The following is a 288,358-nucleotide window of genomic DNA, read 5'->3' on the forward strand; positions in this document are numbered from 1 at the left end:
AGTACAAATTGCTAGTTATGAAGTTAATCATGATGTTGTAAAGTACAACACAGGCATATAATCAATAATATTGTAATAACTATGTATGATATCAGGTGGGTATTGGACTTATCTTGGCAATCACTTCATGAGGTAAATAAAGGTCTAACCACCATGTTGTACACCTGAAACTCACATAATAATGTATGTCCACTATAATTTAAAATCAAATTTAAAAAATACTGGGTCTTCATCAATCAATGAAATGCATATATATACCAATTATGTAAAAGAACATATTGTTAAACTGATAAAGTATATGCTAGAGACGGCAAATTCTCCAAGAGTTCAAAGAAAATGCAAAAGAAGAGCAATGATAGCTGGAAAAATCAGGGAAACTTCCTGGAGGAAGGGGTGTGTAAGCTAGAACTTGAGAAAAAGGAACAACCTAATTAGAGCCTTAAAGGAAGGAATAAACTTGCTTCAGTTGGCTGGGAGAAATAAATTTCTGACTGAGTTGGGATGAGGAGCAAAATCCTAAAAAATATGGAGAAAGCTTTGGATAATGCAGTGGGGAAATAACTGGCTTTTTAGTTCAGCATCTTTTGGCAGTGGTACTTAGACTAAATACAGAGTGCACACATGCCAGATTGGGAAGCCAATGTTAAGTCCCGGATTGGCAACTCATATCTCTTAAAGAACTAAGGGATCTTAAGAATAAATCAACAGGAAAATAACAAATACCTTAGAAAAATGGGCAAAGGACAATATTAAGCATGTTGCAAAAGAACAACATAGAAAAATGTTCAACTTCACAACAAAAATAGAAAGTTAAAAATGCAATTTGGCAAAATTAAATATTGACCAAGGGCACCATCATACACTGCTGGTAAGAGTACAGACTGGAACAGCCTCTTGTATGTGGTGTGCAGAGCTTCAACTCAGCAAGTAAGTCCAGCTTTTAAAACTTAGCTTAAAGGAAGAATTAAGATTTTGAACAAAGAGTTTATGTGATGATCTTTAAAACATTAAGCTTATGGTAAAAAAAATTAAAATCTTTTAAAATATGAGAGCCAAGAATAATGTAAAAAATATGTTTATTAATATGGAAGGTTGTATGCAAAATGTTTTAAAGGTATAGAGCAGATCACACCATGGTATGTGCATTGCAACCCTATTTGTGTATAAAAGTAAAATGAACAGAAACTATATAAACCTAAATACACAAACATGTAAGTAAATATACATGAGTATACATACACGCATATGCATACATCTCTATTTATTTCTCTATCCACCTGTCTAGACAGATGAATAGACAAACACATATGATGTACACATACACGTATGCATATATAAAAATAATACATAGATGTCTTATACCCTTAGATGTTAATATTCCATTTCTAAGTAGTGGGATTATGAGTAGTGTCTCTTCTGCATACTTTTTATGTTTATAACTCTTTCTACAATAAGTATGTATAATTTTTTCTTTAAAACAAGAAAGCCCAGCTTCTTTTCACAGGAACGCATGTTAGTAGGGTGGACAGATGTGAGGGTAATTTGCTATGATATAAAATGATGCCAAGGGGACAGGGCACTTTGAAAGGAGCATCCCAGTGTTCACACTCTAGAACGCAGCATTGGCGTGGCCTAGCAGAAAGAAATGTTGCTCTGCTTCCTGAGACATGTTGCACTTCCCAGTGTGTATTTCAAAGAGCAATAGGTAGAGGGAAAAAAAGGGGAGAAAACAGGAAAGTGACAAACCAGAGGCCCAAAAAGGGGACAGGAGCAAGAGGTCATAAAATCCAACATCAAAAGCTGCCCTTTTTCACACAACATCCTGGATATCTAAACTATCCACTCATAAGTGGCTTCCTTGTTTCTGAAAAAGTTGAGAAGTGAATCTACATTACTGTTAGAATGTACTGGGGCATGAACCTAAACCACCGCCTGTACTGGAACAAAGAAGGTATATGTCACCAGCTAAATACTTGACCACGAGATTCTCTGTATCAGAAGCAACTAAGGCACAGCCGCTGGCATCCTGCCTCAAACCCATTGAATCCTCACTGCCCCCTCCCCTTTCCCTCCAACTTTCTACAGAATCAGCCCTCCCTGATCAGATACCCAGGACACCTGGAGCAGATAAGCAGGGTGACTCACCCTCTCCCGGGGTCTACTGCACACCTTAAAAGCCCTTCTACCCTTTCCCTGGGGGCTGCAGTCCATTGGGACCCAGTCCACCTGAGCCAGATCCCAGGGTCCCACCTGGAATAAAAGCCCTTAATTGGACTTTTCTGGCTCTGGGTCCTTTCTTAGCCACCTGGGCTACCTAACAATTACAGAATGGCGATGCTTGTTGACTCTCTTTCAATGGAGCAGACATTTCAGTTCAGCTCAAGTCTGTTGAGTGTCCTCTTCCGAGTTCTAAAAAGCAAGACTCCCTCCCTCTTGTAGAAATAACAATCTCAACAATGACAGTATCTTACTCTTATGAAACATTTCTTAAATCCAGTCATGCACTCTTTACAACAGCATTATCATGTAGATACTGTGGGTAGTATTACACCCATTCTACACGCGGGAAACAGGTTTAGAGGGGACCACCAGGACCTGACCTAAATGCACTGACTTTCTCCTCCCTAGGTAACTTATAATATTAGAGCATTTTAAACACAGAACTCATTCAAAGGCGGATTTATTCCAAATATGCATTGCAATGTTTGATATTTAAAGGAAAGGGCACAGTCATGCAAATCTTATTTACCATCTTGCCTCATTACACAGTCAAATTAAAGCTGCTGATACACTGAGGTGTGAACCCAATTTTTTGTTTTGTTTCGTTCATCCCACAATGGAATTTCTGGTCTACTAATCAACCTTAAGCATGGCCTTTCCTCCTTCGCAGCGACCTCTCTGGAAGGAGGAAACGCACTCTGTTGGAGGAGGCTGACCTGGCCGGCTGCAGCTGTCTGGAACCTGAGTGAGCCCTGGGTCGCTGCCCTTTTACTTCTCGCTACCAGAGCCGCGTCGCCCCCTCCTGTCCCTTTCCTGGTGAGAGCCTGTGTGCGCCGTGGGAGGAAGACGGGGCAGGAGTAATTTCCTCCACTTCACATGCCCTGGGAAAGGCTGGCCCGTGCTTCCTCACGGCTCCTGTGCAGCCTCTTCCTCCAGCTTTGAAACACCCTGATGGTTTTAAAGGAGAAGCTACAATCTTCAAAGCTAACTCATGCCCAAAGAGCCCTTATAAGGATCCAAAATATATACTCTCGGTTTCCTTTTGTGTTGAGAAATAAGTCTGAGCGGACAAAAGACTCTTGCCGAGCAGGGGCGCGGCCGCGGCGCTCTGCGCGGCCGGGGGTGGCCGCTGGCCTTGGCCCGCGCCCAGGCTCTGCTGCGGGGAGAGCGGGTGTTCGCAGCGCCGCAGGTGTGGCTTGCTTGCTTGTTTTGTTTCATGGTTCCTTTGATGGCCTTCGTTTGTTGGTTTGACTTCAGAAAAAACATGAATTTCTTTATCTTTTCATTTTTTTGAATAGAAAATACATTTGCATGGTTCAAAACCAAAAACTAATATAAAAGTGAATACGTGGAGAAATCTTGCTCACACCTTTGCCCTCATCTCCCCATTCTCTCCCTTCCTCAAAGGCAACCAGTTATATTAGTTTCTTATATTTCCTTCCAGTTGATTATATACTTATTTTCTCCCTTTCTTATTGAACAGGCATTCTCAACAGGGCGTGTGTGTGTGTGTGTGTGTGTGATATCATCCCCAAGGGGCTGAAAATTGGTTTTTAGAAGTGAAAAATACTTACTCTTTTTATGTATAAATCACATATAGTATGTATATATATATATATATATATATATATATATATATATATATATATATAAAACACGGCATTGAAATTTCATAGGGGTGGCAATTAGGAGAAAATGTCATAATGTCATAAAAAGACTTCTTGGAAGAGTGATAATTTTAAAAGGTTGAGAAACACTGTTAGAGAAAGTCGTATACAATATACACTGTTGGGCACCTTGTTTTTCTCACTTTACAATATATCCTAGAGAACTTTCCATATCAATTCATATAGATTTATTTCATTATTTTTTATAGAGGTATAGTATTCCATTGTCTAGATGTACTGCTATTGCTTTACCTAATTCGCTATTAATGAATACTTACATTGATTCTAATCTTTGGCTATTGTGATATCACAGTGAATAGTTTTCTGCATACACTGAACACCTGAACAGGTACATCTGGATATAGGGGCCTAGAATTGGGGTTGCTAGGTCCAAGGATAAATTTCTTTAAAATGCATATGCCCCTTCATTTTGCATTCCCAACTATGCCTGTTAACCAATAAGAAACAGGTGGACTACTCTTTAAATGACTTAGTCTGATACCTCCTGAGGGTCATGTGACTGGGTGCTAAGCTATGGGCATGGTGGTCACTGGGATGTGGGGTCTTCTCTTGGTTGGCCTGTGACCAGGGTGTCCCTAGCCCTGAAAAGGGCCAGTGTGCCCCTTGTAAGGCAGCAAGATGGCCCTTTGTGACAGTACTTCAGGTAAGGAAGGGGACCCTGCATCTTCGATGAGGAGCTTTCAGACCACTAGAGGGAATACTATTTGGGATGACCTCAACCATGGTGTGGGACTTGGCACCCCGCCCCCACAACCTGGAACCTCCGGTTTGTGAGAAGGCGTTTTCCAGTACAAACTGTCCACAACCCCATCTTGACTTTCTAGCCTGGGAGCGAAGAGCCTAGCCAGGGTGGTTATTTCTGCATAGAGTATTCAGGCTGCTGCAGAGCTCAGCCCCTAACACAACTCCCTTCCCATTGACTTGCACAAGCAGGGAAGTTAAGACGTAGTGGCCTCATCTTCCCCAGAGACCTTGGGGACAGGCCCCTCCACTGTGCACACCAGCAGCACACGACAGGTATGGTGCCTCCCCTGCGGCCCCACTCCCACTTTAATTGGGGTCACAATTAGCTGCCAGTTTGAGAGGCATTTGAGCTTAACACTTCAACCAGCTCTGTGAAATTCTATTTGGTCCTTAAATTATGTAGACCCGTGTAATCATGTTTGCTTTCAACAGGAGTCTCCTGTATTCTCGGGTTTGATAGCAGGCTAAATGAAGCCCCCGGGTGGCTGGCTGCTGCTTTGGGCTCTATTTGGATCCCCTCCTGGAGTCCGCCACCTCGGCAGGCTTCTCTCCATGAAGCTGAGCACAATACAGCTTTGTGTTGGCAAGAAACATGATAGAACTGTCAAACTACATAAATTGTGAATCATAAGTCACAGTTCCATTTGCTCTGCCACAGTGTAACAATTGCAAATTTTTCATCAGGAAAGAGAAGAACTATGAATGCTTCAGTGTAACTCAGCTGCCATGATACTTCCATCACCCAAGAATGAATGAGTTTGGAAAACTGCAACTATTGGAGAAGCTTTCCAGGTAGACGGGATGTGGTCTTAGAAGCGACAGAGAAGCGCATGGCTTGCACAAGAACAGTAAAATGCCCAACTAAGGAATTAAAGGAGAATCATGTGATATAGGGTTGAAACCAGTTTAGAGAGAGGAAGTCATGTATATTATATTGTAAAATAAAACGTCCAAGCATTATAGGGCTCATTTAGGTCTGATTCCCTCATAGGGAAGCATGTAAATGGCAGGATATAGGACCGTCTGCCTGGAAGTGCTGGGAAAAATGAAGGGGGCAGGGGGTACCTGGCAGTGGAGTATTAAAACCAGGTAGTCGCCCTTTTGCTACTGCTGCAAAACTCTCTGAGGGAAACATATATTTTCCTACCATAGTTAGAATAGGCCCAAATGGATGCCCTGAATGGGCTCAATCCCCCTTTTTAAGGTGAAGTGACATCAATTTCAAAGAGAAAGGACTTGACCTCAGCAGATGGCTTCTCAGGCTGCCTGGTGGCCAGTCTGTGACCATGGCCTGTACCCCGGGTCTCCGTCAGTGCAAGCTCTGCTAAAGAGGGCTGGTACCTTATTTCCTTAAGTTTAATGGCCTGTCCCATTGCTGAAAATGCCATTCTCAAAACAATGTGACCCCGGGTGATCTGTCCAGGGCTATCCCAGCCCCAGCGTTATAGGTAGACTGACTTAACCAAGGAGAGCTGGCACCTCACTAGCCCAGGCAACACGGGTCTAGAAGTGACACAACACCAGGACCTGCCTGGGCCCAGCCTGCCGCTCTGGCCTCCCCCAGAGTGGGAAGGTACACACAAGTGACGAAGGTTTCAGCCATCCTGAAATGGCCCGAAGGGGCACTGAGAAAAGGAGTGGGGTATATGGGGGGATCACTAGTCTCCTGGTTTATACAGGCTCTCAATTGTTCATTTGATTGAACATCCAACTTAGGTGAACAGATGGTATTAAGATAACATCAGATGCTTCTATTTCCTCTGGCTTCTCCTTCCTTGTCCTCAAGAGTTCCAAGTGTTTTTTTTTTTTTTTTTCATTTTGTCTTGTTTTGTTTTTCAACAAAGGAAATTAAACAAAGCAGAACATAGAAATCTCTGGCACACTGTGTGAGGGAGAGGGGAAGTATGCTGTCTTTGCAAAAGGGTGCATTCTTTTCTCTTCTGTTTGGATCTGTGGTAAGGCAAGGAATCACAGCAGCGAAGAGCAACAGGGTTTCAGCTCCTGGGCACAAGACCGTATCAGGCAAATTAACTGGGCTTCTGTGCTGAGCCGAAATCTTTTGCAGGACAAAGCATGACGACATGGAGCGGGCAGCACGCTCCGAGATGCGCTTCCCGTAATATATTTTCCATCAGTGCTGGGGAAAATAAAGCATTTGCTTACACATTCATTTGTCAGACATCTTAGCATCTTGGGCATACTGAGGTGAGAGAGGGAAAAAAATAACAGAACTCAAAATAGCACAGCATTCTGTGGGAAGGGTGATAAAATTATGGCACTTTGAATGGTGACAGACATTGAGGTTTCATTTCATCACTCTACAAAAGTGCACCTTGGGAGAGTTGCTGTTTCCATTACTTTTCTTTCTCCTCACCCCCATGTTTTCCTCCCACGAATATGCACATTGTCACATATTCTACTTCAGTTTTGGATGTGTTTTCCTCCTCATGTCCCACCTCAGACCCGCGCCGCCTTGCTGCTCAGCGACGGCTGCGCGCCTGTCCCTGTGAGGGGCAGCAGAGGCTCTCCAGCGCTGTGTCTCCAGGCGCCACTCCCATGGAAACGTTCGCAGCCCCAGCTAGCCCCTGAGGCACATCAGTCAAAGATCAGGTACAGGGGACTGAAAAGTATAGATTGGTAGTTACAAAATAGTCATGGGGATGTAAAGCACAGCACAGAAAATGTGGTCAATTATATTGTAATAACATGTATGGTGCCAGGTGGGTACTGGAAATATCAGGGGGAACATTGTAAAGTATGTGATTGTTTAACCACTATGGTGTTCATCTGAAACCAATACAAAATAATATTGAATGTTATCTGTAATTGAAAAAATTTTAGAACATTTAAAAGCCCCAAAAAACAAAGATCAGGTATGGCTGCTGCCCCTTTCAAGGCAAATGTATCCCCACATCTGGGAAATGGGACTCCCAGGTATCTCTTCCCACTGCCAGTTCCCAGGAGCCAGGCAATAAACACCTGACTGAAAGGACACTGCCACATCGCTCACTCCGGCCATGGCAAGCCGAAGCAGCGTTTATACCTTCACTGCACCAATTTTGCGACGAACAGGCTGTTCAAGTTATGGTCAAATCCACAAATCCCACCTCATCTACAGCAATCCCAACCCCAGCCTGAACAGCCCAGGAGAGAGAGGGAGTGGTGGATGCCTCAGGCCCTCCCCACTGAAATGGGGAGTTCACATCATTTGCATGTGAACTCTTAAAAAATCACTGACTGTATCTGCCCAAAATGAGGCTCCACAAACGTTATCTGCTATACTCACTGGATCAGGCAAGGCTTGATCAGAGAAGCAAAATTACTGTGGAGGATTTAGACAGGATTTCTTACAATTTGTAGGAGTTAGACCTTCTGCAATGGAGGTCGCAAACTATCCAGTGATGCAGCCTATGCAGGCTGCTGCTTCTGCGTCTAGGGCAGACCTGCAGCCACTATAGACCATCAAGATCATCAGTTGAGAAGGAAGTGGGATGTGGGTGAAAAGACGGACAAACTGGAACCTTCAACAATGAACCGAGACTCACATGGGACCTGGGGAGAAAATTGCAACCTGTTTCTCTCTCTCACCACCTCCATGCTATTGCTGACCTGCTGGTATGCCATGCCGCAGAGCTGCATGTGCACCTGGCCCACGACTTGGAAAAGCTGAAGGACATCCGGTAGGAGCTGGAAGATCTGCAGAGCCAGGGGCTTCCCTGACCACCTGGGTGAGCCAGCAGATCCGCACTGATGTGTGCAGGCTGCTACAGTGCATGGCACCCCGCGCCCATATTCAGAGTTTAAGGACTATTGCTCCTGCTTTACTTCCACTTTCCACATTTTATTCAAATTATCATGTACAGCCAATGCTCACCCAGAACCACATGGGAAAGTAATTCAGGGGACCGTAGCTCTAGTTCAGCTAAGTTGCTACTGTACAAACCACCATAACAGTTAAGAGATCTGTGACCTTCCACATCCATGTTCCCCAGCCCCACCTGTGGAAGAAATACTAATCCCAATGCAGTGCATTTATACTCCGCAACCTCATCATGAGACTCTACTGCCCATAACACCAGAGATGTTGTATGTTTTGCTCATTGCCCTATCCCTGTGCCTATAAGGAGGTCAGTCAATTAATTTTGGCTGAATGACTCACTGCCAGAAACAACCATAACAGCCTCTGACCAGCGGTCTGATCTTTGCAGAAGTCTTCTGCGCACTTTGTATTTTTACACCAGTCTATGAATTAACAGGCATTTACTGAGCACCTGTTTTGAACCAGACACTGGGCTGGTACTGAGGAAAATGCAAAGAAATACAAAAAAACACTCATGCCCTCAAAACTGTAGCCATCTGGCGTAAGAGGTGACATGATTCATCTAAAGCTAATTAATTGGTATCAGTATTACATCTGGTAGGAGGCAGGGAGTGCTAATGAATACTTTAGGAATCCTTATGGGTAACAGTCCAGGGAAGGCTTCCCAGAGGAAGAGAGGGAGAAGGAGGAAGACAATAGCAAAGGAGTGGAAGTCAAAGTTCAAAAGGCCCAGTTAGGTCAGCAGGGCAGCATTAGACCCCAACCTGGATGGCTTTAACTTTGTGTGGAGAATGGGTGGACAGAAAGTTGGGACTCACATCAGTGATGATCCCCCGCACTGCCCGAGCTTTCCCAGCACTGAGAATGGAAAATGCGAGCATGTTAATCTTCAATGATGATTAAAAATAGCTGACACTCACTAAGCATTTACAATATGCCAGTGCTGTTATATCCATCACTTAATCTCAAACTAACCATTAGGTAGTTATTATTACCCCCATTGATGGATGAGAAAACTGAGGCTTAGAGGGATAAAGGTCCTCGCCCAAGGCCACCCAGCCAGTAAGTGGCTTAACTAGATCCGAATGGATGACTGAGCCCACAGCTCTGTCCCTAAGCTCTCCAACTGCAAAGACAAGTTGACTCTCAATGACAATTCCTTCCTAACCACATCAGGACTGCCCAGTTAGACCTGCAGTTCAACATCCTACTGATGAAAGTGTTGCTGTAAATGCTAAGTGATCAAGCAAATGTTAAGTTCATGAGGGCCTTCTTCTGTCATTTCATATCAGTTTTGATTTTGGAAGGAAAAACCCAGAATTTAAACCAGCTAAATTATAAGAGAATGCTGCTGCCTAAAAGGTGACTTTCTAGGGTGGACTGGAGAGAAAGCTGACATTGTGGTAAAATACACATTTATCTTAGAGTAAGCACTTGGTACTGCTTTGCTTTTTATTTTACAGGGATTTTCCCCTGTATAGATTACAGGTTCTTTTGTTTAAAAAAAAAAAAGTTTTCAGTTTGTATGTTGAAATGCACTCATTAATGTTAGTAATGAAAATATGTGTGCACAGAGAAATCATCACCTAAGCACCCAGCCCGTGACCACCTCCAGACGGACTGGACCCTGTCCGGCCGGGGCTGGGGGGCGCCCACCCTCCGACCTCCACACCCAGGACTGCTGCAGCAAGGACAGGCCCCGCCGAGGCAATGAAGCAAGAATGGAAAAGGAGCTCGAACTAGTAAATGTGTCAATTTATTTGGACTCCCTGCAATTTAGAGCTGATTTCAAAGAAAAATTGCTTCAGGCTTCAGACTCCTTCTGTTGTTGCCAACTGTGGCCCATTTTTACAGCTGACTGACCACCGGCTAAAAATGCGGGTCTCTGGTACCCTCGGCAGGCCTTGATGGCTCCTTGCTGCCCCCGAGCAGAAGTCATAGCATAATTACTGCTCATGGAGGCAGGTTGGGGCAGGCCGGCCACCACATCACCACCACCTGTTTCCCTAAAGACTGGGCTGAGGCTTGCACTTGCAGCTGCTTGTTGTGAATCCCAAGTCAACAGCTGACATGATTCATTAGAAGTTCACACAGCCCACTGCAATCCCCTCACACCCCTCTCACCTCCTCTGCTATCCCCACCCCACAGGGCAGGCCACTGGCTCCGAGATCCATGCTGTCCTCCCCCCGCCCCCTTACCCCAGGCAACCTCTAAGGTATTATTCTGCCACAAGGCTTCCACCCAGAAGGAAAAGAAACAGTCTGATTTCGCTGGGAGTGAGTGGACAGAGGGCGCACACAAATAAATCACATAGGCCTTTCTTCCGCAGTTTAAAGCTCTTCCACTGCCAGTTTGAGATTGAGGATAAGGGGTTGTCAGACTGCTCTGTGGTAATAGGAACACGTTAATCTCATCCGAATTTCCAAAGGAAAAGAAAAATTTTTTTTTTTTGGTTCAGAAAGGGCAGCTATTTAAATAGTTTTTTGGAGAGTGAACCATTAATATGTTGTCCCCCGAACAAATGCTTTAAGACCCTATTAACAGAGCCTCAGTTGTTCAGAGGGGTGATACCTCTGCTTGGCTTATCTCAGGGCAATTGGAGGATGTATTACATCTGTTCAAAGAGAGCCTGTTCTGAGGAAACAGGTGACGGGGGCGGGAGGTGGGGGGTGGACAGAGGCGGGGTGGGGAAGTGCCTCCGCCAGCAGGGTTATTCTAGGCCAGGGTAAACCGTGGGAGGGCAAATGGACTCAGCCACCTGCAGGCCGGGCTCAGTGAACAGAGGGGTGTAGCCCAAATGACCTTTCTCCTCTGCTGCACCCCAACCCTGGGCTTGTTGCCTGAACTTTCTTCTTTTGTGAAGACAGCAGTCTAGACGAATGGAGATAACCTTTCCAGACCAATCACAACCTTTTGCTGAGACATTTGCATGCAATTCTTACGGAAAGGTCACCCAGAAAACTCCTCAGTCAAAGAGCATCCTTCCAAACAACAAATGTGACAATGAAAACAAAGCGCCTTTCTCATTGGATGGCCCGGGGAAGCAGCTGGGCTCCAGGATGGCTTAGCTGCCCAGGCCGGTGGCATTTGTTACCTGAGGGAAACAATAGCAGCTCTGTAGGCATTTCTGTCGAAAGGGCAGGGGCTGTAGCCAGCTTCTCGGCTCAGGCCAACAAGAGAAGGTATCAAGAGCCTGCCGGTCAAGGCTCCAGGACAGTTGCACATCTTCCCCAACACCGTGAGTCCTCCTGCCCCTGCCTCCCAGTGCACGTCACACGAGCGCGCACACGCATGCGCGAGTGAGGCACACTGTTTTCGATTTCAGAGCCAAGCTTGAAACTCGCGGCGCCGGTCGGGCCCAGAGACCCGATGTGCCTCTTGCATTCCACTCTGAAAGAGCTGGACGGTCCAGGGCTTTGTGAATAAAAAGATGTGTGTTGGATTGTTAGAGCCAAAGACTCATTTCTCACCTTCTCCCAGTTTTTCTTCGGTATCCTATAGAACCAAGTCTTCCATGGAAGTGATAGTTTGTGGATAGTTTATATCTACTTTAAAGAGATTCTCCAGCGCCCATGTATGCTGGCTGTATTGGTAGGTACTTGATGCCTGCTTGGACCACACTAGTCAAAGGGGAACAGACCCCTATAAAGCTCTTGCTGCTTAGGTGGTCTACTTTTGAACCATTCCTCCCCACCCACACCCCTTCGACCCTGTTCACTGAACCAGGGCTTGGAGACCTAAGTCAGAAAGAACCAGCTGTTGGCTTGCCAATGACCCATGACACACATATTAAAAAAAAAAAAAAAAAAGAGGAGAAAGAACTGAACCCACTGATTTCTCTCTCTTACCATGAATCAAAGAAGAATTTCCTATTGACAGAAGAAATTACTTCTGATGAGTTATTAAGTAAACTTAGAACTAAAAACACCAAAATTAAGGATAAGGAGTGGGGGCCATGGGCAAGCACAGGGAGCCCCTGGCAGTTGGGACTGAGAGAGAAAGGCCATCAAGTAGAACTTAGGTATTTGGCCTTAATGGCGGAGCACTTCAGTGAGGACCCTGCCAGATCCCCCTTGAGTCCCTCTGTTTCATCTCCAGATGACCCAGCGACATACCTTGGTTTCTGTCCTTCCTCACTGACCCACATATACCTTCACATTAACTCCCCTTTACTTAGGCTAGCTTCAAGTCTCTAGTCCTTCCTTTAAAACAGCCTGGAAAAAACAACAGTCATCGTGGGGAGACTTGTTTCTCAGGGCCCAACAAGAAAAGAATAATTATATTATGAACACATTTAATTGTTGCTATCCTATTTGATTAAAGGAAAGAGGACAAAAGCCCTGATTTATGAAGCAATCATCAGACCCAGAGAGGATGATGCAGGCAGCCAAAGGCAGTGCCATTTATACAGATTGAGTAATCTGATTGCCTCAGAGGGAGAAAGACGGGCGTCTGATCTCTCCCGCCAGAGCAGCTGTCCGTTTGGAGACGTGAGCATCTGAAGTCGTGGCAGGCGGCTCTCACGGCTCTTTCTGGACGGGGCCAGCAACACCGGCACCACAGCAGATGAGATGTGAGAAGAGGTTAAAACCATCTTCTGCTCTCAGAACCTGACAAAAGATGAGAGCGACAGGAGGGTCAATTAGATTCATATTACAGGCTGCGTGTTAATCACTTAGGTGTTTTATATTTTTTCTGTTTGGCTTACAATATCTATTCTCTAGGCTCAGAAGAATGCACAGTATTTTTATAAATATCATGAAGTTCTATGCCATTAAATATTCTTCAAAATTTGTTTGAGGAGGCTGGGAAGACAAAGGTAGAGCAAGCCATGTAACATAAAAAGACCTCAACTGACCAGAATGTAATTAACCCAAATTTCTTGATTAATTAGGCATTTTACTTTCTACTTTTATAAACATAAAAGGTCAAATGACAAAAATCAATTAAAAATGCCAAACTAGGTACTCATAGAGAGAAGGTACTCACAGAGACCCCTAGCATGATGGCCTTGAGATACTGCAGCATCTAGAATCATGTGAAATGTTTGTTACACTCATTGAACTCTACTGACCAAGGCATGGATGTGGCTGCAAATATTTTGGAAAGACTTGCAACGAGAGAAATTTCTATTTTTTTCACATATAAGCAGGGAATTGGATGCTTGAGATCCTAAATATAATTTTAAAGGCTATTTATAACAGCTTAAACATCACATTCTCTTCTGAGAAGAGGGACCCTAAGGAGAGATTCGTCCAAAAGCCCCTGAGCTAGACCAGGGCCTCATACACTGAAAGGCATGATTGAGCCATTGGACATAAGTCTTTAAATTTGGACAAGGGATCAAGAAATGTGGGTTCAAGTTTCAGCCTTTTCAGTCAAGGAATGACCTTGGGAAAGCCCAGCGTTCATTTTCCTCAGCTGTAACATAGACAGTTTGTATTAATGTATAAAAGTATGAATCTCCAAAGATGATCTCACTTCTGCACCACCATTTTGAGAGAAAACTTAGAGGATGCTTAGCTTCATTTTAGCCCTAAACTCAAGGCAAGTTGTAGAAGGAGATACCTTTGACTGAATCCCAAACTTTGCATCATAAGTTTGCCCTTTGAGGGAAACTCTACCTCCAGTGCTAGTTCTAGTTCACACACGTCTTTTCTGGGTTCAGAAAGGTCCTGAAGGTTCCAGTCTGTCACTCGGATTTGATATTTAAATACACGTTTTTACCATAGTGAGAGCCCCCCAACCAGACCTGAAATTATGCAGCTCTGAAGAATCCTTTCTGTCCCTGAGACCCTAATCCCAGACCAAACTCAGGAGCTCTCCCAAATCCATTTGGAAGTGAGGAAGTGGGAGGCTTCATTTGGGGAAATGATGAGGTGCTTCCTTCCTCCTGGAGCTGAGTGAGCTCCCTCTTCAGGACTCCCACGGCCTGAGAGGACAAGGGTCAGAGGTCTGAGAAATAGGGCAGGATCAGGTTTCCCTTTGGACCACAGACAGCACTTCTGCATCAACACTGAACCCATTGCAACAGATGTGTGTAATCTCATGTAATCAAAGTGCTAGAGCCAATATTACTAATGGTTACTCTCTCAGGCTCTGAGGTCACCTAACATGGACAAGTGACTTCATCTACTTAAGCTGTAGTTTCCTCATCCGTAAAATGGGTTTAGAAATAGTCCCCAGGTGTGGTGTACGTATGGTGCCAGGTGGGAACTAGAATTATCGGGGGGCACTGGGGAGGGAGGATCGCTTCATAAATTATGTAAATGTCTAACCACTATGCTGTATGCCTGAAACTATTATAAAATAATAATGTCAACTGTAATTGAAAAAAAAAAAACTGTCCCTACTTTATAAGGTTGGTATACTAATTCAATGAGAGAATTCATTCCAAGTATCCAGCATATAGAAAATGTTTAGTAATTTGTATCTCTTGTTTTTGCTGTATCTCAAGGATCTAAACACTCTTCATTTGTGCCCCAAAAGTCTTTTCTTAGGACAGGGTATGACAGGAGCTAAATTTGATGTGACTTCCATGCTGCATCTGGAAGAAAGCGTGGGGTTGGGGGTAGGCATGAGGCAGTTCACTGACTGAGTCAACAGCTCTGGTTTTTGCACCTGTGATTTCACTGCATTCAGTCCCAAAGCACCTCTTTGCCATTTGTAGGTGGAGGTGAGAAATGAGTCATTTTTGCCACCCTGCTCAAACCCTGATAATTTCAGTCACACCTATGTTCATTAGTGTTCCATGGGAAACATAAAATAACTTTTAGTTGAGGTCTGGGCATTCAAATGCACCCAAGCTTAATTAGAAAAGAAGAGGTTATATAATTCCCACACAAAGAAGAACAGCCAGGATCTTACTGTGGCACCTGTCGCTGAACCAGTGGAATCGAGGGCACAGCCATGGGTCACTCATCCCGGGTCTGCCACTTGCCAGCCGCATAGCTGTGGGCAAGTTGTTGAAGCTCTGCAAGGCCATGCTTCCTCCTTTACGAGGAGGAGCAGGTAAAAAGCCTAATCATAAGCTCTGTCTAGGGTCATGCCAGAGACAGTGTTGTGTAGTGAAATTTTGTTACTGCTCAGTCCGCTGCGCTTCTCTCAGACACTGTTGGCTGGTAGGCAATTCCGTTAACCATTTCCTATCTCCCCGTCAACAGCAACCACAAACAAACAGCTCATCCTCCCTCGGGGCCCACCTCCAACGTGCACTGAGGACATTATGGCCCTGAGACTCCACATCCAACATCAGAAGGCAGCACGTTTCCCGGTCACCCACATGTGGGAATGTGCTGGAGTCCACAGAGCAGGGACCACTTTCACTTGATTCCTGTTAGAGCTCTCTGACCCCTCCAGAGGGTCCACATCTGGCTGGAATGTGGGGGGCACTTCATGAATCAGGGGGATTGGGGCTTTGACAGGATGCACAGCAAAGCCTCCTCCTTCGCCCCTTCCCTTGACTACACCTCCTGTTCCTCCAGTGGAAATTCCCAGCCCCTCTCTGATGTCCTTCAAATCTTGGTCACAGCATTTCCTACCCTGACTTACTTTTTATTTTTTCTTCCTTTTAAACTCTTAGTAATTAATAGCATGGACTCTGTCTCAGACTACCTGAGTTTAAATGCTTTTTTTTTACCGCTTGCTACTTATGTGACTTGAGCCAAGTGACTTAATCTCTCCGCGTCTCAGTTTCTGCAGCTGTAAAATAAGGATAATAATAGGTCCTTCTTTATAGGGTTGTTGTGAGTTTATGCAGGTAAAGCAGTCAGAACAGCGTCTGGAACATGTTAAACACCACATTGCTGTTGACTGCTTTATTGTTGCCTCCATAATGTGCCTCAGTAATAACTCAGAATTAGCGAGGTTCTTTAGCGGTTTTATCTCTCAGGAAATAGGGAATAGAGGCTGTCCAGTCAGCAACCCACTCAGGACACTGAGTTAATCCATCATGTTGCAACACACAGTTGGACTCTCTCTCTCTCTGGCTGTTTATTGTGATCCCAGGACGACTCAGTCCATCCTGTTCTTGGGACAGTTCCCTTTTTTCCGGAACCAGATATCTGTTTACTCACATTTCTGTATATCCACCCTTCCCCACTTACACAGAGAGAAGTATATATTTTATAAACAGATATATACTTAATTTTTAAAAAGTCAGAATACCCAAATATGTCAACCACACAACCGCCACCATGCTCAGCCCCCACCATGGCCCAAGATGGGTGAAAAAAGGCAGCTGTGCTATTTCACTCTCTCCAGCTGTGGGAGGCTCACCAAAGACTGCTTTGGTATTTCTTCATATTTCCCCTCAAAAGTTCTCTTTTTAAAAGCTACCACAACCGAGGAGTAGAATCAAAAGAGAATTCTTGAAGGTAAACCTCTCTTTTTTGGCCACTTGGATAAAAGTTATGAAAATAATGTTCCCAATCCCTAGACAACTTTCTGTCCCTACCCAGTCCCCCAATCCTCTGAGCTCACAAAGCAGCTTGAGAACAAAGACCATCTTCATGGAAAGCGCCGGTGACAGACTGGTGGAGAAAGCTACCTTCGCTGCGCCCCTGCGTCTGTTTCCCATGGTAACTTTGAACATTCCTCGTGCCTTTTCCCAATCTGTGTGGCACTTCAGACATTCCCAAATAATTGCCCATCAGCTTCTCAGTAAAACAAAAAGGCCAGAGTTGGCACTTTCTTTTCTCTCTCCACCCAAGCTGTTCGTGCAGGGGAAAAAAAAAAAAAAAAAAAAAAATTTAAAGTCTACAAGTTGAAAAGGCTTTTTTTTTTTTTTTTAAAGCAGCTACCCACATTAAAGGAAGACTGTTTAATTCTAGATCTACAGCTAGAAGATCAAAAATAGGAATAATTAAAGCCTGAGATGTAACTGTTAAGAAAGGCGCTTTTATCCTCTTTGCCAAGTCTTTAAACAGGTAAACCACATATTTAAAGAAAGTACTAAGATCTGAAAATCCCAATGGGAATTTTTTTTTCTTGTTTAAGACATAATGAATTCAGTCTTCAGAGACCACAGAGCAGGGTTTGTTAAGCTCTCCGAACTGTCAGCTGAATAATTATCTAGCAGAGCTTGTGTGTAGGTGACTCCCTGTGATTCAGCTTCTTTCCTGTTTTGAAACAGAAGGTTACTAACCCCTGGAACAAAATTTGGCAAAGTTGGGGGACGTCAGTTTTATGCAAACAGTATTTCCTTGTTGTGGACTTCCTTTTCATCCTATGATATTTGATTTTTTAAAAGTCTTATAAATATAGTGAATTCCACTCAAGTACCCTTTCCAAATGCCCCAGAGAGGACATAGAATTAAAAAAAAAAAAAAGAAATAAAAACATTAAACCAACCCAACAAAAATTTTGCTTTTCCAGGGTTGCTGGAGCCAAGTGAACTTTATGTTAAACCCCATGAACAGTCTGACAATTTATATTCCAAGGAGAAGGTGAAGCAGGCATATTAAGGATCATATGCAAAATAAGAATTCTGAAAAAGAAAATCTCATTACTGCCAAACTGTTGTGTTTTTTTTAAATGTGATTATAATTTTAAACTGTAACTTTAAAATGTCTTAGTGCTTAGATGCTATTGCTGTAATGTTTCCACTTCAAGAGGCTGTGGCTGTGTCTTTCCTTTCACCTAAAAGGAATCTGGAGAGCTGGGTAATGGGCTCATCCTTCGGTTGCGTGGACCTGTTCATCACATTCCAAAACTAACTCATTCAGCCTTCTTCCCCATAGAATGCAAGGCACCTTCAAGCAGAGACAATTCATGCCATTATCCTAACTTGACTGAAGGAAGAACCAAGCGATGAACTCAAAATCAGACGCAAAACCTGACGTGGAGTAGAGATCGTACCTGGCTCGCTGAAAGAAATTTACCTGGGTGTCAGACAGGAATGCTGTCTACACCTGACCAGGCAGCAGATGTGGGGTTTGCAGAACGGAACACAAAAACTCAGTTCATTGTTGTAAAGGAGAAAAATTAACAGCCCACCTGTTCCAGAGCTGGCCAGCTTCCTCGAGTTTAGTCAGGATGTTGTGTTCATCTACGCTGTTGCTGCTGCTGCCTCCGCCTTCATCTCCCAGAGGTCAGCATGAGCCAGACAGCAGGAGGCAGGTGATTTCCTGCTCAGCTCTTGGGTAGAAGTGGAGTTGAGAGAAGGGCAAGGGTTAGCAATGCTCTCCTGAACTCCTGTCCCCAGCTGGAAATCACCTTAGTTTGACCTTAGCTCCATTATCCATGTAGAGGAAGTGGTTCAACAGAGAGGAGCAAACCCCCAAAACAGTTGTAACTGTTCCCCTGATGGAACCTTATTTTGAGACTCGTCGGCTTGGACGGTGCTCCCGGGACTGGAACCTGGTAGGCACGCCATCGACATTCACTGGATAAACTCACCAGTGAAGAAGCGAGCAGAAAGGAGCGACCCTGCAACCGCACATCCAGTAGTTTCCTCCTGGAACCAGGAGTGAAGTTGTAAAATGTTTTATTTTACCATTATATTTTCAGGTTGCCCCAGTCCTAGAAAAGCCTGTGTTTATGACTCCTTCGTGCCTCAAGACAAGCTACTAACCTCTTGGAAACTTCTCTATCCTGACGCCAACAGTTCCAAAGTTTGGGGTGGCATTGGCCTCTCTTGACTCAGGCTGCTTGACGCTCAGTGCTCCAAGAACCTTTAACATAACAGCCTCTTTCACTGCTTCTCCTCCCAAACTTCAAAGACCTTGTGGAAACTGACCCCCAAGGGTGTCCTGATGTCTTGGAGTTCCCAGCTTGGACGTGAAGGTTAGACCAGGGTTGGTTTGCAAGGCCAGTTTCAAATGGGTGGCTGACACATAAACCTGTGGGAGCTGGACAGCTGCCACTCTAGATGTCAGCCGGCCTCTGTCAGGAGGAAAATGGCACATCAGCTCAGTCCTCAACAGACATTAGGAAAATAGCTCAGCACAACCAGAAACATAGACATTCCTCTAACGCCCCTGGATTCTTGATAATATAACCCCTGGCTCTGATCACTTTGTTATCGTATCATGCTGCGGCCAGTCCCAGTCTTTCCCGGCTGCCCGAACCTCAGCCAAGAGCTGTCTTCACCCGCTCCAACCCACTTTCTTTCTAGAAACTACAACAGTACGAAACCTTGCACCAACCAATGACTACCAGAGGTCATTCTGAGAATTAGCTTTCGGTTCTGCAAAACCGATAAATCAAATTTTTAAAAAATATAATGTATTGGAGTCATCAGAGTAAGGGGCTAAAATAATGACCAATTTTAACAGGTGGGTGGAATGGTTACTTTAAATTTTGAAAAATCTATATAAGAAAAAGTTAGTTATTGGGAAGTCACATGAGAAGTCATTAATCAGGTATCACCATGTGGGCCCACCTCACCCCATCAAGCCGCATCGTAACTCCCTTCACACTTACAACTAAGCAATTCTTCATGGGGTTTTCTTAAATCTTTGGGAAATGATTTCAGATTTATTTCCCATGTAAGTCTTACACATTCTTTATTCAGGTTATTCCTGGGTAGCTGAGAGCTTTATAAATGTCATCTTCTTTTTCTCATGACATTTTTGGAATTGCTTATTAATGGATATAGTATCTGGCCAAATTGCTGAATTCTCTTATTCACATACTTTTTCGGTTGATATTCATGGATTTTGTAAGTAGACATATTGTCTGCAAGTAAAAACAGTTTATAATAATAGTGCTAGTGTCTTGTCTTTGTGATTTCAGACCAGTGACTCACCATTGATGTGATGTTTCTGTATGGTTTCCTTATTAAAATGAGGCTGTTTTCATCTTAATTTCTCTCTTGTTAAGTGGCTTTTTAAAATGATTAAATGGGTCTTAGTTGAATTCATTAATTTTTTTCTAAATCTATCAAGATGATGTTATGATTTTCCCTCTTTATTCTTGATCAAATGCATTATATTAATAGATTTCCTGATGTTGAAATATCCTGCCATTCCAACGAGAAGTCCTTCTTAGTTAAGCTATATTGTTTCTTTAGTATATAAATGGATTAATTTGCTAATGCTTTACTCAGGGTTTTTGTATCTTTGTTTATAAAGGTGATTGATCTATAGTTTTCTTTTCCCACAGTATCTTTGCTTCGTCTTGGTATATGGTTATGCAAACCTCATAGGTGGGTTGAGAGGCTTCCAAGTTTATTCTTTGTTCAAAGAAGTGATATAACCCCCAAATTATCTGTTTCTTGGTGACCTGAGCTTTATGACTAACTCTAAGTTGTAAATGTTTCTGTAATTATTTATCTCTCTTTAGTCAATTTTAGAAATTATATTTACCAGGATACCACCCATTTTTAAATTGAGATTTTCAAATTTATTAAATAAAACTGAGCATGGTATGCTTTTATGTCTTAAATATTCTAACAGAATATATGTTCTTTCTTATTTCTGACATTTCATTAATTTCATTCTCATTTTTAATTGGAGTTACAAAGCCTTTATATATATATATAACATATTATTATATATTATATATTATCTATATATATATATATTTTGCTTTTATTTCATTAAACCCTGCATTTTTACATGTTTATTAATTCTTTCCTTCTGCATTTTGGGGGGTTTGTCTTATAATTGTTATTTAACTTCTTGATTCATAAGTTCAGTTCATTTTTAAAATATCTTTTTCATTGTCTAATTAGGACATTTAAAGCTACACAATGTCCTCTGAATATCATTTTACATGCAGGCCCCAAGCTTTTTGTTTTAATACTCTGCTTGTGTTTTCATTTATCCCCAAATTGTTTGTAATTTGAGAAAGATTTTCTTTTTAATCCAGGAGTTATTTAAAAATCTGTGTTAAATTTTCTCAGTGGATGTGTCTAGAATATACAAAGTACTCATATAAACCAGTAATGGAAAGATAACCCATTATAAAATGGGCAAAAAACTGAACAGGCAACTCACAAAAGAAAATATTTGAATAGCCAATAAACAGGTAAAAATGTATTCGACATAGTAGTCATTAGGGAAATGCAAATTAAAACTATAATAATATACCACTTGACCTCTGCCAAATGGCTTCCATTAAAAAGATGTAAATTGTCAAATATTGGTTAGGAAATAGAGCAAAAACTCTTGCACATTGCTGATGAAAGTACAAAATGGCATAACCATTTTGGAAAAGATGATGGTTTTGGCAGTTTTTCGTAAAATTAAACATGCCCCTATCTTATAAACCAGAGATTCTATTACTAGGTATATACCCAAAAGAAATGAATGCATGTGTTCAGAAAAATATTTGTACAGAAATGTTTACATTAGCTTTGTTTACAATAACCCAAAAATGAAAACTGGATTACCAGACAGTAATACATCTATACAAAGAGACACCACTAAGGAAATAACATACACACATTCAGAATGAACTGCTGCTACACACAACAAACTACATGCATAAATTTCAAAAAAACATTAGGCTGAGTGAAAAAAGCCAGACACAAGAGAGAATATGATGCTATTTACATGAAGTCCAAACAGGCAGTGATCGTCTCTGAGTTGGGGGAATGATTGGAAAGGGGCATGAGGAGTCTTTCTGAAGTAACGAAAGTGTTCTAGATCTTGATTTGAACAATGGCTACATAGCTGTAGAGGTGAAAATTCTTTGAGCTGAACACTGAATACTTGTGCATTTAACTGTGTAAATTATATTTAAATGAAGAACAACAACAAAATGTGTTTCCCCCATCCTTCTGTTGTTAATTTATACTATTCTTTCATTTGGCCAGTAAATGTATTAAATGCATTCAGCTTCTTAATATTTGTTGAGATTTTCTTTGAATCATGGTAGATTTTTGATACTGCTCCATGTGTATTTGAAAGAATGTATGTTATTCCATTAGTAATAATTTTATTTTATTAGATACAGCTTGTAGTTTGTTATTGAAACATACTGCTTTTCTTTTTTTAAAATGGTATTTCTTTTTCTGCCCTAGCCAGTGTGGCTCAGTTGGTTGGAGCATCATCCTGTAAGCCAAAAGTTCATGGGTTTGATTCCTGGTCAGGGCACATGCTTAGGTTGTGGGCTCAGTCCCCAGTCAGGGTATATGAGAGGCAACCAGTTGATGTTTCTCTCTCACATCAGTCTCTCCATCCCTCTTTCCCTCTCTTCCCCTCTTTCTAAAATCAATAAGCATGCCCTTGGGTGAGGTTAAAAAAAAATAAAATGATATTTCTCTTTCTGAGAGAACCATGCTAAAATTGTAGATTTGTCATTCATTTCAGCCAGAAAACATTTGTTGAGTTTCTACCCACTGAAGACATACACATGAATGGTTGAGAGCAGAGGGAATACAGTCAAACCCCCTGAGTTTGACTCCTGGCTCTGCGTTCTACTAGCTGTGTGACACTGGGTATACTACTTAGCCTCTCTGTGTCCCAGTTTCTATGTCATTAAAATGTGGATAATAAAGTACTTGCTTCACATGTTCGCCATGAGTATTAAATTAGTATATGTGAAGTTCTAGAATAATGCTTGCATATAGTAAGTAAGAACTTAATAACTGTTAGATATTACATGGCAAGGCCTATGTTAAGCCCTGGAGCTATAATAATGAAGGAGCAAATACAAGATATGGTCTGAGACTACATGGAGCTGACATTATAGTGGAAGAGTCAGACATTTTGTCAATAACACAAATAAATGTGTAACTACAGCTGGGATAAGTATAATAAAAGAGAGAAAACAGTGTCATAAGAGCACATGACAAGGGGACATAATCTATTTTGAAAGATTGGAGATCTTCTTAAAGAAACAATATTTGGGCTGAGGAGAATCTAATTATGACTTTAGAGTACAAGATAATTTCTTCAACAAATCACAGTAATCCATGAAATTTTACTGCATTAAAATCTGTAACTTGTATAGTTCAAAAATACCATAAACAAAATGTAAATAGAAATAAAAAAGGAGAAGAATATGTAATACATATGGCTGACAAGAAGTTACTATCCAAATTTATAAAGAAATTGTACAAAACAATGAGAACAAGCCAAAACGTATAGAAGTGTGGACAGATCACAGGAACAAGCAGTTCACATAATAAACTAAAAATACAAAACAAAACCAACCCACACACATAAAGATGTTCCACCTCATTCGTAAGCAAGATGACACAAAATGCAATAACAATGAGATAAAATTTTATACCAGATATACTGGCAAAAGTTCTAAAGTCAAACAATATCTCAACTTGGCAATAATAACTCTAACATTTGTCTAAAGGTAAATCAATACAATTAATTTGGAGAGCAGCGAGGCAATATCTAGTGAAACCAAACAGGCACATACTCCTTGACTCAAAAATTTAACTCTTGGGTTTATACTCGAGAACTAGTGCTTTCCAACCGTTTCACATCTTGGCCCACACTGGATTTTATCCAATATGTGAATCTCTATCTTTCAATAGGGGAAATTTGATGCATTTATAAATATTGTGATTACTACTATGATTGGATGTGTTTTTACAACCTTACTTTATGTTTCCTATCTATCCTACTTTTTAAAAAGTCTTTGTTAGTTTTCTCTTTTTTGCCATCATTAAAAATTGATTTTGAATTCTTTGAATTTTTTCCTCCCATAGTTTGGACATTATGGATACTATTTCTGTTTGGTCTTTTTTTTCTCTGTGATTATCTTTACATTTTAACACACATTTAACCATATATTTTTCTATGCATCTCTGGTATGTGTCAATATATCTATATTTTCCCTGAAAGGTTATCTATTGATTTGATACAATTACAATTATTAGTCCTCTTTCACTTTCTTCTTCACACCAAATCATTTAGAATTTTAGTAATTATTTTATATTGTGCTATCGAAAACTTATATTTATTAATTTTACAGGTTTACTGGTTTACTGCTTTCTTGTTACTTGTTGATCACCTTCTTATGTTCATTTTTCTTCCTGCAAGAAACACTTCAGTATCTGTGCTCAGAGAAGGTCTGCGAGTGGTAATCTTTCAATTCTTTGTGTGTCAGTGATTTTTATTTTGTCCTTCAACTTTAATGCCAGTTTGGCTGAGCATAAAATTGTAGCCCTCTGCAGCCATTCTCTTTCCTGCAATTGAAAACCAATCAATTCCCCTAAGTGGCTCTTGCTTTGGTCTACTGTTATTTTTCCTTAGATTTCAGTTTGACAATTATTTGTTGAGTCCCACCATCGGGCGAGTTCATTTCCAGGTGCGGGGGGTGCAGGGAAGACTAAGACACAGGCCCGTGCCCAGCGTGCAGGGTTCAGGCCTCACCACGGTGCCTGTGCTTCCTGCGCTCCCTGCCATGACTGGCCAGGCAGCTGCCCTCCCCAAGGGCAGCCCGGGCCTAACCTGGTCAGCAGGCTGGTGTGGTCTGATAGTCAACAAAACACGATAAACAGCAACAAAACCGAGCTGTGCTGATTCGGTTCCCATTCTTACACATTTGAATAGGGAAATGCCCAGAGAGTGAAGCTGTAAAAATAAGGCTGCCCACTCTCTGGCCATCTGCCCAGCAGGCGCAGAGCTCAGGGCATCTGGGCCCTCTGATAAACGCTCTGACCCAGCTCTGACTGACAAAGCACATGCTTCTCACTATCACTTTCTGAGCGATGACATTTGAGAGAGGAAAGACTAGCTTCTTGGTAAAGTGATTCCCTGAAGAAAGAAAATAGGGCTGGGGTTTGGGGAACATCGATTCAATCCCCTGGGGGACTTTTTCAAAATGCACACTCTGGGTCCTTACCGCAGAGAATAAGATTTGACTTCTTGGGGACTGGATGTAAAAGAGGGACAGCAAATACACATGTCTTGAAAGTGTTTTAGGAAACTATCATCTATATTTTATGTATGACCATCCTGCCACCTTGTTGTTGACAACCACTGGTGTTATTTAACCCTGTTGTTCTATTGATGGAGAACACAACCCCTGGAGGAAAGGTGACTGATTGTCTAAGGCCACACAGCTGGTTAGTGGTGGAGTCAGAATGAGACTCAAGAACACTTGATTCCTAGACCCGGGCATCTTCTTGACATACCCTATAGTTCACCTTTAATCCTGCTCTTCTGACAATCACCTTCATCACCTTCATCACAATCATCAGGGCCACCAGACACTCTGCTGGGCACTTTACATAAAACGTGTCTCAAATTGGCAAAAATCCTACAAGCCAAGTATTATCTCTATTTCTCACTTCCGGTCCAAGCTCCTAACCTTTGCATACTGCGTACCTTGACATTTGGGAATCTATCATCAGCAAGTGCCTCTCTATCTTTTGTCCTTTTCTTGTTTCTTCACATCTTGCCCTAATGGAAATTGGTTGTTCCCTGCAAACACCACCTCCATTCCCTTACATTAGAGGGCTCAGGGTGGGGTAGGTGTCCCACTGAACTTGCAATTCAATTAAATTCCCTCCTCTTTCAAAACCACCCAGATCCTTTGAAAATCATGCCAGACTTTACCACTTGCCACTTGTATTTGCTACTGATATCTACCAACCTACATTCCTTCATTTATTAATGACTTTAGTACCTGGCTTGCTGCTCCTATTCCATCATCATTCTTGGTGACTTAACCTTGTAGAAGAGTGACCCATTCAATACCTCAGCCTCTGAGCCCGCACCGCTCTCTGATGTCAGTCCATTGACCCTCCCCCCTTCATAACTTTATCCAGATACAAAACAGAGACACAGATTCTGTAGTCTTCCCACTTGCCTTCTTGTTTTACATCATTCCATGGGGTAATATAACAATTACTGTTTTGTGAGTTCTCTTATTTTTCTTGCCTTTCCTCTTCCATCAAACTCATCTGGTGAAAACACATTCAAGATTACATCTGTAGTCACATGTTTTGTGATTATACCTGATGCTCCACGTTGTGGTAGAAAATGCAAAGGTGCTGCGGGTTAACCTTAAACACATTGCTGTACACCCCAAATAGGAACCCAGCACGCTTGGCAATTTAATGGTACTTCTCTAATGTGCCCCCTTTTGTACTCCGTGAAAAGATTGTTTCATACTTTCCCCTTCCTCCTTGTACTTTATACACAGCTGTCTTGGCCTGAGAGCTCTAAAAACTGCCGGAGACACAGGCTCACCCGAAGGCTGTTTATATGGGAAGCGATCCCAGGGATCCAGAGAGGGCGCCTGGGCAGTGAAATGGGAGACGCGGGAAAGGGAAAGATGCAGGACTGAGTTGGCTGCTCCTGGGAGCAGCAGAGGGTCAATCCCAGCGGGCCTTCTGAAGAGCTCAACAGGAGGCACTCCGATGTCTCTGCTCAGGGAATGAACTGGGTGAGCATTTATCCATAGGTTTCTCTCCTCCATCGGTCAAGGGTGGCCCTTGCACTGACTCCCTTACATCTCCAGCCTGTCCCTGGCGGGGGCCCAGTGGATTCTGTGGGCATTTGCACAACAGGTTCAGGAAAGCCCTGGGCAGACCCTGCGGCATTGCTGCTGAGCGGAGCTGCTCTGAAGCCTGTTCGGAGCCAGTCCCTGCAACAGCCATAAAGCGAGGAGCGAGGTTGACAGCGCCCTTGCACCTTCACATCTGTCATGGACCCACTAAGTCCAACCGAGTCTTTACTCCAGGCTTCAACCTCTGCCAGGACTTAACACAAGAGAGTGAATGAAACAAGCTCCGGTTCTCCTGCCCCAGGTGACATCTAGGCCATAATCGATGTCCATCCTCTATTTCTATCACCCTGTCTCTGTCTTCCTCATTCTCAGCCAGCATGTAGCTGGGGAAAGTTGACTGCTCTATGCAGTGACAAAGACGTTTATCCCCCAAGATGTCTGCTCTAATGTCTTGCCTTTATTAGGTCATGCTTTCTGAGTTGCTCTTTTACCATAGTTATTGGAAAAGAAAGCGCTGAAAGTCACTCCTCTGGGCCGCAGGATTCAGACGTGGACCTCGCTGCCCTCACTGGCTGTCCAGCAGCGATGCAGCACTCATGGCAGTGGGCCGAGTGTCACCTGCAGTACGAGGACACTGGCCTGAGTAGAAGGGAAGCGGTAAAAATATAAAAGGTTAGAAGGTGAGGAGTTCCAAAAGTTTTAATAGGAGTGAGAAGGGATGCCAAAGGCCTTCTTTACTAATTTCCTAAGAAGCGCCTGTCTTCTCTCAAGTACCTACTCCATGCAGGTAGTTTAGGTGACTTGTTTTCATGGAAGAGTGGCCTTGTTACAAAAACATCTCCCCTTTCTCCATAAGGAGCAACTGAAGCTCAGTTAGGTCAGGGAACTAGCTTGCTGAGCCAGACAGGCCGCAGGACTGCCTCCGAAGTTCCCCCTCTCCGCCCCCGCCCCGCCCCCCCGCCCCGGCAGCCCTGTGCCTCTGCTCTGGGAAGGTGTGTCTATGGGGTGGCGTGTGAGAACATTCCTTCCAAGGCTGGGAGAGCTCAACCTGATAGGACGTGTGTAATGGCACCGTCCTCGGGCCTCGCTCCCTCAGCCTTTCTCCACGGCAGCTTCTTTTCTGGCTGCCCATTTGAACAGGGTGCCTTGAGCAGACCAGGAAGTGTGATTTCTTCAATATATCTTTCTCCTTCTTCATGTCACTCTCTTCCCACAAGCTCCCGTTTCCAGCAGTCAAGGAGGTCGCCCTTGACAGGGCTAGATAGAGTCCACGGGGTGGCCAGCGAGTGCTGTGGCCTCCACCTTCGGTGAGGAGATGTGGGGTCTGTGCTGGGAACAGCAACACCGCAGTTTTGACAGCTGACAGCATATGGCTGGGAGTGGGGAGGTGCAGGCGGGACCCAAATTAGAGGCTCTCTCTCATCAAGGAGAGGCGGGGACAGCAGCCAAGTCCCAGACCTTGCCAGTTCCACCCGAAAGGGCCCGGTGCCTGCGGGAAGAGCAGTCCGATGGAGGAGCCCTGAACCTGGAGGCGTTTAGAGGAGAGCCGCGCAGCACAGGGCAGGCTGTCAGGCCTGATGCCGCTCCCTGCACAGAGCTGGTCAGAACAGACCGCGTGGGCTTCCAGAGGGCCCGACGGGGGCGGCTGTGACCTGAGCAGAGCATTCCGGCGCAGCAGGCTGACCTCAGCTCCGTTGTCTCTTTCTCTACCCTTCGGGGTCCCCACTGACCTTGCTCATAGAAGACCCTTGAGTGTCCTACCTGGCCCAGCCTCCTCTCCTCACGCTTCACACTTGTACTGTTTGCTGGCCCCCACGTCATTGTTCTTCCAGATGGCAGCCAGCATGCACTCTGAGCAGCTCCGGCCCCTGGGAGAGAGTGGGAATAATGGCTTGTGTTCCGTGCGTGCTTCCTCCCATCCCCCCCCACCCTCCCACTGCCAGGTGGGGCTGAGCTTCCTCACTTCCCAGGGGGCTGGTGAGCACAGCCTAGGTGTGCAGATGCTTAGGAGAGTCCCTGCCCAGAGTCTTGGCTCTACCACTTTAGCCACCTCCTGGCTGTGAGACAAGGCACTTAGGGGCTCTCTGTCCCAGTTTCCTCCTCCATAAAACGGGGACATGATGGTGATGATGATAGGACCTTCCTCCACGGGTTATGTGAATTGAGAGAAATAATCTGTGTGGAGTCCTTAGAGAGGTGCACATGGGGAAACTGAGGCTCCAAAATGAGTTAGCACTTACTGGACGGCATACATTGAGCAGGAGTTGTAGTTTGAAACCCAAACTTTATGACCCTAAGGCCTATGCTCTTTTTTGGTCTCAGTCAGAAGCACAGACAGGCAGGCAGGTAAAAAGGCAAAGAGAACCCCTGCCACGGCTGGGCCAGCCCTGGGTGCCAGCCAGAAATGGGGATTCCAAGCGGTGCTACTTGGTTTTTACTTCTGCTCGGCCTCCTGGAACCAGCCCAGGGTGCAGGGCCAAAATTCCTGCTGCAGAACAACAAGCCTGACTTCAGACTAGGTGGGTGCACGGATAGAGGCACAGGCGACCGTTCCCAGCCTTTCCCTTCTCCCCTCCCTGCAGGCAGCGCCTCTGGCACCCTCTCTGCCGGCTGAGGAGCCCTGGGCTCTGTGAAGTGGGCTGCTGTGGAGCTTACACCGAAGCAGGATACAATCTGGTTTCAGAATCCCTTCAAAGTCCTTCCCTTGGCCTTCTTGAGGCTCTGTTTCTGGCCAGAAATCAAGAGAAAGGCTGGAGGTTGTGGAATCTGTGCGCTGAGCTCCAACCAGCCGCATCTCCAAGTTCCCCCACTCCTTGCCTTCCTCCTCGGTTTACTTCTTGCAGCCCTGTGCCAAGCACTCACTTAGCCTCCCCGCTTCTGCCTCCTTCCAAGCCAAATGGGTACCAGATGAACTGTGTAGACCTTGGACAAAGTGGGGAAGAAAAACTTTACTCAGACAAATCAGCAGAGAAAACACAATTAGGCAAAGCAAACAGTGCTGAAGAGGTGGCAGGCAAGCCAGGCGTCCTGGAGCCCACCTGCAACACATTTGCAGGAGCCCCTCAAAAACCATCCTCTTAATGGGGGCCATATGGAAGCCCCCGCCCCGCAAAGGGAAGCTCTGAGCACAACCAACCAAGGCAGCCACCCTGCCAGGGGCTGGGGAAGTGGGAGGAGGCGAGTTTGCTTGTGTTCCACCCTAGAGTCTCCAGGAAGGATGTAGGGCCTGTGGCTACTGTAAAAACACGAGAGTTTGGTGCCAAGAATTGACCAGAAAATTGGCTCTGCTCCTTCCTTATATTGCGATCTAGACCTTCAGCCGGAGCCAGGAGTTGTAATCACAGGAAGAGGGAGGCGGAAAGGCCCGTTCTTCGGGAGGCCTGCTCAAATCATGGAGGGAGAAATAGCAGCTGCCTCCCAGGGGGAGTGGGGACGGTGGCAGTGGAGGGGGCCCCTGATGTCTTGCCTGGAGCATCAGGCAGGCCTGGAGGGGCTCCTGCCAACAGCAAACACCCAGAGCCCTAGGTGCTGTGGGTATTTGGATGTAGCCGCTGAATGCAGTGCTCCTTCACCCATCACCAACCTCACAGATGCCAAAGTGAGATGTGAGGAGCTGCCTCTTACCTCACGGAGTGTAGCCTTCTGATCAGACAGACGTAACCTCAAATCTCAGTACCACTGCTTACAGGAGACTGTGAGTTCAGCAAGTTACTGAACCTCTCTGGGCTTGTTTTCTCATTTGCAAACTGGAGCTCATGTCTAAAGTCACTAGGAAGATTAAGTGAGGTATGTGTGTACATGGTGCTGAACACAGACCTGGCACACAGTGGCACTCGATAAATGGAAGCAGTTGTGTGCTGAGCTTATTAGAGGGACCTAAACACCTATGGAAATAAGGAGGTGGGAGGGAGAACAGTGAATATGAAGAATAAATCTGTAGCTGAGAGGTGTGAGGAGATGAAAGAGCTACAGTTGAAAAAAAACACAGGAAAGTGTTGATAGAACTACATCATCCACACCCTCTTATAAAAAGAGGAGCAGAGCTCTGCCAGCTTATTAGCAGGGGAAGTGTTCTATTTTAAAAACCAAACCAGCCTGAGCAGACATCAACTGCACTGCATCAGGCATGGTGGAAATTATCTCCCAGCTCTGCCTCTTGTCCATCTCCGAAGCCTTGCGCGATGCCTGACCTGGCTCCCCGCCCCTTTCCCAGGCCTTTCACCGCCGAGGCCTGCCTTTCCTCTTTCCCGGCCACCCTCCCTTTGTTACAGAAATGATACCACATGAAAGTGGTGGATTCCACCTGGAAAGAAAGCTTCCCAGGATCCTGCAGGGGCTCAGTTTCATGGCTCAGTCCCAGGAGCTGGTCTGACTGACCTCCATGGTCACAACCTCTGTCCATGGGTCTGACACCCCCAACACCCCGAGCATGCGGCCAGTGTCCACTGGGAACCCTCCCTGAGAGCCCAGCAGAGCTGGGGACCGCGAGCACTCAGGGAGAGCTGGAGGGGGAGCCGTGTAGCTGAAAGCTGGGCAAGGCAGGCCAAGTGCTGTCACTCCAGAGCTGGTATTTTGTATCACTCACCCTAAGTGACAGCACCGCTGCACTGCCTGCACAAAGCACAGTCACACTGCATTTTGGGCTGGCGCACCCACCTAAGTCCTTAAGTTACTCCAGCGCTCCAGGCAGAATTTTGCCAATCCTCTTGTAAAGCCTGCCACCTGTTTCAGAACAATAGCTGAGGAAGACAAGCTCCCTGGTTTGATTTAACAGTGTAATAATGAACTTCATTCTGGCAAATTTAGCACCAGTCTCCTACGCATTTATCGGGTCTGGGCGTGTTCCCCGGGCAAGGGTTGAACGCCCTGGCTAAGTGAGCTGCCCTACGGAGACCACATGAGTCAATACAAACTGCAGCCAGAGACCAGCCGCAGAATGACGGAAGGGCAGCAAGGAGTCCAGCCTTTGTCCTCTGTGTCCTTGGACAAATTACTGGTTTGTTTTGAATGGCACATGAGCAAGGGCCCTTCTCCACCAAAAAGAGGGCTTGGGGTTGTGGAGAGAGCACAGGATTTAGGATTGCAAGCCCGAGTTCGAATTTGAGGCTAGCATCTTCTTGTGTGGCCTCAGAGAAGGGGTTTAATCTCTTTGGCCTCAGTTCCCCACAGCGCTCAAGTAAGTAGCAGGGTTTCCATGAGGATTACATTCTGTAAAGTATATACAGGGCCTGGCTAACAAATTCCCTTTCCCTTCGGTTTGGGTTCACAGACAAATCTTGAAGGGTCTGGCCAGACTGACGGGGCTGTTCCTTTATCTCCCAAGCCCCCACGCTTCAACACAGTCCCTGACCGCCCCCCAACAACGCAGCCCCGCGCGGCCCACAATCCCGTCTCTGGCCCCTCAGTATCCATCGCCATGGGCTGCCCAAACCGCAGTCCAGTGGACAGCGAGACAGCATTTCTCTTCTTCGTCTCATCCTGAATTGCCCCAAAGCAGCTACTCAGGAATTAGCAACAAAATAGTATATTCTGGGCAGCAGCAAAAAGGTCAGAATGGTAGATAACCTTTGGTGAGAACCTGGAAAGGACAGTGTGGAGGCAGAGCATGTCCATCTTTTCAGGGAGCGTAGAGGATCAAGTTGCTCTGAGACCCCATGTGGACTTCAGCTCTACTAGACAATGGCTTGGGTTCAATGGGAAAGAAAAACTGATTGGATAAATCTCCAAGGAAGTGTAAGTTGGCTTTTCTGATGAACAATAATCCTGAAGCTCTTAGCTGTCTTCTATTTTTGCATGTCCATCCCTGAAGCCACATCGTGCCACGTAGAAGAGTCCTGTGCTGGGCAGACTCTGGGCCAGAACAAGGCTCAGGTCCAAAGGACTTCGGCCTCCGATACCCGTATCGCTCACCCTAATCTGTCTGGATAAAGCACAGTCACATTTGTATTTTGGGCTGGCACAGCCTTCTAAGTCCTTAAGTTACTCCGGGGTTCAGGGAGGAATTTTGCCACACCTCTTGTAAAGCCTGCCACCTGTTTCAGAACAATAGCCGAAGGGACCAAGCACCACAGCGCCAGGGAGCTGTCTCCTGCGGGGTTACGTCTCCATTATCTGCCCCAGTGCCCGGCACCTACGAGGTGCTCAGTGTATGTTTGTGCGATATCTTGTTTGCTGTAGGTCCGATGGTGAGTCAGACAGTTCCAAGGAAAGAGATATCACAAGCTGATATCTTTGACTCTGCTCCATGGGGCTTCAGACTCAAGAGTGGCAGAGCTGTGTACAGGAAGGGAGGTAGAGGGAGGGAATTGATAAAATATAAGGTGCAAGGAGCGGAGAGGAGATCTCAACTATAAGAGTGTTCCCTTCTTCAGGTAAGGAGGAACACTTGAAACCCCTACATGAAGGGAGAACCACCGGGAGCTTTATAAGACAAAAATAGTTGTGCTTCAGACAATGGGTATTAGATTCTTCCCAGGCATATGAGGTGGGGGAAAGGGGGGGCGGGGGGGGAGAGAGAGAGTTCAAATATTGGAATTTTCGGTAGAATTACTTACCAATCTAGCCTTTCCCTGCCCTTCTAATCCAGCGACAAGCAACAAAGAACAGCTGCTTGCCACTTCAGCACTGCCCAAGCTGCAACCACTTGGCACCCAGCTGGTGGGTGGGTGTGCTGGCCCCTCCCACCCCACTGATGTGTGCAGCCTCCCCTGCTCCTGTGTCAGAGGAAAAGCCGGGCTGCGGGGCATGGAGCACAGCCCCCTTTCCCGATGCCAGGCCCACAGCCAGTTTCACAGCTGGCTCTCTGCTTTGGTTTGCGCACTGAAATTCTCGGCTGAATGCAGATTAGCTGGGTTGTCTATCTCTTAGTGAGAATGACCTGCACAAGGGCATGTTTCAGAGACATTGCCCCTGACCAAAACTGATCCGATGGTGAAATTCTTTGTTCTCACAAGCTAGAAAATAATACCACCTCAACTTGGAAGGGGGAGGCAGAGGGCAGGTGATAGGGAAGAAACACTTGAGTTACAAAGCCAAGACATGAATACCATGTTTCTGCAATAAACTTGACAAGAAAAGTCCCTATCAAACCCCCAATATGCCTGCAGGGCAAGTAGCTGCCACCGAGGGAACAGGGCGCTAAAATGAGAGTTACCTCACCCTCACTGCCAACTAGTGCAGCATTTTCTAAACACACCTAACTTTTCCTAACCACTGCAGTGGCATCCCTTTGTGCTCATTTTAATCTCTTAAGAAGATACCTCATGAGATTTTACTGGTAAGAAATTCATTGGTACAAATAAATGCTTTCTAACATAAATTGTTCTTAACTCACATTTTCTCACAGATGATCTCAGAAAATCCTTATATTTTAAAATCTAGGTCTCTTGTTTCTCCATAATTGCCTTGTGGCTTCAGTACTGAGAGTGCTGTGTATTGTTCTTCAGTTGCTCTAGTCGCCTCCAGGTCAGTGAGTGTCACCTGCTTCCATTCCCTGGTTCCTGGTCTGTTTATGCAGCTTAGTTTTAATAACAGCCTAACCACATCCCTTAGACATGGTGCTCTTGCCTGCATTTCAGTTTATGGAAGTATCAATGCATTGGCACACTTTTAAGCACTGACTTTTGTCAATATTTTCCTGCTTTGATGTTCTGAGCATTGAAGAACAGGCATCTCATTTTTTTTTATTATTATTTCTTTTCAAACTGCACTTATGGAACTGTTACTGTCTAATGAGCTATCTGGATTCCTGTTTCCCTCAGTTCCTCTGTTCAGCCTTAGCTTTGATCCTGCTTTATTCCTCTTCATCAGCCCATCCCCTGGCAAGTCCAGCTTTTGGGGCATGTCTTCCTTCCAGCACAGAAAGCATGCAGGTCCTCAGGATGCAGGATCACTCAGAATCTCTCTGAAATCATGTTTTCTGATTAGAATGCAGTTACCTGAGTGACTAAGACACTAATTTCGGAGCTGCTATTCTTTACCCTTTTTATGCTCCAGAATCTGTTCCACTTCCTCTCTTAGAAGCTGAGTGGTTGGCAGTATCACAGAAGTTGTTTTCCAAGCCCGTATAATCTTCTACTTATGGTGTGTGGGCTTTTAAACCTGTTGTATGATTAGAGGTGACTCACATGGTCCGTCTAAGAGCTGTTATGGTCAAAGAACTTCAGTCTAGCAATCAAACCAGAATTTTCAAAATAACTCTCCCCTCCCTCCATTCTTTCTTTCCTTCCTTCCTCATACATTTTTTTCCTTTATCATTTCTTGAGCACCACGAAGACAATACACATTCACAGAAACAATTCTTAAAATCTCACTTTTCTCTTTCTTCTTCTCTCATATATTCCATATACCTTCTCCTTGTATTACTCTTCCAAAATTCCACCCTACAGCGTGCCTGCCACCTCTGAAGCTCAAAGGATACCTCTAAAAATGCCAAAGACTTCCTTGGAGGGTAAGGGAGAAGGAAAAACTGAGCAGAGAAAACTAGAAAACTAGATTCCTCTTCTAAAAGAAACAGAAATGCTGTAAAATAGAAAAATAATATGCAACCATTTTTTGTCCTATCACGAACACAAGTGCGCAGTGTTTTAATATGCATCCAAGTACTTTCTAGCACCTTTCCTTCCCATCTGCTAATGGCAGGAGTGACAACGTGCAGCTGGGGCTGGGGTGGTCAGGTCCACGGAGTGATCGAGTGTGGGGAGCGGCCTGGGGATGGGGGGGAGGGAGGCCCTCACACTGGAAGTCACTGATGTTACAGTGAGCCAGTGTCACAGCACCAGGCAGGTCAGAGATTAGAGAAAGGGCTCTCAAGAGTTCCTGAGCTCCTCATGTTTTAAACTATGTTCTCTTGAACACTAAGCCATAGTTGGATATTTAGAGAGGGGGAGGGAGGAAGAGAAAGAAACTACATGCTAAACAATTGAAACAATTTTCTTTACTGCCGGATCACTCAGGAACTTTCATGTGATAATACCAATTACATATCCCTGAGGATGAAACCATAACATGTGGCTTAATAGTTCTTTAATATATTTGATCACAGAAACTCTTCCATTTCTGGAATCCCTAGTTTTTACAACATAATTTGGTAAGAGTGGATATATTTGTATTTTTTGTCTTTATTTTTTTTAAAGGTTTTGTAGCTCCACATATTTTATTTGGTAAGCATATACACGAGTAGAGTGATTGAGAGGAGACAACATGAGGATGTAAGGTATTTCGTTAGGTTTCAGATAATGTAAACATTAGAGTTCAATTTTTCTAAATACCCTTTAAGCTGACTTAAAACAATATATGCTCATTAAAGAAAAATTGTAAAATACAGGTAATTATTAAAAAAAACACTGAAAGTCATGTTGAGAGTAAAATTCCATCATATTATCATCCAGAGACAATCCTCAACAAGTTGAGTATTTTTCCAGTATTTGTATGTGTGAATAAGCATGTTAAGGTGTACACATAGCTTTTCTGCAAAATTAGGGTCATTCCTTATGTGAAACTTTGCATTTTACTTTTCTATTTATAATATTTTGAGCACGTTATTAAAATGTTTCAAAACTTTGTTTTTAATGACTATTCCTTCAGATGTATGACTGAATCAAATTTATTTCTATTTCACTGAACATCTAGGTTATTTCTAATTTTTCACTGTTATAAATAATACCACGATGAACATCTTATATATCTTTTCATCTCTGCTTATTTTTTCAGGATAACAAAAACTGTAATAGCTATATTAAAGAGTAGAACTACCTACTTAAAGATTCTTGTTACATATTACCAAATTGCTTTCAAGAAAGATTATCCCAGCTGTATCATCAGCACTGTATAAAACAGCCTGTCTCACAACAGACTGGTAAGACTTTTTATGAAACTAAAACTTTACCTTTATTTATTTATTGATACTGTGTATAGTGCAAAATTTAAAAAAAAAAAGTAAATGCAGTGAAATTTTCCTTTCACCCCCATCTACCCTCCAGGGACCCCGCCACCCCAGAGGCAACGGATACTTGTATTTTCAAAGACGTTTTATGCTCACAGTAGCAACTATATGTAACTATATTCTTCAAAATCTTGCCTATTTCAGTAGAAAATATTTCATGGATCTCATTCTATGTTAGGACATAAAGGATGGTCTCATCTATTTTAACAGACATGTGACATTCTATTGTATAAAACGCACAATTTTTTAAACCAACTATTAACAGATATTTGTGTTATTACCATTAAAAAATACTATTTCATATATATATGCAAAAATATCTAGGCCATATTACTAGAAGTAGAATTGTTGCTATACAAAGTGTGTGTGATCAACGATTTTGCGAGGCATTAACAAAATGCCATGCGGAGATTGTGTTATAGCCAAAGCACTAGTATGAGGGTCCTGTTTGCCCACATTCTCACCTGGTGGTGTGTTGGTAAATGAGGTGTAGCTTCTGCCATTTTCATAACATAAACACTCTCAGCGTGGCTGATTTTAAGCTATCTCTGTATGAAGTGTTGGGAAGAGACATTCACAATCGGCTCTCACACTGTCCACACAGTGTATTAGCAGACATTTTAATCATCACCTGACTGAAAAATGAGGTTGTGCATGCGATTGAGTATACTTTCCTATATTTAAGATATTTCTTTTTCTAGGAGCTGTTTATGTCCCTTTTCCATTTTCTATTGCGGTAGGGGTCCTTATTTGTGAAAGCACTTTACATAATGGTCATCAGTTTCTTGTATGATTGGAATAGCAAATATTTTTCCTAGTTTATTTATATTTTGACTTTACTTATGAAGGTCTTGCCATGAGGAATTTTTTTCCTTTTGTATAATTGCATTTATCATTGTTTTAAAAAACTCCTTAGTTGCAACTTTTAGTTAGGTCTTCCCTTTTCTAAGATCAAAACATATGAGGGTAATTCTCATATGATTTACTCTTACATTTTTAAATTTTATTTTTTTATACATAAACTTGTTGAAACATTTTCTTCTCATCTGTGTTTCATTTTTGGGGCACATCCTTTAAGCGTCCATTAGGTTAAGTTTGCTGATAGTACTGCTCAAGTTTCCTACTGGTTCTATTAGTTGAAATCTTCCATGTTTGTGGGTTTGCCTTTTTTCTTTTTTTCAATCAGTTTTTGGTTCATGTATTTTGAAGGTCTGTGATTAAGTGCATACAAATATAACACATATTTCTTGTTGATATTTTGACCACTTTATCATAATGTAGTCGCTTTCTTCATTCCTGGAAATATTACTTGCTCTGAAGACTACATTATCTTATACTAATATAGTCACTCTAGCTTTCTTTTCATTAGTATTTATATGAGACACCTTTTCCTTTTTTATTTTAATCTCTTTATATCGAAAGAGTATTTTTGTAAACTGTTACAAAGTTGGTTCTGATTTTTTATTTTATAATTTTTTTTCCTCTTTGCAGTCCTTAGACCACTTACATTTAATCTAATTGTCAATATAGGTGGGTTTATATTTAACAGGTTCCTGTTTATTTTCTATTTGTCATATTTGTTCTTTCTTTGTCCTCTTTCCCTATCTTTTTTGGGGGGATTAACTGAATAATTTTTAGCACTCCATTTTATCTCTATTAGCTTATTAAATATATCTCTTTTCTTTTAGTAGTTGCTCTAAGGTTTACCATATTTATCAATCTACCTTCACATAATATTGTACAAATTTGCATATAGTTAAAGAATCTTAAAACAGTGTGCTTCCACTTCCCTCTTCCCATCCTTTGTCCCCATGTATTTTACTATTACATAGATCTACATTTATTATAAGCTCCCCAGACCATGTTTACCATTTTTGTTTTAAACAATTATACTTACAAGGCAGTAATAATTGAAAAAAAGTACTTCTTTTCTATTTACCCACATAGTTACATTTCCTGGACCCTTCACTTGTGTGTATGTGTTTTCAAATTTCCATCAAGAAAACCATTTCACTTCAGTCTGAAAAGTTTCCTTCAACAATGCTTTCTAGTGCAGATCCAATAGCAATGAATTTTCTTAGCTTTCATTTGTTTGAAAGTCTTCGTTTGACCTTCATCTTTTAATGGTATTTTCATTAGGTTTGGATTCTAGGTTGACAGATCTCTCCCTCTCCCCTGCACTTTAGAGGTGTTATTTGAAGGTATTCCTGAGGAGAAGGCCATGATATTTCTTTATTTCTCTATATATATAATGTGTATTTTTACTCCAGATGCTCGGTGGTCTTCCTTTTTAATGTTTCTGATCTATGCCATTTTATTCCCTTTGAATCACTTATTTTTAACATTTCTTGTAAGGCAGGGCCACTGACAACAGACTCCATTTTTGTTTCAGGAAAATCTTTATTTATTTTTTCCTCTTGAAGGTATTTTCACAGGACACACAATCATAGGTTGACGTTTCTCTCAATACTTTAAATACTTCACTCGACTCTCTTCTTGCTTGCATCATTTCTAAGGGTAATGTTGGACACAATTCTTCTCTTTGTTCTTCTATAGATAAGGTCATATCCCTTCTCTGCTTTCAGTATTTTTTCTTTATCTTTTAAACTCTGCAGTTTGAATATTATATGCTTAGGTGTAGCGTTTTTTAAAAAATTTATCTTGTTTGGTGTTTTCTAAGCTTTGGATCTGTGGCTTGCTGACATTAATTTGGAGAAATTACTCATTATTGCTTCAACCTCTGCTTTTGCTCCTTTCTCTCTTCTTTTGTAGTTGTCCCACAGTTCTTGGATATTGTTCCATTTTTTTTTGTTTTTTTAAATCTGCTTTCCAGTTTCAAAATTTCTCACATCTTCAAGCTCAGAGATTCCTTCTTCAGCTGTGTCCAGTCTACTAATGAACCCATGAAAGGTATTTTTCATTACCATTTTTGAATTCTAGAATTTCCTTTTAATTCCTTCTTAGAATTCCTCCCTCTCTGCTTATATTACCCATCTGTTCTTGCATGTTGTCTAATTTTTCCATCAGACCCCTTTTTTATTAATCATATTATTTTAAATGTTTAATGTCTGATATTTCCAACTTCCCTGCCATATGTGAGTCTGAGTCTCATGCTTGCTTTTTCTCTTGAAACTGTGCTTTTTGCCTTTTATATGCCTTGTAATTTTTTACTGAAAGCCAGAAAGCTGTACTGGGTAAAAGAAACACTGGTAAATGGGCCGTTAGTAATGTGAGAAGGTAACGTGTGAGCAAAGGGGAAGCATCCAGTAGCTCCATGAGTAGGTCTCAGTCTTTCAGTGACCCTGTGCCTCTGGGTCACTAAACTTCACAAGGGCTTCTCGGTTGTTTCCCCCTGTGAGGGCGGACAGGATGGCTAGAGAGAGCTGGAGTTGGGTATTTCCCTTCCCGAGGCTCTAATAAAACCCCAATAGGTGAGGTTTTGGTAAAATAGCTTGCTTTACAGGCAGGCCTTGTGAAGAAACGAAGTGCTCTGGCACATTTCAAAAACAGTTCTTCCCCCTCCCCCTACTAGAAGCATGAGGGGGTTTTCTCCAATGTTCACCATGAAAACCTGGTGGAGCTCCTAGAGATAAAAACAATAAAAGTATGGAGGCTCCTCTATACTTGTCTCCTCTGGAGGTTTTAGCTCTCAGACTTGTCAACACTGAGCCTCCAGCAGTTTGACAATTACAGTACAGGTCCTCTACCTGGTATTGGTTCTCACAGCAGTTTCTGCTCTACCAAGTTGTGATTCTCTGTACCTACATCTCTCTTCAATTTGGGGAGCCATGGTGCGCCTTCTGACCTCACTTCTCTGACAGATCTAAGAAGAGCTATATTTTCCATTTGTGTAGCTTTTTAATTATTGTCAGGACTGAGTGATGATTTCCAAGTTCCTTACATACCAACCTAGAAGCCTCGATGTTTTCAAGATTTTCTCTTTATCATTGATTTGCAGCAATTTGACTACGATGTGCCTTGGTGTGGTTTTTGTTATGTTTCTTCTGCTTGAGGTTTATGGAGCTTTTTGGAATTGCGGGGCAGTATGTTTTTGTCAAATTTAAAAAAAATTGTCCATTTTTTTACTTTTGTCTGCTTCCCCCATCTCCCTTCCTTCTGGATTCCAACTACACATATGCTTGGCTGTTTAATATTGCCCCACAACTCACAGATGCTCTGTTTGTTATTTTTAAGCCTGTTCTCTGTTTCATTTTGGGTAGATTTTTCCATATTTGGATTTGTATTTCTATAAGTTCTAGTCACTGATTTTTCCTTTTGCAGTGTCTAATCTGCTCTTATGCCTACTGAATATATTTCATTTCAGGTATTGTCTGAATTCAGATATTGTCAGGTATTTTTCATTGTCTGAGACTCTCTTTACCTCTTATTCCTTCCATTTCCCTCTTTATTATATCCATGCTTTGCTTTAATTAGTGGAACAAACAGAACATATTTATAATAGGTATTTTTAAATACTGTTAATTTTATCATCTCTATCATTTCCAGATTTTCATTGATTCTTTTTCTCCCAGTTATGAATTGCTTTTTCTAATTCTTTCCTTGTATATATAGTGATTTTTATCAGTTACCCAGATATTTTAAATTTAACACTGTTGAGTGTTCATTTTGTTGCATTTCTTTAAATTCTGTTAAACATTTTCTGGCAGGTAGTTGCTTTCAACATTAATTTGACCCTTTTAAAATATTTTTACAAAGCTCTTTTTTAGGAGGGCCTCAAGGAGCTCATCTCAGAGCTATTCCGCCCCACTTCTAAGACTTGGCCCCTTTGAGGTACCTGCTGAATGCCCTTCAACTTAACAATGTCTCTTCACCCTGGATGGGCATCAAATATTTCCAGTCCTATGGAGCACTAGTTGTTTCTTTGACAGTTTCTCTGTAATTATTTTGAAAATTGTTTTTGCTTAATTTTGTGGGGTGTTTTCCATTTCTCTCCTTATAATCATGTTTCCCTTTAGTTCTCTGAGCACAAAGAACATGCAGAGAGACTGGTCATCAGTCAGAGATTCAAGGGGCGCCTATGCACACTGCCTCAGCGGCCAATCCCTCATGGACAGAGGCAGAAGGAGCTCTGTGTTTAATGGAGATGGAGGGAGACACAGAAATGCCGTTCCATGTTCTTGCTCTCAACTTCGCATTACCCAAACCCAAAGAATTTGTCTTGAAGGTTTAGACCTTATTCCTAAAAATAAGCCACTTGGGACCAGATCGAAATTGCTTTATATCCAACATCAGTTTCTGGCCTTTGCTTTATACAAAGCAGAGAATACATGGTGAAGGGGGTTCGTACTGCTTGAGCGCAATAAATGACCCAGCTTCTTAAAGTTATGTAAAATCCATCATATCCATGCCTTTGTGAATAGGACTTAAACTTAAACCTCTATAAATGCAGTTGGGTCAGTTCCCACCACCCAATGACACTGAAAAAATTTAGGGATAACAACACAACACTTCCTAACCCCTCCTCTCATCTCCTATCAGTCTGAACAGAAATGCTCACAGGGAATATATTATTACAAAGACCTCTGACCATATCTCCGAATGTCACCTGGGTTACCCGACCCTTCTCACATCAACAACCCAACACTCTGTTGTGACCTGTGAATAGCTCTGGCTGGGGCATGTCATGATTTTGGAAAGAGAATTCACTGCCAAATAGACCTAAACAGCAATTCTTACAGCTTTTTTCTCCAGTAAATGGCAAGGGCTGAATCCTGATAGCATACCTAGTCCCAATTTCCTTTCTGCTAAAGATAGAAAAATTGGGAAAACAGCATTTTCTGAGATGAAATAGTGGAAAGGAAATAGATTACACATAATCACTTTAAATGTTGGTATCGGTAGAGGTAGAAAAATCCTCTGGCTAAATCTTACAGTAAAAATCCGCTAATTTTGAGGGGATTAATTCAACTGAATAATTCTGGATGGGCAGATAATGGAAGTAACTATTCTAACAGTTAAACTACTCCAGGGAAGGAAACTTAATTTTTAAGTCTCTGGCAATAATTGCAAATATAATTTGGTATTTTTAAGCCACACAACTGGAACTGTTTCTTATGATACTATTTACATTTCTATAAACTTTGCATGCCAGTAGTGTTAACATTTTATTCAGATACAAATTCATAATTCAACTATTACTGTCTGAAAGCCATTAGATAGTAATCTCCCTATTTACCTTATCAAAAAAGGACCCAGGCATGATTGGATCTGGTTGGTATAATAATCCCTATAAAAGATTTCCTTTCCCATTTTCAACACAGTGGCAAAGCTCTGAGAATGATATTAAAGTGTTTAGCAGAGGATAGTGGCCTGTGGGGTGAGTTTCAAGCTATGAGAAGCATGAAACTTTCTCATTTCTCTTGCTTACAACTTTCTGCCTGGCTGGCATGAACTGGAGGACACAGAGCTGGCAGAAGATACAGACAGAAAGGAGAAACAAAGCACACCTCTTTGAACACATTACTAAAACTCTTCCCTTAGGAACTGCTAGGTAGGTCCTCAAAAATGTGGAAAAAGCTGTGATGAGCTGTTGGGAGCTCCTTCGGGGCACAGATGTGTATTTCATTTTATTCCTATGTCCTCAGCGTTTAGTGACTTGTTGGATGGAGCAGAAGCTCAACACGTGTGATACCAGAGCGATGGGAACCCCAAGGGAGCCCCCTCTCTCTGAGCAGGAATGTGCCTCCCGCCCTTTGCTGGCTGAAGTTGTGGTGAAGCAAAGGAAGCGGACCCAGGTGGGGCTCTCGCCTCCTCTTTTCAAAGACGTGTGTTCCCTGAAGGACTCATACTTTACATTTATGGCCAAAACGTGGTCTCATTGTTTTTAACTATTCTTGCGTCTTGTTTGAGAATTAGGACACTTCCAGCAAAGGGAAGAGCATGTGACAAAGTAAGGAGGGATAAGATTGTATAGTATGTTTAGAAACCGTTGTGATTTTTTTAATTTCCTGTTTTAGCTGTCCGGAGTGAGTTCGGAGGTTAGAGTGAATCACATTCCTTTGTTCATGGCTATTATAATTGGTCTGTTCAGGTTTCTTTCTTGTTTTATTTATATATCTATTACTTTTCCTATGGTCTTGACAGGCTTTTGGCTTGTAATATACTAAGGCTCCCTTGGATAATAGATAATGTCTGTAATAAAAAGCTACATAATTTTTTTTTTTAAAGAAATCCTTTGTATAAAGACATCTGAGGGGATTACAGGGGTCAAGGTTCTGGAGAGAGTTAAGAGAAGTGAACTGACCCTCTGCAGCTGCATCTTCTCTGGATGCATTTGCTATCTTGGCCAAAGGGCAAACCCCTGAGAATTGGGCTCTATCTGAGCACAGAAGAGAAACCAGAAGTTTCTGGCCATCTCACAGGGCTGGAAACCTGAGTGGCTGCAACACTCCTCATATTCCCCTGAAGACATCTGACAAATTCTTGAGCTACAGTGACTGTGAAAACATAAGCAGAACGCTGTTGAAAAGCAGAAAGGACTATGGGGCAGTCTCACAATAATGATGACACAAAGAATAGAGTTCAGGGCTTACTAAGACAGGGGGCCCAATGAGCGTACCAGAGATTTGGAGGACTACACCCTAGGAGCGGGGGTGAACCAGTTGTAGCCTGGACTTACAACAATGGCATACAAGCATGTTTTTTAGCTCAGGGCCAGTGTAAGCCTCATAGAGGAAAGGGTGAATCAACTTGAGTGAAAGACAATATCATTTGAAATCTCTAAAATTTTCAAATCCACAGAGTTCAGCATATAATAAAACTAGAGTTAAGAAGCAGGAAAGTGACTGATAATCAAGAGATAAACAATTAATAGAAGCAGACTTAGAGACAAACCAGACACCTAAGCTTGTAGAGAAGGATTTCAAAATAATTAAGATGAATATAAAAATAAAATAGAAAAAAATGATGGAACTACTGAATGGAAAAAAAGAGGTATTATAAGAAATAATTTGAATTCATACTTTCAGAGAGTCATATTGACATTCTAGAACTGCAAAATAAGTATCACAGGGTATCTGCTTTTAGTTTAGAAGAAGTGAACTGCTAATGAACCCATCCTCCTTCAAATAGCAGCTCCATACCCTGAAAAAACACAACACAAAAGGAAAAACTATCTGAAGACTCTGGAGATTGAAGAACATGGGTTGATTATAGAAGGGAGTTTAAACTTAGAAAAGTGGTCAGCACAGAATAAATTCCCCGTTTTTATCACTTTACCTTGGGGTAAACAAATGTGTTGGCAACAGTGCCAGGTTCCCAAGACTCCAATAAGAAAACCCATCAGCTTATCACCTAGATTGAGCAGGAAGAGGGGTTTGGAACCACCACAATCACTGAAGAATGAAGACAGAACCTTGGAAAAGTCCATAATTCTGTATGTAAACTTAGCCAAGCCTATGACTGATCAGTGCATCATGCATGCTGGTTAGAATTAGAAGGAACTTGGAGCTAAAACTTCTAAACTGAAAACCAAGCCACCATTCACCACAGGCATGACAATAGGCATTTTGAGTTTAATTATTAATAAATACCATCTTCCATATTCTAGCTTCTGTGGGCAGAATGGGCTCAAAATCATGCCTCAAGTGGGATCATTAATAGGAGTATGTTAGGACTCTCTTACTACTTTAGCTGTTACCAGTTGGGAAAAGAGGGTTCAGGGATATAGTTGTAGTCATTAATTCATCTACAATTTCTCAAACCTCTACTGTTTTACAACAATCTGGCTCTCTGTACTCACCAACGTGCAGTCACTTAACAGTGTACAAATGTGCCATGGAAACCTGGCCTGGGGTCATAGAGAAAACTACTTGCATCCCAGTTCCTGGACTGTGGGAGAACGATGTCTCACGGAATCTTGGGGCAGGCTCCATGCTTCCGGCTGCAATATCCTCGGTGGCTATTACAGAGCCTGGCACAGGGTAAGTGCTTGCTTCATATATATTTGTTGAACTGAATTTATATGGGGCCTTTGGAGAAAAATTCAGAGACTTCACCTTATTTCTCCGAGGACATATTTTTCCTGCTCCGTATCACCTGTCATGGGTAAAACCTGTTAGTTCCTGGCTGGGAGTCCCTCAGGCCTATGCAGATGGACAGTGGCTACGTGGCTAGTGGAGCCTCATACACTTCGCACATATAAAGTTGGAGCTCCCATTGTTTTTACTCCTTGTGCAAGATTCAGATTCCTCCTAGGATCAGCGTAGATTGTATTCCTAGGCTCATCCCATATCCACTGCTAAGAACAAATACTTTCCACACAACTCATTCATTTCTAGGCATTCCCACAGGAGAAATGAAAACATGTGCCCTCCCAAAGAGAAGTACAACTGTTCACAGCAGCTTTACTCATCATAGCCCCAAACTGGATATAAACCAAAGTCACATCGACAGATAAACATTTTGTGGCATAGCCATACAATAGGATACTCTTCAGCATTAAAAAGGAACAAAGTTTGGGTAGATAATAACAAAATGAATAGATCTAAAAAACATGCTGAACAAAGGAAGCCAAACACAAAAGGACACATACTGTAGGCTTTCCATTTACATGAAATTCTAGGATAGGCCAAACTAACCTACAATGGCAGAAAACAAATCAGTGGTTGCCTGGGGCCCGGGGTGGCAGAGGTTGACTGCAAAGGATTACGTGGGAGCTTTTGTGATGGTGGAAATGTTCTGTATCTTGCCTGCAATGGAGATCTCATGGATCTATGTAAACATTTGTGAAAACTCATTGAATTGTACAATTGAATATATTTTATTGTATGCACATTAAATCTCAACAAAACTGACCAAAAATAAACAAAACAAATTCTAGTTTTTGTATTTAGTTTCAGCTGGATCTCTCCATCCAGGATGATGCATTGCAACAGAGCAAGCTATGACACTCCAAGGCTCAGGCTCCAGCCAGCTGCTGGACCAGAGCCCTGGGCCTGACTTCCTCTCAAATTCAATGACATCGCAGGTCTAGAAGTCCACTATTCTGAATGTTTCTGTTCCCAGAATCCTATCCTAGGTGTTAGGAGATGACGATGAGGTCCTGGCTAACAAAGGAGTCCCATGAAGGGCTGTTGAATTACCAGAGCTTGGCGCAGGGCCCTCTGAATAAATGTATGAGGCAAAAGCAAAAGAAGAGCATTCCCAGAGGAAACCTTAGATGTCTAGAACAGTACATATACAAGGACTGAGAGAGTCGGGGTGGAGAGGGAGAAAAACAGCGGCTTTGAAGAAAACCATCAGGCCAGGAAGTGCCTCAGCACTGGCTCTTACAATAAGCCCAAGCTGCGCAATGCACAACGTCAGTATCTGCAAATCCTGGCGGTGTCCTTCCTCACTGATTTCAGTGGGCCAGGTGAATAGAGCAATCCCTGCTGTAGCAGATTTCCTAGTGAGGAAAACTTTATTTCCCGTGCACCTGCAACTCCCAACAAGATACATCCCCAGCCAGGACAAGCTTGCAAAGTACAACTCCTATTTCACTAAAACTCCTTGCGGAGCATCTGGCCTCTCCCAGGAGGCGCACTGGCAGGCCTGTTTTCTCTGGACCCATGCGTCTCTTGCTTACCATCGCAGAGGTGTATACACATCCTGAATGAATTAGTCAGCATGAGTTCCTTCCCAATGACAGCCAACAAAGACACTCTAAACATGGCTTGATGTAGTTCTCACAGCTCTTGCTTCATCCACACTCCTTGGCTCATATGTAACCCATCTGTTGATGAAAAATTAATGACACGCAGTGTGTCACATATACCCATACGTTCGTTGAAGGATTCAAGCTAGAAGTCATGCTTTTGGGGAAGCCTCAGAGGCGTATGCGGAACAGGCTCTGTTGGCTCTCCCCACTTAAAAGATTCCATGCCTTGGCTCCCTGGAAAAACATCTGATCAGAAATAACAAATGTCCTACTAAGCAAACCAACATGAGAAAGGAAAATCATTAACACAGTTCAGTTCCAGATGTTGGAAAGGGTGATGCAAAGTCTTTATGTGGAGGTGTAAGACCACCTCAGATGAAGCAATAATGCTTTGAGGAGGGTAGGACAGGGGATATTTTGCTTTGCCCTGAAATCCTGTGATGCAACCAGAACTATTTTACTTACCTGTTGATAGTCTCATTAACTGAGGAACTGGAGCTGAGGGTAATGCTGTGCCTGACCAGGACCAATGACAGCTCTGTAGAAGTGGCCGAGCAGAGGTTTCCCATCTCTCCTCCCATCACTGAAAGCAGCTGCAGGTGTCAGCAGCGAGAGCTTCACTGCCCCCCACCCCGCCACCATCAGCCTCCTCCTGAGGTCCTGGAGCAATACCTATATTGTAGATCCCGATACTCAAGCAGAACAAGAGAGTTCCAGCAGAACCTCACTTGCTGGCCTATTAAATAACTGATGAACAAAAAACTGTATAAATGAATGAATAAGCAGAGTTATCCAGCTAAGGTCTTGCTCAGTACCTTACTTGAATATGATAATCATAAAAATACTAAAATGCATTTTTTCTAAAATATAACGCCTTAAAAACATACACCAATCTTTTCCTATTTCCTTCTCCATTACTCCTTTCCTTCCTTTTTTCTAAATAAATGAAATCAAGACATACATGCAAAGCAACCACTGATTTATTCCGTTATTTATTGTATTGCTGCAGTAGCAGCCTCGCAGTGGAACATAGCAGGTCTCAGTCTGAGCATCTGGGCACTGCTGTTTAAGGTATGAAGCTGTCATTTCTGAAGTCTGTCTTTGCGTGAAGAGCAAGTTCCTGGTGGTCTGGGCCCCCAGCCTGCTGGTCCTGGGACTGCTGCTGATTGATGCAGGGAGAAAGCTGGGAACAAGCTGTGGCTGGAGGCGGCAAAAACTGAGGACATGCTGATGGGTCTGGGAGAGGACCTCTGCCATCTGGCTCTCATCCCCCACAACGGCAGTGTGGAGGGAGAGGCAGGAAAAGGCCAGCACATTGAATTACTCTGATACATAGCTTGGGACACTTCAAAGCTCCCTGCAGGGGACTGAAATGCTCTTTAAAGCTAAACATCACAAATAATTAAGAGAAAAATTCCTTGTCCTGTCTATAACACATATTGTGAATGAAGTTCAGCCAATAAGCACATAGATGTGGGCATGGTACTGGTTAATTGTTTGAGGCAGAAATGACATGGCATTTCAGAATCAGTTTGCTTTGCTTTTGATACATTGGGATGGGTTAAATATTTCAGGGATGAAGCTACTGTATTTTGCTGTGTTTAGTGTGCACTTTTTTGCCAAAATTTTTGAGGGAAAAAATAAGGATGAGCATTATACATGGATAGTACTAATTCTGTATCTATGTTTTTAATTCTTTTATTTATGCTTATGCATTAAAAGTGTAACTCTAGAAAGCAATAAGGATATCCGTATGCAAAATAATACCCTGGAATATGATAATAGGTTTTGTTTTTAAATGTAAATACAAGATGAATTAAAAATTAAAATAAAAGATTTTTTTCCTGAAAGTCTGGGCCAAAAGCGTGGGTGCGCAGTATACTTTGGAGAGTATTATATGTGGTAAAATATGGCAACATATGGAAGTCTTTCTTTCATTCATGTCTGAAGTTAATCCTATCAGTCCCACTTGCAGATAACTAAAGGCATTCCCAAAAGGAGACACAAAAGTACCCCTGAAGTAGCTTGGGCCTCTCTGCCTGGAACACATGAAGGTAACTTGGTCAGTCAGTGAATCTCAAACCCTTTTTTCTCCATTTCCTCAGTAGCTCTGTTGCACTGTAAACACCTGATCTGGAAAGAGGAGGAGTAGTAGTTTTGATGTTCTTTTCCTTCCACAAATTCAGCAAAGGTCAAAAGACAGAATCATGTCAGGCTATCAAAGGTACATTCATACCTCCTTAGCTTCCAAGGGAGCTGGAGAGAGAAGTTAAAGTTCAAGTTCTCACTCAGAAATGCCCAGGAAGGTGGGTGAGTATAAGGTCAATTTTCATCCTGCCAGGAACTGGTCTCACTGGTCTATTGTAGCAGGTGAGTAGTCAGTAAGCCTTTGAAATTAACTCAGCAATGTCTCTCCTCTGTTTTCAGAAAAGTGGGTATTTTGCTTACTGAGGATGGATGGCTACAAGTGTCAAGCTGATCTTCTTCAGAGAGAGTGGGACTCACTGATCTTAAAGCCTTCTCTTCCTCAATGCCCACTTGAGTTGAAAGTTATGGATGATGCCTTTGGTATTTTTGTCCATAGCTCTCTACACATTTACCACTGTAAGACAAATTTGCTAAGAAGAGCTATAAGGGAAGAGGAGAAATTGTGATTGCATTTAATGGCACTTGACAGAAGAACCTCCAAACGCCCAAATCTTGTCCTGTGAATCGCTCCTTGACCCTTGACATTCCCAAGGGAGCCACATACAGAAAGACTAATAACAACTGAGAAATAAAGTGACAGTTCATGATTACCTTTCAGAGCTTGAAACCTAAGAGCTTGAAACTTTACTTAAGACTAGGTTTGGAGTGCATGGTTTACTTAGGGCCTAAGAAGGACCCTCCTCCCTGCCTCCCCCACACACCCCAGCTTCACCTCAAATTCTGACTATAGCTCTCCCTTCCAGCCACATGTCACAAAACTAAAACAATGATGCCTTGTGGAGGCAGAGAAAGAAGGCTAGGCCCTAAGGGATCCTTGGTTCTACTGGCAATTCCACCCCATGGAGTGTAAGTAGGAAGTGGAACAGAGGATCACCATGAGCAGACATAGTCTTTTTGCAGTATTCTGTCCATCAACAAACATGGCCAATCAATACTTTATAGTTGGTCACACAGAATGCCAAGTCATTCTCCCTTTAAGAGACATGGGGGCGCTAAAGAGAGAAATAGGAAAGTAGGTGAAAAACAAGAAGCGTCCCTTTCCCTATAAAACATTCACGCTCTCCCCACAAAAATGTTGTATTTGAAACCCTATACAGATAAGCTTATAAAATAGAGGAGGCTTTTTCAGTAAAATGTAAAATACATATTTAGTCTTAGAAAGCTGATGAAATAAGGAGTAATTATTTAATTATAGGAGAAATTTTCACCTTTCAAAATATATGATTCTATAGAAGGAAATTCTGACTTTGTGAGGCCCAACTTTTTTGGGCATTTTTGAAATCCTGGAACCCCTAGCTGAGATAAATATAAAAATCAAATGTAAATGTTTTTGAGATTATCCTGGTAACACATTTAACTGAAAGTGTAATCCAAATAAAAAGGGCCCAAAAGTTTAAACGCATTTATGGGGATGGCATTAACCAAGGAGAACGATCCAGGAAAAATCGGAGATGGAGTGGTCCCCAGAAGTCAGTAGAGCAAAACCAAAGCACTATAAGGTGAGCATATTTGGGCAAATTCTCATTTAGTGCCTGAAGGAATAACCCTGCAAATGGTAGTCACACTCTACTGGTCCATCAGTTCAGGGAACCTACCAACACAACGGAGCCTCCCCAGCAGAACTTTTTAAGACATCCCTTTACAAGGGAGGTTAATAGCAAAGACGGCCACTCCCAGAGCCCTCGAAGCCCACTCTGGGTAATTTGCAAGTCCAGAAAGCTGATGTACCTAAACTTGCTGACTTTTTATTATTACTCTAGTCAGTTTAGATGACACAGGTAAAGTACAGAACATAATTGTCAGTATGAAGCACCAACACTCTGACAAAGAGGGCCTTTTCTGCCATGAGGTAGAAAGGTGTTATAAATGTCATTCTATCAAGAAGAAACTGATCCCTCATACTGGACTCTACATTTAAAGGCATGGTCTTGGCCCTGGCTGATGTGGTTCGGTTGAACACTGTCCTGCAGACCAAAAGGTTGCCGGTTTGATTCCTGGTCAGGGCACGTACCTGGGTTGTGGGTTTGGTCCCCTTATTGATGTTTCTCTCTTGCATTGATATTCCTCTCCCTCTCTCTCTCCCTCACTTCCCCTCTCTCTAAAATAAAAAAATAAAATTAATTTTTAGAAGATTTCTTTAAAAACATGGTCTTGATTGCAAAGGGAAAATTTTAAGTGAAAGGACACTGAACAACTTTCTGCCTGGCTGTGTCTCACTTGCATTCTGCACTATCTGTGTGAACTTGTTCAGATTTTTGTCCAGCATGTGTATTTGTGATAACTGGGGACAATCTTGTAAGGGGAGACTTCCTTCTAAAACTTTGTCACTGAAATGACCCACATTAGTGAGGAAAGTCTCTTTGTAGGCAGTGTGTGTGTGTGTGTGTGTGTGTGTGTGTAATTAAGACATACTCTTTTCTATAGGAAATTAAAATCTGGGTAATGAGCTCACAAAATCTCTACATATTTAACCTATATCTCAACATGACAATATATTGAGATGTCTTTTTGGAGCACTGCATTGGATTCTGTCACGTAAATCGCCTCTGAACTTGGTAGGAACACAATTGTTTTTCAGTCTTCGCAGCATTAAGTACCAGAAGCATGTCTAGGTCAACTTCATGACTACCATAAATCTCACAGCAGGAGGGGAACTGGCTGCAGCACTCTGGACAAGTACAGAACACACTCTGAGAAACCTGGGTCTCTAGCAGGTTCTCAGGCTTGTATTCTCCACTTGTGTGTCTCCTGGTTCACGAATGAAAGGATCAGTGACTTCAGGAGATCCTCCCCAGAAGAGATGTGTTTATTCCCTAACGGGATTACCAATGTATTTAGCTAAAGCAGTTTGAAAACTACTCTTGAAAATCTGAGGTTTATGATGGCGTAGTTTTTTAGAATTCAGATGGTACTGTGCACACATGAGAGGCAGAGAGAGAAAAACTACTTACGCACTCCATTAATTCATTCAGCCAATATTTCTTAAGTACCCTGACATTCACAGGACTACTTACATCAGCATGTAATAGAGTAAGAGGCTGGATTACAAAGTTGAGCACATGGTCTGGGATGTATGAGTCATTACTTTCTCCAATCATTTGGAAAATTACTGTGCTCTGCTGCCAAAGCATAACCACATTCCTGGACAGGAAGGGACGTTGAAGCTTCCAATGTTGAAGTGTTGGAGCAGCCTGTTTCTGGGGGCAGCTTTTTGCTTTGCTAATGGGTAGCCTGGTTGAACCTGTATGGAGAATTCTAAATGACTAGAAACAGCACAAAAGAAGTATGGCAATCTACCTCAGAAGCAGGGAGAGATGAGAAAGACCTTGAGAAATCACTGAGCTCCATGCCTCTCAGCAAATCTCCATGTTATAGATGAGAAAACACTTACTATCGGTTTTTCCTTAAACAGTTCCGGTAGGATGTATTTTATTCTTTAAAACTTAGTTTGAGAAGTAAATGCAACTATTAGACTTACTATTAACTGCTCTTCCCTTCTTTACCTTAGATTCCTTTGAAGAAAAAACATTTTTAAAAAACCAAGTTTTTTATAACATGAGATTCTCAAATTCTCATTAAAGGATGCTAAAAGTGACTGAACTCTGGTTTTACTAAGGGAACATTATGATACATTCATTATTTTTCCTGCCATGGAGACTAAGACATTTTCTCTAATCCAGTAGCATCCCTTTCCCTACATATTTATAGACTGGCCCTGCTTCAATTTTCTTGTCTTTGCAGACGATTTCTTTTGAAACAAAAACTAACAACTTTCCACTTCAAATAAAACAAACAAAGTAGGCTATGAAAACTGACATCACTTAAATCTGAGTCACAGGCTTCCAGTCAGCAAGTACAACCTTACAACTCAGAGTAAAGCAAGAGACATTAAAAAAAGATTTGGAGGGTGCAGGGGCGGGGGGAGGGAACAGTGATTAAAATCCTTGCAATTCTCCAAATTTATAAATGCCATTAAACTTTACTATGAAAGCCCTCAAATTAATGTTACTAATTTTAGCACTAAATGAGGCTGGTGTATTGAGTAGAACTATTTGCATAATAATGACAAAAATAAAAGTTTTAGGAATGAGAAATTGACTCATCTGAAACTTAAATTCTAAGTCCTGAGCAGCTTCTGACTAATGAGCCTCAACATTAAGAACTGTCCTGACCCACTTCTTCAGCCGTAGAAAAGGGATTATGTAAAGATTTTGGGGGAAATTTACAATACATATATATATCTAGGTTTCTCAAGCTTTTCCTTCCCTATAGCCACACTGGGGGAGTAGGGTGGATCTATCTTCTTGGTAGATCTGCAAATTTAGCCTGAAGTTGCCCATTTTCTCTTTTAACATTTACATGTATTTGAACTATATGGAATAAAACATTCATCTCTCTGTAAAAATATAAATGCTCTAAATTATTGGCTAATTAAAATCATGCCCCCCCCCCTATTAGTTAAGCTTTGGACTAAGCTGCTGTATTAAGATCTCAAATATAGTTGTTCAAACAAGATGTTTTATTTCTCATGTTAACAGTCTGGAGACAGCAGCTTGTTAAGAGCAGCACTGCTCCATGAGGACATTCAGGGACCCAGCTTCCTTCCATGTCATTGCTGCCTACCTCTCAAGGCACCATCCTTGTCTGCTCAGTCAAAGCTCACTCCGCTTCACATCTGTTTCAGATTTGGAAACATAGAAAAGTAAAGATGAGTATCATTTCCACTTATTGTTCATGGGTGAGACCTAGTTACATGGCTGCAATAGCTGCAGAGGATATAAAACATAATTTCCAATTTTCATGTGACTGGCAAAATTAAAGTGATGCTGCAGAAGTATATACCACATTGATCTTACAGATTTACGTATCCCCTATCAACTGCTATATTCCTTGGGAGATGTCCCATGGAAGTGCACTATAAGGAATGGGTCTGCAAAGTTTTCCTGTAAAGAGCAAGGCAGTAAATATTTTAGGCTTTCTGGATCATACACTCTTGGTTGCAATTACTCAACTCTGCTATTGTAGTACAAAAGCAGCTATGGACTACATCAGTGGTCCTCAACCTTTTTGACATCAGGGACCGGTTTTTTCACCAAGGGGTTGGATGGATGGGGTAGGCAGGGACAGGAGGCTGAGCCCAGATGGAGTTGGGGGATCAGGAGGCGGAGCTTAGGCAAGCTTCCCCTGCTCACTGCTGCTCTCCTCCTGCAGTGGACTGGATTGGGGGTTAGTGTTGGTGTGAAGATACAAGGTGGAGCTCAGGCGAGCTTCCTTCCTGGCCTGGTTCCTGAGAGGCCACAGACCAGTAGAGGCCTGTTCTCAGGGACTGGGAACCCCTGGACTATATGACTATATGAAGTCCAGCGGTGTCCAACCTGTGGCCTGTGTGCCATGTGCAGCCCAAAATAGTTATGAATGCAGCCCAACACTAAACTCCAAATTTACTTAAAACATTTTTCTTTTTGCTCATCACTTTCATTAGTGTTTGTGTATTTAATGTGTGGCTCAAGACAACTCTTCTTCCAGTGTGGGCCAGAGACGCCAAAAGGTTTCGTTTATAATAATTATAAAGAGCTTGACTGTTGTTTTAGTTACCTATTACAACATAACACATTACTATTAATTCAGATGTTTAAATTAACACACATTTAATATTTCACAATTACCATGAACCACGAGTCTCGGTCCTTCATGCAGCAGGATCTCACAAGGCAGTGACCACGACCAGTGGGACTATGTGCGCATCTGGAGGCTTGCCTGGGAAAGAATTCACTCCCAATCTCACTCTAGTTGTTTGCAGATTTATGTCCTTGTGGCTGCCGGGCTGAGAACCTAGGGCCACAGCTTCTTCCTGGCTATTGGTCACCCTCAGCTCCCTGAGGTCACTCAGTTTCTTGCTATGTGATTCTGTCAACAGCTCCTCTCACAACATGACAGCTTGCTTCTTCAAAGCAAGAGGGGATTCTCTACAGTGAGTTTGGTAGCACAAAATAATTTTACATAATATAACAATCATGGGAATGACAATACTTTGCCATATTCAGTTGGTTAGAAGCAAGTAACAGGTGCTTGCTGCCTGCACTAAAGAGGAGAGGTAAATACCTAGCTGCAAATACCAAAAGGCAGGAATGATTAGGAATCTGTCCACCATAGCTGTGTTCCAGTAAAACATAAAAGCGAGTAATGAGTTAAATTAGGACCTGAGGCCATAGTTAGCTTGTCCTTGTTATAATGAATAAGGGAAAGAAGGCTGTGTAAGGTAAGAAGATGCAGAAATTCATTGAATAATGTTAGATTTCTCAGTGCCAGAATAGCTACATAGAAATATAGAAAAAAATATTTCTGATTCTGGCCCCACCCCATAATACACCCACTACCTTATTTTGTTAATAAAAAAATTAAAAGTAGGATAGATTAGCATTATGTTTGAATCCAGTGGTTTATTATTGGAACTCAAAGTCAAGTCAAAGTGAAGGGGCGTCGTAGTAAGCTTTCTGCAATTTTGACTTTAATTCAAACCTGAATTGGAACAATTTCATCAGAAAGCCTGGTGATTTTTTTTTTAGTGATTATGAAAATGAGAGCTAACACTTATTATGTGATTATTGTGTATCAAGAATTATACTAAATGTTTAACATGAATTATCTCATTGCATCTTCATTAACACTCCCATGTTATTTAGATTATTATTTCCATTAGAAAGATGAGGAAACTGAGCTTCAGTAAATTAAATGACACAAAAAGTAGTAGAAATAGGATATGACTCTTTGTCTGTCCTGGGGGTCCAGATACTTAAATTTTATTTGAAGTGTAATGGAAAAGTCTTTGAGGAGTTTTAAACAGCGAGATAGTGTAGTTAGTATGACCAATGTTTTAAAAATATTGGCTTTGTGTGAAGACTGGACTGAAGTAGGGCTTGAGTGGAAGCAGGGTAGTCCATGGCAAAGATGATGGTAACTTGGAAAAGGTAGTGTCCTTGAGACACATTGGCAAGATATTTTGGTGGTAGAAGGACCAGGATTACCTCTTTAACTACATCATACTCAGCTATCCCCTTGTTCACTACATTCTAGTCACGCTGACCTTTGGTTCCGGAAAAGGTGCTAAGGCCCAAGGTGTCTGTCTAACCTGCAGCCTGCGGGCTGCATGCAGCTCAGGATGGCTATGAATGTGGCCCAACACAAACTTGTAAATTTACTTAAAACATCATGAGATTTTTCTGTGAGCACGTGTTGCAACGTACTTCATGTGTGGCCCAAGACAACTCTTCTTCCAGTGTCACCCAGAGACACTAAAAGTTTTCCAAGCTTGGGGACATCGCCTGAGTCATTCTCATCTAGAGTGCCTTTCACTCTGTTCCTCTATTGCTTTATTCTAACTCATGCTAAGAGTTTGGCTCAAATCTCATTTCCTCAGAGAATCTCTGATGCCCCAAGGTCCCATCTTTTATTTTCTTCACAGGATTCAATTATTTTTCATCCCATACTTGTTCACAACTTATTTACATTTTGCTTTAAAAAAAACTGACTAACATATTACGCTTCAGAAGCCAGGAACAATATCTAACTTGCTCATCATTGTTAACATTCTGCCTCAAATACACAGCACTGGTTCCAAAGAAACTCACTGAATATTTGTTGAGGAAACAAATGTCTAACTTCAATGCCCTTATACTTACATACTGTGCTCTTACCTCTCAGATTTGCTGGTTTTAGAAGTGGTTTCCTCTTCAATCCCTCTGGATTTATCAACTTAACATATTCAAAGTAATTAGTGATGTTCCAGTCTTTAACCCACTCTCACCCCCTCCATACTCTTGATCCCAGGTAAACCTGATCCCAGGTAAAAAGAATATTGAGAATGAAACAGTAGGAGGAAGGGGCTACTGAAGTTAGTTTGAGGCATGTGAACACTCACTCACGGTTGGTAAGAGTATGAATCTAGATGAACTTTTGGAGAATCAATTTATCAATATGCAAAAATAGCCTTAAAAATAAATATAAATAAAACATACACAAAGTGGTATGCGTGTGTGTTGGCATTTACTTAAGATGTCTAAAATTATATAAACCAAATATTTCTAAGTAGTTGGTAAGTACCTCTGGGGAGTGAGGTGGTAAAAACAGAGGAGGAACTTTTTCTTTACAATGGGCAATTATTATTTTTATAATAAAATTCCATTAAAGATAAAAACAGAATATAGCCATGGCTAGGTAGCTCGGTTGGAGTATTGTCCAGTACACCAGAAGGCTGTGGGTTCAATCCCCCACTGGGGCACATACAGGAGGCAATGGATGGATGTTTCTCTCTCACACTGATGTTTCTCTTTCTTTCTCCCTCTCTTTCTTCCTCTCTCTAAAATCAATGAACATATTCTCAGGTGGGGATTAAAGAAATAAAATAAATATTCATACTTTTGACACAGTAATCCCACCTCAAGGAATCTATACTAATAAAATAACAAGAGATTTGGTTTAAGGTTTATATATAATGATATTCACCAGTGAGTTCTTTAGTTCTTTCAATTTAAAAAAAATTGAAAATAATGTCCAATAGATTGAACAACTAAATAAGGTGCAGCTAACTCAAATTTAATATACATTAAAATTATGATTTAGATAATATGGACAAAAAAATGCTCATAATGTTATGTTATATAAGCAAAGTATGGAACTGTATTTATAGTATTACTGCAGTTTGTTAGGAAAGGGAGGGAAAAAAAAAGAGAAAAAAGAGAAAGGTATATGGACAGAAAAATAAAACTTCAGTAAAATCTACCAAAATGTCATCAATGGCCACTTCTCGATGATGAGATTCTATAAATTATGGTTACTTATATTTGGTATTTCCTAATTAAAAATAACCATATTTTATAATTGAAGAATAGCAGATATTATTTGTAATAGGTATAAAAATAGTACATTGGTTCTTTTCTAACAAGAAATTCTGTTTTTATTCAATCCTGTCAAACACGCATACATGTTTATTTGCTAAGATAGTATGTTCCAGTCCCCATTTGTCCTTCTACCCATTTTGATTTCTATTAAAAAGTAACATACATGTAATACTTTTTTTTAATGATATTTTCTTTGATTTGTATATCAAAACAACAATGGTGCCTCCAGGAATGAAATGACCTGCAATTAAATATATTTCCAGAAAAATTACATCCTTAGTTGGAATTAGACCTTCTACTTGTCCTTTCTTTAATGCCACTGATCAGACCTTTCTGAACTAGACAAATGGACAGAAAACTATTTCCCACATTTTTGTACAGGTTTAGATATACTCTTAGCGAATATAAAACCAGCTCTTTCAGAGGGCTTAAACTGAGCTGTTATTAGAAATAAGTTCAAAATTCAGTTTGAATCGTCACATTTAATTTAGAAACCTACATTGGGAGTTAAGTTGTCTGTTAAACCAATGACAACTTCTACTTATCTATATGGTCAGGAAGGCTTAACAAATTCAACTTGAGAGGATATATGTTTATTTGTACATAAGAAGTCTGAAAGAATATTTATCAAAATGTTTATAGTAGATAGTTCCCTCTGGAGTCTGGCAGAGCAGAGAATAGAAAATAAGACAGATCCCACAAGACACATATGGAAACAAATCTCATTATATTATAAATATGTCTTCCAAATATCCTGTCAATGGAAGTTTGAGTTTAAAAACTTTTTATATTGATCAACTACAGACAGTAACTATAACATTTACTTTATGAAACAATCCAAACTCCCAATCCTTCTAAGTGACAATATAGAACACACTTATAAATAAGGGGATGGAGTCTATATGTTGACCATTTACTTGGGAGACATTTAACACTGATATCACTTGGATATCTAATATAAAGAATGATATTTAACATCAATGGATCTGTTTGTTTAGGACATTTCTGAAATCAAATTCCTTAATGTGAAGAAAAGTCATGTTGGAATCAATCTCTTTCTCTCTTTCTCTCCTTTCCTCCTTCCCTCCCTGTCCCTCTGAAAACAATATAGAAGAAATATCTGATTTATAAAAATCTAATTGATATTATCTTTACAGGCAAACACATTCATATTTATGTATATTCATAGCATAAAGTATTGTGCTAATTCTAAGACCAAATTTTATTGACTGAAATTAATTGACATATATACAGAAAGAGAATGAAAAAGTTATATTTTGAAATTTTAAGGATACCCATTTAGCATTCATTACAATTCTTTTTATTCATAATCTGAATCCATCTCCCATACTATGAAGTGAATCATTCATCTTCAGTACAAAGAAAAGCATACAAAAACCAGGACTGTTATTAAATCATTAAACTCAGAGAAAAAATAAAAGTGCACAGAGAAGCCCACACTAGAATTATTTGATATACTACTAACTCTATTTTTAATTGCTGTCTTATATTATTTCCAAAGCAAAATATACTCATTATATCCAAGGAAAAATTCTGTATGTGATTGCATGTGGCTGCTTTCTTACTTTTATTATGTAATCATTGAAGTTCTGTATTCTAAGGTACACATTATACCTTGTACTCATGGATTCTATAGGTGTCATCAAATAGGTAAAAAAACAAAACAAAAAAATTTGTTAGGCAATAAAGCAAAAATAGGACAGTAAAAACAATATGGTATTCACTTTTGGTTTTTCTGAAAGCAAAACTGCTCTTAACAATTGCTTGCTGTTGGCTCATGGAACTAGAGAATGTATACTAGAACCTCAGTCCTCAGGAAATCATTTCTATTAGCTATTATTTGTCTAAGAAGTGATAAACCATATAATTTACAAGAAGAAAACTACTGAATCTTTCAGAAAACACAACCTGGCAGTCTATCTTCAAAGTAAAATAAGGAGGTGGTAGGAGTGTGCTGGAGAAAGCAGTCTTCAGGAGCATCACGTAAGGGAATCCAACTGTGCCTGTATGGTCTCTAGCTATTTACAAAGACAAAAAAAGAGAGAAAGTTGGTGAAGAGAGAGAAATTCATATGAAGTGCTATTTAGAAACACACAAATAGAAGGGAAAGAATGGCACTGGCAAGAATGCATATGAAATCCATTCACACAGCAATAAATATATCACTTAATGTTTTTTTCTTTTTATGTGAAAATACTAGAATTCCTGCTTGCTAAGTTTTCAAATTTGTAAAGGATGATTTCTAAATACTACTGTTTTAAATACACACAGCTGTTTGCTTCATTTTAAATGATCACTGTATAAGCTTTTTAAAGGGGGGGGGGTCCTAGATGACAAAAATCAGTATTTGGAAAGAATAATAAAATATGGTCAAAGAAATCTTTAAGGACTGGCGTCTCCCTTTTCTCTTGTATCCAGAAGTCAAAATATTTAACATTGCTTTATATCTAAAGTGCCAGTGTGACTAGGTACCACATAATTCATTACTTATTGCTTTAATTAAAACCATTTCCATTTTCTTCCAGATTTAGTTTGTCAGATTCTATTCATCTCAGCAATGCTTCCTACTGTGAAACATAAGGTGTTTACAAGTGAAATTTAAAGAAATGAGTTCCATAATAGGGTATTTAAAAATAAAAATTCATAAAATGAAGGAAACATTATAAAAAACCTACTTATCAGAAATTATTTTTAAAATATTGACCTTGTTATAGAAATCAAACAGCTCCTTGTGACTGAATTCCACAAGAACTTTTTCCAGACTCTGTAGGAAAGAAGGAGAAAAAAAGAATTTAGTTGTATATAATTTATATCACATTTTTCTCTCCAGCTAGCCCCCTCATATGCCATATTATTCTGAGTGGTTTAAAAAAAGATACCTGCTCTACTTAACACCATTGTTCCTAGAACTCACAAATGCACTTAATAACACTCCATTTTAGCAAAAGGTTTCAACACTATAGGGACATCTGTTCTTTAAGTTGACTCCACAAAAGTTAATAAAATATATGCCAGCAAGAGGAAATTTCATTATCTATTTTTTTCAAGACAGAGATAATACATGAGATTATATTTCATCTTTCTCAGCAGTCCATTTGAAATCTAGAAAATGCCATTACATAAAGACACTGGAGGCAGCATATCTGATTGAATCCATCCAGCCATTAATGTCTCACATCAGCACAGCTGCTGCCTCCAAGCTTCTAACAGTTACGATCTTAACCTGCTGAGACTGCTACCTTTTTAAACATACAGACTCAGCAAAAGTTAACAATTAATACAACAGCTTTAAAGGCAGGACTTAAGCTCCTTCCTTCTACCTCACATGCTATATAGAGAAACCTTTATGGATGCTACACATGCTAAATGATATTGTGCATGTCCACGCGATGGTGTAGTAGAGTGCCATGTCAACCCACCCCACTCCAACTTGCTTTGGGTCGATTTTGTAAACTGACGAAACAAACTAGTTTCTGAGATTGTCCAAACATGTCTATTTTATTCAAAGTGCCTTCGGGAAACAAAAGGTAATGAGAAAATGCCAAGAATGTGCTTACCTGCTCTGAACACACTGTCACGCTCACGTAACATTAAAAAAGCAGCATGACTGCAGAAGTAGAGACCTGCTGCGGACATCGATTCCTGCACTTAATTGGTTGTGGTCATTCCCAACTTTCTAGCAATTCCAGTTTTTGTGTCTGTGTTGACTTCGTTTTATCTTTTTAAAAAATTATTTCCGTTTCTATTTACAAAGCCAACATTTTCCAAACAACTTATCTCCAGTTAACCCAGGAGAGTCAACGGAGCCATGGCACCTCTTTTTCATGAAGCCGAAGCCCACAGGATCAAATTCTACGCTTCCTTTTCTCTTTTACACCCACCTAAGTATTTAAGCTTTAAAACGAATGAAGAAGCATATCCTCTTTAGGGCCTCATCCTTTGAGAATGATTTAAAACTATGAATTTTTCAAACTGCATTAGAACAATCAGTTGGCTAACTGTCATGTATCATAAAACCGCAAAGGCTGAATCAGCATTATCTAGCAGTGCTGTATTTCCTTCCAGCAGTTAAAGGGAGGTGACAGGCCTAGGCTTGACCCCAGGGAAGAAGAAGGCAAGTTCATCACTCCACAAGCGAGAAGTTAGGACGTACTGAAGAGTAAATAAGTATGTCAACACCTGACTTCCTGTGCCCCTGAAGGTGGCAGACAAGTTAGGTTATTTCCTGAATTTTATTTGCTTTGTTTCAAGGTAGCATTTCCTAAAATGTTACATGGCAGAAAAAGAAGGAACAAAAGTAACCTTGAAAATTTCTTCTTAAAATAAAAATAGCAGAAATAATTTGTGTATGTATAAATTTAATGTTTTGCTTTACTGAAATACTTAGCCCTAAGAAGAAAAAATGCTGACACTTGAGACAAAATATGCAAAGAACTGTACCAGCTGAGTTACTGGTAGCTAGTTACTATTATCACTTCCCATTCAACTCACAATGACAGAGAAGACCACGAGAACATGCGGGAACATGGAAGTGGTTTTCAGAGATTATCTTTAGAACTTGAGAATCTAAATTCATCCACAGGGAGGACAAGGGCAGTGTTCTTCAGGAAGCTAACAGTGGAGCTTAGGATAAGGATAAAAAGGGAAGAGGAGCTGGCCAGCTCCCCACATTGTCTTGTTCTGACCTGAAACCCCCCAGAGTCCAAAAGTTTAAATTCAAATCTGATCTTCTAGTACATTATTAAGGTATCTCATCCAGAAAGGAGTACAAGATCAATTTTATTTAACAGGCTGGTAGCTTTATTTATGATTCTAAATGTAGACATATAGCCCAAGTCCTCCATTTTTACTCTTGCTTCAGGCTTGCAAGTACTAGGAATGGGCCTGATCAAAACTTTTCTTGAGACCATGACATTTTAAGGAGAAAACACTCTTAGCTTTCCTTGAGAATATAACTACAAAGTCACACAATTGCTTATTAAACCAGAATCAACTCTCTAACTCTTTTGTTTACTCCTCCAAAAATGTATGGAAGGTTCTGTCTGTTAAGGAAGCATGTTTTCAAACAATTTCTTTGCAGTTTAATGTCAGGACACAAATCAATGGCAGTCAAGACCCAACAAGGATTAAGAAAAGCATTATGCTTAATGAGAATTCGATTATTAGTATTTAAGGGGTGTTTCTCTTTGGAATGTCTAGCTCTCCATATAACTTCCTACACTTTATTTATATACTACTGGGCTTTGACTCAACTCATGGTTTATTAGTGCCTTTAAGAGAAGAGGAGGAGTAAATAAATTGAAATTCTAACTCTTCATATCTCAGCCACCATTAGCAACTCTAACAACAGGCTTTCTGAAGGAAGGTGTAGAAAATCCTGGCAAAAGTCATTTCATAGGCTGAATTTGACACTGGATTTAATTATCTACGTGTCTACTTCCTGTCTCTCACTGTTAATAGATAATGAGACTTGACTAGTTGGTCCTATTCCCACAGAGTCAGAAAGATAGTCTGGATAATAAGATGTAGCCTATTATGCCATACTAAATAAGAGAAATATCTTAGTGGCATAAAACTATAGTTACAAGTTATCAAATGTATTGTCATCTTATCAATCATATACCAAAACTATTTTAAACCTGAACTAAATAACTCTAATCTTACTTGGTGAAACAAATTAGGTACATTTTTTTAATATATATGCATATATCTCATATATATATATGTATATATATATATATATACATAACATTTATATAATATAGTACTTCACTTTTTATACAGTCAAGTGTTTAAGAAAAAAATTTACAAGAATATTACATCCACATTCTTCCAGTAATCAGGTACAAATGATATGTTCATACAAGGAAAACTGTATTTTAAGCTAAAATATGTTAAAGAAGGAGATAATTCTAAGTTTATATTGTCTTCCAAAGGAATATAATCACTAGATAATTAACACAAATTATTTCTTGGAGGACTTTTTTGTTGCTTGTTTGTTTAACAGGAGTATCAGTGCATATTGCCATTATTTAGCAAAAATCATTGGAAACATTTATTATATTTGGTAAACAAAAAAGTAATTTAATAATAGCTAACTAGTCCACGTATAATGTTAAATACACCCTTCCACACATATGAAGAATTTTTTTTAAATAAAAATAAAGTCAGTAGATAAGATAGATTTCTGTTTTATTTTGCTTTGTTGTTATTGTTTTGTTGGGGTAAAGAGGGTGGTTGATTTGAACTGAGTCATCCACACAATTGCATGATCCCTCTTGAGACGAAAGTGCCTTTATATAAGATGTTTTGGAAGCTACTGCTAATGATACCTGTTCATGTGAGAAAAAGCAGGGTAACATTTTTCTTAAGTCTTCTTGGTTCTACACCATCTTCCTTAATCTAACTTTCTACTTTTATTTCCCACAAGACCAGAAAAACCTCTGCTCCAACCAAACTGGTACACTCACTGTCTCCCACAAATCCCACACCTTCCTCCCTGATTTTGCTCCTGTGGTCTCCTACTCTCAGATGAATGTGATTCTAGATAAGTAAGGTAAAACAAAGAGCTAAAAGAAAATATACGTGAGTATCTCCATTAGCTGGGGGTATATAAAGACCTCTTTAAAAAGGCATGAAAATATACTAACTTTGTAATCTTTAGTTAGTATATAAGCTGTTAGTAAATATACTATCTATAAAGAAAATGACTGGTAAATTAAAATACATTTGATTTCAGAACTTGCATTCATCAGAACATATCATCAGAAGAGTAAAATGGTTAGCCACAGAGACTTATATACAGAATACATAAAAAGCCCTACAAATCAATAAAAGAGACAAAACTAATTTTAAAAATGGACCAGAACATATGTCACATCATTATATTGTATACCAAAACTAATACAATGCCATATCAATTATATCTCAAAAAAAAAAAAAAAAGAAAGAAATAAAGAAAAAGAAAAAGAAAAAAAAAAGCCATCTGGGTAGTAGTGTTTGGCTGGGGAGAAGGAAGAAACTCTCAGATTCTTATCATGCCAGATTAGGTTGTTAAAAGGGATTCCAGCTAATGTAAATGATCTGGAGGCCTGGCTGGTAGTAGAATGCAAGAGGGGTAGGAATTAACGATTATGAACACAGCCCTTTTCCTGGCAGTGTCTCCAGCTGAGAGAGGTACCTACAAAGCTGCCCAAGAGTGCCCTTGGATTTGACAGACTTGCTCTGATTGAAGAAAAAAAAAAAAAAAGAGAGAGAGAGAGAGAAGAGATTTGAACAGATACTTCACAGAGGAGCATGTCTAAACAGCCCAAAACTTACAAAAATATATTAAAAGCCCCACTGTTGGAAGGGATGGGAATTTGTACAACCATTCTAGAAACTTGTTGCCAATAAAGCTGAATAGACGCATAGCCTATGACCCAGAAATTCACTCCTAATACTGCACTCAACAGAATCGTACACATTTGGACACCATGAAGATCAGTACAAGAATATTGATAGCACATTATTTAACAGAACAAAAAAAATAGAAGTAACCAACATTCCTTTCAACAGAAGACGATACAAATAAATTGTAGCCCAGTAATACAATGAAATGTTATACATATGTTAAAATAAACTAGTTAAATACAACATCATGCATGACTCTCAGAAATATAACGTTAAATGTCAGAGACGGAAACTGAAGAACAAATACCAGTTGATTTCATTTATGTGAAGTTTAAAAAAACAAAACAAAAAAAGCTTTAGAGAAAAACACTTAGGTGGTAAAACTATAAGTAAAGTAACAAAGATACTACCGGGAGTATCAGAGTAGCGATCACCTCTGTATGACTGGAGAGAAGGAAGTAATTGGGAGGAGACATAAGGACATTAACATAAGTTAATGGCAGCAATTTATTTCTTAATATTGGTGGTGGGTAAAAAGGTCTTCTTTTTACAACAAATCACTGTGTTTCTCTTCTGTACATGTGCTTTATTTCCCCAATGAAAAAGAAAAAAAAGGATAGCATTGTCATGTGCAAAATTCACCCATTCATTTTACTCAGTAATTACTAAATGTTTACAAGGCCTATTATAGGCACTACATTCTAGTTGATAAAGACAGACAACAAACAAGATATGTAATCATCATAATAATAATGAATCACATGCATGTAGAAGTGTTTGTTAGCGGACAGTGCTGGGAGAAAAATAAGGCAGGGATAGGGAATGCATGCTTGGGAGTGGTGGTCCAGACAGGCCTCACTGAGAGGGGGACATTTGAATGGATGTTTAAAAGTGAGGGATTAAAAAGATTACCCACAGAATGGAAGGAAATATTTGTAAATCATTACCTAATAAGAGTGTAATACCCACAATATATAAATAATTTCTATAATTCAACAAAAAGGCAAACCCAATGAAACCAATTAAAAAATAGGGAAAGAACTGGAACAGACATTTCTTCAGAGATGATATACAATACAATACAAATGGCAAGTAAGCACATGAAAAGACATTCAACACCACTTTATACCTAATAGGAAGGGTATAATTTATTTTTAATGGGGGAAAAAACAAATGTTGGTCAAGGTGCAGAGAAACTGAAATCCTCATGCATTACTAGTGGGAATTACAATGGCACAGCAGCTGGGGAAAACACAGCAATTTCTGAAAAAGTTAAAAGAAAATTACCTATGACCCAGCAATTCTGCTCCAGAGTACGAATACCCAAAAGAACTGAAAACATGGACTCAAAAAGATACTTGTACACCAATGTTTATAAGCACCTTTTCAACATCTATCTCACGTAGTATGTTGGCATTTTGATAAAAAGATGGTGGAGGAGACAAGGAATACAGAGATGATATGCAGAGTAGTGCATTTTGTGCATGCTTACTCTTCCATTAACCATCAGTTTAAGCCTGTCATATAATGAACTGTGTCTCCCCAAAATTCCTATGTTGAAATCCTAACCCCTAGTACCTCAGAATGTAACTGTATTTGGAGACAGAGTCTTTTCAGAGGTAATTAAGATAGAAGGAGGTCATGAGGGTGGGCCCTAACAAAGTATGTCTGGTCACTTATAAGAAAAGGAGATTAGGATACGGACACACACAGAAGAAAGACCATATGAAGACACTGAAGGAAGATGGTCAACTGCAAGCCAAGAAAAGAGGCCTTAGAAGAAACCAACCTTGTCAACACCCAGATCTCAAAGAACTTCCTCCAGAACTGTGAGGAAATACATTTCTGTTATTCTGTGGAGCCCTAGCAAACTAATATATACCTCCTCACCTTTTCTGGGATGGACAGAGAGGTCTTTAAGAACAGCCGAAAGTCATTGGAGAGTTTTAAGTATAAGAACAATATATTTACATATTGACAACTCTGGCTTTTATTTGCAAATGAACTGCAGTTGGCCAAACTGGAGATGGATAAACCAGTTAGTAGGCTTTGGCACTAGTCCAGGCAAAAGGTCTAATGCAATGGCACAGTGATAAAGAAAAGTGAAGAACCTGAGATGTGGTTTAGAGGTAGAAAAGGTAGCATCTACTGACAAATTTGAGTTGGGGCAGAGAAGGCTGGTGAAGGAATAGGAGTCAAGAATGACTCTCAGGTTTCTGGCAAGAGAAACCAGATGGATATAACTGAAATAGGAAACTCTTTAGAAGAGAAGATTAGGAGTGAATCAAAAGTACAGTTTCAGACGTAATTAGCTTGATGTCTGGGAGATTTCCCTGAAAATATATGAAATAATTCTGGAAAGCCAGAAAAGAGATTTAGGTAAGAGATATACATTGGGGAATTACTGCTGTACTGACATTTAAAATTGTAAGAGTGGATGAAATTGCCTTGGAAAAGAAGTCAGTATGAGAAGACAGGATAGCCTGGGGCTTAACCCTATGGAATGTCAATATTTAGGGTAGGTAGGTGTTCCAAAAATGATGAACATCACTAGCTTAACACATGTTTTCTGTGTGGTGTATGGTAACATATGGTGAGCATTTATTACATGAATCAAAATAATTTACTAAGTCAGTATACAGGCACTAAAACTGGGTGGTTTATTTTTAAATGGAAGATTAAATATGCCTTCAATCTTCCATTTTCCAGTAAAACCCATTAGTCACTAATATTATTAACTAAACATACACAGATTAGAAAATTTACGCTCTTTCTTCTGCCATATATATGTGTGTGTATATACATATATATGTAATATTACAACTAAGAACCCATTTAGAAAATAAATTGCTTATATTGTGCAAGCTAGTCTCATGCATTATTAATACCAGACTTAAACTTTCTGCATCCTATTGCAAAAAGGATGCAGAAACACCGCAAAATAATAATTAAAATGCAAAGATTGACATCCTGACAATTCCTTAAAAGAGAAGATGTATCTGTTCACCCATTCCTCTTCATTTTTAATTTTTAATCCTGTCTATGAGTACCTGGATAATAGTGCGCATAGCCATTAGAAAAGTTTCCATGAAAACAGAATTTAGAGGTCTTTGGGAGGGTCTAACTTGATGAAAGCTGACAGTAAAAATATCATTTGCTTTTCCAGTAGTTAGGAATTAGGAACATATATACATTTTCCAAGAGCAAAACACATTAGTCTCTTCACAAATTATCTAAGCAGAAATATCCTCTAAATAATACGGATATAAACCAGATAAGAATTAAATCAAATTTACATTACTTAGCTTTTATACTTAAATTGGATATTAGGATTAGAAATGATATAAGTATCTTTTCACCTAGAAAATTATGAGTGGGGGATACTAGAAAAAGAAAAAAACTACTATCTTGCCCTCATTAATCTAAATAAAAATACTTTGCTAGGTACTTAAAGAGGAAGTTTTCTCCTTTTAAGTTATAGAAATAAAAGGCTGAGATAAAAATTAATTACTATAGCAAGTTCTACTGAATGAATTTATAAAACAAAAATCATCAGGCACCATTTATGAAATAAATATACTTATAGATTATATTATCTATATAATAAATATAGTCCGGTATCTTTGTTATTATTTGTTGACTATCTTTACTAATTATTTTTTAAAAGATTTTATTTATTTATTTTTAGAGAAAGGGAGGGAGAAAGAGAGGAAGAGAAATATCAATGTGTGGTTGCCTCTTGCATTCCCCCAACTGGGGACCTGGCCCACAACCCAGGCATGTGCCCTGACTGGGAATCAAACTGGTGACCCTTTGATTCACAGGCTGGTGCTCAATTCACTAAGCCACACCAGCTAGGGCTATCTTTACTAGCTATTATTGTTTAAAAAACTAGGGATGTAATTTAAGGTCCCACCATAGACCGAAAACACTATGAAACTCTACTCACACATACAAGCACTAGTCATTTATGTCAACCATAATACCCAGTCATTCAGTACACATTTAAAGACTACTGATAAAAAGATAAATAAACCCTGGGGAGGAATATATTTTTGACCAAAGAATGGTCTTTCTCTAGGTAGGCAGACTGCTCTTCATAGCTAAGCTCCCGACTATTAGAAGAGTATACGTGAGACAGTAGGAAGGAAGGGATCCTCTGCCCATCTGTCAGGTCAGTCGAATCAATCCTGGCAACGAAGGGGTAACAGATGTTACAACAGCTCTGCCTCAGAAGGTGCCAGCTTAAGAGGTGCAAGCAAAAAGCATTCTGGGTAGAGGGTGAGGGCATATTTCCACTTTTCTGTGAGGCAGCTTGACTACATGATTTCCCAAGGTTCTTTTCAATCCTGTGACTTGAGGATGTTAAAGGGCACACCTACATAAGAAAATACAATAAAACCTGTGGATTGAGGTAGAGAATCACAATATGTCAGTGAGGAAGAGCTTTAGCAATAACCTGGTTCAGCCCTCTTATTTAACAGATGAGGAAACTGGTCTCACAAAGGTGAACTAACTCACATAAAGCATGTATGTGGGACTCTTTATTGTCCTTTCCACTTCATTAGTATAGTAACCAAAGATAAAACAGGATTTTCACCAGCATATCAAGCTAATTTATAGAAAAAATTGCACAGTTCCCTTCTCTAACTCATTCTACACAGAAGTACATAAAAGCTATGCTGAGGGTAAATATTTTGATAAATACGGGTGATGAAGTGCCAAGCTTCTAAAGTAATAGAGGTATAATGTGAGGTTAAAGTCTTCAATTTCTCAAAAAAATTTCAGAAAAATATGTAAGCAAATATTTGTCTTGGTTACATTAGTTTAAAAATAGCCACTGGGTAAATTTCACAGAAGTTGACACAATACCATGGCCATGTTTCAAATTGTAATTACAAACAAACAAAAATATGTTAGCCCAGTGAATGTACTACATACAGAAATAATCCCTTTCACCTGGATATGGAGCAGATCTCTCTCCATCAAGCCCTGTGATTCCAGCAGGCTCCAAAACTTCACAGGTGTGCATGGCCCTGCTGTCTAGCAGGGCAGTGAGCAAACTGAAAACCCTGAGTTTATATGAAGATTTGATAAAAGTTACCAAAGGACAACTGCCACAAATAAATGGAATAAAAGCCAAATAGGACATTTCCAGAGGTTAAATCAACCATATCTTTTTTCAATCTTTGAAAAATACAGTTTGACAAAATGCTTATATATTTAAGAATATAGTCAGTATGTAAAGAACAAAAGCATATTTCAAGCATATTAGCACGGCATTCAAGACTTCCAAAACCTGGCCCATGACCCCTCACCTCCTAGGGTCCTCCTAATGCACTGTATGCACCAGCAGGACCGGATGCTTTGTACACTGCCCTTTGGGGCTTTGTTCATGTTGCTCCTTGTGTCCTCCCAGCTGTCCTCCCAAAATCTCTTATGAGTATATGCATGCATACACATGTACATATACCAGCTATTTCCTTTGGCTCTAATACTCACTTTGGTTAACATGATGCAACCTATACATATCTCTATTATAGACTTTCCCTACTACACTGTACAGAATTACCTACCTTTTTGCACCACAGATGTTAGGTTCTTCACGGGGAAAAGTTAAGCTTTATCTTCATTATTGTAGTCCAGTAGCCTAGTATGGTTCTTAATCTTAGTACTTAATAACATGTTTATTGGGCTTAATTTTAAGAAAAGGAGGTTGCTGAATTTAAACATGCTTTTGCCCTTACAGGGAAAAGAATACAATATATGGTGAGTATTAAAATAGATAGATTTTTGTCTAAATGATGACAATATTTTCCAGTTATACTATAGTATTTGCCCCAATGATGACAGTAGTCCTGTAGGTCTCATAACTCTTGTTTACTCTGTAAATGTGCGGGCTAAATATCACAGTAATTGAACTCTAGGTATTGACTTCCTAGTTAGCTTGAAAAATGGCTTCTTACACTTGAAGGTCCCTGCCTCAAGCTGGTGAAAGCAGATTTGTGGTTTTGAATATTTTTAGCTAAAAGACAATAGTTTTGACTGCTGACATAACAAGAAACTTTTTTACCATAAAAACTTATTAAACATGAAAATTGTATAAAACTGTGCATGAAATATAGTCACTAAGTGTGTAATCAGAAATATCTACTTCAGCTGTTAAAACATTTAACCTGTTATCTGTATATGCCCTTTTCATTGTGGCTGAAGTATTACTTTGTTCTTGTATAGACTGCACAATGTGTTTGGCAGTCATATCATCATCATATTTTCTGTCCTCTTAAAAATTACAATGTTCTATGCATGAGCAGATCACAAACTTGGAGTCAATCAAAATGCATCTCCTATAGTATTCATTAACTGCAATTTATTATAGGGATGCTGCTAAGTCATGATTTTCAGATTTGGTATTGAAATATTTAGCTATGGTTGATGAAAATAATCAACACGAGGTTTTGAATATGACTACATGAAGCTCCTTAAATATAGCGAGAAATTGTTAAGAATAGCAGTAAGAGCTAAAAAATGGAGCTTTTTTCTATAATAAATATTATAGGTGATGCTATCTTTTTCTGGAAATTATACTTTAATTATAAATACTTATCTGATTACTGAAGCATTATCATTACAGATTTAGAATAGCTGTATTACTTAACTTCTCAAAACATGTTAGTATCCTAGCTGAAGAAGCCCAGGTAAAACACAGATATCAAATTGCAATCGTATTATATTTCCAGTGTATACTTTTAAAACCTATGAGCTCAATGTCCTTTGTTCATAAAATCACTTTATTGCATTCATACACAGAAATTTGGATGATGTGTGTGTACCTTCAAGAGCTACTATGTATTTTGCATTCTAAAGTAAATAACCTAATATAATTCGCAGTGCTAAGAAAAAGGTAATAAAAATATGTGTTGGTTTAATTTTTTCTATTTTGTACTCTCATGTGAGTGTTGAAGGAAAAGAGGACCAATAAGCACACCTTAATGAGTATTCATTTCTCAGATTAGTTACAATTTACATTTCTTTCAAGCTAAGTGGAACCTCTGTTTCTGCAAAGTAAAGAAGGTAAGTTCAGCATCTGCTTCATGTTAAGAAGGGTCCTGAGTTTACTATATAAGGGGACACCTGAAAATCCATTGTTAAACTGCAACATAGTAAAGGGACACCCCCCATTTTACCCTCAACACATTGGACTCAAGATCTGAAAGACAGGCAGGTACAATAACTAATTTGATTATGGGGTTAATTTAAGGCAGTAACTGTCTAAAAGAAATTACTAAATTGTAATCATGTTGTTCCACTACAAATTTGAACTTGTAATGGTGACAGACAAAGACTGAGCTCATTTTTCAATCCAAATTAGTTAGTTCCCTGCTAACCAAATTACTGGCTTACAATTTGCAAAATCCTCTTGGAATCATCAAATGACCTAATAATGTATATTCTAAAAACAAATTGCTTCTAATGAGTTGATATCTTTTATAATCCTGAGCATCTCAGGAACTAATAAAGAAGGTTTTTATTTTACATTTGAAATATAGTGTTTGGCATTTCAAAAATTTATATAGAATAAATGACCCCAAACAGCCTCACCAATTTTAAGAAAGAACAAAATAGGAGGGATTACAATACCTGGTATCAAACCATATTACAAGGCTACTGTAATCAAAACAGTGTAGTACTGACAAAAGAACAGGCACATAGATCAATAGAACAGAATAGAAAGCTCAGAAATAAAACCATGTCTCCATGATCAATTAATATTCGACAATGGGGGCAGAAGCATAAAATGGAGTAAAAACAGCATCTTCAATAAATGGTGCTGGGAGATCTGGACAGCTACGTGCAAAAAAAATAAAACTCAACCACCAACTAACACCATACACAAAAATAAATTCAAGATGGATAAAATACTTAAATATGAGTTGTGACACTGTGAAAGACCTAGAGAAAAACATAGGCAGGAAAATTTCAGATATTGCAGTAGCAGCAATATTTTCACCAACATATACCCTAGAGCAAGGGACAAAAAGGAAAGAATAAACAAATGTGCATATATCAAATTAAAAAGCTTCTACACGGCTAAAGAAAACACCAACAAAATGAAAAGGGAGCCTACTGTATGGGAAAATATATTTGCCAACGATACCTTGGACAAGGTTTGATCTCCAAAATACATAAAAAACTCATACAACTCCACACCAGGAAGAGAAATAATCCAATAAAAAAATGGACAAAGAACCTGAATAGACACTTCTCCAACGGGGACGTACAGAGGGCTTTAGAGACAAGTGAAAGGATGCTCGGCATCACTAGCCATCAGAGAGATGCAAATTAAAACCACAATGAGATACCACTTCACACCGGTCAGAATGGCCATCATAAACAAATCAACAAACAACAAGTGCTGGTGAGGGTGTGGAGAAAAGGGAACCCCTAGGGCACCTAGGGGTGAAAATGCAGACTGGTGCAGCCACTGTGGAAAAAAGTACGGAATTTCCTCAAAAAACTAAAAATGGAACCGCCTTCTGACCCAGTGATTCCACTGCTGGCATTATACCCTAAGAATCTTTAAACACCAATTCAAAAGAACCTATGCACCCCAATGTTCATAGTGGCGTTATGTACAATAGCCAAGTGCTGGAAACAACCTAAGTGCCCACTGGTAAGTGAGTGGATCAAAAAACTGTGGTGCATTTATACAATGGAATACTACATAGCAGTAAGAAGGAACTCCAACCCTTCAGGACAGCATGGATGGAGCTGAAGAGTACTATGCTAAGTGAAATAAGCCAGGCAGTTGAAGACAAATACCACATGATCTCACCTATAAGTGAAATCTAACCAACAAAACAAACAAGCGAGCAAAACAGAACCAGAGACATGGAAATAAAGAACAAACTGACAGTGACCAGAGGGGAAAGGAGGGGGACAACATGGGGAAGAAGAAGGTTCAAGTCAAGGAGCGTGTATAAAGGACTCATGAACAAAGACAATAGGGTCAGAAGTGGATTGAATGAGGGAGGTGGGTGTGAGTAGCACAGGGGAGAGTAATGGGGGGAAAAGAGAGACATCTGTAATTGAACAACAATAAAAAATCATAAAAAATGAAATACAGTGTTTGGGGAATATACTATTACTATTACAGATACTATTACTATTACAGATACTATTGGCAGACAGTTCAGTGTGTATTATGGTGCTTGAGTAAATGGTGGGGCATGGGTTTTATTTTCAATTTAAAGAAAATAATAACTGGAGAATTTAACTTATAATTTTTAAACAGATTTATAGAGATACTAATATACCACACAACTCACCCATTTAAAGTGTATAATTCAATGGTTTTAGTATATTCACAGAATTGTGCAACTATCACTACAATTAATTTTAGAGTATTTTATCACCCCCCTCCCCAAAATCCATACTCTTTAGCTATTATCTACCAATCCTCCTAACCTGCTTTTCCCCAGTGCCCTAGGCAACCAGCAATATACATTCTGTGCTTATAAATTTGCCTCTTCTGGAAACAATATAAATTTTAAACAGATCCCTAATGCACACCCTTATTTAGGGAATGAGCTACAAAAAAGGGGAGCTCTGCAAACACAAAGGCTGAGGAATGCCTTGAGAGGTAGGATAAACACTAGAAAAGTGCTATCACGAACCCTAAGGAAAGGTAGACTTTTAATAGAAAAGGGTGATTCAAGTGTCAGAGGCTCCCAAGAATCACCTAAGACAAGGACAAATTCATTTTCATTTTAGATGTAATGACAAGAACATTACTGACATTGGGAAAAGTATTTTTGGTGTATTGGTGGGGAGACGCCAACCCCAACTGATCAGAGAGACGAACATAAAGTGAGGAAGTCAAGTGAATATAGCCCAGGGGTTGGTAAACTACAGTCTACAGGCCAATTCTGGCTTGCTATCAGTTTTTGTAAATAGAGGTTTACTGAAACACAGCCACACTCATTTGTTTTTTGTTTATGTATTGTCTATGGCTGCATGTTATAATAGCAGCACTGTATTGCCTGCAAGCTTAAAATATTTTTCTATTTGGCCCTTCGCAGAAAAAAGTTTGCCAACCCCTACTGTAGACGAATGTCTTAAATCATTAGTTCTATTTACCAAAAGTGACCTAATAAGCATACATATTCCACATTTTATTCACTTCTGCCAGTGAAAAAGGACCTATTGTACACATGTAAGTGGAAGCCAGCAACATCAGCCATGTTGAATACAGCGTAACTACCCATCTCAAGGTTGAAATTTCAGGCCTTCTTCATTACCATCTGATGCGCTCTTATTTTATAGGAAAGGCTGCTGACAGCTACAGAGGCTGTTAGATCACAGCTCTGGAATAAACAGAATACATCATTTAGCAGTTCTTATTTATATAAATTTTCAAACATTAGTAAAGTCTTACATCATGCAAATTTCTTTAAGAGACTACAAATGTGACTTAAAATTGATATTAAAAATAAATTTTGCCTCGTTTTATCTCTTCTCTAAAGTTTATTGAGTGCTTTTTTCAATGATTAGTTGCAAATATTTTATTTTAATGAGTCATATAAAGTCCATAAAAAATTTTTTTGTTAGTTTTAAAACTCCAGCTTACCTCCATTAAAAAAAAAGCCAAACGTTTGAATCAGAAACATTAAAACTAGACCATTCAGCTTTTGCTTGTTATATGTGGTCTGTCCCTGGAATGACTCATAGCATAATAAAGTTACACAATTTGGTTTAATATTTTATATTTGTTGATGATTAGAGGGCCTAAATGCCTCTCTAGTCTAGTCATTAATATAAGTGAGTTTTGTGAACTACACCAACTTAATAAAACAAAACTATAAATTATCCTATTAAGAAGTTCTCAACAATAATTTTGAATTTAACATTACTTTATAAAATTCTTTTGTAGTGCTGAAAAATAAACAAGGGTTTCAAAGGCATTTCCTATCCTGAAACAGTAAAAAAAAATGACAAAATGGTGAGGGCACCTATCAAACATCACTTTTTGATTACCGGTCACAGTGGGCTTTGAAAAAATCATAGATTAGGAAATTAAGACAGAGTATTTCATAGTTGAATGGAATAAAGTATGAAAATAGGTTAAATCTATTTAATTTCAAGGTGATTACAAGTAACTTTTACTTTCAAGTCAGATCAAGTTAACAAATATAAAATTGATAAGGTTAATGAAATTTTCCCAAATAGCTGTGAAAAAATTACTCATTTGTGTCATAAAGCAGGTAAAAGACAATGATAATTTAAAAAACAGAATGTCTGTGTGAAGCAATGTTACAAGGTGGGGTTAAGTAATGGTTTAAGGGTTTCTCTTTTAGACATTACAAAGAGACTGGCTTAAATAAAAGTTTGCAGAAACTTGAAGCGGCCAAGGACTGTGTTGCAAATCTGAATTCTTCCAAATAAACACAGGCTCCTAGTAGGTGGGCCAGACTTACTTGAAACCAGAATTATTGGTAACAGAACTTCTTAGAAGTTATCTTCCAGATAGTGGCTTAGGAGTAATAACCATAATACTGATCATGATCCCAGTTTGATCTTGATTTGGAATGTTAACCCAGTTCATGCACAGGGCCTATGTTTATGTGGTAAGAACTAGATGTGAGATAGTAAAGTATACTGAAAGCTTTGAGCAGGATTAGTAATACATCCCAGCTTTCATTTGAGAATGCTCATCAAAATGATTACCTAAAGTAGCAGTACCCCTTCCCCTTTCCTTTCTATCCCTTATGCCACTGACTCTTCTAAAGATTTATTTCTCAAAAATCGGAATGCTTCATTTACTTAAATTCCTTTTCTTCAGTCTCATCATTAATTTCTAGTTCATTCTAAATACTGATGATCAATTCAATTTTCAAAGTGCTTCTTTCATTAGGATGCTCTTCTACTAAAAATAGTCAATATTTCCCCAATTACCAACAATTAAAGTTCTATCTCTTTTGCCTAGAAGTCAAAGTTTTCTATAAACAGGTCCCAGTCTACCTTTTACTTTTTAATTATAAAATACCTAAAATGTTAAAATTACAGGGACTAATATATCAGATATTTATGTAATGTTACACCTAGGTATAACTCATATTAACATTTTGCCTTTAAAGAATACAGTTAAAATCTGCCATCACTTATCCTATTTCCTTCCCTTTAGTAGAAGGATAAAGACTCACTACAAATAAAAATATAAAGTAGAAAATCAGACACAATGAACAAAAGATTTAAAAATGTAAAAATATTATTAATGACACCAAGATTAGAAGAATAATTTTTAAAATGCTACTCATTTACTAAGACTGGAAAGTTGAAAATAAGAAAATAACAATAAACCAGCAATTAATACCTCTTTCACTTTCATTTCAAATTTGTGATAGAGGTAAAATTAGACCTAGTTTTTGGAGACAGGATTTGAATATTCAGGAATGGGGCAAGGAGTATTTACTAATTTTCCAACCTCCTCCCTTTTTTCTCTACCAAAAGGTAGAGAAGACTGGCAAAGCATAGATTAGAAAAAGGGATGAAAGCCAATTATCTTCTTTAATAACCTATATGTATGCAAATGAGATGTCTTACAACCTAAAGAATCAAAATTATTGACAAAATCATTTCTCAACATATACCTACATTCATGGAAAAGTAGGAAAGAGGTACTTAAGAGGCTAGAGACTTCCAGTCAAGATGGCAGTGTAGGCAGACATGGCTCACCTCTTTGCACAACCACATCAAAATTACAACTAAAATATAGAAGAACCATCACTCAGAACCATCAGAAATTGAGTTGAATGAAAGACTTGACAACTACAGAATTAAAGAAACCACATCCATCCAGACTGGTAGGAGGGGCACAGATGCAAAATAGGCTAGTCCCACACCCAGGTGTCGTGGATAAAAATTTGGGAGGGATATTTTGGGAGCGAGGAGTCCAAGCCCCACACCAGCACCCCCAGCCCAGGGTTCCACTGCCAGGATGGTAATTTCTCACAACTTCTGGCAACAAGTATCAGTGGAGATTGAGTCAGGGGAAGAAACTGCTGGAAGCCACGCAGTTCCTCTTCAAGAACCTACACAGGGACTCACCAACTAAGACTAAGACTCACTCCCTCTGTGCTCCAGCACTCAGGGAGCAGCTTGAAAGGCACCAGTGACATATCGGGGAAAAAGTGAAATGTCTGCTGTCAAGGCAAGCAGAGGCCATTGTCCCTTTTCTAACCCTTCCCCCACAGAGCTGGCAAACTGGTACCATATCTGAGGCTCCATCAACTTGGCTAACACCGTTTGACCTGCCCTGGAGATCCCCAGGTGCTCTGCCCCACCCAACTTATGGACCCACCCAAGCTTCTTTTCCATATGAATGGCTGGTCTTAGCTCCTGCTTCACAACTTCCTAAATCCTCTGAAACAGGCCACAACTGGCCTCAGTGAGCCCCAGGCCCAGCACTAGCAGCAGCCAGCCTAGATTCACAGCTTGGTTTTGCCTGGGAATCTCCAAGCCCAGCACAAGTAGCAGCCATCTCAGATTGCTTTATAGTTCAGGCAGGGTGGTCCTGGACAAAACACAGGTGGGGGTTGACCTTGGCCTCCACCACCCAGGAAACCCCAGGGCCAGTGCACCCAGCAGACAGCTATAGACCACACTGGAGCACCATCACCACCCTAACCCTGCACAAACGATCCTTCATGGAGGGCGGAGGTTGGTGGTATGTGGTCAAACTCAATCCTTGCAGCTGACTGGCCTGGGTAAACCCCTCCCATTGATCTGCTAACAGCAACCAAGGCTCAACTACAAAAGGGCACACCTTGAGTACCCAGGTGGGTGACAGGGAAGCATGTGCCACTGGACCCTACAGGACACCTACTACATTAGGCCATGCTGCTGAGACAGGGAGTTCATAGCAGCTCTACCTGATATAAAAACAAACACAGGGAGGCTGCCAAAATGAGGAGGCAAAGAAACATGGCCCAAATGAAAGAACAGATCAAAATTCCAGGAAAAGAACTTAATGAAATGGAGATAAGCAATCTATCAAATGCACAGTTCAAAAAACTCTGGTTATAAGGAAGCTCAAGGAACTTAGTGAGGGCCTCAACAGCATAAAAAAATCCAGTCAGAAACAAAGGATACACTAATTGAAATAAAGAACAATTTGCAGGGAAACAACAGTAGAATGGATGAAGCTGAGAATCAAATCAATGATTTGGAACATAAAGAAGCAAAAAGCAACCAATCAGAACAATGACAAGAAAAAAGAATTCAAAAAAAAAAAAAAAATAAGGACAGTATCAAAAGCCTCTGGAACAACTTCAAGAAGTTCAACATTAGCATCATATGGGTACCAGAAGGAGAAGAGAAAGAGCAAGAAATTGGAAATCTGTTTGAAAAAATAATGAAAGAAAACTTCCCTAATTTGGTGAAGGAAATAGACATGGAAGTCCAGGAAGCACAGAGAATCCGAAACAAAATGGATGCAAAGAGGCCCACTCCATGACACATCATAATTAAAATGCCAAATGTTAAAGATAAAGAGAGATCTTATAAGCAGCAAGAGAAAAGTAGTTAGTTACTTACAAGAGAATTCCTATAAGACTGTCAGCTGATTTCTCAAAAGAAACTTTGCAGGCTAGAAGGGATTGGCAAGAAATATTCATGAAAAGCAGGGATGTACAGCCAAGATTACTCTGCCCAGCAAAGCTGTCATTTAGAATCAAAGGGCAGATAAAGAGCTTCCCACACAAGGAAGAACTAAAGGAGTTCATCATAACCATACTATTATTGTATGAAATGTTAAAGGGACTTATTTAAGAAACATAAGATCAAGACTATGAACAATAAAATGGCAAAAATACATATCAACAATTGAATCTAAAAAAACAAATTAAGCAAACAAGAAGAACAGAGACAAAATCATGAATTTGGAGAGTTATTTTGATGGTTGCCAGATAGGAGGAGGGTGTGGGGGAATGGGTAAGAGGTGAGGGGATTAAGAAGTAAAAATTGGTAGGTACAGAATAGGCATGGGGATGTAAAGTACAGTATAGGTAATGGAGTAGCCAAAGAACTTACATGCATGACCAATGGACATGAACAATAGCGGGGGGGATTTCCTGAGAGACTGGGGGTGCTGGGTGGAGGAAGACAAAGGTAGTAAGACAACTGTAATAGTATAATCAATAAAATATAATTTGAAAAGAAAAGGAAGAGACTAAAATATCCAAAGAGAATCAGTATGGTAATATAAATAGTGTTTTCAGAAAAAGATAAATAACCCTAAAATTAAAAATATATAATTTATTATAGAAAGCCATAAAAATGAACACAAAAATGATTGAAAAAAGGTATCAGGCAAAAATATGGCTCAGACTAATCCAATTTTTTCTAACTTAAACTAAGTAAGTTTTTATCTTACTTACTGCCTGAAATCTGAAAGTCGCCATCACCTATGAAGTCAAATGTGAAAGTGTGAAGGAGAAATCACAGCCAGTATAATGACTTTGGTAAAACTTGGTTCACTAATTGCAGTAGTGAATCACAGGTTTGGTGGGTGGCCCAAGATTTCTCCAAGTGTATCAGCTTTCCCCTGACAGGCCTGATAGGAAATCTTTCCTCTAGAACTACTATGTTCAGAGAATACTATTTCAGTACCTTAAAAAAAGGTATTCACATGTAACCATTCACACCACAGTAAAAATGAAATTTTGTTGTCAGTGCAACTCTCCTTAATGTTGTACTTTAAATATTGACAGGCTATGGCAAGAGATTTATATTAAAGAATGTAATAGGAGTTCTTTAGAAAGTACGTTTATTTTGTAGAATCAACTCAGACCTATTTAGTTCACCTACAGATAATGTCTTCTAAGATTAGATACAAAACATTAAAATTTGTAAAATATTTTATAACACCTTTATAAGAAACTGATCTTAATTCTTCGGACCTGGACCAGATTCCAGTTTAGATAATTGCTTTCTATTGAAGTTTTCTCCTACAGCTAGAAAAGAAAAATGTAACAACTCAATTTTAAAACAATATACAATTTGGATCTATAATTCACTAATACCACAAAAATGAGGTAAAGTTTCAAATTTTAAATGAAAACATATGTATTATATTGAAAGGTCTGTGTAAGCAGAAAGATTTTTCTTTCTGTGTATTCAAATTAACTGTGGCAACCTCAGTTTCATTTAGTTACAGAGTAAAATATATTTTAAACACTTGATGCAATTCTTAAATATGGTCTCTAAGTTTTACCAAGTATTAGGATGACCCTTTCCATCTTCAATCCATCCAACTCTGTTCATGGACTTCTTTTTCTAGAGTTTAGACCCTGTGAAGAGTCTTCATTTCTGGCAGAAGTTCAAATACCCTAGGTTGCCACTTCAGTCCTTCCACAATTCAAGTTGAATTATCTCTTCCCTACCATCTCTCCAAGGATGCAATACAAATATGCTAATTACTAACTTTGAATACTTCTGTATTTTCTCCAAACAATGCCTTCTTTTTGTTCCCAATGCCCCTTTCAGTGAGAATATATTCCTTGAACTAACTTCCACGTTACCATCCTTCCACATGACCAATTCTGCCATCCTTCAAGGGTCTGCTAAAACACTTCTTCCATGAGGCCTTCTCCCATCTCCCAACAGGAATGCATCGCTCCTTCTGAACCAGAAGTGCAGCACGGAACACATTCTACTTTGCGCTGCATTTTCCCCCTGAATGTATTGTTGCTTTTCTAGTAGAGTGAAATTTTAGCACAATGGTTAAGAGTGTGAACGCTGGTATCCAACTGCTTGTGTTTTAAACTCTTCACATATCACTGTCTTGAGCAAACTGAAATGTGCCATGCCTCAGTTTCCTCATTTGTAACATAGAGATAATAATGGCACCTACTTGACAGGGACATGAAGATGAAATAGCATTATGTGTAGAAGCACTTTAAACACTTAGGCTTAGTGGCCTGGTCTAGTATTCAGGAAGTAATCAATGATTGCAAGTGTTTGCAATCATCATCATCATCATCATCATCATCATCATCATCATCATCGTTTTTATGCTCCAATATATCTAGTCCAGGGACCTAAATTTAATAAATGCTTGTGAAGTGGAATATAATTTTTTTTTGGTTTCTTAAATTGAATGGAAAATAAGCCACATGTAAAATGCCGAGTGGGAAAACAAAAACTCTCTCAAATGTAATGTTTTAAATAAGGAATAAGTAGATAAATAATTACATACATAGAGTCTTGTAAATGTTGTCCAAATAAATTACTTTTGGAAAGTGTGTAACATCACTGTCTGGATATAACCTAAATATGACTACAATTCTAAAAGCTATTTTCACACCAATATTGACTGTCTGAGAGGCCTTTTATATATATATAATGAAGGTCAATGTCAATAGCATAAGAACTGGATGAAAAACCCTAAATTTTAGGGAGAGTGAAAAAAACTCTAGTATGCAGAATATTATGTTCTAGGCAGAGAACATGCAGAGGGTTGGGTTCCTTTCCCACATGACATTACTTCTTATTAAAACAGCAACTTCCAGCTATTTTTAAATGTAATGTCTTTTGAAGACAGACCACCAAATAATACAAAACTGTTATTGTTTTGTGAAGCAGATAAAATGTTTCAATAGAATGAGTCTAAGTTCACTTTCACTGGTGGCTTAATCTATGGGTTAAACCTTAATTTAGAAAAATTTTTATAATTCTTTTGCATGAATATTTGAAAACAAAACAAAATGACAATTACTCTGAATACAGTTGGTATCTGAGATTTCCAGGACATGAAATGTTCATGATAAACATTATACGTCATTTGTATAATGTAGATTTCCTTTAAATAAGTAAATAAGTTAATTATTCTTAATAGCAAGACAAATAAATGACATCTTAGGCTAAAAGAACTGACCAACCAACCTTTGCATTTAGAGGACATCTATGTTCAAAGGGGCTCAAGACATTTTGCAAAACCTGACACAAATGGTATCTTTCTCCATCAAGCTCCTAACTAGGAAAAATCCACGCTAAGAAGGGCAAGTGAGAAATTAGCAATATGATGAAGGATTCATACCCAGGAGTAATAAAGGGGATTGCAATGCTGTGTCTGTTACGTCAACCGGTAGGTCAAAACTGTAGGCTTCTGTTTTCAAATTAAGCCTTGGTTTGTCTTTTATATGACATTGTAGTTAATGCTCCATCTTCTGATAAGAGAGGAGACTGGGAATTGCAGAAAATCAGATCTTTGCATGCTAGGTGCTCTAGTGGACGTAACAGTAATACTAGGTGCTGTGAAATGAATTGTAAAATGACAGAGTTAGATTTTAGTGAAGGGATACCCTGACCAGCCAAACTTTCACGAAGCAGTAAACTTTTAACTACTGAAGGAAATGAACCAGAATATTAAACAGTATTATGGCTTCAAAATTTGATCTGAATTAGTTTAACAAACCTGCAAAATAAAACTTCTTTGTCTCCCAGTACCATGCTCTGCACTTTAACCACTAGGATTCACTGAAGGAAAATGTACACCTTTTTGAGAAAGCAGAGCCAGGTGGATCCTTTATGGCAAGATGTAGTTGGAACCTGGAACAGCTTGACCTGACTTAGGGGGCCACACCATTAGTTAAAGGCTCAGGCATTTTTAAACACCAGGGTACAGGTTCATACGCTGGATAATGTCCAGCTTTCTCTAACTCTTAATCTTTCCAGGAATTATGGTTTGCCCAATTTAAATACATCTTAGTGTTTAACATATATGTGGTTTTTTTAAAAAAGTCTTCTAAGAGCAAAATAAAAACTATTATTTTCTAAAATGTATGTGTGTATATGAATGGACACTTGCATACATATTAGTGAGGAACTTCTCTAAAATGATAGAAATTTTTAATATGAGAACCAAGTATCTGACCTTACTTGAAATTTTTTCTTCACCAGATTAACGGTTCAATTACAAAGACTAAAGTTACCATTTCCAAATCATTCTTTTCAAATTTTATACTTATTTTTAAAAAGGAAACAATGGTGCCTGATAAAACACTGGCTATTTCAGTGCAAGACTTAAAAATATTTTACACAGAAATATTGTCCAATATTGTACACGTGAGCCTAACTTTATCTCAACTTATTTTGGAAATTAGTAACAAAGTTATTAAAAAATTTCATTTTGCTAGTTGAAAATATAAAAAACAAAATACACAGGCATATATTCCTTAGCTTACTTCACAGTAAAAGACTTGAAAATGCAGAAGAACAAAGCTGGAAGAATCATACTACCTGATTATCAAACTATACTACCAGGCCATAGTAATCAAAACAGCATTGTACTGGCATAAAAACAGACACACAGATCAATGGAACAGGATACAGGGCCCAGAAATAAACCTGTATCTTTATGGTCAATTAGTATTTGACAAAGGAGGCAAGAACATTAATGAGGTAAAGACAGTCTATTCGATAAACGGTGTTGGGAAAGTCTGATAGATACATGGAAAAAAAAATGAAACTAGACCACCTTCTTATAATATACACAAGAATAAATTCAAAATGAATTAAGGGCCTAAATGTAACAGCCAAAACCATAAACTCCTAAAAGAAAACACAGGCAGTAATATCTCAGACATTTCTTGTACAATATGTTTTCTGATATATCTCCTCAGGCAAGGAAAACCATTAACAAAATGAAAAGACAATTTGCTGAATGGGAAAACATATTTGCCAACAATACATCTGATAAGGGACTAATATTCAAAATTTATAAAGAGTTTCTAAAACTCAATACCAAAAACACAAACAATCCAATTAAAAAAAATGGGCACTGGGCCTGAATAGACACTTCTCTAAAGAGGACATACAGATGGCCCATAGACATATGAAAGGTGCTCAATGTCACTAATCATCAGAGAAATATATATTAAAAAAACAATGAGATATCACCTCACACCTGTCAGAAGGGCTATCATCAATAACTGAACAAATAATAAGTGTTGGTGAGAATGTGGAGAAAAGTGCACTGTTGGTAGGAGTGCAGATTAGTGCAGCCACTGTTGAAAACAGTAGGGAGGTTCAGCAAAGAATTAAAAATGGAACTGCTTTATGACCCGAAGGTTCCACTTCGGCAATATATCGGAAGAAATCTGAAACACTAATTGGAAAGAATATATATACCTCTATGTTCACTGCAACATTATTTACAATTGCCAAGATTTGTCAACAGCCCAAATGCCCATCAGTAGATGATGGATAAAAAAGCTGTGGACATCTATACAATGGTTACTACTTGGCCATAAAAAAAGGAAATCTTGCCTTTTTCAACAACATGGATGGACCTGGAGAGTATTATGCTAAGTGAAAGAACCCAGCCAGAGAAAGACAAATACCACATGATTTCACTTGTATGTGGAATCTGATGAACAAAATAAACAAACATAATAGAAACAGACTCATAGATACAGAAAACAGACTGACAGCGCTTGGGGGAAGGGGTTTTGGTGTCTGCATGAAAAATGTGAAGGGATTACAAAAACAACCCCAAACAACAACAGAAACAAAAAACCCTTATAGACACAGACAACAGTATAGTGTGGTGGTTACCAGAGGGAAAGGGGGTGGGAGGAGGTAAAAAGAGGGTAAAGGGGGATGAATGGTGACAGGAGAGTTAACTTTGGGTGATGAATACACAATACAACAAACAGATGATGTATTACATACTGTACACTTGAAACCTACATGTTTTTCATTAACCAATGTCATTGCAATAATTATGATAAAAATTAAAAAAAGAAAACGCATTGACTAGGACTTCACAAATAATACTTAGACAATAATCCATTTTATATTAAGTATAGTTACAAATTTTCAAATAATTAATGTTGAAAAAACTGGCCATAAGTTTAGTCTTCAACTCTAACAAAATCGTACCTTAATTGCTAATGATGAAATCTAGGCATTATATCTTGTTACATTATTGACAATTAAGAAACTGAAGAATATTGGATAAAATAAGAACACATATGTATGCCACCACTAAATCCTCTTAGGTTCCCCTTAATTTTAAAGGGCAACAAAAATAAATTTGTCCATAATATGTATTAATCACCACTGTATTGAGAATTACATTAACTGATACTTGGACGGTTTTGAGGGATGTAGAAATTTTAACATAATAGGAAAATGTGGGCCAAATGAAAATATTAAAACCTAGAATCAAAAATCTAGACTCAGAAAAAGACAAGAGGAAACATTGATTTAAAAAGAAGTACAGCATCCAGAGGGTAAAAGCTCTTGAGTCAGACTGCTTGTGTTTGAGGCCTGGTTTCACCAGTTACCGGTTCCTGTGTCTACCCATAAAGTAATTAATCTCTCTGTGCCTCACTTTCCTTATCTGTGAGTGGGAATAATAACAGTGACTTATCTCAGGATTGTAGTGACGATCATATGATATGTAAAGTGCCTGAAATAGTAAATGATACAAAGTAAGTGCTCAATAAATATTAGCTAGTATTATTATAAAACTAAGGAAAAAGTAATAATTCTGAAGCCCAAACACTAAGAATCCCTGGCTAGTAATACCAGAGATTAACAACAGATCCAGAAGACACAGACCTAAAGCAATCAGTCTACAAATCTTAAATAAGAATGATCTAAGTTTATAAATAAGGATAAAAGACACTAAAAATTAGTGTTGGCTAAGAGAAATGAAGAAACCAGAGATCCATACATATGCAAAGGCTGAAAAATAAAAATTTAAAAATCAATTTTAAAAAGGAGGCAGAAGTCAGGTATTTTGGTCAGTAATAACCAGGAAGATGTCAAATAAATGCACTGAAATGAAAACTTCTAAACATGGTAACACATTTTTTGGAAATACCCAGCTACATCTACAGCTCAATTTGACAGAAGAACCTTACTAATATATGAAGAGAATGTACATCAACATCATTCTAACCTTACTAAAAAATAAAAATAACATGAGGAACATCACCATCATGCCACTCTTCCCCCTCCCCAGTAAAAATCAAGAAAATCCTCCAAATATTTGTAGAATAACTACTTAGTGTTACACTGGCAAAATCAGTAAAACCTTAAAAGGAAAAAGCAATTGTCACATAAAGATTTTCAGATTCAGTATCTCCAGGGGTACACATCTGATTTCTGATTGCATTCAACTTTTCTGTTCAATAAACAGATTTGAACATTATAATCAACTTCTTTTTAATCAAAACTAGTCATACTGGCAAATTAGGCAGTACTGAGAAATGTATTTCATTATGGTAGTTTTCTTTTTAAGTATGTTTTTAATCGGTTTTGGATGCAGGTGCAACTTTAAAATAAAATCAACAAATTTCCATGGGATACTGATTTCTCTAAAGTAGGAACAGGTTTTTCTAGAAAAAAGTAAAAGGCAAAAATAAAATCAAATTTTGTAAGTCTCCATGAGGTTCTTCATATACAAAGCAATCTTACTGATTTATTAATAATTTATAACTTTCACAAAGAGACTATGTTGTTTCACATCTTCCTATTTTTGAATAATTTAATGGAAAAAATATTAATACCATAAATAAGCCAGAAGTATGTAAACTAAAATATTTCCTTATTCTCTTCTAAATACCTATCAGCAGGCTTTGTTTCAAAATTCACTGTGAAAAATGTGACAAATTCAAGCCAGAGGTCTAATTTTAAATTAATTCATTTTCCAAAAATGTAATTAAAATGAAATTATAAACAAATCAATCTGTCCACTTTAGCAGATACTAATTAATTTATTTGTACAGATTGGCTATTGCTTTGCATGAATATTAACATGATACCTGATATTCTCTTTTTATTGAATCTTGCCTAGAATAAGGTAGTGAATTCTTTATATTCTCTCTTTACCTTTTTTTAAACATTGGAAAGTAAAATTTAGCAATCAAAATGCAGACATGTCATGCTACTTCTTAAAATAACATGCCAAATTAATAAAATATCTCAATACTGAGTACTAAATAAATCAAAATAACCCATTTGTAACCATAAAATAAAAATACCACTTAAGCAAATTCTTCTTAAATCGGATGACTAACAGTAAACATTGCCCAAGAAATTTCTCCCAAATCAGTAGTTTAAATATGCTTTATTGTGGGGAAAAAAAGAATGCATGAAGAATATTAATGCTAAATAAATGGCTTTTATAAACTCATCAAGCAGTATAAATATTTAGAACATTTTCCTCCCTTCAACATTTTTGATAAGCTTCCATTAAATGGTTTCATAATCTTTTTAGTTTCTCTTAATTTCAAAATCTGTACTTCTACATTTTACTTGAAGAGAAAACAGATGACGCTGGCAAAGCAGGATACATTCACCTTTTCCCTTTCCCCTCAAATGCCACATAAGAGTATATTTTTAAATAGAAGAAACATTAATAGGTCAGGTAAGTAAGAAAAAATACCATTGTGTACCAGAAAATCTGAGCAAGTTCTAGAAACTAAAAATCAGAGGATATCTGATCAAAGAAGAAAAGTCAAATCAGAGAAAATTGTACATAAACCAAGGAAAGGAGAATCTACTGTAGAGGCCCAGAGAAAACAAAGTTCATGGTCAATAAATAACAAAAGCCAGAGTATAGTTTCTCAAATGTGATTTCTGATTGTGGAGAGTCCCGGAGTGGGTAGTGGGACTAGGGAACAAAATGAAGTGGCAGGATAGTTATGAAAAGGGAGTCTCAAACCCAGATGATAAACTTCTGCAACAAGGAACACCTTGCCCAGTCATACCCTCTCCTTTTGCCCTTCGAGTCACTGGATGAAAGCTTCTGTAGTAGAAACTGTAACTCACGGACACAGACAACAGCATGGTGATTACCAGAGGAAAAGGAGGATGGGGATGGGGATGGGCGGGGAACAGTAAGAAGAGGGTAAAGGGGGGATAAAGGGTGATGGAAGGAGACTTGTCTTTGGGTGGTGAACACATAATACAGCATACAAATGATGTATTATAATATTGTACACTTGAAACCTATATAATGCCACACCAATAAATTCAATACAAATTAAAAAAGAATCTTATGACCTCAAGAAATAAACAGGGATGGATTCATTTGGGCTGAGGAGTAAATACTCTACAGCCACCAAAACCACTCAATCTCAGTTTTTAACTATACATACTAACAACCAAGGATCAACAATCATTTGGGAAAAAAATTAGTAAGGCTCAGAATTTATATTGAAGAAATAATATCTAGGCAGAGTAAAAAAACAGAACACCTTAAATATAATTAACATTCTCAGTAAGATGGAAAAAAAACAGCACATAATCAACATCAAAAAGAACAGATTATTTTGGAAAAGAGCTCTACAAAATTAAAAACTTACCTGATAAAATAATGACAAAACAAAGTCTAAAAAAATGAACAGAATATTTAAAGGACCCAACTAAGGATCAAATTATTGAGCTAGACAAGAACAAGAGATTCTCCATAATCCACTGCAAAATAAGAAAAACATAGAAATGGAAGACAGAGTCAGAAGCTCCAGTAGCTACCTAATAGAAGGGTCAGAGAGAACTGAGTGAAAAAGTAATCATAGATATAAAAAAAAAATTTCCCTTAGCTAAAGACAGAATCAGGTAATCAGGTTTTCAGACAAAAGGGGCAGAAGAACCTGAAGAACATGAATAAAAACACACACTTAATCACAACCTAGTGTAATGTCAGAATTCCATGAATACAAATTTCAAAATCTTCTGAGGGGACTGTATGAAGATAGACAGAGGGAGGGAAGGAAACAGGAATCTACAAAGTGATGAAAATCATATTGCTATCGGAATTCTTTTTAGCAAATCCCAATAGAAGCCAATAGAACTGTGCCTTTAAAATTCTAAGGTAAAATTAGTTAAATGTAGACTTCTGTCAAGCCTAAATAATAATCAAGTGAGAGAGTAAATTCATGTTTTTAGTCATGCAAAGACTCAGATTAGCTTAAGACCTTTCAAATACATTATAAAAGAATTACTGAATGATTAATTCTAGTAAAAAACAATCAGTGAGGAAGATGTGAAGTAAATTGTGATGTTCAAAACCAGTAAAGTCAAATTTACTAGATTAAGTTTAGGAAAACTAAATTTAACTATTTATTGATTGATGCATGATGTTTAAAAATAACAATCTAAAATTAAAGTACAAAAGTACTTTTGAATGACTATCAGGGAGGAATAAATGCATATATACTAATAATTCTAGATATTGTTAGAAAAGAATACCAACATTCAGTAAGAGAAAAGTTTTTGATGTCCTCAAAATATTCCTTTTATTCATATACAAAGGGATACCTGACAATGGTTTAAAACAACAAAACAAAATAAAATCCCAAAGACCCAGTTTCTGTGCCTTCAGATTTAATATAAATTTGTTTTTCTCCATACATACCCATATTTGTACATCAATAACTCCTTATTGGTGTGTAAATATCACCATCATACTGTTCCTAGAGCTGCTGAGCCCACTTTAAAATTACACAAAAATGATTATATTGGGTTGGCCAAAAGTCCATATGGTTTTTCCATAAAATAAAAGACACACTTTTCATTTTTATCAATAACTTCATTGAGTTGGATATTCTGAGTATGTCAGCAATCCCCCATGTGGTATAACATTGATTGTGCTCAATGTCTCGATCTGATCACTAGCAACTTCAACTCGTCTACCTGAATGTGGAGCATTGTCCAGTGAGAAATCTCCAGCACAAAACTTTGCAAACCACTTTTGACATGTTCAATCAGTCATAGCATCTTCTCCATACATTGTACAAATCTTTTTTGGCATTGAGTTCTCTTTTACTTTTCCTGAAATAATAAAGTATAATGTGCTGAAAATGTTACGTATTTTCTTCTATCTTCAATAGTAAAATGGCTACACAAAAATTCACAAATTTTGCTACTTTTTTTTAAATGCACGCTGATATGATAGCTGTCACAATACAATCTAACAAAACTGTTCTGAATGAAGTTAAAGGCTACTTAGCACAACTAGAGTATCTTATGGAAAAACCAAATGAACTTTTTGACCAACCCAATATATGGCCTTGAATGTCCTATATGGAACCAAATAATGAAATCAGGTATACAAAATTGTGACTCAGAAAGCTTCAGTATTAATGCTTAGAAAACTTTATCTTGGAGTTTCATTTTATAAAAGTCCACACCTGAAAATCTTCAAATTATCTATTCTTAATGTTCTAATTAAAATTGACTTGAGCCCACCATAAGAGCCTTTGTTTTGTTCAGTAAACAAGTTTGATGTCTTATTTTTCTTTATGGATAATTTACCTTATTTTGAAAAGAACTGGTATTTACAAGAAAGAACCCAAAATTGTAAACTAGTGATATGATTTTAGGTAAAAGGTGCTGCTAATAATAGTCCTAGAAATTAATTTTGAGGGTCTAAATGATCCTTCAATTTACAATGTACTCAGTAAGAGCAAACCAAGGGTCTAAGCTATTTTATCTTGATTATTTTGTCAAAATGCCTTATTGTGGCCCTGGCTGGGTGGCACAGTTGGATGGAGCATCATCCCATACACCAAAAAGGTCGCAGCTGTTTCCCCGGTCAGGGCGTGTAGTATGGGAGGCAACCAGTCAATGTTTCTCACATTGATGTTTCTCTCTCTCCCCCTTTCTCTCTCTCTAAAATCAACAAACATATCCTTGGGTGAGGATTTTAAAAAATGCCTTCCTGTGCATTTTCCTTTTACAAATTTCAGATAAAAATGTTTCTACAGCACAGGGCATCTGGAAATGGGTAACACAGAAATTTAAAATATTAAGTAGACTGAAAACAAAATAAGCCTATCTTTCTACTAAGTTTACAAGAACAGGTTATATATTTAAAATATCTACAAAGGATCTGTGCAAGGTTTAAAAGACTTGTTTACAAGGTGTGTCCAGAAAGTATGGATGCATGTACTATGAAAAACAGAGACATTATATAGAAGATACAAGATATAAGAAACATTGTACATAGGACAATGACACCTCAGTCCCTTTCAAAGTTACGACTTTCTTGAGGAATTCTGGTTCATTGGTATCGGTCTGAATTAAGTCATTAGCAACTGCAGCACGATATTCCTTCTGCTCTGGTAGCAGAAGCTGTGGAATGAATTTTGCCACAACATGTTTCATGCCAACATCCTGCATCAAAATCTCAGACACAAAATTTTTTGGAATCCCCAGGTCAGCTTCTAGTTTTCACACTGTCAGTTGCTGATCTTTGTTGACTGCAGCCTGTACACACTCAACATTGTCAGGTGTTCTGCTTGTTGCAGGGCTTCCAGAACATGGATGACTTTCAACAGATTCTCCACCATCTTTGAAGCATTCACACCACACTTGTATTTGCACTGCATTCGTTGCATCCTCCCTGAAGGTGTTCTGAATCATCTGAATAGTTTCTGTGGAGTAATGTTCAAGCTTAACACAAAAGTTGATGCACATTTGTTGCCCTACTTGCTCAGTCATTTTTGAATGTGACAGCAACACAGTACACATGTTCAACAGCATCAACTACCCCCATTGACTAGTACAGTGAAATTGTCATTGTTCATGCATGCACATTCCAGTCAGTCCACTCTCCTTGGCTGCCAGGTTACATCAATGTCATGCAAACTGTTCTCATGAAATTAACAATAGCTGGACTTTTTTTCTCATATATCTTGTTTGAAATGTCGAATAAGAGGGAAAAATGGCTTCTTGAAACATAAATCCAAGGACCATTAATCAAGCCTTTTTCGAAGTCATACAAATGCATGGGAATGGCAATTTCTATAACATCCAAAGTACAAAACATTGTCTATTACAGATTTAAACCAACAATACCCAAATTTACTTCAGCATAATCATGTCATCCTCACTGCCCTCAGGAACAGGTAGGATAGTATTCTTCAAATACTCAATTACTCCAAAATGAACAGAAGTTAGAAACTTTACTACTTGAAGTTTTCACAAGGTCAGTCTCATTCAGTGATAAAAGATCATTTTGGATTTTACAACAGTATGGTTAACTTTCATTACATTTAGATCCTTTCTTCTGACCATCTATCCATCCGGAAGCCAGGCACAGCATTAGAATAAAGTGAAATATGGACCTGCCACTCTGGGGATATTTTTCAAATGCTTTTGGGAATTGTTATATAAGGTAATTTCAGTCATGAATATTTGAGCTAATTTATTTAGCTGAGAATGAATACAAAAATAGCTCCATATGCATATCCATGATAATTTAAGGAAATGAAAAAAAGTTAAGATTGGGTTCTAATTGCAATTTTTCTGAACACTACAATTCACATTACTAAATGTTTTAAAAACAAGAAATATGTTCTTCTCTTCCACTAAATGAGATCAACCTTTCTCAATGTTTTAATAAAGCATTCTACCTCTTACAGGCAAAAAAGATGCAACCCAAGAGACTAAGTAATTCTGAATTTGCTGTTAGCATGTATGTATTAAATATCAATATTGGCTTATGCCATCACTAAATGCAAACTAAGATTATAAAATGTAAATACTATCTCATTGTTCTTAAGTCATATCCTACCAATATACTAGTAAATGAAGTTGTCTTCAAAGGAAAAAAGTAGTTTCTGGTAGATTGGGTTACCAACAGTGAATTACTCTTGAAAGTAGAGTTGGCTTCAATTTGAAAGTTCTGTGCAAAGAGGGACAATCATTTAATGACCAATAAAGACAAAAATAAGAACATAACGAAAAATTAAGCATTTGTAATAATATATGGGCTTTGGAAATAATGCACAAGCATAATAATGAAAACAAGTTTCATTTGTCTTCTTGTCTACTTGGAAGCATTAACTAGGAGCTGTGTGTACATGGGTAGGCTTACACACAGGCAAACTTCAATTTAGGTAGGAGCTGTAGTGAGCAGGTAGGAAGCCAGTTGTCAGGCTGCAACCCCTCAAAGGCCAGAGCAGTGTAGGCTTATTTGTGGAGTGCTAATATGTACAACAGAAACCTTATCCCTTCCCATATGGTTCATTCCCTTCCTTGTGAGACGAGGCTCTGGTTTTCTAGCCTGGGGACGAAGAAGTGAGATAAGGGAGCCAACTGTCCTAGTTTCATGTATGGTTTAATTAATCCTTCTGGTTTCAGCTCCACATCATTTTCTGGCTCTTCATACTTGCAGATCTCAGCCCAGAGGCTCTCCTTGGTTCAGGCAGGCTGATGAGTTTCCTTTCACCTCTTCTGTAGCCTCTTCACAGCCTGTTTCATCAGTCAACTCACTCCCATCTTCCCTTCTCCCAGTGGTTTTAACGAATCTCTGATTTTCTTTGCTGCATGGATCTTTCTCTTTATGTGCTTCTCTGCTTCTATGTTAGTGAGGTCTCAGGAGGGAAAAGAAGTCAACGTGTATGATCAGGCCTCCATCTTTTACCAAGTACGACTACTTTTTAAAAATTTTAATCAGACTACGCATCTAGTCCTTGTAACTGTGTATAAAAAATCTTATCTGCTAACTTATAGAACAGCTAACTTTTCTAAGATCTAAACAAATTTTCAAAATCCCACAGTGTTTCAATTATTTTCATAGATGAATGATAGCAAATTCTCATTACTGTTTATACCCAATGCTTCATTAAGAAAATCTAATTCAACCAATGAATCTCAGAAAAGTTCAGTTTCTGTTTCAAGTTCAAAGGTTTCCTTACAATAAAATGTATTTTTTCACTTATATCATCAACTGAATTATTATCAATTAGCTGCAATATAATAAAAACTAGATGCTTAAAAGTACAAATTTTGCTCATTTTCCCCAAAGAAGGCAATGAATGAAAAGGATCAACTATAATATATATGGAAGTCTGAGGGAATATATGTTATCATTATCCATAAAATCAAATGTGGATAAACAGAGTATAACCCTTAAAAATTAGGAAATAGATTAACTTTATGACAAACATACTACTGAATAACAAATGTGACTGTTAAGTGATTTCTGTGAATCACAATTAATTGAATTATTATGTCTATTTATTACTTTACTGCCATTGTCTCATTGCTGGATCATAAAATCAGATGTGGAACTGATCTCTAGCCAAGAATTTCCAAAGAAACAAAAATATAACAAGAAGCACAGTTCTATAAAGATAGCTTAAAATACGTGCTGTATTACAGACTCTATTTGTAAGATTTTAATTAGCTACAGAAATAGAAAAGCATTTTTAGAAATTACAAAATAATATTGTTTATTTGATACAAACCCATAGAACATCTCAGCCATATTGGCATCATCTTCTAATTTTGGGAGTTCAAATTTTATGTAGTGGAGGAGGGCCATGTGGGAGTGGAGAGAGGATCTAAACTGACCTCAGCTATCTCTTCTCATTTGTAAATTCTCTAGTCAATTTCACATATTTAATTCTTTATTTTTTATTAATAATTTAATACTTTACTGACATCACAAATGTTACTTTTAATTTAATATCACTGTAACTTCAAAATCAGATATTAGACAAATGTGTTTAGAATTAAAACCCTACATTATTAAGACAAATGAATACTGGAAAATCAGAGTTTGTGGTCTGCCAAGGTCAGGCCATTTGATTTATCCAGATGTTTGACAGATGAAAGATCCAAATGCTAATCCACAATAATCACTGGAATAATGGTGGGAACCTCCCTAATTTCTGTCATAAATAACAAGTAAAGAATTTTTAAAATAAAAAGTAAATATTTACTTGTAATCATTTATATATTTGAAATAGCCTCCACCACAGAAATCCTAACTATATCTAAATAAAAGGTAAAAAGAATACATGGTAAAATTTTCATTTTAAAAGAGTACAGCTGATAACCAAGCTTTGAAGTTAACAAAATAATAAATATTTTTTCTTTCACTAAAAGCAACAGAAATTGTTAAAGACCACATTATTGGCATTAAACACAGCATGAAATTGTAATAGTAGATATTGTACTATTTTTGGTTCTTATTTTAGTGTTGTTTTTAAAGATTGGTGGGAAAGTAAAGAAAAATAAGATTATCTGCACAGCCAGGCCACAGTAGTTCTCAACTTTGGCTCTAACAGAACCAACAGGGACTTCTATTAAAATTTTTCTTTTGTCAGGGTCACTTCCAAAGATTCTGTAAATCTTTATGCCAGGGCTGATGTACTAAAACCAATGTAACAACTTAACACTTAAAAAAAGAAAAAACCACCCAAAACAAACCACTAACTAACAAAGTGCATAGGCTACTATGAGGCCTAACTGCACAGACCAACTGCACTTTCTCATGTCTTCCATTACCTCTCCTAAGTCTTTGCTGCAAAATCTTCATTCTTTCTCCAGTTTATCTTCCTAACTTCCACGTTATACCTTTTCTAATTATTCCCTTCAGGTTGCCTTACAGTTCATCCATATCAGAACTGAAACTTTAAATGTTGCCCAAAGCTACACTGAAGTCAATTTATATACTCTAAAATTTTATTTAAGGGGAATTCAGGTCACAGAGGATGAATGTTTACTGAATATTCTAATGCCAATACATGGTAGTAGAAAGTATAAGAAAAATACTCAGGTTTTGATCCTTTATGCATTTAGGAACAGGAATACATGACAAAGAGCATGAGTTTCTGGTGAAAAGCAGTGCAAGTGAAATCAAAGTCCCATCAGTTTATACCTAGCAGATTTCAATAGCCAAAGATATGTTGATTTGTAATTCAGCAATCTGAGGGATATAAAACTTTGATAATCTACTGATCAAAAGCAATCCCAGTGATAAGGAAGCCTTTATCAGTTATTACATGGATCTACTGGAGTGGCCTTGCAAAGTACCCTCCCTCTTTTGGATTTATTAAATTAGCCTGGAAATGGTTCAAGGCACTGCAATTCAGTTTGAAATTCATGTCTCCAACCTCTTTTACATTTTTGAACATTTTTTTAAAATGCTTATAATGCTTTCCCCACAGACTTTATTTTACTTTAATAATTTCTAACTTCTCATGTATTCTGCATTTAGTAAGCTCATATGAATATCACAATAACTGTTATTATTATATATTATGATGCTAACATATATAATTTACCAATCTTCAGACTATGTATGCATGTTAATGAAATTCATTATACTCCAAAAATTGCACTGAGTACAACAAATTTTAACTACATCAGTCGTTTGCCTCTGTTTGTCATTCTTTATGTACAAATCTAAAACATTTTATTCTAACTCAAAAGCATTAAAATTGCATCTCATCAGAATTCAATTTTTCTGATAACTATGTAATCACCTTTAAAAACTAATAGCTATACAGTGGAGGTTATCAGAAAACCAGATGCTTAAATAATTCCAGGAAGCCTATTTCCTTCTTGATTGTTTTTTAAACCTAATTAATACTAAATATTCTTTAAACTGTTTTCCTTTTAATCTCACTTCACATACAGATTTTTTTAAGTTCATAGGATTTTATTTTTTTATGTAGAAAGAATACTATACTTTAAAATAATAATAAATTAAGAGCCAAAAATACCTTTATTTTTTATTTTTTTGGTAAAGATCCCAAACTAAGTTGTCCAAGATATGAATAGATTAGAAGGTCAAATACAGACAAATCTGAGTTTGTTTTAATCTAAGAGAAGATTTCTTTTAAAATTTGGCAATTCCTGGAGAAAATAGATATTATAAATGTGGCTTTATTCCAAAACATCATATGCAAATGGTCTAATTTGGTGACTACTGATCCCACAAATAGTAAGTTTATGAAAGGGAGAAAAAGAGTTGGAGGATATTTATTGTCTTAGTTACTGAAGTCATAATAAAGCATAAATCTGTGTGTTGCAAAACAGAATCATTCTTTTAAAAAATGTCTTTACTCAGCTATTAAAAAAAAGGAAGAGGGAACCATGAAATTTTGTTTCTTAACTTTTCATGGTTAGTTCAAGCCTTTTGACTAAGTCTTACAAAAAGTAAGAAAACCTTTAGACAAATGCATAATGTAAGGAGTTGTTTGGTAAATCATTTGCAAATTTAAAGAAGGAAACAAAATGGTTAAATCTGCATTTTTTAAAAAAATCAAGTATTTGCCAAGTGTCTGTAATATGCCTAACTTATTTGAGGCTATGGTAGTTCCTAAACTATAATATGTGAAAATTTGGGGAACTTCTGCTTTATAGAGTACTTTTTCAAATTAGTATCAAGTAAAGATTGCTAAATAAAAGCTTTCTGCTTGGACTATCAATGAGTTAAGTTTCTCACTTGACGGTTCAAATAATTTACTTGACAATATTATTTGACTCTGGAAAAGGATGATGTAAAGTGTGGTGTGTAAATCAGGAAATGCATAAATGTAATACAGGGGGTGGAAAAGGACATATATGTCTTTTCTAATTATTTTTTATTTTTTGTTTTCTTATTTTATGTAAAAATGAGTATACTGTACACATGGTACATATAAATTAATTATACCTATATAAAGGATGCACACTCCTAAATTTTCACTGATAGGGTATATAATCAAGGAAGGTTGGAATAAAACAATGAAATTTTCTGACCATAACATTGGAGACTATTCCATGACATTAGAAAAAAAGTATTTCTTAAATATGCATGGGAAGTAGGATCTATGAAGGAAAAGAATGAGAAATTAAGTCAGATAAATTAGATCACATTAAAATTTAAAATTAATTTTTCTCAAAAGATAGCTAAGACAGTAAAAAGGCAAGCCACATAGTGGGAAAAGATAATTTCAACATACACAATCTACAAAGGGCTTGTACTTAGAATATATATAAATTAGTATGAAAAACAGACAACTTAAGCCCTGAGCTGGTTTGACTACATGGATTGAGCACTGGCCTGCAAACAAAAGGGTTGCTTGTTCGATTCCCAGTGTAGAGTACACGCCTGGACTGCAGGCCAGCTCCCCAGCAGTGAGCGCACGAAATGCAACCACACATTGGTGTTTCTCTCCCCTGTTACCCTCTCTAAAAATAAATAAGTAAAATCTTTTAAAAAAAGAAGAAAAACAGATAACTTGATAGATAAGTTGATATAAGACTTCAAAAGGCACTTTGTATCAGTAGTCAATAAATGTATCAAAAAGTGCTTGATTCATTAATAATCATAGAAATGCAAACTGAAAAACTCAGCTTGATACCTCTCTACAAAATCACCAGATAGGCTGAAATTAAAAACACTGACAATACCAAGTTTTGAGGAAGATGTGTAGTAACCACAACTCTATAGCTGACTGAATCAATTTATACAAAGTTTATAAAACAGGCAAAACTATTCCATTTATTAGAATAGCTGGAAGACTGGTTAACTTCAGGGAGTGGAGAAGGGACAGTGGTTAAGAACCAGTAAGAGGGCTTTTGCGGAAGCAGATAATGTTTTCTTTCTTCAGTGGATGGTGGTTACACAGATGTGTTTGTTTTGTGATAATTCACTGAATTGCAGTATGTTATACTTCAGTAAATCATATGGATACCAAAGGCTAACTTGAGCAGTTGTAGTCTGAAGACAAATTTATTGTTTATTATACAATGGGCAAATTTTAAATGATAGCCTTGCTGGGTAAAGTATCCTTGGTTATAGGTCCTTGCTTTTCATCACCTCGAATATTCCACACCACTCCTTTCTTGCCTGAAATGTTTCTGTTGAGTAATCAGATGCCAGTCTAATTGGTGCTCCCTTATAGGTTACTACCTGCTTTTCTCCTGCAGTTATAAGGATTCTCTCCTTGTCTTTAAGCCTTGTCATTTTAATTATGATGTCTCACTGGAGGCGTCTTTGGGTCCAACTCGTTTGGGGATCTCTGAGCTTCCTGGACTTGTGTGTCTTTTTCCTTCACCTGATTAGGGAAGTTTTCAGTCATTATTTATTCAAACAGGTTCTCAACCCCTTGCTCATGCCCTTCTCCTTCTGGCATTTTCATGATGTGAGTATTCTTACACTCCATGTGGTCCAAAATGTTATTTAAGCTCTCCTAATTTTTTAAATTCACTTTTCTTTTTGCTGCTCCACCTGGGTGTTTTGTTTCTACCTTGTCTTCCAAATCACTGATTCGATCCTCTGCTTCATCTAACCTACTGTTTATTCCTTCCGGTGTATTTTTTATTTCAGATATTTCATTCTTCATTACTGACTGGTCCTTTTTATGGTTTCTATGTCTTTTTTTCATGCTGTTGAGTATCCTTATAATTATTACTCTAAAACTTCTATCTGATAAATTGCTTGCCTCCATTTCATCTAGTTCTTCTTGTAAAGAATTCTCTTTTTCTTTCATTTGGGGTCTATGTATTTGTCTATCCATTTTCGCAGCTTCTTTGTATTTTCTGCCTTAGTTATTAAACTAATCAAGAAAAAGAGAGGAAAACAGTCTAATGATAAAATGGCACTACATATGTGTCTATCCATAATCACATTAAATGTAAATGGCTTAAATGTTCTAACCAAAAGACATAGGGTAGCTGAATGGATAAGAAAACAAGACCCATATATATGATGCCTCCAAGAGACACATCTCAGATTGAAAGATACACACAAACTAAAAGGATGAAAAGATACTTCATGCAAATGGAAAGGAAAAAAAGCCGGTGTACTGACAAAATAAACTTTAAAACCAAGGCTAGTCTACAGCCATACCACTCTGATCATGCTCAATCTCATCTAAAACCAAGGCTATAGTAAGAGACAAAGAAGGATACTACATAATGATAAAGGGAATAACCTAACAACAGGGTGTAACGCTAGTAAACATTTACACACCCAACATAGGAGCACCTAAATATGTGAAGCAAATCTTGATGTATATAAATGGAGAGATCAACAGTAATACAGTTATAATTGGGGATTTTAATACCCCATTGACTTCAATGGACATATCTTACAAGCATAAAAATCAACAAGGAAGCAGTGGTTTAAACAACACACTAGATCAAATGGATTTAATTGGTATCTTCAGAGCACTTCACTCCAAAGCAGCACAATATACATACTTTTCAAGTGCATAGGGTACATTTGCTAGGACAGACCATGTGTTAGGACACAAAACAGGTCTCAATAAGTTTAATAAGGTTGAAATTATATCATGCATCTTCTCTGGCCACAATGCTATGAAACTACAAATCAGTCACAAGAACACTGAAAAACAAGCAAAGACAAGGAAGCTAAATAATATGTTCTTAAAGAATGAATGGGTCAATAAGGAGAGCAAGCAAAAAATCAAGATACCTTGAAGCAAATGAAAATGAGGACAAAACAATCCAAGATCTGTGGGACAGTGGGAAAACAATCATAAGAGGGAAATTCATAGCATTACAGGCCTATCTCAAAAAACAAGAAAACGCTCCAGTAAACACCATAACTTTACAATTAAAGGAACTTGAAAAAAAAAAAACAAAGCCCAAAGTGAGCAGAAGGAAGGAAATAATAAAGATCAGAACAGAAATAAATGAAATAGAGTCTAAAAAACAATACAAAAGATCAATGAATCCAAGAGCTTGTTCTTTGAAAAGATAAACGAGATTGACAAACCTTTAACCAGACTCATCAAAAGAAAAAGAGAGAAGACCCAAATAAATAAAACCATAAATGAGAGGAGAAATAACTGACACCAAAGAAGTACAAAAGATTTTAAGAAAATATTATGAACTACTATATGCCAACCAACTGGACAACCTGGATGAAACGAATAAATTCCTAGAAACATACAATCTTCCAAAACTAAATCAAGAAGAATCAGAGAATCTGAATAGACAGATTACACCTAGTGAAACTGAAGCAATAATAATAATAATCATCATCATCATCCCAATACACAAAAGCCCTTGATCAGATAGCTTCACAGGTAAATTTTACCAAACATTCTGGGAAGAACTAACACTTCTCCTTTTCAAACTATTTCATAAAATTCAAGAGAAGGAAGGCTCCCAAACACATTTTATGAAGCCAGCAGTATCCTAATTCCAAAAAAAAAAAGAAAAAAACCTACAAAAAAAAGAAAATTATAGGTCAATACCCCAATGAATACACTGTATTTTGCCATGTATGATGTGCACTTTTTTGCCCAAATTTTTGAGGGAAAAATAAAGATGAACATCATACATGGGCAGTACTAATTCCATATCTTTATAAATGTTTTTAATTCTTTTATTCATGCTTATGCATTAAAATTATAACTGTAGAAAGCAATAAAAATATCCATATGCAAAATAATATCCTGGAATATGATAATCAGTCTTGTTTCTAAATATAAATAAAAATTGAATTAAAAATTAAAGCAAAAGTCTTTTTCCTTAAAATTTGGGCCAAAAATGTGGATGCACATTATGTATGGCAAAATACGATAGATGCTAAAATCCTCAACAAAATTTTAGCAAACTGAATACAGCAATGCATCAAAAAGATCACACACCACGATCAAGTGAGATTTTTTCCGGGAATGCAAGGTTAGTATAATATTTGCAAATCAATAAAAGTGATTCACCACATTAATAAAATGTAGGATAAAAACCACATGGCCATATCAATAGATGGAGAAAAAGTATTTGATAAAATCCAGCACCCATTAGTGATAAAAACTCTCAGCAAAGTGGGAGTAGAGGGAACATACCTAAACATAAAAAAAGCCATCTGTGACAAAAGCACTTCCAGCATCATGCTTAACAAGCAAAAACTACAAGTGTTCCCATTAAGATCAGGAACAAGAGAGGGATGTTCGCTTTTTTCAACACAGTAGTAGAAGTCCTAGCCACAGCAATCAGACAAGAAGAAGAAATAAAAGGCATCCAAACTGGAAAGGAAGAAGTAAAATTGTCATTATTTGTAGAAGATATTATACTGTACAAAGAGAACCCCAAAATTTCCACCGAGAAACTACTAGAATAAATGAATTTAGCAAAGTAGTAGGATACAAAATTAATATTTAGAAATCAGTGGCATTTTTATGTGTCAATAATGAACTAACAGAAAGGGAAATTTAAAAAAAAATTTCATTCACAACTGCTTCAAAAGAATAAAATACCTAGGAATAAATCTAACCAAGGATGTTAAAGACCTGTACATGAAAATTACAAGACACTGAAGAAGACAGAAATAAGTAGAAGCACATATGGTGTTCATGGATAGGAAGAATTAACATTAAAATGCCCATACTATCCAAAGCAATCTATAGATTGAAAGCAATTCCTATCAAGAATCCAATGATGTATTTCACAAAACTAGAACAAATATTTCAAAAATTGATATGGAACTACCAAGAGTCCTGCATAGCAACAGCAATCCTGAGAAAGAACAGAGTTGGAAGTTCCTGCCTAATATCAAATTATAATAAAGTCACAGTAATGAAAACACCATGGTACTGGCATAAAAACAGACACATAGATAAATGGAACAGAACGGAGAGCCCAGAAATAAATCTATACCTTTACAGTCAATTAATATTTGATAGAGGAAGCAAGCACATAAAGTGGGCAAAAGACAGTTTATTAAATAAATGGTGTTGGGAAAATTGGACAGATACATGCAGAAAAATGACACTAGACCACCTTCTTATACCACAAACAAGAATAAATTCAAAATGAATCAAAGACTTAAATATTAGACCAGAAACCACAAAAAATTCCTAGAAGAAAAAACATAAGGCAGCAAAATCTTGGACATTGCTCATAGCAATTTTTTATCAGATATATCTCCCCAGTCAAGGGAAACAAAAGAAAAAATAAACAAATGGGACTACATCAAACTAAAAAGTTTTTGCACAGCAAAGGAAACATTAACATAATAAAAAGACAACACACAGAATGAGAGAACATATTTGCCAATACATCTGGCAAGGGGTTAATATCCAAAATTTATAAAGTACTTACAAAACTCCACCAAAAAATCAAACCATCCGGTTAAAAAATGGCAAAGGACCTGAATAGACGCTTCTCCAAAGAGGACATACAGATGGCCAATATACACATGAAAAGATGCTCAACACCATAATCATCAGAGAAATGCAAATTAAAACCACAATGAGTTATCATCTCACACCTGTCATAACGGCAATCATCAATAAATCAACAAACAATAGGTGCTGGCAAGGATGTGGAGAAAGGGGAACCCTTGTGCACTGTTGGTGGGAATGCAGACTGGTGTGGCCACTGGAGAAAAGTAGTGTGGAGATGTATCAAAATATTAAAAATGGATCTGTGCTTTGACCCAGTGATCCCACTCCTGGGAATATATCCAAAGGAACCCTAAACACTAATTCAAAAGAATGTTAGCACCCCTATGTTCATGGCAGTGTTATTTACAATCACCAAGATACAGAAACAGCCCAAGTGCTCATCAGTAGATGAGTGAATAAAACAACTATGAGATATTTACACAATGGAATACTACTCAGCCATAAAAAAGGGGAAAATTTAACCCTTTGTGATAGAATGGATGGTCTAGTGAACATTATGCTAAATGAAATAAGCTAGTCAGAGAAAGATAAATACTATATGATTTCACTCATATGTAGGATCTAATGAAGAAACTGAACTAGCAAGCAAAACAGAGACAGACTCATAGACGGAGAGCAGATGACAGCTAGTGGCGGGGGGAGTATATTAGGGGGTAAAGGGACTGAGCATAAAGGAAACAGGACTCATGGACAACAGTGTGGTGACTGTTGCGGGGAGGGAGGTAAAAGGGGACTAAATCGTAATGGAAATGAATACAATAAAGATTAAAATTAAAAACTGGGCAAATTTTTCTTCTAAGTTTTCAGAGAATCTACTTACTACAGGGGGAGGTAAAATTATTTTAGTGTAATTACTAACATGTTCTCATTTTTAAAAACCATCATCAAGTATATTATTTATTTTAATTTTTATGTAACTGTCACTGGAAACTTAAAAGTCTTCAAAGAATCAACTGGGAAGTAATAGCTGAACATGAATACTGGAGTAGTTATTTCAACACAATCCAGAAACCTACAGGTAAGCAGAATAAAATGGAATATTTTTAACAAAAAAGAAAAGCTAAGTTGTATTTAAAGAATTGTTTAAGATACATATGAAAGCAACTACTTCTGAATTGAACAATACTACTTCATACTACCTGCAGGGTACAAAGGTTGTCTAAAATCAGTTGTACTAAATTGTATCAAGCTAGTGAACCACTTTATAGTTAACTGAATTTTATATGTGTGCTGGAGAGCCACATATTCACTGTCACATTCTGAAGGGAAAAAGTCTTGCCTCTGACACTAAATAGCAGCATGTCGGGATTGCAAGTATATTTATTTCAGACGTCCAGGTTACATTTGCATATTTGTTTTGTTACCAGCAGCAAGTAACCTGCCTTTTATGATTTATTCATGGGCATACAGGCTTGATCCAAAAATGGGTTGAACCAAAGCAGCTGATTAGAAATGGAGGGCTTTGATATGCTACAAGAGGGGCCCAGAAGTGCGTATGTATATTTGTAGACATACAAGTTAAATATGTCTTTCCTAAAGAAAGCTTTTACATTGTAATATTAAAATAATGATTTTTTAAAAATAAGCAAATTAGTTAAAAAAAATCTTCAATCCATAGGGTTGGGACCAATACTCGATACCTCAAAAGAAGTGGCACAAATACTCAGAAGTAACAATGCTCTGTAACTGAAAAACATGACAATAGCAAACAAGATGTTAAATACTTCCTTGGACATAAAATTATAGACTATTTATGTGTGCCAGATACTGTTAAAATAGCTTTACATACATTAACTCATTAATCCTCAAACAACCTATGAGATGCATGATGACATACAGAGAAGTTTAGACTTATGCAAGGTCACATGAATGACATTTGAACCCAGGCAATCTGATTGTAATTCCATGCTTGTACCAGATAAGTTTGGTCAGGTCTAGCTAAAACGTATACCTGAATAAAACACGGACCATAGTAGCATTTATGCTCATTCAACAAATATTTATTGAATGCTTATGACAAGTCTGGCACTATTCTAGCTGCCCAGAATATCACAGTTTATAAAACTAAAAGCCTCTGCCCTTGTGGAGTTTGCACACCAGTGAAGGCTGACAATTAATAAATAAGTAAAATATATAATTTGTTTAATAAAATATATGGTTTGTCTGAAGTTACGGGGGCAGGCTGGAAATATGGTGAATTGTTATTTCCTAAGCTGGACAAAAAAGTTCTCATTGATAAGGTGATATCTGAGTAAAGACCAAAAGGAAGTGAAGTATGGATAAACACTGAGAATATCTGCGAGTAGAATATTCCAGACAGAGAAAGTGAAAAGCCCCTGAGGAGAAAGTGTACATGGCGTCTTCAAGAAACAACAAAGAGACAGTGTAACTGGAACAGAGTAAGCAAGAAGGAGATGGGTACGTATACATGATTAGGTAAGAAAGGCAGTAGTGAGCATTTTGTTTTTTTTTTTTTTTGGATGGGAAGCCATTTGAGGATTTGCAAAGAAAACCAAAACATCCAAGTATTTTGGGGATTAAGGGATCCAGAAGAATCCTTGGTAACTGGAAAAGTGAAGTTTTGCATAAACAGAAGAGGGGAAGAATAATAAAAATAGGATCACAATCAATAAAGTTAACATATCTGAAAGGTAAGTGTCTCTATTTGGCAGTGTAAAAGAAAGTAAGAAGCAACTAAAATTTTCACTGGTACTGTGGTCAGAAAGACTGGAGTCTGAATCAGCATCTCTTATGGAAACCAGGTGACAGTAACAAAAAAAGGCAGGGCAATTCACAGCAGAATCACAGTAAATAATGAATTTCTCACCCAAATATTCACAAGAAAAGACAGAATGTCATTGAAAAGCTTTGCCAATCAACTTGGGCAGCTTTGCTAATTAATAAACATTTATGTCAGAAATTTGAAACACTATTTTAAAAACAGAAAGTACTGAATATCACTGAAAGGAAACAATTTCAATTTTGTAATAATCATTAAAACAAGGTGACATGAATAGGAAAAATAGCTAAAACTATACACATAAATCCTCATGGTAGTAATAATCTAAAGCATTAGGCTTTGACAATGAGTAAAATTATTACTTTAATGCAGTAAAACGGATGAATAAGGAATGCTATAGACTGGTTATACAAATATATTTGAAATGAAGTAAAATTCAGTGTTCAAATAGAAAAGCTACTGAAGTGTCCAGTAATGATGCATTTAAATAAGGCACTTTGGCTGTAACTGCATTCATCTGTAAATAATTTACACACAGATAGAGTTATAAACTAGCTAAAAAATAGTATGAGTTCTAAAAACACGCCCAATAGAATAATTTTGTCTCTACGTTAAAGAGTGCTGATTTTAAAAGGGTCTCAGAGTCCCTTTTGTGAAGAGAATCCTTAAAGTATAAATGGTTGGCAGAGCACAGGAAACAGCTGAGTTGTAGCCTCAGGAGTCCTGGGGGAAAAGGGCAACAAGCTCTACAACCGGCCACTCAAGAAAGAGTTGGCGTCAGAGCAGTCTCTGCAGGGTTTCATTTTGCTGGAAAACGCTTACCTCGTCTATCCAACTGTCTGTACCCTACCAATGAACTTCAATCATGAGAATGCTATTTGTAAGTGGACATAGAAATCAATCATTTGTATGCTATAATTCCAGATGTGTATCTTTTATTTAATATTTTGTCATTTATTTTTTCCATTTGTGAAATGTGCCAGAATCTATCCACCTACAAAACAACAACAACAACAACAAAATGGTAACAAAAACAAAGAACACTGATACAATTAAGAAAAGAGTGTGGGTTAATAATAGGAAGTGCATCAGTCAAAAACAGATTAAATGGAGAACAGGTTGATAATGAATCCTTGTTAAGTCCCTTGAGGACTCTTCTTGGTCCTTCAGGAATCAGAATTATAAAAGCTGTAATTCCTATTGGCTGCTAATTGTAGACTGCTGCTTGTTTGTTAAATTTGGAGTTCCAATATCAATCAGTTGCATTCTTGTATAGCTGCAAAGCTGCCACCTTTGTATTTCAGGTATTTCACCTTCCTATTACACCCCTGGGTTAGATTCAGTTTCTTGGCTCTCACCTCTTCTTCATCTACTGTGATTTTATTGGAGATGCACCTTCAGAGTTCTTGCATGTCTGAATTACTGTTGTTTGCTCTCTCATTTCATGAAGAGTTTGGCTGGGTATATAAACCTCTAGTTTCAAAATCATTCTCCTACAGAGCCCTAACAACATTTCTCTGTTGTGCCTTAGAATTCAGGATTGCTGATGAGAAGTATACCACCAATTTGATTCATGTTCTTTTGTTTGTAACCATTGTTTTTTTTCCTCTTTGGAATCTCTCAGGATTTTCTTATTTCGGGTGGACTGAAACTCCAGAAGTATGTATTTACATGGAAGTACTTTATTCATTCATTCTGCTTGATGCTTGGAAGAGATGCTCAGCTCTTCCATTTGAAGATGAATAGAATTCTTCAGATCTTGCCATTTTTAAATTATTTTTACTACTCTTATTTCCTTAACTTCCAGTCTGTAGTGTACATACATTATTTGTGCCCATCCATTATCTCTGAATACCCTTCTATGTTTTATTTCACATATTTTGTTCTTAAAACATAAGAACATTGTTTGGTTTCTTAGAAAGTAATAGATGCTATTGAAAGGAAAAAGTAGAGCAGCGTAAGGAAGTTCAGATGCTGGGGTTGCAGTGGGGAGGGAGTACAGGTTGTGATTTTTAAGCAGGATAATCAAGGTAGGTCTCACTGAGAACCCAACATGTGAGCACTGAGAAAAGTCTATGTGGCTATGAGAGAAGAACATTTCAGGTAGAGACAAGTACAAAGACCCTAAAGCAGAAAGCCCCTGGCATGTATGAGGAAGAGTAAGAATGTTAATGTGGCAGCAGTGAATGAATAAGGGAGAGAGATTTAAAATAAGATCAGAGTCCTAGCCAGGTGGCTCAGTCGATTGGAGGATCATCCCATAAACCAAAGGGTCGTAGGTTCAATCCCCATTCAGGGAACGTACCTATGTTGCAGTTTCTCTCTCCTTGTCTCTGTCTCTTTCTCTCTTAAATCAATAAAGACATCTGGGGTAAGTATTTAAAAAATACATTTAAAATAGGATCACAGAGGAAACCTCAAGGGGCCATGTCATTTAAGATATTTCAGGCTAGAGATTTCTCAGTCTGAGTGAAATGCAAAGTCTTTGCAAAGTAGAAGAGTAATGGTTAAATTTGAGCATTTCCTCTTTGATTGGTAGTATTATTAGAATAGAGTTAATGTTCTAGCTATAAAAATTACATTATTTATTTTTCATTATTTCTATTGTAAGCTCAGAAATTTTGAAAAAGAAAAATACTACAACATGCAGATAAAATGTAGGTGTTACAGAAAAAAATTATATGCAAGATTTATAAGTTGAAGTACTCTCAGAAAATATTTTAATCACGTAAGTAATCTCTAACTTGCTTTTTATTATATGGTCGTATTATTACTTAAGCTCATTTGGTAATATTTACTAAAGAAAAAATGCAATGAATGTATTTTACATCTTGCAGGTCAACAGTTGTTAAATCTTACATCTCTTGATTTGTATTGGTAACATCTACTCCTACTGAGCAGGGTTAGCATAACAGCAGAAACCTTGGGAAAGATTAAATGACAGCTAAATTAAGGAGTCAGGATATAATGTCATGGTTGTTTCAAAGTAATTTTCTTAGTTGTAATCAAAGCAAATTTAATAAAACTTGAAAAATCTGATCCTAGAATGTTACAATCTCCTGTTTTGAATACATTCACATTATCTGGAAATCAATATGGCTCATGTTGCATACAAACAAGGTCTGAAAATAGTAGCACCCCAGAGTTCCAACAGGATACCATATCCTTGAACTTTTTAGACCAATATGAAAGGCTATTTCCTGGAAGATACGATGATTCTGAGCAAGACAGTTCTTAAAGTACTATTTCCAGAATTACTTGTAACTACCATAATAAAACATTATCAGGAAATAATCAGCCTGATTGGTCACAGCATTGGTGAGATACAAAAAACTGTTCATATTTACTGGACCATATGACAATTATGAACAGAATATTTTTATAATTAATAGGTTAAAAGGCAGGAGTTTTCAATGAACATAGACTGGGCAACTTTCAAATCTTTGATGATTGTCCTAACCACGTTTAACCGGGTTTAATGTAATTTTCAAATGTTTCCCTGTTACATCTGTTAATACTTAGAAACCAGCTTAAATTCCCATTAAGTTTTATTCAACAAACCTCAAGGTTCTGCTCTGAGAATCTCATAAGTAAGCACCCTCTATGCTGTAACAGGATTAGTAGTATATATCAACATTAATCTAACAGTTCGTTTTGTAAGTTTTTTACATGTGTTGACTTCCCAGGAGTTCATATTCAACTGAACAATATCAATTCTATTTGAGTCATAAAACCCATTTCTACTGGCAAAAATATGAAAACTCAAACTCATATCCCTTATATGGGGCAAACCCCCAGGGAATGAGCTTATTAGCAAAGCACTGGACTGTGAGGGAGACTAAGCTTTGACAAAGTACCCACTGGATAATACTTATACCAGTACTCATTTCGGTCATTTATCAATATGGATCAGTTTAACGTCTTCAGTTGTTTAGACTAACCAGCTGACGATGCTAAGCTGCTTTGAAGCCTTTGCATTTAGCTTTCAAAGTTTTTGTTTTTGCTTCAAGCTTAAAGTAATTCTGGCATCCTATTGCAACATAGTGCATCAACAAGTTAATTATTTAAAAATATCTTCTATTGAAGAGATCCATGTTCTTAACTATTATCTGTTTAATTAAAGAGAAGGGAACAGAAAGCTCAAATGTCAATCACAAATTTATACTCACTTTAAATTATGGATTTTAACAAAGAATGCTATATTAACATAACTTTTTTCACAGAAGGATCTTAGTGGATTTTTATATACTCTCAGTTAACCAACAATCCTAACAAGATTTAAGATCAATTTTTTAATAAGATTTTATTTATTTATTTTTAGAGAGAGGGAAGGAAGGGAGAAAGAGAAGGAGAGAAACATCGATTGGTTGCCTCTCACATGTGCCCCAACTGGGGACAGGGCCTGCAATCCTGGCACGCGCCTTGACCAGGAATCGAACCAGCGACCTTCTGCTTTGTGGGACAACACTCAACCAACTAAGGCACGCTAGTCAGGGCAGAACAACAAAAAAAAACAAAAACAAAAACCCTCCACTTCTCCCATTCAAATTCTTATTTCCCTTCTACTTTGTTTCATAGGAATGAGTACAGGAAGATAACAGGAGATTACCATATGAGGCCAGGGTATGTCTTTTTTTAGATTTAAAAAAAGGAAGACAGAATAGCAAGTGAAAGGGTACATAAATATGAGAAAGGAAGTGATACATGTGAGTACAGAAAATAGGAAAGGAAATGCAAGAGATAACATGGGAAAAGAAGACAGGTAAGTGGAGAAAGAAATAAGAAAAAAAGAAAGGAAAGGTTAGTAGGGCAAAAAGAAAACAGAATGGAGAAGAGAGAAAAAAATACAAAGCCTTCAAAGAAGTACATCTGAGGTAGACCTTGACAAGCAGATATAATAGATGGATCTTGAGAATATCAGGCTAAGCAAAATAAGTCAGACAGAAAAAGTCAGGAACCACATGATTTCATTCATATGTGGGATATGAAATAGAAAGCAAGAAACGAACAAGACAGACAAATAAAAAGTCATAGACAAAGACAATAGTATGGTGGTTACCAGAGGGAAGAGGGGTGGGTGAGTAGAAAAGGGTAAAGGACGTCAAATACATGGTAACAAAAGTTGATCTGACTTTGGGTAGTGAACATACAATGCAATATACAGACAATATATTAGAGAATTGTACACTTGAAACATATATAATTTTATTAACCAATGTAACCCCAATAAATTTAATAAAATTTGTTAAAAACTCTGATTAAATTGAAGGAATTCATCTGGAGTCACAATAGTGAAACAGCTTGAATTTTCAAATGCTAATTAAAATGTTTCCTTTAATCCTTACATTTATGTTGATAAAATAATGTTTTGAATAGGAATTAAGGGGACAATCTGAAGTGATTATATTGTCCAAGAAATACTCCTAATGGAAAATAGAAAATAATTTTACTTTTAAACTATGGTAAATACCGATCACACTGACTATAGAAGAGTACAGTTGTTGGTACTACATTCTGAAACATAAAGCATTCTAGATATGAGTTCAGTGCTTTTAAAACTATCAGACTATAGTTAGAAGGAGCCAAAACCAGACTGTTGTAATTTGCAACTGAAACAGGTATTCAGGGAAAGCCTAATTAACAACAACAAAAAAGACCTTCAAATTTCATTCTTTTGAATTGACCTGGAGAATTTCTTGTATTCATTGCCAGGAAATATCACCTACAGAAGTAAAAACTTTGAAACCTTGATCACTGGAATAATGCCTTTGAAGAAAATAGTTCAAAATAATAAACTATAAATAAGAATTCCTATTTGCAGACAGAGCATGATTCTCCAAATAGCCTCGTGTTTGAACACATTATTAATAAAATAGAGTTTGGCCAAAAATAAAGAAGCTGACATTAAAAAGCTCTACTATGAGAAACCGAAACATTAAAAATTCCAGATGAATAATCAGTAAATCTATTAACTGGATTAATATCAGGGTGGCTATTTTCTTGTCATCCTCTCTCCACAAAAAAACCCAGAAGATAATAAGTGTTGGTGAGGATATAGAAAAACTGGAATTCTTGTACACTGTTGGTGGGGATGTAAAATGGTGTAACTGCTTTGGAAACCAGTATGGAGGCTCCTCAAAATATTAGAAATAGAGATATTATATGATCAAGCAATCACACTTCTGTGTTTTTATCCAAAATAACTGAGATCAGGATCTTGAAGAGGTATTTGCATTAATGTTCACTGCAGCATTATTCACAAGAGCCAAGAGCTTTGAGAAGCAACCTAAAGTGTCTCTCAACAAGAGAATGGATCAAGAAAATGTGGTTTACACATACAATGAAATGTTACTTAGCCTTTTAAAACAGAGAAGGAAATCCTGCCATATACAATAACATGGAAGAACTTTGCATACATTATGTTATGTGACATGAACCAGTCACATAAGGACAGGTACTACATTATTCCACTTATATGACATCTCTAAAATGGTCAAACTCATAATAGAAGAAAAGTAGATTGGTGGTTGCCAGGGCTTAAGAGGAAGGGGAAATGGTGAGTTGCTACATACTAAGTACAAAGTTTTAGTTATGCAAGGTAATTAAGTTCTGAAGATATGCTGTACAACACTGTATCTATAGCTAACAATACTGTATTATAGACCCTTAAATTTTGTTGAGAGTAGAAATCATGTTAATTGTTCTTACCACGATTTAAAAAAAAAAGAAAGAAACCTCTAGACCATGACCACTTAGCAAGCGGCAGAGAAAAAAACAACAAACAAAATGTAATAAGACTGCTTTACCACACGGGCTCTTCTCACAAAGCTAAGCAGGTAACTAAGCTCTTTGAGGCTACTTTCTAATAAACACCATTCAGAATACCTGCGCACGGGAAAAACAAACTGTGTTTAGAATACATAGGAGACTTTCTACAAAACAGAATGAATGAATCTAGGATATTAGAAGCAAAGAAAGAATACTGGATAAAATCTAATAAAATTTATACTCAATGAACTCTGAGCCATCAAAAGAATTCTTGGATTTATTTAGTGCCTCATATATTAATCATGTATTTAATTTATGTTTAGGCTAAAGGATATTTTAATAAACATCTTTTAAGTTACTTTTATTTTCCTTTGAAATAACCAAAATCTCAAATAACCCAGAAAATGTTATTTTATGTCACCACACAGAATTTTAAATCATACAGATAGGTCTTTTCACTTGGCGGACAAATAACTGCTTGTATTTTTGTTGCACAAACAAATCCACACTCGATTATATATTGTCATATTTTGCTCTCCAGCTTTTTCATATATGAATCATTTGTCTCCTAAATTAGATGATAAACTTCTTCAGGGCAAATCATATGGACTTCTCCTTTTCTATCTGTTAGCTGCTAGCACAGTGTTAGACTATAGAACTGCTCAATGAATGCTTATTGAATTGAACAATAGCCTTAATCATTGTCATTTCTTTTCTCTGAAGTACAGTTGAATAGATTTAATGCTGTGGCACTGTCAGCTTTTATATTTCATCCTGCTTCTGTGACCACCTTGCTAGAAGAAAGCAAATGCAGTCTTTACAATAATTCAGTCAAAGCTTCTCCTGCCAGGATTACCAACAATAATGACAATCAATGCTAGTTCAAGTGGTAAGTTTTATTACACATGAATGCCTGTCACCTAGAGATTGAACCCCAAATACCTATATCAGACTTAGTCATTTTTGTCTGCATCTGACTCAAAACAAATGATCAGCCTTAAATATAAGTATCTTTCATTCTATCAGTGAGATTTAAAAAACAATAAAAAGGAAAATAATAAAAATAATTATTTTTAAAGTAGGTAAGTTATAAATGTTCTCTATGTACTGGCATTTCTATACCCAAAAGTGAAGGCAAATTAGTTTCTAAGTGACATTCCTCTACTTTAAATTGTAATGTCTATAGGTGTTTATTTTACACTATTTTATAAGAAGATAAAATAATCTATTTTAATCTTATCACAAGCTAGGGGTCAAAATCAAAAATATGATTCTCGTAGTACGTCAATTTTCCAAATACAAAACTATGTCTCAATACTTATTTAATGAAGAAATTTTTCTTTGCCAATGGAGAAAGATTAAACTCAATTAAGATGTAGTTGAAACTTACTTAATCAGGGCTAAGTTATAACATGAAACTAACAAGTAGAGAGTCACAGTGATCCTAAAAGGTCCTACTTTAATAAGCTTGAGAGGAAAAGTATCAGAATCCAGACTTGTCGTTTACAATCTTACAATTCATGACAAACTACAATTCATGCAAGCATGAAAACATTTATTTAAAATTACAGCAGGACTATATTATCTCTTCAAGTTTAATTGAAACTTTGAAGGAAAAAAACAGTGGCCTATTAAAGGTTCTTTGACAAATTTATTACACCTTTTATACCTTTATTTCTTTTTCTTGATATAAAAATTACCATATATGAACATAATAAATGTGATTTTCCTTTAATTACTTTGCCTCAATGACTTTAAATTAAAATTAACAATTTATTTCTGTTGTGTAAAATCAGTAATAAATAGTTTTTTGAATTTTATAACTGTGGCCTAAAATACAAATGATATTAGTATCAAAATTGTGGTTCTGCGGCTCACACTGCACTGTGTTTCATTTCTCCTCACTTCATTTTTAAAGGTGAATTAGAAGCATATTTTAAAATCAATGGCTGTTATCTATTTGGCTGAAAAACTCTCATCTGTACCAATTTCCAATGGCAAAATTGAGATGTTTTTCTACTTTAAGGAAACCAGGGAAAAGGCCAAAATGAACACCTAAAAAGAGTTATAATGACTGTAACTGTATTCACATTTATCGCTACAATGAAAAAAAAAAAAAAACCCCGCTAATCCTGATTCCTAAAAAAGATTTTAAGCTCCATTGAAAGGTAGGCATATGTGCATTATTCTGATGACATTTTCTTCCCCTCTTGCCTTGTTGACATTTATAACATGACCCTGTTCAGCTAAAATTACCAGAGTGAAAAAGTAACTGCATTGTGATAAGTAATTGCACCTAGACATGCTGTCTGGTTCCCACTGGTATACACATACTGACATCCCTGGGTGAGAGAGACTAATTCCTTCTACTTGATTTTTTTATGATAAAAGATATTGATAGTGACTTTTTAAAATTCCTTGCTGCCAAACTAAGAAACTGAAAAGCTGTGAATGCTAGGCATCACCAATCAAGTAAGAAAACTAAACCCTGTAATAACAAGCAAGAAAGAAAAATAATCCTGAAGCTGATACCTTGAGAAATGAAGATAACAGGAATAAAATCACCTAAACTGGTGGTCTCAGTATTTCTAGCCATGTTCCCTACTTTTCACAAGAAATAGTGGACTGGCAGCTGGGAGGCACATAAAACACAACGTAAAAGTGGAATTTCAAAGGTAGTACTAATCTGTGTTAAATGATCAGGAAGTATGAATTGAATAAAAATTCTTTTTTTAAATTAAATGATGTAAAATAAAGGATCTTTCAAAGATACTATGAAAGACAGAAAAAGGAAAATAGAAGAATACCTAAAAATGAACTGATGGAGAATAAAGAGAATGGGTAATCATAATCAATTTACCAAAAAGTTATTACAATTATTAGTAGAAATAATGTCTGACAAAGGAATCCAAGACATCTTGATTAAAAATATGAAGCTCCATTAAGAAAAATACTAGGTAAGAGGCTCATGACCCTGACATAAAGAGAAGTGAAAGAATTTCTCTCAGCAGGCTGAATTCAGAACTTAGGTAGTGATTTTTTAAGTGATCCTCTCATACTTAAGCCAAGGGTAAGGAGCCTGTAGTACTGAGAGTAACAGATCCTGTTTACAGCCCCTATGAACCAGGAAAGCAAAAGAGAGTGAGACTTAGGTACAGTGTACATGAGAGCAGTAATCTCACCCACCTGGGCCTGGGACACAGGAATGATGTAAATTTGTAAGAAATGAAAATGAAGTTAGAGAAGTCTGAAAAAGAGTGTTTAATGTTTTAAATGGTTAAGATTGGCAATTTGCTTATATGTAAAACTGCCAGTAGCATATTAGGGGTTATAATAAATCGTAACTAGTATTTTTATGAATATATACGGACTTTACGTGCTGCTGAGGTTACCCTGGCATTCAGAGGAACCCGGATGTCTGAGGTAAGACGGATGGTACAGCAGAGCTGGTCACACGCACCAGCTGTGTGTGTGATCTGACCTGCACAAGGAGCGGAAACCTAAGAGCCGTTGGCTTGAGGGTGGGTAGTGGGGAGAATAGAGAAAAGGCTAAAACTGGACCTATGGAAAGGAGCGTCTATAGACAAAAGTTATTTTCAGAAAGGACTTTGTGAGACATGATGTCCAACCACAGCAGTGATGACTGAAGTGAAAGCGATGCCATTCTGAAAGCTCCAAATTTGCATGTGAGGACATGAAGAGATAGCATCTCTAATAAGGAAGGAGCTACACAGCACACACGGTACAGAGGTAACAGTGAGGGTCTGCCCTGGTGCTGATTGCTTGAGAAAAGTCAGGGGATGTGTGGGGCCTGTGTGCACTAGCAAAATAGCACTGAGGACTATCAGAATAAACAGGGGTACACAGCACAGGGATGTGGATGCCTTGCATTATACAGGTAGGACGTGAACAAATATAATTGAGTTATTACTATTCATGTGACTGCATATGAACCCCTAGAATGGTGAGGTATAGAGAAACTCAGGTTAGGCACAATTTGTATCTTGATCATCTGAGAATGTTTATTCTGACAGACATGATGAGGCAAAGAGAATGATTTAGAAAGAGCGGAGGGCAGGAGAATAATACATATCCTAAGTTAGTCTTATTCCTGACTGCTCAGAAAAACAGTCTTCTCCCTTATGACTCTTTTTATAGCATTCTTAACAGTGCTGACTGGGGTCGGGGTGGAGGTTTTCTTAACAATGATGATGACAACGACAACAAATTATATTGCTTACTGCCAGCTACTGCGAAAAACAATTATTCATTAACTCAATGAATTCTCACTATAGTGTTTTGCGGTAGGAGCTGCTATTATTAACCTCACTTGATTAATAGTGGAACTGAGCTTAGAATTTATCCAAGGTTACATGAAAGGTAAGTGGTAGTGGCTGCTTAGCAACATTTTGGCAAGACCTTTGCTCAAGAAGCATTTTGTGTGGCAGCTCCTCTGAGAGCACACCGAGCGGAAACCTGAGGGCCTCGGCAGACACAGCTAGAAGCAGCAATAGGGCCATGGCAATAACCCACTTCCTCAGTCTCCATTTTGAGGCCAACCGGGGGGATAGAATTCAAGTGTTTTGAGTAGGGCTGTGAAATATTTTAAAGTGTGTCTGCAAGATGCTGGAATTCTCCAACTGTTTCCACCAATACCAAGAAAAGTCATTCCTTTTCAGGATAAGATGAGTTTCCTCAAATTCGAGTGGCTTGCAGTGTAGGTAAGAAATGAAAATCATGCCTTATCAGGCTGGTCTCTTGTTTCCCCTCAATCTGTAGGAATCCAGCATTTTACACTTCATGAAGCAGAGCATGGATTCCACAACTTTAAGATCCTCCCCACAATCTAAACACATTAATATGACCAACTGTCCGTAATTCACTTAGACCCAGCCACTTATTCAGCTTCTAAAAAACTTAGGAAAAACACTTTTCCATTGAATTATAAAAACTCTTTCATACATTCCATAGGAAATAGACTACCTGAATTTCCCAAAATAAGTAATAAATAATAAGCATGCATGATAAAAAAAGCCACAAATATAAAGACCAAATACAAAAATGGTCAAGTTAGTTTATGTATAATCATTTAAAAATGATAAATCTCTAACCTTTTAGCAAGAAAACGTTTCAGTTGATAAGCAGTATGGGAAGCTACTGCTTAAATTTTTAAGACCCATTTACTGTCTAATGTTAGACACTAAGTGCCATATTTAAGGGTGGCAAAATAAATTTATGGCCACATTTAAAATGTAACACTAAATAAAATCAAATACACTTTAGTTTTCTTTTCCCCTCCCCAGACTCTCTAGCTTAAGCTGAAGTACTTCTCCAAAAAACTGTAACTTTCATTCAAGCAGCTGGCAAAAACTGAATGCTTATTATGAACCAGACAGTGTGTTTAATATCTTTTACCCTCACAAAATTTAAATTTTAGAAAGACAGACAAAACTACAAGAAAACAGGCGAAATACTGCAAGCTGTAATAAATGGTAAAAAGGAAACCAACAATGGACTGAGATGGATCTTGTGGTTGTGGTATACTCCTCCAAGGATATAGCATTTGATTTGAGAAAGAGATGGAGACAACTATGTGTGAACCTGGAAAAAGAACCCCAGACAGGTGAAAAGAAAAACCAAACCATGAAATAAACAACAGTAGAAAAATACTAGCGTCTGAGGAACTATAAGGGCATCAATGTGATTGTGGTCGAAGAACAAGACCTGGCTCTGGCTGGTGTGGCTCGGTGGACTGAGCGCCAGCCTGCAAACCAGAGGGTCACCAGTTCTATTCCCAGTCTGGGCACATGACTGGGTTGCCGACCAGGTCACAGTGGGAGGCACATGAGAGGCAACTATACACTGATGTTTCTCTCCCTGTTTTTCTCCCTCCTTTCTCCTCTGTCTAAAAATAAATAAATAAAATCTTAAAAAAAAAAAAGAAGACGACCTGGCTAGAGAGCTAGAGTTGGGGCAAATCAGACAAGGTATCATTAATCAGAAAAAGAGTCTGAATATTTTACTAAGTACAATGAAGAGTTATTGAAAAGTGATTTAAGGAGGGAATGATGTGATCCAAATAACATTTTAGTAAGATTAACTTTAAACTGTGTAAAAATAGATTAAAGAGGCTCCAATGGGAGTCAGGAAAGTTAAAAAATGATACTTTGAAATAGGTGGCAGTAGATATAAGAGGTGAGAGTAGATTCAACATAGACTATGAAGAGAGAGGCAATTGGCTAAGAAATAGATGGAGAACACCAAAAAAGAATTAAGGAATGAATCCTAGGTTTCTGCCTTAAGCAACTTTAAGGTAATATTATACCAAAAGTTCTTCAAAAGAAATATCTGAATCTTGGCACACACAATGGACCATTTAGAAAAAGCACTATGATATAGAACAAGTACTTATAATATCCCACTAATTGAAGAAAGAAGGAAGGAAGGAAGGAAGGGAGAGAAGGTGAGAGAGAGGGAGTAAGGTAGAGAGGGAGGGAGTAGTAGGAGAGAAAAAGGGAGGGAGAGGATCCCTGCCATTCTTTGAGGTGCTCCAATACCCCGACCTTATGTTACAATACTGGATAAGGTATTATACAACGAACCCAAGCTGATTCTTGTTATTTATCTGCCCATCTCAGAATTATTTTCCATTTAAGAGATAATTTGCATAAAATAAGCATGTCCTAACATTAAAACTCAGGTAGAAAATAATTCCTTTTATAGTTGTTAGAAAAACCACACCTACATACTTACTGACATTTCCTTCTAAGTAATTTTTTAAATATGTACTTTGCCACTTAAAAATACTTTGAAACCTGAGGAAACAAAATAAGCTGTATGGCTAATCAAATCTAGCTAATCAGATTAAGAAAATCTTATACTATAATTGTTCAGTGGAATGGTTTCTTGAAAGGGACATGAAAGCTCCTTAAAAATGACATCACTATAGTTTTGAGGAGGGAATAGAATTAAATGTAGTAGAATAGGTAATAAAGCAAGGTTTAGGTTGAGTTGAAGAACTAGTTCTGACACTACATATTAATATTTAACTAAGTATAGTATTATTTTACCTGGTTGTACTTTAGTTTTTCACCAATAAAGCAGGTTGTTGTGGTACTAATCATTTGTTTCCTTTCTAGCTCTAAAATTCAGTAATTTTATGAAACTATATTTAGAAGTTAATTATGGAGGTAACATGTTAGAAAAGCTGGAGAAACGAAGTTCCCATCTCATCAGAGAAAACACATTTCCACATGTGAACAGGTGTATTAGTCCACATGAAATACAAAAAAAACAGTAACATATTGTTTCTTTATTTAAACTAGGAACAATTTAATAAATTCTGAGTGCATATTCGGTTCACTGCTAGCTATTACAGAAAACATAAAAACAGGTTAGCTTACAATGGAATAAAGTGTCCAACAGCATAGTGTAAATTACAAGGTTCCTTTGAGAATAAAAATATTTGCACCATTTTAATTCCAGGTTCTCTAATAACATCACAAAGTCCAATGTCCAACTATTCTCCAACCAAATGCCTAGAAATCTTACAGCTGTAAAAAATGAATACTGACTTTAATCACACTATGACACAAACACATAGACACAATTTACAGAAACTAAGGGGAAGCCACCGGCTAACGTACAAATTTGCTCTCCTTAAAAAAAAAAAAAGTATGAACTGTCAACACGAACCTAGAAGCATTCAGGTATAAGTTAATTTCTAAATACTTCACTTAAATTTTTCTGAATGTTTATAGGCTTTTTAAAAAATATACTATGAAAATCAAAAGGAATGAAGAAGTTAACTTCTGGTCATGGTGAGTGACTGGTTACACAAAATGCTGGAAATAACAGGCATAAGATATGAGATTAATAAAAACAAGCAGACTACGTAAAGACAATGCAAAGCATTCAAAAGCAGACATAAAGCCAAAGAGAGTTTAATTTTGAAAAATTATAAGTAAAATGGGTAAGAATTGAGAATTCATGGCTTACTGGTCCCAGGGCATTAACCAAGCCCTGCATCTACAGCTGCGTAAAATGCAGGAAAATAACACATTCACACTGACCAAGGTTCTAAAAATTGGAGTATAGGAATAAAAATTTAAAGGGGAAATGTTGGCAGCAAGACAACCTCAAAAGGCATGAGACTCAAATTCAGAGCATAACTACACAAATTCTGGCTAAAATCACAATTACATATGAGCAAGGGAGAACACAAAACCTGGTGAATAAAGGGAAAAAAAGGATTTTTGAATTTGTGATGCTATTAACTGAGTTAATTCATCAGCCATTTGCATCTTGAATGAGAAGAAAGATGAACCTGAAGAGGCTTGACTGTCAAAGTATAGAGCCCAAAGCTAGCACAGTTACTATTAATTAGGAATTAATCTGCACAGGCAAAGAAACAATAGAAAGAAAGAGCCTAAATCTGTGCGCTGACTGCCAAATTTTGCAGATACAAGGGAAACCTATACGTGTTCAGGCTAAATTAATAAAAAAATACCAGGAATGGGAAGCTACAAGCTGTACACTGCACAGAGACAGCATGTGCAGTTTCAATTCAAGTATGTTAACTGCCTACCAGATCAGAAAAACAAGGCCCTCAAAAGAATATAACAAAACCCAGAGTAACTTCAACATATAATCTATAATGTCCAATTTTTAACCAAAAATTTAGAGACATACAAAAAAATTGGAAAATGTCACTTATACTCATAAAAAATGGCTCTCAGTGGGCTCATATGCTGAATTTAGCTGATAGAATAATTCAAAGAAGCTATTATAAATATACTTTAAAAATTTAAGAAAAATATGTTATCAGTGAGTAAATAGAGAAAATCTCAAGAGGAAAATGGGAACTAAAAAAACAAAGACTCTAGATCTGAAAAATATAATAGCTAAAACAAAACATTCACTAAATGTGCACAACAAATTGGAGACAGCAGAAGAATCAGTAAACTTGAAGCTGGATTAATAGAAATCTCCCTGTCCAAAGGTGAGAGAGAAGAAAGACTGAGGTAAAATGACCATGGCACTGTAAAACAATATGAACTAATCCAGCATAAGTACAATTGGAATCCTGGCAGGATAGGTGAAAAAGGGAAACAAAAAAAAAAATGATAGACATAATGGCTAATGAATTCCCAAATTTAATGGAAAATAGTAGGTTAAGACCTAAGAAATTCAGTAATATGTCAGCAGGATAAGGGCAAGGAAAATTTCTATTAGAAATAACACAGTTCAACTTCTGAAAGCCAAAGACAGAAAACAAATCTTGAAAGAAACTGGTGAAATTCCATAAAGAGGAAAATAACTGACAGCTGAGTTCTCCTCAGAAACTATGGGAGCCAAAAAAATCGAAACACCAGATTGAAAATACAGAAACCAAAAAATCTATTTCCAAAAATTCTCCTCTCAATCATAAAAGTAAAATAAGGACACACTCAAAAAACAAAAACAAGAGAATGTGTTGTCACCTGATCTGAATAATAAGAAATGCTAACAAATTCTTCAGTCTGAATGACACTAGATGGCGACTCAGGTCTATAGAAAAGAAGGGTATGATTAAATATATGCATAATATAAAGAATATATAAAGTGTTCCTGTCTTTTCCTAATTAAAAAGTCCCTATGATTATTTAAAGCAAAAGTTATACAACTGTGTGAACTTTATGTCAATAATAATAATAATAATAATAATAATAATGAATTAACACTGGTTCAATTGTAACACATATACTACATTAAAGTAAGATGTTAACAGTAGGAGAAACTATGCAGGATGAAAAGGAATAGATGGGAAATCTGTACTTTTTTAAAATTTATTTATTTTGTTTTCAAATACATTTGTCTCCGCCTCCCCCCCACCACTTTCCCCTGCCCCCCCCCCCACTTTCCATCCCTCAATCCTTCCCCACTTGGGCTTTGTCCGTGAGTCCTTGCTATATGTTCCTTGACTTGACCCTTCCTTCCTTTTCCTCTCCCACCCCTCCCTCCTTCCCTCTTGTGTCTGTTGGTTTCTTTTTTCTTTCAGTGTTGCTGATCTTATTTTCCTTGCATCTTTGTATTGTTGGTTAGGTTCCGCTTATAGGTGAGATCATATGGTATTTGTCTTTTGGCCCCTGGCTTACTTCGCTTAGCATAATGCTCTCTAGTTCCATTCATGCTGTCATGAAGTGTAGTTCTTTTTTTCTTTCTGCTGCATAGTATTCTATTGTGTAAATAGATGGGAACTCTGTACTTTCTGTTCAATTTTTGTGTAAACCTTAAGTTGCTCTAAAAATAAAGCCTATAAAAACTTTAATTACTAGCATAGGTAATATATTAGTAATTATACCATAACTCTAATTTTTGAATAACTGTTTGGTGTAATAGCAAACCTAGCATTAAACAAAATCATTAAAATAAAACACCAAAGTAATAATAATAAGGGAATTTCCTAAAAGACATACAGCTGTGCTATACACCAACACTTTAGTCAACAGACCACATATACTACGGTGGTCCCATAAGATTATAATAGAGCTGAAAAATTTTTACTGCCTAGTGACATCATAGCACAATGCCTTATCATGTGTTTGTGGTGATGCTGGTGTAAACATACCTACTGAATTGCCAGTCATGTAAAAGTATAGCACATATAATTCAGTAGTTAGCTATACTATCTACGTTTATGTTAGTAAGCTCTACGATGTTTGACAGTTCTACAAACTGTCTAATAATGCAATCTTCAGAACATATTTCCATCATTAAGTGGCATGTGACTATATATAAAAACCTACAGCTAACATCATACTTAATAATACAAGAGTGAATGCTTTCACCCTAAGTGTGAAAACAAGGCAAGAATGTATTCTCCAATCACTTGTACTCAACACCGTATGGACAATTCTGGAATGTGCAATAAGGCAAGAAAAACAATGAAAAGCAAACATACTTGAATAAAAAATAGTAGTCCTGACCCATGTGACTTGGTTGCTCAGAGGCTGTCCCACAAAAGGTCACCAGTTTGATTCCCAGTAAGGGCACAAGTTTAGGTTGTGGGTTTGGTTCCCCCCAAACAGGATGCATATGAGAGGTAGCCAACAGATGTTTCTCTCACATCGATGTTTCTCTCCCTTTCTCCCTCCCTTCCCCTTTCTCTTTAATTAATTGATTAATTAAATGAATAAAAGTAAAATGTTTGTATTCTCAGACACCATGATCCTGTATCTAGAAAATCCTAAGAAATTAAAAGAAAAACTACCTGAATAAATGCATTTAGTAAATTTAGTTACAAGGCCAATATTAAAAGTAAACTATACTTTTATATACTATTAACAATCTAAAAGTGAAATTAAGAAAATAATTTCACTCATAAGAGCTTTAAATATAATGAAAACTTAGCAACAAAAGTATAAGACCTACTCACTGAAAACTACCAAACACCGCTAAGAGAATATAAACGAAATGAAAGCAAATGGGCTACATTCCATGTTTATAAATTGCTAGTCTCAATATTGTTAAGATGGTAATTTTCCCAAATTCATCTACACATCAAATGTAATCTGCATCAAAATCCCAATAAGTATTTTGTAGAAAATGACAAGCTAATCCTACTTCTTACATGGAAATGCTAAGAACATAAAGAGGGTAAAATAATTTTGAAAGAGCAAGGTAGAAGGAATTACAAAATTTAAATTCAAAAACTTGCTATAAAGGTAAAATTATCAAGACAGCCTGATACTGGTCTAAAGACAGACACACACATCAATGCAGCAGAATAGAAAGTCCAGAAATAAACCCTTCCACTTAGGATAAATGGATCTTAGACCCAGGTTGCTTCTATGGCATTTTATGGAGGAAAGAATAGCCCATATGGCTATCCAATTGCCCCAGTTCCCCATGTTGAAAGACTAGCCTTTCCTCTAGAAAACTATAAATGTTCTGGAAGAAAATAAAGGTGAAAACCTTGGGCCAGGCAAAGATTTCCTAGATGACACAAAAAGCATAATCTATAAAAAACAAATTTGATAAACTGGACCATAAAAATAAAAAAACTTCTGCTCTTGAAAAGACATCATAAGAAAATAAAAAGACATGCCACTGACTGGGGGAAAATATTTGCATATCTGATTTAAGATATAAGAGGACGGACCACATAAAAATACACCTATTCTTAGTCTTTACACAGATGCAAATTTAGAACCACAATAAGATACCACAACAAATCTACTAGCATGGCTATAATCATAAAAACTGATGATGTCAAGTGTTATTGAGGAAGAAAAACTATTTCCTCCTTTTCTGGTGGGAAGGTAAAATGTTACAGCCACATTAGAAGAGTTCAACAATTTCTTAAAAAGTTAAAACATAAATTTACCGTACAACTCACCAATTGGTTATCATAACAGAAATGGAAACATGTGTCCATTCAAGGACTTGCATGCAAATGTTACCTAAGTATTATTCATAATAGTCCTAGATTGGAAAAAAATCTAGGGCTGTTAAATGGATAAACAAAATCGGATATACTTATACAATGGAATATTATTAAACAATAAAAAGTAAACAACCATTGATATATTTTACAACACCAAGGAACCGCAAAAATACTAAGTGAAAGAGTTCAAACAGAAAAGACCATATATGATTCAGCATATAACCGTTTTATCTGATTCCCAATATAACTAAAGTATAAAACTTCATGAACAATCCAATTCTTACTCCTTTTTTTTATGATACATGTCTTTTTAAAAAAAATCCTCACCTGAGGATATGTTTACTGATTTTAGAGAGAGAGAGAGAGAGAGGGAGAGGGAGAGAGAGAGAGAGAGAGAGAGCGCGAGCCCTGACTGGGGATCGAACCTGCCAACGTTTTAGTGTACAGAACATGCTCCAACCAACTGGGCCACCCAGCCAGAGCATACAATACATGCCTTGTTAATAACAAACTCTAACTGCTCTAAGGAGTCTCATAAACTAAAGATTCACATACAGATTCTAAAGTAACATATAAAATGTTAAGATTCTCATCGGTTCCATATTTAAATAGACAAAATCTTACTCAAATCATTCTGTAATACTTGATTCATCTTAGCCCTAGATTTTATCACGGAACCATGGAACTATCAAATATGCAGTAAGACTTAAAAATAAAATTTAGTATTAATTCCATCAACACATACTTATAGAACATCAATGATATGCCAGGCAATTGGTTGGGCACTGGAGACACAATGATGAGTGAAAACAGAGATGGCTTGTATCATACATGTAGCTTTTTAATCCTAATGAACAAACATAAAACAATTTCCCTACCAAGTCCTCATATAATGACCTACTTGAGCAGCAAGATTTATGGACTATTTCTCAATGAAAACATATTGGTTCAACTTATAAAAAAGAGTTGAGTTAAACTTCTAACCTAAGTTTCCTTTGAGGACTTGGACTAAAGGACAGAAAATACTGTAATTAAGTGAAAAGACCTGGAGAGGGAAGTTTAAAATGCTTTGTTCTTAAAAATGTACAATGAAAGAAGACGTTGATAATAAAACCATTTCCATGGACTTGTGGACTTGTAATGTTGCTTCAAGCACATTTTCTTTTAAAAATATATAACATGAATTCAGCACTCAGAAACATAAAAATGCTTTTAAGCAATTAGTCAAGGAGCACCACCTAGAATACCTTCATTCTTAAGGTTATGTTGACTACCTTATTTTAATCAGATGATTTCAAGTGCTGCCTTTTAAATCATTGCAGCCTGGCTTCACCTCCTCTCACTGCATTCTGGTGATCATGAATATCTCTCAGAAATCCCTACAATATATTACAGTCTATTCCCACTGCCTATATAACATTCTCTCGAAACCCATTTTCTCCCTCTGGCTCTGACTGAGCCTTAGTTTTTTGCTCATGTCTCATCTTAGACCTTTCCTGAGGTTCCCTGGAATAGGTTAAGGCTCCCTGGACTGTACTCTGAATGCACCACAAGCTTCCTTTTCTTACAACTCCTAAAATTTCTAATTATAAATGTAATGTCTGATTCACCAATATGTTTGCAGATACATATCCAGAGCCTAGGAAACTCTCTGGCACTTGGTTTGGAACTCAGTAAATATTAACTGAATAAATGATGTTTAGATAAAACATGAATAAACATATTCATTATTCCTTGCCTCACATGTTACACTAAGTGAAATCTTTTCTCTAATTAAAGAGCAGGTAATATTCATTTTGTCTGCCCTGATTCCTGTGAAATTTCTGTTGTTTTTGTTTTCCCAAGAACTAAATGAAGACTTAAGTCTGACACTATAGACAAGAATGTGTCTTGAATAGGAGTGATCTGAAATACCCAGCTAACAATTCTCTAGGTGAACTGAGCATTTTAAGTAGATTCTGGCAGTAGTTCACTTATAGCTGTGTCAAAATGTTCATGTTTTGAGGAAAAGTGACTTTTCTTAAATTCTCCTTTTTTGCCTTTGAAAGACTGAATATCTTCACCATTACTGCTAATAAAATTAATTTGTGACATTTAAAAAAAAATCTTTTCTCTAGTGTACATATACATTTATTTTATACTTCTCATCACTGAATAAGTAAAAACCTACTGGTGTTTCTGAAGTAGTTCTGAGATTTAATTCCCTCATATTTTATCCTGTTTTTTAATCTTTTTAAGAAAAATATCACTTGATTTGGAATATATCTGATTCCTGTAAAGACTTGCAATCCCTAATTTATAGATGGACAGCAAAAATACAGTGAAAGATGTTAACCTGAAAGAAATAAAGACAAATAAAACTAAAATTTCCCAAAATACTATCAAATATTTTATAGTCTAATCAAGAGCAATCTTCAGATATAAATTGACTAAAATAACCATAATGTAAAAAAAGTTTAAACATTGTTTTCTTTTGAATTCTAGTTTTGTTTTTGTGAACAAAAGGTCAAAAGTAATAACTGAGGTAAATTCTCATAAGATTATATTTCTGACCAGCCTCATGTTCCTGAATACTGTATTTAATTCACTCATAAAACATTGTATGAACTTGATGACTACAAGTAGACTCTATTCTACTTCTAAAAGCACATTTCCATTCAACTAGATGAGTCAAAAAATCAATTTAATATAATTGGAATGTAAGTGTTTGATAGCCTAATGGGTACAGACACTATAATTGTTAACAAAAATAATTCTAACCCATATTACAGGTTTCCATGTTTTAACCAAAAGAGATTTCAGGTGAGTAGATATCCAAAATAAACCATTAAAATTTAATTCTGAAAGTCAAAACTAACTTTTCTTTAGATTCACATAAACTGTCTTACTATTTCTCCTTTTCAACTTTGGTAATTTTTTTTATGAGAATAGAATAACAGGCTTAAATTGGATTTAACTATACTAGAGGGTAAGACATCACAATTTCTTCTTAATTGTGCTCTGTGCCCTTCCCCTATTCCTTAATTCCTCAGAGAACATTAACATCTTTCTTCCTTTCATCATATCTTTATTTGGAATATAGCACACACTCATCAATGTTGGCTGATGCACCAAAGCTTGCCCACATCCACTTGATCACTAAGAACATGCAGAGACCAATGGACTCAGTCCATCTTTTCACAGCCTGCTCCATAGGTTTTATTTTATTTTTCTGGTTGAATTATCTGTCTTCCCTATCACCTTTATCTATCTATCTATCTATCTATCTATCTATCTATCTATCTATCTATCTATCCATCCATCCATCCATTTTATCCAACTATTCTTCCTCTAGTCAGAAAAAAAATCGGAAAAAACAAAGGAAAAACATCCTTATCTTCTTCTTGACTTATCAACCATTTAAACAAAAATTGGTGACTAGAACTAAAACATAACATCCAAAACAATCAGCAGGGCCACCTCAAAAATAGTTTACTAAGTTGAAAGTAGAAAAAAATTTAAGAACAATTTTATATAGGAGCTATTCTAAAGCTTTCAAAAAACACTGTAACTTTCAAATCTATGTGGGGCCCATTGTCAAGAGATGCAGCTATCCATACTTTGTCAAAGTTAAACACCAGTGATTTAGCACTATAGCCTACTACACTATACACTGAGGCTACATGGGAGAGCTTATTGTTCCTAGGCTACAAGCCTGTACAGTATGTTGCTATACTAAATATTATAGGCAATTGCAACTCACTGAGCTACAATATTATGATGGCTACAATGTCACTAGGCAATAATTTTGCAATACTATTATAATCTTATGTGACCACCATTATACAAGAGGTCCACTGTTGACCAAAATGTTATCCAGTGCACAACTGTATTTTAACCAATCTCTAGCCCAGTAGTTGCTGATTAATAACCCAAAGTGGAGGTATAGGAAATCTACTTCACTTACCTTTTACATAGGATTATAAAATAGAATCATATTTCTCCTAAACATCATGAAAAAAGCTTGCTAACAGGGTGGCACATATTTTACTGGTACATATCCATGTTATGTGTATCAAGGTCTGAGGATCCTAAGGCCATAATTAAATCACAGGTAAACAGGGACATGGAAATATTAAAAAAAGAAAAGGATCAGCGATTAACAGAGCAATTCAACTTAACAAATACTGAACACCTACTACTGACTGCTTTTGAAGGTTCCGAAGAATACCTTGAAATAAGTTACTCTGCATTTTGTTATCCACATCAAAATGGGAGCAGTATTTATCTCATACAGTTGCAAAGATCAAGTAAGGTGATACATAAAAGTGCCTATAACAGGGTAAACATCCAACAAATAGCTGTTTATTCTAATACTCTTATCAGCATAACCAATGTGCTTCCTTTATTTAGTGACCGTATATTTCTTGTTTTGAAAATTTAATTCCTAAACCAGCAAAACACCTCCATATTTGCACATTAATGTTGGTGGTAAATTTCATAACTGAGGGTGCTGGAATTCTGGAATAAACTATTCATTCTCTAGTTCAAAAATATTAATTAATATTAGATTGTAATTACATCTCCGAATTCTTCTCTTGCTCATTTTCAACTCTCTCTCTGGTTCCACTTTATAGGAATTTTATTTTCCTTAGGCAACACAAAAGTCCAGGAAGCAACAGCTAAAACTTTAAAGACCAAGTCTGAATCTGTCAGAGCTGTGGCCAAGATGGAGTCATAGGCAGATACATTTCTCCTCCTTGCACAACCCAAAGAAGGATAACCACCCATTTAAAAACAAAAACCAACCAGAACTGCCAGAAAATTGAATTGCATGGAAGTCCAACCACCGAAGAGTTAAAGAAGAAACATTCATCCAGACTAGCAAAAGGGGAGGACACAGGCAGCTGGGGCAAAGATGACGCTCAGCAAGGCCGCAGCTGGTGGACCGGGTAGTCCCACATTCGCGTGTGGATAAACTGGGAGGAACAACTGGGGAGTGAGCCATCCCAGCCCAGGGCAAGCCGTACAACCCAGGGTTCTAGCACCGGAAAAATAAAGCCTCATAACCTTTAGCTGTAAAATCCAAGATTACTCCATCTAGCAAAGCTATCATTTAGATGGAAGGACAGACAAACTGCTTCCCAAGCAAGGTAAAACTAATGGAGTTCATCATCACCAAACCCTTATTAAATGAAGTGTTAAAGGGACTTAACTAAGGAAAAGATCTAAACTATGAATAGTAAAAGGACAACAAACAACCATTAACAACTGAACCTAAAAAAACAAAAATAAAACTAAATAAACAACTAAAACAGCAAAAGAATCATAGAAACGGAGATCACAGGGAGGGTTATTAGCAGAGAGGGGGAGAATGGGCAAAAAGGCACAGGGATTAAGAAGTATAACTGGTAGGTACGAAATAGACAGGGGGAGGTTAAGAATACCATAGGAAATGGAGAAGCCAAAGAACTTACATGCATGGCCCATGGACATGAACTAATAAAGAGGTGAGATTGCTGGAGGGAATGGAGGTACTGGGCGGAGGGGGACAAAGGGGAGAAAAAAATGGGACAACTGTAATAGCATAAGCAATAAAATATACTAAAAAAAAAAGACAAAGTCTGACTCTATCATAAAATCCAGTTCAAACAGAATATTCACAAACACTCATAATAACCATTGTTTAGTCTACTCTGTATACTCTACTATTATTTTCTGTATGATAAGCTCTTATTTCTATAGAATGAGTTCAGGTTATGTACTTCCATAAAAGCAGATATTTCCTGAAAATGAAAATTTAACTTAATCCAAAATTTGTTTTAAAATACTCTACTTCTTGAAAAGAGATGCATGTAAAATATGAAAAATTCCTTTTTTCCCCTTTAATAATGAATTCAAGTACATAAATAATAAAACCTCGTAAAGCATAATTCATGTTTTATCAATCACATTCATTCAGTGACACTGCATTTGCATTAAAATATTAATTCACATAAAAATACCACTGCATTATGAAAAGGCCACAAATTTTCTAGGCTATAAAATTAAAATAAGAATGAATAAACACACAGTATCTTTATTCCTCCAGAGGTATAGACTGTATATCAAGGAAATGAGAGGACAAATGTTCACTCAATGTATAAAGGCTTCTAAGGAGGTTACAAATATATTGGTCCTTAACCTTTCTTGGGTTACAGACTACATAGTATTCATAAATGCTATAGACACCAGGAAAAAAATGGGTATGCACATACATACAAAATGTAGCAGACAATTTCAGGAGCTTCACAGGCCTTCTGAAGATGTAACCCATAAAGATTAATAATCCTTACGTAGATCCTTAATATTCAGTGGGTATTTTCACTGACAAACAGGTCCAGGGCCTGTGATAATTTGTTCTTTTGCTGAGGCACACATTTGAATCACACTGAAATAAAGCTGAAAGACTGACATGAACTAGCAGGTTACCAGCTAGTGAGGGAGCTTGGCACTCACATCACAGTTTGACTTGGGCACCTTTACAATTCATCATTAGCAGAATAATTATCAAAAAGTGCTTAGCAGTAATCATTATTATATTCAGATCTGTGACCTTCTCATAATAAAAAGGGTACACTGCTTTCATCGACTAAGGCTCCCTGGCAAGTTATCTTATGACTCTAAAAGAAAGGTGGCTTACAAAAGATAACAAATCAATAAAAGAAATAAAGTATATTATCTCCATAAAGCCATTTATTATCATATTTATTAAATCCCTATTTTATAGAAATTACTTTCTAGCTATTGTGTAGTTCACAGAGATAAAAGAGAAAAACACACCTAGTCTTCTAAGAACACCCAATAATATGCACCAAGTTTACTTCTGAAAATATTGACTACAAAGAACCATATGACCAAAGTTTTATTACAGTTACCCTAAATAAAATAGTTATGTGGCAGATATATTTACAATTCTCTTCAAAGACTATAACCTTTAAAGTTTTAACCTGTGTTTGCTGATAGACTTCAATGTCTGTACTAACTTATATACCATTCTCATATTTGAAAAAAACTACTAGAAATTCAGTCAGTTTTCTTAAAAAGAAAGATGATTGGGATCATAAAATGCGATCAATTCATTATCTAATTTCAACAAAATTCCAAGAATAATTTCTTAAAATAGTATACAGGTGGCAATTTTCTTTTTTAAAATCAGAAGTTCCATTAGACCTATAATCCAGGCCCACTATTTTACACTCTCCTTTAACCATCTGCCCCTGCCCCACACCACACTCCTTCCCCTGGCACCTCCTGTCTTCAGAATCTCATTTCTAATCTTCAATCCCTTTGCAAGTCCCACTTTGTAAAAAGCCGCAGCCCAACAATCAGAGCCATCACTACTGGCTTAGATATGTGGGTGCATTTACTCCTATTCCTCAAAAGATAGAATTACATTCTGTTAATTAATAGAATTAATTATTCCATTCTCTGCTCACTCAAAGCACTTATTAATACATCATTTATTTGACTCAGCCTGTTAGTTTGTTGCTCCTTCATTAACTTAAGGTTTTTTTTTAATTGTTTATGCTATTACAGTTGTTTTGGCTTTTTCTCCCTTCTCCCACCCCCACCTAGCCCCACCCTTTGTCCTCCCTCAGTCAACCCCTCTGCTGTGGTCCGTGTCCGTGGATCATGCATAAATATCCTCTGGTTGATCCCTGCCCCATCTTTCATCCAGTCTCCCTGGCCCCTCCCCTCCGGCAGCTGTCAGTCTGTTCCATGTACCCAAGCTCCTGTTACTATTGTGTTCATTAATTTATTGTGTTCATTAGATTCCCCATGTAAGTGAGATCATGTGGGATTTGTCTTTCACTGAGAGACTGTCATGTTGTAATGCCTTTAAGTCAAAAACATATCTTTAAGGTAGAAAACATCACAGCACCCTAAAAATGCTTCCTCATGCCGTCCTCCAGGGCTGTCCCTTCAAGGGTAAACACTATCCTGACATCTAACAACATAGATTTGAACTTTATATAAGTAAGATCATCAAAACGTGTCTTTTGCCTCTAGCTTCTTTCATTCAACATTATACATATGTGATTCATCCATAGTGTTAAATATAGCTGTTGTTCTTATTCTCTTTGTTGTATTTCATTTATGACAATGCTACAATTTATCCATTCTACTAGTAGGTCATGGGCACTTGAATATTTCTATACTGGAACTATCATAAATAGTAATGCTATGAACATTATTGTTCATGTCTTTTGGTGAACAAAATATCTGCATTTCAGTTAGATATATACCTAGAGGTTGAATTTCTGGGTTATATGGTCATGCTCAACTTTAGTAGACATTGACAAACAGTTTCCCAAAGTGAGTTACTAAAGCCTAATTTTTGCATTCATTCATTCATTCCCTAATTTTTTGTTAAATTTTCCAAGATTATTTATTTATTTTTAGAGAGGAGGAAGGGAGGGAGAAAGAGGGGAGAGAAACATCAATGTGTGGTTGCCTCTCATGCGCTCCCTACTGGGGACCTGGCCTACAACCCAGGCATGTGCCCTGAGAATTGAACTGGCAGCCCTTTGATTTGCAGGCCAAGCACTCAGTCCACTAAGCCACACCAGCCAGGGCATCATTCCCTAATTTTTAAAAACATGTTAAGGAACTCTGGTTGACATGGGTGAAAATGACCAGCACAGAGTCCCTTTATTGCCACAGCACTCATGCCTGCCTATTTTCATTTTTCTGACACCTAATGTATACCAGGCATTGTTCTACATCTAGAGACTATCAGATTAATTAAAAAGACAAAATCCTCACCCTCATGGTTTTCACATTTAGTGGAGGTAGAATTCACAGTGTTGTAGAGAAATAAAAAACACTGAGAATAATAGGAAGCAAGCATGTAACTGAGAATACTAAGAAAACACTGAAAATGAAATAAATGCTAAAAAAAGTCTAAACCAAATTAAAAGTCCTCAAAGTTTTTTAATATCAGTAAAGTTGAAAAAAACTGGTTTAACAGCTTAGTTTCTTAAAAGAAGCTTTCTTGACCTTTTTTCATTATTTTATTTTTCCAAGGTATGAAATAGAAAGGACACATAATATATACAAACACATGTGTATATACATATAAGAACACACACATATGCACATGTGTATGTGTGTCTATAATATGTTTTTGTAAAAATAAATCATATAACTGAATATATACACATTTTTTTCAACAAATCATATCTGAAAGAAAGAGCAGAAAAATTACCTATGGAAATAGAATGCTGCAATCTTTCCCCTCAGGTAAGGAATGATTCCTGTACTGCTTTTACATGCCAGCAAAAATTCAGTAACACCAGATGCTACTAAAGGTAGTATGGCTAATTAAGATTTAATGTACTTTTCTGCTTCAACAATTAAATGGGAGGGACTGCAGGGAACTGTTCTATATTGCTAGGAAAATCATATAACAGCAAAGTGAAAAATAAATTTCGATGAAAATTTATGTTTCATTAGTTTGAGGAATGTCTTCACTTTCGTATATGTACAATTACTCTTAATCCTCTCTTTCATTTGGAATTTAAAATTTATGTTGTAGATTTTAGTGCATTCAGAGTTAAGAAGGTTTTGGACACACCAAATGTACATCCATCTAGGAAAACAATGTTTAATTTGGAATGAAAAGCAGAGCTGCTGGCGCTTGGCAACCATTTTATTGCTGCCTGATTTAGCAGCTTCTAACAGAGATGGCAAGTGTTATCATGCACCTTTTACTAAATTCACAGAACAAACAGAAGGCTTACTATGGGAGGTAGAGAATGATCAGTCTATATCCTCTAGTTACTCTTCCAGTAAAACAGCATGTGTTGTCTAAAATTGTTATGGGAACCTGGGAGCTCATAAGAAAAATCGAGTTTTGGTTGAATGTCTTCTTTAATATCCTATACTACAAACTTCAAGTAAATAAAAAGTTTACATGCAGACATCCATTATAAGCAAAATCAAATATTAACATTAAAATGGAGTACAATGATATTAAATTTTACAATTTAATTATGGTGCTGAAATCTTATTAAACATATAAGTAGATTCATTGCATATTTTTGTTTGCATGGTAGAATTGACTTTAACATATTCTCTCAATTCAAATGAATAAAAGAGAAGACAGATTTGTGCTCCAGTTTCCCTTCTGCCTATAGTATAAAGAAAGAAGGTAACATTATTAGATATTTTCTCCTAAAAAATGGCAAGTATTCTAAATATTCAGCACAATCTGGAACCAGATCCAAAAGAGAAATTAATAAAGAAGGTACTGAAAGGGGGGTTGGGCAGGAGAGGGAAATGCCTAAATGAATATGATATCAGAAATAATAACAAGTCTTGTTATAACATTTCCCTATATGAGCCATTTATATTTATTTTCAGAAAAATGGAAAGTAGTGCAGTAGAATGAGAATTTGAGAGTGCAAATATCTATTAGTCCTCTTGCTGGCATTTACAACTGTTAACTTTGGATACATTAAAACAAACAAACAACCTTCTTAGCATTTGCTTTATAGACTTAAAAAAAGCAAAGAGCAATTTCTTCTTTTCTTCATTTAATGCTGCTGTGTAGTCAGGGTGTCAGTTTATGGAATTACAATGGTATCTACAGCAACCAACTGATATCCGTACAGTATTTGGAATTCTTCATAGTATCAGTCAAAGACAAGAGACTAGCTTCTAAAGGTGAATATCTACTAAAAGCCTCTATCTGTATATACTGCAAGAAGAAAACCAAAATGTTTTCCTTAATAATTAAACTGCTCCTTCTAGGTTTCTCTTCTCTCTCCAGCTGTCACTAATATTAAATCTTTCTCTTTAAGGGTAGCGAAGGGCATTCTGAGGATAACTTTTGATTAGTTTAAAAACAAATCAAAACTGTATGTGTGGTGTGTGCATATGTGGTAAAAAATTATCAGAATAACCAATACTATGTTTGTGAGATAAAAAAGAGGAGAGGACAGGAGAGGAGAGGAAAGTTTTTTGTCTGTTTACTATAACCACATTTCTTCATATTGAGTCCATCAGCCCATCAATGTAAAGGGCCACAAGTTGTAACAGGAGTTTTAAAGTGATAGATAGATGGAAGCAGTTAAATTATATCCAGGTCTATATGACTTCCAAAGTTCATGTTATCTACCACTTTACTACCCCTGCCAACCTTCAAAATACCTACTTCCCTTTCCACAGCCCAAATCCCCAATTCATCAAAATAGGTGATGTAAGCTACATGTTAGAAGAAACCATTATGATCTAATACAGAAGTAGTAGGATTACTACTTTTAAATAGAAGGCAACTTAACTGAATTCAAGAATAGTATATTTGGTAGTGAAACAAAAGTAAACAGAACAGCTAAAGCAAAGTAGATCAACCCTACTGAAGGAGACATCTATACTTGTCTGGCATCTTTTCTTTTTTTGGAAATGTCTCGACCCCATTCAGTGTTATTCTGATATAGCTATCAATCATGTGATCTTCCTTCTCCAATCCCTGGTGCCCACGGGAATGAAGCAAGACCAATATTCTCTCCCTGACCACCCTGGCGATTTTGAATTCATCAGGGAAAACAACAATTACACTTATCTGAAAGCTGGTACTATAAAAATGATATACAGCTGGACACATGCAGTCCACAGAGTCCCTGCCAGAGAATAAACCCAAAGCAGAGGAAAGCAAAACCGAAGGATGCAAAGACAATGCTGTGGTGATACTGCTTGAACCCTTGGATCCTGCCATGACTGAAGCCAGGGGTTCACCTCTCGTTTCATAGTAGCTCTTTGACCAGTCAATTGTGACTAAGTTAACTTGTGTTACATCTCTGACACTAGCACCCAAAAGAATTCTGGCTAATAAGGGTTTCAGAGAGTTTGCTCTTGAGGTCATCTTCCCTCAAGAGTGCTTCTATTAGTTCATTTTCCTCCTCTACTTCAATACCCAAGAATATGGTTAAGTAAGAAAGAAAATGAAAATCAATTTTAATTTCAAATAAAGGATGATTAGTACATGGTAAATATAGCAATAAAGAATGAAGTTGGGGCAGTTAAAGGCAGTATTAATAAATATATTTTCCTACTTAAAATATCTTTATACAAAAATCTGGAAATACCATGATTTTCACCTATAAACTCACATTTTAAGTCATGGTATTTGATAAAAAAAAGCACCATGTTACAATGTCAAAACTGAAGGAAATTATATAATAAGGCAATGATAAAGTATAAAATGTAGGAAAGTGCTTATTACAAATCAAATATATATAACAAGTATTTAAATTGTGTTTAATTTGACTTTTTAAACACATTTTATATGACTTAAATATCCTTTTTAAGTTTTTGTTTCCCAAATTGTATTTTATAGATTTAAATCATATAGAAAGTAAAATACACTTATCTGAAAGTTTAATAAATTTTAAATTTGAATTTTCATGTTCTTCTCTTTTTGGATTAGTACTTTGCCTTCAAGTATTAGTTGCTTTTCCTTTTCAGTATCTCAGGTACAAAAGTTATATATAACTTAGATAAAAAAATAAAAAGTTAATGCTAAAAAATGTAGTAGCAATATAGCATGATGCCAATTCAAGATGATTTATCATTTACATTCCAAAGAAACTAGAACTCTCGGTTGCCAATGACAGAAAACCTAACCCAAACTGGCATATGCAAAAAGGTAACGTATTGGCTCACAGGGTTCAAAAGTGTGAGAGTAGGGCTACCTTCTAACATGGCTAGATTTTAGCCTTAAAATATATCATCAGGACTCAGTTTCTCTCTCTCTCTACCCTCCTCTCAGTTCTACTTTCTGATGTGTTGGCCTCCTTCTCAAGCTCCATGTGATGTGAGAGGCTGTGGTACTGGAAGCTGCAGCAGGCATCTTTCAAAGTGTACTAATATATAGTTGCCCAATCTGAACCAATCCATGTGCATAGGAGACAATAAGCAGACTGCCTAGATACAGGTGACATACACCATCTCTGAGCTGCTGGGCATGATGTTACCCTAAGAGCAGGGAAAGGATGGATTCTTCGAAGGAAAATACAGGGATGTTCTTCAGAATATCAGGAATATATGCCCAATACAAATTACATTCTTTCATACTAAAAATCATGTGAACAAACAATAACATCTACAAAAATTTTTTTTTAAATTTACTGAAAATTGCAATGTTTCTTGAAAACAGCATTCTTCATTAGATTTTTATTACAGTTTCTTTCTGATACTGCTATTTAAATAATTAAAACATATTTCCCTCTTATAAATTCTTTTTATAATGTTAACTGAAATTGAGGGTTTTGACAGCTGTAGCTAACAAAAATTAGAATATATTTTCAAATAGCTAGATTAATACGATTTTTTTTTTGGCCAAGAATAATTGTACTAATCAGAGTTCTTGGTTGCAAAGAGCAGAAGCAACTTCTGTTAAGCACAAAAGAACTTGAGTAGCACACAAAAATGATGAAGCTGAAGAAACAGACTTGGGAAACAGGCTGGAAGTAAATACTAGGAAGCCAGAATTGCAACCAAAGCCATGCGGGAGGGAAACTCAGCTCAGCGAGCCTTTGCTGAGAGCGCGGGCCCACACCCCCGCTGCTGGCCCCAGTACCTCCATTGTGTGCTGCTACAGCAGCTCCATGAATGAATTCTTAACTGTCCCCGATGTCTTGACATCAATTTTTTTTTCAGATGTGAAGCTTCAGGCTGAGATTTTTAACTAGTTGAGCATGAGTCATGCGCCCAAAATTCTAGCTATATCTGCCCATTTTGGCTTTCACAGTGAAGGTGCGGCCTTGAGCACTTAGAATAAATCCTAACATATAATGAGCCCTTAATAAATATAATTTATTATTCTCATAAAAGCATGATTTTAAGTAATTATGTGGAAAATGTTTCCACTATGACACTATAATGATGACAGCATCATCTTCATTAAAAAAGAAACACAACTTAGATATTTCCAAAATCACATAATTATTGGTAGAAAACAGGCAAAAACTAATTACTCTGAATCAACTCTGTTAGCTGTAATTTCAACAGACAGAATTCCTTAAAAATAAACTCCATTCCCTCTCCCTTAAATGTATCCTGCCTGTATAACATACTTTAAATCAAGTGGGCTCAATAAAGCAGTAAAAAATCCTGGGAGGCAATCCAAGTTTGACATTACAGGGTAGATTATGGCAGGTCATGAACAAGTTACTTCTTTCACAATGAGTGGTAATTAGCCAAGTAAATTCATTCACTTACTGCAGAGTACGTACCAACATTCATCTAGGTTAGTTTCCATTATAGCTATTGGAAACTAACAGAGTCAATCTTCTATTGTAAACTGACAGAATGATGTTTTAGCTCACTTCTAAAGATTCCTGTCCAAATAATGGATCTACACTTAGAGGGAAAAAGTTGTCATTTGGCTTCTATACTACCAAACTGCTTTTGTGATTCCAAGATAAAGTATTCTCTTAGAATTCTATTGAAGTCACAGAGTTATGGGCTAAAGAAAATAAAGTATAAGAAACACAGAAATTATTTAGAGGAAAATTTGGCTTAAAACATATAGTTATTGTTTTAATTAAAATACAAACACTTGGAAGCCAGCAATTTTATTTATTAAATACAAGACAATTTAATTATTACAATATGTTTCCTCAATACAGTTAAATACAAACTATTCATTCCTACATTTGTTTTATGTTTGAATTAGAACATGCTGGAATGTATTTACATATAAATGTTAATACATGACATAAGAGATTATTTAACCTAATCTACTTTTTAGTACTAGCCCACATTCTGTCACTCTTCATCATATCTGTTAGATAGGTTGATGGTGATTTTTTTACATTAATAAAGTAGCTTTGCATATGTGCAGCATTAGATTTTACTTAAATGCACGTATTATTTTATGTGTAAATGAGAATTCTACAAAATGAATACACTCTCACTGGTATCTGTTCCTTTATATATTTATTAATTTATCTTATTTTTTAGCTGTATTTTTAGTTATCAAATAGTTCTTAACTATAAAGTTTCTGTAATATTTCATTTACTAGAGTATTATGAACTGATATCTAACATATTAGGTAGAAAAAAGAAAAAATAATCTGGGGTCTCCTTTACTTTTTATTTTTTTTAAAGATTTTATTTATTTTTAGAGAGGGGAAGGTAGGGAGAAAGGGAGAGAAACATCAATGTGTGGTTGCCGCTCAAGTGCCCCCTACTGGGGACCTGGCCCACAGCCCAAGCATGTGCCCTGACTGAGAACTAAACCAGCAACTCTTTGCTTTGCAGTCCAGCGCTCAATCCGCTGAGCCACATCAGACAGGGCTGGGGTCTCCCTTAAATGTATGTATTCCTACGCTGTTTATAAAGTATATATTTTAAAAGAAAAGACCCCAAATAGCTTCAGCAATCTTGAAAAAGAACAAAGTAGGAGGAATCAAAAGATCTGATATCAAACTATACGAGAAGGCCACTATAATCAAAACAGTCTGGTACTGGCATAAGAACACACGTAGATCAATGGAACAGAATAGAGGACCCAGAAATAAACCCATGTCTCTACAATCAATTAATATTTGATAAAGGGGGCATGAGTGTACAATGGAGTAAAAAGAGCCTCTTCAATAAATGCTGTTGGGGGAACTGGACTGGTATATATAAAAAAAGAAAAAGAAACTACAACACCAACTTACACCATACATCAGAATAAACTCGAAATAGATAAGACTTAAATGTAAGTCGTGACACCATTAAAGTCCTAGAGGAAAACATGGGCAGGGAAATTTCAGATATCCCACATAGCAGTATTTTTGCCATTATGTGCTCTAGAGCAAAGGAAATAAAGGAAAAAAATAGACAAATGGACTACATCAAATTAAAAAGTTTCTGCCCGGCTAAAGAAATCATCATCAAAATGAAAAGGCAACCAAGTATGGAAGAACATATTTGCCAATGACACACTGGACAAGGGTCTGATCTCCAAAATATATAAAGTGCCCATCAGTAGATGTGTGGATAAAACAACTATGGGATATTTACACAATGGAATACTATTAGGCTGTAAAAAAGAAGAAAAATTTTATGCTTTGCAGCAGCATGGATGGACCTGGAGAACACTATACTAAGTGAAATAAGCCTGTCAGAGAAAGACAAATACCATATGATGTAACTCATATGTGGAATCTAATGAACATGCTGAACTAACATGCAACGTAGAGACAGACTTACAGATAGAGAGAACAGGATGACAGCTATTGGTGGGGGTTAAGTAGAGGGAGTGGAGGGATTGAGCAAAAAGGAAAAAGGACTCATGGACATGGACAACAGTGTGGTGATTGTGTGTGCGGGGGGGCGGGTAGGAAAGTATAAGGGGACTCAAAGGTAAGGGACAAAAAAAATTAAAGTTTTTTTTTTTAAAGATTAAATGGCCATCTAGCACTGAGGAAGGCTTGGGCAAATAGGGAAAAAATAAGTAGCATTTAAGTTTTAAAGATGAGTAGATATTTTCCAGATTGCAAAGTGGGTAAGGGACAGCAGAGGGGATAAAATCTGCAAAGAATAAAATGATGTTTAAAGATCTTTGAGAAATTCAATACAGAAGGTATCTAGAGTGGCTGGCAGAGGCAGAAGCTCGAACAAGGGACCTCATATGCCAGGCTAGGAATTTGGAGGTATTCAGTAGTCAGAGGTCACTAAAGAATTGCAACAGGCAAACATATGTCAGATTTTTATTTTAGAAATATGACACTAAAATGGAAGAGGAAGATTCTGAAGACAGAATGATAAACTGAGAGAATAATGCAGTCCCATGGGATGGAGATGATAAAAGCCTAAGCTAAAGCAATGAAGGTGGGAAGATATTAATGGAAATAGCATTGATAGTACTTGGTATATATTTTATTTTTGTATGTGTTTCTACTATTTATTTATTTATTTATTTATTTATTTATTTATTTTGTTGTTTAAGTACAGTTGACTCCATTTTCTCTCCACCACTCCCCCTGCCCTACCCATCCCAGCCTCCCACCCTCACACCTACCCTCTTTGGCTTTGTCCTTGTGCCCTTTATACATGCTCCCTGATGCTCTTCCCCTTTTCCCCCCATTATCCCTCTCCTCCCTCCCCTCCGATTACTGTCAGTTTGTTCTTTATTTCCCTGTCTCCAGTTGTATTTTGCTTGCTTGTCTGTTTTGTTGATTAGATTCCACTTACAGGTGAGATCATATGGTATTTGTCTTTCATCGCCTGCCTTATTTCACTTAGCATAATGCTTTCCAGTTCCACCCATGCTATCAGGAAGGGTAGGAGTTCCTTCTTTCTTTCTGCTATGTAGTGTTCCATTGTGTAAATGTACCACTGTTTTTTGATCCACTCATTTACTGATGGGCACTTAGGTTGCTTCCAACACTTGGCTATTGTAAATTTTGCTGCCATGAACATTGGGGTTCATGGGTTCTTTTGAAATGGTGTTTCAGGATTCTTAAGGTATAGTCCCAGCAGTGGAACTGCCATGTCAAAAGGCAGTTCCATTTTTAGCTTTTTGAGGAAATTCCATACTGTTTTCCACAGTGGCTGCATGAGTCTGCATTCCCACCAACAGTGTACTAGGGTTCCCTTTTCTCCACAGCCTGTCCAGCACTTGTTGCTTGTTGATTTCCTTATGATGGCCATCCTGACCAGTGTGGAGTGGTATTTCATTGTGGTTTTAATTTGAATCTACTTGACCTAATAAGTGAATTTGGCAAAACAGTGGAATACAAAATCAATATTCAGAAATCAAAGGCATTTTTGTACACCAGCAATATCAGAACCAGAAATCAGGAAAAAAATCCCATTTGCTATAGCAACAAATAAAATAAAGTACTGAGGAATAAACCTTACCAAGGAGGTAAAAGATCTGAACTCAGAAAACTATACAACACTGAAGAAAAAAATTAAGGAAGATACAAATAAATGGAAGTATATACTGTGTTCATGGATTGGAAGAATTAACATCATCAAAATGTCCGTACTACACAAAGTAATTTATAGATTCAACGGAATTCCTATTAAAATACCAATGACATATTTCACAGATATAGAATAAACATTTCAAAAATGTATATGGAAACATAAATGACCTCTGCAGCAACTCTGAGAAAGAAGAACAAAGTAGGAGGGATCACAATACCTAATATCAAACTGTATTACAAGGCCACTGTAATCAAAACAGTCTAGTACTAGCATAGGAACAGAAACATTAACCAATGGGACAGAGCAGAAAGCCCAGAAATAAACCCATGTCTCTATGGTCAATTAATATTCAACAAAAGGGGCAGAAGCATAAAATGGAGTATAGCCTCTTCAACAAATGGTATTGGGAGATCTGGACAGCTACATTAAAAAAAAATGAAACTCGACCACAAACTTACACCATACACAAAAATAAATTCAGGGTGGATAAAAGACTTAAATATAAGTCATGAAACCATAAAAGTCCTAGAGGAGAACATAGGAAGGAAAATCTCAGATATTCCATACAACAATATTTTCACCAACATATCCCCTATAGCAAGGGAAATAAAGGAAAAAATAAACAAATGGGACCTCATCAAAATTTAATAAAGCTTCTGCACAGCTAAAGAAAACATCAGTACTATGTATATATTTTAAAGATATAAGAATTTGAAGAGAGAGAAAAATGAAGCTCTCTTTTAAGTCTGTTTCTTTCCTTTCTCATACCCCATTCCAAATGTCCCAGCTTTTTCCTTTTTTTTTTTTTAATTTTTATTTTGACATTATTGTATATTCACAGAAAATTGCAAAAAGAGTAGAGAGGTCTTGTGTGTCCTTCACCCAGTCTCCCCCAATGATAACATCTTATGTAACAGCAGCCTCCCAACCAGCAATGGACATGGGCGCTGCCCGAGACCTCGCTCAGTCTCACTCAGTCACTAGAGCATGCACAGTAGCAGCTGTGCATGCACACATTTGTATGTATGTTTAACTGTGTAATGCTGTCACATGTGTACACGTGTGTCACCACTGCACAATCAAGATTCAGAATAGGCCCCATACCATAGAGACCCACCCATCCCACCCTAGCCTCTGCCAACCACTGACCTGTTCTCTACTAGAGAGCATTCCTACATGAATGGAAATGCAATGGGACTTTCAGGGCTGGCTTCTCCACTCCCCACAACACCCTTGACAATGCCTTTCAAACCCATCCAAGTTGCAGGTATCAACAATTCATTCATTTGCGTTGCTGAGGAGTATTCTATCCAGCTTCTTTCTGCTTCTTTTCCAATACCATCAACCTCTCCTAGGTTCTCTACCTCTATTAGGATTCTTTACCCACAGGATACCGGATCACCTTGCTGTGGCCCTCTGAACACAGAGGCTGCATGCTCTAGGCCTCATGCTGCAGTCAGTGGCACCCTGACTACTTTTGCACGTACAGCACCAGCCTCAGCTTGACTATGCCCCAGGGAGTGGGTCTCCTGCATGCCTAGTAACTGTGGACCAACTCTGGCCCCAGCAACCAAGGAAACTTCTCCACCATTCGGCAGGCCACAATCACATCTTCTCTCAAAAGGTGTCTAAACTCTAACCTTGGGGAGTGGTCCCTCTTCTGAGTTGTTCCCTCCTTAAATAAGCTCCTCCAGCCAGAGGGTATCTATTATAGTTCTCTTCACATTTTTACAGTTACTCACCTAACATAGCTTAGTAATTCTTTATATTAAACTTCTTCTCTTTCAATTACTTTGTGGTTTCATCTCCTGACTGAATCCAGAGAGATACTGACAACAATAGTCAAAAATAAATAGCTTTTTACTTGAGAATAAATAACATGAGAATAACTAAGAAATTGTTTTACAAATAATAAAATGAGGAAATGAAAGTAATCCACCTATTAAGAATACAACCTTATAGGATCTAAACGTCAGAAAACACAGAATTTAAAGCCAAAATAAGAATTTCAGATACATGATAAAGTAAAAAAATATTGGAAATACCATAAATAAAATTGAGCTTAATAAGAACCTAGAAATGAGGAAATACAAAATTAAAGACCTCAGAATAATATGGTCAAGATCCCAATTCAGTGAATGTTATGTTAAATACTTCATGTTCTATTTCATAGAGCCTAAAGTAGAACCATGAAAAAGCCAAGAAAGTTAACAAGGTCAATGTGAGATTCAAGCTCAGACAGACTTTCAGGCCCATTTCTTTTCTTTTTTTCTTTTTATTAATTAATTTATTTTTCCAAATGCATTTGTCTCTATCTTTAAAAATTATTATGGTAGTAAAATATACATAAGTCACAATTTTAACCATTTTAAGTGTGCAATTCTGTGCCATTAAATACATTCACGTTATTGTACAGAAGTTTTTCCTCTTCCCCAACTGAAATTCTGTACCCATTAAACAATAAATCCTGTCCCGCAGGCCCAGGCAACCACCCTTCTACTTTCTGTCTCTATGAATTTGACTGCTCTAGGCACCTCACATAAGTGGAATCATACAATATTTGTCCTTTCATGACCTGGCATAACGTCTTCAAGGTTCATCTATGTTGTAGAATGTCAGAATTTCATTCCTTTTTAAAGCTGAATAATACTCCATTACGTGTATGTATTATATTTTTATCTATCTGTCAGCCAACACTTGGTTTGAGTCCACCTTTTGGTTATTGTGAATAATGCTGTTATGAACTTTGACGTACAAATAGCTGAGTCCCTGCTTTCAGTTCTCTGGGTATATACACGGAAGTGGAACTGCTGGATCATACAGTAATTCTAGGTTTAATTTTTGAGGAATCATAATACTATTTTCCACAGTGGCTGTATTGGTGGGGCTGTATTTACATTCCCACCAGCAATGCACAAGGATGACCATTTTCTCATGCTGCCATTTAATAAACACCCATTCTAGTCCATGTACTGTGCTGTGTTTTCACATAAAGATATCCACTTAAGAGTATTCATTCATTCACCCTGGCTGATGTGGCTTAGTGGATTGAGTGCTGGCCTGTGAACCAAAGGGTTGCCGATTTGATTCCCAGTCAGGACATGCGCCCGGGTTGTGTACCAGGTTGGGGGTATGCGAGAGGCAACCACACATTGATGTTTTTGTCCTCTTTCTCCCTCCCTTTCCCTCTATCTAAAAATAAGGAAATAAAATAAAATAAAGTATTCATTCATTCAATTCATATATTGTTATTTCTGAGTAACTACTATATGTTAAGTACTATTTCAGCCCCTGGGATTACAGCAGTGAAAAATATGCCATTCTCCTTCAGGGTTTATATTTCATTGTGGTGACACAGACACAAATAAGAAACAAATATATGTCAGATGATGATAAATTCAGTGGAAACAAAACAAGGTAAGGAGACAGAAAGCAATGCAGAAGTGTTTTAATGGGGTAGTGAGAGAAGTGCTCTCTGTCAAGTGACATTTAAGAAGAGGCCTGATGGAAGCGAAAGAAACAGCTCTGAGAGACCAAAATAAGCAAGACAGACTTGCTTTCCAGCATAGTTCTTCGTTTCTTCTAATCAACAGGCTATATTTTATCACATCTGCCATAATGTAAAATTCTTTAAAAGATAACAAGTTAATCTATTTTAAATCATTTAAAAGAATTTCAAACTTTTAGTAAACATTTAGAATTTGACCATTACTTTATAGAGAAGTTAAAACGGGGCATATCAATAGACTTAAGGGAAGATTGCTAGTTTTGATAAACACTGATTCAGAGTAGCTACTATTTTGGTGGTGACCAGAATGGTAGGAAAGGGTTTCTGTAAAAACATAGCAATAGGCAAGTGAGAGCACAGAAGTTATCCAGGTAAACTCTGGAGTCATCCTAAGGATTCACTTTCTCTCACACTTTATATCTAACCAACAAATCCCACCATCTTTACCTTCAGAGTATTCCAGAAGCCTCTTTCACCACCTCTACCACTGCCATTCTGGTCTAAACCACTATCATCTCTTGAATGAATTACTGTACTAATCTACTAATTGGTTATTCTGCTTCTACCATTGCTCCCCTGCAATCTATTTTCTGTACAGTAGCTATAGTAATCCTCGTAGGCTATAATTCAGATCATACATCTCTTCTGCTCAAACTCACCCACCTGAGTTTTGACCAAGGCCTATAAGGCACTGCAGGATTCCATCCCCTCTGACCTTCATTATTAGTACTCTCACCTTACCACCTGGAACTCTCCTCCTCCTCACACACACTTTACTCCTGCCATAGTAAGCAGCCTCCTCACTATTTTGAAAATCCCGCAAGCACCCTTCCATTTCAGAGCCTTTGCACTAGCTGTTTCTTCTTACTGGGTTTTTCTTCCTTAAGACATGCACGCTTCTTTCAGGTCTCCAGTTAGGTGTTACCTTACAGAGAGAAAGGCCTTCTGTGACCACCTTATTAAAACAGGACCTCATGAGCACACCGTCTCGAGACTACACTTAGTTTTTCTTCATAGTATCTATCACTATTTGACAGAGTATATACTTATTCAATATGTTTATCTTCTTTCTCCACCTGTAGAATGAAATATCTAAGAAGACAGGGACTTGCCTTTGAATACCACCATATTCCCAATACCTATAGATACCTGGCACATGGTTTGCTTTCAACAAATGTTTGAATGAAGAAATGAAGGATTCCCTATCACTAATACTCTGACTGTTTCCATTCTGGGAATGGGGGACAGTTCAAAAAGTTTCAGCAAGTATATTAACACCCAATGCTTTGGCAACCCTAGTTAGAACATGCAATTTTATTTGTATTTATACAAATATTTCTATAGAAAGTAGATGATTTATGAAACTACAACTCCTTTACTGAAAACAAAGAACTGACTGTAACTTTTAGAATGATTTCTGATCATAGCTAAGAGAGGTGGAACACTAAAAGTTACCAAAAGTGAAGGGCAAACACCAAGAACCTCATTATCTAGGATGCAAATCAGTCTTTTTTTAAAAAGCTATTCACAGTGTGATGGCTGAAAATAACCACTATTCTTTGAATATAACATACCGATACTAACTATATGAATTAAACTGCATAATCCACTGTGTCAAAGCAAAGTAAAAAGTTAAAATATTAAAAGTCAGGAAATTATGAAGTTTATACTCCTACTCTAATATTAACTTGTTTACCTTGGCTTATATAGCATGTGGAAGGTATACATAAGAAGAAAATTGAAAGTTACTACTCTCGTAGAAATAATGTTGAACTGTGGCTGCTAGAGAAAGTATAACATAGGAATTTCCTGATTTCTAAGAAATAGAGTTTAATGCCAAGGCTTTTTCCATTTTTAAGTTACTTTAAATGTGAAATAAATGGGTAGTGAGAGGCAGCTGTTAGATGAATTAAGATTACATGACATTGTCTTGATCTTAACTCATTTAATACCTAAATATTTTTATTATATATTAAAAGAAAATGTGACTACAAAACAGAGGGTTATATATATTAATTCACATTATCATAAACCTCAGAGAAGGTTCTAATACTGCAATAAATTCACATAGTTTAAATTTTACAAACAAGAGAAAAAACAAAGACTTGATTATATTACATAAAATTATTAAAGATGTCCTTAACTAACATAATCTATGATTATCTATGATAATCTAACTCAAATTATTACATGGACAACATTGAAATATCATTAAACTATTGTTCGAAAAGTTAAAAAGCATGGAGAGTTCAAGACCCAAACCTTCGCTACCTCATATGAGCAAGTTAAATTAGCAATGCTTCAAATCTGAGGGAACTCCTACGGTTTTGTAGAACCAAAAAGCTAACAGTGCTTGATAATTCAGGGTAGCAAATTTAGAAAAGGAAGATGCAATCTCAACATTCCTACAAAACAAAATTAGCACTGGCATAGAATTTTTCTTTATACAAGCTCTCGCCCTCTCCCTCCCCCTCCCTGTTGCCTCTCTGATGGCCCTGAGATAGTGCTAATAATATCCTCCCACTCCCGTGATGATCCAAAGCTTTTCTCTACTCCCCCCTCCCTCCATCCAGCCTAGATATTAGTTGAGATTTTCTCTCTGTAAAGATAACAACTGGTAAGTCTATAAGAGGTGTTTACTTAACATTTTACATACTTCTCAAGATGTGATATATAAAGTGGCTGGGCTAAGAAATGTATTTTTCCAGTCTTGGATTATTCTTCTGTAAACTCCAGACATATCATGAAGCATACTCTTTTATATGGAGCACCAACCAAAACAAACTTTACATATAATTCATAAAACAAAGCACAGCATTTTGATTTATTTGCGTGAGATGGTGCAAAGAAAACTTGCTGGGACTTTCCCTGGACTACTTGCCCATATAGATTTACAATTACTCTGGGAAAATGGGCATGTTTGGCCAGCTATAGAGTCCTAACATTGAAATTTGAATATCTGGGTTCAACTCCTTAAGCTTTCCAAATAATAATAAAACAATACTACATATTTTTTTATAAAAATAACCATTCTTTGCATCTCACTTTATAGTTTTCAACGTATTTTCCCTTAAAGAATTATGACCAATAATAGCTCTGTGGAGCAGTTATTACTGCCATTTTACACAGAAACTGATTCAAATCCACAGAGCTAGATGTGCCAGAGTTAAGAACTAAAACTACAAAATTACAGAGATATTTTAATGTGTTAGCTTCATCGGCCATACAGTCTCCAAGTATGCCACAAGGGATGCAGAATAGCTCCCCAAAAGCAAAGAATAACATGCTTAGTGAGTTTGCCACCATAACACACTCACAGCAATGCAAGTCCCCCAAACCTAATTCAATCAAAAAAGTGTTAAGAGGGGGCTAATCTCTTAGGGGCAGATACACAGTAACCAAGTGTTAACAGACTGAATGCTTGTGCCCCTAAAATTCACATGTTGAGGCCCTAATCCCCAATGTGGCTGTACCTGGATGGGGCCTCCAAGGAAATAACTGAGATGAAATGAGGCCATAAGGATAGAGCCCTCATCTAACAAGATTAGCATCCTTAGAAGAAGAGACACCAGAGGGCTCAATCCCTCCCCTTGAGCGCACACTCTAAGGACACGTGAGAAAGCGCCAGTCTACAAACCAGGAAGACAGCCTTCACCAGAAACTGAGTTTGCTGGCACTGATCAAGCCCCCAGAACTGTGAGACATAAATGTCTGTTGTTTAAGCCATCTGGACTGTGGTATTTTGTTAAGGCAGCCCTAGCATACTAATATACTATGTATATATGACCTGTAAGAGTGGCTAATTATTAATTTACAACAAGAAAGTACAATTACCAAAAATATGATATAGTCAACTGTATTCCTTGGTGCTTGGAGCCAAGAACCAAAACCAGGGTGGCTTGATAAATAGGATTATCTTAATAGTTTGAAATATCCTTCTCACCATAGGTACCCCCTCAACAATAGAACCAGATCATTCACTTTTACAACTTAAATATCCTTTCTCCAGGCACTACCAATTCTGCCGCTTGTCTAAGATTCTCTTTGGGCTTCAGCAGCACAAGACCACTTCAGCAACTCTGGAGGGGCACCACATTCTTAAGATACACTAATAAATGGAAAACCTAAGCTATAGGTTTCCTCGGCGACTTTTCATATCTTGGCCATGATTCATTTTGTGTATAGACAAAATAGCTCTCAGAGGGCAAAGCATTTTCTTCACTTTCAAGTCTTTAAGGGGTATTTTACTCTAGCATCCAAGGACTTTAAACAGATTCCAGGGTTCAGACTGTAACCTCTGTTCATTCTATTTTGCCAAGGGCATATTACAGCTCATTAAGTAGCTGTTTGTAAAACATATCTGTTCTGTACAACACAACCCCTCTGAAAGAAGTTATGCTTTTTCCTCAAAAACTATGAAACTGAGTCTAAGTGGAAAAGCCTTAGAACCATACTTTGTTTTACTACTTCACATATTATAAATAAATAAATGCCATATTCCAAAATTCCTGGAAATAAAATCTATGTGGTTATTTTTAAACCATGATGGTTAGCTTTTATAATTAATGTTTTAAAAGTCATACATGTACTATTTCGGCTTAACATTTTTATTTCATTAGCAGTAATAGTACAAAGATTTGACAACTTAGGCATGCACAGGAGGACTTACTCTATACTGATAAAAATTTCATCACATATGTATTCATAACTTTGTACAGTTGTCAAATACCCACACTTACGTAGAGGAAAAGTTAAGCAGTAATTCAAAATAAAACCAATCCAGAGTTTGTTCCTATTGGCTAGGGAAAACAGTTACACAAAGTTATTCAATCACTCTTGTGTAGCTATAAACCCTTAACTTCAATGAGGGCAGGGAAAAGAACTCTATTTACTCATATATAAAATATAACCAAAAACTTACACATAAATTTCAAAAAATGGAGTGGTTTCTTCTTCGTACATCATTTAGTTTTTAAATTAAAATACATATATCATTTCATCTTTTTTGGAAAACACAGAAAGTGTTCTATACAAAGAATAGTTTTAAAAGTAAAATATCACTATTTACATTACAGTAACAAAAGAATAATCTCTTACTAATTCAAGAATGTAATGCAACAAAATAAATCTAGCCATAAACTACTTACAAAATAGACACTTTCCTTGTGTTGGTTTTTGAGCTTGTCTTTAATTATAAAATCTTTTTAAAAAGAAAAGGCCAGCATTTAAAAAATAAATTTTATAACGTGCTTTAAAAAGATCTAAGCTGCTCTAGATAAGAGGTACTGACAAAGTTTTATCTTTTGATATTGGAAGTATTTGATATTCTCTAGTTAACTGCTGTATTATTTTAAAATTTTCACTAAGGTAAATAATTATCTCCCTTTAGCTTATTCTTTAAGTCAAAGACTCCTCTTCTCTTATTTGAACCTCCGAGGAAGTGGTAAGGAGCAAACGGAAATGGAGAGGTTTCTAGGAACTGAGGAGGGAGTATGAGCAGGTCAAATTACTAATAATGCTTGACTCCCTCACTCCAGTTTATCCAACAATAGTTGCTCCCTTTGTGTATACTCGTATTTTCACAGATAGCAGTGTTCCTTTAGGCTTTTTTCTTCAAATAAAATATTTATATCTGATGCAATCAAAAGAGTGGTTAAAGAGTATAGATCTATTATCTGTTACCTTGTACCTGACAGATTCGTTCATCTTCCATTGTTCACCTGTCTTTCCAGCCTTATCTATTGTGTTTAATTAAAAAGAGCAAGAACCTTCTCTTCCTCATGTTTTGATGCATCTGATATTAGGATGCTGAATTACTATTTGAGGGTCAATATACAATAAATTTATTAGCTCATTGCCAATGCCAGAGAAAGTATAAAATATAAATAAATTTGAGCTAAGTTTTCAGAATAAATTTACAATTTTAAAAATTCAGTTTGTCCCCAAAACAGTGACCAGCAGCAAGTCACAACAATTCTGAGACATACATACCTAAATACTCACTACACTCTCTTCCTATCTGTATTTCTAATTTCATCCACGAGTATTTACTTAGCAGTGAATGGGATCAAAGATCTAGGTAGGGAAGCAAAAAGAAAACAACCTGCTGTTTGCTGTCCATCCGAACTTGAAACTAACCTCTACAATTCATTACTTGGAAATAAAATTCATAGTTGTATGCAATATCTCTTTTAGGTTAAAATACTTGGAAAAGTCTCTCTTTTAAGGATTATGTGGTACAGTTAGGTTATGTATCTCTATTGCTCAAAGATAAATAAAATAAAAATAAATACTCTTGATCTTGTCACTGACTTCCTTTAGATCATAATACAATGTTATTGGAACATTCTACTCTTACTGGAAATGAAATGCTTTTTACCTGTTAAAAAGAAAAAAGAGGGAGAAAAGAAAAGGAAAGAAAGAAAAGCTACCAGGGAGATAAATTAAGCATTTTTTCTTGGCAATCTATTTAGGTTTTAACTTTACTGATTTTAGTCACTGCATAAACCCTCCTTTTATTTAGACCATCCATTCCTTTGTTTCACTTACTTTTTAAGTCCTAATTCAAATATGTACTCCTTTGTGGAGCCTTCCCTATGGACCTAGATAAGATCAATCAAACACATCTGTGTGTTCACACCACACTTTGAATAGCCTCCAAAGTTCAATACCATTTATAAGTACCTAGTATATTGGGTACCAATTATCTGCATTGTTTCCAAACTTTCTTTTCTCACATCACTGTGAGTCTGTCCAGACAACGAACCTTAATACCCATTTTTATCTACTCAGTACCTATCACAGAGATTGGCAGATAACAGGTTTTAAACAAGTATTCATATTTTATTAAAAGTATACATTTTATTAACAGAAATATGCATATAATTGTATTTGCTTAAAATATAACAATTATAATTTGATCAGTATCTTCAAGGTTTACTATTCTAATGCAAAATTTGATTCTTGACCTTCCTGCAGGGTTGAAATTGATATAATTTCTTAGCATCAATGTGTTTTCCACATGTCTCATCCTAATTCCTGACTTTTTAAATTCATTTTACAAAGAAAAATCAATTGCTGAAATAATTTTATTTCTAAATCAGGAGAGTTATTCTTTGAATGTTTTATTACATTGGAGTCAAACAGAACTGTGTCAAATGTCAGCTCAGTTACTTACTAGCCATATGATCTTGTTCAATATCTTCACTTACAGAATGGAAATAATAAATACTATGTTTCCTAGAGTTGTTCTGAAGAATAAATTACATAACATATTTTAAGCACTGGCACATACTAAACATTCAGTAGACAGGCAGCTGTTGTCTTTCTGATACAGATTTAGCCCTAATCCAGCAATGATCATGCTCTTCCTTGAGGCCGCTGGTACTCAAACAGGTAAGTCTAACAAAGAACACAAAAAATACTTGTGTAACTCATAAAAATACAGCTGATATTTAACACCTCATTCTGAGATTATTCCATTGGTGGAAGGATAAGGGAGATACGGTGTAGATACACAGAATTACATAACTATACCTTGATGACTTTGATATCAGTTTTCAATATTTAATTTATTAACCTTGTATTCACTCCCAAACCCAGTTAACCGTAAAAATGTTGCATTTGTTAAAATGCCAAATTTGAATTTTCTATTTTCATTAAAATAGAGATTTTATTTAACAAAATATTTATCTATATAGACAGCTCTCTTATCAATAAATTCTTTTATTTTTTTATTGTTGTTCAATTACAGTTGTCCCCATTTTTCCCCCATTACTCTCCCCTGCCCTACCCACCTTTTCCTCCACATTCAATCCTCCCCTCCATTGTCTTTGTCCATGGGGCCTTTATACACGTTCCTTGACTTGACCCTTTCCTTTCTTTCCCCGTGACCCCCTCCACCCTCCCCTCTGGTCACTGTCAGTTTGTTCTTTATTTCCATGTCTCTGGTTCTATTTTTGCTCGCTTGTTTGTTCTGTCAATTATATTCCACTTATAGGTGAGATCATATGGTATTTGTCTTTCACTGCCTGGCAGATTTCCCTTAGCATTATACTCTCCAACTCCATCCATGCTGTTGCGAAGGGTAGGAGCTCCTTCTTCTGTCTGTTGGATAGTATTCTGTTGTGTAAATGTATCATAGTTTTTTTGATCCACTCATTTACTGATGGACAACTTAGGCTGTTTCCAACACTTGGCTTTTGTAAATAATGCTGCTATGCACATTGGGGTGCATAGGTTCTTCTGAATTTGTGTTTCAGGATTCTTAGAGTATAATCCCAGCAGTAGAACTGCTGGGTCAAAAGGCAGTTCCATTTTAATAGTTTTCTGAGGAAATTCCATACTGTTTTCCACAGTGGCTGACCAGTCTGCATTCCCACCAAGAGTGTACTAGGGTTCCCTTTTCTTTACAACCTCCCTAGCACTTGTTTGTTGATTTGTTTATGAAGGCCATTCTGACCAGTGTGAAGTGATATCTCATTGTGGTTTTAACTTGCATCTCTCTGATGGCTAGTGATGCTGAGCATCCTTTTATACACCTATGGGCCCTCTGTATGTCCTCCTTGGAGAAGTGTCTGTTCAAGTCCTGTGCACATTTTTTAACTGGATTGTTTGTCTTCCTGGTGTGGAGCTGTGTGAGTTCTTTATACATTTTGGAGATTAAACCTTGTCCAAGTTATCATTGGCAAATATATTTTCCCATACAGCTGGTTCCCTTTTCATTTTGCTGCTGTTTTCTTAAGCCATGCAGAAGCTTTTTAGTTTGATACCGTCCCATTTGTTTATTCTTTCCTTTATATTCCTTGTTCTAGGAGACACATCCGTGAAAATATCACTACATAGGATATCTAAAATTTTCCTGCCTATGTTTTCCTCAAGGACTCTTTTGGTGGCCTTTTATCCACCTTGAGTTTATTTTTGTGCATGGTGTAAGTTGCTGGTTGAGCTTCATTTTTTATTTTTTTTTGCATGTAGCTGTCCAGATTTCCCAACACCATTTGTTGAAGATGCTATTTTTACTGTACTTATCAATAAATTCTTAATTAAAATAATGTATTATTTTTAAAACCTTATAAAGATTAAGATCTAGAAATTTTCCCTCTGTAATCTATTCCTAATTTGGAGTTATTAGTTTTTAAAATCAGAAAGACAATCCCCTTGTCATCGCTGTCACTGCATGAGGAGAATTCTTCAACATTATCACCATGGTCAGATGTGCTCAGGGCTCAAAGCTGCTCTTCTACTATGTCAGAAAGGTCTCAGTCCTGTCTGCTGCTAAAAGTTTCTATGTTTTACTGTTGTTCAACTTAGCTATTTAGTTCAGCACTTTATTTAATATTAGTGAAATGAAAATACTGTAGTACCCAGAGATTCATTCATGAAAAATATAATAACAACTGAAGGTCTACTATGTGCCAGGCACTGTTTTAGGCATATTCCTACTCTCATGAAATTTACTTTCCAGCACAGAGGAACAAAAGTTAAACAAATAAACATACTAATAGGTGATGTGTAGGAGGATGATACTTCTATGAAGAAAAATAGAATAAGTTAAGGGGGATAAGGAGTCACAGGAGGGATGCTGCAATAAGATGTAATGTATTCAGGGAAGGCTTCTCTCTGATAAGTTATTTGAACAGAGACCTAACAGAGGGGAAAGTAGCAATCCAAGTGGATATGAAGTGAAGAAGCATTCTAGGAGAGGAAACAGAAAATGCAAAGGCCATGAACAAGGAGCACGTTTGAAGTATTCCAGGAAAAGCAAGGTGACTTCTGTGGTTAGAGAAGAGGGAGCAGGGGGAAGACAGCGGGCTGGAAGGTAACAGATAAAGTTAAATAGGCAGCATGGGGTTCTATTACATATGATCTCATAGGCTAGGTTAGGCCTTTGGGCCTGCCTTTGAGTTATAAGGGAAGCCCTTAGAGTATACTAAGCTAAAGCAGAGAAGTAACATAATCTGAATTATGTTTAAAAATTATGACTATTCTGTAAAAAATAAACTACAGAGAACAAAGGTAGAAGCAGGGATAGTAAGGCACAGATGGCAGATTCATGTCAAATGTAAATGATGAGCCACAGGAGAAATAAAATTTCCTGGACTTAATTAATGAACACGATGACCCTGACCCTCTATTCCCTGTGACAAGATTGCAAAAGATGTTAGCACCTGTTACATGTCAAACACAACAAAATTGTTTGCCAACAAATTAGTCAGACCTCAGGAAAAATATAATTGTTTGCATAATAAATGACACTTCATTTACAAAAGTTTTTCCATAATGTATATTAATCCTTAAAGCTTTGGAAACGCATCCCCAAGTCTGTCAGATTCATGAAAGTCAAAACTACAAAGATATGAATAAATTATTCCACTTCCAGGAATAGCAGACTAGAGACACCTCTCCCAAGGATTAACTAGAAAAAGTAGACAAAATAATTAAAAACAAAAATTAAAAAAATATTTGTTTGAAGGCATAGGAGGAAGATCTTGTAGGATCTCATAGGCTATGTTAGGGCCTAACAGCAAAGTAATGATTTATATACTTCAGGCTCCAGGAGCAACCCTTTGCAGTTAACTCAGCCTTTGGAGGCATTGCTGACTTCTTCCTTAACAAAAGTAAAGATTCAAATGGCCAATTAAAAAAAAAGCAAAGGTAATCTATCGTACTAGAAATTAAGTAAATAAATATTAAAACCACAATAAAATACCACTGGATACTCACAAAAATAGTTAAAACTAAAAAGACATTACTAGGTTCTGGTAATGATGTGAAATAATCACAACTTTTATACACTGTGTGTGAACTGTACAACTACTTTAAAATTCAACATATATTTTCTAACATATATTTTACACACATACAAACACACATACATCAGGTTGGTCAAAAATTTTGTATGGTTTTATCCATAAAATAAAAGACACATTTTTCATTTCACCAATAATTTACTTTATTGATTCAGATATTTTGAATATGTCAGCTTCCATGTGGTATAACACTGATTGTTCTCAATTAATGTCTCAATTTGATCACTATCATTTTCAACTGGTCTACCTGACTAGGAGCACCATCCAGTGAGAAAGCTCCAGCACAAAACTTCACAAACCACTTTTGACACATTCGATCAGTCACAGCACCTTCTCTGTACACGCCACAAATCTTTTTGTGTTTGTTATGTTTTTACTTTTCTTGAAATAACAAAGCATAATGCCAAAAATGTTACATATTTTTGTTACATATCCACCTTCAATATTAAAATGGCTACACAAAAATTCACCAATTTTGATATTTTTTAAAAATGCATGCTGATATGACAGCTGTCACAATACAATCTAACACAATTGTTTCGAATGGAGTTAAAGACAACTAAGTGCTGCTAGAGTCATCTTATGGGGAAAAAAATGGGTGTGTATATATATATATATATATATATAAATAGTGTGTGTGTATATATGAAAAAAACTTTAACAGATTGTAGAAATGACAAGAATTTTTTACCTTTTATCAAAGATATTACCTCTGAAATGATTCAGTAGCATCTTCCATCAGTAATGAATATCTATTTCCCTATTCTTTGAATCTGGCTTGCCCTTTATTTTTTCTAGCACTTTTTTAAACTTTATTTTTATTGTTGACACTATTACAGTTGTCCCCACTTTCCCCGCTTTGCCCACCTCCACCCAGCTCCCACCTCCCCTTCCCTTTGTGCCATCACCTTTTGACTGATTTTGGCCAATAGAATGTGATAAAAACAATAATGTGCCAGTTCTGCACCTAGGCCTCAACAAACCTTGTGTTGTTTCATGCTCCCCCCAAATCAAGTGAATGAGCCTTCATTCCTAACGTGTGAAAATGATAAGAAACATGAAGCCCAGTGACCCCAGTGCCACAGTGAATAAAAGCCATCCTAGGCTAGCCTGCCCCCAGGAAACTGCTAACACAATGTGCAAACTTAGCTGAGATCAGCCAAGCCCAGCCAGTAAACTACCTTGCCCACTCACAGACTCAAGAAGAGTAATAAACGGTTATTGTTTTAAACCACTGAATTTTGGAGTGGTTTGCTACACAGCAACAGCTAACTGATGGCACCAGAAGTAAGGTACTGCTGCCATCATTTAAAAAATAAAATATGTGGTATTGGCTTTGGAACCAAACAGTGGCCTAGGACTTGAAAAATGGTGAGTAAACTGTTAGCAAAAGCTGGAAAAGGGTTAGAAAATTTTCACTTGAGGCTGAAAAAATAAGAACCGTGTTCTGTAGTAATAAAACAAGTGGCAAAATTATGCTAAGACAACTCAGAAGATGAAAAAGTTACTTAATACACTTTTGGATTTGCCTGAGATCTCTAAACAAATATTGAAAGTCAGTCAGTTTTTCCTTCCTGTCTACGGTAAGGTAATATGGTAAAAAAGAGATGAGCTAAAGAAAAAAAAAAAACTGATTATTTTACAAATAGAATTTAGAAGGAATAAAAAGGGCCAGGACTTGTTGTGTTGGAATATACAACTGCTTCTCCTCTCCAGCCTCTCAGCTGGCAAAACAGTCTCCAAATACAATAGTCTGACACTATGGAACAAATCAAGGGAGCAGATGAAAACCCTTTGCTAATGCCTCTAAAAGAATTATGGAGGGGCATGCTAGACCTTCTCAATTAAATAAAAGGCCTTCTACAGTCTTAAAGAAATTGTCTCACAGCAGTATGATACATGCAAAGTAAGTCTGGAGAAAGAGGAACACCTAAAAACAATCTGCATGTGGTTTTTGGCATAATGTAATACCCAGCAATTCCACTCTTAGGCCAATACCCAATAGGAATGGGTGATCAAAGTAACAAGAGGCTGTACAAGAATGTATTTGTATTAGTTAAAAACTGGAAACAATCCCAATGCCTATCAACATTATAATGAATAAATAAAATGTTGTCTATTTATATAATAAAATACTACAGGACAAAAAAATGAACAAACTATAGCTATTCATAACAAGGATGAATATCACAATCATTATTTTGAAGCCAGAAACATAAGAACATAATCAATATTACTTTTTTTAAAATAAGATGAAAAATAAAAGTCAAAACTAAACTATGGTATTTAAAAATTTAACACTCAGTGTAAAAATACTATAAGGAAAACCAATTATCACAGAAAGTAGATTACATGAGAGGGGAGTGAAGGGGGTGTTATTTAAGAAAGGCCAAAGAGACTTCTGGCATTCTGGTAATGTTTTATATCTTTGGCTGGGTGGTAGTTACACAGGTATTAGCTTTGTAATTAACTATGATTATCTGTGTTTTCTGCGCCTTTCTGTATATACATAACTTAGCATGTGAAAGAGATGTGAAAAAGTGAGGCCACCAGTCAGATGTGGTAACCAAAGACCCGAACATGTCCAGGTTCACAAGGAACTTCAAATAGAACAATTTCTTTAAAATGATATGCTCTGCTGAGATTTTATTCAATGCATGTAATCAAATCAACACTGACTTATCTGTCAGCCTGTTTAAAACTAAGAGAAAAAAAGGATTCCTGGTGTTTGCTTAATCATTCAATAAAATTTAGCAAGTTGTGTATTATGAGACAAACTGCCACTGTCTCTCATCAGGAGCACCATTCACTTTCAATAATAATTTATTAAGATGTCTGTTCAATAGCAATTTAAAGAGTCCTGATAAAATATTATTCCTCCATCATTTATCTAGTTGCTCTTCAGAAGTGAAAATTTTACTGCAATGGGAAACATTCGACTAGAACTCCCTCCTGTCCTCACTACAGCTGAAAAGCACAAGACCTACTCCTGAGAAGAAGAAAGGCAAGACCTTTTTGCCTGAGAAAGACCAGAGCTGAGAGCCCACAAGGCAGGACCTCTCTCAAGGGTTCAGTACTGTGCCCCAGCTGACTATCACCTTGATGTATGTGATGAGACATGTCTAGCACGAGATAATAATATGCTATACTACCTAGATTCCATTAGAACTTTCTCTTTTTTAAAAAAGGCACCACTATAATACAAATGCTTTAAAAAATCATGATTCATAACTCATATTTGTCCATTTCATATTCTATTGCTACAGGTCTTGCAGTCTGTAACACAAAGCACAAAAGAGGGTTACCGATTGATTTGGATAAGAGAATATTTTTCTTTAAGACTGTAAACTCATTAAACAAGAAAAAAGAAAAAAATTCAGCTTGAATCAGCACATAACAACTTTAAATTTAGAATGTACCAGTTGGCTAATGTTCGTATTGAATACAGTATAAGACTATTATTATAAATAAAACTTTAAATTTTCTTATGAATCTATAACTGTGAAATGGGCTACAGGGTAGTAGCATCATATTTTGAAAGAGCATTACAAATCAGACAAAAACAAAATTTTAAAATAGAAGCTAAAATGTTGAGATCTGTGGCATACCTAATTCTCCAAATGTAGACACAGTATTTTGTACCCCACACACCCCTCTTGCAATATGAATTTAACACTTCTCCTATAGAAAGGGGGTCAATACTGTTTCCCCTTGAACCTTGCAGACCTTTGTGATTTTTTTCATCCAATAGAGAGCAACAGAATTATGCTGTTTGCCTTTTGAGACTAGGTCATAAAACTGTCATGCACTTCTGTTTTAGGATGCTCACTCTTAGAATTTAGCTTCCAATGGCACTGGAACTAGGTGAAGGCTATTAGTTAATCAGGGGACGTGTCCAACCTTTTGGCATCTCCAGGCCACAATGGAAGAAGAATTGTCTTGGGTCACAATTAAATACACAAACACTCACGAAAACTGCTGAGCCAAAAAAAGGTCTGTGCCTCATTTTCGTGATATCAACCACTACAGATAAGCAAAAAAGTCCTCACATAATAGCCCTAAATATGAAGGGGCCCTTTTGATAATCTTTTAAAATCTTTGAGCGGGTCCCAAGTTTGTTATCACTAATATAGAAAATGTACATATCTAAGTAATAAAACTAAAAGATGTTTTAAGTAAATTTACAATTTTGTGTTGGGCTGCATTCATAGCCATCCTGGGCTACATGAGGCCCATGGGCCGTGCGTTAAAGTCTAAAGGGCACTGAGGTTAGGATTGCTGGTGAAGGTTTAAATGAAAATAAGGAAATGTGATTGGAAGCTGCAAGCAAAGGGGAGCCTTGTTTTATTTTGGAAGAATGTTTGGAAACACTGAGACTAGCAGAAAGATTTTAAATAGAAAATGTTCCTAATAAAATGATTGACTGAGAGTGTCACTGGGCTTCTTCTGGCTGCATAAGATAACCCATGAGAGGAAATTCATGAGCTAAAAAAAATGAACTGTTAAAGCTAAAGCAGCAAGGACTTGCTGGGTTAAGCAATAAAACAATGTGAAGTAACAAGCACCTCCAGAGGACAAAATGATTCTCAAACAATAAAATGGCTTCCAGGTAAAGATCAAATCCAGAGAGGGGCTGAAAGAACGTATGTTAAGACTTCAGAAAGATCTAATACAGAGTTTCACAGAAATGTTCAGACTGACAAAAGGTCTTATAAAACATATTAGTTTTTAATTGTCACATAAGCAATTACCACAAACTTAGTGGGTTAAAACAACAACCGATTATTAGTTCATGGTTCTACAGGTCAGAAGCTGAGACGGGTCTGGCTGGCCTCTCTGCGGTGGGACTCACAGCGGGTGTGATCAGGGGTCAGTCAGGCTGGGCTCTTGCCTGGAGGCTCTGGGGAAGAGCTGCTTCAAAGCAGGTTAGTGACATTCTAATTCTTGCAGCTGACGGTCTGTTTCCTTGCTGTCAATTATGAGTCACTCTCTGTTCCTACGGGTCCGGTCGCCTTCATCCTTCCTCACCAATTCCTCTACTTTCAAATCAGCAGCTTATGGAGTTCTTCGCACACTCTGAATCTTTCTGACTTTTTTTCTGTTACCATCCAGGAAAACATTTTGCCTTTAAAGAGCATACCTGACGGCATCAGGCTCACCCAAATAATCTCTATAGTTTAAACTGACTTGGGATTTTAATTTAATCTCTTCAAAAGATTATCTGCTTAAACAAAATTAATGATATTGTGTGGTGTTTATAAAATGTGTATGAAAACAACAAAAGGCCATGAGAGGAGAAATGGAAGTATATTACTATAAAGTTCTTAGTGTCTGGAACCTGAGGCAAAAGAAAAAAATGGGTGACCCTATTCACAGGTATTATGTATATTTTAATAGCTAATATTTTCTAGAATATACATGAAAAATTTAAAATTCACATTTTAAGTTTAAATATTTACTTATATCAACAAAAGAATTTGTTAAAATTTTACTTTCCTGGTTTTAATGGAAGCAAACTCATCAATAATATTTTAAAAATCGACTTCTTTGCTTATGTTATTTACAACTGAGGGAAATGCCATGTTAAACAATTTTTCTTGACCAAGTGACAACTGTAATTTTAAATTAGTTTGCATTTACTGAAGTTTCTTTCATAGCAAACCACTGTGATGGCTATTATTTTTGTTAAAGCTCTTGTAACTAATGTATTTGAGTAAAATTGCAGTAAGCAAATTTCATGACCTGGATTTAGAAGGTCCAAACATCACGCTGATTTTGTATTACAATTACTGATACTGCATGCTGATAAAACTATTACAGATGAAATAGTCTACAGGACTTAAACAGTCTAAACATTTCAGAATCAAGTCAGTGACTACTTTTGGTAAATAGATGCATTTTTAAAAATAGGTTAAAAATTTTTAATTTGAAGATACTTCATTTAATTTTTCATATCTTCATTACAAAAGTTATATTAGGATGTCTATAAAGTCTCTAAATTCTATTTTCTATACACTTTTCCCATAGTAATTAAAACTCTTATCTGGTGATTCACACATTTCTAATTTTTTAATTTTATCTATTGTTTTTTATTGAATTAACTGGGGTGACACTGGTTAATAAAACCATACAGGTTTCAAGTGACCAGCTCTGTAACACATCCTCTGCATGCTGCATCTTGCTGGCACTCACCACACAATCAAGTCTCTTTCTGCTACCATGTATCTCCTTTTGGCAACTTCTAACCACTTCTCCTTGCGCCCTCCCCCCCCCAACACAATCCCCTTTCTCTCTGACAATCACCATATTGTTGTCTGTGCTTGTGTTTTGTTCTTTTTCTCTTAATTCCCTCATCCTTTTCACAGGGCCCTCCAAATCCCTTCCCCTCTGACAGCTGTTATTCTGTTGTCTGTATCTATGAGTCTGTTTCTATTTTGTTTACTTTGATCACTAGATTCCATAAATAATGGAAATCATATGTTATCTGTCGTTCTCTGACTGGATTATTTTACTTGGCATAATACTCTCCAGGTCTATCCATGTTGTTGCAAAAGGAAAGACTTTTCCTACTTTTTATGGCTGAGTAGTATTCCATTGGGTATATGTACCACAGCTTTCTTATCCACTCATCTACTGATGGGTACCTGGCCTGCTTCCAAATCTTGGTTATTGAAAAATCACTGCAGTGAACATAGGGGTACATATATTCCTTCAAATTAGTGTTTCAGGGTTCTTTGGCTATATATCCAAAAGTAGAATTGCTGGATCATAAGGCAGTTCCACTCTTAATTTTTTACGGAAAAGCCATACTATTGTCCACAGTGACTGCACCAATCTGCATTCCCACCAACAGCGCAAGAGGGGGTCTTTTTTCTCCACAGCCTCGCCAACACTTGTTGTTTGTTAATTTATTGATGACAGCCATTCTGACAGGTGTGAGATGGTATCTCATCGTGGTTTTAATTTGATTTGCATTTCTCTGATGATTAGTGACATTGAGCATCCTTTCATATGTCTATTGGTCATCTGTATGTCCTCATTGTAGAAGTGTCTATTCAGGTCCTTTGGCCATTTTTAAATTGGATGGTTTGTGGTTTTTTGGTGTTGAGTTGTATAAGTATTTTATAAATTTTGGGTATTAACCTCTTATCAGCTCATCACTGGTGAATATGTTCTCCCATTCAATGGGTTATCTTTTCATTTTGTTGCTGGTTTCCTTTGCTGTGCAAAATGTTTAGTTTGATGAAGTCCCATTTGTTTATTTTTCTTTTGTTTCCCTTGCCCAAGGAAACGTATCAGAAAAAAAATACTGCTATGACAAAAGTCCAAGATTTTACTGCCCATGTTTTCTTCTAGGATTTATATGGTTTTGAGTCTACCATTTAAATCTTTAACCCACTTTGAATTTATTTTTGTGTATGGTGTAAGAAGGTAGGACAGCTTCATTTTTTCTTAATCCCACTTCTGGGAATATATTCTTAGAATCCTGCAACACCAATTCAAAAGAATATATGCACCCCTATATTCAAAGCAGTGTTATTTATAATAATCAAGATCTGGAAAGAGCCCAAGCGCCCATCAGTAGATGAGTGGATAAAAAAGCTGCAGTACATTTACACAATGGAATACTATGCAGCAATAAAAAAGAAGGAACTCTCATCCTTTTTGGCAGCATGAATGGACCAAAAGATCATTATGCTAAGTGAAATAAACCAGTCAAAGAAAGACAAATACCATATGATCTCACTTATATGTGGAACCAAATGAACAAAATAAGCTGATGAACAAAATAGAAACAGAGCCATGGACACATGGAGGAGACTGACATTTCTCAGAGTGGAGGGGAGGTAGATAAAAGAAAGTAAAGGGATTATCTAAAGAGTATGTATGTATAACCCATAGACACAGACAACAGTGTGGTGACGGCTTGAGGGAAGGAAGTGTGGGGACTGGATGGAATTGGGGAAAGGGGGAATATGGGGACATCTGTAATAGTGTCAACAATACAAGTAAAATTTAAAAATTTCAAAAAATATTTATCTAACAAATACAGGATGTCAATGAGTTTATATTTAAGAACGATTCCTTTCTCCTAACAAGCTCAAATCCTGAGATTAGAAACTTTCTTAATACATTCTTTAAGTAATAATTTTAAATTCTAAGAACTGAGAATCTGGAAATTCTGAAGACATAAGTAACTAAAACATTGCACAAACAGTACACATCATCAGTTAACACAGGAGTAATTTAACTTACATGAATTTAACTATAATTCACTTACATGAATTCAACTATACACTGAAAACAGAGATAGAATAATTATGTAATATAGGCAATTGTCCACTATTTTCCTGAATAAGTAAGTTCTAGAATGTGTGTGAGACATAGATATGAATCTTCTGTTTCCTCAGTCAATACATGCAGAGCTCTCCTGTGTGGAGGGTGATTCTAGTGTTAAAAGACATACATGTACCCTAAATGTTCTACTAAAGAAAGAGCAAACTGTTCCAACAAACTGATTAGGAAAAATTACATGGCTGAAATGGACTTATTTAGAAACATTATGCTGGGATACAACACAGTACTCTCCAAAGGGATTCCCTCTCCCTTCCAAAAATAGTCTTGTCTCTATTAAATTCCCATTCTCTGCATTGTTAGACCCTAAAACCTATCCCTACATAAGATGAGACTGCACTCTGTATAAATAAATAAATAAATAAATAAATAAATAAATAAATAAATCCGCCACTCTTTTAACATTAATATGCAAGAAGAAAACTAAGTTTTGTGGGAAAGGCTGGCAGAAATGAGGATCTTCTCACATAAGGAAAACTATGTGGGACTAGACTAATAAAGGTAACAGTGAATGCAGATTTGGGCCAAGTCGCTACATGAACTGCTAAGTGTTAATGAATTATAAACTAAATCTTAACTATCTGAAAAAAGTCATATGTAAGAGCTTCAAAATTCACCCGAAACTACTAGTAAATCAAAGTTCCCCCTAAAAGAATACTGGAAGTGAAAGGCGCTCTCTGAAAGCAGGTTGAGTGGGCCCTCTGTCAACCCACATAACTGGTGGACGTTTACTCGTCAAGGAATGTCTATCCTTTATGGATAGACAATTGAATTATTGACAGTCACTACTGTCAATAATATGCTACCAAGTATAAATGTCAAGCACCAAATTCAATATCACACCAGAAATTAAACAATAGGAGAAAGAGTTAGGTTAAAAAATATTTTAAATTTTGGCCTCTCCACTCCTGAGAAAATTATGTTTCCTAAGCCTAACTCACATCCTGGCACTGACAGAAACTGATGACAATTTTACCTTACACTGAGGTCACCCAACAAGGCAGCTTGAGGCTGTGTGACTCACTGTGGACTCCAGTTCTCCCAGATACCGTTAGGCTGACCCAGGGGCTGTAGTGGTCAACCAGTAAGTCAGCTGATCTGTTATCTATTTACACTTCAGTTCATTATTTTCTAGAAAAGTCCAGTATAGATCCTATTCTACTACCAGAAATTCTCTGATTCTTTGGTACTATAAGCACTTGAACACTTAGCCCCACCAGAAAATAATGGGAACAATTTTCAGTCCAATCTTCTACCAAGGTCATTCTCTCATTCCTCACATCTGGGAAACTGAAGTAAATCACTAACCCTCAGGGGAGTTTCAGAGCCATCAAAACAAAATGTTTAAGAGCAAGATAAAATTGCAAAGATGTGAGAATAGGGTTTAGTGGACCAGCCATGAACCCCACTGAAGAGAGATGGCAAAGAACTCACTGTAGAAGCATGGTTGGCTACTTTATTAAATTGTATCCAATTTTCAGCCCTTCTCAGACAATAAAAAAAAAATGACTCATTGCTTATTAATTTCAAGGATCTGACGAGAGAAAGCATAAAAGTACATAAAATAATACCTGGCACATAATAAGTCATCAACAAATGTTATTTGTCATCATTATCTTCTTGATTGTTTGAATATAGTAGTGTCAGGTATAGGGGTTACTTTCTGTGCACTGCAGCTATGGAGTTACTCAGCTCTGATGAGCTCCACACATCCAGCCTGACTACAATTCAGGAAGAGAAGGTGGCAGCACTTACAGAAGAGACAATGAGGTATCTCAGCCCCTAAAATTTTTTATTATATTATGAAGAAATTAGAAGTCCCCTCAGCCTCCAAATAGGTTTTGATCCATATTCACTGACCCAGTGCAACTTATAAGTTACTTCTTAACATGAACAAAATTTTCTTAGAAGTATCAGTCTTTTTTAAGGAATTACTATTAATTCGGCCCCATTTGTAATTGTACTTATAAATTTTTCTGTATCTTAACCGACACAATGTCTCCCCATCTCCAAAGATCACCGCTCTTAAGAAACAGACAGCCAAAATATATAGGATTAGGTAATACTTTATTCATAAAGGAAATGTATATTATCAAAGAGAAGCTTAAAACACACTATTATTTAACAGCAGTCTTATTATTAAATAGTCATTATCATGCCAACCTAAAATATTGGAGGAGGTTGCTATTATGGAACTTTTGCATAAATGAATATTCAATATCACTCTCAAAGCCAAGAAATCTATAAGTTATTCTGCCTACATATATACAGCAAAAAGGCTCTAGGTACATGCTCACAATTTTCATATTTTCTTGTACTTTAGCATCAAAAGAAGTCAATATACATTACAATCAGTTGTAGGAAAAAATAACCAAATTAAAATGGGGATAAAAAAAATTGAGCATTATTTACATGAGACAGAGTAACTTCCAGCTTCTCATTTTAAAATAAGACCCTCTTCTAACTAGCAAAATATTTTTATTAGATTTTCTTCTCTTATTATAGCATTAACAATCAAATTATACTATCTTCCACCTCTCTTAGCAAAAAAAGGATGATTACAGTATGCCTGCCTCAAAGAACTCAGTATTTGTAGAGTGTTAGGTCCTATAGCTGAAAGCTACTATGTACAAACTAAATATTACAATTGAGAATAATGACATAAATGAAAAACGGTTTAATATAATAGAAAATCATATTTATACTTGGCACATGGCCATACTACCCCTGTGGATTTGCTCTTTGAGCACATACTCTATGAAAGTTCACTGTGAGTGAACAACCAATCCCACAGGGAGTTCGAGTAGCCTACAATACAATACTAGCAATTAAGGATGTGGTATTCCTCCTCTGTATTCATTTGGGAATCATTTCTACTAATTAGGAGATAAGGAACAATGATTTGTTAAAAAGTGATGGCTAAGACAATTCAATCTCAATTCTAATAACCTGGCTACAAAGTAGAATATTGTAACACTGAATATTTTTTTTAAGAGCAAACTATTATACAAGCCACCAAGTCAGTACTGAACTATCTTCTAAGAGTGTATAATGTATTATTAAAACTATTTTCCCATGCAAATTATGTTCCTAATGCAATGTTAAATTACAGCATTACAAATTCAAATTCAATTAACATTAAGTGCCTACTATGTGAGAGTCACTAAAGTAAGCATGTTACAGACATTGTATCATTTAATTCTATCAATAATCCTAGGAGTCAGGCGTCATCAGCCATTTTTTTCAAACTGGGAAATTTTCCACGGAAAGATTCAGATTCTTGACCACAGTCTAAGAATTTAAAACCAGTATCCTCATTTTATGTCCAATGTTCCCTCCACTGTGTCAAATAAGGGTCTCTCTGGCTGTGCTAATAATCAACGAACAAATCATTTCACCTCACTGGGCCTGAATATTCTTATCACTAAACACTCAGGGTTGAAGTATTCCTAAGGTCAGTCTTCCCCATTCTCTCTCTCAACCTCCCTCACTTTCTAAAACTTATTATTTTAATCATTTTAAAGTATACAATTCAGTGGCTTTCAATTAATGCAACTATCTCCACTAATTCCAGAACACTTTCATTATCCCCAAAAGAAACTCATAACATTTAAACTGTCAGTCCCCATTCTCCTCCCCCCACCCCGGGGCCCTGGCGACTGCTAACCAGCTTGCTCTTTCTGTAGATTTGCCTGATCTGGTTACATATATAAATGGAATCATATAATATGTGAACTTCTATACCAAGTGCTTTTTATTAAGCAAAATGTTTTTGAGGTTCATCCACATTGGACTATGCATCAGTATGCTACATTCCTTTTCATGATTCAGTAACATCCCGCGGTATGTATTATGCCACAATTTGTTTATCCATTCATCCACTAATGGATATTTGAGTTGTTTCTACCTTTCGGTTATTGTGACTGGTACTGCTATAAGGTACACATACTTGTTTGAGTCCTTATTTTCAATTCTTGTGGGTATATCTAGAAATGAAATTGTTAAATCAGATAATTCTATGTTTGAAAATTCTAAGGAAGTGCCAAACTATTTCCCACAGTGGTGGCAGAACCATTTTACATTCCCACCAGCAATGTATGATGGTTGTAATGTCTCCATATCCTCACCAACACTTATTTTCCTTTCTTTTTAAAAAAAAAAAATTATAGCCATCCTAGTGAATGAGAAGTGATAGTTCATTGTAGTTTTGATTTGCATTTCCCTTATAACTAGTTATGCTGTGTATATATTTATGTGCTTCTTGGCCTTTCGGATATCTTCTTTGAAGAAAGGTCTATCCAGGTTCTTTGCCCAATTTGTTTTGGAGCTTTCTCTTGTTGAGTTGTAGTTCTTTACATATTCCAAATACAAATCCCTTATCAGATATATGATTTAAAAACATGTCCTCCCCTTTGTTAGGTTTTCCTTTCATTTTCTTCATAATGCCCTTTGATGCACAAAATCTTTAAATTTTGATTGTCTAATGTCTTTTCTTTTGTTGTTCGTGCTTTTGGTGTCATTCCTAAGAATTCATTGCCAAATTCATGTAAGATTTCTTTTTGCTGAAAAAATTCTATTAGCCTTTGCTCATTTCATAAATAAAACTGTATCTAGATAATTCTGAGAATTAGAAAAAGGTTATTTTGGAGTATTATGTTGTCTTTGCCAAGGAAATAGCAGCATTTTAAGTTTGAATAAAATTACTTTTAAGACACATGGGTTGTAACTCCTTGAGATAGAATGGGTTATCTCTGAAAGATCTGTCCATTGTAAAGAAAAAAGGAAGAAGGGAAAAGAGAAAGAGAGGGGGAACAAAAGAAAGATATGGAGCAAATTCTCCGTTTGAGAACCTTTAGTTAATAAACATATATAAACAATTTATAAAGATATTCCAAACTATATGCCAAAAACAGTTTAATTACTGGAAAAGACAGTTTACCCTGCAATAAACATTCAGTACTTCCCTGGTACTAGAATCCTAACACACAGCATTTCTAAGATCTATTTCCCTCACTTTAACTAGGAAATATGTTAGTATCTATCAAATGGTTTATGAGGGACTACCCGTCGCCCCCCGAAAAACCCCTGAGTTATGTTCTGGAGGGCGGACCCCTTATAATACAGGCTTCCCCTCCTAGGTGAGTGTTCTAGGAAACCATCTGTATCAGTGTACCATCTGGTGTAGTTGTGAGAGGCTGCATTTGGCTTCAGTGAACTTTTTTTGAAGATTCTTACATGCTTTTGCCCATTTCACGATGGGTGATTTACGAGTGCACTGGCCCACACCATGCTGGGTGTTCAGCAGTTTTTGACCAAAAACAGCATGATCCCCATGTGCCACCCTCCCTATTCACCAGATCTCGCTCTGACTTCTTTGATTTCCCCAGATGAAAAAAAGTCCTCAAAGGGAAATGTTTTGCCAACATAGAAGAGGTGAAAAAGAAAAAAAAAACAACAGCAGAAGCACTAAAAGGCATCAAAATCGACAAGGTCAAAAACTGTTTGGAGCAGTGGAAAAACAGTCTCCGTTGCTGTATTGCATCATATGGAGAGTACTTTGAAGATGACTGAAGTTCAAACATGTAAGAATAAATACACAATTTTTTATAAATAAATTCTGGGGTTTTTTAAAAGCAAAGGTATTGCTGAAGGATTACTAGAAAAATAAACCATTCTTACCAAATAGATGTACCAAAAAGATGGTACATATAAAGAAGAGAATATAGCCATTTGGTATGCTGAATAGAAATTTGTTTATTGATTATAAAAGATGATTTACAATGTTAAGCTCTATGGGAGAAAAAGCTAATTTATAAGGGATAGAGTTGGAAAACTATATACTGGTTAAATATGTTATTCAAAGTTATTATCTTTAGGTAGGATTATAGGTGAATTTTATTTTCTTACATTTTCTGCTTTCTCTACAATGTAAATTACTTGGGTAAATCTAGAAGAGCACAGAGGTTAATTTTCTAAAAGAGATAAAACCAAACCCTAAAAATGAAATTTAGAAACAAGAATTTCTTTCTATATACTCACTTATTATGATGTTTCATCTTCACCCAGTAGATATAATTTGTCACCTATATGTTTTGGTTAAATAACCACAATAAGAACATCAAATATTGGGTTGACTAAAAAGTTCACCTGACTTCTTCCATATGATGGCTCTAGTAGAGCTTAGTTGTCTTTAACTTCATTCTAAACAATTTTGTTACACTGTATTGTGACAGTTGTCATATCAGCGTGCATTTAGAAAAATTTATCAAAATCCATAAATTTTTGTGCAGCCATTTTAATATTGAGGATGGGAGAAAACTGTAACGTTTTCAGTGTATTATGCTTTATTATTTCAAGAAAGGTAAAAACACAATTGAAACGCAAAAATGATTTGTGCAGTGTATGGACAAGGTGCTATGACTGATCAAACGTGTCAAAAGTAGTTTGAGAAGTTTCTTGGTACTACTGACATTTTGACCAAATAATTCTTTGCTCTGGGGTTGTCTTATGCATTGGAAGGCGTTTAGCAGCACCCCTGGCCTCTACCCACTAGCGGCCAATAGTGGGAGATAGACAACATACTCAGAATACCCAAATCAATGAAGTTATTGGTGAAAATGAAAAATGTGTCTTTTTGTTTTACAGAAAAAATGTGTAGGACTTTTGGGCCAACCCAATATATAGAGCATTTCACTGATGTAACAGTGCAGTAACTGAGTATAAGCAAATTTCATATCAATTCTAGATAATGCCATCAAAATTTTTAATTGAACATATTGGGGTGACACTGCTTAATAAAATTACGTAAGTTTCAGATGTACAATTCTATAATACATCATCTATGCATTGTATTGGTTTTACCAACCAAAGTCAAGTCTCCTTCATTCACTATTAATTCCCTCTTTATCTCCTTTTACCTCCTCCAACCCCCTTTCCCTCTGGTGGTAATAACCACACTATTGTCTGTATGCATGAGGGTTTGTGTTTTTTTTGTGCTTAATCCCTTCATCTTTTTCACTGAGCCCTCTAAACCCCTTCCTCTCTGACAGTTGCTGGTCTGTTCTCTCTATCTATGGGTCTGTTTCAGTTTTGTTAGTAGGGCCATTATGATCATTAGATTCCACATATAACTGAAATCATATGGTATTTGTCTCTCTCTGGCTGTATTATTTCACTTAGCATAGTACTGTCCAGGTCCATCCATAGTTGCAAAAAGTAAGATTTTGGCATAGTAGTATTCCATTGGGTAAATGTACCACAGCTTTCTTATACACTCATCTACTGCTGGGCACTTGGGCTGCTTCCAAATCTTTGCTATTATAAATAATGTTGCTATGAACATAGGGGTGCATATATATTTCTCAATTAGTGTTTTGGGGTTCTTTAGATATATACCCAGAAGTGGAATCACTAGGTCATAAGGCAGTTCCATTTTTAATTTCTTGAGGAAACTCCATACTATTTTACACAGTGACTGCACCAATCTGCATTCCCACCAACATTGCACAAGGTTTCCATTTTTACCATATCCTCACCAGTACTTGTTTTTTGTTGATTTATTGATGATGGTCATTCTGTCAGCTATGAGGTGGTGTCTCACTGTGGTTTTAATATACAGTTTCCTGATGATTAGTGACACTGAGCATCTTTTTTTCTAAATTTTCATTTACTTATTTTTAGAGAGAGAGGGGAAAGAGAGTGAGAGAAACATCAATGTAGGAGAGAAACATCAATCAGCTGCCTCCTGCATGCCTCCAACCAGGGAGCTGGCCTGCAACCTAGGCATGTGCCCTGACTGGGAATCAAACCAGTGACCCTTGGATTCACAGGCCGGCACTCAATCCACTGAGCCACACCAACTGTGAACCACAACCAGGGCCAATTCTAGTAATTTTTGGTGGAATCTTTAGAGTTTTCTATATACAGTATTACGTCATATGCAACATAACAATTTTTCAAAAGTTAAAATATGACATTTAAAAAGTTGTCTATAGTTTGTTATTTCATTAATTAGACTTAGGGATCAAAACTTTTTTAAATTAAGAAGTTATCAGGGTTTGTAAAAATTAGGTTATCTTAGATTATAGTTCTGTCTGTTATTTTTGCTAGTAGCAAGTGGTCAAATAAGTGGTAAGATAAGAATAACACTGCTTCACCAACCCTATTTCTACCCTTCTGTTCATGTATGATCCTGGTTATGATATGGTCCCACTGCCTATGGATATCATTCTCCATTATATGATAAGGAGACTGAAACACACTATTCCCTGTGTACTAACTGAACAGCTATATTCAGATCCTGAAATATATATCCAGATACAGACTGAAAGCACAGAACTGATGACACTGAGCTGCTGTTAAATACAAACATGAAAATAGCCAAACCAGACTCTCAATCCTTAGGAGTCTTAGGATGACCACAAGTCCAACGAGGAAGTCAGGCGATACAAGATTTGAAGATCTGATTAAACCCTTAAAATACTTTATATAGAGACATAAAAATTGTTAAAAGATTACACAATTTTGGGTCATTAATATTGAAGACAGTTGAAAAGCTCAAAAAAAAAAAAAAGGAAAGAAAACCAAAACCACACCAATAAAGATAAGATTTTGTGTGTGGACTTCTTAGAAAAATATTCATTTTTCCCAATACCATAAAAAACAGCCAACAGTGGCCAAAAATTTGTTCTAAGAAGGAAGTATATATTATACAATAAAAGCTTAATTACCTGTAAATAATTTTCATATAAAGGAAAGAAAAATGTGAAAGAAACAAAACTTGCAGGATCCATTTTAGATATATTTAAGCATTCCTATGGTACTTAACTCCAAACATACTCAAAATTTCATTTAAAGTAAGCCAGAAAAGTGTTTGTCAACTCACTTTGAACAAATTTTTAGGACTGAATTCAACATCGATCAATGCACTTTATTCATGAACCTAAATTATCCATTTTTACTTTATCTTGAATTTAAATTTATAATACCATGCCCAAATCAGAATACTAGATTCACAAGACCAGTTCAGAAACTCACCAATCATGTTCAAAGTTAATACATTCAAATGAGATATAAAATGTTCACATTTTAATGGATTTCTGGCTATAGCATCATTGGTTTCTTTCTAGCACATGCTGGTGTATTATCAACCAAGGAAAGAAGAGATCAAGGAGTAGCCACTGGTTATACACTGAGAACTCCTAGAAAATGAAACAAATCTTCATTTATCTAGACCACTTAAGTTTCTGATTTGATGTAGGTTCAAAACATACCAGATATTAGGTTTCACTTGCATCCACTTCTCCATCTTAAAAGATATTCTATACACCAGTACACAGATGTCTGAAGACTCAAAACATCCCTGAGTGATCCTGGAACTAATATGTCTATCTGAGGCTACACTGTACCATACAACGCTCAAGGGAGGCTGTGGTTAATCCAGTTCTACCTCCTGTCAATTTCTCACTCTCGATCACACGTCTCCTCATTCCCAACACACACTATATCTTCATTTTCCACATGACCCAATTTAGAATCCATGGTCAATCTCTAAAATCACCCCCTTGTGCTGATAGCCAATCCTTCGTCCTTTTCTCCCTTCATCTGATATACTTGGCAAAGATGAAACCCTGATTAAACCGCATTATCCATCTCCTTCCTTCACGTCTGCATTAGAGCAAATAAAAATAAATGAAGGAAAAGTGTATGTATTTCCAACAACCCTCATTTCACATTGATGGACGCATAATCTGAAATGGGCAATCATCACTGGTCAATAACAGTGAAATATCCTAAAATACATAGTTTGTTCATTTCCCCAATATCCAAAATAACTATTTCATACTTTCTCCTCTGTTCTCAAACCGTCTAGACCTACCCATTCCTCCAACTAATGACTACATTGAGAAAATAAATGCAATCAGACACAAGCATCTCATCCTACTACCAAAACTACCCACCTAATTCATATTCTTCCTTTTTCCTATTACAATAAATGATAAGTTCCTACTCCCCTCAAAATCTAACCCTTCCATTTGTACTTCGGACTGCATTATCCTCCCATTTTCTCAAGAACTTATATCCCTCTCTGTCCTGCATCATCAGTTTCTCCCCCAATGGATCTGCGGTATCAGCACACAAACTTCTAATTTCTCCAGACACTGAGTTCACATTCTGTTACATTGGTTATCCTATCTCTTTTCTTCTTGAAAGAGTTACCTATATTGTTGCTTTTACTTAATCTCCTCAAATTCTTTATTTAGTTTAATCAGTAAGGTTTCTTCTTCCACTCAATTGTAATTGACGTTACTATACGTCAAGGTCATTAGAGAAGTCCATCTACCAAATTCAACAGACACATGTCTGTTCTCTTTCCTGACCCCCTCAATAGCATTCAGTACCGCTTTCAGTATCTTAAAATGTCTCCTCATGCCCCACATAGTGATCAACTTCATGTCACTATATTTATGTATGTATATATGTATTACCTTACAGTGGTTCAGGCTATTAAGTCAGAATGGAGCTGGGTTCAAACCTTGGCTCTATGATTTTCTAGTATGCAATTTACACAAAGATACTTAACCACTGAGCCTCTACATCTTGATCTATAAACCAGGGAAAATACCAGTAACTATTTCATAGTTGTGAGGGTTAAATATCTCCCCCCACCCCTTCTTTTTTACTTAGCAGCATGTGACATATTTTGTTCTCCAAGAAATGCTCTTTTCCTCTGGCTTCTGGTTGCTCTTTCCCATCACTGTCATAAGTTCCTCCAACTCTATTTCCCTTTTTCATTTAGGAGTTCATTTATGTTCTATAGTCTCTCTCTAAGTAACTGAGGTATTCCATTCTCACGACTACCATTTTAATCTAAATTTCAATATTCAAATCTGTTTTTAATCTATAATTTTTTCAAAAGTCCAGACTGCCAACCAAATAATTTTCACCTAGATATCTCAACTACCTCATACTCAGCATATTAAAAAAGTCTCTATCTTTTTTCATGTGCTCTTTCCTCCACCTGAAACTACTCTTCCCCTCCCAGTTTGCTCCCATGCCTTGCTTCCATATATTTCCTCTTTCATAAGTCATTAACCTTCTATTTATTGGCATAACATACAAGGGTAGGCAAAAGTAGATTTACAGCTGTTCATATGGAAAATAATAATTTACTTTTTAAATTATATTTTATTGATTATGCTATCACAGTTGTCCCAATTTTCCCTCCTCTGCTCCCTCCAGCCAGCACCCCCCATTCCCTCAAGCACTCCCCACACCATGGTCTATGCCCATGGTTCATGTATATGTGTTCTTTGGCTACTCCATTTCCTATACTGTACTTTATATCCCCCTGGCTATTCTGTAGCTATCTCCTTGTATTTCTTGATCCCCCCACCTTTACCACCCATCCCCTTGACTTCCATCCCATCTGGCAACCATCAAAATGTTCACTCTTATCTATGACAGTTTCTGTTCTGCTTGTTTACTTTGATTTTTAGATTGAATTGTTGATAGATATGTATTTGTTGCTACTTCATTTTCTATTTTTGATCTGCTTCTTCTTAAAGAGGACCCTTTAACATTTCATAAAATGCTGGTTTAGTGGTGACATACTCCTTTAGCTTTTTCTTGTCTGGGAAGCTCCTTATCTATACTTTGATTCTAAATGATAGCTTTGCTGTGTAGAGTAACATTGGCTGTAGATTCTTGCTTTTCATTACTTTGAATATTTCTTGCCAATCCCTTTTAGCCTGCAAAGTTTCTTTTGAGAAATCAGCTGAGTTTTCTAGGGGCTCCCTTGTAAGTAACTAACTCCTTTTCTAGTGCTGCTCTTAAGATTCTCTTTATCTTTAACCTTTAGCAATTATGATGTGTCTTGGTGTGGGCCTCTTTGGACTCATCTTGTTGGAGATTCTCTGTGCTTCCTGGACTTGTATGTCTATTTCCTTCACCAAGTTAGGGAAGTTTTCTCTTTCTTTTTTTTCAAATAGGTTTCTATTTATCGCTCTCCCTCTTCTGCCGGCAGCCCTGTGAAGTGAATATTGGTACATGTGAAGTTGTCCCAAAGGCTCCTTACACTATCCTCATTTTTTTTTTATTCTTTTTTCTTCTTGCTGTTCTGATGGGGTGTTTTTTGCTTTTGTATATTCTGTATCACTGGTTTGATTCTTGGCTTCATCCACTTTACCGTTGATTCCTAGTAAACTGCTCTTCATTTTAATTAGTGTATTCTTTATTTCTGACTGGTTCTTTTTTATGGTTTCCATGCCCTTTTTTATGCTGTTGAAATTCTCACTAAGTTCACTAAGTAAGCATCCTTACAGTCAATGTTTTGGACTCTGCATCTAGTAGTTTGCTTGTCTCCATTTTGTTTAGTTTTTTCCTGGAGTTTCGTTCTCTTATTTTGACCATGTTTCTTTGTCTTCTTATCTTTGCAGCCCACCTGTGGTTGTTTCTATGTATTGGGTACAGCTGCTAAATCTCCCAGGCTTGGTAGAGGGGTCTAATGTAGTTGGTGTGCTATAGGGTCACCTGGCACAGCTTCCCCTATTACCTAAGCTGGGTACTTGAGGTGCACCCACTGTGTGGGCTGTGTACATGCTCCTGTTGTAGTGGAGCCTTGATTGCTGTTGACCAGTGCAAGGTCAGCTACTACCTGTGTTCTGTCAGGGGTCACACAGCATAAGCTACAAAGCAATCTGCACGTGGCTGCTACTTGTGCTCAGCTGTGAGGTACCCAAGTGAGGCCAACCTGTGAACCAGGCTGGCTGCTGCTAATGCCTGGCCTGGGGCAACTTAGCAAGAGGTATGGGGCTCATTGAAGCCAGATGCTGCTTCTTTGAGGGAATTCAGGAAAATCTGAAGCATGGACAAAGACAATCCATTCATATGGAAAAACCACTGAAATCGCTTAGGTAGGCCCTAAAGTTGGGTGGGACAGGACCTCTGGCAATCACCAGGGTAAGGCAAACAGTGTAAGCCAGGTTGATGGAGTCTTAGATATGACACCCGCCTGCCAGCTCTCTGTGGCTCTGCTGGGGGAGGGCTCAAAAAAGGAACAGTGGCCTCTGCCAGCACTTTTGTCTGGGAGAAAGCTGCCCCCCAGCTTTCTCTGCCCACCCTGGTGCCAGACAATTCAGTTCCTCCCTGTATGTGTCTGATGCCTTTCAATCTGCTGGCCTCCACACTGGAGCTCAGAGGGAGTAAGTCTAAGTAGGTCTATGTGTGGGCCCTTTTAAGAGAAACTGCCAGGGAGTCCAGCCATTCCTGGTTACATGACCTTAATCCCTGCTTGTTTTTACAGTCAGAAGTTACGGTGTCTTCTCATCCTGGCATTGGAACCCTGGGCTAGAGGGCCTGGTGTGGGGCTGGGACCCTTCATCCCTTAGCTATCCGTCCCACATTTTATCCACCACACATGGGTATGGGACCAGCCCATTCCACATTTCCTCCTCTCTTACCAGTCACGATGTAGCTTCTTCTTTAAGTCCGTAGTTGTAGGACTTCCATCCAGCTAGATTTCTTATGGTTCTGATGATGGCTGTTCTACAGTTTAGTTATAATTGTGATGCAGTTGTATAAGGAGGCGAGCCATGTTTACCAACACCACCATCCTGACTGGAAGTCCAAGCAAAAATTATTTTGTGTGCTCACAACAGTAAATCTACTTTTCCCCACCTCTGTATGTATTCCCTGCTAGAACATAAGCTCCATGATGCAAAATAAAACCTGTCTATATCATTAATACCTTGTCATGCATTGTTAATTATTAAGAAATATTTCTTGAATTGAATTCGAGCTATTTGAAAAGTTCCTGCTTACTTACCTTACTGAACTTATTAGCACTTTATTTGTTTAGATGTCCAATTCATTAACACTTTTATTTCAAAATACTAAACCACTCATTAACATTATCATTTCTAATCAACAAAAATACAGCAAACAAAATTTAAAGGTGCTTCTAAACATATTGTATTATATTCCAGGAATTCTATAACTACTAATTTTCTCTAGATTTCAAAAATTAAAAAAGTTCAGAAGCCAGGAAAGACAGGAGAGGATAATATTATTTATTTCCCTACTATGGAGTTCCACAAAAAAAAATTTAGGATAATTTTAGCAAAAAGATTATTTTAAAATTCTGAAATGCATAAACTTTCTTTGAATTTTTCTTAAAAGATTTTCCTCCTTGGAGACTCTTCATTTTCTCCACATAAAAATTAAATTCTATCTCATTCTAATTGTGTCTTAATATTTTGTTTTCACCCATCAAAGTTAAATAGTGTCTAAAGCAGTATTTTTGTTAGCTTATAAAGTCTTATTGTGGATCAATGCAGACTTTCTGTTAGGCAGCCTGAAATATGGATAAAAGCTCACCTGCGCACGCGTGCACACACGAATCCAGTTCACTTTGTGATATTAAGGAGCTATACAATATGATTTCAACACGTCACTAAACTTGATTACATAAAATCTTTTGGAAAGTCATATATATCACAAATCTAAAAAAACATACTACATTGAGAAATCACATTTTTGTACTGCTCTTATTTAGAAACCATTAACACCTTGAAGGACCCTATCACTGAAAAAGAGATCACAATGGAAAAGAAAGAAAACAAAATTAAGAATTGGAAAAATAGAGCCACGAAGTCTTAGGAATATTTAAATGTATCTGATTCCAAAGAATCAGGCTTTGTTTTCAAAGTATCTGGACAATTTCCTAATAAATAAGTTCTGTTTCTATTTTTTTCTAACTGCTAGAATATTTGATCAGATTGCTTCTGCATGTTCTGTAATACAGTGAGCACATTTTACAAAAGCTTATTCAATTTTCACACTAATGGAATAAAATTATAAAAAGGAGGGCTCTATAATATTACAAAAATACCTGGGCTTTTAACTGGTCCCCTAAAATTATCCAAATTAATTAACTAGTTATCAAAGAACCTAATTTTGAGACATTAATGTTACACCTTTCTCCAGAGGCTCTTAAGTCCTTAGAACATAACCTTTGAATTTCTGTATGTGTTCCCAATATGACTATGGAAAGCCATTTATCAAAATGACTATGGAAGCCATTTATCAAACTAAACCCTGACACCCTTTCACCCAATGATTATACTCCTGGAGAATAACCTACACACCAAAGAAGCTTCATTCATTCATTAATTTATTCATCTACCATTCAATAAATATTTATTGAACACTTCTGATTTATACAAAGGTGTTTATCATGAGATAATAAAAATACTGAAAAAAGTTAATAATAGAGGAATTGGTAAAAATTATAGTATGCTACAGGCAAAATATGATGCAGTCATTTAAAATATATTAATGATCAGTTTGAATATGGAAAAGGTTTGTAATAGAGTTATGTGAAAAAAACAGAATATAAAAATCAAAGAACTCACATGATCAGACTCTCAAAAGAAAGTATGCATAGAATACTAAAAAAAGAAATACAATAGATCAGCTGCATCTTGGTCGTAAATATGAGTTTTCTTTCCACATTTATATAATTTCAAGTTTTCTATAATAAACATAAAACTCAAGTAATAAATAAACTAAGTTATAAAAAGTCAATATTCACTAATCATTTCATCTGAGAAGAAAAATCACTAACCTTTCTTAAAATTTTTCTGAACCCTGAAAAACCATCCCAAATGATACAAATGAAAAAGTATCTTGACACAGAAGTGCTAGAGACAAAGCTTCATAAAATTTCTGACCAAAATCAATTGATAAAAAACCCAAGACTTTATAGAACGTCTCTTCAAGTCACAAGACAGCATATTATAAAAAAGGAATAACTGCTGCCTATCAAGAAGAAAAAATTCTGATTGTTGAATGAGCTATCTTTTCATAATCATATCTAGCATTGAACAGTTACAATAAAACCTTCAATTCTATTCCTAAACCAAAAACAAGTATCACTATTTTTTTAAAAAAATCACTTAATAGATTCATAGGAAAAAAACATCTGGAACATCATAAAGCAAAACATAACAGTTTTGTGGGTACTAGAATTATACGGGGTTTTAATTGATTTTTTCTTTATTTTCCAAAATGTCAATTATAAATATGTACAGCTATTATAATACAGTAAAATAACTCAAGTTACTAAGGGAATATGCTAAAATATATTTATGGTCACTAAATGGTTATATTAATAACAACACACTATATGTAAAATGCCCACCTGTTCTTGAGAGTAACTAAGAAAAATTAAAGGTCCTTTCAAATCAGGCAACAGAAACATTACCTTTAAGGCAAACTAAATACTCTAAATTTCTAATACAAGAGTTCATGATCTGAACAGCGTATGTATTTTTTTTTCTCACTGAGAAATCTGTCAGAAGTAGATCTAAGGACATTTTTTCTTTTTAATGATATTGTCTATATCTTTGCTCATAAGACATCAACATCAATAATGTCATACAGCCTTTGCAGTACAGTGTATTAATAAATGCAGCTTCTACTGAACTGAGATAACATCAAAACATATAACTTTACTTATTATATAAAAGTGTATATTAGTATCTCTCATTGACTTAGTGTAAAATTGTTTCAACTTAATCAAATAAAGGAAAATAAAAATAGAATCCATAGAACTATAATTTTATGAAGAACAATAAAACAAGCATTGCATTTTTGAACAATTTTAACGCTCTGAAACATATTACAGGATCAAGTGCTAAATTATTAAATAAGCGTAATAATACAGTACCCTAGCAATAAGTATAGCACCCTGAAATAAAATTGCCTAGTTTCAAATCCTAGTTCTCCTGTTTGTTAGCTATATAACATAAGAAAATAACCTCTGTGTGTTTCCATTTCTCCATCTATCTATAAAGCAAAAATAATAAGTATTTATACATGATAAAGATGTTTTAAATTTTAAAGGCGATAATACCATGACTAGCACAAAGAAAGCACTAAAAAAAGCCTCCCTCCATCCCTTTTTCTCACTGTATATAGAATTTGTCATAAAATTTTAAAAATAAAAATAAAGAATTTATCTCAAAAAATAGTCTTGAAAGTCCTAACTTCTCTTGAAATCATAATTACCCATCCAAAAAGTTCTTTCTGCAACCTGAGCATAATCCAGATTAACACTAATAAAAATGAAAGTTCTCTTGTTAAGGCAATTTCATCCCAGTTCAAGAAAAAAAACAGCAAAACCCAGTACTTTCTTAAATAATGTACAAAAGAATTTAGAATCACTTAACAAAACATAATTTTCCTGAACAGCAAATTTGCTGGGGAAAATGCAATAACACAAGATTAATAACAAAATTTAAGTATTTTAGGGTCTTTACGATATTCAAAATTGAAGTTTTGCTGTCATTCAAAATTACCAACATTTGTTAAATATGAAACTGCTATTATTTTCTATAAGTAAAGAAACTTCAACTGTCTATGATCAGCCGGGAACTACTTACACTATAATCTAATACAGCCAATTCAACTATCTTAGGGATTTTTTGTCTCTTTTGTCATAAAGAAATTAATAAAAGTGACAGAATGTAACAAAGAAGTCAATAGTGTAGAAGGCTCTTAATAAATTTCATCTTGGCAAATGGTCACATACAAATTAAACACTGGAATCATGCTGATTTCATTCTTTTGTTCTGCACATATCTGATTAATAGGCATTAATTTTGTTGATGGAAACAAGCAAATTCTATTGTTATATACAGATTAGAAATGTAAACACTTAGCATTTCCCACAACTACTGACTTCACAGATTATTCTGAATGTTATTTCAAATACTGTGGCTGCCAGAGGTTAGGAAAGCAAAGAGCTCTACTGCCCCCTAATGAAATAAACAAAAACAAAACAAAACAAAACCCCTCAGAAAACTCCTTGTGAGATATCTGTGGAACAGGAAAATAATCTTACTTTGCTAACTGCAATAGATAAATACTAATGCACTTAACTGAAAACAACTAGAATATATATCAAATACTGTAGGAAAAACTACAATCACCCAGTTTCCATGATAAAATTAGTAGCAAAACAGGAAAGCGTTGAGATAGAAATGTGCTAAGAGAAAGAAGACCAGTACAACAATGGTATCAAATGTGATAGCAATTAAAGAGCTTCACTGCAGGCTACACTTTTCATGTGTATGTTGGAAGTATATGAGAAGAAAGAGATTCTTGGAAATCACACTTTTCAGTGAATTACACTAAGTTTTTAGTTCAGCAGCTCAAAAGTAAATGTCATCAAAACACTCTCAAATTTGGACTGACTATAATCCTCTTAGAATTATTTTAAAATATGTGTATTTTCAAGATAACTATCCTGTAAAATATACCTTTAAAATAATTTTACCAAATGTTTCCTATTTTATTTTTTTAAAGATTTTATTTATTTATTTTTAGAGAGGGGGAGGGAGAGAAACATCAACGTGCGGTTGCCTCTCACGCAGCCCCTACCTGGGAAGCTAGCCCGCAACCCAGGCTTGTGCCCTGATTGAGAATCAAACCAGCAACTCTTTGGTTTGCAGGCTGAGGCTCAATCCACTAAGCCACACCAGACAGGGCGTGCTTCCTGTTTTAAACAAGTGCCAATTTTATACATACAACAACTTTGTACTTTATGGTACTTTGCATCATATACTAACCAGTGATTAATTATTAATATTCCTTTTAGTAACAGCTCTCCCTTCTTTTAACAAAGCTGCTTTTTAAAACATCCTCCATACTCATATTCCTTTTACCTAATATTCCAACCTGTCAAGAATTCTCACATTCTCATTTTCAGAAAACAGCAAATATTTAGGGGAAAGTAGAGTGTGGTCCTTAATAACAGCAGTTACATAAGAATTAACATCCAGCAACCAGATATAATAAGAGTACAGAGCATAAACTACTAGATCATAAAAACAGGGAGAATGAAATCAAACAAAAAAGTAAAAATTCCAGGCAGCATTTCACTGAAGGAAACAGAGGTGTAGTAGTTAACTCTTCCTTTACAGCTAGAGCACACCATAGCACTTGGAGGTGGCATGTTTCTGTCCAGGTTGAAAGTGGTTGTTCATTCCATCACATGTATATTGTTTAGGAGATAGAAAGAACAGGGACCAAATCCACATAATGCTATAAGGGAAACAGGCAATACAGAGGAAGTTTACTTAAATCTACTCACAGAATCAAAATATCCTTTATATTTGTATGCTGCTCTTTTTCCTGAGTGTCTATTTACTAATGAAAACTTTATCTTCTGCTTTTTTATCTCTGCAAGTTATAAGTGTGATCAAACGTCCATTCAAAATTTCAGAAGAGCAATACAGAAAAATATAAAACTTTTATGTACTCAAACCTGCATCTCAAATGAGTTGGTTCTCACATCCATATAGATTTCCTGGATAATATGAATTTAGAACATGCCTCTTTTACTAGAATAATTACTCATTTATTCTTACTGTCTAAAAATATAACGGAGACAGAGACATATTTTGAAGAAATTACAAAGTTGCTGTGGGGACTCAAGCATCCCAAAGTCAAGCACTGCCAAAGTCATGATGCTTAAACATATCCAATATATGGTCGAAATAGTATTCTTCCAACCTATAAATTGCGCTTAGCTACTTCACACTTAGCATATGGTAGTCAAGAAAAATACAACAGTGAAGGTATATAGCTACTTGGAGAACAAATGCGCGTGCGTGCGTGCGTGTGTGTTCAATCACTCATGGAATAGTTCCAGTATACACCAGTGAGTTCCAGGTTACTGTCCTAAAGCTGAAGGAATGCCTTCCCTAATTCACAGGAGAAAAGAGAAAAAGGAATTCCAGGCTGTCCTTTGCCTCCCAAACTCCCAGTAAGAAAAAATATTAAAAATATGAAAAAAAAAGGAAGAATGCAAGTAAAGAAAAAAGTAAAGATTAATTTCATCAGAAATGACAGCTTTGGTTTAAAACAAAATGTATTTATTTATTAGCCCAATAAAGTCTTAGTGATGATGATGATGGAGATGGTAGCAGCCCAGCATTTATTGAGCATTTACCATAATTTTAAGCACTGAACTAAGCACTTTACATACCATGAGTATTTAATCTTCATAAAAACATGACTTACTGCCTGTGAAACAGGTAGTATTATGCCCATTTACAGAGGAAAAAACAGACACTCATAAAGATTAAGTAACTCACACAACATTACATAGCTACTAAATTGCAGAGCTTACTTAACATTCCATCGGTTTGACTCTTAACCACTAAGTTCATATTATTTTATGGTGAAAATGTGTGAAATAAAATATTTTTGAAACACTGTAATAAATTAACAAATTATATTTAGTAAGACAACTCAATTTGATATCCAAGATGGTGGAAACTAGGTGAATGTTACACTCACGTTCTCCCAGGACCAAACTGGAATTAAAACTAAAATATAGAACAATCAACCTGACTAACCAACTGAAGAGTAGCTGAATACAAGTCCTATAACCAAGGTTTTTTAAAAGATGCCCCACTGAGACTGGCAGGAAGGTCAGAGACATTAAAAAGGACTGGCCCTGACGCCATGCAGGGCAGCTGACATTCCAGAGGGATATCTCAGCTGCAGAGGGTCCCTCCTGAGGAGTACAGGGGCTACGACCTATGCTGGGCTCCCCTCTCTGGAGTACCAGAGCCAGGAAGTGACACCCACATACCACCCAGCTGTAAAGCTCAGTGGGGATTCAGTCTCTCAGAGAGAGAGGCAAGTCTAATAGAAACACAGGCACCCTCCTAAAGAGCACAAAATCTTGCTCACAACCATTCATTCTATGCTCCAGCAGGGGGAGGGAAAAGTAGAATTGAGTATTCTGAGGACAGGCTGGGGTTTGTGGCTCTGGAGAGAGAGCCAAGGGAACAGCCACTAAGTACCCTAGTGCTGAGTCACTCTCCAATCCTACAGACGCCATCCTTCTTAGGTGGCGTATTTCCTCCTTATGGCATCAGCCTGGGGGAACGCAATAGCTCTACCGTCTGGAATCCCCAGCACCCCGCCCTACAGAATTTTCCGTGTGCTGAGGAGTCAGCTGACTGGGAAGGGGTCTAGAGGTCTGGGCAGACTCGGAAGGTGTCAGTGAGTGACGTGGCTTTGGGCTGGGGGTCATTTCCCCTGCTTTCCCATGAACCTGACATGCACATATTCCTCGAACCCCATCCTCCTGCCACCATGTGGTTCCACCCTCTTGACTCCTGGTGCCCTGACCCCCAAGGTCTGGGCAAAATCTACAACAGACTGAATTGTGTGGCCCTAGGGCAAGGGCCACTCCCCCATCTGTCCCCAAGCCTGACTGGCACTTACTCCTCCACAGGAGATCCACTAGCCATACCTTCCTAACATGTGACAGCCTTGCCCCATTGACCTTGGACTCCTGGCAGAATCTTGGAGAGACTGAGTTATGTGGCTCTAGCACAGGGGCAATTTTTTCCCCTCTCACGCCCAACCATGGCAGTGGCCCCCTTCACACAGCCAAATCTTGGTCTATTTGGGCCTAATGATCACTGCTGGCCTCACCCTGATGACTCCCTGAGAGGCCACTCACCACAAAGATCTGGGGGCACCCAGTGAGTGGCAGCTGGACTTGGTAGACCTTAGGACATCCGCTGAGTGGCCTCAGATCTGGCAATGGCACAGAGTCAAGTATGAACCCGTATCAATCTGGTGAACACCACTTGCCCCTCCCTACCTGGTGACTCACTGAGAACCTACCCCATGCAATTCTAGTACCACTAGAGGCTCTTTCGGTGTCTGACTCTATTAGGCAGCAGGCAGGCTGAGGCAGATGGAGGCAAATCTCAGGATGCCTTGGGACTTTTGCTGACCTGCCTCCAGGCCCGGTGCTAGAAAAAGCCAGCCTGCATGCATAGCTTGGTCCTTATCATGTACACCCAGGCCAAACAGAGGCAGCCACAAACTGTTGTAGCTCCAAACAGATATCACAGGCCCAGTTACAGGCAGCACTGGAAATAAGCCTGCACCAGAGTCCCTCCCAAAAGGCCCTCAAACCAATATACCAACTGGCCATATTCAGACAATATCAGACCAGGATCCAATTACCTTCACAAGCGGCATATCCAAAGAGAGATATAGGCCAGCAGCAGACACTGCTGAGGCAAAATCTGCTTCACGTGATCAACACCTGCACAGCAACTTGAACACTGAAGTTGGGGTGGATCCTCACAGCCAGCAAACCAGAGGGTTGACCTCACACAAGAATGAGCCAATAGCAATCAAGACTCAGTTAAAACAGGAGGACACATATATCTCACACAAAGGATATTCCTGTGGCACCCATATCACATGATCAAGCAGATGGCACCACTGTCCCACACAACACCTACCACATGAGGCCACCCTGCCAAGACTGGAAGTCACGGCACATCATCCTAATACAGAGAAACACTCACAAGAGGCAGCCAAAATGGGGAGGCAAAAAAACATGCCCCAAATGAAAGGACAGGAGGAATTTCCAGAAAAAGTGTTAAATGAAATGGAGGCAAGCAATATAACAGGTACGGAGTTCAAAAAAATTGTTATAAGGAAGCTCAAGCAGCTTACTGAGAACATCAACAAAGAAACAGCAAGCATAAAAACAACAAAGAAACCATAAAAAAAACAACAGAATGAAGAATATACTAGAAGAAATAAAAAGCAGGTTCAATGAAGCAGGGGATCGAATCAACAATTTGGAAGAAAAGGTAGCAGAAAACACCAAATCAAAGCAGCAAAAAGAAAAAAAGAATTTAAAAAATGAGGATAGTTTAAGGAACCTTTGAGACAACACAAAGCATAACAACATCCACATCATAGAATTACCAGAATGAAGAGAAAGAATAAGTGATCAAGAACCTATTTGCAGAAATGATGACCGAAAACTTCCCTACCATGGGAAAAAAAACCACACAGGTCCAGGAAGCACAAGAGTCCCAAACAGCATGAACTCAAAGTTACCACTTAAGACACATTATTTAAAATGGCAAAGATGAAGAACAAAAAGAGAATCTTAAAAGCAGCAAGAGAAAAACAGTGAGTTACCTACAAGGTTAACTCCCATAAGACTGTCAGTTGATTTCTCATCAGAACCATTTTAGGCCAGAAGGGACTGGCATGAAATATTCAAGTAATGAAAAGCAAATAACTACAACCAAGACTACTTTACTAGCAAGGATACTGTTTAAAATTGAAGGAAAACAAGAGCTTTCCACACAAAGAAAAAAGTTACAGGAGTTCATTACCACCAAACCAGTATTGCAAGAAATATTAAAGGATCTTCTTTAAGTAAAAGGAGAAAAAGAACGAACAAAGGTTATAAAGAATAAAATGGCAGTAAATACATATATATCAATAATCACTGTAAATGTAAATGTCTTAAAAGCTCCAGTCAAAAGGCACAGGGAAGCCCTTGCCAGGAGGCTCAGTTGGCTAGAGCATCATCCCATATAGCAAAAGGTTGTGGGTTCAATCCCCAATCAGGGCACAAACCTTGATTGTGGGTTTGATCCTCTGCATGGGCATGTAAAGGAGGCAACTGACTGATGTTTCTCTCTCAGATCAATGTTCCTCTCTCTCTCCCCCTTCCTCTCTCTCTCTCAAATCATTAAACATATTCCCAGGTGAGGATTTAAAAAAAAAAGACGATGACGGCATAGGATAGCTGAATGAATAAGAAAACATGACCCATATATATGATAGTTACAAGAAACGAAGAATACACACAGACTAAAAGTTAAAAAATGGAAAAATATATTTCATGCAAATGGAAAGGAAATAAGGCTGGCATTGCAATACTTAAATCAGACAAATTAGGCTTCAAAAAAATTTAACAAGAGACAAACTGAATCAGGAATAATCAGAAAATGTGAATAGACCAATTACAACTAACAAATTTGAAGCAGTAATCAAAGTACGCCCAACATACCAAAGACAGGTGAATTTTACCAAACACTCAAAGAAAAACTAACACCTCTCCTTCTCAAACAATTCCATAAAGTTAAATAGGAGGGAAGATTCCCAAGCTAATTTTATGAGGCCAACATTATCCTAATTCCAACACCAGATAAAGATACTACAAAGAAAATTATAATCCAATATCCCTGACCAAAATAGATGTCAAAATCCTCAACAAAATATTAACAAATTGGATCCAGCAATACATTAAAAAAATCACACACTATGAACAAGTAGGATTTATTCTGATGATGCAAGGTTGGTAAAATATCTGGAAATCAATAACCATGAAATGCCATATAAACAAAATGAGGAATAAAATTACATGATCCTATCAATAGATTTAGATAAAACATTTGATAAAATCCAGCATCCATTTATGATAAAAACTCTCATCAAAGTGAGAACAGGGGGAACGTACCGCAACATAATAAAGACTATATATGACTAACTCACAGCGAACATCATACTTAATGAGCAAAAACTAAAAGCATTTCCCTTAAGATTGGGAATAAGACAGGGATGTCCCTTTCACCTCTCTTATTCAACATAGTACAGGAAGTCCTAGCCACAGCAATCAGACAAGAACAAATAAAAGGCATCCAAATTAAAAAGGAAGAAGTAAAACTGTCATTATTTGCAGATAACATGACACTGTATATGAAGAAACCTAAAAATTCCACCAAAAAACTACTAGAATTGGTAAATAAATTCAGTAAAGCAGCAGGTTTCAAAATAAATATATAGAAATCAGTTGCATTTATATACACCAATAATATCAGAAAGAACACTAAGAAAACAATCCCATTTCACAAATGCTTCAAAAAGAGTAGTAAAATACCTAGGCATAAATTTAACCAAGGAGATAAAAGACCTGTACTCAGAAAACTTTAAGACAATGAAGAAAGAAACTGAAGATACAAATAAGCGGAAGAATAAGCTGTGTTCATAGACAGGAATAACTAACATTATTAAAACGTCCATACTACCTAAAGCAATCTATAGATTCAACACAATTCCTTTCAAGATACCAATGGTGTATTTCCCAGAATAAAAACAAATATTCCAAAAATTTATATGGAACCACAAAGATCCCAAATAGCAAGAGCGATCATGAGAAAGAAGAACAAAGTTGGAGGAATCATGCCACCTAATATCAAACTATACTACAAAGTCCACAGTAATCAAAACTGGATGGTACTGTCATAACAACAGACACATAGATCAATGGAACAGAACAGAAAACGAAGAAATAAGTCTACACCTTGATAGTCAATTAACAGCTCAACAAAGGATGCAAAAACCTATACTGGAGTAAAGATAGTCTATTCAACAAGTGTTACTGGGAATATTGGACAGATACAAGCAAAAACAATGAAAACTAGACTACCTTCTTACATGCATGAAGATAAACCTCAAAATGCATAAAGAGTTAAATGTTAGACTTGAAACCACAAAAATCTGAGAAGAAAACATAGGGAGTAAAATCTTGGACATTTCTTGCAGCACCTTTTTTTTTTTTTTCGATATATCTCTTCAAGTAAGGGAAACCAGAGATAATTGAAACAAATGGGACTACATCAAACTAAAACATTTTTGCACAGGAAATGAAAAGACAACCCACTGAATGTGAGAGCATAGCTGCCAATGATTCATCTGACAAGAAATTAATATCCAAAATTTACACAGTACTTATACAACTCAACACCAAAAAAATGAGCAATCCAATGAAAATATGGGCATAGGATGTGAACAGACACTTCCGTGAAGAGGACATACAGATGGCCAATAAGCATATGAAAGGTGCTCAATGTCACTAATCATGAAAGAAATGCAAATTAAACCACAATGAGGTATCATTACTTCGTATCTGTCAGAATGGTGATCATCAGTAAATCAACAAACAATGTTGGTGAGGATGTGGACAAAGGGGAACCCTCATGCATTGTTGGTAGAAATGCATATTGGTGCAGAAACAGTGAAAAGCAGTATGGGGCTGCCTCAAAAAATTAAAAATGGAACTGCCTGATGACCCAGCATTTCTAATTTTGGGAATTTATCCAAAGTACCCCAAAACACTAATTCTAAAGAACACAGGCACCCCTATGTTCAGTGAAGCATTATTTACAACAGCCAAGATTTGGAAGCAGCCCAAGTGCCCATCGATAGATGAGTGGATAAAACAGCTGTGGTTCGTTTATACAATGGAATACTACTTAATGGTAAAAACGAAGAAAATCTTCCCTTTGCAACAGCATAAATGGACCTGAAGAATATTATGCTAAGTGAAACAAGACAGTCAGAGAAAGAAAAGTACCATATGATTTCACTCATACGTGGAATCTAATGAAATGAACAAAATAAATACACAAACAAAACAGAAACAGACCCACAGATACAGAAAACAGACTGATAGTTGTAGAGGGGAAGGTTATTCCGTAGGTGGGTGATAAAAGAAGGTGAAGGGATTAAGCAACAACACCAAAAAAAACTCTCATAAAGACATCAGTATGGTGATTACCAGAGAGAAAAGGGGAGAGAGGTAGCGGAGGGTAAGGAGGAAATAAATGTTAAAGGAACAAGACTGACTTTGGGTGGTAAACACAGAATACAATATACAGATGATATATTATGGAATTGTACACCTGAAACCTATATAATTTTATTCATAACGAATGTCACCCCAACAAATTCAATAAATTATTTTATTTTGAAAAAGGACCCAACTTAACTGCCTACAATTTTGTTGACATGTAACCTGGGCCAGGCACTGGACCCAGTTCTTATGGAAGACAGAAATGTGTATTATATAATAAACAGTAAAAGCGCTAACAAAAAAAGTCAGTATTTCTAACCTTCAATATCCTTCAAATGTTACAAGCAATAGCATTTCTTCATTATTCTCCGATTACATCCAGCCATAGTAATCTCTCCTTCCTCATATCTTCCTACCTCATTCTCACCTCTATTTCATGTCTTAAAATGAGAGTGTCTCATTTGTTTAGGGAAAAAAGGTCACTCTCCCTTCTCTATTTTAAAAAACATAACTGCAATTTAAAAATATAAAAATAGCTCTCATTGATATATGAAATATGCATTTCTCTATATGCTACAGTATGAAAAACTATTCCATAAAACCCTTTAACCTTTAATAACACATTCAAGTTTTCTGAAACTAATACTAAAGAAATCACTCTGCAGTACAAAATAGGTCCAAAATTCTATTTTGCAAGAGCTGGAATTTAAACACATGCACACACATACTACAAAAGCACGAATACAACTCATCTTAACATACTAGTATTGGCTGAACATCAATAACATTCCCTCTACCATGTGTATTCAGCCTAAACCACAAAATACCCAAGAATATCCACAAATAGCTAAGACATTAAAATCATAATTTTATATAGCTACTACGATTTTTTTTCCACTGCAGAACTTAAAAGAGGACATTATGAAATACTCTTGCAAGAAAGGCAGCTTAAAAGATAAACTATTTCTTCAAATAAATAACAAAGTGATATGTAAATATGACACCAAATTCTGTCACAAATAAAGATCTGTTAATTTGCTAAGCCTTGTTTAATTTTAATTGAACTGTGTTTAAATTTTCAATACAGAGAACAATGACCTCTAACAATAAAGCACAAGACTTGGTAAAAAAAAAAAAAATCCTTTCAATGGGCTACCATGTCTTACCGTTGAATCTTCATTGCTCACTCCTAGCTGTAACACAGCTTGAGGAGATTTCAGTTTTGCTTGAGCAGAATGAGCCATCTGAAGGTTAAGCTGCCATCCGACTGTCTCCAGCTATAAAAGACAAGTGCAGATTAGAATCAGATGATACAGAAGGAAGAAAACAGACAACTTTAAGCAAATCTCCACTCAGCAGGAATGAACATGGATAGCCTAGAGTTCATAGTGAGTCAGCTCCAGAGCTCCTTTAACCTGGATACTCTGCAAATTCTTCCTTCAGGCTCACTATATTGGCTTCATGCCATGCCTGTCAAATTCAACAGTAAAACTGGTCTTTAAATACTATCTGTTCTAAAAATAAGTTTTAAGATTAAGCAATAAAGTACACTAAGAGAATCACTGGTTTTTAAATAGTACATTACTATTTTAAAATAGTCTATTTTAAAACCAATGATTTTTAAATAGTTATAAATTTTAACTAATAAATATTATATATTGGTCATAATCACTTCAATGACCTTCCATTATCTTTCAAAACTCCTTGCATTAGGTAGAACACAGATAAGAGGGGTTTTTTTTTTCCTTTTCTTAATTTAGAGGGAAACTGAAGTACCCAGATGGTAAGAGGTTCACACATTTAGACACAGTTAGTGAGACTGGAAAAGAGCCAGGCAAAAGAATTGCTATCTTCTAATGAGCAGGTGTTATCCAATAGACCGCCGTGCTTTCTAAAGTACTCTAACTTACTATGGTTCCCAGTTATGACAGAACTAATTAGAACATTTCCTTTGAATTTATTAATTAACAGAACAGCAAATTTTAATCACCTAAGGCAAAAATGGTAAAGACAGATTAAAGCAGCATAGATATGCCTTTATTGGACTTGATAAATTATTGGTTTCACCAAGCTCAGAATTACGAGTATAAAATTTTAGATTTAATTTCTAGCAAACCTCATGTATCAATACTTAGGGAATTATTGTGAAATGCAATTGTCATATGCCTCTGATATGAGCTTAATAACTGATTTAATAAAACTACCTTAGTTGCATTGGTAAGAATAGCAGCCTCACAACAATTTTTACTTAACCAGAATACTAATTGCTAACTTGAAAGCCTTTCAACAGCTAGAATCACAGCAGTGCCTCAGAGCCAAATTGGAAAGAGAGCAATGGAAGTATTATCTATTCGAGAGATGTGATGAGAAAATAAAGATACAGTTCCGTTCTCTCTGGCACCAAACCTTTTAGAAATTACGGGTAAGGTGGGGGAAGGCAGAAACATAACCCATAATACCACAAGTAAAAAATCAATTTAAAAATAGTGCATGGTAAGTAAGGATTTTTAATGTATTGATCTTTAACACTGATTATAATCAACATAGTCTCCAATATCAGCTCACCACTATTTTCAATAGTCACATAAAATAGACCCTCCAATAAAAGAGGAAAAAATATGACATAACCACTCTCATATATACAAGCGTATATATATGCCACCTTCTAGGAATTCATATGAACCTATAAGACACTTTGATCTCATTTAACCGCTTCTATCGCTGTCCTGTAAGCACTTATAATAAGTGATGAAGATAAATACTGCTTTAAGTGAATAAATTAAGCACACCCCCATTGTGGTCAGACCTTTGCATAAATGAATGTACACTTAGTCACTGTATAGAGGTCGTGTGGGAGAATTAAGAACTTAAAGCTTGTGCTTTGGTTCATGCTTAAGCTGCCACTCACTAGCTATGTAACCCTGGTTAAGTCACAAATGTCTAAGCTCTCAATTTCCTCATATGAAATGGAAATAAAACTATCTGAGCTATCTATTTTCTGAGTAATTGGCAATATCAAATACAAAATGCATATTCAAAGTGTTATGTAAACTGCAAAACATTACAAATATAAGGCATTTTGATCACCTAATTTTTTCCTACAGTATCTTTTAAATAGAGTAGGCATTTTATATACAGATTGAATTGAAATAAAATGAATCAAAGAACACTCACAAGGACAGGTAATTTTAAAAAGAGTCATGGCTGAAAAGAGTTTGTGGATTGGCTTTCTTTAATCCCATAGCCTTTACGTTGAATTTTGTGATTTAAAAAATACTTGTTCCAAGACTACATGAAAGAGTAATCTAAAAAGTAAATAACATTGCTAAGCTCATATGTAGGTATATATACAAATGCACACCCACAAAATAACTTACAGAAAATAATCAGTATTCAGAAACCTTAAATGAAGAAAAAATATGGGAAGATTAACTAGTTATAGAAGAATACTTTACGGATACACAGAACAATAAGAAAAACAAATTATTTTCAGTGAAACCAGGAGACATAACCAAAACTACTTGAGCTAGCTATTCTTATTATGCCCACTTTACAGATTAAAAATGTAAAGTGTAAAAAATTATTGAATTAGAGTAAAGAGTATATAGAGGTTCTTTGTGCTACTGTTGCAACTCTTCTCTCAGTTTGAAATATCAAAATCAAAAGTTACAAGAAATTGATTCAAGTAAGAATCAGCAATGGATCCTAAACCTAAGTGGTGAAGTTTGATTTGGAATGCAAAGTCACAAAATATCTATCCACAATTGCTTTTTAGTTACAAAAGAAAAAAAGTAATTATGCAAGGAAGAAAACAAACAGCATCTTTACTAAGAGATCAAAATTAAGATCGCCAAAAAGTGGCAAGTGGTTATCACATGACTCTAGGTGTGATATACTATAAAGATCACAATATTGCTTACATAGCTTTCTACCCAAATGACAGAACCTAAATCGATCATAAAGAAACAACAAAAAAATAAGAATTGAGAAACATCTTATAAAATAAATGGCATGTATACTTCAAAAACATCGATGTACTAAAAGACAAAGAAAAGCTGAGAAAATAAGTACAGCTGACCCTTGAACTATGCAGAGCGGTTAAGGGCACAGACCCCTGCATAGTCAAAAATCTGCATGTAACTTTTGATTCCCCCACAACTTAACCACTAATAGCCTACTATTGACCAGAAGCCTTACTGATAACATAAACAGTTAACACATTTCATATGCTGTATGTATCATATATCATATTCTTACAAAAAGAAATCTAGAGAAAGAAAATGTTACTAAGAATATCATAAAGAAGAAAAAATACATTTATAGGATTTATTGAAAAAAGAACCTATTGACAATGTTAACGGTGGGCTTACTGTACATAGATATCAGACTTAACGCACCAAGCATCCAATTTGAGAGAAAGCCTGGTGTACTTTCAGGATACTAATGATTCCCATCTTTATGCAAATTTCACTAAGTTTATGAAACCTACACTTATCAGTAGAATCAGACTTTCATCCTAGTTTTCTATTCATTTGAAATAACAATGGCAAAATGATATAGACTGGCCTGTGCAAATGGAAAAATAAAAATGAGTTACCATTAATTGATACGGAAAAAATACAAAAACAGTTGTAAAATGAATGATCCAAAGAGCATTTTATTTCTTTAATGTTAAGTTTGCGATGCCTATTAGACAACCAATGAAATTATCAAATAGACATACCCTGGCTAGAGAAAAAATAGTATTGAAATCCTATGCATAGATTTGATTGCCAGGGAAGAAAAAAGAAAGGAAGGAAAGATGGATGGAAGGGAGGGAGAAGGAAAGGAAGGAAGATCATTTTTTCCCCACTGCTCAAAACAGTTTTTGAACTCACTGATTTTTGTGTCCTTCAGTGCTTCTGCTATTTTTTGTTTCACCTCTTCCACATCACCAAAACGTCCCTTTGAGGACGTTTTTCATGAGGAAACAAAAGAAGGCACTCGGGGTGAGATCAGGTGAATAGGGAGGGTGGGGCATGGGGGCCATGCTGTTTTTGGTCAAAAACTGCTAACACTCAGCATGATGTGGGTAGGTGCGCTGGTACATCACCCATCAATGGGCAAAGGCGTTTAAAGGTGATGACTGGCCAGAGAGCTCCTGGCCAGAAGGAATAATGTATTGTTTTGGAAATGGACTGTAATTCCCTTCTTATCTCCTTTTAGGAGCTGCTTCTTGTCCTGTATAACTGCTTCTTGAACTTTTCTTTCTGCTGGTACACACGGAGGTAATGTAGTTTAGAGTCGGACATGTGCCTCCTTTTTCTGGGACCCCTTATAACGAACCTCAGACTAGAAGAGGTGCAGTCTCTCTAGCAACAACCTTCTGCCCTCGGTGCTTTCCCCTGTAATGTGAGTAATAAATGACATGTCCACACCTGCTAGTTCTCTGGGTGACTTTTTCAGAATATCACGAACACTTAAGCAGCTCCCCATTTAGCGGCTCTAGCACTACAAGAAGACGTCACTAAATAGAGAGATATACCATGTTCATGAAACTAAAGTCTCAATACTGTTAAAATGTTAATTCTTCCAAAAGTGATTTACAGATTTAGAACAATCCAATTAAATTCCCAGCAGGCACTATTTATAGGAATGGACAAGCTGATTCTAAAATTTAAATGGAAGTGCAAATGACCTTAAAAAGCCAAAGCAATTTTTTTTAAGTTGGAGAAGCTATACTACCTAACTCTAAAATTTATTATAAAGCTAGAGCAGAGAGCTCGCTGCACTGTTCCCCACTCACAGCCTCCGCGCCTTGCTCTACTCCGACGTGACAAAAATATCCAGCCCTACAGAGACCGAGCGGTGCATCAAGTCTGATTGCTGTTTTCCGGAGGTATGCTGGAAAGGATGCTAACAGCTCTACACTTTCCAAGACTGAGTTCCTAACCTTCATGAATGCAGAACTGGCTGCCTTCACAAAGAGCCAGAAGGATCCCAGTGTCCTTGACCGCACGATGAAGAAATTGGACGTGAACAGTGATGGGCAGCTAGATTTCCAAGAATTTCTTAATCTTATTGGTGGACTGCCAATAGTTTGCCATGAGTCCTTTAGCCGTTCCCAGAAGGGCCCCTGAGGAGCCCTTGGAACTGGCCTCCAGACCTACTCACTTTCCTTCCAGCTTCCCATTCATCATCATCTCCTCACGGACCACATCATCCCAGGCTCAGTGCATCTACCACCCTATGCACGTCCCTCCTGCTGGTAATAATAAAACATTATTTTTTTAAAAAAAAAGTACATTAAAAAGATCATCCACCATGATCAAGTGGGATTCATCCCAGGCATGCAAGGATGGTTCAATATACACAAATCAATAAATGTAATACATCACATAAACAAAAGGAAAGACAAAAACCACATGATCATTTCAATAGATGCAGAAAAAGCATTCAATAAGGTACAGCACCCATTTATGATCAAAACACTCAGCAAAATGGGAATAAAGGGGGTATACCTCAACGTAATAAAGGCCATATATGAAAAACCTACAGCCAACATCATACTCAACAGGCAAAAAATAAAAGCTTTCCCACTAAGATCGAGAACAAGACAAGGATGTCCGCTTTCACCACTTCTATTCAACATAGTACTGGAAGTCCTAGCCACAGAGGTCAGATAAGAAAAAGAAATAAAAGGCATCCAAATTGCAAAGGAGGAAGTAAAACTATCATTGTTTGCAGATGACATGATAGTGTACATAGAAAACCCTGTAGACTCCACCAAAAAACTACTCAACCTAATAAGTGAATTTGGCAAAACAGCAAGATACAAAGTCAATATTCAGAAATCAAAGGTATTTTTGTACACCAGCAATGAAATAGAAGAAGAAGAAGAAATCAGGAAAAAAAATACCATTTGCTATAGCAGCAAGAAAAATAAAATACCTAGGAATAAACCAAGGAGGTAAAAGACCTGTATGCAGAAAACTATACAACATTGAAGAAAGAAAATAAGGAAGACACAAATAAATGGAAGCATATACCGTGCTCATGAACTGAAATAATTAATATCGTCAAAATGTCCATACCACCCAAAGCAATTTACAGACCTATTAAAATACCAGTGATGTATTTCACAGAAAAAGAACAGATATTTCAAAAATTTATATGGAAAATAAATGACCCTGAATAGCCACAGCAATTTTGAGAAAGAAAAACAAATAGGAGGGATCACAATACTGGACATTAAACTATATTACAAGGCCACTATAATCAAAACAATCTGGCACTGGCACAAGAAAAGACCTATAGACCAGCGGAACAGAATAGTAAGCCCAGAAATAAACCCATGTTTATATGGTCAATTAATATTTGACAAAGGGGGCAGAAGCATAAAGTGGAGTAAAAATAGCCTCTTCAACAAATGGTGTTGGGAGAGCCGGATGCTACATGCAAAAAATTGAAATTGGCTCATCAGCTGACACCATACATGAAAACAAACTCAAGATGGATAAAAGACTTAAATATAAGTCGCAACACCATAAAAGTCCTAGAGGAGAACACACGCAGGAAACTCATAGATATCCCACGCAGCAATATTTTCACCGATATGTCTCCTAAAGCAAGGGACATACAGGAAAGAATAAACAAGTGGGAGGTCATAAAAATAAGAAGCTTCTGCACGGCTAAAGAAAGTATCAGCAAAATGAAAACGGAACCAACCCTATGGGAAAATATATTTGCTAATGATACATCAGATAGAGGGTTGATCTCCAAAATATATAAAGAACTTACACAACTCCACTCCAAGAACACAAACGATCCGATTAAAAAATGGGCAAAGGACCTGGGCAGACACTTTTCCAAGGAAGAGATACAGAGGGCCCAGAGACATTTTAAAGCATGCTCAGCATCACTAGCCATCAGAGAAATGCAAATTAAAACAACAATGAGATACCACATCACACCGGTCAGAATGGCCATCATAAATAGACCAACGAACAACAGGTGCTGGTGAGGCTGTAGAGAAAAGGGAACACTAGTACACTGCTGGTGGGAATGCAGACTGGTGCAGTCATTGTGGAAAACTGTGGAATTTCCTCTAAACACTAAAAATGGAACTGCCTTTTGATCCAGTGATTCCCTTGCTGGGACTATACCCTAAGAATCCCAAAACGCCAATTCAAAAGAACCTGTGCACTTCAATGTTCACAGTAGCACAATTTACAATAGGCCAAGTGTTGGAAGCAACCTAAATGCCCATCAGTAGATGACTGGATCAAAAAACTATGGTACATTTACACAATGGAATACTAAGCAGCAGAAAGAAAAAAAGAACTACTACACTTCATGACAGCATGGATGGAACTAGAGAGCATTATGCTAAGCGAAATAAGCCAGGGGGCGAAAGACAAATACCATATGAAATCACCTATAAGTGGAACCTAACCAACAAAGCAAAGAAACAAGGAAAATATGACCAGCAACATTGAAAGAAAAAAAGAAACCAACAGAGTCAAGAGGGAAGGAGGGAGGGATGGGCGGGGCAAGGGAAGGGAAGGGTCAAGTCAAGGAACATATAGCAAGGACTCACTGACAAAGCCAAAGTGGGGAAGGTGGGAGGAAGGTAGGTGAGGGGGGCAGGGGAAAGTGGTGGTGGGAAGGCGGAGACAAATATATTTGAACAAAAAAATAAAAAATAAAAAAGCTAGAGCAATAAAGATAATGTGGCACTGGCAAAAGGATATAAACTCATCAACTGACTCCTGACAAAGATGCCAAGGTAAATGATGCTGGAACTACCAGATACCTATATAAAAACAAAATGAACCCCTACCTAACACCAAACACAGAATTAACTCAAAATGTATCACAGACCTAAATGTGAGTACTAAAACCATCAAACTTCTAGAAGAAAACACGAAAGAAAATCTTTGTGATCTTGGGATAGGTAAAGATTTTAGATAGAACATTAAAATCATGAACCATAAAAAAAATTATAAACAGACTTCATCAAAATAAAAAATTCTGTTCTTCAAAATCACCATTAAAAAAAAGGAAAGGAAATTTCCAGTCGAGTTGGAGGCACAGATAAACACACTTCGCCTTCTCACACACTCTAGACGACAAAACAAGTATCACCCAGAACCATCAGAAAATCAAGCTGTATGGAAGTCCAACCAAGGATTTGAAGAAGCCACATTCAACCAGATGGGTAGAAGGGGCGGAGACACAGACAGTGGCGGAGAGGTGCGGTGCAGAGCTGTGGGAGCGGCACGGAGGCAGTGGAACAGGTGGTCTCACATTCACGTGTGGTGGACAGAAATTGGGAGGGATACCTGGGGAGCAAGAGATCCCAGACCCAAACCAGAGCATCCTGCAGCCCAGGAATCCAGCACCAGGAACATAGATCCCCAAAACTTCTGGCTATAAAAACCAATGGGATTTGGGGTGGTGGAAGAAACTGCCAGATTATCAGGAGACTCATCTTAAAGGGCCTGCACAGACTTAGGACGTACACAGACTCTCTGCCTCTGGGATTCAGCGCCAAGGTAAAGGCTGGGAGGACAAAAGTGGCATATGGGGAAAAAGTGAGGAGACTGGAAACAGGGTGAGCGCTGGGAGACAGCTTCCTCCCAGACAAACTTCCATAAGTCAGGCAGCAACAGTGCCTCCTCCAAGCCCGTCCCCCACACAGAGCCACAAGGCAGTGAAACAGGCTGGCCTGCCCTGTCAATGATCTAAGACTCTGCCCCACACAATTTATAGGTCCACTCTTCTACAATAGGCCATGATACTAAGACAGAAAGTCAAAGCAACTCTACCTAATACACAGAAACAAACACAGGGAGGATGCCAAATTGAGAAAAAGAAATATAACCCAAATAAAAGAACAAAAGTCTAGAAAAAGAATTAAATGAAACAGAGATAACCAACCTATATCAGGATGCTCAAAGAACTCACTGAGTACAGCAACAGCATAAAAAAAGACCCAGGCAGAAATGAAGGTTACATTAAGTGAAATAAAGAGAATCTACAGGGAATCAACAGTAGAGAGGATGAAACTGAGTATCAAATCAATTATTTGGAACAAAAGGAAGAAAAAAGTATTCAGTCAGAACAGCAAGAAGGAAAAAGAATTTTAAAAAATGAGGATAGCATAAGAAGACCCTGGGACATCTCCAAAGGTACCAGCATGTAAGTCACAGGGATGTCAGAAGGAGAAAAAGAAGAGCAAAAAAATGAAAACTTATTTGAAAAAATAATGAAAGACAATTTCCCTAATTTGGTGAAGGAAACAGACATACAAGTCCAAGAAGCTCAGAGAATCCCAAACAAGTTGGACCAAAAGAGGACCACACCAAGACACATCATAATTAAAAAGCCAAAGGTTAAAGATAAAGAGAGAACCTTAAAAGCAGCAAGAAAAAAGCAGAGAGTTACCTATAGGAGAATTCCTATAAGACTGTCAGCTGATTTCTCAGAAACAACTTTGCAGGTTAGAAAGGACTGGCAAGAACTATTCAAAGTGATGAAAAGCAAGGACCTACAACCTAGATTACTCCATCCAGCAAAGCTATCATTTAGAATAGGAGGGCAGATAAAGTGCTTCCCAGACAAGATAAAGCTAAAGGAGTTCATCACTACCAAGCCATTATTATATGAAATGTTACAGGGACTTATTTAAGAAAAAGATCAAAACTATGAATATTAAAATGGCAACAAATTCACAACTATCGACAACTGAATCTCAAAAAAAAAACCAAAAACCAAACCGAGCAAACCACCAGAACAGGAACAGAATCATAGATATGGAGATCATTTGGAGGATTATCAGCTGGGAGGGGGAAGGAGGAGATGGTGGAAAAGGTGCAGGGAATAAGACGCATAAATTGGTAGGTACAAAAAAGACTAGGGGCTGTTTGAATACTATAGCATATGGAGAAGCCAAAGAACTTACATGCATGACCTGCAGCCATGAACTAAGGTGGGTGGGAGTTGCTTGAGGGAAAGGGGGAACCAGCTGGAGGGAAGCAAAGGGGTAAAATTGGGACAATTGTAAAAGCATAATCAATAAAACATATTTTTTAAAAAAGAAAAATGAAAGATAAGCCAGACTGATAAAATATTCACAATACATAAATCTGACAAAGGACTTGCATCCAAACTATATAGAGTTCTTGCTTTGCAATAATAAGATAAAGAAATCTATACAAAAACAGGCAAGGATTTGAACAAACAGCTCACAAAAGAAATACACGAATGGCCAATAAACACATAAAATGATGTTCAACATCCTTGTGTTCAAAAGCCTTACAACCATTAGAATGGCTAAAATTTAAAAGACTAGCAATACTAAGTGCTGGCCAGGATATAAAGAAATTGCTGGTTAGAATGTAAAATAGTACAAACACTTCAAAAAACTGTTTGGCCGCTTCTTATAAATACACCTACCCTACAATCCTGCCTGTCCATCTCTAAATAATACCCAAGAAAAATTAAAACATATGACTATACAAAGTATGTACATGAATGTTAACAGATTTATTCAAAATAGCTGCAAACTGGAAATAGCCCAAATATACATCAAAGTGAATGGATAAACAAGTTGTGGTATATCATCCTTATGATTAAATACTACCCTGCAATAAAAAATAACTATTAATACATGCAACAACAGTATGAACCTCAAAATCATACTCAGTGGAAGAAGCCAGACAGAAAAAAGCACATTTGTATGATTCCATTTTTTATAAAATCCTAGAAAACTCAATCTACATTGATAGAAAGCAGATCCTGTTACCAAGAATAGGTAAAAAAGAGACTGCCAAAGGGCATGAGGAAAACTTTGAGGGTGATAAAAATGCTGTATTTTGATTATGGTAGTGATCTCATGAGTATACAACCATCAAAATTCATGAAAGTGCACAATTTAAAAGGATACTAATTACACTAAGTAAATTATACTAATTTTATATAATTTTTTAAAAGATACAATATACGAAAGGCTGTAACAAAAGAATGTATAGATGTAATAGGAAAACATCTCCAGCTGCCTGCTACTAATCACCTTCTTTGTCATCCTCTAGTCATTGGCAAGAACAGAAGGCCATAAGCCTCCAAAGACCAAGCCAAAATACCTGTGTCCCAGAGAAAGAATCCTCTACTGTGACATCTATAAATACATACAGAGAATGTCAGGATCTGAGATGACCATTATGCAATACAGTACCCATATTATATAGATGTGTATATTACCATATGCTACTTAGCTGTAAATAAATTTCTTTAATCAATATTGGAGCTATCTTGCACCAGGTGACTGCCTACCTCCACAAAGCATACTGTACAAACACAATGCATAGAGCCACCCACTAGGCAGTCTCCAGAAGACATCAAAAATCCAAAAGTGACTGAACCAATGTCCTTCTTTAATGTTGCTGCTACACCAAATCATAAGAGATACAAATGCTTTACTACAACTATCACAACGTAAGGATGCCCCCTAATTATACCCTCAAGTTTAGGTGCCACAAAAGTGAACCTAGTCTTACTGCTAGGGTAGCATGGAATTTAATTATACACCTTGACCCACAAACTTGACCAAAATACCTCGTTATGGTCTTCATATCCAAATTGTAAGGTGTTGAGGGAAAACATCAAGGAATCAACACTCAAACTGTTTGCCACCTCTCTACATATCAAGAATATATGAAAATGATAGTACAAGTTAATATAATTCAACTAATACTCTCACAATTGGCAACACTCTGAAAAGGCACATCAAAATTATTTAGCAAGTACACATCTTTGAACACTATGACATAACAAGAGCAATTTTGCTAACAGCACAATTCTTTGTCATTAATAAAATCTTTAATTTGTTAATGGTACTGGTTTTAAATAATTATTTATAAAGCAGAGAAGCAGAGAATACATTTCTGTTTCAAAAAAAGATTGATCAAGGGTCTCTCAGATCTAAAGCTCTTTAAATTGATTGCTGCATCAACAGATAATGATGTCACTTTTTTTCTGTAGAGAATTTGTTTCAAGCTAAAGCAATTCTCTATACACTCCTACATTTAAAAGACAAAAAACTGTAAATAATTGAATCTAGTATCCCAGCAAAACTCACGAGTCCTGAAATAAATGAACTAACAGAAGGCTTAAAATACAACCTCCCTCCAAAAAACTAACTTGGAAATACAGAAAGAGTTCGTATCTTCCTCTTTTTTTTCCCTCTACTAATAAATACAAATAGGTATACAACCATCTTTTCTTGTAAGAAAAGCTCTGGCAAGATAGTTCAGCTGATTAGAGTGTCAACCCAGGTTGCAGGTTCAATTCTTAGCCAGGGCACATACAAGAATCAACCAATGAAGCACATAAGTAAGTGGAACAACAAACTGATGTCTCTCTGTGTCTTTCTGTTGCTCTCTCTGTCTCTCTCTCTCATCAATAAATAATTTTTTTTAAAACAAGAAAACCTAACAGACTGAACGCCAAAGAGTACAATTTATAAATCACAGACATCATGCATTTATTCATTCAACAACTATTTTTGAGAACCTACTATATCCCAAGGGCCATTTAGAGCAGTGAAAATACAGTAGTGAACAAAACAGACAAAAATTCTTGCCCTTGTGGAGCTTGTAGTTTAGTAGTAGAGACAGACAATAAAAATAAATAAGTAAAATATATTGTGGGCAAAATAATAAATGTTATGAAGAAAAATGAAGTAAGAAAGTACCACAGAGGTGGGGGCACTTTTCATTATGATAATCAGGGCAAGACTCACTGGTCAATGTGACATCTGAACAAAGAGCTAAGAAGATAAAGAAGTTAGCCATATGAAAATCCAGGAAAAGAACTACTGAGGAAAAGAGATTCAGGTATTCAACTGAGCCAGGAGTAGAATATTAAGAGGTGAAGGTCAAGAAGGTACATTAGTGGACCGAGGGGTGTCCAACCCACGGCCCCTAGACCGCATGCAGTCCCAGGTGGCTATGAATGCGGCCCAACACAAAATCGTAAATTTACTTAAAACCTTTTGGTTGCTCATCAGTTTTCATTAGTGTTTGTGTATTTAATTGTGGCCCAAGACAACTCTTCTTCTTCCAGTGTGGCCCAGAGATGCCAAAAGGTTGGACGCCACTGATTACTATAAGGCCCTAAAGGCAACTGTAAAATTCTAAGTGACATGGAAAGCCTTTGGTTGTTCTAGAACAGAGAAAGAAAATAAGACTTAACAATTTAAAAGAATCACTTTTAGAGTTCATAACTGGTAATAGCGGGAAGTAGTTTACATTACATTAACCTCCTTGCAAATAAAAATTATAAATTCTAGATAAATATTTAAAAAACAGTAATTTGAAAGTATTATAAAATGACTAAGTTTTCCAGGCAGGAAATTTGACTCATAAAAGAAGGAAACCCACACCAGGTAAGAGATTCACAGTTATATGATTTTTCCAATCCATGCAGCATGAGGTAGCTAAAACTCAAATAGAAAGCTTCAGATTTGGCTTGAGGTATAAGCAATCCCATTCTTAGATATTTTCCCAAAAGAAATAAAAACATATGTCCACAGAAAAACCTGTACTGAAGTATTCATAGCTGTCTCAATTATAATAGACGGAAACTGGAAACAACCCAAATGTCCATCTATAAAATATGGATAAATAATGGTATTTTCAGATAATGAAATACTACTCAGCAATAAAAGAATTACCAATGAAAGAAGCAACACGAATAAATCCATAAAAAAAAAACTATGGTGATGGAAAATAAGGGTGAAAGTGAAGAAAATTAAAACTAGGCATTGCAGTGACTGGTGTGGCTCAGTTGGGTGGGTGTCATCCCACAACATAAAAGGTCACTGGGGCTGTAGGTTCAGACCCCAGCTGGGGCATGTGCAAGATGGAACCTATTGATGTTTCTCACATATTGATGTTTCTCTCCCTCTTGTTCTCTCTCCCCTCCCCCTCTCTAAAAATTAATACATAGAGGATTTCAAGATGGGTGCAGAGTAGCCGGAAGCTCCATGCACTTGCCCCACACCAGTCTTACAGCTAATCCACAGAGCAATCAGCCTGAAAAGCCAGCTGAGTGAGAGCGAGCCTCTATGAGCATGTATGCAGGCGAGTGTGTGGGCGTGTGTGAAAGTGTGGCCTGGGCTCTCTTGGTGGAGCAGCTGCTGCTGCCACTGCCCAACCTGGCACCTCTCGCAGTGCAGACTGGGGGCAGGAGCCATTTTGAGGAACTGAAAATACCCTCCTTGGGAAGAAGCCTTCAGAAAGCCTGCACCTGGGTATGCAGACTTATCTCTGTGCCCTCTACCCTGGGCAGCATCATGCACATGGCCACCAGGAGCCAGAGTCTGGAGACTGCAGTACTTATTGGGGAGGGAGCTGTCACCTCCCCTACCCAGGGCACCATGGGAACTGCAAATAGGGCAGAGTATGACTAAGGAGGCTGTGGATCAGCCCAGGAGCTGGGAGCACTGGGGCGAAGAGGTGGCCACGGCAGGGCTGGATGCAGAGAGCACCCCAGGAGCTCAGTGGAGCAGCTGCAGCAGCTCAGCGGCAGGAGCCGGAGACTGACTCACTGGAGGAAAAGTGGTGCGAATGCTCCCCACCATAGTCCCGTGTTATAATATAGCTGCTGGACTCTTCCCTTCCTTCCCCAACCCCATCAGGACAACATGAAGGAAGACAAGGCATATAGGATATAAGCTACTGATCTGGAAGAGAAGTAAGGAGGCACAGGTGTGAGAGAGAAGTGTGGATAGGTAGCCTCCTGTACGTGTGCTGACTGGGGATCCAGCCCAAAACTAGAAGCCCTCTCAAGGCAGAGGAGGTCGTGGTAGGGGCTGAGGCCCTCAATCAGCCAGGCCGGGGAAAGCTCCGGGGGCGGGGGACAGGGGGATGAAAACTGTTGGAGACAAACCCACCATCTTTGTTTTCTTTTTTTTCCCTCCCTTAAAGGGTCGAAGCACAGATTTTGCGTTTGCAGCACGCACATTAGGCCCCAGTGAAGGGAGGGTGGTGGTGTCTGGAGTCACACGGTGAGAGTCTGGAGTGGGAGGCACTGGGGAGAGTCTTGGGGAAGTGGCTGTGGGATTTTCAAGGCCTTAGTATAGCTTGGCTCCACAACTGTCTTCCTTGAGAAGAGCTAGCCCCTCCCGGGGTAAAATCAATCACCTTACCCTGTGGGCTACTGCTCCCTTCGTGTCTAGAAATCCCCTTGCCACAACCTCTGTAAAACCATTCCCTCCACTCAGCACATTCTTTTTTCTTTTTTTCTTTTTCTCTTTTGTCAGATTTTCTCTGTCTTGGTGTTCTCTTTTGTTTTTCTTTTTTTCCCTGCCTTCTCTCCCACCCTGCATCTTAACCCTTGCTGAGGAGAGAGCAACATGAACAGGCTCAGGAGCTGTCAGACGCTGGCGGTAGATGCAACCCATCCATACATCACCCTGGGAAACAGACTGGTGCTGCCCTCTCACAGGAGAACCACAAAAACATCATTCTGGCATCCAGCAGACCCAAAATCTTGGCTCAGGAACCCTAATAGGGGCCCCGCCCTGCCGAGTACAGGGGAGACAATCCCAGGCAGACTAGACTAGCGGCTCAGGGAAGGGGGAACACACCCACCATCTTCTCTGAAGTCTGAAAGGCACCTGCCATGGGAGATCCAGGAATCACAGCCCCTTGTTTCTGCCAGAAGCCCTCCCAGAAATAGTCTGGTCTGCACCTAGGCTGACTGTCAGCAGGCCAGCAGGCAGAGACTGGCAGAGGTGGATACTGTGGCAACTTGGGACATTTGCTGAACCCAGCACAGATAAAAGCCAGCTTTACAGAGTAGCTTGGTCCAATCTGGGAGAAGCCAAGCCCAGAGGAAACTGTGAATCAGCCACAAACTGTGGACTGACTGTAGCTTTGAAAAAGCGGCTAAGGGCCATATATGGACAGCATCTGACACTGGCTTATACCTGGCTCATACCTGGCTCAGATATCAGAGTAGGGTCCAAAGGGAGAAACCAGAAGGCAAGATCTAAACTATGCTGAGACAAATCCACTTGGTTCTTTTCTCATTATCTTTTCTTTTTCATAGCCATTTTATTTATACTTTTTATGTATTTTTTCTTTTTCTTTTATTTTTGGTGCTCTAATTTTTCAGATCTTCTACTCTTAAGAGTACTCCACTGTGCCCTTCATCTTTCCATTTATTATTTTTGTTACCTTTACTGTGTTCCTTTTCCCAGTTTTCCTCTTTCAATTCATTACAAGTAGTTGCTCTCTTTCACTTTCTACTCTCATAATCATTCTTCTTTCATTTGGTCTTCTCATATTCTTTTTCCCTTTCCCCTTTCCCCACTATTTCATTTCTCTCTTCACTTCTATTATTCTTTGTTCTCTTGTTGTTGATATTGCTATGGTGTGCAAGGGGGTTTGCTTGTTTTAGTGTTGTTTTGCTTTGTTCTGCCAGCACCTATACAAGAGCATACAACACATGGTGGGTTAAGCCTTAACCAGCCAGACAGAGGGGAGCTCCCACCAATGAACAGAGCAGTAATAATCAGGACCCAAATACAACAGGAGAGCCTATAAACCCATACAGAGCTCATTCCTAGAGCATCTATATCAGGAGATCAAGGAGTCTGCACCACTGGGTCCCACAGGGCTCCGTACACACAAGGCCACTCCACAAGACAGAGTCAAGGCAGATCTATCTAATCCACAAAAACAAATACAAAGAGACAACTAAAATGGGAAGACAAAAAACAACCCCCAAATGAAAGAAAAGGAAGAATCTCCAGAAAAACAGCTAAGTGAAATCAAAGGCAAGCAATTTATCAGACATAAGAGTTCACAGTAATGGTTATAAGGATGCTCAAGGAACTTAGTAAGAACTACAGGGTACTTAAAGGGACCTATATCAGCATGAAAAAGGACCTAGAAACTCTGAAAAAGAACCAGACAGAAATGAAGAGTGCAACACTGGAAATGAAGAACATGTTAGAAGGAATGAAGAGGAGGCTAGACAAAGCAGAGGATCAAATCAGCAAGTTGGAAGACAAAGGTAGAAAAAACACACAGAGCAACAAAATAAAAAAAAAAAACACTAAAAAAGAACAAGAATAATCTAAGGGAGCTTTGGGACAATAAGAAATGTAATAATATTCACATCATAGGGATACGAAAAGGAGACAAAAAGAAGATACCAAAAACTAGTTTGAAAAAATGATGACAGAAAACTTCCCTAAGTTGGTGAGGGAAAATGTCATGGAAGTCTATGAAGCAGAGAGGGTCCCAGTCAAGCTCAACCCAAAGAGACCCACTCCATGGCACATTACAATAAAAATGGCAAAATTAAAAGACAAAGAGAGAATCTTAAAGGCAGCATGGCAGAAACAGCTAGTAACATACAAGGGAGCTCCAATAAGGTTATCAGCTGATTTTTCAATAGAAACATTACAAACCAGAAGGGACTAGCAAGAAATATCCAAAGTAATTAAAAGCAAGGATCTACGACTAAGACTACTCCATCCAGCAAGGCTCTCATTTAAAATGGAAGGCAAAATAAAGAGCTTCCCAGGCAAAAGAAGGCTAAAAGAGTACATCTCCACCAAGTCCACACTGCAAGAGATGCTAAAGGGCCTGCTTTAAGAAGAAGAAGAAATAAAGAGATAGGGGGTGGCGGGGTGGCCAGGTACAAAAGGAAAAAATGGCAATGAATAAGTATCTATCAATAATAACTTTAAATGTAAATGGATTAAATGCTCCTATCAAAAGACATGGGGTAGCTGAATGGACAAGAAAACACCACCCAAATATATGCTGTCTACAAGAGACCCACCTCAAAACAAAAGATATACACAGGATTAAAGTGAAGGGATATAAAAAAATATTCCACATAAATGGACATGAAAAAAAAAGCTGGGGTAGCAAAACTTATATCAGACAAAATAGACTTCAAAACAAAGGCAATAAAAAGAGGCAAAGAAGGTAACTTCATAATACTTGAGGGGGTAGTCCAACAAGAAGATATAACTCTTATAAACATGTATGTATCCAAAAAAGGTGCACCTAATATTGGAGGACTTTAAGAAAGAGAAGGACAACAATAGTCATTGTAGGGGATTTTAACACACCACTGTTGACAATGGATAGATCATCCAAACAAAAAGTCATAAAAAATACTGCAGAATTGAACAACACTCTAGATCAAATAGACTTAATTGATATTTATACAACATTTGGCCCAAAGAAGCAAAATACACATTCTTCTCAAATGCACATGGATCATTCTCAAAAAACAGACCACATGGTAGGACACAAAACAAGCCTTAACGAATTCAAGAAAACTGAAATCATATTAAGCACCTTCTACGATCACAACGGCTTGAAACCAGAAAGTAATGTCAAGGAAAAAACTAAAAAAATTCAAATACATGGAGGCTGAAAAACAGGTTATTAAATAATTATTGGATTAACAATGAGGTCAAGGAAAAAATCAAAGAATATCTGGAAACAAATAAAAATGAACTCACAACAATCTGAAACCTATGGGACATAGCAAAGGCAGTCTTAAGAAGGAAGTTCATAATAATACAGGCCTACCTAAAGAAGATAGAAAAATCTCGAATAAACAACCTAACCCTATATCTACAAAAACTAGAGAAAAAACAACAAACAAAACCCAGAGCAAGAAGAAGAAAGGAATAATCAAGATCAGAGCAGAATTAGCCCTGGCTGGTGTGGCTCAGTAGACTGAGTGATGACCTGCAAACCAAAGGATCACTGGATCAACTCCCAGTTAGGGTACATGCCTGGCTTGCAGACCAGGTCCCCAGTAGGGTATGCTCAAGAGGCAACCACACATTGATGTTTCTCTCCCTGTTTCTCCCTCCCTTCCCTGCTCTATAAAAATAAATAAATAAAATCTTTTTTAAAAAGATCACAACAGAATTAAATGAAATCGAGACTATAAAAACAATTCAAAGGATCAATGAATCCAGAAGCTGGTTCTTTGAAAAGATAAACTAAATTGACAAATCATTAACCAGACTCATCAAGAAAAAAAGAGAGAGGACCCAGATATATAAAATCAGAAATGAAAGAGAAGTTAAAACCGATACGACAGAAACACAAAGGATTTTAATAAATTACCAAGAACAACTATATGCCAAGAAATTGGACAACCTGGCAAAATGGATAAATTGCTAGAAACATACAACCCTCCAAAACTGAATCAGGGAGAAGCAGAAAACCTCAATAGAACGATAACTAGCAAAATTGAAGCAGTAATCAAAAAACTACTGACACACAAAAGCCCTGGACCAGGTGGCCCCAGAAGCGAATAAAAGCTATCCAAGTTGGAAAAGAGGAAGTAAAATTGTCATTATTGGCAGATGACATGATAGCCTACACAGAAAATCTTACAGGCTCCCCCAAAAAAACTACCTGAACTAATACGTGAATTCGCAAAGTAAAGGGGATACAAAGTCAATATTCAGAAATTGATGGCATTTTTGTACACCAACAATGAACTATCAGAAAAAGAAACTAAGAAAAAACATTCCATTTACTATAGCAACAACAACAACAACAAAGTAACTAGGGATAAACTTAACCACGGAGGTAAAAGGCCTGTACTCACAAAACTATAGGACACTGAAGAAAGAAATTGAGAAAGATACAAGTAAGTGAAAGCATATAGCCCCTTCATGCATCAGAAGATTTAACATCGTTAAAATGTCCACACTAACCAAAGCAATCTATAGATTCAATGCAAATCCTATTAAAATACCAATGGCATATCTTACAGATCTAGAACAAATACTTTGAAAATATATATGGAACTAAGAAAGGCCCCAAATAGCCACAACAATCTTGAGAAAGAAGAACAAAGTTGGAGGGATCACAATACCTGTTATAAAACTATATTACAAGGCCAAAACAAAACAGTAATCAAAACAGTCTGGTCCTGGCATAAAAACAGACACATAGATCAATGCAACAGGATAGAGAGCCCAGAAATAAACCCATGTCTCCATGGTCAATTAATATTTGACAAAAGGAGCACGAGCATACAATGGAATAAAAATAGTCTCTTCAACAAATGGTGTTGGGAGAACTGGACTGGTACGTGCAAAAAAAAAGAAGCTCGACCACCAACTTACACCATACACCAGAATAAACTCAAAATGGATAAAAGACTTAAATATAAATGATGATACCGTTAAAGTCCCTGAGGAAAACATAGACGGAAAAATTTCAGATATTCCATGTAGCAATATTTCTGTTGATATATCTCCTAGGACAAGGGAAATAAAGGAAAAAATAAATGGGACTATATCAAATTAAAAAGCTTATGCACGGCTAAGGAAACTATCATCAAAATGAAAAGGGAACAGACTGTATAGGAGAATATATTTGTCAATGATACATCAGACAGGGGTTTAATCTCCAAAACATATAAAGAACTCACAGGACTCAACACTAAGAAGACAAACAATCCAATCAAAAAAGGGGCAGAGGACCTGAACAGACACTTCTCTAAGGAGGACATACAGATGGCCCATAGGCATATTAAAAAAAGTTCAACATCTCTAGCCATCAGAGAGATGAAAATTAAAACCACCATGAGGTACCACATCATACCTGCCAGAATGGCTATCATTAATAATCAACAAACAAGTGCTGGCAAGGATGTGGAGAAAGGGGAACCTTACTGCACTGTTGGTGGGAATGCAGACTGGAGCAGTCACTATGGAAAACAGTATGGAATTTCCTCAAAAAACTAAAAATGGAACTTCCTTCTGACCCAATGTTCTTCTGCTGAGAACACAGCCTAAGAATCCCAAGATACCAATTCAAAAGAGCATATGCACCCCAATGTTTACAGCAGGGCTATTTACAATAGCCAGGTGTTGGAAAAAGCCTAAGTGCCCATCAGTAGATGAGTGGATTAAAAAACTATGGTTTATCCACACAATGGAATACTATGCAGCAGAAAGGAAGACAAAGAAAGTCCTACTCTTTGTGACAGCACGGATGGAACTGAAGACTATTGTGCTAAGTGAAATAATCTAGTGGGTGAAAGAAGAATACCGTAAGATACCACTTTTAACAGGAATCTAATGAACAAAATAAACTAATGAGCAAAACAGAACCAGAGACATGGAAACAGGGAACAGACTGACAGCTGCCAGAGGAAAGGGGGGAGGAAATGGTGGAAAGGGGACAGGAGTAGTCAAGGAACATGTATGGATGACCCATGGACATGGACAATGTGGTGGAGATGGACTGTGGGAGATGGGGATGAGGCAGGATGGAAGAAGGCAAAGGAGGAAAAACTTGGACAACTGTAATAGAAGAAATAAAAATAAATTAAATTAAAAAACTAGGCACTTTCCAGGTCATGAAAATGTTCACTATTTTGTTATGGATAATTAAATGGGTATAAATTCCAAAACTCATCAAATTGAACCCTTAAAAATCTCTGCATTGTACTGCAGGTAAGTTATACTTCAATAAAAAGTAGTAAACAAATATATTATTTAAACCTCACGAACATTTACGGTCAGTTAATTTTAGCACATGGGGAAACTGTCTTTTGTTCAATTTATAACATGCTAATAACTAAAGTAATAAAATAGGCAGAAATTTGAGTTTATGTGGATATAATTACAATAAAATACATTTCCTATAAATGCAGAAGAAGCATTTAAATCCAAATTTCTAATTTCTTATACGCCATATAAAATACAAACATCTAATGTTTTTTTTAAAGATTTTATTTACTTATTTTTAGAGAGAGGGGAAGGGAGGGAGAAAGAAAAGGAGAGAAACATCGATCGGTTGCCTCTCATATGTGCCCTGATCAGGAACTGAACCTGCATCCCAGACATGTGTCCTGAACAGGTATCCAACTGGAGACCTTTCACTTTGCAAAATGATGTCCAATCAACTGAGACACACCAGCTACGGCCAAATTTCTAATTTCTTATACTCCATGTAAGAATACAGGTATAAGAATACCATATAAAAAACAGGTATTAACAAATAATGAGGCAAAAATTAGTTGTTACACTTAAGAATAAAGTTAATCTTATTATAATGGCTTTAATAGGGATATTTCTAAGAATGTTATAGGAACATTATCTTAGGAACACTGGCCATACATTTTTAAATGTAGGTTTCTCAAGAATCTACAAGGAATAAGATGAATTTCATTATATAATAAAATGAGCAGATATGAATAGATTTGCCATGTAATTGGCAAAGTTGAGAATATTCTTACCAGGAGAAAATCAAATTAAACATTCACATGAATGTTCAAAATCACATTAAACATTTTGAACATTCAAAACAGACATAACTGTCATATTTATATTTAAAAACTCCCTAACACACACATAAATACGTTTTAGGAAAGGAAATCAGTGCATACAGTCTTTAAAGAGCATGCTCCTCAGAGTGCTTAACAATGTCTTGCATATAGTTCTCATAACCATATCTGATACTAAGAAATAACATTAGCTTAGAAATGTAAAAATATTTTAGAAAAAATATTATATAAAATGAATACAATTATTTTCCTTAAGGTCTCAGAAAAAAAAAGATATCAATAATATTTGGCATGTAAGTTTGTACATTTAGTTTCGTAGAAATACATGTAAAGAAACTAGAAACAAAATTTCAGGGATAAAATTAAACACAGTGTTAATTAAAGTTCTGTCTGAAGAATTCATAATTTAATAAATGTTATGATCACATAGGCATTATAACAAAAACCAAACAGAAAACCCTTTTACAAGAACACTGCTCCCAGACTTAATACTGATTAGAAAGAGAAAGAGAAGAATACAAATTATAATAAGTGGTAGTGACACTTCAGTCTCAAGTCTCTAAAGAGGTCAAGGTAAAATATATTTTTTTTAAAAAAGAGAGTGAGATGAGATCATATCCTACAAAAAGCTACCATTAATTTCCAAACAATAAGATATAAAAAGGTGTTTTTAAAAACTGAATTAAAAATGGTGTTTTTAAAAATTGAATTAAAAATAAGCACCTGTTGACTTTTCAATTTACTTAATTGAATCTGACTCTTTAAATTTAGAATTATTACCCACAGATGTTCCACTGTAAACAATGCCCAGTTAACATGAGTGAGCCCCTAAATTACCATTAAAACAAGTCATTATAAATATACATTTCATTTATTATGTAATAAATCACTGCCATATATTTTGTTTTAATTTAAATGATATGATCTATTTTCACACACGGCAATTTTAGTTACCATATTCTAAAATGGTTATCAGGGCTAAAAAAGGAGACCACCCGATAGCTGCCAGAGGTAGCATGATACAAAAGGAACAAAGAGAGAGATCTGATTCCTATCTCATCTTCACCATGAACTACTAGGGTTAACATGATAAAGTTACACTTTCTAAAGTTTTATTTCCTTTCTTTTCAAAGACATGAACCACACAGACACAATTATGTAAACCATTCTTCTTAATGCCTGGCATATACAAAAAAATGCAGGTAACATTTAGGTGGTAGTATAATATAATGGTTTAGGAATGTGATTACTTGTGTCAAATCCCAACTCTGCCACCTACTTAGCTGCCTAACAATGGACCAATTATGTAATCTCCCTAAGCTTTAATTTTATTTTAAATAGAAAGTAGAATTATTAATGAGATATAAAGCACTTAGTAGTTGGTCAACAATAAACACAGGAAATGTTTATTATTATATTATCTTAAGTAAGCATTTAAGGTATTAAAATAATGTATTAGGTATCCTCTCATATACTCTTAAGTTGACAAAAAATAATTTCCAGCATTCTCAAGGGGTCAATATGTAATTAACCATGTTCGTCCAACATCTTTTTGAATGTTTTGTATGACAACTGATTAAGCCACTTCTTAAACAGAACTTAATGTAAATACAACTTAATATGAGGAAGAAATATAACTCGAAAAAAGAAAAAGCAATCACCCAGAAGATATGAAAAAATGACTTACTATTAGGAGCAGAAAAATAAATATTTTCAACTGTACTTACTATATAAATGCAAAAAAAATGAACCCTATAAAATAGCAGAAAATTATAAATAGAGAACAGGCAAATATTAAAAGACAAGTGGTGATTTTTTAAATGGAGATGGTTGAAAGAAGAAAGAATTTCAGGGACACAAAATGGAAAAGTTAAAATCTGTACAGGTTATAGCCCTGGCTCAGTGGATTGAGTGCCACCTGTGAACCAAAGGGTCACTGGTTCAATTCCCAGTGCAGGGCACATGCCTGGGTTGCAGGCCTGGTCCCCAGAACGGGACATGCGAGGTGCAACCACACATTGATGTTTCTCTCCCTCTCTTTCTCCCTTCGTTCTCCTAAGAATAAATAAAATCTTTTTTAAAAATCTGTACAGGATATAGAAAAAAAGTAGAAGTTGAAATAAAAAATGAAGCAGCGATGTGGAGAACACCTGAGAGTTCTTAAAATGTAGTTAACAAAAAGAAAAAGAAATGGAAAGTGATGAAAACAAAGGGGCATTTTCTAAAAACCTATAGCTAATATCCTACTTAATGATGAGAGAATGAATGCTCTCTCTCTAAAATTAGGAATAAGGCAGGATGCTTTGAATGTACCACTCCTTAACATCATATGAGAGATCGTAGTCAGTGCAGTAGAGCAAGAAAAACAAATAAAAGCTGAAAAGACTGGAAAGGAAGAAATAAAACTGTCTCTATTCATGAACAATAGAATGTCTACAAAGAAAATCACAAGGAATCCACACACACAAAAAAAGCTATAACTAATTAGTGAGTTTACTAACATCATAGAACACAAAATCAATATACAAAAATCAATTGTTTCTATATACTAGCAATGAACAGTTAGAAACCAAAATTTTAAAAAACTACTATCTACAACTCAAAAAAAAAAATACCCCCACTAAATACTTAGGTACAAATATAACAAAGTATGTGCAGGATCTGTAAGGATCATATGCTTATCCTTAAGTTATAGAGGCATATTTCAAACTGCAAAACACTGACATAAGAAATCAAAAAGGACCTAAATAAATGGAGAGAAATACTCGATACTCTTAAGAAGTCATTTCTCTACAAAGTGATCTATAAATTAAACATAATCTCAATCAAAATCCCAGCAGGCTTTTTTATAGATGCAGAAAAGCTGGTTTTCAAATTATATGAAAATGTAAAGAACCCTGACTGGTGTGGCTCAGTTGGTTAGAGCATTGTCCAGTACACCAAAAGATTTCGGGTTCAATTCCAGGTCAGGGCACATACCTAGGATGCAGATTCAATCCCAGTTGGTCTCGATACATATGGGAGGCAACCAACTGATGTTGCTCTTTCTCATCAATGTTTCTCTCTCTCCCTCCCCCTTCCTCTCTCTCTAAAAGCAATGAAAAAACATCCTCAGGTGAGGATTTAAAAAAAAAAATAGAAAAGAAAATGCAAAGAAACTAGAATAATAAAAAAAATGATGAAAAAAAAAACAAAGTGTACTCACAATTTCTGATCTTAAGGCTTAGTACAAAGTTTAAAAAGCTACAGTAATTAAGGCAGTGTGATACCAGCATAAAGATAGACAAATGGATCAATGGAACTAAATATAGAGTCCAGAAAAAAAAAAACCCACACAAATATGTCAAATGATTTTTGACAAAGGAGCAAAGGCAATTCAGGGACAAAATGATGTTATCAACAAATTATGTGGGAAAAAATGAACATCCCTATGCAGAATAAAAGAGCTTTGACTTGTACCTTATGCCTTATATAAAACTGCCTTAAAATGGATCTTAGACTTAAATGTAAAACATAAATCTATAAAACACTTTAAAAAAGAATCAAAAGCTTTAGCTCTGCAAAAGACACAAGAAAATAAAAAGAAATGCAGTGTACTAGGAAAAAACTTCTGTAAATCATATCTGGCAAAGGACATGCCCAGATTACACAAAGAACTCACAAAACTCAACAGAAAGCAAACACCCTGCACACGTTGTAACAACTGAAAAAAGAAAAAAAAACCCACGTGCATTTCTATATGCTGGGATTTGCACCTGTAATAGTCCTTTATGTTACTACCATGGAACTTCTTTGTGGATATACTTAGACAAACTGTTTGAATAGACACTTGACCCAAAAAATAAATAAATAAATAAACGGCAAATAAGCACATAAAAAGATGATCAACATAATTTGTTATTAGAAAAATGCAAATTAAAAACACAAGATACCGCTACAAACTTAATACAATGGTTTTAATGAAAACAACTGACAATACCAAGTGCTCAAAAGGATATGGATCTACGGGAACTTTCATATAATGCTGCTTAAATGCAAAATAATACCAACCCTTCACAAATTCTTCCAGAAAACAGAAGGGCAGGGACCACTTTCCAACTCATTTTACAAGGCCAGTATCATCCTGATAGAAATAAGACATCACTAAAAAAGTACAGCCTAATATTCCTCATGAATATAGACAGAAAAATATCTAACAAATTATTAGCAAATCAAATACAGCAACACATAAAAAGGATTACACATCATGACCAGGATTTCATCCAGGAATACAAAGTTGGCTGAAAATCTGAAAATCAATTACCAGTATGTTAATTCAAGGGAAAAAACGGCCATTAAGAGTGACTAAAGATAACTAAAGAACTCTGTGAGCATTTTTTGCTTCATATTTTTCCCAAAGTGTTCATTTTGTTCACTGTTTGTTACTCAACAAATATTGACTACGTTGTGCATGTAAGGCATTCTGCTAGGCACTAATACAGAAACACAAAAACAAATAATTATGTAATTTAGTAACATTACAATAAGTCTCATATACAGATACGCAGTTAAAAGACTAACTCCATCCAAGGCCTCAGGGGGAAAAAAGGTTTTCATTCCTATCCTTAAGTTATAGAGGCATATTTCAAAATGCAAATTAAAATTAAATCACATTGTGGTAGCAAACATGTATGAAAATAACTTTATAGGAATGCTGTCTATATACTTTCTTTTGCCTGACTCTACCTCTCTACAAAATATTACTACCCTAAAAACTTTCAGGAATGACAATCTATGCCATATATTACTGAAAAATATCTTTGAGGTAACATAACCTATACCTTTTGGGGAGCAAGAGTCCTCTGTCTGAATTTTTCAACTGTTTCTTGACCCATGGAAGACCAAGCATTGACAAATGCTTCTGCTTTGTCTTGTTTAAGGTGAACATTCTCTAACTGCTGCTGCAAAGCTGCTGGCTTCACGTTGTAATATACTGCCTATTAAAAAGAAAAAAAAATTACATGTATCTCTAATATTCATACAGAGACCTTGATCTGTAATCAAACACAAAATATTAATTTAAATCAAAAGAGTATTTTATATTTCTATTGCATAAAATTTTTATTATTTTACAAATGATACACCATTCCAAGGACCGAAAGATTAAGTGACCTAAATTTTTCCGGCTAAACTTTTTTGGTTTTACCTGAGGTGTAAGCAATCTTAAATCCACCTAACTGAAAAACTTCTTTGCTTTAGCTACGTAAATGTTACCCTCATTGAAGTTTTATTTTCTGGGTTCTCCCACCACCACCGTCTGGGCCCAAGCAGCCTGGGCAGACAGAGAAGCGCAGCAATCAGGCAGCCCAGGTTTAGGAAGGGGGAAGGTCAGCTCCATCAAGGGGGCAGCAAAGGAGGAGCCAAAGAGCAGATCAGCAAAACTGTCAGCTAAACTTGCTCCACCAAAAGTAGAGACAAAGTCAAAAAAGGCAGCAGGGAAGAATAAATATCCAGACAAAAAAGAGGAAAAGAAAGGGAAAAGGGAGCAAAGGGAAAACAGGCCAAGCTGGCTAACTTTGAACCTAAATAAGATCTCCCTGCAGAAAACAGTCTAAAAATGAGAAGAGTCCAGCCTCGGATGCAGCAGAAAAGAAAGATGCCGTCTGATTATTACATATCATGCTTTAACAGTGGTACCTCTCTCCCTTGTTATATTATCCAGAGGAATATTTTTATCAACTCTTGTAAATGCAAGTTTTTTAATAGCTCTAGGAACATTTTTAAGGAGGGAATTCCACCTCATCCCACTTTTTTTTAAGAATAAATTTTTTGTAAGAGGTGAAATCATTTGCTCCTTTTTATTTTTTGGTACAATGAGAAAATAGTGGGATATTAAAATTGAGAATCTTTGATTGTCTTGGGTGTCAGCTTAACATTCCACAGATGGGGTTAGTTTTTATATCCTATAATACAGTACAAAGCATACCAAATGGCAATTTGGAATCAGTCTTGCATTAAATGTCCTGAACAATTTAAATTACTTCTATTCTCATGTTTTTGGTAGAACTGTTTCCTCAAGAAAATCACTCCTTGATCTTGTCTCCCCCTTCAGAATTTTGTGTACTCTGTAACATCTTTGGTGTGGTAGTCCAGTACTCCTAGTAATTTTGTTAATGTGCTGTGAAAGATTGAAAATTCGATTATGTAATATATAAAATAGTAAATGTGAATTAGTGGGATTTTGATATATCAACATTTGAAGATATTAGTACTTGATACTCTATTAAGGAAAATTAGCCCCCAAATTTTAAGCTGGGAAGTTATTGGAATAACTGTTTGAAAAAGAATAACAACTACATGACTTTCGGTTTTTGGTACATATGTTAAGAATTGTGTACAAACTGAAATGTCTCTTTACTTATCCTCAAAACAACCAATAAAATCCCAATTATGAAAGAAAAAAATTTTTCATTTCTTTATTTCACTTAATTATTTCAAAGAAGTATACAATGGTTTTGTCCCCCAACTAACAAAACTTTCCAAGAAGTACTTTCTTGTAAAAACTACCTTCTATCAACTTCCTAAATAATATAAAATATTGTAAAAATTTTAAGAGTAGTATCTGTTCTACTGCTTACATTATTCTGGAACAACTTTCTCATAAACCCCATGCTGCTCTGTCTTATTTGATAACCCTTGTCTTCTCCTGAAAGCCCACCAAGGATAGTCATCTTTATGATCTGTAATCTGCATAAGTTTGTATGTAGTAGATGTCTGGAAGCTTGTCCTTTTAGATTTTATTTATTTATTTCTTTTAGTGAGGGGAAGGAAGGGAGAAAGGAAGAGAAACATCAATGTGTCGTTGCCTCTTGCATGTCTTTTTTTCTGAGATTTTACTTATATCCTTTTAAAAATATCTGATACTAGAATGCTCATGAAGCTACAGTACTATTTAAAATTTAATTTCACAAGTATTCTATTTAATCAATCAACAGGAATTTATTGAGATTCTATTTGAAGCCCAGCAATGTGCTAGATTTATATAAGATGCATGCGTGCACGTGCACACATACAAGATCCTGGCCCCCCGCAAATACAAAACAAAGTGAAGAAGGTATCACGGACATCCATGAAATAATGAAAGACAAACAAAGTGCTCTACTATGATGAGCCACAGATAAAAGGAATCCAAACAAGGGGAAGACTGCAAGTATAAGAGGTCAAGGCTACAAGGGAAGGAGATGTGACTTAAAGGAAACATAAAATAAACGGAATTTAGATAAAAAGAAGAGGTATAGAAGGACAGCTCAGTATGAAGAAATAATACGACAAATTCCTTTGACAGCTACTTCTTTTCTAAATGTTTCATTTATCATCTTAGTCAAATCCCCCCAAATCATTTAGTAATAATTTTAAATAGAGTATTTATTTTTCCAAGTTATTATACCAAGTAACAATGAATTAAATGTCTCAAGTAAATAAAGTCTTGATTCACATTGTCAAAACATTTTACTCACATTATTCAACATTAAGACTTTTTTAGAATGCAATACCGTGGGGTGGAGAATCACACATTCAAGTATTTTTTTTACTACATTGAAATTCTTGCTTAATATATATTCACAAGTTACATCTGCATACTTTTAAAAAAATGTTATACATATCATAGCAATACAAACATGTACTAAAGAACAATGGTTAGAGAGTTTGGGACAATAAAAATACCTGTTCTAAAATGAATGATATTGTTTCAAGAACTAGGTGAAGATCTTGTTTCTCTAGAGAAAATGCAGCTTGAAGTTTTTCTTCCTCTTCTTCACTAAAACTGTTCTCAGCCTACAATACAAAAAGCAATCTATTAGCACACATTCAGGTATTCAAAACTCAGATACTCAAAAGAAGATTCATTTAGTCATACACGGAATGAGAATCTGAAAGAAAATGTAAATCCTAGGTAAAACAAACTCATGTGTTTACAAATTTCAATATTTCAAAATCACTGCACAGTTAAATATCTGGATCTTGCCAGATAAAGTTCATTTTTTAAAAACAGTATTTTAAAATATATAGAGGTGAAAAATAACAGTAAATACCATAACTAATGAACATTTATAAAAAGCTAGAATGTAAAACCTCAAAATGTTAACAATTAATATAATTCAAAAAAAATAATAATAATAATTTCCATCTTTACTCATTCAAAATATTTACTGAGGACCTATTATGTGCTACATAGACAATTCATGTCCTTAGGTATACCAAACTCTAGTTAAAAAGACACATAAAAACACCGATAAGCTACCCCCTTTTATTTTGGTCCATATAGAAGAGACCAATTCTTTTGTGAAGGACTGTCCTGCACATGTGAGACCTTTAAGGTCCCAGAGCACTGATTGCCAGCAGCACCTTCCACACACTGGAACAAGCAAGAAAGGCCTCAGGCATTTCTACATGCTAGGGTTTACACATGTTATTGTCCTTTACGTTAATGAGACTTCTCTACCTATCATAATGGAGAAATACAGTGGTACTCACAAATGAATCTATCAAATAAATGAACTTTATTTTAAAAATTTGGAAGAAATGTTTCTAAAATGTATGGTTTCTATTCTAGAATTTTGTAATCAAAGTATATCGGACTAAACTAATGCTTGTGCTGCCTCAGGTCATAATTACATGGATCAAGGTTCTGTGTTGAAGTATCCTAAAGAACTCCTAAATACGTCCACAATTTTTCGCTTCAGTAAAAACACCCCTCAGATTTCTGTGCTTTTGTATTTCTTCTGTCTGATTTTCCTAATCCTCCCATTTCATTCCATGACCAAAGGTCAATTCTTTAAACCGCCTTACATGCTTCATCACCGCAGCCCCTCCCTCCCCCAGTTCACTGTTTCCGGTCCACCATGCCAGGAACCCAGACACCCGACCTCTCAGAACTAGACATACAGCAGTTTCATTAACAGGCTTTGTGTGAGGACCTAAGTGTCTCTCCTACAGAAAAAAGCACATGAGTTTTTTGGTTTGGTTTTTTTTTAATTGCATGAGTTGTGACAGTACTTTTTGAAACACAGAAGCCATGAATGTTTATTTCTAAGTCCCCAGCTATGGCAGTTGGTCTGACTTCCCTCAGTATTTCCCCCTGCAGATTCTATGAGCGTGATGGATAGGACAATCTTTGTGCTGGACTGTCCTGCACATCTCCCTGGCCAGTTCAAAGAGGACTCCCAGACCCATGCTTAGGGATGCCCATATCCTATACCTAAGCTGTCTTAGTTTCCCCATGTTTATTCCTACTAGGGTTCCAAGGAATCAGTCTAGACAAAAACAATTCTCTCTGCCCATAAACAGATTAAGCCTGGTAAAATCAATGTGCCAAACTGGTATCATTTAGTATAGCAACCAAATCCCTAAACCTCTTCATCGATCTACCTGTATCAGGTTTCACTGCTCTAAGGGCTCTGCTGTTGGAAGGCAAAGGCCAGCCTGACAAGAGTAAACAAAAGCAAGCTGGCAGATCCTAAATGTCCCTACAAACTTTATTCGATAAGAGCTCTTACTACAACAGGAGCCCTTCTGGAAGAACATTCCCTGAAACTGTCCAGGAAAAATGGAAAAAGAAAAAAACAAAAACACTGCACCCTTTCCAGACTCTCTTTCTTACAATGCAAATATTCATATATGCATGTTTCTGTCCTCAGTTGCTCCAGCTCTCACTAACCACACCTCCTCACCTTTACTCCCCTACCTTGAATGGCACAGCATTCAAGCATCTCTGGCATGCTTCAGCCACTCAATTACTCCAAGACAAGTATTAACATATTGTCAGCTGCAGAGGTAACTGACAGGGTCGAAGGCAAACTACACATCACAGTTTTCCCTGCAAATATTCCATCGTCCCTCAGTAAGAAAAATGAATGATGTATACAAGGTTTGACCCACATTGTTTTATATGTATTCTTAAGACGGCAGCCGCCTAACAGTTTAGGGAATCAAAGCAGAACATCTGTATAAAGTGCCTTCATCATTTTCTTTTAGACTGATTTATATACTATTTCATACTCTTTTCTGAGATTTATTGTAATGGATTAAAGAGATAGATTCTGGATAGATTCTAGTTAGCTGTGTGACCTTGGGCAAATTATTTAACTGGTCTCTATCTCAGTTTCTTCACCAATAAAATAAAGATGACAATAGTACCTACTTTCTAAAGTTGCTGTAAGGATTAATTCTACTATGAGTTAATAATACAAAGCCAGTAGAATGGTAGCAATCACAGAGGGAGCAATGTACCTATAAACAGTAAATTCCTTACAGACAGGAATGTAAAAGACTTACACTTATTTTGCGTTTCCTATGGCAAGGAAAAGAATTCGCTCCAAGAATAGTTACTGAATGCTGACTGTATAAGTATCGGTGTATTAGGTAAAGAAAAAGATGAATAAGATATGGTACTCAAGGTCAGAGAAAGACCCTGTAACCATGAAACAAATACTTATAACGCAGTACTAAAGTGAGGTGATAATGAACCAAGTGTTTCAGAAGCAGAGAAGAAAGGATGACTGCAGAGAATAAGACTGTAAAATCCCTGAAAGATGAAAACTAGTTTATTCACTAAAGGGAAGAAGAACATTGCAGGTAAAGGAAAGAGTATGAACATTGTAGGTAAAGGAAAGAACACACACACACAGCTGAAAAAGTCCATGGTACATTCTAGTAAAAGAGCATAGTCCAGTGTGACTAGAGAACTTACAAATGGGGCAGAATATAGTTTGTAGCCATATTATAATGTTACTAAAATATAATTTTAAGGATTTTGAACTTTTTTCCCATGGGGCAATGGAAAACCACTTATGGCTTTGATATGATCAATTCTTTTTTACGAAAATAATTTGGATAAATATTTGTTTCCAAATGAAATTATGAAGAAGCAATAGGAACGGAGAGACTAAAGGCTTCAAGATACCAGTTTGAAGGTAATTATCGTGTCCAAGGAAGATAATGAGAATCTGAAGTAGGACTATAAAGAGAACTTTGATTTGAGAGAGAATTCAGAGGGAGAAAGGGCTTTGGGGCTGACTCCTGGCTAGGAGAAAAAGAGGAAAGAGCCCAAGTGTTTGTTTAATAGTGATGTCTGGCACCAGGCAGAACAGTTAGTGGGTGCTCCTTAAACATGTGATGGATGAAATTAAATTTTTATAACCTGATAAAAAAAGTTAACAGATTGGTGAGCAAGCAATGAGTTCCTAACCCTTGAAATAAAAGTGAAGATTAAACAAAAGATTAAATACTGATGAATTTACCATACCAAAGCATTATTTTTAAGAGGAATAGTCACTAAAATCAAAATTTTCCCAAAGCATGTTCCACAGAACCTTAGACCCAAAATATATACCATGATAAAAGTTCCAAGGTCAAACACATCTGAAAAATTTTGCACATTATATTCACCCTTTAATATTTACCATAAATACTATCATGTAATATACTCTGAAAAGTTCCATAGTAAAATATTAATTTTAATGAAGACAGAGCTTCCCAAACCTTTGACCATGGGACATTATCAAACTTTCTAAGGACCTGGTGCTCTCAAAGACACACTGGGGAACACTATACTTTGCAAAAAGTTCTTTAAGTAGAAACAGATTTTCAGTGGAATTGCAAGAAAGTATTGTAAGTTATAGAAATGCAAAAGTACAAACCTTCAGGTGAAGTTTCTGAAGAATTCGGATGAGCAATCTTGGAAATCTTCCTATATCTATTGCATTTATCAGCGACACTGCTTTTTTCATGCTAAATAAATTAGTAAAACAAAGTTTTTAAGTGAGCTTTCCAAGTGGAACAGCACTTGCCTTAAGTACAGTTGTCTATAACTGCAGTTGTTCGTAAGTTTTCATTTCAACAACTCTGATTACTATGCGGTAAGCCTGAGTGAAATATGGAAAAACAGATAATGGCCAGCAAAGAAGGGAGGCTATTTCCTAAAAGACGCCCCCCAAAAACACTATTGTTGAAAAGATCTATTTGGAGAATTTTGTCTTTCTTTTGGGCAAGGAAAACTACTAGAGGAAGCCTGCACTCTGTGGGGAATGGCATTAATTTAGCAGTATGCGTTTAAGTAACCACTTAACCCAAAATACAGTCCTGAAAACAGTGGGGGGGGGGGGGGCGGGAGTGGCTATTACACCAAAAATATAAAGAATGCTGCCTGGCAGATAATAGAATTAAAAAAAAAAAAAAACAAAACCTACATACCAAAATCATTTGGGATCACTACGTGCCCAGCTGTTTTAAAATCTTCAATGTAATAATTAACTTTAAGGTATGTGATAAGAACAATTCTATTGTACCATGTTATTATGGTTTACTTATGTGGTGTGTTGTTACCCAGGACAGTGGTGTGAAGCAAAGAACTGGCTGCCAGAACTCAAGGAATCCAGGAAGAAGGAAAACTTTAAAATGACAACTCTGTTCTTTAAAATTCCTGCCGAATCCAGGTACAAAGTTTTTGTTCAACCTCAAGTATTTGGTTACATATTGGGTTGGACAAAAAAATTCATTACATTTTCTCCATAAAAGTCACATTTTTCATTTTCACCAATCACTTTACTAATACGGGTATCTCCCACTATTGTCTTCCAGTAGGTAGAGGCCAGGGGTGCTGCTGAACATTTCTAATGCATAAGACAGCCCCACAGCAAAGGATTATTTGGCCAAATGTCAACAGTACCAAGAAACTTTGAAATCCACTTTTGACATGTTCGGTCACAGCACCTTCTCCATACACTGCACAAATCTTTTTTTGTACTTGTTGCATTTTTACTTTTCTTGAAATAATAAAGCATAATATGCCGAAAATATTGTGCAATTTTCTTTCATCTTCAATATTAAAATGGCTGCACAAAAATTCATGAATTTTGATAAGTTTTTTTAAATGCACACTGACATAACAGCTGTTACAATACAACCTAAAAAAATTGTTTCGAATGATGTTAAAGACAACTAAGCTCTAACACTAGGGCCATCCTACTGAAAAAACATAACAGACTTTTTGGCCAACCCAGTACTTCAGTACTTTTTCTGCATCCACACACCACCTCACTATAATTTAATTACTGTCCGTTACATGGAGTCATTTTTACTTAAATGATTTTATTTTAAAAGTGAATGTCGTATCACCACCATGGACAGCCAACCCTAACACAGAGATTAACTAAAAATAAACAAAATGAAAACAAAAGCAATGCTACCAAATTATGACTACATAATGTTACCAGCCCAAAAAACGACTGGCCTGAGGTCTATTCTATCTTGGTGGAAATGGGATACTAACACATGGTAGGTTTAAAGACCGCCCAGCACCAATGGGAGCCTTTCTCATAATCAGAAGGTCTGAAAGAGAATTTAAAACGTAAACGGAATACCCTCCCACGTTATCCAGCATTACTCCAGGGAGGCCTGAGTACTGCTAGACATTACATTCCGCGACCAGTGACAGCTACCACACGAGGCAGTACCGCCCTCAGCTGCCAGACGCACTGTTACCTGCGTAGGGAAACCACCACGAGGTGGAGAGGCAACAGTCCCGCGCACTCTTGCGGGACCCACACTGCAACTTAAACATCCCCCTGTCCACCCCTCCCGACGCGAATCCCGCGTCAGCGCCAAGGTGACAAAGAGCAGGGGCATCATTGCACCGACCCCGGCCCCGCCATCGAGAGGACGGCTACCAAAGTGCCCAGCCAGACGGCTACCTGGGGCTCTCCCGCAGGATCAGTGCCGCCGACGCCGCCATCCTCGAAGCTCCCTCGCCGGGAGACTACCAGTCAGCTGCTCCCAGCCCAACCAATGGCGGCCGCGGCGGACGGATACCCGGAAGGGCCAAGCCGCGCAGCTGCTTCCCGGGACTGCTGGCTACTGTGGACGCTGCTCCGGATCCTGTCCCACGATCCTGTCCCACGATCCTGTCCCACGATCCTGTCCCACGATCCTGTGGGATCGAAAGAGCATCGCCGCCCTCAGCCTTGCCTGTCTAGCCTGTTCAGAGTTCGGGCTGTACGCGTATTAATACATTTATATATGTATATTTAATAATTATATATACCTGGATATGGATGTGTATTTTTTACATATTTTGTATGTAATAGGTGTATAAGCATACGAATATTTAGGCGTGTGTATACGTGCATATCACACACACGGTCTGCAGGGCGCCACGTGGAGCTTGCAGTATGTATCTTCATTTGTTCAACAGTATTCTTTGAGCGCCTACTATGTGCCAGGTGCTGTGCTAGGCTCTTGGGATACAAAAGACCAAAATTTCTGCCGTCTGGGTTTGACCACAGCACGAATGGACAGGATTTGTTGCTCACTTTTCGAGGGCAGGCACTAAGTTAGCTACTGCATAGTGGGAGAGTTAAAACACCACAAAGATTGCCATTAAGGACCTCACAGGAGAATAAGGAGGGAGACAACACGCGTTCACAAATACTTTGGTTTACCTCAGAGAAAAACTTGTAGCACATTTGGGGAATTCAGAGGTGGAAAAAGTGAAAAGGTATCAGAGGTAGGATCAGGGCAGCTGCCATGAAGAAGCCTTGAGTAACATGTTTTGGCATGTGCACTTAATCTGGTGAAAAATTGAGAGCCATTAAATGTTTTCAAGCAAAGAATTCTTTTGTGTGTGTGATGAGAGCTGGGTTCTTTGTTTTTGCTTGTTTGTTTGTTTGTTTTAAGATTACTGTCAGCAGAATAATGATTGGATTGGAAAAATGTAAACAAAAAAACCAGATAGGAAACTTGCAATAATCTATGGAAAGCAATAAAATCCTGTGGTAGTAAAATGACATTAGAGAATAAAAAGATAATGGATGGATTAGAGTCACTTCTCAGCTGTAGAATCTTCAGGAGCTGGCAAAGGATTGAATTTAATTTTCCTACCTAATTATGTTTTACTTAAATTATTATTTAAATTAGTTGGCATTCCTACAGCAGCCCAAAAACATCCTAATGGAAAGAAGCCAGATTGCAAATTAAAAGTCAATAATACCTACATGGATAATTGAGTCAATTATACAAATATATTTAGTTTCACAACACTCCACGTACTCTCCAATTGCTGCAATATGTAAAAAAGATGTATGTGAATCTACATAAATTATAAGTTCTGATACAAACACATTACCCTACCTGCCACGACTTTAAGAGTCCCAATTCAATCACCTTTTGAATCATATCCTACTTGTCTTGATTTCATTGCCTGAAGTAGAGGCACTAGCCAGCAAAAACACTTTTGAATCTCTAGTGAAGTTTCCATCCTCCTTGGTTGCTTTCAAACATAGCTACAATTTTGAGCAAAAGAGCTTCAAGCTAATTTGAATCCTGGATCAATGTAACCTGGAACAAAGCATTTAACCTCACTGTTTCCCATTCCTGACCTGCAAAATGGGGGTGAGAACGATGTCTGCTCTTCTGCACTGTGGTGAGAATTAACAGTAATGTGATGCATGTGTACAAGAAACACACTGCCCTCCCTTATAAAGCAAAGCACAGGCATCTAAGTTTTTAGAAAAAGAGGGTCTCCAGTGGATATAGAGGCCTCTCATTCTAATATTTTCATTTCCACTGCTGGGTGATCATTCCTTACTGCCACTTGCTATAAAGCTTCATGTGGTACATAATTTTACCCCTTAAATGAGAGCCTCACCCAAAATATTTCTGTGGTCTCTGGCATATAGGCATATATATCCATGAAAAACTCCTTATAATTGTCTACCTGTTGTTACCGACTAGAAAACAGGAAATGTACCTCCTGGAGATATAATTCCATAACCATACTTTACCCCTACCCCCCAAACTTGTCATCCCATCTTTATGATGGATCTGGAGTCTAGATCTGCTGCCCCTGATCTATTATGGCTGTTAAACATGCTGAATGTCCCAAAGTTTCTTTCATGCTCTTGCCTTCATTTTAAACTTCCACCAAGTCCACCTTAAAAAAAAAAAAAATTCTGTGTTAGCCTGGATTCGAGAAAACAACCTAATTACATATTAGTGCTTCATGGAGCACTATAACTGCAGGGAAGTATAAGTTAGGGCAAAAGGGAAGGAAAGAAAGGAAGCAAATACAAGGTCATGTGTTATCCAGCTGGTTACAACTTTAAAACTTAGCTCATTTCTCAGTACTGTGGGATGTTTCCAGGGAGACTATGTTGAGTCACTGTGTCTTGGAACAGCCAGGAGGTAGGAGTGAAGGAAGGAAATTTGTCTGCAGACTCTTTCATATCTCCTCTCTCTTCTTGCTCAAAATTTGTCCTATGGCTTGTACCTCCCTGTACTTCTGGGGTATGTCACCTGGTGCCTCTAAACAAGCACTGGGAAATCTAGAGCTCGCATGAGTCAAGCCTGGAAAAGTAGGACCCAAGTCCTGGAACTGTAGAAGAGGAGTCCATGGCCCAATCCCTAACTATGCCCACCTCCAGATGTCGCCTGTCCTACCCTCTAATAAAGGTGACAGCACATGGCAGGGGCTTTCAGACTATGGGAAGTGTTCAGAGTTCTTTCCCAGGGGCCTCTTACTGGGGAAGTGAAGCAACCCACTGAAGCCTGGGATGCACTGAGGCTGAGCATACCTGGGGAGGTATATAACTTGGAGACAGTTTTACTTCTTGAGTGGATTCTCAACACAAGAATTGCTTGGGTCCAGAGTGCTTCACCTCTTCAATGATGTAGTTTTTCAGTTCACATATGCTTAGTTGTTTACCAAATAGTCTGTCACAGCACAGGTTGGAGTGACCGTGGTGATAGCCCTACACTGTGTCGCAAGAGTTAAACTTCCTTCTCGGTGTGACTTTGGCCCTGCTTAGAGCCCCTCCCTTCTGGTGAGCTTCTTAAGGACGCCACACAGTTTCCTGCAGTATAGCCTCTAAGGTCTGAGCTTCCCCCCCAACCCCAGAAATCTCCAACCCTTAAGTAAACCCTGAGTATATCACAAAGTCTTGTCCAAACCCATTCTTCGACATTCCAGCCACAAGTGAAAATGATATCTTTGGAGGAAGGGTAACACCTATTTACCTGCCAGAACATCTAAAACCCCAGAAACTCAGTCCAGCTGAAATGACCTTTTATGTAAGCTCTTGATATATATTGTCAAATTGGGGGTATAACATTCCGTTATGTACCCCAGATATTTCTGACAGTGAGTTAGATAGGTACCTGGCCCAGGTCCTTAATATTGTACAATCCTGTAAACCTACAACTCACCTTGAGTTTCTCGGGCACATTTATCAAAAGTAGCTTAGTGCCACATACTGCAGAGGGCTAGAACTACCAGCTACCTGCATCTTATCTCCAGACGACTGTCAAATACAAAATTAGTATTCAGTTGCTTCATGACATTCACTTACAGAAGCCACTGGCCCAGTTTCCCCCTCACCACCATGCGGGCCCACCCCTCCCGCTCCCCACACCCTCGCTCGGTGAGTGTTTAGCCTGTTTCTAGCTCAGCAGTCAGCACTCGCCTCAGATGTATGACAGCGTCATTTGGGATATAAACAAAGAACACCCTTCTAAATGGTTAGTGTGTAATTGTGTGTTCTACATCTTCTCTCCAGTGTCTCAGGGGAATGAAATTTTTAAATTACATATTTTTATTTACGATTTGGTTATATGAATGTTCCTATTTAATGTAAGATATATCAAAAATAAAGAATGCATGAATATAATCTATCCTTTGAATATTTACATACCAGCCTGTGATGTGGAAAGGAAGCAAGAAGCTTAGGGGGAAAAAATGGGAAAAACAGTATTAAAGTTTCAGACCAATTTTGCCCATAAAAACATTATTTATGTTCACCTACCTCAACCAAATGGAGGAGGAGGAAGTGTATGGGAGGTAAATTTTTATTAAAATGTAGCAAACATATACTTTGTGATATATGAACAGATCCCTTTCTATTCTATTCTCAAACTTAAAGTTGAACACCATCTCAAATTATCACCCCTCCATTTCAATTTACACCTAGTTCCCTCTATTCTACCCCCAAGAGGCCTATGCCATTAACAGGACTGATATTTACATGTATGATGTGAGAGACATTGAATGGCTTCTTTACTAATTTTCACCAGTGAACACAGTTTGAAAAGAATTAGATGTTACTCTCCATAGAGGCATATCAAGTGAGGCATGACTACAAATCCTCTTTTACCTAATGACTTACTTAAGGAAATAAAAATAGTAAACAACAGAAATAGACAATAGAAAAGGAAAAATCCATCCATCGACAAGAGACAAATCAGGAAAGAAGCATAACTTAATAACACACTTGAAAAAAGTGTCTTCCAAGAAAAGAAACTTCATCTACCTGTACTAGCTAAGTGGAGTCGAAGGTGATTCCCAACCTGTTGAAACAGATACCTTGGCAGGATGTCCACAAGGCCATGAGAACTCTCTCTACAGCCCCCAATTTGGAGAGGAGCAGAACGGGAAGTAAACAGGCAGCCTAGGGGAGGTCTTGGGAAATCCCTGGAGAATATGAATCTCTGAGGCACAATGCAGGATGCATTGGAGGCCAGAGGAACCACCAGGAGTCACTCTTTTGGTGCCCCTTCTGGAAAAGCAGAGCAGTAGGAAGAATAAAACAAAACCGCATATAACATCCCACATGATGAATAAGGATCTAGAAATTTGAAAAGAGAGCATAAGAATAAAAGAGACTCTGAAGCAAAAAGCTAGGAGAAAAGGTAATATTGAAGCCCCAGTGAAATAACTCTTCTCTCAACCTGCCCCACGCATGGCTAAATTAAAACTGGCTGAAATCCACAGTCCCTCCAATCCTTCCCCATACTAAGTGGAAATGAAAGAATGAAATAGAGAAGTGAGCAACCAGGGCTGACCCAGGAGGAATCGGAGGCTCTGGGTGCCGCAACTAATGAGGGGATCAGCTGAAGGGCAGAGGACCTGTGGGCCCCCAGGGATTGGACCAGCCCCCGCCCCATGGAGTGAATCCTGATGCAGGTCAGGTAACTAAATCTCAGAGAAAGTGAAAGCTAAATCCACCAGCAAATGCTACCCTCAACCCCAGCTTCCCCTGAAACTTTTGTAGAAAAGTAGATAGAAGGCCATATTGAGCTATCAAGCTGGCATCCTGGATGGAAAAAGAGATCTCATGTTAAAAGGCAGCAGAACTAAGGAGACTCTGGCACTACATCAGAGAAAACAGAGGTCTGGGTAGAGCTGTCCATGCTAAACACAGCAGGATGAGAAGAAAGGGCATGATAACTATGCAATCATCCCACGGAAAAATACAGGGTCAGGCAGAAGTGAGGCTTGCTTGAGTGTGGTCGGTAGGGTAGGTGAATGTCTTGTACGAGATGGACAGCAATTTTAACACTTCACCGAAAATGGCATAGGGTGTGCTTGAGTGTGATGTTGTTATGTTATAGAATTACATGCTTATGATTTTGTAATAAAAGATTTTGTAATAAAAAAGGGACGTTATTTCTGCTGGATACTGCATACGAGAGGTAAACAGCATGCCAAAAATAATAATAATAATAATAAAAGATTAAAAATTCAATCTGGAATAAAATAATAAAATATAACCTAAGAGACAAGAAAAAAAAATCCCATGTGAATGCTCCTTCTGATAGAACTTAGTAAGAAAAAAAATTCAGTGGAACAAAAGCTAAAAGACAATTTGATAAAACAACAAAATTAGATGTAAAAGCCATTGTGAAACCAAGGAAAGAAACTGAGGGCTAAAAGCACACCATTTCCTAACTAATGTATAAATCAGAAACAGATGACGCAATTGCTAACTGAGTTATTGACCGAAAGGAAGGGCTATTCATAGTGAATGCAAAGGAAAGAGACAAACACAAAGTAGATACTGAGAACAAAGAAAAGCCAACCTAAAGATAACTCTGTTCCAAAGGCAAAGAACCCAACAAATAGAAACAAAAATACATTCAAATACTGTAATAAGTAGTCTGACTCTATTTTTTTTTTTCAAATACAAGCAAAAATTTATTTAGAAAATCACAGAGGTAGAAGTGATCCCTGGGAGAAGTGAGCCAGCTGGGCTGCCTGAGCTCAGGAAACAAAACGGCACAAGAAGGGGCCCTTGGAGCTTAGGAAAAAGAAAACCTGACTCCAATTTTGACTGCTGACAGCTTTCAAGTCCCCATCACTCCCTCTCCCCTTCTGCACCACTTGCCATTTGGCCAAACGGATACGGAAGCCCAGGCTCTCCCTCCTTTGGTACTGGCAGGAGTTCAAGCCACACAAGCCCCTGACTGCATGGGAGAATCCTCATCCTGGCCCTACTTGCTAAACCACCATGCAATCCCAAGCCAGTCACCCTTCCCAGCTCTCTCAAGCCATTTTGGAACCTGCTTGGGAGCCTCTCCTGCTTGTCCCAGAAAGCCTCATCCTGTGAGTAATAAATCTTTTCATACCTTCTTCGTATGTTTGCACCATCCTGAGTCTCAACACCATATCAAACTTGGGGAGGGAGGTCATCTCGCCTCTATGGGATGATCACAACAAGTATCTACTAAGAAACAGTTTCCTTATAATGTTGGAACAAATGAAAGAGCATATTGTTTTCTGGAAGACCTAATATAGGATGACAACACTGGGACAAATTCTGGGAAAATTACCCAATTTCAGGATAGAGAAAAAAATTTTCAGACGTGCAGGTGAAAAATATAAGTCACTTACAAGAAGAAAAGAAATCAACAAGTTTCAGACTTCTCCAAAATTTTAAGAAAAATACATTATGTCCAGCCAAGGTATTCTCAAACATGATTACACTCATAATTTTCATAAGTTCTTTTTGGGAAAACTGATAGTTAAAAACAAACCAACTAAGAGATTAATGAAAATAAAAAACTCAGGAATGGAGGTGCTATTGCATGTAGTGAATATCAAATCCATATAGAACGAAGATTTAGTTAAAATAAAAATTATGTTTATGAAATTAAGTATTATTTCAATATTTGATAATGTAAAATTAACATGCTAAGAGAACTATTTTAAAAATGGACAAAATTAAGTGAAATAAAGTTTTGAGTACTAATTTCTTAATCTTTCATGCTACCTTAAAATAAATACATCACTTAAAAAATAAATTGTCTATAACTTCTTAATCCTTTCAAAAATTTTTGCAGGGGTAACAATCTGCAGGACTACAGTCTAAATATGGCTCATGGGCTATGGTAATGTTTTGCCCAATTTATTTGACCTACTCAGTGATGATATAGACAATGTGATCAGATAAATCTTTATTTTGAAACCAATACTAGCAACTTAATAGCCACAGCTTGCTTCATGAATCATATGGTCGCTGCTCCTGAAGTCACTTGAATTTGTAACCCCTGCTTTAGAGGGACATTTTAGGAATGCACATATATTTGTTAAAGAAACAACTGTCTAAAATAAAACAATTTCTTCAGTTTATTTTCCTTCTCTAATCCAGTTTAATAAAATAATTTTGGTGTATATGTATAGATTGTCTATGTCACATATAGACTGAGATCTAGATATACATATCCATACAGAGATGACTGGAATTTGGTTTGGCTGATGTTCACAATATTATTTCTGGTTGATAAGATTTTCTGTATTTTTTACCTTCTTTCTTGTTCTTGTCTGTATTTCCAATAATGAGAATGCATTATTTTTACAAAACAATGAAGTCATCATTCAAAATATAATATAAACAAAGTAAATTAGTTATATGTTCAAGCTTTTTAATATTAGATACTAAAAGAGGCTACATAACAATAAAATACTTCCGGTGATCCAACTATTACCATCATTCTCATGATAATTTTGTAAATAATATTAATTTATTAATCATTGCTAAAATTTAATTTGTGTGTGTGTTACAGGAACGAAAGGTCCAAAAATAAATTATTAATACTATTGCATTTGAAAAGAATGTATTCATGTATCTCTTTGATATAACTATCTTTTATTTAGACAGGGTTTTAAAAAGTTTTCTCATTACTCTGCTTAGATTAGTAAATTGACAAGGTGGGCACAGTTCTTTCTTTCAGCATGAGTCAGCATAGAATTATTAAAGATAAAGTGGCGCTTCTAACAAGTCAAACAGCCACAGAGATCACAATCTGCCTCCTTACAGCCCCGGGTGACCAGGCAGGTTTGTTGACCCTTCACCCTGTTCCCTCATTGCTCCCACAATAGGCCAGCCCACTCCCAGGTCCGAGTCTGGAGCCGAGTAGGTTTCTCCTTTGTGATATACTCTCAGACAGAAAAAAGGACATCAGGGGAAAAAACTAATATAACTGAATAAAGTATTGATTTTAGATAATAATAATGTATCACTATTGGTTTATTAATTGTAACAAATAAGCCCTGTTAACCTAACATGTTAATAATAAGGGAAACTGGGGTTTATGGGAACTCTTTGTACTACTTTGCAATTTTTCTGTTTTCTAAAACTGTTTCGAGAATAAAGTTTATTCGAAAAATTATATGGAGCTTTTTTAATTACAAAGGAAATACTGCTGTCAAAATGAACCATGTAAGACTTAGAAATACCATCATCTCCTTGCTTTCTCGTAGCAGCACAAATAGATCATGGGGACTGTGTAGGTGTAGACGCTGTGCTCTCTCATCCATTTCCCCCCTTCAGGGAGGAGGGAAATATTGCCCCAGCTGCTGAGCAGGTTGTTGGCTCTAAACTGTCCATTTTCTTTAGGAATTGCTTCACCTGGAGAGCACTGCCTTGTCCAAGGTCATATCCACCCCTTAGGGCAGCCTGTCTCCAGTAAGTGGTAATGTTAACTACAGCTCTCTGATGGGGGGCAGGGGGGGAGGGGTGTGGAGCCGGGAAGCCTTAATCTGTAACATTTGCCAAATTTCAGTATAAATGCTCCTCCTTCAGGCCATTTCAAGCTACTAATGTTTAATCAATGAATGCCCATGCGAAAAGAGATGCATACGATTGCTTTTCCCAAGCTGGTAGGAGCCAGTTCCAGCCCACCTCTGGGTCTTACTAAGCCAATCTGGGACAACTTCGAAGAACCATTTCAACTCCAGAGCTTCCTGTGAGGCCCCTGAGAGCATTGTGTGACTGCATTGCAGTGCACCCTCTCTCCCTCTACCTAATGCTGCTTCCTTCCTACCCCTTTCCAGGTGTTGAACTCAAGAGCACCCCTTCACTAACTTCCTGCATGCTAATGTCAGCTCAGATTCTGCTTCCTATGGAACCTAGCTTGCAACAGGGAATTTTTTTTTGGACAAATTGCTAAGGAAGGTTTTTACTAAATGGTTGTATAAGGCACTGGAAGACAAGGATGATGGTGATGATGATGGTAGTGCTGGTAGTGACGGGATAATAAAGGAAAGGGAAAGTTTTTGTCTGATAGTCTCAAATTTTATTTGAACGAGGGTTCAGGAGATTTGTCATTGGGAATGACAAAATAAAGATGATAACTAAATATTTAAATTAAAAAAAGTATGTTCCTACCTAGGAAACCCAGCAGACTTTTCATAACCATGCCTTCTTCACTCATATTCCCCTCAACATGGAATTCACCATGTTTTCACCTTCACTCAGATATGTTTATTGAGTATCTACTCGGTGCCAAGCTCTGTGCTAGGGATCTGGTATTTTAACAACATAGTACTTCCCTACAAAAAACACATAAACCAATGCAAGGCCAAGAAAAAAAAGAAAGAGACAATGCAAAGTTTTTTTAGAAAGTGCTGTGATTGATGTGAGCACAAGACAGGCTCTGAACACACAGTGATAGCCAGCATTTATCAGGCCGGGCTTACTGTGTGCCCAGCATTGTTTTAAATGCCTTACAAGCTTCATTTCATTAAATCTCACAACAATCCTGAGAGCAGTTCCACTTTAACAGATAAGGAAAATCACATGAGAGTGTGAGCCGCTTTCCCACGGTCACTCAGGGAGTGAGTGATGGGTAAAGCCAGGATTTGAATACCATGTGCCAACTCAAGACCCAGCACTCTTAACCAATGTGCTGCTGAGAGACTGGATATAACAAGGAGCGTACAAGTGGGCTGAAGACAGAAACTTCATAACGAAAGGACTGGGAAGGAACAGTCAGAGGGGAAGGGGGGGAATCAAGGGTTGAGACGGTTTTAAAAATCAGAGCGTGGCCTGAAGGATCAAATATGAAGAGAAGGTCAACCAAAATAGAGAGAAAAAGGTCCTTGGGCTTTAACCACAGTGAGGTCCTTGGGGATCTTACTAAAGAAAGCTGGAAAATGAATAAATAAATGACAGAGAAACAAACATAGTGAGTGTGGAGTATTATTTCTGGAAGCCTGGATGTTCAGATAAGGGTGAGCATTAGATATTAGGCCAAGGAGAGACTTTCTACAATTGGTTTTGCTTTGGTTTTTCTAAGAATGGAGAGACTTGAGCATGGATAGTCCATCGGTGTTGAGTTGACCTACCTAGCTTCTCTCCCACCTTTTTTTGCAACTGCCCCTGATTTCTATTTGGGGTGATCTTCTCTCCCTCAATGCTGTTTAGGTGGAACTGCTAACTGGCGGTAGGAGGTCGGGGTGGTTCTCTCTCGTACCCTAGGACCACCTGACACTCTCCCCAGGGATTTCAAACTTGAATGATTGACATCATGCAAAAAAAAAAAAAAAGGTTACAATTGATTTACCCAGCTCGAGTTATAAAACCTACATGTGATTGTTCAGGCCTGACTGTAGGCAGTTACAAAAGCTTTACCTGGAAGGCTAAACACAGGGAAAAGCTGTCCTTTCCACGCCAACGTGGGGCACAGCCAATGCATTGCAGTCTGGGGACAGTATAGTCAAGGACTCAGGCCCCCCGGCCTCCTTTCTCTTAGCGCATTTGCATTCTTAGCCCCAGTGGCTTTATTTCTTGGTTTCTTAACTGAGGCCTTGAGCAGAAGTTTTCTTAGGCATCCCTGCTGAGGCCTCCTTATCAGGAAGAGAAGAAATCTTGAAGACACATTTCTGAACTCAGACTTAATGCCCACTACTTTTCCAATTTTAGCCCTCACCCCTCCTGGCTCCCCCAACCCAGGGTCCATAAAACTGCAGGAGCCTTTAGCTCAGGGCTCCTAGATGGTGAGCTGGCCCCCTTGTCTGTGCTGATCCAGTTACCCTCATCCTGTGCAGGTCCATAGGGGAGTTGGCATTTTGCCTGGTTTTAGCCTCTTACACCATTGCAGTAAGTGATTAAAGACCTCTTTCCTTTTGGTTCTTTGCTTTAATTGGCTACTTTGTCACCTGACCACTCAGCTCTCAATCTCTCCCAGCTCAGCTGGGCTTCTGAGAATTGGACCTGGAAAACCCTGTCCATGATGCACTGCTACCTAGTTCCACAGAGCCACTCGGACACCTGTTCTTCCCAAGGCAGATTCAACATTTTCTTACACATGGTGGGCCTTTTTTTTTTTAATCTTGGCTTAAACTAGCCAGAGCTCTTTGAAGGTAAAAACCCTAAGTGACATAAGCATGTCTATATCCTGATTATGAAGAACCAAAAGAGTGTTAATGCAAATGTATAAAAAAGGAAGAGTAGAAATAACCATGACTTATACAGTGGAGCTCCTGAAGAATCAGAGGAAATGGGACCCAGCGGCCATTCCAATTGACTGGCCTTTGGCAGGAGGGAAATTTGTTTCTATGAACATAGAGGAATAAAGATAAGAAGAGGCATGGATAAAGATTTATATGAGGATCCGCGGAACGGGAGATAATAAGGATGTCAAAAGTACCTGTGTTAGTACCTTCTAACATTTCTAAGAAGGAAGAAACATTGCTGAAGTGATAAAGAAGTTATGAGTTAAAGAGGCTTAGAGGTTTAAGTAGCTGCTGTGGAAGATGGCTGAGGAGCTGACTGAACCCAAGGAGGCATGGCCATGGGAATAGGTAAGAGCATCAGTCTGTATAACGGGGTACTCTCACCACAGACAACTTAAGAAAGAGGCAGTGGGAGTCATGCATTTTACCTCAAGTATTTTCTAAACTGTATTTTTTTGATAAATGTATTTTTTGTTTTTCTTTATAATTTTGGAGCAAAAAAGTTACCAAATCTTTTTCAACAGTAATGTCTTGCTTTTGTTTCCTCTGTGTAAAACTGTGTAAGTACATATGAATGGCCAGCAGAGGGAGCCAAAACCATGCATGGACATTTCTACATAACAGGAAAGTGGATTAAACACTACAAAATGCAAATGAAACTCATCTTCCAAGAACATATGCAAAAAGCATGGAAATCGTAAAATTTAATGCTACTCTGCTGCCAAGTACTGAATAGAAAATTTCAAAGCTAGAATCAGATTCTGAATCTCAAGTAGTTCAAAGAAGCATTCCTCCCTCGCTTCCTTTCTCTCCTTTTCTCTCCGGGACTTGTTTGGAATAACTCCCCCAAAGCTAGGTAATTTGTATTCTATTTCAGTGGAAACATTCTGTGAGTTGTATCAACACTCTTTTTTTTTCATTTCCCATTGCCTGGAGCATATTGGTCCACACTGGTTCCAGCTGTGTTGAAAAGAAGCAGTAGGGCCTGTAGCACAGACCTCTTGAATCAGGTCTTAGGTATGTAACCCTTCAGAAAGGGAAGGAACACATTTCTTATAGAAGTTTGTTGAAAAGGAATTGGCTGCAACTACATGTAAGCATCTCTCTGTTTTCTGCATGATATTTGCTTTAGTTAGGGTGTTCTGTTTCTAAGCAAAAGAATCCAATTTTGACTAACTTAAGGGAGAAAAGGAATTTATTGAAAGGAAACTGGTTTGCCTTATCCTTTCAATAGTTTATAACTGAAATTTGGGGAAAATATTTTATAATGAAAAATGATAAGAGTTTATTTTATATAACTTTATTTCACAAATTTGAAAATTTAGATAAAATGGATAATTCTTGGAAAAATATAACTCTGAAATTAATATGAGAATAGAAGAAAATACACTATAACTTTTTTTACAAATGAATGTATCATTTAAAACCCTCCCTATTAAAACGAACAAACAAAAAAACCCTCCAGGCCCAAATGGCTTCAGTGGCAAGTTCCAACAAATATATATTTTTTAAATATATACTGCCATCTGAAAGGATATCAGAGGAAAAAAGAGACAAATCATTGTGAGGCTCACATAACCTTTATACTCAATCCCAACAAGAGACTTCCACTTCCAGAAAGACATTCTTTTTTATATTCCTCTCATAAGTACAGCTAGAAAGACTTGACACTGTAAATAAAACAAGTAAGACAACTCTAATTTGGAGAGAGGAAGGCAGACTAGCTAGGGGCCTGAGACACAGGAATGATACAGTGGTAGTGGCCTGGATTTCCTTTTTACTTCATGTATCTCAGGTTTGTTTTTTCTCTTACCCATTGTATTCTTAGGGCCTCATAAAGTATCTGGCAAATAGATCGTGCTTGATGAGTGAACGAATGAATGAATGAATGGATGAGTGATCACTAAGTGATGTATCCTCTAAGCATGAAGGGCTATTGAATGTATTATTGAAGAAAAGACAAACCCAATCTCTTTGAATTTGTTATATCTCACCTAAGCATTGGCCAACTTAAAAAGAATAGACAGCTACACAAAAGTAAGCAAAGAGAACCTGCTAAAACTATAAACACATAATAAGCTCCTTGTTAAACAAGGATTGTGAAAATGAGAGTCATTTTCCTTCCAGAGTAAAGAAAAATACCATGGAAAAAAACAGAATTTTAAGAAAACGGTGAATATGAAAAAGAATATTCCAAACCTAGGATTAAAATATAGATTCTGGTCCTGGCTGGTGTGGCTCAGGGACTTGAGAGCCAGACTGCGAAGCAAAGGGTTGCCAGTTCAATTCCCAGTCAGGGCACATGCCTGGGTTGCGGTCCAGGTCCCCAGTAAGGAGGCACGCGAGAGGCAACCGCACATTGATGTTTCCATCTCTTTCGCCTTCCTTTCCCCTCTCTCTAAAAATAAATAAATAAAATATTTATAAAAAATAAAATATAGATTCTAAAAAAGAAAGCAAGCCTGAAATCTGCTTAGGGTGGATCAGATCTATGGACCACTTTCCTAAATAACCCAAAAGCTGTCTTTTGCTATTATAGATACCATGGAGAGTGAAGAAAAAAAGGAAAAAATAGAAAGGAAAGAAACAAGAGTGGAAGATTTTCTTTTCATTATTTTATACAAGAATATAAGCTAATCCAAAGCACTCAATGCCTAGAACATACTAAATGTCAATAAGTACTAGAAATCCACGCATTGAATGGTAGTCCTTGCATGACCACGTGGCTGTACAGCTCTAGGGGGAATTCTTGGCAGTTTTGTCCATGTGAAAGGCACTCCCTCCCCCTGCCCCAGGCGTAATTCACAAATAGCCTTCATGGCCAAACACTGCAGCCCTGCTCACGTAAATGTTTGTTTCCAAAGCATTATTGAACCACAATCTTGATATCCACCAAATATCTAAGTTGGCGTGGTTCATTGTCCAGAAAAACAAATAAAGATATAAAGGAGAGGTTAAGTGATTCTGTGAGTTAGTATCCCAAGCTTTATACCCGAAATGGATCCAGGGTACCGTGGGGGAACGGGGTTAAGTACTAAAGGACTGTCTGGACACTGTAAGGATATTCTTTAGTTCTTACAAATTAGACTCAGATAAAGTTATTCTGCAAACTAATGTGGCATGGCATTCTAATTGTAAATCCTTATGTAAATTGGTAAAGAATAACTTGTCTAAATTCTTCAGTAGATAACAGTTTATATTTAAATGACCTTTGGTGAAATAGCTTTCCTTACAATTTCTACACATATTCATTTAGACACCCTGTCAGCATTAAAAGATAACCAAGCAGAAAGTGAAAAATTCTAATACAATAAGACAATTTCCTTAGTTAATTTAATCAGATAGGGCAGCCACATTCCTTGTTAATCTGAATTCAGTTCAAATAACTAAAGAGCTTTGTTCACTTTGTGATAAAATTAGACACTTGCAAAATAGGTTTCTGACAATTCACATAAATTTATTTTTGCAATAACCATTTAGAACAGGAGGCTTTTAAAAATGCTAGCATTGGCATTAGGTTAGGATGAAATAGCCTGATTTTTAAATAAAGCACTTCATCAAATGCCTTGCTAGGTTTCAATGAAAGCAATATGAGGTGCCTGCTAAGTAATTGTACCATTTTTTTTTTTTGCCTTATTTTATTTATTGCTTTACTCGGAAAACTTACCAACATAATTTGCCAACACATTTCTTAAACCAGATCATTTTACATAAGATTATCTCATCTAATGTTTAAGACAGAATGAGAAGAGGAGACAAAAGGGGAAAGTGCTTTAGTGTTAATTTGCCAAAGATTATTTTTTTAAATATGAAAATTGGACAACTAGTGATAAGGCAGTGTTTCTCAAACTTACCTGCTCCTGAGACTTACCTAGGGTGCTTGTTTATTTTTTGTCTTTATTTTTTTCTTTACCATTTATCCATTACCATTTATAGCTGCTGTACCCTCCCCCATCTCTTCCTGCCCAACCCCTGGCAATCACCACGCTGTTGTCTGTGCTTATGAGTTTTTTCTTTTTTACTCAGTCCTCTCATACCTCCCCAACAGCTGTCATCTGCTTTCTATTTTGCTTGTTAGTTCACAGTGTTCATTCGATTCCACCTATCAGTAAAATCATATGGTATTTGTCTTTCTCTGATTGGCCTATTTCAGTTAGTATAATGTTCTCCAGGTCCATCCATGCTGTCTCAAACGATAGATTTCCTCAGTTTTTACAGCCAAGTAGTATTCCATTGTGTGAACGTACCACAGCTTTTTTGAATCCACTCATCTACTGATAGACACTTGGGCTGCATCCATATCTTGGCTATTGTAAATAACACTGCCATGAACATAGGGGTGCATATGTTCTTTCAAATCAGTGTTTCAGTTTCTTCTAATAAATTCGCAGAAGTGGAATCACTAGACCATAAGGCAGTTCTAGTTTTAGTTTTTGATGTAATTCCACACTGCATTCCACAGTGGCTGCACCAGTCTGCATTCCCACCGACAGTGCACAAGGGTTCCCTTTTTTCCACATCCTCACCAGCACTTGTTGTTTGTTATTTTATTGATGATAGCCATTCTGACAGGTGTGAGGTGATATCTCATTGTGGTTTTAATTTGCATTTCTCTGATAATTAGTGACATTGAGCATCTTTTCATATGTCTATTGGCCATCTTTATGTCCTCTTTGGAGAAGTATCTATTCAGGTCCTTTGCTCATTCTTTAGTTGGATCAACTGTTGTTTTGTTGTTGAATTATATTAAGTTCTTTATAAATTTTGGATATTAATCCCTTATCAGACGTATCATTGGTGAATATGTGTTCCCAATAAGTGGGTTGTCTTTTCATTTTGTTGATGGTTCTCTTTGCTATGCAAAAACTTTTTAAAAATATGGATCTGGATTCCCACGTCTCATCCCTAGAGGTGGTGGTACCTGAGGTTTGGGATGGGACTCAGAAATGTATATCATTAAAAGCACCTGGATATGTTTTACAATCAGGCAAGTTTGGGAAATGCTTGGTGTCATGGAGGGAACAATGACCTAGTCATAGGGTTCAAAACACCAGGGTTGCCGGCTCTTCCTTTTGTCCTTAACAAAGTCATTCCATGTCATTGGATCTAAATTTCCTCAGTTGCAGAAGTGAAACAAAAAGACTGGTTTTAGTCTATAGACCTGTGAAGATAGGAAGCAGCCTGGTTTGGCTCACTGCTTGATCCCCTGTGCCTGGCCTGGTGCTTGGTACAGAGCAGCCTCTTTGTTAGTATTTGTTGACTAATTTGCTATTTAGACAACCTGTAAGATTACTGTCAATTTTAAAAATTAATGATTGTGTATCAAGATGGCAGAGGAGTAAAAGTCACACTGTCCTCCTTCCAGGACCAACCTGGAATTACAACTAATTCTGGAGAAATCACCTGGAACAAATAACTGAACAATAGTGAGAGAGGAGCTTTATAACCCTGGAGACAGAAGAATCGGCTTTAGTGCAATCTAACTGGTAAGGAGTACGGTAGAAACGCAAGAAGGTGGGTGGGGAGCCCATGGGTGGCAGCACCAGATGAATATTGAAACGGCCAGCTGGATCCCTCTGAGAAGAGCAGAGTCTAAACCATAAGCTGGGATCTCCAGCCTACAACACCAGAGCCCAAAAAGTACACAGAAAACAGCCAGCTGCGAAAAGCAGTAGGGTTGCTCTCTGCCAGAGACAGACAGCTGCAGACACAAAGAACCGTTTAAAGGGCCAACGCATAAATTTTTATTTGCAGCCACTTACCCTGGTCTCCGGCAAAAGTGGGGGCAGAGTGGGCTGGAGACACCTGAGGACTGGGGAGGGAGGCTTTGGGAAGAGCACTGACAGAGTAGCCAGCGGGATATCAGTGCTGACTCATCCCGTACGCAGCAGCAGCCATCTTGCTCAGACAGAGACCACTCCCCCGAGCAGCAGCATCAGAGGACCCAAAAGCCCTGCCCCCAGGTGTGATTCCACCCTGCTCTGTGCTGTCTAAGCAGCCTGCTGAGTGCAGCGTGACTAGATTAACAGCTGAAGGAGAGAGCCACAGACAATAGACTCCTAGAAGTCTCGAACAGACTGCCTAACCTCGGGTAGGGACAACAACGGACATTATCAGAGGCAGATCCAGAAAGTAGAAACAGCGGTCTCCCACCAAAGAAGTTCACACCACAAAGCAAGGAAATCAAGACAGATCATTGAAGAAGCAGAAGCAAAAAAGAACACTCTTAAAAATAATGGAAAGACAAAGAAATACCCCCCACTCGAAGGGAAAGGAGGAATCCCCACAAACAGAACTACATGAAATAGAGGAAAGTCAACTATCAGATATTGAGTTCCAAACAATGGTTCTAAGGAAGCTCAATGAGCCCAGTGAGCTCAGAATTACAAAAAACTACGAGGAAACTACGAGGAACTTACTGCAAACTATATCAGCATGAAAAAGGACATAGAAACTATCAATAAGAGACAAGAGGAAATGAAGAATACAATTTCTGAATTGAACACAGTAGAAGGAATCAAAAGCAGGCTAGATGAGGCAGGGGGATGAATCAGTGAGTTGGAGGATAAGGTAGAAAAAAGCTCCCAGAAAGAACAATAAAATGGAAAAAGACTTAAAAAGAATGAAGAGGCACTGAGAGAAATGCAGGATAAGCTGAAATGCAATAAAATTCATATAATAGGGATACCAGAAGGAGAAGAGGATGAGGAAGGGATAGAGAACCTGTTTGAAAAAGTAATGATGGAAAACTTCCTTAATTGGAGGAGAGAAAAAAAAATCACATAAGTCCAGGAAGGGCAGAGGGTCCCACTCAAGAGGAACCCAATGAGGCCCCCTCCAAGACACATCATAATTAAAAGGGCAAATATCAAAGACAGAATCCTAAAGGCAGCAAGGGAGAAAGAGGTAGTAACATATGCCCCAATACGGCTAGAAGCTGAATTCTCAACAGAAATCCTACAAGCCTGAAGGGAATGGCAAGAAATATTCCAAGTTATGAAAAGCAAAGGCCTGCAACCAAGACTGCTCTACCCAGCAAGGCTATTAAAATGGAAGGCGAAATAAGGAATTTCCCAGATTTAAAAACAGCTGAAAGAATACATCTCCACCAAACCAGCACTGGAAAATATGCTAAAGGGACTGCTTTAAGATGAAGAAAGAGAGTCTATGAATACCCAGTTCCTTTCACAGTTGCTAATACTTGATATTACCAATACGTTTCATACTTACTAATCTGATTGTGACAATGATGTGTTCTTTTAATTGTTTTATTATTTGTTGGAACTAAACCTGTTTTTGTATATTTCTTGCCTATTTCTATTATTTTTAAAAAGCTTTAAATGACTGGTATTCTTTATCCATATTTTCATTAAATGTTTGCACAATTTTTTCACTAAATAACAATTTATCCCTTTTAGATGTGTTGCAAATACTTTCCTATTCTATTACTTGTCCTTTAACTTTCTTTATATGTATATTTGTACAGTCTTAAATGTTTATTAGTCATATTGTCAATATTTTACTTTATAGCTTCTGGGCTTGAATATTTTACGTCAGAGTAAAAATATTAGTTTGTATTTTCTCCTATAACTCCTTTGATTCTACGTATTGATTTTTAACTCACCTGAATATTTCTTGTATAATGTGTGAAATAGGGCTCTATATTTGTTTTATTTCAAGTAATAGTGGTCCATGAACCTTATATGTTGAGTAAGCCTTATTCTAACCATTGATTTGAAATATCAACTTAATCATAGATTACATTGTTAGATATATACGTTGGTCTCTAGAATGCTCATTATATTTCATCGATCTACTTAATTATTTCTGTGCTGATGTCATGTTGGTTTAATTGCTGAAACTTTACAATGGTTTTAAATTTTTAAATATTTTATAATTAACTTTGACATTAAAAAAATAAATAAAATCAATCTGCATTGAAGGAAGGAAGGAAGGAAGGAAGGAGGGAAGGAAGTGGGAGAAAGAGATGGAACTCCTGCCTTTTGTGACACCATGGACGGAACTGGAGAATACTAAGCTAAGTAAAATAAGCCAGTTGATGAAAGACAAATACCATGTGATCTCACCTATAAGTGGACTCTATTCAACAAAATAAACTAACGAACAAAATAAACCACAGGCATGGAAATATGGAGCAGAATGAAAGTGACCAGAGGGGATGGGGAAAGAGGACAATGGTGGAAAGAAGGGGAAGGGACTAGACAAAGAACATGTATGAATGATCCATGGACATGGACAACAGAGTGGGAATTGACTGTGGGAGCAGGGGGTGGGGGTGGGATGGGCAGAGGAAGGCAAAGGGGGGAAAAATTGAGACAATTGTAATAAAATAAACATGATTTAAAAATAAAAAAATAAAAACGTTAATGATTGAAAATGAATAATAAAACAATTCATTTGGTCAGCCATTTATAAAATACAATTATTCTCAAAACAAAACATAAACCTAAAGGCCCCCACTGCTTTCACTGGTTTGAGGGCTGCACATTGCTGGTGAGCTTTCGAAGCACCCGACTTGGGTGATTTGATTTTCTGTCTTCCTCACAGTTGCTGTGATGGTTAATGGTAATGAACCAGAAGCACCTAGCACAATGTTTGGCTCTGTGAAAATGACAAAAGTGAGTGGAATCTGGAAAACTCAGTAAATTCTGTGGGAAACAGAATGAGTTCTCCTACTACACATACAGGAGTGCTGTAGCGATAGCATGACTTTTAAGATTCTGTTACTTTAGTCTCAAAACATACTAATAACAAGCCCAGAATTAGCAGGAACCTTCCCTGGCACATGTGGATTATGCAGCAATATGTGCTTTAAAAAATGACTGTGGAGGAGAAACAAGCCCTGAAAATTTTACTTTAAAATTAAATACTGTTTGTAATTTTTAAAAACTTTTATTAAAGTATCTACTTAAACCCTTCCATATATTAAGTATCTAATATAACTTAAAGAAGTGTTCTCAAAGTGTCACCAGCAGCATCAGCATCACCTTGGAAATGTAGATTCATGAGCCCTGCCTCAGACCTAGTGAGACTTGGATGTGGGGTGGTAAAATCCATAATACATGTCTTCTGGGTGATTGTGATGCACACTGAGGCATGAGAACCACCGCCTTAAGGTAAATGGCATTATAGAAACAAATTCCAAGAAGGCCGCAGTTCAACTTTCCTTTGTATAAACCTCCTACAATGTACCAGATTTGAAAAAAAAAAAACCACACAACACATATCATATATCTATTCAACTGCATAGCAATACCTTTAATTAGCAAACATACAGTGAACATATTTTTGTATAATAAGTGTTCTTCTTTTGAAAAAAATTTCTGAAGTTCTGAGCTTGAAATGAAAACAATATAAATCACTGGCTTTTAGGATATGCAAGTCCTAATTTCTTAATTTTATAAGTGAAATATAAATTTTTAATAAAAACATTACAAATTATTACCAAATTTAATTTTAATATTATTAAAATAACCATAAAATGAGACTATGAATATACAATGCAAAGTCACAAGTTTTGTTTTTTTTAAAGTCCAAATAGCAATTCTGATTTAGAACAAGTGATGTGTACGATTCTTAGAGTAACTAGATATCACAATTTATAGTTCTATGTTAAAAAAAAACTCTCAGCTACAGAATTCTGAAAATCTTAAAATTACATTTTTCAGACACCAGTGAAGAAGAAAGAGGTTTTTAATTTGAGGGCAGAGTAGAGATGGGAGAATTGAGAAGAGAAACTGAGATCCACTCACTGTCACACTCTTTAGTTACAAGTGAAGGAATGTAGAGGACACCGTAAGAAGGTTATAGAATGACTGCACATTGTACATTGTTCTACAGCTTTGGAGAACGTGACTCTTAAGTATGTTTTTCAAACATTTCCCCCCAAGCCCTAGAATTCACCAAAAGAAACGGGTTGACTTAAATGCAAAGAAGAAACAAATCAATTCATGTTTAACAGAGCCTAGTCGGGGACATTAAATGGCAGCATGCTGATGACCTCTCCAGATTCGGTGACAATGGCATCATACACCCACTTGCGGCTGCAGCGGCACTCTGGCCCACACTTGTTGGAGTTGCACTTGGGACAGGGGTAGAAGCAGCCCAGGCAGTTCTTCTCCAGGCAGTCGCACAGATCAGCATCGTTACAGATGAGCTTGCCACTTTTGTCATACTTCCTCATAACTCTGCTAAGAAAAAGAATGATGCTAATGTGACAGTGAAATTTTCCTCAATGCTGACGATAAATTATTATGCAGCAAACTTCATCAATACGATACTTTTACTCAGAGGAAATCACACACTAGAGATTACCCAGCACCACTTCAGAACATTAGATGGCAATGATGTCCTGGGAAATTCTGCCAATATGTGACCAATTTCCAATGCAGCTGGTCTTGTCACTGAGAATAATAAATGTTTTACTTATTTCATCCAAGAAAATGATGAGGAATAGCTGATTAAATCTTCCTTCTACAGATGTCCCAATTTTTCCTTTACAATATAACCATTCTTGATGGAATTTTCCCTAGTAAATCACATTCTTTTTTCTTTCTTAAGAAAAATGTCCTATAGTGAATACAATTACATTTTTTTTAAATGTCAGGCATTAAAACTTACTCAGTTACTATACCATCATCATTAAAAAAGTAAATACATAAACAATTCTGTTGCTGTTTTTTACCCAATGTGGAAGAAGAAAACAGGTGACTAGATGGTGGGATCCACTGTAAGCTGATTTAGAGGTAAGAATTCTGTACCAGACAAGAGCACCTGAGTCTACACCTTGCTTCAGGTTCCAACACTTTCTCTGTCAGCCTCTATGACACATCCGGGAAGAAAATGACTTTTACAAAAATTCCAACACCCTCTCAAAATCAAACCATTTTGAAATAAATCCTTCAAAACTGAGCTACTTGAAAGTCTTAGAATACTCAAAGTGCCTCGGTACAGCCTGTATCCAGTATTACCAGATGGAGTAAAAAAAGGCTGTGAAATTATGAACTTCTGCACCCTGTGTTCCCAAGCAGGCATAACACCTCTCTTCCTGTCCAGTAAGTAATGTTGTTCTACCCTCTTCCCTCTCTTAATAAAGTAGGGAAGGTTGAGGATCACCATGCATACTTGCTGCCTGGTTATCACACCTTAGTGGAATGCCTTACAATGAGGATTTACATTTAAAGCATTTCTTCTGTGGAATGGAAGCCCCCCCACCACCTCCCAAGCCCACCAGGAAATTCAGATGTCAGCTGAATTTAAAATCTATTATGGGAATAATGGGAGCAGGGGGCCATAAAGTCAAAAGAGGGATCGGATCCTGTTCCTCTCCCTTGGCCTTAACCCAAACACACTCTCGTCTTAGCTCAGACATCATGATAGATTTTATAGTTTCCTGCCCACTGATGCTATGTTATGTAAAACTCTGAAGTATCATACATACAAAAGTAAACAAAACATACATACACAGATAAAAAAGAAATATAAAACAAACTTATATGTTCACTGCCCAGCTTAATAAAGGGTATTGCACCTTCGAAGTCCTCTTTATGCCCCACGTATTGCATCCTTCTACCCAGCCCTCTGAGAGGAACCACACCTCAGTATTATACAAATCATCTTTTTATTTTTAGTTATGCTACATGTGTATATATGCCCAAGCATATTGCATTTTTCCTTCTGTAATTTTTTTAATCTATTACATGATTTGAGATTAATCTCTGATGGTACATGTAGCTATATTCAAATATTTTTACTTCTAAATGTAATGAATATACAAGTTACTTATCTTTTCCATTATAACTGGGCATTTGGATTATTACTACTTTATTTTCTTTGTTACTGCAGTGATGCTATGAAACTTCTTGAACATGGCTCCTATTATACAATACGTGTGTAATGGTTTTTCCAGGAGTAAAGATGTTAGGTTATAAGCTATATAGGTAATGCCAAACTGTTTTTAAATAGTGGTTGTGCCATGTTACACTCAATTCATGTCCCATAGCTTCATCAACATTGATATCATCAGACTAAACTCTTTGCCTGTCTGGGGAGTGGGGCACTTCTCCATACATTACTGATGGGGTTCAATATCCTGAGTGTTTATTAGCCTTTTCTTCTATGAAATGCCTGTTCATTGTTCAGTTCATTTTTCTCAGAGGAAATTTATTTTTTATATTGACTTGTAGAATTCTCCATATATTTTGGATACTAACCTTTTAAATTATCTATGGCCTCCTCCTACCTTGTGACTTCTGTCTCATTATTTTTAGGGTGTCTTTTAATGTGTATAAAATTCTTAATTTTAATGTAGTAGAGTTTATCAACCTTTCTCTTTATGGTTTACTTAGTTTATACTTGTGACGCACAGCAATCATTGTACTTATTTGACACCTGAATCCACTCCCTTAGTTATATTACTTCTCCTTCAAATGTTATCTCTTTCTTACTTTTATAATCTTTCCTACAAAAGTTGTTACCTAATGCAAGGGCTTCTGCACTGCAGCCCTGTTTTTTTTCTGTAGCCTTTTTAAAAATTGATTTCTAGTTTGGGATTACAGTCTATTTCTTGAAGTTACTAACTTCCAGACCATGAGGTGATACTGTACTTTAGAAAACATTTTTACATTATAAACAAGGGACAACCTTTAATTAGTTTGCTTTGTCAAGAAGAATGCATGCATTTTATTATCTCACAGATCAAATATGATAAATGGGGATCTTACTTGTATTTTACAGAAAAATACTCATTCATCTTTGACATCCGTGCTTTCTTTTTCTGCTGTCGTGTTTCAGGATTAAAGTCCGCTACCAGTGGTCCAGGGTTTTGAAATGCCAAGCATCTTAACTGCCGCTCTATCTGTTGCTGTGAAACAAATAAAAATGTATTCGTTGTAAGAACTGGATGGTTTTATCTGTTTTACATTGTATCAAAACAAATTTTCTGTAACTTATACCATAATGGCAGGAAAGGATAAATACTATTTAACCGGAAGAAAGAACCAGTTTCATCTGTTTAAGTTTCAAAAGATGATGTAAATTTCCTCAGTTTAGGTCAGTCTTTCTGAACAAAAGAAGTCTATAGTGTAAAACTTATGCAATAAAAATGTAAAAAACAACCAAATAAAAATAGGATTCTTTTTATACCTACAAAACACCAGTTAGCTTCTCAAATATCACAGGGATGAAAGTCAGAACGAGCACTTCACAGTGGAGAAGGACAAAGGAGAAAAGGCCCTGCCACAGTTGTTAGCTGAGGACGCCCAGGGAAAGTGTGTCACATCACAGAGAGCCCAGTGCACACAGCCTCCCCTTCAGTGCTGTGGGGCGTTTCAGAGCTGCTTACTACCCTGGCAGTGTGGGCTCCATCCGCGCTCTGCTGCAGAACACTGCCAACTGAAGTTTATACTCTCAGTCAAATCCCCAATTCGAAGAAGAAAATCTTGTTAGAATGGCTTTCTAGAGTGTTAGTGTAAATTTTCAAAAGTCTCTAGGGATATTCTAAATTAAATGGGGCCTAATCGGGAGGACAAGTAATGAAGATGTTTCAACCGACCCTGATAACTTATTTTGAACACATAGCACATGTGTCATGAGGGAAGAAAATGCTCTTTTGAAGGGTTTTAGAAGAATGCAACCTGAGTGGCCCAAAAATATATAGGCTAATAAAGAGGGACTAGAAAAAGTAGGTTTACAGTTGTTAGTATGGACAATGATACAACACATAGTAAATAGGAGAGATTCAAGATGGTGGCAGACTAGGTAGATGTTATAATCACTTCCTTTCAGGACAAAACTGGAATTATAACTAAAATACAAAGCAATGAACCTGATAGCCAACTGAGGACTAGCTGAGAAGTCTTATGACCAAAGGTTTACAGAAGTCACATCAAGACTGGTATAAAGGTCAGAGATGCAAATAGGGCTGACCTCACTCCCATAGGTGGCAGCTGAGATTCCAGAGGGATATCTCAGCTGCAGAGGTTTCCCCTGAGGAGAGTAGGGTTCTCAACCTCAAGCCAGGCTCCCCAGGTCAGAGCACCAGAGCTGGGAAAAGGCCCTTACATAACATTGGGCTGTGAAAATCAGTGGGGATTCACACTACCAGGGAGAGACAGGAGTCCACTAGAGGCTCGGTTGCCTGCTTAACGGGCCAACACACAAATCTCATGCACAGCCACTCACCCCGGGCTCCAGCAAAGGGAGGGCAGAGAGCACTAGAGTCATAGGAGGAAGGACTCGGGTTTGTATCTCCGGGGAGAGAGCTGAAAAGACAGCAGTCAGAATCCCTGACCTAAGTGCCTCTGCCGCACCACAAACACCATCTTTCTTGGGTGGAGCACTCCCCTCCAAGAGGCATCAGCTTGGGGGAAAGAAATAGATCCGCCACCTGGACTCCCTATCACCCCACCCCGCAGAGCGTGTGCCTTGATGAGGAAACAGCTGCCTGGACCACAGCGTAGAGGGCAGACTCAGGAGGTGTCAGTGACTGAGTTCTGTAGCTTTGAGGTGGGGGACATCCCCCCACTTTCCCTTGAACCTGACTGGCACCTCCCCCACACAGGAGATCTGCTACTCCCACTCTCCAGGCTCCTGGCGGCCCAAAATTCCGGAATCTGGTGGCTCCACCTGGCCAAGATCTAGGCAAAATCCAGGACAGATTGAGAGGTGTGGCTCTGGGGCAGGGACCGCTTCTTCCACCTTCTCCCAAGCCTGACCAGCAATTCCTCCTGATCTACTAGTCCCATCCTCCCGACTCCCATTGCTGCCTTGCTGAGATCAGGCTCCAGGAAGAATCTGGAAAAGGCTGAGTAGTATGGCTCCAGGACAGGGGTCATTTCTCCCTTATACACCCAAGCAGTACAGAGCCCTACCTTCACGTGGCTAAATCTTGGTCTGTTTGGGACTGATAAATTCTACTGGCCTTACCCTGACCACTCCCTCAGATTCCAACCTACCACAAAGGTGTGTATGTGGCAACTAGACTTGGTATACCCTGGGCGATTTACTGAGTGGCACTGAGTTTGAAGCTGTGTCAGTCTGGTGAACACCACTCACCCCTACCTGGTGATTCACTGAGAACCTACCTCATATGACTCAAGAATCATCAAAGGTTCCCTCAGTGACTGAGCCTAACAGGCAGCAAACAACTGGGGAGGCAGGCAGAGATCGAGGCAGCCAGAGGCAGATGCAGGGTGACTTGGGACTTTTGCTGACCTGCCCACAGGCCAGGTGCTGGTAAAAACTGTCCTTGGTGCAGAGCTTGGTTCTTCATACACACTCAGGCCAAGCAGAGGCAGCCACAAACTGTGGATCGCTCTGTAGCTTCAAACAGGCTGTCCAATGCCAGCTACATGCAGCATCTGACATTGGTCTGCACCAGAGCCAATCCCGAGAGACCCCAGAATCAACATACCCAGGGACCAGCTTCGAACAAAATCAGGGCAGAATCCAAATAGTTTCAAGTGCAGCATATCCAAAAGAAGATCTTGACAAGTGCTAGACCCTGCTGAAGTGAATTCTGCTTTGTGTGGTCAGCACCTGCACAGCAGCTCGCACACTGAAGTATAAGTCAGTCCTTAGAGTCAGCCAGACTCTATGTCAATCCCACACATGGAAAGGTCAATAGAAATCAAGACTCAAGTACAACAGGAGAGGCCACATAATCCACACAAGAATAATTCCTGGAGCACCCAGCTCTGGTGATCAAGGAAACTGTGCCACTGGGCCTGCCAGGACACCTACAACATAAGGTCACCCTACAAAAACTGGAAGTCACAGCAGATCTACCTAATCTTGTGTATAAACAAACACAAAGAGGTAGTCAAAATGGGGAAACAAAGAAACATGACCCAAGTGGAAGGATGGGAGAAATCACCAGAAAAAAAGCTAAATGAAATGTAGGCAAGCAATTTACCAGATAACACAGTTTGAGAAAATGGTTATAAGGATGCTCAAGGAACTTAGCGACAACTTCAATAAAGAGATAGCAAGCATAATAAGGACAAAGAAACCTTAAAAAATTCACTCAGTAACAAAGACTACAATACCTGAAATGAAGAATACATGAGAAGGAATAAACAATAAGGTGGATGAAGCACAGGATCAAATCACCAATTTGGAAGACAAGGTAGTAGAAAACACCCAATCAGCGGAGCAAAAAGAAAAAAAAAAAAGATTGAAAAAGATGAGGATAGCTTAAGGCAAATTTGGGATAGCATGAGCATAACAAAATCAGCATCATAGGGGTACCAGAAGGAGAAGAGAGAATATAAGGGATTGAGAATTTACTTGAAGAAATAATGACTGAAAGCTTTCCTAACCTGGAGAAGGAAAAAGACATACACGTCAGGAAGTGCAGAGAGTCCCAAAAAAGATGAACACAAAGAGGCCAACACCACGACACATCAAAATTAACATGGCAGAGGTTAAAGACAAAGGGAGAATTTTAAAAGAAGAAAGAAAAATGTACCTACAAGGGTGCTCCTATAAAACTGTCAACTAATTTCTCAACAGAAACATTTCAAGATATAAGTAATTGGCATGCAATACTCAAAGTGATGAAAAGCAAGAGCCTTCAACCATGATTACTTTACTCAGCAAGGTTATCATTTAAAATTAAAGGAGAAATAAAAGAGTTCCCTAGACAAGACAAAGCTAAAGGAGTTTGTTACTTCCAAACCACTGTTACATAAAAAAAATGTTACAGCATCTTCTTTAAAATGAAGGAGAAGAAAAAGAAAATAGAGGACCAGAATTATAAAGAATAAAATACTAATAATAAATACATACCTATCAATAATCACTTTAAATCTAAATGGCGTAAATACTCCAATCAAAAACATAAGTAGCTAAATGGATATGAAAACAACATCTATATATACATGCTGCTACAAGAGACCTATCTCAGAATGAAAGATACACACAGACTAAAAGTAAACGGATGGAAAAAGATATTTCATACAAATGAAAATGAAAAAAAAAATCTGAGGTAGCAATACGTATACCAGACAAAATACAACTTAAAGCAAAGGCTATAGTAAGGGACAAAAAATAACGCTATATAATGATAAAGGGAGAAACCCAACAACGGGATAAAACTCTTGTAAACATTTATGCACCCAACATAGGAGCACCTAAATATGTAAAACAAATCTTGATGGACATCAAGGGAGAGACGGACAGTAATACCTCATTGACATCAATGGATAGATATTTCAGACAGAGAATCAAAAAGAAATAGCAGTATTAAATGACACACTAGATCAGATGTATTTAATTGATATTTTTAGAGGATTTTACCCCAAAGTAACAGACTATACATTCTTTTCAAATGTATGTGAAACATTATCTAGAATAGACCACATTTTAGGTCACAAAAGACGTCTCAATAAGTTTAAGAAGATTAAAATCAAATCAAGCATATTTTCTGACCAAAATGACAAAACTAAAAATCAATCATAAGAAGAGAAATTGTAAAACAAAGACATGGACATTAAATACCATGCTACTAAACAATGAATGGGTTAACAATGAGATAAAAGAAGAAATCAAAAGATACCTTGAAACAAATGAAAATGAGAATCTATAGGACACAGTGAAAGCAGTCCTAAGAGGGAAATTCATAGCATTAGAGGCCTACCTAAAGAAACAATAAAAATCTCAAATAAACAATCTAAACTTACAATGAAAGGAACCAGAAAAAGGACAGCAAAGCCCAAAATGAGTAGGAGAAAAGAAATAGTAAATATCAGAGAAGAAATACCTGAAATAGAGTAAAATAAAAGACAATAAGAAAGCAATGAAACCAAGAGCTCATTCTTTGAAAAGATAAACAAGATCGACAAACTTTAACCAGACTTACCAAGAAAAAGAGATGACCCCAAAAAATAAAATCAGAAATGAAAATGGAGAAGTAACAACTGACATCAAAAAAAATTACACAGGATTGTAAGAAGTACATATTATGGAACAACTATGTACCAAACACAAATTGGCAATCTGGATGAAATGGATAAATTTATAGAAACATACAATCTCCCAAAACTGAATCAAGAAGAATCAGAGAATCTTAATAGATTACACCTAGTGAAACAGAAGCAGTAATTTTTTTAAAAACTTCCACAAACAAAAGTCCTGGACCGGATGGCTTCACAGGTGAATTTTACCAAACATTCAAAGAAGAATGAACAACAATCCTTCTCAAACTATTCCAAAAAATTCAAGAAGGAGGGAAAAAATTCAAGAAGATTCCCAAGCTCATTTAATGAAGCCAGCATTATCCTAACTCAGAAACTAGATAAATATACTACAAAGAATGAAAATCATAGGCCAATATCCCTGATGAACATAGATGCTAAAATCTTCAACAAAATAATAGCAAACCAAATACAGCAATGCATCAAAAAGATCATACACCATGATCAAGTGGGAGTTATTCCAGGGATGCAAATTTAGTACAATTATCTGCAAATCAATAAATGTGATACACCACATAAACTAAATGAAGGATGAAATCACATAATTATATCAATAGAGGCAGGAAAAGCATTTGGTAAAATCCAGCACCCATTTATCATAAAAACTCTCAGCAAAGTGGAAATAGAGGGAACATACCTAAACATAACAAAGGACATTATGACAAAACCCCAGCCAATATCATATTCAATGGGCAAAACTAAAAACATTTACTTTAAGATCAAGAACAAGACAGGGATGACTACCTTCACCACTGTTATTCAACATAGTACTGGAAGTTCTAGCCACAGCAATCAGACAAGAACAAGAAATAAAATGCATACAAATTAAAAAGGAGAAGTAAAACTGTCATTATTTGCAGATGATATGAACTGTATATAGAGAACCCTAAAGATTCCACCAAAAACTACTAGAACTGGTAAATAAATTCTCTATAGTAGCAGGAAGGGGAGAAGTTATGCAGATCTGGGTAGAAAGGATGAAAGGATTAAGCATAAGCAAAAAAAAAAAAAAAAAAAAAAAGAACCCCAAAAACCAACCTCATAGTTTCAGACAAGAGCATGGTGATTACCAGAAGGAAAGAGGGAAGGGGAGGGGTAGGAGGTAGTGTAAGAGAGTAAAGGGTGTATAAATGGTGATGAAAAGAGATTTGACTTGGGGTGGTGAACACACTCCAATATATGAATGTTGTATTATAGAATTGTACACCTGAAACATATATAATTTTTGTGGAATATCACTCCAATAAATTCAGTTTAAAAAGAAATTAAAATTCTGTAACTACGTATGGTAAAAGAAAAAAGAAAATGATACAATAATTAATAAATAATAATACAAGAGTAAACTTTGTTTCACATACTCAGAACTGTAAACCTACTTTTGCCAACCCCTATATACATGAAATACTATACTGGAAACAAAAGGAAATCTTTCAATATATGAACTTTATGTGAAAAATTAGTAACAGAATTTCAGGCTTTTCTATAGTTTATTTAGTTTAATAATAGTCTAATCAGTCCAAAATAGTATAAATATATTAGAAATATAAATAGTATAAAATCTTTAAAATTTCATTTGGGATGTGTGTATGGATTTGTTTTACAAACTTAACCTCATGAAACAATTCTGTATTTAGGTATAGCTGTGAAATGAGTACACTTATTTTCATCTATTACTATTTTCAGTAGCATAGGTAGAGTTTAAGAATATAGATAGCAGGGTAAGCCTATGTATGTTCTAATCTGGCCTCTACCACTTGGTAATGGTGTGCCATGAGCCAGTTCCTGCTTCCCTAGGCCTAGTTTCTCCTTTTGTGAAATGCAGTTACAATAGTATTGTGATAAGGATTAGGTGAATTAATATATACAAAGTTTTAGGACCATGACTAGTACGTAATAGGGGAAAAAAAACCCCAAAGGTTTGTTAAATAAAAACACTTGACCATATTCTGTAAAACACTCTATTCCAAGGGCATAGTAACTGGGCTAAAAATCAGAAGACTGAGAGGCACAGAGGAGCTGGGCGAAGTGAGACAGCTTAGCAGCAAGCAGAGTAGAGAGGAGGGAAAGACGCCCCAGTGTGGGGAGGAGGCAGAAATCCTTCCTGAGGAGTCCTGACTGGGCCCCCCTCCTCTCCCAAATCTGGGACCTCCGAGACCCCCATGCTGGGAACTCCCCAAATACCATGGAATCGTAATATCCATATGCCATACCAGTTGCTTTTGTCCGATTTGACAGTTTTTCTCAGGACCTGTGTGTCCCTCTTCAGTGGAATTGTTTTTTTCCGATTGTTCACTCATTTCTGACCACTAAAAAAAGTAACTAGAAAAAAGCAAAAACACATTAATTTCATACATCTCCAGTAACTTTATCCTGTGACTTTCCTGCTCTCTGTATACATCTTTCTTTCAAAGCCAGACTTCTATCTGCCCTCCTGGTTTCTTTTCTACCACTCACATTTTTGGTTGTTTGTTTCATCTGTTCATTTATTCTGATTTTTAGGTACCACGTCTAAGGAAACCATGTGGTATTTGTCTTTCTCTGTCTTACCGCTCACTCTTAAATCCTGCATGTGATCCCCCAGTCCACTTTACTGACGCCTGTCTTTGCTGGTGCTCCATGAGCACTTCAGCTGGACCTTTCACAGCACCGCGGACCTCGCGGAGCTGGAGCAGGAAACGCTGGGCCCATCCTCCCCTGCTTAAGAGGACTGTGAATTCTTAGCTCTCTATTTTCCCCCTTTATGCTCTCTTAAAAAAGGTAAGACACATCACTGTCCTAAGTTCGAAATAAGTTTGGGGATACCTTATCCACTCCCACGGTTGCAGTTGTCTTCTCTTCAGAGACCACTCCCCAGAGGCTGTCCTCTTCACTCTGGGTTTCCGAAAATTTCCTAATACAGCTTGTGCTAAATGGGAGTCATCAGTTTCCCATGAAACTCAGCTGCTAAAATCCCTGTAATTTACTTTGAAAATACTTCAGTACACATAAGGGTGCCTGTGTGTGTGGTGTGTGTGGGGGAGGTGGTGTGACTTAGGTGAAGCTGACACGGGATGCTAATCACAAATGCACTGCCCAGGCTGCTCTGCAGGCTCTGTCAGAAAGGACTACGCTCCAGAGGAGGCTTCCACAGCCCTGCTGCTTTCTCGCTTTTGCTCTCTCTCTCTCTCTCAACTGCTGGCACTGACTATAAGGTCCTGTTTCTGTCAAAGGAAACTAGGAGTTATGCTTTACCGAGTTGACCTGGGTCATTTGGCACCAGCACTCTGCCTGCCAACTGGAAACTCCCTTTCTATCAATGCACCTTCATTCTCTCTCTGCCTAGTGAGCTAGACATTGGCTGCTCACTTTTCTGTATTCCCCTCTCCAATTAATTCCCAACATTAGGTTAGGAAGTATGTTGATTTTTTTCCCTCCTAGTATTCTTAATATTGATTCTTTCCACTCTCTATCAGGTGTCATCCACCCTGAAGACAGTAGTACAAGTGACAGTACCTTACCCTTGACCAAGACATCCTTAATGTTCCTGTCAGCTTGACTAACCTTTGGACATGTTTCTTTCTAATTGCAGGTCCCCAACTTCCCTCTTCATACGTCACTTAGTTCAGAAAATGTAATTGTAAATTCTTTTTCGTCCCCTTTGAGAGGCAAATCATCTCCCAGACTCTCACACTTTCACAACGCAGCAGTATGTTTTTCAAGGATTGGAAGCCATCTCTTAGAAATGTAATCAGCTGGAAGGATGGCATCTCTATTTGGTGGGCACCAATTAGCCAACACAGGTGGCCAAATCACAGAGGTAAACATTTACAAACTCGGGAACAAGTCAATGTGCTCTGCACCTGCCACTGATCTCTCTCTCCCATAAAGTATTATACTCTAGTATTTTCTTCCTCCCTTTTGTTTAAGCAGAGGTAAGTTCAGACTGAGTTCTCATTTCTCTCCCCTACCACAATAGCTTTGAATAAAGTCTTCACTGCCTGTTTAACTTTGTCCAGTGCAATTTTTTTTTCTTTCATACTGTCACATGTGGTTTTTCATCTGGTCAGTCCAACATTCCCTGAAAGTATTTTCAAGTTGTCTGAAGATATACTCACATAGAGCCATTTTAAAAATGACAAATCCCAGACCTACTGAGGTTATAATTAGCAGAGCAGAATCTTGGTAACCTGTCTAATAAGCTTTCCAGGTGAATCCTTTCCTTAGGTAAAGATGAAAGACATTAGGATAGAGAAAGCAAGTATGATTTTCTCCATCCAGTCTTGCCATCTGATTCTAAAATATGTTGTCCATATTTTCTTCACACACTCAATTCAACTAAAACATGTGGTCATGTTGATATTCCTATATCAGAAATGTCTTTATCTCATTCTTACTAAAAGATTTCACTTACTGCCTCCACCAATAATGTTCTACATCCCTGGCATATCAGTGCAAGTTCATCACTACCACCTCCGATCTACTTGTCCAGGCTCATACCCCCTCATATTTTCACTTGGACGAAAGCTGCCTGACCTCCCCACTCCCATTAATACACCTCCCATCTCTTACCTAACTAAGACTTCCCCTTTGATCTTTCTTTCTGTTCCAAAATGCCTCCCTATCACTCTAGAATTCCAAGGTCCCCTTTTTCTCTTGGTCTCTGTTTATAGAGACCAAAAAAAAATTCCTCAAAAAAATTCCCCAAAAAGGGGCCCTATAGCCCTCTAGCTTCTTCAGGTAATAAATTCTACCCTCCTCTACCCTGAATAGATATTGACCTTATGATCATCTTTGCAAGCAAGAACTTGTCCTAAAAAGACATCCATTTAACTGCACTGGGAAAAACTAAATATTTTATGAATATCTCTCCCTGAGATACCTTTGTTTAATTCCTTTGTAGAATGTAGGTCTCCACAAATAGATTCGAGGATAAACTTGCTCTTTTGTATTCCAAATAAAGCAAAAGAAAATTATAATAGAACTTCACCAGGGACTGAAATTGTAATTGGATTTTATTACAAACCCAAAATATCTGTCCCAGGAAAAGTAATACAAAGGTTCAGAACTCCCCTTTTTCTCAGTTTCATATTCCCAAGGCAGAGGTCCTTAACCAGAGAGTGAATGCAGGGGGGGCTTGAACTTGGATGAGTAAAGAATACATATTTATTTTCACTAACCTCTAACTGAAATTCTGTCATTTCCTACTATTATAATGCAACCAACAAACCACAACATGTGGCTTTTTTACTTATGAAAACACAGATGTTTTCATAACCCATCAGAGTTGTAGATATGTCCAAGTGTTATTTGTGCTAATCACTTCTTCAAAATAATGGTAGTTTTTAGATTCGATGTTAGATTTTGTTATATATATGTTAATAATAAAACACATATTACTATCACAACTTGTTTTTAACACTTTGATAAGTATATTTCAATATAATTGGTTTCCTTTGTAACCTTACAAATTTTACTTTATATGATTAAAAACATCATTCTAAGAAACGGTCCACAGATAAAACAGCTGGCCAAAGGGGTCCATGACACAAAAAATACAATTAAGAACCCCTGCAAAGAGACAGGGAGAACCCCCTGCTACCTCCTCCACTGATCATGGTGATGAAAAACAACAGCTTCTGGCTGCAGAAGATGCTCATCTGCAAGCATGAGGCTGGAAGCAGTGTGGTATATCCTGGGTTATTACTGCATTTAATGGAACAAAAAGTGTACGACATCAATTTAACAAACTCTATTTTGTACTAACATTATACCAGATTGCCGATGAAAGATCTACAATAGTGTCAAACACAAAGAGAAGAGGCTCCCCCAAGTGGTAGATATTATAGATTCCAGGAGCAGGGATCCTCCAAGTGTGGACCAAGGAAGGTGCCAGAATGGAAATCAACTGCTTCACTAAGTAGGTTGGGTAGTTTACCTGACATTTACTTCATAACAAGACTGTCTCCCTGGAGGATGCAGTTCATTGATTCACATTCTGGCACACATTCCTTGATTCACCATGAACAGGGACCTTGAGGAGCTCTGGAGTATATCTTGTCTGTAACATTTTCCTTCTGTAGTTAATTCAACTTCTTCACATGTGAGTTCCTATTTTTACCAGGTCAACAGCTCTGGAATCAGGGGGTTACACCTTTCTTTAACCCCCAGCAAACCTAGGATTATTATATATAGTCAGGGCTTAATAAATAGCTCATGAATATTATGCTAATAGTGTCAATTACTAGGCACCTACAATGTGCCAAGCACTTTGTTAAACATTCTACATATATTACTTTATTTAATTCCATGACAACACCCTGAAATAGATATTATTATCTGTATTTTATGGATGAGGAAACTGAGGCTTAGAAAAATCATTTAGGCCCCATGAGTTTGAAACCCAGATTTGTCCGGCTCCTTTAACTAAGCTCCTTTCAGGATGTTACACTGCTTTGAGGTTTGATTTAATGGTGATCACCATCTCTGCAACAAGATATTGCTGAGGGATGGGATGGAACCCATGCCAGTCACACAAAGCCTTTCCAAAAAGGCGCCTGGAGAAGGAGTAGAGGAAGGTGCACATTAGATAATCTCGAGTTTGCCTCCTCCTTCAGCTCCTCTGTCAAATACCGCAGAGGCTGTGCTGGGAAGAGGCTCCCATTCAGGCATGTAAACCACATCTGACCTCAGGATTGGAATCAGATATCAGCATAAAAGAAAAACATCACATATAGACAAAATTATCCTTAAAAATGCCTACAGAAAGTCCTGCAGGGGACTAGCCCTACACAGCGAGGTATTTCTCCAGGACTGAAATAGATATTGTTTCTTAACTTGAGCATCAGATGAAGTGGTTGGCTTCATCATGGTTAAATTATGTTTACCCTTAAACCTCAGAATCACACACCCTGGCATGTTGCTCACTCTATGGAGGCCTCAGGAACTGGGTCCCACAGAAACACCATCAGGTCCAGATGTCTGTCCTTGATCACTCCGAGGCACAGGTCACCAAGGGAAACGCGGGCAAACTGACTCAAACTTTAATCCCTTCCTCTTATCTTAGGATGCCCCTACCACCAGACAGTTGAATTTTGTTGAGCTGATTATATCGTGCATAATGTAGAATAAGGATTTTTTTCTACTTTTATCCCTAAGTACACTAGCAAATTATCAAAGCAAGAAAAGTGTTTAGTTTAAATTCTAGCTCAAAAGTTTGTCTCTACTTTTATTCAGTAGCAGATTAAGAGGTTTATTCAGAGGCACTAGCCGGCAGACACTTCACAAAAACCATTAAGAAATAACAGACACACACATGGACACTGACGGAGAACATTCAAATGGGTAATATAGTAGTAACTTGACCAGAAAGTGTTCATTAAAAGAAATCACAGTAGAGAGCCAAGCTATTTTAATCTCACACTGTCTGTGACCTTAGCTTCTATACTTGCTAAATATGACAGGTCACTGGGATAATTGGCAGGTTAGTCAAACCCCACCAGGAACACACTTGGTAAAGAGAAATACCTGCTGTGCAGGTGATCAATTAAGTCATTCCCTTGCTGCCCCCTCCCAGCTGATTCGGCTATTTTCAAAGTCACAAAAACCGCTCAATAACCTTTAACAAAACCTCCATTGCCATTTGTCCAAAAGAATTAAAAGTAATTTTGATTTAAGCCTTTGAAAATGTGTTTAGATAAACAATGTTAATGCTTGATAAGCAACTTTATTTATAATACATACATTTTCCTTAATGCATATTAATTGCTAAATATTCCAACACACACATATACTGCACACACATACACACACTTCTGTGTCTCAATATAAAATAATGTGAAAACAGATGTCATATTTTAAAAATAGTTTGAAAGCGCAGTCAGCAGAGCATTTGACAAGACGTGGAACACGATGTGACCATGTAGTTGTTTTTGCTAACGCGGGGAATTCTGCGGGCTGGCATTGCTCTGAAACCAAACCCCTGAAGGGCCCGTCTGAGCCAGTTACTGATCATCATCCATGAGAACTTCTCTACTCACACCTTTTTTAATAATCTGGATCACTTGAATTATACATTTAAATTCTTTCCTGGAATTTTAAAGATTGTAAAAACAAGAAACCTGTCTCCTCTGCCACATCAATGGAGAGCCGAGAAGGAAAAAAACTCCTTTATAAGACCAGAAGATTGGACCATTTTCAGCATTATGCTGATAAACACAATCAGCATTATCTTGATGAAAATACTTAAAAACCACTCATCCCAAATTTCAAGTGTGAAGGTTTCTTTTTTTCAGATTCCTAAAGCCCTTTTATGCTCATTTTTTTTGGGGGGGGGGGGGGGGGGGGGGGCTTTCATTTTTATTTCAGTCCACACTGCAACAAAAGAATACCAATTTTCTTCCACTCTTAACTACAACACATTAATGTGGCAATATATATTCAGAGTTAACACTCAGTGGCTCTCTTTTGCCTCTTTTTTCTCTACCAGCCTCAGAGGCAATCAAGTTTAAATGCATCTTTGAAAAAGAAGTGCCTTTCTTATTATGACCTTCCACAGTTCTATTACTCCCAATTTCTTAATGAGAGTTGCCTTGTCAAGCTGAAGCAGAAGGTGGTAAAGAGAAAGTCCACATACCTTTAAGTTCAGTGAAAAAGCAGGAAAGAATACTGGAAAAAAGAGAAACCGTACTGCTTTGTTTCCTTTGTTTTGCTGAGAAACCATATAACCCTCTCGGGAAAAAATCATAGGTCCCTAAGGTGCTTCTATAATTTAACACTTTAATAATATTGGCCGAGAGGTGGAAAGGTGGAAACACGGATTTGGGGCAGGGGGGTGGGAAGGTGGGGGGTGGGGGTGGTCGTTATAGATCTAAACATCATTAACTCTTTTTTCCAACGTGAGTCTGTTCTAAAATCATATGAAATCAGGAGAAGATCATGCCTTTGCTTGTTCATTTTTCATTTGCAATAAAAAATAAATCTAGAGTTAAGTTTTGACTCTACTGTTCAGTCCCATATCTCTACTTCAAATGTGCAACCAATATTAACGCCAAACTGCCCCCTGGTTACTTTATACTTCAGTGGAAATAATATATATAATATATAATAATATATATAATTAGGTAATATACCTTATATATTATTGTGTAAATAATAGATGTATTCAGTGTAAATAATATATACATATATCCTGGCAAGTTGCTAAAATATATATGTATTTAAGCTAAAAAGCCATTTAAGAAAAAAAAAAAACCAACCCATTATTCCAAGAGAGAACTAAACCATGTTCATAAGGTGTGTCTAGGACATATTCATCTCTAAACTACAACACTCTGACCATTGTCCTCCATCACTAGGACTCAGATATTGTGCTGTGAAAACCATCCTACTGCAGGTGAATGCCCATCGTGTTCATTTGTGAACTATAGGGTAAAAATGGCCATTTTATTCCAAAATACTTTTGTTGCAAAGAACAAAGGAAACAAAAAAAAGAGCTTACAACCCGTCTGTCAATGATGTGAAACCTTAAGGTAGTGCCAGAATTAAGTACACTTGACCTAAACTTTATACCCATTAAGTAACTTATATTTTTGAGATTATACAATACATTTTGCTTGTCAAAAATGTTATTTTGTCATTTAAGCATTATTAATCACATCTTGCCAATTAAGGGTTGATAAACCCCAAAGCAGGTAAAAATCCTACTAGACTTTCCATAGTAAATCAAATCTTACAAATATACATTACTTGGCCATCGTCTGGCTTTGTTCTTATACAATCAACAGGAGAAGGTACTCTTCACTGATCTAACATAACAAGGTGCTACAGAAAGAACAAGCATATCAAGGGCCAGATGCAAGGACAGTGATCCTCTTAAATACTGGATGGAGGAAAATCTTCTACAGGATAAGGATTATGACCAATCAAGAAAAGTCTCAACTGAAAGCTTTTTAAAAAAATTAAAGTGGTGAGATATAATAGTGCACCACAGAAAAGACACTTCCTCTTAATTCTTCAATTTAAAAAAGAAAACAAATCACATAAAATAATTATCCTTATTATTACTAAGTTTCTTAAGCAAAATCTAATAGCTTTCCAAACTAATGGTGTTTAACTGACATCTCTTCAGAACCTGGCATCATGTTTTTAAAAGATAATGATTTAATATTAAAAGATGAAAGAATGTATTCAAAGTTAATAATACCATGTTAAATTTACTAGTCTAAAATTTACTGCACTTTTGACATGACTTTTATGAAGAAAATATATTTCTTTCTCTTCAGAAGTTCTCAGGTTCTAGAGAATACATTAGAAGTAATTTAGAATTGGATTCTTTTATTTTTTTTAAAGATTTTATTTATTTATTTTTAGAGAAGGAATGGGAGGGAGACAAAGAGAGAGAGAAATATCAATGTGTGGTTGCCTCTCACACACCCCACACTGGGGACCCTGCCTGCAACCCAGGCATGTGCCCTGACTAGGAATCGAACCTGCAACCCTTTGGTTCGCAGGCTGGCACTCAGTCCACCGAGCCACACCAGCCAGGGCTGAAACTGGATGCTTTTTCAAATGAAGCACTCATATACAAACTTGTGTGCTTCAGAGTACCACAACTCATAAGCTTCTTTATTGTCATATTGTTTACAACTGCAAAATATTGGAATGCCCATACATAGGGGAGTGGTTGAATAAACTGGTACATTCACATGTACCATAAACTTGGAGTACTATGCAGCTATGAAAATAAAATAAGAAAGATCCCTAAGAAGTGAAAAAGTGATTTCCAAAATATATTATTAAATGGAAATATCAGGTACTGTTAACTGTGAAACGGTAATAGTTGTACTTTGGAAATGCAGACCTCCTAGTAGGAATTACCAAGGCAGTCCAGAGTGAAGGGAGCTGGTCTTTTGAGCCAGGATGGGTGTGGCTCCATCCCTGGAGGTGCTCAAGCATATCTATCACCAGGACTGTGAATCATTCACTCAGCAAGTACTGACTAAATACCTCTTATCAGCCAGGCACTGTGTGAAAGATTAAAAGACAAATAAGACTTGGTCCCTCTCTTTAATGAGCTCAAAACTCTAGTAGGAGATATGCAATCAAGTACAAGATGTGCATCACAAGCGCTCAGAACACCATCAGGGCCAGTAGTGAGAGGGGAGGGATTGGCTGCTTTCCCTGGGAAGGGAGGTATCAAGAAAGTTCCCCAAGAAGGGGTGCCAATTGAGTTCATCTTAAAAAAATGAACAGAGAAATACAGGTAGAAAGGGAGTGGGAAGGGCATTCTAGGTGAATGGAGCTGCTCTGAGCAAGTTTTATGTAGGAGAAGTCTACACACAGGATGGGGTAAAAGTAGGTTTATAGTCATCTATATGGAAAATCATACAATAATTAATAAATAAAAATACAGTAATAAACTGCTTCCCATACTCACAAAAGTAAAACTACTTTTTTTTTTTTAAGATTTTACTTATTTATTTTTAGAGAGAATGGAAGGGAGGGAGAAAGAGAAAGATCAGTATGTGGTTGCCTCTTACACACCCCACACTGGGGGCCCTGCCCGCAACCCAGGCACAGGCCCTGACTGGGAATCAAACCAGCAACCCTTTGGTTTGCGGGCTGGTTCTCAATCCACTAAGCCACACCAGCCACGGCTGTAAAACTACTTTTAAAAAGTTTTATTGATGAAAGAGAGAGAGAGAAACATCACTTTGTTGTTCTACCCATTCATGCATTCACTGGTTGCTTCTTCTATGTGCCCTGACCAGGGATTGTACCCACAATCTTAGCACATCTGAATGACACTAACCAACTGAACTACCCAGCCAGGGCCTGGAAACCTGTTTTTGCCCCACCCTGTATTTCAGAAGACTCTATTTGGAGTGGCTATGATAAGGCTGAACGCCAAGTGTACTACAGTAGCATCTCTGTGTTTATAGAAACTCTAATAAATGTCATTCCCAATGACAAAAATAGAGTGTCTAGCAGGAAGATGAAATACAGCAAAGGAGAGGAAAGTAAATAGAATTACGCAATTTCAGATCCTCCAGCAGCTACATTTTGGAAAACCATTATGATAATTTTACACAACTTCTAACCTGAACAGTATACAGAGATCAGTATAAATATATATAATAGGTAGGTGAATTGTTTCACTATTAGTACTATTATATTTACTATTTACTACAATTACTATATATTTACTAATATTTAATATTACCATTAGCATAATTATTATGCTAATATTACTCTACCAATTTGATTTACCAATGTGAGAGTACACTTACTACTTCATGGACAACTTCCCATTCTCAGAACATGTTTTGTATTTGCTGTACCTAAACTTGTTCCAGTTATCCTCTCTTCCAGGAATGCCTTCCCATCATGCCTTAAAAAGTTTGACTATTGTGTAACAAAAGGTTGAAAACAGGCATCTTGACTCAGGGCTTGGCCTTGGCCCTAGCTTGATGGGATGGACTGGGGCCCGTGGTGATGGAGAAGGGAGTGAGTGAGAGGAGCAGGGCCCAGCACTACCACAGGCTGCAGGCTGCCCAGTACAGAGCAGATGCTGGCAGCCAACTCTGGCAAGACCCCGACCAGCCTTCTTCAGGAGTATGGACCACAGGAGGGAAGATGCTCATGTATGACATTCTCAAAGGCCAGGGCCAAGCCCACCAGCCTAATATCACCTTTTGGGTCACCGCTGGTGACACCAGCTGCATGGCCATCTCTATTTATTGAGAGGAAGTGCTTCCCAGATGAAAGTATGGAAGATAAAGAATCTCCACCAAAGGTGTCTGAGCTCAGGAGAAGTTCTGACTGGCATGGCTTGATTTGGGGAGCTCAAATATATTTGGAAATATAAAGGCCCTTTCTTCCAGCAATTAGTATAACACTTTCAGTCTTGGACAGGGGGAGCTCAGGGCCCCAGCAAGAAGGCAGCCAAGCACAAGGCAGCTGAGGTGGCCCTCAAACACCTCAAAGAGGGGAGTGAGCTATTGCTGGCCCTGGAGGACAGCAGTTCTTTTTCTCTCCCAGACTCTTCACTGCCTGAGGACATTTCGGTTTTTACTGCTGTAGTAGCTGCTGCTCCTGTTCCATCCGCTGCCCCAACCAGGAGCCCCCGCATGGAGGCACAGCTCCCCACTGCCTAGTCTCCCCTCAGCAGTCTGAGTGCAACCCTGTCCGTGCTCTGAAGGAGATGGGGGTGCAGAAAGGCTGGCAGTTGCCTGAGTCCAGGGTGACTCAGGAGTCTGGGCCAGCTCATGGCAAAGAGTTTACCATGACCTGCCGAATGGAGCATTTCATTTAGACTGGCAGTGGCACTTCCAAAAAGCTGGCAAGGCATAATGCAGCAGCCAAAATGCTGCTTCAAGTGTACACCGTGCCTCTGGATGCCAGGGATGGGATAGAGGCAGAGCCTGATGGTAATTACGTCTCCACTGGTGTGGGCTCCTGCCTGGGTGGACTTTGGAACCATAGCCCAGGCTGCGTCTGGGATTCTCTGTGAAATTCAGTGGGAAAGAAGATCCTGTCCCTCTGCAGCTTGCTCTCTGGGCTCCTTAGGTGCTCTGAGCCCTGCCTGCTGTGGCATCCTCAGTGAGCTCTCTGAGGAGGAGGCCTTCCATGTCATCTACCTCGATTTTGAGGAGATGAACCTAAGTGGGCTCTGCCAGTGCCTGGTGGAGCTGCCCACACAGCCAGCCACCAGGTGTCAGGGCTCTTCAACCACCAGGGAGGCCGCTCATGGCGAGGCTGCTCCTCGTGTCCTGTAGTGCCTCAAGATCATGGCAGCAGCAAATATAGCTCCAGCTGGACTTATGGACGCACACCCTTGCTCCCTGCTCTTCCTGCCCTTGGCCAGGCAATCTGCCCAGCTCTGGTACCCCTGGAGGTGCCATCTCTACCTCTGACACAGACTGCCTCCCTGCAGGCTGATAAGCATGGTGCCAGGGGCCAGGGACCAAGTGCCTCCGTGGTCCCTAGAGCCCAGAATAAAGGTGGTGCTCCTCGGGTTCTTAAACCCTGCTCAAAAGGGAGGGGAAAAAAAAGGCACTTTTGACTTAGAAATCCCTCTTTGGGGAATTTTTTTCTAAGGTAAAACTCTTTGCAAAAATTTAACATCTTATATTAATTGCTAGATAATAGAGTTGCTAAGTTGGGAAAATAAAAATTTGATACCTTAAAATGATATTGTGGAAATGTCTTGTTGATAGGACGAAAGATATACACGCTCAATTGTTAAGAAAGCAGATTCCAGATAAGCTCAAGGGTATTTTTTCTTCTTGAGACAGTTTTAGTAAACTACATTTTTCTAGGACTTTAACCATTTCTTCCAAGTTTTCAAACTTATTGACATAAATTTGTTCATAATAGCATCATGTCTTCTTTTAGGGCTGTAGCACCCACATTTATGCCTCCCATTTTATTTCTAATATTATTTGTGCCTTCTCTCTAGATTTATAATCTTGTCAAAAAAAAAAAAAGCAGCTTTTCATCCTCCCTTCTTTATTTCTGGTATTTTCGTTTTCTTTTTTATGCCCTTGTATTTTGGGATATGTTAGTTTTCAGTCCTTTTTAGCTGCTTAGTTTTCAGTCTTTCTTTATGCCTTAATATAAGTATTTGTGTATATAAATCTCATTTGGTCTGTTTCTGCTAGCTTAGTTTACTTTTTATCCTCTCTTTTTAAAATCATATCTCTTGTAAGTCCTAATTCTGATTGATCTCTTGTTTCAAAGAAGGAATGTTTTTTAAATATTGTTCATTCCACAGAGAAGTTTATTCATATTTTCTTCTTCTTTATGGTGTATACTTATTCTGCTATGTATTCTTTAACCCATTTATTGTTGTTTTCTGCAGTGCCTTTGCAAAGGCCCCATTCTGATCTTTTCTGATTATCTGTGATCTTTACACGGAAGCCATTCTTTCTGGGACAGCTATTTGTTGAAGGACAATGGAAAGAGGACTGGGGGATCACGTGGGAGAGCAAGAAGTATGTTCACTTAGAAATTTTCCAACCAACCCCCTGCTCTGGGCATAAGCTTCCACCCCAAACTCACATGTGACTTACAGTTATGCCTGGAATGTCCCTGATCAAGACCAGTATCTGCTGGGCTGATTGCCTGCTACCCTGTCTCACCTATCATTACCCTCCAACAGCAAGAGTGAGTCCTCTGTGCATTCCCCAAGTTCTGTTTCATTTCTCTGTCATTCCATCATGTCTCTCAGGCCCCAGGGACACGCTGGAAGCCTATGTGGAGCATGCAATTCCAAGAAAAGGATTTCTAGTTTGATCTGTTGGGGCGTACTACTTAATTTTGAAAGGCTCTACATATTGTAAAAGATCACAAGGCCACAGGTTTGCTCTCAGATTTCTTTCACAATTGGGTCCAAATTTTACTTTAGTTAGCAGTAATTATTCATGGATTGTAGTTTTCTGATTGTGCTGTTTTCTAGGTACATTAATTGTAAATTGTCATCTCTATTTCATACCCTCCCCCCAATATTTACCAGGTCAGCTTTGGACCCTAACCTGGTTTCTCTGCCTTCAGTCCTTCACATCTTCACACACCACTACCACAGTTATAGCCTATTAAAATCCTGTGGCATTGTGTCACCTTCTTCCTCTAAAACCTTTGTGGTGCTTTGTGATCCTCAACATGATATTCCAGGCCTTCCATGACATGATCTAAGTCTATCTTCCCAGCCTCGTTGTCCTTTAGGTGCTCCATTAACCTGACACTAAATGACAGGAATGTTCCTACATCCAGGACCCATTTATATTTCATCACAGTGTACTTCAAAAATTGCCATAGTGAAGCCCTCCCTGTTGCCAGACAGCATAAGCATCCCTGTTTCCATGTTTCCAAGCTTGTACTGTAGTCATTCACATATGTGTTGCCCCTCCTGAACTTCTCTCACTTCAAGGCCACATCTAAGACTTCATTCTACAGCATGTGCTGCAGCAACTAGCACACTGGTGCTCGACACAGATCCACTGACAAAAGGAGTGATGCCGCAATTACTTTTGGGAATAGTCACTTGGGGATCTGTTTCATGTGAATCTGAGTAATATAAAGCACTTTTCCAGGCTCTAACCCACTCCCCCAACCCTCCCCTACTCTTTCCCTCCCCTGTGAAATTGGGGTGTGAGATTTCTGCCTTGCATAATAAATAAAGCAAACTCTGAGGTTCACACACATGGCAGGTACTAAGAGCAAACCCTTCAATGAGTGCCACATTTCTGCAATGTGTCCTCTTTTTACTACTGCCACAGACTAAATCACCATGTTTATCTCAAATTTATGTTTAAAAAAACACAAACCAAGATGCAAGATGGTGGTGGAGTAGGTAGATGTTAACACTTCCTTCCTTCCAGGACAATACTGGAATTAAAACTAAAATATAGAGTAAGCAACCTGAATAACCAACTGAAGATTAGCTTAAGAGAAGTCTTATAACCAAGGATTTACAGAAGAAGTCATATCAAGACTAGTAGGAGGGGCAGAAATGTGCAAAGGGCTGGCCTCACTACCATGGGCAGTGGCTGAGATTCCAGAGGGATATCTCAGCTGCAAAGGTTCCCTTGAGAAGGGTGGGGTCTTACCCCCAAGATGGGCCCCCCAGCCCAGAGTGCCAGAGTTGAAAAGAGGCACTCACATAGTATCTGGCTATGAAAATCAGCAGAAATTTTGTCCACCAGGGAGAGACAGGAGTCTGCCAGAGACACAGGCACTCACCTGAAGAGTTAACATGCAAAATCTCACCCACAGCCACTCATCCTGGGTTTCAGGGAAGGGAGCACAGAGTGCACTAGAGTTGTGTAAGAAGAGACTGGGGTTTGTGGCTCTGCAAAGAGAGCTGAAGGGACAAGCACCAGGACACCTGTGCTGAGCCCCTCTCCCACACTATAGACACCATCTTTCTTGTGTGGAGTACTCCCCTCCATGTGGCAACAGCCTCAGGGAAAGCCATACCTCCACACTCCAGACCCCCTACAGCTCCACCCTGAAGAGCTTGTACCCAGATGAGGAGTTGGCTGCCTGAGCCAGGGTAGAAAGGTCTGTACAGACTCAGGGGGTGTCAGTAAATGAGCTGCGTGGCTTTGGGGCAGGGGTCATTCACCCCACATTTCCTTGAATCTGACTGGTGCCTCCTCCTAATAGGAGATCTGCTAGCCCCACTCTCTGAGCTCCCAGAAGACCCACCCTTCCAACTGCTTGTGGCTCTGCCCTGCCGAGGTCTGGGCAGAATCGGGAACAGACCAAGAGTGTGGTTCTGCAGCGGGGGCACACCTTCCATTTTGCAAATGACTGAAGCCTTCCCCTCACAGGAAAATGCCTCATGGGATGGGGCACTAGCCCCATCCCCCTGACTCCCGGTGGCCCTGCTCTGTTAAGATCAAGCTCCTGGAAGAATCTGGAACAGACTGAGTTGTGTGGCTCTAGGACAGGGTCATTTTTCCCTCAGACACCCAAGCAGTGCAGAGTCCTTGCTTCACAAGGCCAAATTTTTGTCTGTTTGAGAAAGATAAACTCTGCTGGCCTCACCCTGATGACTCCCTGAGGCCCTGCTCCACCACAAAGGTATGCGACTACCCAGAGGGTGGCAGCTTGATCAGTATACCACGGGATCTTTGCCAAGTGGCCTCAGAACCAGCACTGGCATCACAGTAGAGTCTATATCAATCTGTACTAACCACCCCGACCTAGTAACCCTCTGAGAGCCTACCTCATGCAACTCGAGTATCGCCAGAGGATCTAGCAGTGACTGAGTCTGATAGGCAGCTGAAGGGTTGAAGCAGGGAGAGGTGGAGCTCAGGGTGCCTTGGGACATTTGATGACCTGCCACCAGGCCTGGTGCTGGTGAAAGCTGTTGTTGGTATACAGCTTGGTCCTTCCTGCACACACCCAGACCAAGTAGAGGCAGCCATAAACTATAGCTCACAATGTAGCTCCAAACAGCTTGCCGAGGGTCAGTCACAAGCAGTGTCTGACGTTTACCTGCACCAGAGGCCCTCCCAAGAGGCCCCAGAACACACATACCCAGTGGCCAGCTTCAGACAACATTAGAGCAGAATGAATTAGCTTCAAAAGCAGCATATACAAAGGAAGATCTCAACAGGCACCGGACCCTGCTGAGGCAAACTCCACTTCTTATGGTCAACACCTGCACAGCAGCTCATACACTGAAGTTATGGGTTGATCCTCACGGTCAGGAAGCCTGAGTGTTGACATCATGCACAAACAGGCTGACAGAAATCAAGACTCAAGCACAAAAGGAGGCCCCACTTAACCCACATAAGGGACATTCCAGGAGCATCCAGCTCAGGTGATGAAGGAGATTGCATCACTGGGTCCCACACAACACCTACTATACAAGGCCACCCTATCAAGACTGGAAGTGATAGCAGATCTACCGAATACATAAAAACAAAAACAAAGACATAGCCAAAATGGGGGACAGAGAAACATGCCCCAAATGAAAAAACAGGAGAAATCTCAAGAAAAAGAGCTAATGAAATGCAGGCAAGCAATTTACCAGATACAGAGTTCAAAACAATGATTACAGGATGATCAAGGAACTTAGTGAAAACTTCAACAAAGAGACTCTAAGCATAAAAAAGGACATAGAAATAAAAATGAACCAGTCAAAAATAAAGAACTGACTATCTGAAATGTAGAATAAACTAGAAGGAAAAAAACAGTAGGTTGGATGAAGCAGAAGATCGAATCAGAAATTTGGTAGACAAGATAGCAGAAATCACTCAATCAGAGCATCAAAAAGAAAATGGAATTTTAAAAAATTATAATAGTTTATAGAACATTTAGGACACCATGAAGCATAACAATAATCCAGAGTACTAAAAGGAGAAGAAAGAGAGAGAAAGGGGTCAAAAAATTACTTGAAGAAAAAATAACTAAAACTTTTCTAACCTGGAGAAGGAAAAAAGACTCACATAACCAGAAAGTGCAGAGTCCCAAACAAGGTGAACCCAAGGAGGCCCACACCAAGGAATATCATAATTAAAACAGCAAAACGTAAATACAAAGAGAGAATTTTAAAAGTAGCAAGAGAAAAGCAATTAGTTACTTACAAGAAGCTAACATAAAACTGTTGGGAAACACACGGGTTGGTTTCAGGAGCTGTAATCCTGCCAAAAGGCTGGAGGGCCCCAAGGCTGAAATAATCAGGAAGCCCTGGAGAAACAGGCTCCTGAGGTGCCTTGACCTGTTCCCCTGGGGCAGGGGCGTAGCCCCTCCCCCTCTGCTTTGCCTTGGGATGGTCCTTGCCAAAGATGGGTAAGACCCCTCGGGGGAGGGGCAACCTAAGACAGGCATTGGCCGATATGGGCAGCAGATAAGAAACTGGGGAACATGGAGAAGGGGCATAAAGGCCCCCACACCTTTTGGTTTGGTCTGGACAAGGCCGGAGTCCTCATTGCAGCCGAGAAGCAGTCTCCTTATCTCTTGGTGGTTCCCTCCTCCCGCCTGGCTCAGGCTTGAAACAATGCAGGAAAAACAGCCTTATATCAGATCTGGCAGTTGACAGGGTAATCGGTAAAATCAGGCCTAAAAGTAAATTCTTTAGAGTGCGCTCTGTTCCTCTCTCATATCTCTGGTCGGCTCATGCTGTGAAGGACCTTCACATTATTTACACCCCTTACCCTTTATCATTAAGGCACTTGTCCTTGTCTTCATTCTCTTTTGTTTAGACTGGTCTCCTCTTGGATCCATGTAAATCAGTGAATTCCTGTCACTTGTTTTCTTAAAAGTATCTATTCTCTGTGAAATCTTAACATGCTAATGTAATGAGTGTACATATGCATTCCTGTTACCTGGCCCACTGATAAGTTTTTCAACAAAAGCCTTAGAACAAAGGACGATGGGGCCTTCCCCACTAGGGGGATGTGCCAGGGCCTTCTCCAGTAGGAGGGAAGTGCCCCGACTGCTCTCCCGGCGAACAGAGAAGTATTTGTGACATTTTGTGTTTATTCCCCCTCATCCGTGACAACCCCGGGATGGGCTCTGCGGGTTTCAGAGCCCTGCTCCCACCTCAGCTGGCCCCAGCCAGTTTCCCTCAGGTTTTAGGGAGCACTGCGCTCTCTGTGGCACTCCCCCATGGCGGTGTGCCCCTATAGCCGCTGCCCAATGTGACATAAAACTGTTGGATTATTTCTTACACTGGAAACATTTCAGATCACAGGGGATTGGCATGAAATATTCAAAGTGATGAAACATAAGGACCTACAACCAAGACTACTTTACCCAGCAAGGCTATCATTTATTTTGAAGGAGAAATAAAAATAGTTTCCCACAGCATACAAATCAAAAGGAGTTCGCTACCACAAAACCAGTATTACAAGATATATTAAAGGGTCTTTTTAAAAAAGAAGACAAAGAAAAAGAAAAAACAGAGGGTCATATTTATAAAGAATAAAATGGCAATAAATATGGACCTATCAGTCATCACTTTTAATGTAAATGGCTTATATGCTCCTATCAGAAAACAAAGGGTAGCTGAATCAATAAGAAAATAAAACCCATATATATGCTGTCTACAAGACCTACCTCAGACCACAGAGACACACAGTCTAACACCCAATAAGAGCAGAAAAAAAAAGAATTTTTAAAAATTAGGACAGTTTAGATGTAAAGGGATGGAAAAGACATTTTTTGCAAATAAAAATGAATAAAAGCTGGGGCAGTGATACATATATCTGACCAAACAGACTTTAAGTCAAAGACTATAGCAAAAGACTAAGAAGAACACTACATAATAATAAAAGGAGAAATCCAACAAGAAGATATAACACTTGTAAACCTTTATGCACCCAACTTAGGAGCACCTAAATATATAAAGAAATTCTTGATGAACATCAAGGGAGATATTGACAGTAATACAATCATAGCAGGGGATTTCAACACTGCATTGACATCAACAGGTAGGTCTTCCAGACAGAAAATCAACAAGGAAACAGTGACCTTAGATGACACACCAGACTAGATGGATTTAATTGATATCGTCAGAGCATTGCACACCAAAGCAGCAGAATATACATTCTTTTCAAGTCCACACGGAACAATTTCTATGATAAATCGCATGTTAGAACGTAAAATAAGTCTCAATAAATTTAAAAAGACTGAAATATATCAAGCATCTTCTCTGACCATAATAGTATGAAACTAGAATTGAATCACAAGGGAAAAAAATTCTGAAAAAAACCCCCCACAAATACATGGAGGCTTAATAGCATGTTACTAACCAATGAATGTGTTAACAATGAGATAAAGGAAGAAATCAAAATATACCTTGTAAGAAATGAAAATGAAAATACAGCAAACCCAAATCTATGAAGCACAACTAAAGCAGTCCTAGAGGGAAATTCGTAGCATTATAAGCCTACATCAAGAAACATGAAACAACTCAAACAATCTAACCTTACACCTAATGGAACTAGAAAAGGAACAAAAGCAAAACCCAAAGTGAGTACAAGAAAGAAAATAGTAAAGATCAAAAACAAAAGATCAATGAAACCAAAAGGTGGTTTTTGAAAAGATTAACAAGACTGACAAACTTTTAACCAGACTTATCAAGTAAAAATGAGAGAAGACCCACATAAATAAAATCAGAAATGAAAGAGAAGTTGTAAACTTCCAGTCAAGATGGAGCCATAGGTAAACATGGCTTGACTCAACTCCTTGCACAACCACACCAAAATTACAATGAAACTATAGAACAACCATCACTCAGAATTGTCAGAAACTGAATTGAATGGAATTCTTACAACTTTGGAATTAAAGAAACCACATCCATCCAGACTGGTTGCAAGGATGGAGAGGCAAATCAGGATGGTCCCACATCCATGTGTAGTAGATAAATATTTGGGAGGGACATCTCAGAGCAAGGAGTCTCAGCCCCACACAAGGCACCCGGGCCCAGGATTCCAGTTCCAGGAAGATAATTCCCCATACCTTCTGGCTGCAAAAACCAGTAGGAATTGAATCAGTAGAAGAAACTTCTGGAGTCCCAGTCAGTTCCTTTTAATGAACCCACACATGGACTTACTGAGATTCACTCCTTCTGAGATCCAGCAGTAGGGTAACAACTTGAAAAGCACCAGTGACATATGGGAAGGAACTGAAGTGTCTGGCATCAAGTCAAGAGCTGGGGGACAGCTTCCTCCCAGATAGGCAGGCAGAGGCCATTGTTCCTTCTCTGAACTCTACCCCAACAGAGCCACAGAGCCGGCTGGCGGGTGCCATATCTGAGACTCCATCAGCCTGGCTAACACTGTTTGCTCCACACTGGAGATCCCCTGAGCTTCTGAGCCACCCAATTTATGGGCCAACCCAAGCTGTTAACAGTGGCTTTTCCATATGAATGGCTGGTCTTGGCTCATGCTTCAGAACTACCTAATCCTCTCAAGTAAGCAACAGCTGGCTTAAGTGAGCTCCCAGCCCATGTACCTCTTGCTAAGTGGCCCCAGGTTTGGCACTAGCAGCAGCCAGCCTAAGGTCACAGCATGGCTTTGCCTGAATACCTCCATACAAAACATTTAGACAATTAGCAATCATCTACTGATTGCTTTATAGCTCATGTAAAGGGTGGCCCCAGGTAAAACACAGGTTGGGGCTGACCTTGGCCTGAACCACTCTGCAAACCCAAGTCTGCACACTCAGTGGACAGCTACAGACTACATCAGAGCATCACCACTCTGCCCCTGCATAACTGATCCTCCATAGATGGCGAAAGTTGGTGGTCAGTAGTCACTGCCAGTCTTTGAGGCTGACTGGCCTGGGTAAATCTTTCCCACTGACCTGCCAATAGCAATCAAGGCTCCATTACAGAGGAGGGTGGACTCAGCCCACATGAAGGGCACACATGAAGTACCCAGCTTGGGGGATAGGGGAGGCTGTGCCAGTGGACTCTACAGGACACCTACTATATTAGGCTATGCTATCAAGAAAGGGAGTCATAGCAGCTCTACCTAATACATAGAAACAAACACAGGGAGGCTGCCAAATTAGGAGACAAAAAAACACAGCCCAAATAAAAAAACAGATCAAAACTCCAGAAGGAGAACTATACAAAATGGAGATAAGCAATCTATCAGATGCAGAGTTCAAAACACTGGTTATAAGGATGCTCAAGGAACTTAGTGAGGACCTCAACAATATAAAAAGATCCAGTCTGACTGAAGGATACACTCATTGAAATAAAGAACAATTTACACGGAAACAACTGTAGAGTGGATGAAGCCTGAATCAAATCAATGATTTGGAAATTAAAAAAGCAAAAAACAACCAATCAGAGCAACAAGAAGAAAAAAGAATCCAGAAAAATGATAGTGTAAGGGCCCTCTGTGACAACTTCAAACATTCTAACATTCTCATCATAGGGGTGCTAGAAGGAGAAGAGAAAGAGCAAGAAATTGGAAATCTATTTTTAAACATAATGAAAGAAAACTTCCCTAATTTGGCGAAGGAAATAGACATGCAAATCCAAGAAGCACAGAGTTCCAAATAAGATGAATGCAAAGAGGCTAATGCCAAGACTCATAATAATTAATATGCCAAAGGTTAAAGATAAAGAGAGAATCTTAAAAGCAGGAAGAGAAAAACATTTAGTTACCTACAAGGGAGCTCCCATAAGACTGTCAGCCGATTTCTCAAAAGAAACTTTGCTGGTTAGAAGGGATTGGCCAGACACATTTAAGTCATGAAATGAGGGGACCTGCAGTCAAGATTGAGCTAGGCAGCAAAGCCATCATTTAGAATTGAAGGGCAGATAAAGAGCTTCCCAGTTAAAAAAAACTAAAGGAGTTCCTCATCACCAAACCATTAGTACATGAAATGTTAAAGGGACTCATTTAAGGAAAAGAAGATCAAAACTATGAATTATAAAATGGAAATAAATACGTATCTATCAACAATTGAATCTAAAAAACAAACTAAGCAAACAAGAAGAACAGAGACAGAATCATGGATACAAAGAGCATTTTTATGGTTGCCAGATGTATAGGGGATGGGGGTAATTGGTGAAGTGGTGAAAGGATAAAGAAGTACAAGTAGGTAGTTACAGAATAGCCATGGGGATGGAAAGTACAGTGTAGGAAATGGAGTAGCCAAAGGACATAAACGCACAACCAATGGACATGAACAAAGGTGTGGGGATGGCCAAAGGGAATGGGGGTGCTGGGTGAAGGGCGCCAAGGGAGAAAAATTGGGACAACTGCAATAGCATAAACAATAAAATATCATTATAAATAAATAAATAAATAAATAAAGAGAAGTGACAACTGACAAAAAGAAATACAAAGGATTGCAAGAAAATATTATAAACAACTATATGCCAACAAATTGGACAATCTGGACAAAATTGATAAATTCCTAGAAACACACAATATTCCAAAACTAAATCAGAAAGAATCAGAAAGTCTCAATATATAGATTATATCTAGTGAAACTGATGTGTAATTTAAAAAACTCCAAACAAACAAGAGTCCTGGACTGGATGGCTTCATAGGTGAATTTTACCAAACATTCAAAGAAGAATGAACATCTATCCTTCTCAGACTATTCCAAAAAATCAAGAGAAGGAAAGGCTCCCAAGCTCATTTACAAGGCCAGTATTATACTAATTCCAAAATCAGATAAAGACACTAGAAAAAAAATTATGGCTATTTCCCCTGATGAACATAGATGATAAAATGCTCAACAAAATATTAGCAAACTGGATCCGCAATATATTAAAAAGATCACACACAATGATCAAGTGGGATTTATACCAGGTAGCAAGATTGGTACAATATCCACAAATCAAAATACATGATACATCAAATCAATGAAATGAAGGATAAAAATCAAATGATCCTATCAAGAGATGCGGAAAGAGCATATGATAAAGTCTAGCATGTATTTATGATAAAAAACTCTCAGCAAAGTGGGAATAAAGGGAACATACTTCAAAGTAATAAAAGCCATTTATGACAAACCCACCGCCAATGTCATCTCAATGGGCACAAACTAAAAGCATTTCCTTTATGATCAGGAATAGGAGTGGGATGTCTGATTTCACCACTGTTATTCAACATAGTACTGGAAGTCCTGGCCATAGCAAGGACAAGGAGAAGAAATAAAAACCATCTATATTTAAAACCAAGGAGAAGAGGAGAATCAAGATGGCGGAGGAGTGACTCGAAGTCACACTGACCTCCTCCCAGGACCAACCTGGAATTACAACTAAATTGTGGACAAATCACCTGGAACAAACAACTGAACAATAGTGAGAGAGGAGCCTTGTAACCTCAGACAGAAGAAACAGCTTTAGTGCAATCTAACTGGTAAGGAGCACGGTAGAGACCTGAGAAGGCAGGCAGGGCACCCACAGGTGGCAGCACCAGAAGGATATTGAAACAGCTAGTTGGATCTCCCTGAAAAGAGTGGGGTCTAAACCATAGGCGGGGATCTCCAGAACACAGCACCAGAGCCCAAAAAGTACACAGGTAACAGCCAGCTGCAAAAAATGGCAGACTTGTTCCCTGCCAGAGACAGGAAGCAGGAGACACAAAGAGCAATGTAACAGGTAAACTCATAAATTTTTATTTGCAGCCACTTATCATGGGTTTCAAAAAAGGCGAGGGCAGAGTGGGCTAGAGATACCTGAGGAAAGACTGGAGAAGGAGGCTTTGGGGAGAGAACTGAGAGAATAGCCGGCAGGATCCTGGTGCTGACTCATTCCCCATACAACAGCAGCCATCTTGCTCAGGAAGAGACCATGCCCCTGAGCAGTAGCAGTGTGAGAGGACCCAATAATCCCGCCCCCAGGAGGGACTCTGCCCCGCCCTGTGGTGTCTCTAAGCTGGCCTGTTGAGTGCAGAGTGACTACATTAACAGCTGAAGGAGACAGCCACAGACAATAGACTCCTGGAAGTATCGTACACACTGCCTAAGGGCACACAGGGTCAACATCTGACATCAACAGAGGCAGATCCAGAGAGAAAAAAAAAAAAAACAGCAGTCTCCTACTATAGAAGTTCATACTACAAAGTCAGGAAATCAAGACAGATCAATTGAAGAAGCAGAAGCAAAAAACAAGAGTCTCACAAATAATGGGAAGACAAAGAAATACCCCCCACTTGAAGGGAAAGGAGGAATCCCCACAAAGAGAACTACATGAAATACAGGCAAGTCAACTATCAGGCACTGAGTTCCAAACAACTGTTCTAAGGAATCTCAATGAGCCCAGTGAGCTCGGAGAAAATTATCAAAAACTACAGGGAAACTACAAGGAACTTAGGGCAAAATATATCAGCATGAAAAAGTACATAGAAACTATCAATAAGAGACAAGAGGAAATGAAGAATACAATTTCTGAATTGAAGAACACAGTAGAAGGAATCAAAACCAGGCTTGATGAAGCAGTGGAATGAATCAGCGAGCTGGAGGACAAGGTAGAAGAAAGCTCCCAGAAAGAGCAAGAAAATGAACAAAGACTCAAAAAGAATAAGAGGCGCTTAGGGAAATGCAGGGCAACCTGAAACGTAATAATATCCGTACAAAAGGGATACCAGGAGAAGAAGATGGGGAAGGGATAGAGAACCTATTTGAAAAAGTAATGATGGAAAACTTCCCTAATTGGAGGAGAGAAAAAGTCACACAAGTCCAGGAAGCACATAAAGTCCCACTCAAGAAGAACCCAATGAGGCCCACTCCAAGACACATCATAATTAAAAGGGCAAATATCAAAGAATATTAGGAAACAGAGAATCCTAAAGGCAGCAAGGGAGAAAGAGGTAGTAACATACAAGGGAGCTCTGATACGGCTAGCAGCTGACAGAAACACTGCAACAGAAAAGAATGGCAAGAAATATTCCAAGTCATGAAAAACAAAGGTCTTAACCAAGACTGCTCCACCCAGCAAGGCTCTCAATTAAAATGGAAGGCAAAATAAGGCATTTCCCAGTCAAAAGAAGGCTAAAAGAATACACCTCCACCAAACCAGCATTGCAAAATATGCTAAAGGAACTGCTTTAAGAAGATGAAGAAAAAGAGTCTATGAATACCCAGTTCCTTTCACAGTCACCAATACTTGATATTACCAATATTTTTAATACTTATTAATCTCATTGTGACAAATGTGTTATTTTTTTTATTATTTGTTGAAACTAAACCTGTTTTTGTATATTTCTATTTCTGTTTTGTATATTTCTGTAATAATAGAAATATTGCCTATTTCTATTATTTTTAAAAAGCTTTAAATGACTTTTTGGTATTCTTTATCCATTTTTTGATTAAATGTTTATAGAATTTTTTCCCTAAAAACAAACAAACAAAAAAACCTATTAACCCTTTTTTAGATGTGTTGCAAATACTTTCCCATTCTATTACTTGTTCTTTAACTTTTTAAAAATGTATATAACTATATAGTGTTAAATGTTTAATACGGACATATTGTCAATATCTTACTTTATAGCTTCTGGGTTTGAGCATGTTACTTCAGGGTAAAAAAAAAATTAGTTTGTA

At 37.6% G+C, this 288,358-nt stretch overlaps 2 protein-coding genes and 2 pseudogenes across 3 annotated transcripts; 2 read left to right on the plus strand and 2 right to left on the minus strand.

Moving 5' to 3' along the window:
* Positions 1 to 58,665: 58,665 nt before the first annotated feature.
* COMMD10 (COMM domain containing 10) lies at positions 58,666 to 231,112 on the minus strand. 2 transcript variants are annotated; one of them, XM_054589932.1, is made up of 7 exons: positions 231,043 to 231,112; positions 228,991 to 229,081; positions 225,017 to 225,127; positions 222,133 to 222,288; positions 195,139 to 195,249; positions 61,273 to 61,332; positions 58,666 to 60,586 (listed from the first exon to the last, which is right to left on the minus strand). In XM_054589932.1, exons 1-7 carry the CDS (start codon positions 231,081 to 231,083, stop codon positions 60,548 to 60,550), a joined length of 609 nt encoding a protein of 202 aa, XP_054445907.1. In that variant the 5' UTR covers positions 231,084 to 231,112; the 3' UTR covers positions 58,666 to 60,547. The 2 variants fall into 2 exon arrangements, with proteins under 2 accessions (XP_054445907.1, XP_054445909.1); XM_054589934.1 differs by lacking the exon at positions 231,043 to 231,112 and adding an exon at positions 230,834 to 230,867.
* Positions 222,559 to 222,958, plus strand: LOC129083265 (non-histone chromosomal protein HMG-14-like; annotated as a pseudogene).
* Positions 231,113 to 252,840: 21,728 nt separating the features above from the next.
* ARL14EPL (ADP ribosylation factor like GTPase 14 effector protein like) lies at positions 252,841 to 266,779 on the minus strand. The gene is made up of 4 exons (XM_054589935.1): positions 266,766 to 266,779; positions 263,062 to 263,170; positions 255,599 to 255,738; positions 252,841 to 253,063 (listed from the first exon to the last, which is right to left on the minus strand). Exons 2-4 carry the CDS (start codon positions 263,146 to 263,148, stop codon positions 252,841 to 252,843), a joined length of 450 nt encoding a protein of 149 aa, XP_054445910.1. The 5' UTR covers positions 263,149 to 263,170; positions 266,766 to 266,779.
* A 6,579-nt stretch (positions 266,780 to 273,358) lies between these two features.
* LOC129083539 (RISC-loading complex subunit TARBP2-like) lies at positions 273,359 to 274,743 on the plus strand (annotated as a pseudogene).
* The last annotated feature ends 13,615 nt before the right edge of the window (positions 274,744 to 288,358 follow it).

This window comes from Pteronotus mesoamericanus, unplaced genomic scaffold (assembly GCF_021234165.1).
Source record: "Pteronotus mesoamericanus isolate MK-2021 breed Mesoamerican mustached bat unplaced genomic scaffold, CSHL_Meso_final scaffold_167, whole genome shotgun sequence".
In the NCBI taxonomy this organism is placed as follows: Eukaryota; Metazoa; Chordata; class Mammalia; order Chiroptera; family Mormoopidae; genus Pteronotus; species Pteronotus mesoamericanus.

Coding starts and splice junctions, on each gene's coding strand:
- ARL14EPL (XM_054589935.1), bottom strand. CDS start 263,148: ATGAGTGAACAATCGGAAAAAAACAATTCCACTGAAGAGGGACACACA. Junction 255,739..263,061: donor AAATCGGACAAAAGCAACTG/GTATGGCATATG, acceptor TTTGTTTCACAG/CAACAGATAGAGCGGCAGTT. Junction 253,064..255,598: donor TATTTTTCTGTAAAATACAA/GTAAGATCCCCA, acceptor TTTTCTTAGCAG/AGTTATGAGGAAGTATGACA.
- COMMD10 (XM_054589932.1), bottom strand. CDS start 231,083: ATGGCGGCGTCGGCGGCACTGATCCTGCGGGAGAGCCCCAG. Junction 222,289..225,016: donor TATCATTCATTTTAGAACAG/GTATTTTTATTG, acceptor TCTTTTTAATAG/GCAGTATATTACAACGTGAA. Junction 61,333..195,138: donor TGAGCAATGAAGATTCAACG/GTAAGACATGGT, acceptor TCTTTCCTACAG/AGTCTGGAAAAAGTTCTTGT.